The sequence below is a fragment of the Esox lucius genome, chromosome 5 (genome assembly GCF_011004845.1).
Source record: "Esox lucius isolate fEsoLuc1 chromosome 5, fEsoLuc1.pri, whole genome shotgun sequence".
Lineage (NCBI taxonomy): Eukaryota > Metazoa > Chordata > Actinopteri > Esociformes > Esocidae > Esox > Esox lucius.
In genome coordinates, this window is record NC_047573.1 from 17,952,604 (window position 1) to 18,171,975 (window position 219,372).

Here is a 219,372-nt window from a genome sequence, read left to right on the forward strand (position 1 = left end):
ATTATCTCGCTTTGGGTTTGACCCCTCATTTTTTCAATAAAACATGCCTTTGAAGTCTCAAATAAGAGGGAACACACATTTGTTCAATTATATTTCGTAGAATATTTGAAACAGAAGCTTCATTTCTCTCTACTGCATGTGTTCTACTGAACAATGAGTCCATTTAGAACACAAAAAGTGGGTGGGGGGGGCACTGTAAACTGGGAAAAAGTTTTACCTATATTATACTTATAAGTAATATATTATTCAGTATTATCTTTCCTTAAAAGACAATCTGCTGTATATAAAAGGTTTTTCTTTGCATTTACTATAGCCCGGATGCCTGTAACCTCTAGAGCATGCGTTCCTCAGGGGGATCAGCTCAAAACACTGTTAATCTCCTCAAGACATCACAAGAACTATCTATGTTAAATCCCTCCAGGTCTCCAGTGGCTCATCAAAGATGGCTGTGTTGCACTGGAAGGAATGCGGAGGTGGGAATCTATAAATTTTTTATTGGTTACGTGAAAATGATGGTAAAATATGGAATCCTGTAGTAGCTTGCATATGTTCTAAATGTCTTGCTAATTTTCCCCTTTACATTAGTTGAGAATCAAACTCTGCTATTAGATGGAAAGGGTTGGCCTCGTCTGTCTCTTTCAGTTTATCTCCTACTCCATGGTATGGTGGTACTGGTTGTTATGCCACATATGGTAACGATCACATTCTGTTATAGGCAACCCTTCATGAAGCATTATTAACAGTGTGGCTTGGGTTTTAATAAAAAGCATGGAAGGAATTATGGACTTATCCCATTCAAGTACAGCAAAAGTGTGGCCAAAAGTCATTCCAGGGATTGGAGAGATGACAGAGTGAAGGAATTTGACTGGTGGAAGCGCAAGGCTTCCCAGTAATTACCAACCAGGCCCTTGGGATTCGTACAGTGGTTAGGGAGGAGAACACTCCAGTCTACAGACATCACAGAACACAGCGAGCCTACGGACATCACAGACAGAACACACAGCGTGCCAACAGACGTCAGAGTCAGACACTACAGACCCAGGACATGCTGCTCTGAATGTAGATAGTGTAATGGCTAAGCGGTGCCTATGAAACTTTCTTTGTGGGCGGGCAGAGGCAATCTCATCCCTGTTACATGATTGAGTGACATCTCTGCCCTCAAATCAGCTACCAGTCAGAGGTGTCATGCTAGACCTACAGCATGGCAGGGTGGTCCCTGGCTCCACTGTCCCTCATAGACTGTCTGGGTCATGTTATATTGGGCCACTAAATGAAGTCCTTATGTCTCGCTGAGTGTCATGTTGTTACTGGTTTCAAAACTGTTATTGCATTAAATTCTGTTGCAGCAAAGCAGCTGTTGTATTTGAAGTTGTGTATCGGACCCGAGCAGGGTCGGCACAATGACTTATATTGGAGATTCAAAAATTAAGGTTGTAAAGGGCAACTTAAAAACATTTTGGAGAAAGATACAACTGTATAAAGTACATTCATCAAATGGTTTATTTTCCTTTTTTTAAAGAGAAGAATAGAACTATAATAAATTGAAGGTTATTCATTCGTAAAAATCTACAATTATATCTCCAGGGATTACGATGGAAAAATGGTCCCTGCTGAAAAGGTTTGATTACCAATTAATCTGCTGTAAAGTACTGTGATAGTATACTGTGATATCTTCGTATACACTGCGATGACTGGATTCAGCGACTCCTGGTGAGCTATCTTGTTAAATCAGGTGGGGCTACTATGGCTACTGTTCAGTCTTATCAACGGGGTCATCCTGAGGAAGTGCAAATGCACTGCTCTTATTAACTGCACACTCTCTTTCTCATTGATTTCCATTGGTCTGAACACGCCAATATGTCAGCTTGATGTCCAGCAAGATGGAACTGGCAAGTAGCTGTTATAAATGCATTGGCATGTCATTCTATGTGAAGATACATTTACATTGTTAAAAGACACACAGTTAAACGCACACACACACACACACACACACACACAACCCTCGCTTGTGCCCTTATCATTGGGAAAACATCAATATAATATTACCTGTTCTTTTAGTTGTGTATTGATCACCGCTAGCCCTGTGTCCAGTCGTGTGTGGCTTACGATGTGCTCTATTACCTGAGGCTGCATGTTACTGTGTCAGATAGTGAAGCATTAAGACCACTAGGCCCTCCTGACTGCCTACTGATCGATGGCTGGGAGTGTGAAGTGACTCTGATTGCAATGTGGGTCGTCTCCCTGATTGTAAGTGAACCTATTGTTAGTGGAGGAGTTCTCCTTTGGCACTGGTCAGCGCGTTACAGTAGGTTGTATAGATACTCTATAACCATGGGCCTGTGATTGAGCTTATTGTCAATTTGCAATTGTCTGTCTTTGGACATCTCTGTTAAAGTCTCGGGCAATAGTAGTGTTATTATGTTTGTTGTCTTTGTCTTTTTTGGCATTTTTCAAATCCCAGGATGTCAGTGATTGTCTTTCGGGGGACAGTTGGCCTTAGCATGTGTTCATTTGAAGAGTATCCTGGAGCAGACAGAATACAGTATGCGGCATGGTAAACCTCCCCAGAATTGGGCCAGTGTTGTCTGAGATGCACGCATGTACCAAGTGAAGAATGGATTGGCAGATCGGTTGGATTTTTACCAGGTTAGTTAGCTGAGAACATTCTTATTTGCATCAATGCCCTGAGAGCAATTAGGGATAGAATGACATGTGTTTCACCTTGCCAGCTCAGGGGAATTGATCTGGCAACCTTATTAATGGTTCAGTGCTATAACCTCTGGGCAACATGGCAGCTCTAAGACAGCCACACAAATAGTGAAGCAAATGGTGTCTGATCATGATGCCTTTCAATGATTGTCCTGTCTATGGACATTATCATTACTGGGTGCGTGTGTGTGCAGGTTGTACTACACTTGTGATAAACCTCTGAGTGTTAGGGTTTAAGGAAAATAGGATTTAGAAAGAGAAAGATGTTTGGGGTCACCACCAGGATAGTGAAACTTAAACAGGTGTGTGTGTGAGTGCCTGACTTATTATACTTGTAAGGACCAAAACTAACTAGTATAGTAACTCTTTTTAGTGAGGATATTTTGCCTCTCACTTACATAAACAGTTTTTTTTAGGCTTGAGGTTAAGGTTAACGTGTGTATTGGTGTCTGGAGATCATGTCTGGAGGGGAAGGTTGACATCATAGAAAGGATTCACACAAACTCAGTCATCATGTCATGCATATCATATTGGCATTTTTTCTACTCTCTCTTTTGCCTAGACCATGCATTCAAATACACAGATTTACTGCACATGTATCCAAATGCATCCAAATGCACATGCACACGCACAAACACACACACTCATACAGGCCGCAAATCCAGTGCTCCAAGGCTGTATGTGACACAGGTCTTATTGAATATCATCATAAATCTCTGACCCCCAAACAGCCTTTCCGAAAAGCACTGTAATATGAAGTAATGAGAGTTGGAGAGATGATCTCTGCTGTAGTTCTGGCCCCGGGGGCTGTGTGTGTTACTTCTGCCAGTTTTCCTTGACCTGGAGATGTGGGAATGAACTGAAGTCACGACTCCCACCAGTTCAAAGGAAGTGGACATTGTCTCAGATTTGGTCACTAATCGCTGGAGAAACTAGAGAAACTGGAGAGACTGTGTGTCCTTTGTGTGCACATTTTATATAGGCTTCTGCTTTAATACCTGAAAGGACATGAACAAATAACCCACACGGGAGAACAAGTCATGTTGGTATCGTAATTTTTCAACTGCCTGAGAAATGACCTCAGGCCTTGTTCGTTTTCATTTGCCCATGTGTCTGATGCCCTACGTTCTACTGGCGGACCTCGACTCCTCCGAATTCCTCCCCCTAAGAAAGCTGATCAGGCAGCATGTCTACTTTCCCGGACAGAAGAATAGTGTCCATCTTATACAGTCAGGTGGAGAAATCAACTTCATCTGTCAGACCTGACTCCTCCCAAAGCCACCCTGGACAGCTGTTAAGTGGCATGGCGTGGGCTGACTGTTTGATAGGGTGAGGGGACAGGAGTGAGGGAGTCCCTTGTTCCTTCTTAGGAGGGCGGTGAGCCGGTGGACAGAGCAGGACGGCTGGACAGGTGCTGAGTGTGGGATGTGAACACAGACTGAGACAATGGACCCTGATTCTAGGTCCTACAGGGAAGTGAAGCCACTCAGCCATGCTTTTTAACCGCTTTTGCTCTTGCTTCTGTGCCCGCACACACGCCCCCCCACACACACATCAGGGCATCTGTCTCCAGGCATTAGTGTTGCTATAGTTTTGTAGATGGAGAAAGTAGAGATCTTTAATATGCACTAAAGGGGTCAGAGGTCACTCATGAATATCCACTCAGGGGTCAGCTTCATTTACCATTAACGACTCTCCCTCAGGACAGGCAGTCAGCAGGACCCTCTCCCTTCACCTCTCTCTCTTTCTCTCTTTCTTTCTTTCTTTCTTTCTCTCTCTTTCTCTCTTTCTCTCTTTCTTTCTTTCTTTTTCTCTGTTTCTCTCTTTTCCTCTCTTTCTCCCTGCTGTTCTTTAGGAAGAGTTGAACCACATTGTGTCATAATATAAACAGTGATCAGTCCTTAGACCCATGGGCCTTAATTCCCGATATTGTGACGGATGTTTCTCATGATTTCTCCTGTCTTTGATTCCTATTCTGAAAGTCAATGAATTGACCAGGCAGGCGGATATGGTGGTCATGAAACGCCACATTCTCCACTGCTCAACATATGGACAAATCAATCAGAGGCCTGTTTATTAGGAAAGCTGTCATCAGGGAGGCCTTTCAATAACAGGGTAAATGGCAATGGCACTGAATAGGACTCTTTTGGTTGATTTATAATTACAGCAGATGTTTGACTGACATTTTGCTTTTGATCAGCTAATTAGAAGGGAATCACGGGTGCTAAATAATCTTTTGGTTCATGGAGGAATAGAATCATAGTTTCCACCAGCCTTGTAATTAAAGACTAGATTCTTCGGTGGTGAGAAGGAAGCCTAATATTAAACATATCAGAGACACAATATTTATTTGGCATTTGCATAGGCTGCCAGGTTCTTGCATCCAGAAGGCTACAGTTTATTCCAGTTTTGATCTTGCTTACTTGTTTCTTTTCCTGATGTGTTTTTTTTTTTTGCTTCAAACTGTTTCTAACTAGCTTTGTGAATCAAAAGGAATGTTGCATGTGGCTGTTCTTGTTTAGAGTTCAATTGAATCTGTGTATTAAACCACTTTCCATTGTTGACCATAACTCACCGCAAACATCTCCAATATACCTAGAATACATGACATATCCATAATAATGAGGTCAGTGTTTAGGACAGGGATAGAAGGCCTTAAATATGCACATATAATAATGAGGTCAGTGTTTTTAGATAGACATAGATGGTCTTATATATTCACATATAATAATGAGGTCAGTGTTTAAGATAGAGATAGAAAGCCTTACATATCCACATATAATAATGAGGTCACTGTTTAAGATAGAGATAGAAAGCCTCACATATTCACATATAATAATGAGGTCACTGTTTAAGATAGAGATTGAAAGCCTTACATATTCACATATAACAATGAGGTCAGTGTTTAAGATAGACATAAAAGCCTCACATATTCACATATAACAATGAGGTCAGTGTTTAAGATAGAGATAAAAGCCTCACATATTCACATATAATAATGAGGTCAGTGTTTAAGATAGAGATAGAAGGCCTTACATAACCATTAGGGTGCAGGTGTCTCTGTCTGACAGGGACTCTCACTACACAGGACATTAACCCTGACATAGCTGGGCACCAGGGTTAAAGAGCAACAGTTGTCTCCTTACTCAGATGAGCTGTTGCACGGAAATACATGTCCTGGTATTCATTCATTCATACATATATATATATATATATATGTGTGTGTGTGTGTATGAATGAAAGTGTATATATATATATATGTATATACTGCCTCTACTTGATTTTACCAACAAAACAACAACAAATGAAACAGATTTTGACCGGGATATCCATTTAAATAAGTCCAGAACGTGTAATATAATACAATGTACTCCTAATTGACACAGAGATATTAGTATCCACAGTACTCAACAATCATGTTTTCAATATAATACTTACATCCTTTCCAGGGGCCCATGACATGGACTGTTAAATCATGGCCTGCTAAAGTATTAGCAAAAGTTACGTAGTCTGAGGATTGTAGTAGATTGTATAATTCTCACTGTAGTCATGCTATTACATAAGTCATCGACAGACCTGTGAGAGTGTCAAAATGTTGAACCGTTATTTCAAACAGTCCACTAAAGATCAACCACTTATGCTCGGACAATGAATCTGACTAAACAGTCCATTTCAGCACGCTCAACAGATGTGTCACACTTTCTCTACTTTCTCTCTGGGAATAGCCTGGCCTTGCTGGCCTGTAGAGGGTATACGTCAGAGAGATGACTGGGTGGTGGAATGCTCTTTCCCCGTGACCTCCACAGTCCAGGGTCAACAGGGCAATACTCCCACATTGAGGGCTCTATCTTGGACAAGGAGAGACGGAGGATTGGACAATTGCTCCAGTCAGTTTGAGAGGTGAAGAGAGTAAACCTTGTTGCAAATCAGTCAGGTAAACATAATGTATGTAACATGAAGTATGTAGGCAAAACCATGGCAGACCATATTGAAGTTTCTGTTCATATGAATTTGCATAACTTAACAAACCCGTGTTAGAAACAATCATGTTTGACCAGTTAGACGCACCCTGTAGGCTGCCATTCTAGTGGCCTGTAAAACAGTAGTGTTGCCCAACAACTTCATGGATAACAGCTGCTCTAAATGTTAGCTAAGCAGTGTCCATTGCTTAGCTAACAGGCATGAAGTCCTAAAGTTAAGTGTAAGGATCAGTAAGCAGCCGTGCCTGATATCACCTATTGGAATATACACACACAACGAAGGACAGCATTGTTCTGCCTGTGCCTGGAAATGTGTTAAGCTGGAGCAGAGGGTCCAACACAGAGTTGCCACTCACTACTTGTATGAATATAGCTACTTGACCTCCACTACCAATTGCTTTCATCTGAGGTGTTTGGATCTGATGGGTGTCTTCTAGGCTCCTTTCTCATCCATATTAACTTAATCCGTCCCTGCTTTGGCCTAATTTATGAGCTCTATTCACTGACTGTGACTGAACAGCAGTCAGGCCTTCAGAGGAACCTTGGGAAGGAGTTTATAAGGTCCCAGGAATGGTTTATTGAAGCCAACTACTTGGCTGTTTGCATATCAATATGGCCGACTCAAGCCTCAATGCATCCAGTCAGCTGGTGAATAGATGGCTATCTGCTTTCAGAGCTCTCAAAGACATTCTCTCTCTCCTTTCCTCCATGAATGGAATCCTCTGACTTCCAACATTCTATACCCAAAGAGCAAACCACTTTTGTTGCTGGGTTTTTGTATAAAACAAATCCTACCTTTTTTTCGCCCTTTTGTTCATTCCACCTCTTCATACCCCATTGTTGAATCGTTCTGATCACCAGTCTCTCCTCTTTAGTGCAATGGATGATTCAGAATATGATTATCACGCAACTTGATCATACATCACCCTCATTAAATCCAGTAAACCCCAGCATTACCAGATACATTCCTAGTTAATAGATGGGGAGGAGCAAATTGCAATCCAGTGAAATTAGAACCTCAACAATTACATAAATAAGAAACCAAAGGAAGGAAGTATGTACCACAGACAGGCAGAAAGTAGTTTATGTTGGTATGTAGCCCAGTAAAGATAAGGCACTATAACAAACCAAAATGAATATCCTCATACATATCTACTTTGGCCGGGCATCGATTAGATGTGTAAAAGTGATAAATCACACGTTAAATAATATTTCACAAATGTGATTGCGACCTGTGTCCGACCCTGGTCTAAATCACTGTGACATGGGGACATGGTACGTATAAGCACATAGCCCAGTGCCTATAAACTAAACAGGCAGTTATTGATTCAGCTCAGCCATCTCCCTTCAGCCTGGCTCCCTGAGGTTGAGTTTGCAATATTAATGGATCCCTAAGAACGGGGATTATAATGCACCCCAAATGACACCCTTCATTGGCCCATAGGCCTCTGATCAAATGTAGTGAACTACACAGATCATAGGGAGCCATTTGGGAAGCAAACCGGTGTGCCTTGTGGTCTGGGCAGCTCTACCGGGTAACACATTCATACTGGTCAGCAGTTTACACTGGCGAAGCCTACAGGTCAACAGGGATTCAGGGGTCAAAGATTGCCATCCTAAAGGTCACCAATGACCCCGGCCAATTGATTGCTTACACATCAGTAACCTTCCTCTCTGCATTAACTTCAAATTTAGCCCTGGAGGCTATAGGGTCCACACTGCCTCCCCTCCCTTCACACCTACGCTGGATGACCCCGTGGTCTGGCGTGGCTGACTAGTGTTTAACCACTTGGTTAAGCTGTATACGATGCAGATCATACAGTGAGGATATTTCATGGAAAGGGGTTGTCTTATGTGGACTAAAAACAAGACACCTGTTCGAATAAAGCTTTAGTACTGTCAGCATTTTACAAGACAAAAAGTAGATGAAACATCTTAAAAACATTGTTGTTTTATAAATTAGGATTCCAGAAATGTACAAAGACAGGTACAGTTTATGAGTTCGGTATGAAACAAATAATTCACAAATACAGATATAGCATATATAACAATTATCAATAGCATAACATTTGCAACATAAATAATAGCAAATTTACAGCACATACAGTAAATGATATATTTATTAATTTGTACAAAAAATAGAGCAAAGTTCAGCATTTATAACCGCAAAAATTATCTTCTGCATTGTTAAAAAGAATGTAAAACTTCTTTAGGGTTGTATTTTAAAACAGGACAATCTCGGAAAGCATTAAATTACTAAAATTATTTTCAAATGCACTTGGTGTATTGTAGTCTAGCTTATTGAAATAGTGTTAGTATATTTGGGATAAATTACTCAGATACAAATATTTGCAAGTTTCTTGGAGCTGTTTTGTCAGGTTAGTTTACTAAGAATTATAGAAAAATTACATCCCGTGGCTTTTATCCCCTCACTTTTGAAACCAAAGGATACTATCACAGCCTCATGCTTGGTTACTTTGGCAGCACAGCTGTCTAGTCTGTTTTGATCAGTCCCAGCTGAAGTCACAAGGACCTTTCCGTTGAGCAAAACTCCGTTTTGAGGGGCAATTACAGGCACTGAGATTCTTTAGAAACGCAGCCCTGTGTTCTCCCTGAATCCGTTAGTCCCATCCAAAGTCCTGGCCTGTCATTTGGTAAAACTTCATATTGAAGGGCCTGTAGAACTCCCGCAGCCTGAGAAGCACCTCGGGAGAGATTTGTGGATGAGGTCTACCTTTGGATTTCCCCAGACAGCGTGGCCTGCTGCTCCCTTCGGGCTTCTTCAGGCAGGGGAATCCCTTGGTCTGGTTGAAGTAGAAGTGTTTGGCCGTGACCACCCTCTTCAGCCCCAGGAAGTCCTGTACCCTGCCCATCTCCCCGGCAGGGTCCGTGACCAGCCGCTCCCCACTGACGAAGAGGAATCGCGATAGAGGGAAGTACTGCAGCCAGTTCTCCAGGTGCTTGGCGTAGATCCCAATGCGCACAGCGCTCCAGGATGTGTCGATGAGACCCGTAGTAGAGTTCCGGAAGGTCAGACTTTGGAAGGATGGAAGGCCGGGTTGTTTGGACAGCGTCTGGGTGTAGTCGGACACCGCCCGTGTCACGGGGTCTCGAACCACCACAATCAACTTGATGTGGCGACTCAGGTCGAAGAGACGGCGAGGAGCCTCCTTTGTGACGAAGTAGCTAGGTGTCTTCTCCATGGTGATCTGGCCCTCCAGCGTCCGAGGCATCAGGTTTCTATGAGGACAGAAGAATAGGAGAAGAGATGTTAGATTGGTGGTTTCTAAACATTTCTACACTCTGACCCAGTACAATCTTAGTATGACCCACAAAGTAAACGAATGGCAAAGCATGTTGTTTCCGACATGCTCCCCAGCCTTGAGGGCTTCTGATTTAGCTTTGTAATTAGTTGGTTAAGCCTGTGATTACATCAATATAAACATCTACATTAGAAGCTGGCCTCACTCAAATGCATGTCAGATGGAGAGGAAGTGAATGAGTGGGTGCTCAGGGGAAACCACAAGACCATAATAACCAGTGAAAAGTGATTTCCTCAGGACTTCCTCCTCCTTCACAGACCTGTCAGAGCGTTTTCCTGAAGCTGGACTTGTAGAGTTGTACAGAGATTGCTGTTCCCATACAGCCTGGACAAATGCATTGCGACATACACTGTCTATTCCAGGGACGCTACAGGACCATGGTCATTCTGTTTCAACCAACCAGTGAGATTGACACCATAGTGTTAGGGTCCATCATCTTTGCCCCCCTAAACATGAAATTCAGCTCCAGGGTCACCATAAGACCCTACTTGACCATTTAACAGCTGTGGACTGTGGGTTTCAGTTCAGCTATCGAAGGATTATGATTCATTCTGAACTACATGGTCTGAGCAACAACCGTTGTTTATGTTCAAAAACGGCCCAGGAAATTGGGGAAAAAGAAAGAAGATATGAGAGCTCTTAATCAGCTTGCTGTCCTTGACATGCTACAGGTTATTATGGTCTTGTGGTTTCCGCTGAGCACCCACTCATTCGCGGGTCTGAAGTGTCTGTATCCGATCTTGTATTGAGAATCATTTATTCTATTTAAACCACAAAATATGTCTTTGCCTTGTATTTGCAACAGAAAGGTTATCCACAACTTAATAAACGTAACTGAAAAGGGTAAAAAAAAACATTGCACGGATTTGTGACAACAGAAAGAGGTGAGTGTGTTTTCATGTTCATTTCTGAAATTATAACTTGATATGGATATAGCACTGTAATAAGGCAAAAGAAATGCTGTCCTAAAACCTTATTTCACAGTTGAAATACCATCAGAATTAGAATCCCAGAAGTTCAATTTTAGAATCTTAAGGACATTAAACAGGAATCCTTCTAGCTTTCTCAAAAAAGGACCCCCTTAATTTAATTTAAAATTAGTGGATTCGAATCTCATACAGGGTTTATGTTTTAGAAATCTAAGCATAGAGGAATGTTCCAACTCTTCAGAAAATCCCTCATTTACTTTCCATGGATTGGTTCCCCCTGATGTGAAGCCATGCAAACCCAAATGGTGCGCTGTATGCATTGGTCAAAGTAGTGCACTAAATAGCAACCGGAGTGCTATTTAGGACGCATCCTAAAGGCTGTCATCGACGTGGTTGGTCTCTGGTCTCTAACTGCAGGGCTGGCTTGAGCTGTGTTGGGAACATACTCCTCTGATAGACATCTGACATCCCCCACCACGAATGTGCCATGAGGCTAATACTGAAAACATGACTTGTGTTTTCATAACAGACCACCTCTTTTTCTTCCTACTACAGTCGGGATAAGTGTGGATGTAAGGATCAACCATACATAGAAAACTCAACACACAGTAATACACAGTTCAAATGGAGGATTATGGAATCTATTAGGTTTTACATTATATTCTTTATCTCTAGTGGATCGCATGGTTCAGTAAAGGTTAAATAAAATCAAACTAACAGTAATATAGATTAAAAAGGTGTTCTCACCCCAACAAAGACTTTAGAAAGACATTCAGTATCTCTACACATTCACCTCCACTGGCCTCTATAATCTGTCTTCCTATTGGTTCTAAATAAATCCTGCAGTGCCTGATCACTAGATCACCACTGTGCTATATTTCTATATCTGTGCTATATATCACACGGCTGTTCATTTCATTATATTTAGGAAGTGACCACTCCTAATAGGCCTAATAATACAACTCATTATGACTAAAGGTTTTGAATTTGACGCTTTTATTGCTGGTTATTTTTTTCATTTGTTTATTTTGTATTATTTTGGACTGTCGTGCCAGTCTCTCTGAGTAGTGTGTCCTCAGTAGTAAGTGCTAGTTTAATTCTGGCCAATCGGGCTAATTGGATCCATGCTGGACCCATCCAGGCTTCCATTCACATCATATTTTCATTCTGGAACATTCTGGAACCCTGGCCTGTAATCACAGAAGTCTGTGGAACTCTAGCCACAACATGGACCCAATAGTAAGACCACACTGGGGGGTAGAGATGGAGGTAGGAAGGTGGGGATGGAGAAAAGGACAGAAACAGAGAGAGAGAGAGAGAGAGAGCACAATAAATCAACATTAACCAAGTCAGTCTTATCTCAGAAGATTAAAGTGAGACCATCTCCTAGAGTGTATACCACTTAAACTGTTGTGTTTGTTCTTTATCAGATGCTGTTGCTCTCTAAATGGTTTTCAAGGGCAGACGAGTTAGTGAAGTCTAGCTAAGCAACCTACTGTTTGTTTTGATCACACCTTAGCCTAACAGTAACGCTTTTACCATCTGGACCATCTACAGTAGGAATGCAGGTCAGAGGGCCCACAGATGTGTTTATCTCAGTAAGACCTGCTGCTATCAGTGTCCTGCAGAACTCACAGTCTGGGTGGCACAGAGCTTTATCAGGCCCTGTTGTAAAATACCTCAAGTTAATTGGCTACTGTTTACCACCGTGTTGTAGTGACTCAGCTAAGTATATCAAGCTGAGTGTGTCAATCTCAGAACAAGGGCAAAAGATGACGTCAATGTTAACTACATATTTACCTTATCGTTTTTGCACTAGGTCAGCGCACTTGTAAAATGGGATATTAGCGTGTGTGTGTGTGTGTGAGTTGTACAGCAATATAGTGGCTATTATCATTGCAGGGTAGATTGCCAAAGCACACATGCTGAGTGCTGTTACTATGGCTTTTAACTCTGTTGATCTACCTACCCATATAAACACACACACACACACACACGCTGAGTGCTCCAACCTAGGCTTTTAAGTTCCCATCTCCCCATTGTGTCATCCAGTAAGAGGCTATGCATGTAAATGGCAGGAGGTTGGATTTATCAGAGGGACACAACCAGAGACTTGTATTCAGAAATACACACACACACACACACACTCTAAATCCCTGACGCAGGAACCACCAACATTCCATACGTGGTATCAATGGCACAGGATGATCCCACATCTGGTAGCAATGAGGTTGTGTGTGTGTGTGTGTGTGTGTGTGCGCGCACGCACACGTTCTCGCGAATGTTGGTACCAGAATGTGTGAGGCTGAGCTGGGGAGGATATGAGAGAAGTGTTACTGGGTCCTGGGTAGGAAGTGTTTTCCCTGCTGGACCCAGGGCTCAGACCCTGTGATCTGCGTTTGCTCTGTCCAACTTTACTCAGGGACCCCCACCGGACCCCCTGAGAGAGGATATGGGCCTTTACACCTCAAAGGTCAGAGGCTCATAACTATGATTCTGTGGATGAGACCAGTAAGCTACAGGGGTTCACATAATGCAACATGAACGGGATTTCTCTCGCTCTGTATTCTGGGATATTTCCATGGGAGATGGTTTTGTTGTGAGGGTGTGCAGGAATATTGAGAAGGCATTCTGAAACTAGTTCCCATTACTGGAGGACTCCAGGTCTGTCACAAAACATTGAGTGTTTTGAGAGCTGGGACGTGCCTTTGACGCTCTGTCCCATGACTTATACCCAGTACTCAGTTGAGGGGGAGGCTTGTCATTACTGGGAGAAAATGGTGGCTTCGGGATTTAGTAAAGAATAATTACAAGTCAAAGTCAACGGGAAATAACTAAGCAGTGTGTGTGTGTGTGTGTGTGTGTGGGAGTGCAGTACAGTAGCATTGCATAATAGAGTCTTATGTAGCTAGTCAGTATGAAGCCACAAGACGGGCCAGAAGGAGAACACCTAAACATGTGAAGAGGTGGCCTAGAGAAGTTGTGCGAGAACTGGTCTCCCTTTGGAGACATACAGCATTTTTACACTATGATGGTTTTATTAAGATGAACAAGACTTGTTGCCAGACTTGTTGTCAGAGATGATTAATAGTGTAAATGGATAAACATTTCAATTAACGTAAGTCGTCTTTCAAGGTAATGTGGGACACTTGCGTCAGATACTCTCCATGACTACTGAGGTGCAAGGACGACGTATCCCTCTGAGTATTATCTGGGTTGAGCGGTGATATAAGACGTTTGGTTCTGTAGGTCCTTCCAGGAAAAAATTATGTTGTTGTTGGAAGCAACTAAAAACATCTCACACTTGCGCCGAAACAATTCCACTATCACCAGCAACAGCACTTGATTGATGGAGAGTGCCATGTCAGTATCCAGGTAAACAACATTGTCAGTCAGTTTATATGCCTTTCAGGTCAGTGGCCTGGTCAAAGCGCTGCACACATGTGTTTCACCTTATGGTGTAGCGAGAGTGTTTGATGCTAGTGTGAATAGAACATTTTATTTACATTATTATGGTAATACTATTTTTATTAAATTGTTTTAGCAGCAATAGCTGTAGTCTAAATAGGCTCTTACAATAACGACAGAGTAGGTGTAGAGAGAGAGACACAAAGAGCATTTATATCCAGGTCTTTATTTTCATTTGTCATTCACACATTGTAACAATTTGCAAATTTTTACAACACTGTAGATAGACTATAATAGAACTTAAATGTCTTCATCTTTTTATTTGTGTGTATTGCTTACTTAGAATGTTTTATTTTGTTTTCACTGCTCTTATTTATTGTTTCTTTCCCCCCCACTTGCTTTGTAAACAAATGTTTGTAAAAAAAAAATGTGCCTCTTTACATTGAAATTAAATTGAGAGAACAGCAGTATCGTACATGCTGTCTAGAAGATAAAGCCTGACATTCCAACTCCCAAAATAAAGATATGATCATGTTGAGTGAGAAACCAAAAGATGGGAGGATTTATGAGACAGAGAAAAAAGCATGTTTGTTCCTTGCTGTAATTGCCTCCCTCTGTTTTATCGAATGAGAAAATCAGCCCCTGTTCCTGCCTGGGTCCCTGTTCCACAGTGGACTGGCTGTTAGCTGTGTTGCAGTATCAGAGGGAGACTGGGTTCCATGGCCCACATCCTGAGATGAACCCTTGAACAGGCAAGAGGTGGAAGACCGAGATGGACAGATATCTGGAGGGGCACTTCCTTCCTCCCCATCTGCCTCATTTTGTAGTTACTCTATTATTTAATTAAACCACTTTTGACCTCAGTGTAACAGCATTCAGTGGACTACACCGATTTATATTTCACAGTACACTAAAGATACTTATTTTGAAGAAAACCTCCTCCCTTACTTTTTCAGATTTGCAATGGCTTCTGGTGATGTTCTTAGACAGTCTCAAGTAATGTTTTTGCTGGTTTTCATGAAAGCAAGTCCAGCCCTTTTGAAGTTAAACATTACCATCTTGTAGAATGTAGTGCCATAGTATATTTTACCCATTGTCTGCTACCATGCTACTATTGGTGAGGGAAAAATACAGTCAAATGACCAAATTGTTCCTTTAAAAAAATACATATATGGTATAAATATATATATATATATATATGTACACCTCAGAACTCTTTAATAGACTCAATGTGGGCTTTAACCATTAGACATCTGGCACCTACCCAACTGAGAGGAGCGAATTTTTGACTGCAGTGAAACACCACTTCCTAAACTGTTAAATGTCCCACTCCCTGTGGTGGTCGGCCCATCTTTGACTCGTTTCAACTGAGAATTGGGGATTACTGCTTGCAGAACACAGGGGCTACAGCTGCTGGAAAACTTCCAGTGCTTCTCATTAAGCCAATCCACACCCACTAAGTGGTGCGCGTGCGTGCGTGTGTTTGTGTGTGTGTGAGAGAGAAATGTAGGGCTATTTTCTTTTCTTCAGATTTTCTCTTTGTGAGTTGTTTAATGTTCGCATTCCATGGAAAATGTTTTCCAGAGTTCTGCTTCAGGCAGGGTTTTCCTTTAATCAATCAGATTTCCTCAAAATTAAACATGTCACTGGTAACCAATTCCTTTTACATTATTAAAGACAACTGCTAACATTATTCCAGTGATTCCTATGGGTTTACACCTAACCCTTATCCTCATCTTACAGACCCTCTCTCACCCACCCAGCAAATTGACCTGTCAGTCAACATTAAACGGAGATAGTCAAACAGGGCAGGAGGAAGAAACCCACAAAGGGTTCTGGGTAAAATGGTATACCCGACCGGTTGAATTATTATTCAAATAATTCCACTGTCTCTTCTCGCTCTGAAGAGCTGATAGCTATCCTTTTACTTACTACTACTATTTTGTGTGGTTGTCCCACCTAGCTATCGTCAGATGAATGCACAACTGTAAGTTGCTCTGCGTAATGAGTGTCTACTTAAATATTGAAATATAAATGTTGTAATCTAATAACCCACTAGAAGGCCACATCACTCTCTGTCCTTGTTTTGGGACTAGGATTATAAGCAGAATGTTTAGGCCTGTGCCCTGGTTAAGATAAGGTTAGACAGGTGCAAAATCAAAGACATCTTTGTCAACAAACACATTTGTACCACTACAACTGTTACAACCACCGCTAGAGTCTCTGATAATTCGATGTAAAACAGTATTTATACACACATATTTTCAGGCATTTTTAAAAACCCATGTTGCAACAGTATGGCAAGACATCAGGTTAGACAGCTGGACCAACCCAAAATGTGAGGCAGTATTTATAATGATGTCAGAGTGGTGTAGTTCTGTAATGTCAGGTTTATTTTATCAGTATGTGTTGTGATGTCAGTGGTTTAGTTCTATAATGTGAGTATTGTTATAGCAGTATATATTATGATGTCAGAGTGGTATAGTTCTGTAATGTCAGGGTTTTTATAGCAGTATGTATTATGATGTCAGAGTGGTGTAGTTCTGTAATGTGAGTATTGTTATAGCAGTATGTATTATGATGTCAGAGTGGTATAGTTCTGTAATGTGAGGGTTGTTATAGCAGTATGTATTATGATGTCAGAGTGGTATAGTTCTGTAATGTGAGGGTTGTTATAGCAGTATGTATTATGATGTCAGAGTGGTGTAGTTCTGTAATGTGAGGGTTGTTATAGCAGTATGTATTATGATGTCAGAGTGGTATAGTTCTGTAATGTGAGGGTTGTTATAGCAGTATGTATTATGATGTCAGAGTGGTGTAGTTCTGTAATGTGAGGGTTGTTATAGCAGTATGTATTATGATGTCAGAGTGGTATAGTTCTTTAATGTAAGGGTTGTTATAGCAGTATGTATTATGATGTCAGAGTGGTGTAGTTCTGTAATGTAAGGGTTGTTATAGCAGTATGTATTATGATGTCAGAGTGGTATAGTTCTTTAATGTGAGGGTTGTTATATGATGCCATCCATCCTGCTGTGAGGGGACATGGGAGCAGAAGGTCAGGAGGGATGGAATGGGGATAATGTTTTCCACTCCACTGAACATGACCCTTATAGATCACTTGTACCTGGGAATGATGTTAGAGACCTGTTCAGAGGAATCAAGCCTGATGGATCAATACTGTCACAGAGCTGCTGTCCTGTCTATACGTATGTGTATTTGTAATAATGGGGATTATGTAAAAGGGATTTATAACGTGGAAGTGAAGCACTCGGGATTAATCTTACAATATTGGCTGTGGTTGTGGATCTGGCTTTTCTCTGACCTTTAGAGAGAATCTCTTTCGCTGAAGATCCAGAAGCTTCTGGGCATGTGCAGATCACATTTTGCACCTGTAATGCTCTGTATACACTCTTTACAGACAGTGTGCTAGTTGCAGCTCGTTCCACACTAACGGTTCCTGTTGAATCTGATCGACCTGGTTATGTAACCTGTGTCTCTTAAACAACCATTACACAGAAATCCTCCAGTTGTTTTTAAAAACACTATGAAGACATTCTGTAGCTACACTAGGCAATATCTTAAAGAGGTACACAGGCCATTCTAAATATGTTCCTTATCTCCAGCAACGATAAGATCAGTAACAGTAGGCTAATGTTATTTCTAACTTTAAAGATTACATCACAAATGTAAGGATATTGGGACAGGTTCTATCATGCAATGTCTACTTTTATTTGGAACGAATCAAGCTATTGACTTCTGTTGGTGGATAGGTTGTTCCAAATTTTACCCCTGGGCTTTTGCATTGTTAGCAATTCCTATACGGATAGATCCAAGTAATGCTGCAGCCTGGCGCTCAGTGGAGGAGAAGCTTGTTTTCCCTCACAGATTACGGGACATTATCTATTCTGACATCCCCTTGAAGTCAGCTGAACTCCATTATGGACCTACTATTTGTAATGTTTAATATATATGGAAATTAGCAATGTGCCAGACAAATGTCATTTGGCATTATCACACACCACTTTTTCAAAATAATAATATCTTAAGTAGGAAGAAAGATTGATTAGCTACAACCAATGTTGTTTTATTTACTTAGTGATCCACAAGATACATTTAAAGTACCTGTTTTTTCTTTTTTTCTCACCTTCAGCTAGGTGCTGCTTTAAAAGGCCATGTTTTACCTTGGTCTGTACATTTATGTAAATATCAATTTATCAATTGCATGTATGGTAATTTTTGTATGTATAATTTTTAAACAGAAAAAATGATTTGCTTGTCCTTCAGTGGGATATCCAGTTGGAATCGATTTGCCTGTGCCGTGCCGGTTGTTATATTTCTATGTTCTGTGTAGTTATGTTCTAGTTTGCCTGTTTCAATGTTAGATTTAGTTTCATCTTTGTAATTGGTTTCCCCTGTGTCTTAAGTCCCTATTAAGTTCCTCCTACCCTAGTGTTTCTTGTTTGTCATTGTTTGCTGTTACGCCTGTTTTGTGTACCTTGTTTCGTTTTGGGCTTGGATAAGAGAACCTGTGTTCAGTCAGCTCTGCTCCTGTGACCTACTGCCTCCTACAGTGTGACACCAGCTCTTTCTGGGAATGTCCTCAGGACTTTTCTTTGTGGTAAAAAATACAGTTTTTCTGTCTGAAATACTAGGCTTTGAAGTACCTTGCCCCCGAGTTGTGTCACTGTTGAATGATGACACATCTTTATCATGTCAGTACAACAAAGAAGGATATCGCTAGTTGGTTTAAGTGAAGCCGAGAAAATACTAGAGATGGAAGCCTCCACACACTTCAACTGGCTTTAATGAATTTTAACTTTCTACCTATTATTTAACCAAGCAAGTTGATTAAGAAAGGGTTAGTAATGATTTTTCTTGGGTGATTACAATAACATTTTAAATAACGCTTAGGTCCTTTAAACCTTCCCTTCAAAATGTGGTTTGCCTTTAATTCATTTTGTCTACTTAATAGTTTTTTTGTAGTTTTTTTTTTACTAGGTAAGTCACTTGACAACCAATTAAATTTTTTAAGGATGACTTGGCTGAAAGGGATTCAAATGCAAGGCTTTCAAATACAGAGAACGGGTTTCAGATATTAGTTACTAATTATACAAAGCCATCAAAATACATGCATGTTAATTTCCTTATCAGCAAGTATTGATACATTTAAAAAAATACCTGTTTATTATTCATGGCTAGGAAAGTAAATAGAAATGATAAAAATAACACGTTTGGAGTCAAATAAATGTTAGCCAGCAAGCGAAGCCAGGTAAAATAATACAATATAGAGTGAAGCCTGGCCAGTACTTATTGACTATAGCTACAGCCATCAGTCTGGCATGTTTTAATGTTCATCACTCACTCACTGTAAAGTTTGTTGAGATCTTGACATCAATTAAAACCTTTTAACTATGGAGCCTTTTGAGACTAAGATGCGCACATCACTCAAATGTGGTGCTTGCGTGTATGCAAAAACCCTATAGGAAACTAATTTTAACAATAAAATGTCTATGCATGTAGGTCTATATTAATTGAGCAAATAATCTGTTAGCATAGCTTATCAGACACAGGTTAGGCATCCTGCAATTAAAGACATTGATTTGTAATAATTAGTTCAGTTTTCTGTTACACAAATATGGTTGGAAAGGTAAGCCCAATAACTTTTCCATCTGCCTAATACTAAATATTTTTCATTTTTCATGAACTATCATCTGTTTACTGAAGATCAAAGGTCATTCAAAGATGAGTTGTCAAAATATCAATGATTAAGTTGGGCGATTAGTTTTTGTCTGGATTGAAAATCCATACCCATCCCAAACCAATTTATCAAGTCTTGTTTGATTATTCAGTTATATGTTCACTATTTCATTTTTCATATTGATATCAATCAAAGATGTCTCTTTGATCACACACCACCAAAGCCTCAGATAAATGTTATTTTTGAAACGTTAGAAGGCACCATTTATGATTGTCAATGGTCACACAGCAGAGAACCTCCTTGCTCTCATTTTGCACAATGACACAAAGACTAACCGTCCTGTGGACCCTGTTAGTCAAACAAAGTCTCCTTTGTTTAGTCCTATTCTATACATATGATCATTTTAGACAATAATTTCCATGCTTCCTACTTTGACCATGAAAGGCCCATAGAAAAAGAAATTATGTCTATAGAAAGGCCCTCTTAAAACCTTTTTGTTGGGCCAAAGAACTCGGTCTCCAACACTCCATTTCAAAACGGCTTGGAATTCTGTAGTTGAATCCCTTGTGATTGGTAAAAAAGCCTTGCAGGAAATAAGAGCTGGACATTCCAGGCTGGATACTGTGACCAATGCTACACTACATTACGCAAGAAAACATACTTCTGAAGAACCTTGTCACTCCAGTGCCCGCATGTTTCACTGACTTCTCCCTTCGGTGGAATCCATTCTAGTGGGAACAGTCTGTGTGCACGGTGTAAATGTCTGTGGTTGAAGAGCCAATGACACCTTGTCAACATGATTGAATATTCAGCAGTTAATGAACCACGCCTGCAGTGCCCTCAGAGAGGTGCCGGGAGCTGAATCAATAGGCAACCCTATTTTAACAGATCAATGTGGGAAATGGCATTCATCTCCTGGATATTTATGATGTCCTGAGAAGGTGAGGAGAGGTTTAAGGGGGGACTGTTCAGCTGAACAGATAGAGACGGAGATTAACACTGACTGGACTGGGTTGGATCTCAGCAGGTAAAGCATAGCAAAGCTTTGATGCCTACGAAGCCTGCACATTCTCTCTCTCTCTCACACACACACACACAGTAGAAAGAGCAAAACTGTCCCACAAAGCCACATAACCATTTCCAAATGCATTGAGGGGCCAAGTTTCTTCCACATATAAGCATTTCTTTTTAACAATTTGCCAAATGCTTCTTTTTAACACTGCCATGTGTTTTATATGGTTACCAACAGAAGACAGAGAACAGTGTTCATTTTCTCAACCCAAAGACCAGTAATAATACACTTAAAAAAAATCCTCAGTCATAGTACAATATGTTGTTAATTAATATTTTCCAGTCCTGTCTAAATGCTTTATGTTGCGTGATTCCAGTGGTTTTATTTTATTCAATTGCAACAGTTTATAAAGTAGCCCTGCATTGGAGTTACCTTACAATTAATTTTATTACCAGAATGTTATTCCTCAGCTGCCCATAAAATAATGATAGAATTGCCATGAAGGGACATTGGACGGGTTCTGTTCCATATCAGTTAATAGTGTACTTTCAGTGTAGTTACACAAGTGATTACACAAGACATCCTAATCCTCTGTGTAATCTCCTGGTAAAAATCGAAGACTGCATCACGGATGACAGAAGGTCTACCACACACGGGGGACATTAAGGGAAGGTGGGGAGAGAGCTTTTGAAATGGCATTGACTGATTTGGCTGCTTTGGCACCGTTCAAATAACTCCAACACAGCACCACACACTTCTCCTTAGATAAGAACCTGATGAACAAGCACTGCCTAAGGCACAGATCTGGGATCAGCTTTTCCCTTCCCCAAATCCCAATCTCGACCTTTGGGAGAAAACACGAAACACTGACTATAGATCAGTGGCCTGTTGTTGGGGAACTGCCTGGCTGGTACACCATAGCGTGATGTTGAGCCGTGAAATGGTCCTAATCACCTTGTCCCTGAGCTGTTGGATCTAATGCCTGACCTGTCATTAAAGCAGGCCAATCCACACGGCAGTGACAAGACCTGTCGTCAGATGAGGAAAGACTCAAACATTTCATTAAGCACTTATGAGACAGAGAGGGACTATAGAGCCATCAAGCAGCTGCAGTCGAGCATAGCATGGAATGTGACAGTGTTAAAAGAAGCTCGGTGATCTGTCAACATCATCAAAGGCCGTTGCCTCTAACTGTTTTAGTGCCAAACTCATTGCCTGGCTTGCATAACAAACTATAGGACTACATCTGCACATCTGCATGACGCTCATGGCTGTTATTTACATTCATAACATCTGGAATATTCCTGGACAAGCTGTATTGATCTCTCCCTCTCCATGGCTGGCTGACGTGCTCCCCTTCATGTCGCCCAACCAGTTGATAAGGATGACAGTGACAGAGTATTCAGGGACACACCAATGGACAGACACTGCATCACATCATGTCAATAAACAACATTTTATTGGCATGGGACTGAATACCCTGCTGCAAAGAGAGGCTCTCAGAGATCCTCTTTGGCATGGGGGATATTCATGAGGTGGAGGAGGAGACGTGGTCAATGATATACACTCCACACTCACAAATAGACCTAAGACAAATGTTACACCTGATACCCTGATACATTACAGTACTTTCATCGTCTGTGTTCAAAAGGATAAGTAATACCTTAGATTACCTTTCTGCAGACTGGATGGCCTAATGTACAAGAAAAATGCCTAAGTCAGATTTAGAATATGCGACTCACCTGTACCATTCTAAGCCTTTATCATAGAATCTGTCGAAGAAGTGGGGTTCAGCGCCCACCGCTCTAACATCCGGATGAATGCGCAAAAACTCCAGCAACGCGCGAGTCCCTCCTTTCTTTACTCCGATGATGATTGTTTGAGGAAACTTTTTACTTCCGAAGTTATTGGCAATAGAGATGTTATCGGGTCGCTGTTCATTGTCTTTCTCCTGTAAGCGTGAGTTGCCACTGTGAAAGCCGGGGAGTTCGCGAACAACCGAGCCGGGAGAACTGCTTTTGCGCGCGTCAGACTGTTGCTGAGGCGGAAGATCCAGTCCATCATTTAGCTGGAGTTTCTGGAGGAAACTTGTCTGTTGGTCGTATACAGGTCTAGGTAAGGAGTCGCAATACCCAGTTAGACAGTAAAATAAGTACGTGAAAATGATGATCATGGTAAAAAAGACCGAAAGTTTGGACTGCGCCTTTAGGTGTCCAAAGTTGAACCCAGTTGTCCATTTGCTACATCCCATGAGTCGCTATACTGAGCTGGAGGGTAACACTCAGGAAACATGCCTTGTGAAATTAAATAAATTCAATACCTTTTTAAAATCCAGATTTCGTCTTTCTTTATAAAGTTAGACAGACAAACTCCTTTGTTAAGTAGTGGCATTACGCAATTAAATAAAGCCATTCATAGATCTAAAGAAACGACAATTTCTAAGTCCTTTTTGTTTTATCATCCGCTTCATGACTACAAAATATTACTAAGTCAACGTTATGTTGTCCAAATTCCATTGAACATAGGAACTGTGGAGTTGTTGTCTTCAGCTCTTGTGAACTCCTGCTCCTGGCTCATTTCCCTTGGCAACCGGGCGTTCGAACGAAGCCTCTGTCCCCCATAACCAGCGTACAGACACACCCCTTTCCATCTGGGTGTGAATCCACGCCCTGTTGGTGAAATAACCAACCCTTACATTTTCAGCGGAATAACTGTTTCACTAAAAGTTAAGTGTCAATGGTAAACGTGATTGACTAGCGCTGATGATTTTAGATCCAAAAATAATAATAATGTAGGCTAGTATAATTAAAGAATACAGGACTAGTATAATTCGAGAATATAGGCATACAGGCTATCTTGGTTATCTTCTATGAAATGTGTTTGTTTAGAAATATGGTGTCAGGGTATTCCATTTGCATAGTGCACCAACAAAACTCTAGATGTGTATGTCTGAAGTATTGTTAGAGGTCCTCCTATGTTTGGGGCTTGGGCTTTATGTTGCCAGTGTGTCTGTGGGGGGATGCCCCCTGTAGAGCCACCTGTCTGTCTGCTAGTCCTACTGGGCCACACACCTTATGGAGCCAGCCTGTCCAGCCATTAAACACATTTAAACTCTCCCTTTTGTAACAGGGCCAGACAGGTGTGGTCACTGGTCTGCTGGAGGTCTGTGTAGGATCAGCAGTGTGCTGTGTAAACATATAATATCCCCCTTCAAGAAACTTGGGTGAAAATGCAGATCACCATCAGTTTCTCTCAAGTCAACTTTCTCTGATTCGGTAACCTGCTCTTTCAGTTACCATTGCTCACTACAAAGTCTTTAGAGATTTGACCTATACATTTACATATTCATTCAGATAATGTACAGAATGCAATACTAAAAACCCAACCAGCTGCTGCTGGTAAAAGCAATAAGGACCTACTATGACAAGTAGAGTTGGCAACCTTAAACTGGATCTGTCTCCTAGAATAAAGACCTACATAGTCTAAGGGCTAGTCTAAGGATTAGTCTAAGGGTTAGTCTAAGGATTAATCTAAGGGCTAGTCTATGGATTAGTCCAAGGGTTAGTCTAAGGATTAGTCTAAGGATTAGTCTAAGGGCAAGTCTAAGGATTAGTCTAAGGGCTAGTCTAAGGATTAGTCCAAGGGTTAGTCTAAGGATTAGTCTAAGGGCAAGTCTAAGGATTAGTCTAAGGATTAGTTTAAGGGCTAGTCTAAGGATTAGTCTAAGGGCTAGTCTAAGGATTAGTCCAAGGGTTAGTCTAAGGATTAGTCTATGGGCAAGTCTAAGGATTTGTCTAAGGATTAGTCTAAGGATTAGTCTAAGGATTAGTCTAAGGGTTAGTCTAAGGATTAATATAAGGGCTAGTCTAAGGATTAGTCTAAGGGCTAGTCTAAGGATTAGTCCAAGGGTTAATCTAAGGATCAGTCTAAGGGCTAGTCTAAGGATTAGTCCAAGGGTTGGTCTAAGGATTAGTCTAAGGATTAGTCTAAGGACTAGTCTAAGGATTAGCCTAAGGGTTAGTCTAAGGATTAATCTAAGGGCTAGTCTAAGGATTAGTCTAATGATTAATCTAAGGGCTAGTCTAAGGATTAGTCCAAGGGTTAATCTAAGGATCAGTCTAAGGGCAAGTCTAAGGATTTGTCTAAGGGCTAGTCTGAGGGTTAGTCTAAGGGTTAGTCTAAGGATTAATCTAAGGGCTAGTCTAAGGATTAGTCTAAGGGCTAGTCCAAGGATTAGTCTAAGGATTAGTTTAAGGGCTAGTCTGAGGGTTAGTCTAAGGGTTAGTCTAAGGATTAATCTAAGGGCTAGTCTAAGGATTAGTCTAAGGATTAGTCTAAGGGCTAGTCTAAGGATTAGTCTAAGGATTTGTCTAAGGATTAGTCTAAGGATTAGTCTAAGGGTTAGTCTAAGGATTAATATAAGGGCTAGTCTAAGGATTAGTCCAAGGGTTGGTCTAAGGATTAGTCTAAGGGCTAGTCTAAGGATTAGTCTAAGGGCAAGTCTAAGGATTAGTCTAAGGGCTAGTCTAATGATTAGTCTAAGGGCAAGTCTAAGGATTTGTCTAAGGGCTAGTCTAAGGATTAGCCTAAGGGTTAGTCTAAGGATTAATCTAAGGGCTAGTCTAAGGATTAGTCTAAGGGCTAGTCTAAGGATTAGTCCAAGGGCTAATCTAAGGATTAGTCTAAGGGCAAGTCTAAGGATTTGTCTAAGGATTAGTCTAAGGATTAGTCTAAGGGTTAGTCTAAGGATTAATATAAGGGCTAGTTTAAGGATTAGTCCAAGGGTAAGTCTAAGGATTAGTCCAAGGGTAAGTCTAAGGATTAGTCTAAGGGTTAGTCTAAGGATTCATCTAAGGGCCAGTCTAAGGATTAGTCTAAGGGCAAGTCTAAGGATTTGTCTAAGGGCTAGTCTGAGGGTTAGTCTAAGGGTTAGTCTAAGGATTAATCTAAGGGCTAGTCCAAGGATTAGTCTAAGGATTAGTTTAAGGGCTAGTCTGAGGGTTAGTCTAAGGATTAGTCTAAGGGCTAGTCTAAGGGTTAGTCTAAGGGCTAGTCTAAGGGTTAGTCTAAGGATTAGTCTAAGGGCTAATCTTAAGGGCTAATCTTAAGGGCTAATCTAAGGGCTAATCTTAAGGGCTAGTCTAAGGGCTAATCTTAAGGGCTAGTCTAAGGGCTAATCTTAAGGGCTAGTCTAAGGGCTAATCTTAAGGGCTAGTCTAAGGGCTAATCTTAAGGGCTAGTCTAAGGGCTAGGGTTTCCTCAGTTGCTATGGATTTTGAATGTATTTACTCTGCTTGGATTCTATCACATTTTGCTCTAATCGAAAAGCAAACTGTCTACAAAACAGACTTGATAATGTCAAAATTGATGAACATTTTTATGTTGTATAATAATTACAAATAAAACATTGATATACTTTGATCAGTGTAGGTTTGCCTGAAAAAAGGGTTGCATAATTATGAGAAAAACATTAGAGAGTGGTCTAGTAAAGCTATCATGACAACAGACATAACCAAGCATTTTGTAATAGTAAAACACTGTTAAATGACTAAGTATAGTGGTTTAAACATTGAGAATCCCCTGCACATACAAACACAGTCGCTGTGCAGAAGTAACCTCTCCTATTTCTCCTACTGCTGTTTCAAAGCACAATAATACAAACTAATGGGAACATTAGACCCTGACCCTTATCCAACATTTATTACATTCATTTGTTCTTTCAGTGCTGATCTTAAAAAATGGTGTCCTGTATATAAGAAAGGCCTTTTTCTAAGTAAATTGTGTCTGCGTCATAAAAACCAATACATCTTCAGCTGTGGAGTTCTGACAGTAAGAGAAGACTGGAATTGTCAGCATGTGTTGTCTTCTGCAGACAGAGGTGTGGTAGTGTTGTGGCTTTACCATGTCAATGGAGTGGAAAGCCTGTGGATGAGACCAGGTCTGAGTGTTAAAGGAAACTCATACATATTTACAGCATAGAGTAATATGTCCAATGCAGGAATCCTTGTTATATACAGCTTACAGTCGGCTGAACTGGTCAACAGTGGATTTTAAACAACGAAACAGCAAAAAGAGAAGGTAGGGAATTCAAGATATCAGGCATTGATGACCTGCTGGCTGTAAGACAAGTGGGTCCCTATATAAGAATAGATCTATAAGGAAGATAAATCCAAAGCAAATGACAATATCTATTGACTGTCTCTTACTCCTACCTGGCAGCCTGTCCACAGACTTTAAAGGCAAAATAAATAATTTAGATGTCTGTCTCTTTGAGTACTCTTCAATATTGATTCACGTTAAAGCTTAAGATGCATCTCTGCTAATTTTTAAACTGGATTGTGATTCGAGAATAGTTAACTAGGATTATGTCTTTTAAAAAACATATGTCTTTATCAGGTCCTGGTAATCACCCTGATTACATAAACCCATTTTCATTAGTATTACAGTGACACATTACTTTATTTTACAGGTTGTGGCTTTTGCTAGAACTGAGTGGTAAGGAGTAACTTTTGTTTTAAAGATTAAATATGAAAATTCATTTGTTTATTTATACTGAATTCTGTTTTAGTTTTTACTGAAGCTGAAAACACATGGAAGGTGAGCGTTAACGGTGTCATTGTTGCTACACACTTGTTAATTAAAATAGAAAGAAATACAATTAGCTAAACTGCACATCTTGTTATTTTTTACCCACCATTAACTTGCCTACAATTATTATAAACATAGCATAGGTCTAGGGTAACATGGGGCAACACACCCCCTGGGGTAAGACACCCACTCATGTAACTCTCACAAAACCCACAAAATCTCTTTCAACACCTCAACTGGCTGCCACTAGTCTTAATCAACTTAAATTTTCCTCTGTATCTTCAGCCCTTCTCAACCAACTATTAAAAATGTTTTCTTCTGAATCTCATTTTAAGGACTGCTGGGATTAAAAATATTGCCTTATTTAAACAATATTAAGTTTAGTTTAACTATATGAAATGGTGTGTAAGGAAAATGTAAATAGTGTATAAAAACAGGGCCAATTCTTTAAAACCATAAGGCATTATGTTCTATTGGGATAAGATTCCCCAGGGTGCAACTTAACCCATTGGGGTGGGGGGCGTCTTACCCCAGTAGTTGGAAAAATTGCCCCTTTCCTAAAAAATACTTTTGATTGAATATAAATTAATCTATTTATGTAGTCAGTGAACAGTTTTTCTTGCAATAATGTTTACTTGGCGTAGTGAAGATCAGTTTGTGTGGGGAATTATTTCTCTACAAAGACCCAAAATCTCTGTACTGTATGCGATGACCAACGCAAGGCACTTTTAATATTGGCATTGTCAACTATCCACACTAATGATCAGTTTTAACAAAATGTTGTCCCCAATTTAAGATTTAACTGTGCAGGTAACAATTATTTCATGTTTATGTGTCAGCTCATTTTAGCAGATTTGTGCACATAGACACGCCACAAATACTTGATTATTCTATATTTTTTTACACAGGACAACACGGTTGACTGTGTTGACAATCGCGGCGGGTCTGTTCTCCTTCATTCAGTCCAATGCATTTCAGCTTCAGCGAGAGCTTACACGACTAGCGCTTTTGAATTCCATTGAGTGGTTACCACTTTGGTGGTGGCTGTGATGACATAAAAAATAATAATAATTGTAATATACCCACTAAAAAAGCTTTTCATACATTTTAATTACACTTCTATCTGTGTGTTTCCCTACCCGGAACAAACTGTGATGGTGAGCCGTTTTTGGACATGGTGAACAATGGAGATGTGAACGTCCAAGACACGCTAGATGGAAATGCTGTCCTCCTGGAGCACAGATCCTGAAGTGAATCAGAAAAGGAACATTAAATTGTAACTGCTAGTCAAACATGAGGTACTATACCAGCATCACGCGGTTACTAGAGCCATGTGTTAACAATGTATAATGTAGCTGTATAAGCGAACCCTGTTTGATTTATGTCTGGTTCTTGTTTGGGGGTCCTGTAAAGACCATTTATTAGAGCCATTTGCTAGCAATGCCATGGTTGTGTTTCTGATTCTGGCAGGGATGTCACACTTAAATATTTTCCAGGTTGTTTTGGATGAATGCATCTGTTATTGAAAATGTTATAAATTGTCAATTTGTGAGATTCTTTACTACTATGAGTAATTGTTCTGTGTTGCTGACTGCATGAATTAAGACATCATTGCAGTGTTTTGAAAATGTTCACTCATGGAAACATTGAAACCCATACAGAGAAAATAGTTATGACAGTTACCTGTGGTCTCACTGGTTAATAGTACACATTAAGAGCTCTTAAGACTTTGCTTCCACAGACGTGCTTTAAGAGAGACCCTATGCATGCTTTCCTTTATGAACACAGTAGATAAGAGACAAAAGCACACATCTTTAAGTTAGTCCATTAAATGGTAACACCCTCTTAAATCCTTTTTTCCTGATTTATGACACTTTATATAATTATTAGATGCTTCTGCACTGAAGTGTTATATGGTTCTGCTGTGTGGCACATGAGCCAAATCAAGCACATATTGAGCAGTCTTCTATCCCCTTGAGAGAATGGACAATTTGAGTTAAGCTGGGATTTTCTCTTTGTACCTGGGTGTGTAGTGTCCACCAACAGATCACACACTCAATCTCGAGGAGTCATAATTGATGCTAGTGGCTTAAACAGTATAATCCTTGTGAATTGATTACTGTAGTACTAGCCCTTAATCAAATGTGTGCATACATTTTTTTTGCAAATGTGTTTTAATTTAGGCTACCGTATTGATGGATAAACACATCAAATTGTAAACTTGGTTAGCTGCATGTAGAGCTGGGTTGTTCAATCTTGTTCCTGGAGAGCTACCATGTGCATGTTGTAATCTAGCATAGCTCATTTCAATAATGAAGTGGAGGACAAGATCAATGAGTTACTCACAACTGCAGTTGGGAGAATTTACAGGACTTATAGGCCTGGGTTTCACTACAGTTGCACCTGGGTTAAAGTTTATTTTCAAAAATGCCATTTTGTATGGTACAAGGTATTGCTAAGACCTCTTAGTCCTTATAACTTACCTGCATACACCAACGTTTTCTTCTTCATTTTCCAGTGGTTGTGTAATGGAGGCATGTTCGCCCTCTTCACATTTCCACTTCCCTGCTAATCAAGGAGGACGGCCACTGTAGCCCGCACTGGAATGCCCCTCGCGCATACACCATCCAAGCTGGGCTCCAGTGCTAGTGTATATACACTAAATGATGGCGGGAATGGGCTTGTGAAACCGGAACTAGTATTGTGGCAGCACCCATGAAACGGCGTATGCGACAGTGAGTAGATTACATTGAAAATAACGGGCCTCCTTCATGGCGACACCTTACGAGTGAACATATTCTAAAAGTACGTTCACTCGTGAATAGATGTTATAATGATGCATTCTGAAGGTATGTTCACTCGTGAATAGATGTTATAATGATGCATTCTGAAGATACGTTCACTCGTGAATAGATGTAATAATGATGCATTCTGAAGATACGTTCACTCGTGAATAGATGTAATAATGATGCATTCTGAAGATACGTTCACTCGTGAATAGATGTTATAATGATGCATTCTGAAGATACGTTCACTCGTCAATAGATGTTATAATGATGCATTCTGAAGATACGTTCTTATCACGCCGGTGTGATCGTACGCTTCAGGGACCACTCTAGCCTGATCACACCAGTGATCATTTGTGTCAAAGGGTTATGTGCACACTTGGTGCCCCACTGACAGAGTAGGTGTCTGAGTGTATAAACCACGTGTCTTTACATAGGGGAAAAGCCTAAATGTCAACCATTACAATTTAAATGACTTCATAATGGGGTGACATGGTGGATGTTTTATGTACCACATCCTTTTGGTCCAATAATGGGCTGGTGCCATCTACTGAAAATACATTTATTTTAAGACTGTCTCTCACGTAGGCTACTATACTGAACGTGTGAATTATACATGATCTTTAAGCTCTTAGAATAGTTATAAATAAATCATGTAATGCTAATACTATGCTAATACTGTGTTTCTTTTAGCAAATGCGAAGCATCGCTGAATGTTTTGCCTGAGGACCAACGGGGCTGCTTCTGATTTATGGTTGTGCGCTTGCTTGTTGAATTTACTGTATGTTTGGTGTGCCTGCTATTTAAAAACAAACAAATATGTATTATGTATACACGACACAAAATAGAACATGCTCTCGAATGTGTCCTCGCTGACTTAATTAAGTATATTTTTTTAAATAATAATATGTCTGGGTGTTAGAATTGAAAGTACTAAATGTGAAAGATCACAGTAAATAATGTGAACTTGTATAATTTATGTTTAGCTGCATGGAAACTATAGAATAATACACTCAAACATTTACATAACTATCTTAACTGGGACACCAAAATTGACTGCTCTTGAAAAATACTACTTTTACAAATCCAAACCCTAAACTTAACGCTAACCTCAAACTAGCCATAACCTTAATCTCAATAACGCTATGCCTGAACTAAAACTAGACTTAATGCGTAACCAAAACTCAACAGTTAAGACAAAAAATATCCCTTTTTCAAATCAGGGACAGCAACAAGGTCCTCATTAGTTTTTCTGATTCAAGCGCTAGTTGGGGAAATGTTGTCCCCATTATATATTTAACTTAGAAACACACACACACACACACACACACACACACTGAGTGACACCACGAGTGTGAATGTCTGTTAAATTCCCACCCACCCGTTTACGGTGCTAGCTGTGGGAAGGGGACCTCTGTAAACGGCTTGGCATCAGACTATTAAGGCCTGTCATCCTGGATAAGTCCCTATGTCAGCCTTCCCTGGCTCTTCAAAGCAGGATCCATTTCAACTGTCTCCTCTTTGGCTCAGATTCCCCTCAGGCTAAAAGAGGATAGACACGTCTACAGGCTTCCATTACAGTGACATTATTATTGTTTACTAAGTGACGTACTGTTGGAATGTTTGGATCAGGGTTTATGAACTGGTGTTTTGTCGGTTAAAGTGAGGGAAATGGCAGACTAACAAACAGTTCATTTTGCAATAGCGAAATGCTATTTTCTGTATTAGCATAATAGCTTTGTTCAATGGTTCACACAGCACAATGGTTAAGCTTCTCCAGTTTACCCATGTGAAGAGTATAACAGACAGTAACCTGTCCTGTTATGGTGTATTATGATACAGGACTACAATAGATACAATACATGGGAATATCTGCCGAAGAGGTGCTCTTGAAAATGGCCTGCTGAGTCACCTGGATGGAATGTCTGTGCTGGCCTCAGTATGTGGGACAGTAATCACACACAGATAGACAGACAGACTTACTGACAGACAGACAGACTGTCAGACACACACACACACACACACACACACTCTTCCGTAGGGACCCCATCTGTCATGGGGTAGTCCACAGGCTCCACAGGAGCAAAGAGGCCATGCTGAACCTGGCAGCTCATCCCTTTCACAGAAATGGATCCTGCTGTAATGGAGGAAGAGATCTGGCTGGTCCCTGGCTGTGTATCCAGCAGAGAACAAGCCATGTCCTATCAGCTTCCCCTGTTCTCATAGTCCTCTTTAGAAAACATCAAATGTCAAACGATTAACGTGAACCGTGAGGGAAATATCCTTGTGGTGACTCCTGAGTTAACTTTAGTGTGTCTATATTAATGCTTGTGTGTTTCCAGTCTCTACAATATGTTGTTTCCATTCAGCTTTTACAGTAGGGATATGTAGATTTGATCTAGAGCTGTCATGCTAACCATGTTTACTCAAAACAACTCAATAGCAAATTGCCACGACAGTAACAATGTCATGCTGGGGAGGTACTGTACTGATCCCAGATCCCTCCATCCTCTCTGTCTGTCCGGCTCTTTCTGTCTGTCTGTATGTATGTGTGTCTGGCTCTTTCTTTCTGTCTCTCTCCCTCTTCTGATTCTCTCTATCTCTCTCTTTCAGTCGTGTGTTGTGTGAAACCCAGTGGCAGGGCCATATTCTGAGCCGTAACTGCAGGGCAGAGGTCTGTGGTTAGCAGGCTAAGTATAGGGGAACACACTAGTTATCGCATGGGTGTAGCAGCGCTAGCAGACAGGCAGTGTAAAAATGCTTTCAGGGTATAACTAAGTGCCAGGCATGCCCTTGCAGGAACGTATTCATGCAATCTATGGGAAGTTAGGGGAAAATTAAACATTTTTATCAGGCTGTGAAGTTAAATATGACAAAGAGGCTGTGGAAGCAGCTGCTGCTATGAAAGCCAGCCTGATCTGTCTGTCCAACGACTATAAACTGTGGGTTAACACTCCCCTGTCTGTAGAAAGATTTTCTACCTAATGGTTAAAAGCCCCAATTCCGTCTTTGTAATGTCATTTTAAAATCTTGATTGTTGGAAATTAGCCTTTTGGTTGGTAAAGTAAGAACTGAGGAACTTTGCTGGATCATGTTAAGTGAAAACAATCAGAGTCTAACGTTAAAACAAATAGTTTGACCATAATTACTGGGTGAAGTCCTCATAAACCTGACATGCTTGAGTACGGACAAGGGAACATTCACAGTGGTCTTAAATGAAGAGATTGGTTTCTCCTGTATCAACCCCAGAATACTGTGCTGTCAGCACCTGGTCAGCAACTAGAATCTGAAATCCAACTCTATTCCTGTTGTAGCGATGAGGTATCCCCCCCAGGTGTGATGCAGTCAGGAGATCCAGACACAACACCGGCCGAAAACCCCTGGAAGTCTACATTTCTGAAGTACCTGTCCGCTGCTGCTAGATGGAAGCAGCGAACGATTGAGATGGATTGGCACAGTCACAGTAGTTGAGAGGCAATTAACGTTGTTCCAATGACAGCTCATTAACTGGTGATGGTATGTATTGACATAGGACACCTGCAATATGTGCAGTAATAGATTGGATCGGCTTGTATACAGAATCGTTCTCATTAACGTTCAAAGATGGAATCTTTATTTTGATGGGGGGGGGGGGGGGGGGGGCTAATGTGTACATCCCAACCAAATGCATGCCTAATCAAAATGTGACTTTGTGTAATGGTGCTGCAAGTGGTAGACAACAGGAGATGAAATGCACAACAACTACACAAGATTAGGTTCCAGTATGTACTTGTGGAATATGAGCATATACAATAACTGTATATGAGCACGGATTATACAGTGGATATCAGAAGTCAGCACACCCATGTTGAAAATGCAGCTTCATTTAAAGGTAAGTGAAGTCATGTCCCTATAGGGCAGATGGGCTGGTTGCTGAAGGCCACAGCATGGGAAGATAAGCTGGTCAGGTGGTGGGACTACTTGGTCTCATTTGCCAAATAATATGTCGGGAAGTCGCTCAAAGCCAAAAAGAAATGTGAAATATATTTGGAAAATATGAAGCAGAGTATATGGTTAACGTAGGTCACTGTGGTTGAAAATTGTGAAAACAATTGTCAAAATATGGGCAATACAAACTCACAGGAACAATGACGTGCTGACATCAAGTTAAATACAAAAATAGTCTCAACCGAGGTATCGGAGCATCTGGCCTTCAGTGTACAGGAGTATGCAATCAGCCCAGCTTTGATAGGTTGTTATCTGAAAGGTGTAATTTACAGTAATAAGACCACCCATAAAAACCTCCTGGTAAGCATGTGGCCCCAGTCACTCCAGGTTTGTATGTGTACCACGCAACCAGATTCAGCTGCATGGAAACCATGGATACTGGGGCGGGCAATCAGATTCAGCTGTATGTGTACCACGGATACTGGGGCAGGCAACCAGATTCAGCTGTATGTGTACCATGGATACTGGGGCAGGCAACCAGATTCAGCTGTATGTGTACCATGGATACTGGGGCAGGCAACCAGATTCTGCTGCATGGAAAGCACGGATACTGGGGCAGGCAACCAGATTCAGCTGCATGTCAAACTATCATCAATTCCCAGATGGTAAAATGGCTGAATGTAGTTGATTATACTTTTTTCAGTAATCATGGTAAAAGATGCGTAATATTTTGGAGGTTCAGGCAGATCTTGACCAACTCATTTGTAGATCTATGAAAGGGTGCAATATATGTTGGCCCACTGGAAGTTACCATCATCCTTAATAACTGTTCACAGCCATTGTTGATGGAAAGAAGATCATTACAGTGATATACTGTATTTGAACCAGGGGCGACTGGTCATTAGGGGCAGGTGGGGCACATAATTATGTTATGTTATTATAGGATTACTTCCTATAATTAATTATCTATGAATATAGCATCTTCCTAAATTGTATATAATTTGTGTTAGGATTTTATTTCATGTTCATTGGTCCCTGCCTTGCTGCTTCAGACGGAGTTCTGCCGATTCAAGCTCGCAGTAGTAGGCCATAGGCTTAGCGTGAGTGTGGGGCTAGCCCCATTCTCACTATGCAATGTACACTGTACGTGTGAAAATATTAATATGCATGCTCAGAATGTTAGTGTGATCAATGTAGATCACACAAATTTGATGCCAAGTGGGGCTGTCAGCCGGTAGCCCCACTACTAGAAACTAGCATTTTACTAGTTTCCTTGCCACAACTGGTAGCATGAGGCGGTACCTGCAGCCCATTCAGGTTGCACAGGTAGTCCAACTCCTCCAGGATGTCACATCCATACATACAGTCACAAGAAGGTTTGCTGTGTCTCCCAGAACGGTCTCAAGAGCATGGAGGAGATACCAGGAGATGGGTTGTTACACAAGGAGAGCTGTACAGGGCCATAGAAGGGCATCAACCCAGCAGCAGGACTGGTATCTGCTCCTTTGTGCAAGGAGGAACAGGAGGAGCACAGTCAGAGCCATACAAAATTACCTTCAGCGGGCTACTGATGTGCATGTTTCTGACCAAACTGTCAGAAACAGAATCCATTAGGGTGGCATGAGGGCCTGCTATCCTCTAGTGGGACCTGTGCTCACAGCCCAGCACAGTGCAGTTCGATTGGCATTCGCCAAAAAACACCAGAATTGGCAGGTCCGCCATTACTGCCACGTTCTCATTACAGATGAGAGCAGGTTCACACTGAGCACATGTGACAGACGTTGAAGAGTCTGAGGACACCATGGTGAACGTCAGTCACATGTGCTTGGCGTGAACCTCAATTCTGAAGACGCCTGCAACAACATCCAGCAAGACTGGTTTGGCGGTGGGTCAGTGATGGTCTGGGGAGGCATATCCTTGGAGGGACACACAGACCTCCACGTGCTAGCCAATGGTACCCTGACTGCGGTTAGGTACCAGAATGAAATCCTCAGGCCCATCATCAGATCTTACGCTGGTGCAGTGGGCCCTGGGTTCATCCTGGTGCAGGACAATGCCCGGCTTCATGTGTTCAGAGTGTGCAGGCAGTTCCTGGATGACAAAAGCATTGATGCCATTGACTGGCCCTCATGTTCCCTAGACCTGAATCCAAATGAGAACCTCTGGGACATTATGTATCAGTGCATCCGATGACGCCAAGTAGTGCTACAGACTGTCAGGGAGCTCACTGATACACTGATCCAGGTCTGAGAGATCCCCCACAACACACCCGTCGTCTCATCAGGAGCAAACAGGCCCGCGGGGGCCATACACACTACTGAGTCACATCAGTTGCCGGGAGGAAATTCATGCAAGATGGAACAGCCTGTGATTTCAAATGTTTACTTTTGATTGAGTGTGAGTTTGAATCCAGCCCTCAATCGATTGGTGATTTTGGTTTCCATTGACCGTTGTTTCGTCATTTTGTTGTCAAATGAATTACACAATGTACAGTAAAATTATGATATTTGATATTTCATTCATTGAGACTTATTTTTTTTGAGCAATGTATTTTGGTGACATTTCTCAAAACCAAAATGCAACCAATTTGTAATATGTTTTTCTTTGGAAAATAAATTGCTCTTCTGTGTGTTTCGTTTCAAAAGTTCCTCTTTGCATTATAGCTAGTTAAGCTAGGTAGTGTGTGTGACGATTTTTTTAATAGCCACCAAAATATTCAACCACTTTATTTGGTCCGTGTCACTGCAAAGGGACAAAAAAAGTACAGACAATATGATGTCACAGCACAAGTGCCTTTATAAGGTTATCAAGAACAGCAGCTCCAAGTCCCTGTGAGGTGCATGAGAAGAGAAGCTGATTAAATAGCTTCAGAGCCCACATGGCCATGATCTGGGACATAGTTTCTTTGAAGTCTTCCCCTGGGTCAGCTGATATGTTGAATTGTTATCGCTGTCACAGCGCAGATAACGGAACAGGAATCAGAGGAGATTTTCACTAACAGATACAACTCTGGTTTGGAGAATCACTTAAATTCTAAAACTCTATAGATTCTTACATGACGAATCAACCATAACTATTAATCTTCAGACCAATGGATAATACATCCATCGTGGAGAATGAACCGAACACCTTGGAGTGTGAAAGCTTTGCATTTCTCATGTCTGAGGGTGGCCTAAATCTTTCGGAACTCACTACTCAATGCTTTTACTTACAACTTACTAAAAAGAAAGCAGGTACAATGTATACACATTGAAGATGGGCACATTCATCCCAATAAGCTTTTCACATGTTTATTTTCAAATGACAAACCAAAGAACATTAACAATTTCATAGTTAAGAACACAAAAATGATGCTCCAACTTTAGAATGCAATAATCAAATGTTTTATTATTTATATTATTATTATTATTTATATATATTTTTTAAATTTTATTTTAACTTGAAGCTAGAAATGCAAATGTGCTGATGAACAAGCATTTAATCATTGATTGTTGAGGGGTTATTTTTTGATAACTTTTTGTCTTGTTATGTTTTGACTGTTTCTAATGGATCTATGTAGTGTCTGCCTACATGTTGTAAAATTGTGTGTGTGTATACAGTATGAGTGTGTGTGTGTATACAGTATGAGTGTGTGTTGTCTTGCACTGCCCTAGACATTTACTTTACAATGCGTCAGTGGGCAGCATGTGAGAGTACGAATGTGGTTATTTGCCAACAATTTGCAGTGGAGAATTGAGGCTTACACTGGCCGGATGTGGTGTAATTATGTCCTTTTCACAGGTGAGGCTCCCGGTCTGACTATGAGATACTAGCTGTTGGGCCTTGGTGAGCTCGCTAGGGCCTCAGAACCTGCCGGAATAATCTGAACTTTCTAACTTCCAAGACATTCGATAAGATCACAAAGATTCCAGGCCAGCACTCCTGCAGGTTAGAACAAAGCTGTGAAATAATGTGCCCTCTGTACTTTGACATTTGTCACTAAAAGTATCAGGGAAGATCTCATGTAGCTTGGTCATGTTCTTGCATGTTGGCAGATGAAAAAAATTAAAATACCTCTGTAAGAATGCCCCCAACTGAATGAGTGGTGTACGTACATATATACATTTGCAGGTGTGTAGTACCCTTAGTGTAGATACCCCTATTGGAAGAGGCATTTCCCTTTTATAAGATTTTATAAAGGTATTTTTAACAGCTGTAAGCAGAAAACCGGGTGCAGAACTCTCAAAGTCATTATCTGAGGTCATCTGTGTGAGAGACGAAGACAGAGAGTATTGGGCTTCTTCGTAACACCTGCTGTCTCACTGCTATGGTAAGTGATGTTGTATTTATGTGTAATTAGTCATGTATGAGTCCTGGTCTTCATTGGTGCCCACTGCGCAGTAGCAGGTGCTGTACTGGTGTGAAATAAGTGCATATTCCAGTTTCATGGTGTGTAACTTATATCGATTAAGGTCTTTCACACCAGTTGTGAACGTGTGACCTTCGCATTTAACATGAACTTCAAAACTCACTTACCTGAACTATCATTCGTTCTTTTCTTTTTTTTTTTACTAAAATATTGTTTCAGGTTATCTATTTCAGGGATTGTGACTTCAGGGGAACACTTGACTATTTAATGCACTTTAAGTTCACTAACACTGCCGAAGACTGCTTGAATAGAGAGGAGTTACATGACTTGGCCAGAGTCGGGGACAGCATAGGTCTTCAACCCTCTCCTGGGGACCCCCCAGCCATTCCATCTATTAGATGTATCCCAGAGCTAGCACACCTGAATCAACATTTTAACTAATTAACAAGCCCTTACCTGTTGAATCAGATGAGCTATTTCAGGGCAAAAGCTAAACTGTGGAATGCTGGCTAAAACATCAACAACGGATCTTTACTCACACGCGTCCAGTATTCGCTAGATTTGACTGTCCAACCAACAGATGTAAACTATGGTATGTAAGAGTGGTATGTAACGAGGGAACATTTCTATGGCAAAAATGTCCACGGATATCATTATGAAGGCACAGCATCCAAACTGCTTGTGTATGTGCGAACCGTGTACAGAATACAATGTTACACCAGTTAGAGGCTTATCAAACAGCTTTGTGGATGAGACATAGTTTTCGAAGGCAGCCAAAACAAGGCTTTGTGTCGTGCCGTCCTGCCCTACCCACGGCTCTGAAGTGATGTCTGGCTTCTTCAGCTGCACCCTGATACATGTTTCAGCTGATGGTGTTTGCATGCTATGGCCTGATGTCTATGAGAGCACTAACACAACAACGTTTAATTACAGAGAAGGTGTAGTGTTGTGTTTCAGCTGTCATCAAGTATAATGATAACAGCCAGGTCAGGCTGTTTAACCCTAATGTAGGTGAGATTATATGTTTGTTTTCAAAGGCATAAGAGCCGGTGAAATCCAAAATACATCAGACAGATATGTAGGTCAAAAGGTATGCACTTATTCTGTTTAGGCCTTCTCCCTGTTGGTAACAGATAGTTTCACCATACAGGACACAAATTTTATGCTATTATGTAAATACTGAGGTATACAGTGAATGTTCATCACATTTTGAAGGAACATAAACTTCAAACACACAGCAGCTCACTCAAGGCTCCCTGAAACATAAGTCTGTGGCGTTTGTGAGGTCAGTGGACATCTTGGCGTGATATTAGGTATAGTAATAATAACCTGCCGATATCAGGTACAATAATAACCTGCCAATATCAAGTACAGTGATAATAATCTGCTGATATCAGGTACAGTAGTAATAACTTGCAGATATCAGGTACAGTAATAATAACCTGCTGATAACAGGTACAGTAAAAATAACTTGCAGATATCAGGTACAGTAATAATAACCTGCTGATATCAGGTCCAGTAATAATAACCTGCTGATATCAGGTACAGTAGTAATAACTTGCAGATATCAGGTACAGTAATAATAACCTGCTGATAACAGGTACAGTAATAATATCTTGCAGATATCAGGTACAGTAATAATAACCTGCTGATAACAGGTACAGTAAAAATAACCTGCTGATATCAGGTACAGTAAAAATAACCTGCTGATATCAGGTACAGTAATAATAACCTGCTGTGCATAGCTGGTCTGCAGAGTCACTCCCCACCCACACAGGGTGAGCCAAGGCAGAGACAGAATGACTTCCAGCTGGGAAAGAGAGACCACCCCTGGGCCCTTGTGGTACGTCAATAAATACCCACCAAAAAAGCCCCCTCACTGCCAAGACAGTGGCGGCACAACGCACAGAGCTGTACTTCACCATAGGCAAAGCAGTGCAGGATAACCCTGTGTATGGATTGTAAATGCTTTTCAGACTTAATTATTTTTCCTTTCACTATCTAGTGACACTAACTTTAAACCTCATCCTATTCTTAATCCTTTCCCTCACCGTAGCAAGCTTTTACTTTTTTTGTTGTTGTTGACAGTATCAATATCTGAAGAGCATCGACAAATGGTAATCTTGATTCTTCAAATAAATTGTAACTGTTTCCAGTTACAGTACACAGATCCAGCAGCGGAGACCCTAATGCACCTCCAACTACCTCAGGTTATTGAGAACACAATTTCCTTCACAGCAGCAATCTTGTGAATGTAGGTGTGTTTAGATTGAATCCCCAGCCTCGCAAGTTGAAAATGTTGTGTTTGCATTACCCTGAAGAAAGGAGTTAACCCTAATTGCTCATTGTGGCCATGCATCTCCAATTCGGCAGAGTTGAGTTATATTTTTAACTCAACTCTTAAACTCAATTTTTAAATCTTGGTTGGGCCTTGCGTACAAACTCATACACATTCCCTTTTCCTTACGGCCAAAGGCCTGGTACTGCAAAAACCGTCAAATGCTCCAAGAGGGGGAATCTTTAGTGGCTTTTTCAAAGAGAGATATCCCCACCTGCTGGCCATAAAACATCTAACCTCAACTGACAGAAGTAAATTATTAAAGAGACGGTGTAAAAGAGGCAATGTTTTCTGGTAAACTATGGTAATTTATTATCATCTTAGGTTGATAAATATCAAGAGAAAAACAGAACATTGTCTGTTCAACTGTATTCATACAGGAATGAGCATTATTGTTAATAGTGTTATTGGAATTACCTATCGGAAGACATAATCATAAAAGATGAATTATCTGAAGTCATGACAACATTCAAGTATACAATCTTACATGTCTCAGCATGCATAAACATTGTAGCGCTGAATATATATCTAATGCATAGTTGTGATAGCAAGCCTGTGTATTGCCTGTGCCAAATCCTTAAAAAATACAGTACTTGTTGGTTCATTAAATTAAAAGTAAAACTTTGTAATTGTTTCATAACCTGCTCAAGCTACTTAAAAATCTAACATTATCTACCATAGACCAATATCTTACCAAACTTATAATTTAATTGTAAAATTAATTAGACGAGGACACAATATCATGCGAGAGTATTCAAATCCCTGACCAATTCTCTCATATTACTGAATCCCAAATGGTGCACAGAAATGTTGTTTACATTATTTTTAACACTCTCAGGTAACATTTGGTTTCATGTTGGGAAATATTTTTAAGAAAAATAAATAATATATATTAATTTTTTCTTAAAAATAGCTATATATTGCTTGCATAAATATTCAACTTCCACACGTGAATAACTGGTAGTGGCTTTTTTTGCTGCAATGACCGTGTCAGACTGATTCTGTCCCATTCTTTTTTACCTGTTTCTTTTGTTGGTTAGACAACACGGGTGAACTGCAATTTTAAAATTGTACCACAGATTTTCAAAAGGATTGAGATCAGCATTTTGACTAGGCCACTGTAGGACATTTAACCTTTTGTTCTTGATCGACCAATGCTTCTTTGGCCTTCTGTTTGAGATGGAAGTCAATTGTAAGGTAGCTGTTTCCTTGTCAGGGCAATATTTTCATCAGTGTAAACTGAGAGCAACCTCAGGGGTTCAACAATTATATAAGCAAGATATTTCAGTTTACATTTTTCTTAAAATTATTTCTCATCATAAAACATCATCTTAAAATCATTCATTTTACAGTTCAGTGTTAAAAATAAACATCATTCTGGCATACGGTATGTGAAAACTGGTCAAACCAGTCAGTCTGACATTCTTCCTGTCTTTTATGAGAGTTCTTCAAGTAATTTCTGTGTATTTGTAATGTACAGTAAATATACTCTATGAAAAAATACTATGCTCCCTTGGCTTCTTTTCTAGAATGTCCCTGCGTGAAGTCTGGTCCTAGTCATCAGTGGACAGGTTGTCCCTCTCAGGCTTGACCCTGTCGACGTCACAAATGGACCAGGCCGCCCCAGGGCCATGGGTGTGCAACTACAGCTGTGTGTTCAGGGTCCTCGCGTTACTGTTCGTCTGGAATGGGGTGAAGAAGAGAGGACAGGGGGTGCGTTTCAGTACACGTGCAGATTATTATTGTAAGACTATGGAAGAAATGGAAGATTTAATTTCAAGGCCAATCTTCAGCTGGGTGCTCCATACCTAACAGGCGTAGTGTCTAGAGCTGTACGTTTTATCTTATTCAAAGCGAAATCGCTATGATGACATTTACAATGTTCGTATTGCAAGAGCATATCATATTTTGAAACAAACCCAGCCAACCGTTCTGTTTTACTTAATTTTTTCCATTTCCTCTTGCCACTGCTTAGGGCAAACAACAAGCCCACTCCCTGTATCTTAAGCAAGATAGCTTATCCTACTCGCTGTTAAGATGCACAATAGCTTTCCATGCTTGTTCTGTCAGATCAAATACAATCAACCAAATGTTTCAAACAAGGAAGCTGCTTGCCACTTTGCTTTTCAGGAAGCATTAACATATCTAGGATTCCAAAAGTTCCCCCAGCTGAAAAATAAAAGATTTACATATATATTTTGCACATCCTGTAGCACTACTTGTTACCTATATTAGGGACAAACTTCAGCGAGTTGCTAAATATTCAGAAGCGTGAGACTCCTGGCTTTGGTCCATCGTTGACAAACTCATGGCCCAATCCGTTACCACACTTCCCACAAAGCACCTAGTTACAGAAATTACAACAAAGTTGAGGTAGGAAGAGAAAATTGAGATTATGGTTTACAAGCCCTTTTAGGCAGTGATATTTGCAATCATTTATATTTGCAGTCATTTATATGTGCTTTAGGTGACATCTGGGATGTGTCTACGTTTCCATTAGTACCTTAAAGGCTGTGTGTGACTCCATCCTCTTGGTAACACTGTCCTCTTTGATGGTCTCAGTGAAGGCAGGCCATGGGGATGAGTGGGGGAACTTGGACCTACTGGAAAACAGCGGGTTGCTGCACTTAGAGCATACATACATACCTGCAGGGAAACCGGTTTAGGAGAGTTATGTAAGGGAGGGTTATCAAGGAAACAAATTAAATTTTACAATGATAAAATGACTGTTATCATTAAACAAGTACTTTCTATTACTTTGTAATAATAATGTAATGGTTATTTTGGATGTAAGGGTGTTATACAAGCATAACTGTCAAAAAGTGGAATGAATGTCTGTGTAGCACCTTCAATGCTGAAACATGTGCAAGTTGTCACCGAAGTAGAAATAAGTTAGGGTACATCACAGAAATACTCACCCGTTTTGAAGTGGTCTTTAAAGGCCTCGCCACCAAAAAATGAGCAAAATGACATTCTGAGTGTTGTGGAAGAACACAATATCGTAACTATGCTTCGACCGCAAGTAACTGATGACAGTGCGCGACAGTGTCGAGCTATATGATACTTTTCCGGACATGTGACCGTGCGCCTGTTATGAAAGCTCTAGCCAACTGTTCAAATTGTACCCGCTAGATGTCACTAGGGAACACGTAATGAACATTAAAATGTGTGGCACTTGAAGTAGGCCTACTGTCTTTGTAAGGACTCGCCCGCTGTTGTGAGAATTATGATTAACCGACACAATAATGTACACGTGTAGGAGGAAATGTAGGAGGAAAATAGACATCAAGATGACGATGTCATGCATTTATTATCCAACTGGGAAAAAGTAGTGTATTCATGGAGACCATGATAACTGGTAGAGAACATGGATTCATTGAGAACAGGGATTCATTGTAAAGAATATCACAATAATGTAAATACATTAAGTACACAATAGCATTATATTTTCTGAAATGCATTAATAACACAGATTTTAAGATTGGTTCTTGTGAGAAGCTTCAGGAGGTAGGCTACTCAGTCCAAAGCGCTCTGTCAGACTGTCACTCATACTTGCAGTAGTGTTTGAGTCTCTCGGGCAGTTCCAGCCAGTCCAGAGCCATCCTGTGGACTATATTTTTCTGGATGCACTTTCTACACAGAGTCTGCAGGGAAGAGACTAGTGGAAAGGGAAAAGGGGAAAAAAAAGAAAGGCAAATCATTCAAGATTACACTGGGTATGCAACTACATCCATTTGAATCATTGAATGTATGTGTACACACGTTTTGTTTTCGTACACATGACACTTACATCCATATTCCACTTGAACAATGCGGACTTGCTTTGTGGCAGAGTACACGTCCACCACAGCATACAGAGCCTGTTGCACTGGGATGCTCTTAGCTGCCGCCCCCATATCCTCCCCATTGATCACGATATGCATGTCAGCCAGGTCCTGTCCTTTGGGCACGTACAGTACCCCTATCCGGCTTCGTCTGGCTGTGGGCGGGAGGGCGTTGGTCTTGTACAGGTCATCCAGGATGTGGCTGAAGCGTCCGGGTCGACTACGACCGATCAGCTTGTCCATGGGTATTTGAATTTGTTCAATGTGTAGATGGGAGTCCGTGAAGAAAGACTTGGGTTTGGGATTAATCGCTTCTTCCTCCACGTCGCCACCCCCCAGCCTAGGCAGCCTCCGACCTGGTTCTTCCCTGCCATTGCCCAACCTATGACCCCCCGCCAATCCTCCTTCTCCTGCCCCCTCTCTCTCAGGTGCCAGAGCCTCCTCCTCCACTACTCTGTTGTGGTTACGCGTGATGGCCACCACCCAGCTGTCCCCCATGTCCATGAGGTCCGGCAGGGAGTACTCAGGCACCCTGGCCAGGGTCAGAGGGTCTCTGGCAGTCAGCCCGATCCGCAGGTGGCCACACCAGCCCAGCTCCTTCTCCTCAATCTCAACTAAAAAGATCTCCCCGGGACTCAGGGGCTCTCTGCTAAAGCACACCCCGTTGGCGAAGCTCTCGACTCGGGTAGCCTGGGTCTTCGTAGGGTCCAGTTGCACGTTGGTTCCATGGACGTGATGGAATTGCTGAAAGTGATCAGCAAAGGTTTCCATTTCTCCAGTTGACTTGGAGGTCTGGTTACCGTCACCTCAGTACACACGATAAGCCTACAGGGTAGGCCTGTTGCGTATTTGATATAAATATCCTCACAGCAACAAAACCAATACACCTCTAGCCGGAACTATATGTCTCAACACAACTAGCAGTTCGCCTTGCAGGCTATCTGTTGGCCACTCAGGGAAATGTCTGGTCCCATGGAGAGGGCTATTTTTGAACAGCTGCATATGTCAACCAATGACAAGGAATGCAATAGACACCCAATCGGATAAGGAGGGGTTAGTTAGTGGGAGACACCCTATTGGCTCATATAATGTGACTATCTAACTTTCATAAAATTACACAATAGTCTAATTTTCATAATATTTATTGGCCAGAACAGAACATAGATCAATGATTTTGGTATGTTTAAATATAACCTGAATACATTGTCTGTACACAATGTATTTAAATGATTAGATACCTGTAACAGATATCTGTTATAGTGCTGTTTGTTCGTATGGTACTAGATACAGTATGATACAGGATGTACTATCTGATATCAGGCTCCTTAAAATAGTATGTCCAAATGTTATTCTTATATAACTTCGTCATTATAATAATATCTTATGGTTCTTCCCCATAATAAACGTGTCTTCATTCATTTAAATCAAGGACCTCTGAGGAAGCCACTAGACAATTACACCCTGTATGTTTTAAGTATCACAGTATCTCCGCTCCCATTGTAAAAGCAGAACATCAGTGACAGCAGTGTTGACGGTGTGATGTCACAGTGTCCTCGAGAATAACTATTCCAAGGGCTATTCCTTCAGGCAAAGTAAGATATCCTCTATTTGGTGGTTATCTTAGAGAAGATAGCGAGTGAGGGAGAGCAGGGAGAGACCGGGAGAGAACAGGAAAAAATAGAAGGAAAAAGAAAGAGAGATAGTGAAAAGGAAAGTAAGGAGGGAGGGATTATTCCAACCCCAGCTGCAGCTGGGTCTGAACACGGTCCTGTTCCTTCATTTTCAGACCTCTCTGTATGTAGGCCAAGAGATGTGGAGAGTGAGCCCTGTTCATTCTTTTATCCCTTCCGCTGATTTCCTAAGTGTGCTTCTGCCCCAGGCCAAAGAGCTGACCAGTGCTCGTCTCTATAAAAGCCTCTATAGAACGGGGTAGAGAAGATCACTAGCATTACGTTTCATTCCCTGTGGAAAATAAATGGATTAAAATGTGATTGTATAAGATACTTTCTATTGGCTTGCTGGTGTGTAGGAATCATGGGCCTTTATTTTGTTTCACATTGCTTGAATTACTAAGACATCAGCAAAAAGTTAAAACTTATAGAAAGTGCGGTAGGCTACATATAACCTACACCAACTAAGAGTATTTAATCTGGATTAAAGTCCACTGATGCCGGCCATGGTTTTGATAATCAGATTGGTGAGACAAGCTTTAGCTGATGCTGATGCTGGGAGCGCGTGTCACATTGCGGTGGCAACAGAGAAAGTCCTCGAGGGGGGAGGTACGATGTAAAGCAGTAGTCTCACGATCTCTTCTAGTTTTCGCGTTTATAACCGGCAGTGACTTCACGAACTACCGAGAGTAATAGTAGATTTGTTGGAGGAATTTATATTTATATTTGGTAGATTCGTTTTATTGTGATAAGTTTTGCCAGGATTGATGTGACAAGGACGCAGGTCTGTGCGAGATTGCAGAACATCTCTCCCGGTCAAACAACGTGGACAAACCGTTATATTTCAGAATCAACATAACAAAACGCATTTAACTCACTGAATTTCATTTTCAAGTGATTCAACTGGAATAATTTTCTCAAGTGTTTGAAAGGATTTAAACTTGAAATATAATTTATAAGAATAAGTGGTTCGATGCTCTAGCAATAACCGGGTAAGTTCAGGTCAGTTTGATACTTAATATTATGGGCTATTAATTCAGTTTTTACGGCCTCTGAAAGTTAGATTTCAAATTGTTTTATAGAGCTATAAGAACATAGACCTATGGCTGAAACTTGAAACGTCAACATTTAAGGAATGTTTTGTCTTTTATCTCTGAGGGTTAGTTTGTCACAGAAAATAATCACCTATGCCTGTGTACCAAAGGAACGTTTTAATGAGACTTTTGAACCAATTATTAAATATTAATTACTGGCAATTCCAAATAATTTGGACGTTATTCATACGCCCACTTCTGTCACTGTCATCATCAGTCACTGTCACGTGTAGCCTACGTGGAGTGCAAACGCTCGTATACGTTCCCTGATGTGCAAACATATCTGGGTTTGTTTTGTGCTTAAACCTCCGATGATGGGTTTTGACTTTACAGTAAAGCTTGGATTGCGGTTGATCTGTCTCTCTGGCACTTGTGCCTGATATGATCATACCTAGAGCATGGTGATCCGATTTTAACCATGGCAATGATGCGCTCGTCTCACTAGATGGAGGAATGTTGGTGGTGGAGAACGCTTACTAATCCTATAGAGTTACAGTCATCTTCCATAACTCCTCCATAGACATGACATGACTGATTATCAGGGCAAACTCTTGCTCCTTCCTACAAGACTGTTCCTCTAGAACAGTGTTTCTCAACCATGCTCCTGGATGCCCCCCTGCCCGGCATGTTTTAGATCTCTTCCTGCTCTGTCACACCTGATTCAAATGATCAGCTCATTATCAAGTCCTTCATGAGCTACATCAGGTATGTTAGAGCAGGGAGAGCTCTAATGCAGGGCAGGGGGGAGTCCAGGAGCTGGGTTGTGAAACACTGTTCCAGACTATTTGTATATTGCAGTAAACATAAGATTTGTTGTTTAGAATTTGCCTGTTGAAGAGTCAACCCTGCAGTAGAAAATCTATTTAGTACTGCAGCTGTTATAGTTATAGTTAAAATGTGCAATAAGACATTTCCTTCACCTCTGACTAGATATGGAGTGGGTATTTTGAAAATATGAGTATTAGTAAAATTGAACTTTTTTTTTTAAATGTAAATCCTTGTGCCCCATTTTCAGAATGCTCCAAATCTGTCTCCTACTACTAATTTCCTAGGTCGTGCAACTAAGAAAGCAGAGTCATCCATCATAAATTCTCATGATTTTTTTTGCACTGAGTTTGAAAAAAGATGGATGACTGAAAAAAGATGGATGACTGTCACACTACCCTGGGAAAAGGGTTTACTTTTTTGTTTATTGCTATTATAAAACATTATCAGAATAAGAAAGTATTAGAGACTTCTATATGTTAATTAAAACACTATTTTGATAGGTACAGGCATTCAATTAGATTATTTCACTAGAAAATATATTCTCGGACAACATCTGGTTGTTAGCCCTTTGTCATGTTGTCATGGTCAGTAGTTGTTTCTGCATTTGCTATGTAAAGGACTGATTGTCAGTTCTATCAAATGGTGTGGTTATGCAGGTACCACCATTTGATAGAATGTTTTGTCTCTGCTTCACAGTTAGCTGCATCATTGTTAGAACAAGGCTAGAATCGTGCTAGTGGCTTAGAATCGTGCTAGTGGCTTAGAATCGTGCTAGTGGCTTAGAATCGTGCTAGTGGCTTAGAATCGTGCTAGTGGCTTAGAATCGTGCTAGTGGCTTAGATGGCACCATCCAGGTTTAGTCATTGAATATGGTTGCTTCGCCTCATTGCCACTAGGGTCTCCTTGTCGCGGCTCGGGTGGCTGTGAGCTCAACTGAGGTAGATGGCTGGAGAATGTGTCCTTTCCTTCACGCAAGGATTCGGGTCTAGACTTCCTGGTTGAGCAAGCACCTTGAGCAAGCAAATCTTTTTCATAGGAAATGACAAATTTTTTAAATCTTGTAAAACCTTGATAACAGTAAGGGACGGTTTTGAATACACAGAATTAGCCTAGAACTGGATTAAAATGGACATTCTGCAGTGAGTTACATTTTTTAGTCGAGGACTAGATTTATCTATATCCAACCTTGGAGGTTTACATTTCCTGTTGGGGATAATAATAAAATATCTGTACATCACACAGAGTTGGCACATCAAATATCCATCAGTTCATCCCTGCGTGTCACAAAGTTGAAATGTGGTTTAGCCAGTTTAGGATAATGCTGCATGAGGCATTTCAAAACCATAGATTAGGTCCAAATGACATTCCCTTTTCCCTATGTAGTGCACTTTTCCCCCAAAGTCCTAAGGACAATAGTGCACTACGCAGCATTACACGACAGGCTGTTGTTTGGGGTGCTACCATGTCTGACAGCACAGCTCTGCCACTGGCTTAAACCACTGAGTCCAGATTACTACAGACATAGAAAAGTGCTTAATTCTCACTCAGAATAGATTTTTGTGAAAATGTGTATTTTACATGTGGAGGAGGTCCATGAAGCAAGAGAGAGGGAAAAAGAGAGGGAAAGAGATAAAGACAGAGATATAGTGTGTGTGTTTGAGCTAATGCACCTTTGTGTTTACAAATATTTATTTATAATGCCATTGACACTGCAGGTTGTTTGGTGTCACACTGATAGCTGATAGCTTGGTTGTCTAGTTTGCCTGAAGGGATTGAATGGAGTCTGCTGCCAGCTGCTGTAGAATTTGTCTATGTTGTACCATAGCACCATAATGCGGTTATGTAACCAACTACAGAAGGTGATGTGTAATAACTCCCTTTGAAGTACAGATCAGTTGAACCAGTCGGATTGTGAAATTTTAAAATTGAATTCTCACACATACTATATAGTCCACTAAACAGACGCAAAGTAGTTGGATTTAGGACTCTGTGGTAGGGGAGCACAAATCATTGGGTTTGTATCATCATTTTAGTAAATTCCATGGATCTACTTATGCTCTTTTCAGGACACTCTATGGCCTCGTCACGCCTTGAGTGCTGCTGGGCCAATATGCCCTTTATGACATTAATAAATCACATTTCATCTTTATATATCAGGAGCTGTCACAGTGCTTCCACAGATTCCCAGCCTAAAACCCCAAAGAGCAAACATTAAGATGTTCTAGCACAATGTTGATGTTGGAACCTGGGAAGAAACCAAGATAGGAGTCAAACTCCAGGGTGTGGTTCATTGAAGTCAAATGTTCAAACATTTCTGAGGGGAACATCTTATTGAATTAGGTCTAAAATTACCTTTTAGATAACCTATGATGTATTTGTTTCATGGCAACAATGCGAAAGAGTGTGTATAAGAGACACTTTCTTCACATGTGGAGCTGAAGTTCATAAAGGCAGTACCTGCTATGAAGGTTTATGTAAAAAAAATCCTTGTCAGCTTTAAATACATGAATAATTCAGTACTGTGGCCTTGTAAGAATTTGTGTAATGTTTCATTTTTATCAGTACATGTTCAGCCCAAAATCTGCATTGTATTTGGAGCAACAAGACCCAATGTCCAGCTTGAATTTGGCCCGCCGTTCTGTCCTACGTCTGACAACATTTGGGGAGGAAACTCTGTTTATTTCTTTCTATTTAGGCCCTTCTCTGCTCCCCCCCAAACACACCAACAAATCTGAGGCGACAGCTGAGGAGAGGAAAAGGTTGTTATTGTGGCCTGATTCAGACATCAATACAGGGTTTACATTTTCTCTTGCCTGTCAAGCTACTTTGAAGTTTTGTTACATAAGGGTGGACTTTAACTGAAAGCTGGGGAAACTGTGGCATACATATACGAGAAGAAGTGCTTTTTCTGTCTCTCACTCCTGGGACTTAATCATGAACAGGCGCTGACTGGGTTCTTCTCTCTTTTGCTGACACCCAGGTGCCTTCGACTGAAATGTAAAGATAAAAAATGGCAGAGATTGGAGAAAATGGGGCAACAGGACTAAAAGGAGGAGGTGGAGAAGATGGAGTGGAAGGTCTGAAGCCATCCCATGACCCCCTGAGCCCGGCTCGCTGTCCATCTTCTACTCCCCCAGGAGAGGCCCACGCTGGAGGGCTCAGAAGGGGCATTGTGATCCAGCTGACAGGCACAGAGGGTGAATGGGACAGCTTGGAAGACAACGAGCTCATCTTCCCCCTGGAACACGACTATGATGACCAGACTCCCTTTAGCTCCCTCTCAAAGGAAAGGCAGAGCTCCATCGAGGAGAACCAACATTACTTGCACTCCCCACCTTTCCACGTTCCCCTCTCCCCATCCTCCCCCGGGGCTCTGGGGGACTGCTCCGTCTCAGCTCCTAGCTTCCTGACTCCGGGTCCAGCGAGCCCCACCCATCGACCCCTAGTCAGCCTGGTCAAGTCCTTGTCCGCGGAGCTGGAGCTCCCTCAAAACCCGTCCCTCAGACCCAAGCCCTTCCTCAGCCTGGTCAAGTCCATCTCTACGGAGATCTCTCGCTCCGAGCCGGAGGTGTCCCAGTCCAAGTCCGACTCCCTCCTCAACCTCCACCTGCAATGGAAGAACCTGACTCAGCCCAAAGGAAGGAGTAACGGGGACTCCCGTACCGCCCCGCCCTCACCCATCGCTCTATCCCCGTCCGAGAGCCCGAAGGCTGGCTTCTTCAAGATCGAGCTGGAGGACACAAAGCGCAAGTTCTCTGAGGCAATGCAGGAGCCCATGTTCAGTAAGCCTATCAGCATGTTCAGTAAGATCATGGGAGACGAGAAGGAGAACGCGGCAGCTGGTAGCCCAAAGCACCAGAGGACTCCAGGGGCCCGGTCTGCCAGCTCCTCCGTGGGGAGGACGGACAGCACGGAGGGGGCTGTTACGGAGTCTCCTCTGCGGGGCACCAGGAGAGTGGACAGTGACGCCACCTCGCCGCTGTTTGACTGGCCGTGCGTCAGACTCCCCAAGAAGGGTCGGACCGCTAGAACGTGCTCTCTCCACGATCACCCCGGTGACAGACTCCATGACAAGCTAGAGGAACTGGAAATCCGCAGCTACAATGAAGTGCTGCAGGTCATGGCCGTCGGAAGCCTTCATCACAGGCGTCCCCTGAGATCGCCTGGTCCTCCGATCTCCACAGGACACCGCTGTTTGGTCGGTCAATCCGTCTCTCCTCCACCTCTCCCGTGGACAGGGCTGTTCAGTGTGTGCGCATTGTCCTACGCCTACTTCACCCTCCCCCTGAGCTCTTATGTGTCAGGCCTGGCCCTGGGGATGGCCTTTGGTTTCCTGCTGGGGCTGCTGCTGATTAGGCTCGGTTTAACCAGACACGCTGCTCAGACACGGGTTCCTCACAGACACGTTCAGGCACTGACTGAGGCTGTCCAACAGGTTGACGTCTTCAGCACCCAATCAAATGTCCTTAAGGTAAATCAATGTGATGTCTTTTTTCTTTTTTTCAAACAATTGCTCTTGTTATCAATTAATGTATCTCATGAAGTCCTTTTCCCATTCACAGTAACCAAATGATTATATACTGATACCCATCCTGAAACCCCTAAGGGAAAGCAATTAGATGTTGAAGCACATTGGCTAAGTAAAACTCACTGGAATGGCACAAATCTAGGAAGAAACGATCCCGACATACTGCTATTTCAACACCCTCCTATATCTTTCCCAATGTTAAAATATTAAATACTCCAAAATACATCATAAAAAAATTATGTAAAATTAACTAGAAAACTGAAAAGGGGAATTACGCTTTGTGAAATGTACTTATCTCACCATAAAATCCATAATATGGCCTTAGTCTTGGCAGATTCGATCACCCAAAAAACAATTAGCTGAACTGAAAAGCATCTGTTTATGTCCTTGTCCTCCATGGATGTCCACCATACCAGGCATGGTTTCCTCAGAAACGTCCTGGAACAGCTCACTTTCTCCACCGAACCTTTCTCTAACGTGATTCATGAGCAGCAGCTAAAATGGCCTGGAAAGCAATGTACAGCACGTCTCCCAGTTTAATGTGCCTCCAAGCCAGAAAAGATGCCACCCTTGTCATTGCGGCCTCCTTTGGTTAAGCAGAGCCTTGCCAGGTGCAGGTTTATAACCCAGACACAGGGTTGTTGTCAGCTCCACAGGCAATAAGCTCAACCGGAGACCTCCGTGGTGAGTCAGGTTCTTTGGGTCTGACAGAAACTGTTAGAAGTGGTAAAGTGAAGCACCACAGGGGGGAGGAGCGGTTGTCTCAATGAGGAGGGATAATACCCTCCTAGCAGGATCATTTTCGAGGCAGATGTCAGATTGACTCAGCCGTGGGGTAGAGCTATTTGTGGTAGTCAGTAGGAGTTTGTCAGAGGCGTTGCTGGGACTTTCACACCACCCTCCATTATTGATGTTTCACACACGTTTTGCTCTGTCGCTTCTTTACGTGTCTTAGCACATGTCCCCTGTCTGACTAATTGCATTTCAAAGGACGAGCTGTGATCACCAGATTTCACAATAGCTTGTCTTATTTATTGAATGTACTTTAGTAGTCCTGGGTTTCATTTGTGTATTCTGTCAATGTCTCACTGTAACTGGGCGCCATCTCGTGTGCTTCAGGGCTGGATGAATGAGGTGTTGGAGTATGACGCGGAGACATATCACCCTTCCCTGAGCCACTCCGTGCTCGTCACCCTGGAAGGGCCCAGCCTCCGTCTGGACTACCCCAGGAACAATATCAGCCGCAGGGCCACCTACGACGAAAAGCCCCTGGAGCCTGTGGTTCTCAGCTCACGTTGCTTCCAGCTGCAACACAGCAAGGTCTGTCTACATGGCCTTATTGTTCCTTTTGGAAAAATTATATGTTTTGTTCTTTAAATAATGTCCTAAAAGATTTCATTTCTACATTTAATATTGTGCAATTACAGTTTTCTGGGGGGAGAAAGGATGGATAATTATTGTACCTGCGTGTATTAATGTTGCTATATATAATAATACATCTTGTTGTAATGCTAGGTGTTCCTGCTGCCCTCTGCGCTAGCTCGTAAGAGGCTGTGGAACCTTAAGTACCCCATCTGCATCGAGCTGGCAGAGGGAGAGGGTGTAGTGGACAAGGACAGGGGCATACAGGAGACCCCAGGAGAACAGCTGGGGGAAGACTCCCAAACACAAAACACCTCCACCCCCAAAACCACAGCCAACGTCCCTACAACCCTATACCTCTTTGGACGGACAGGAAGAGAGAAGGAGGAGTGGTTTCATCACTTCATGTCCTCTTCCATGGTTACTGAGAAGGAGAAGACGGAGAGGACTAGCAGATGTGTTTCCAGATCAGGTAGGAGGATATACGTGTATTAATATCATTTGGCACATATATGTTGCAAACACTGTCAAGATTCAAAATATACAGTTCTGGAAGAAATTAAAAAACTACTGCACCTTTTTCATTCCTTTCCAAAAAAGTCAAAAAGGAAAGTTTTGAGCGAGGAACAGAAGAGTTAAAATTAAGAGACCACTATAAATTTAACGCTTCTGTTCCTCAATCAAAACCTTCCTTTTCAACTTTTTTGGAAAGGAAAGAAGAAGGTGAGGTGATCTCTTCATTTTTTCCGGAGCTGTACATTCATATTGACCTCACAGGGTGCTATAACGGGCATGTTTACATCTCTTATTCTGTTTGAATCAGTGATGAGATTTGGCACACACGCATAAGAATATGAACCAATCTAACCCACATTGTCAGCACTGGCATGAAATTGACAAAAGCGTCCACAATTTGTTGTCACTAATTGACAAATTGAGGAGCGCAGATCAATCCAGGGGGATTATTTCTTTACTATTGCCTTGTTTTTGTTTGTTAAATTTTTCGTTGTTTCATTTTTTCATATATGTTTTTTACATTGGATTGATTTCTCATATGCTTATTATTTGTGTTTATTTAATAATGACAACTCTTAACACAGCAAAAACATGTCGACCATGAAACAAATAACAAATGAGCAACAAAGGTGGAAAGGGCATATACATGTAAGTGTAAAAATAGATGATATGCTCTAATTCCTTGCATTACCGGGTGGTTTATTTCTAGGTTATAGATGCTGTTGTATTATTGTATCCTTTTATCCTTTATCCTTGATGTCACACTGAGATTTTCATATCTTTTTCAAATGAGTCCTGGGTAAGAAAGCAACATACATTGCAAAACGATATACAAAATAAAACACCATGTCAAAAAATAAAATGGTGCAAGGTCGATAGGAGAGTTCAAAAGCGCAGTTCTGCTCAGTAGCCCAACAATCTGTGATTTAAAACACTATTCACAATAAAATATTTTGCAGCCTTTCCTAAAACCCCTGTGAAAATGCCAGGTGTTTGTGATGTAAAAGAAAGAGACAAAGATAAATCATGTCAGAAATCTTTCCACTTTTAATGTGACCTATAATGTTAACAATTCAATTGAAAAACAAACTGAAATCTTCAAGAAAAAAATACAAATAAAACTTACAATAACCTGGTTGCATAAGTGTGCACACCCTCTTATAACTGAGGATGTGGCTGTGTTCAAAATTAACCAATCACATTCCAACTCATATTATATCGAAGTCATTACACACCTGCCATCATTTAAAGTAATTCTGATTAATCACAAATAAAGTTCAGCTGTTTTTTTCATTTTCTTAGTTGCATCTCAGAGCAAAAGCCATGTTCTACAGAGAGCTTCCAAAGCATCAGAGGGATCTCATTGTTGAAAGATATCAGTCAGGAGAAGGGTACAAAAGAATTTCCAAAGCATTATATATACCATGGAACATAGTGAAGACAGTCATCTTCAAGTGGAGCAAATATGGCACAACAGAGACATTACCAAGGACTGGACGTCCCTCCAAAATTGATGAAAAGACAAGAAGAAAACTGGTCAGGGAGGCTTCCAAGAGGCCTACAGCAACATTAAAGGAACTGTATGAATTTCTGGCAAGTACTGTGTGCTACATGTGACTACATTCTCCCGTATTCTTCATATGAATGGGCTATGGGGTATGGTGGCAAAACGGAAGCCTTTTCTTACAAAGAAAAACATCCAAGCCTGGCTGAAGTTTGCAAAAACAAACATCAAGTCCCCCAAAAGCACCTGGGAAAATGTGTTATGGTCTGATGAAACCAAGGTTGAACTTTAATTCCAAAAGGTATGTTTGGCCCAAAAACAACACTGCACATCACCCAAAGAACACCATAACCACAGTGAAGCATGGTGGTGGCAGCATCATACTTTGGGGATGTTTTTCTTCAACTGGAAACGGGGCCTTAGTCAGGTTGGAGGGAATTATGAACAATTCCAAATACCAGGCAATTTTGGCACAAAAGCTTCAGGCGTCTGCTAGAAAGCTGAAAATGAAGAGGAAGTTCACCTTTCAGCACGACAACGACCCAAAGCACACATCCAAATCCACAACAGCATGGCTTCACCAGAAGAAGATTAATGTTTTGGAATGGCCCAGCAAGAGCCCAGACCTGAATCCAATTGAACATCTGTGGGGCGATCTGAAGAGGGCTGTGCACAGGAGATGTCCTCACAATCTGACAGATTTGGAGTGCTTTTGCAAAGAAAAGTGGGCAAATAATAGACTCCTACCCAAAAAGACTGAGTGCTGTAATAAAATCAAAAACAAAGTATTAGTTTAAGGGTGTGCACACTTATGCAACCAGGTTATTGTGAGTTTTTATTTTTCCCCCTCAAATATTTCAGTTGGTTTTTCAATATAATTGTTCATGTTATAGGTCACATTAAAGGTGGAAAAAGTTCTGACATGATCTATCTTTGTCTCATTCTTTTACATCACAAGATACTGGCATTTTAACAGGGGTGTGTAGACTTTTTATATCCAATGTAATTATATGCTTGTGTTTTACATACATTTTAAATCATATCTAATACTAAGATAACAGTGTAGATCATCATACACCAGTGATTATTTCTCCTTTTCACAATTCAGGACGGACATTTTCATAGAAGTTAGAGTTTAACTTGTAAAAGGTATTTTTACCAATCTTAGAGCAGAATTGTAGAGTGGGTTTAGCATGTGCAAGCAAAACCCGGGGTCATAGAAATATAGGAGAATATATTTCTGTTATGATGCTCTCAAAGCAATTAACCACAAATGTTTCTGTCCCCTCTCTCTGTCCTGGCCCTAAACCTAACAGTGATGCCCTCCATCTTTTCTAATACAATCCACCACTAAGGCCTCTGAAGCAATGTCCATCGCTACAGTTGAGTTATACTCTCATGTTACACTGTTAAAAGCCACTCATCACGAGAGCATCAAACGAGTGAACCAACGACTGTCGTCTGTCTATCTAGATATGATGGCGGCTCAAGGAGTGAGCCCTTCGAGACAGTCCCAGGACAGCAGAGGACCCAGCAGGATAGAGAGCGCTGAAGAGGACGTCCCCTCTTCCCCTTTCAGCCCCCCAAACCCACAGTACAGGATGGGTTTCCCCCTGCTGGACCACTCCACCTACATGGCTCGTTTCCTGGCTTCAGAGCAGCCCAGTCCCCTACCCAGCCCACCATTCAGCACCGACAGCAGCCCCACGGACAAACAGAGGGTGAGTTCCTCTGACCCATGAAGAATGTTAAAACACTTAGTACCGAGAGTTGTATGTTCATCTGTAATGAAATATCTGTTTTGAACAGTGCACCTGTGATTCACAAGAGTTAAAGGGGGAGGGCCAGACCGAGTGGGCCAATGCCTTGATTGGTCGAATTTTCTGGGACTTCCTACATGAGAAATACTGGTCAGATGTGGTCTCCAGAAAGATCCAGAAAAAGCTGGGCAAAATAAGAGTGAGTATGTGAGCTATTCCAGTGAAAACGTCCGCTCAGGAGTAAGTGGAGCTTGTGCAATGTTTCTATTGGGTCTTTTGTTAGTTACATATTGCCTACATAACCCCAAACCACACTGGAAATAAGCAAACCAGAAGCCCCAAATTACATGTGTCTTATTTGCTTTGTGTGTGTCTGTGCGTGTGTGTGTGTGTGTGTATATGTGCATGTGTTTCTGCTCAGCTGCCTTACTTCATGAACGAGCTAACGTTGACTGAGCTGGACATGGGCTCCTGTCTGCCACAAATCACCAGCGCATCCAGACCTGTGGTAAACAGCAGAGGTGAGGTCAGCTAGACAGCACGCTGTCCCTTTTTCATCTCCCTGACAGTCCTGCCACAATAGACTGTGGTCAGGAATTCTTAAAGGCCATGTACAACTTCTAAGAGGAAGTATGCTGCCAAAGTATAGCCAGGAATAACTCTTGGCCCTAATGATAACACCACAAATCAACCCCTCTGCATTTAGTGGAACTCTTGAAACCAATGAGTGTAAGACAATAACAGTATGTCATCCTCAGTCTAATCTGGATTTTGGAAGGGTATTAAATGGATTTACCCTGATTATGAAGCTTTGCAAATTACTGTAAATTACCACGTCATATAATTCCCCAAAGGATTGATGGTGTAGATGCGGGGAGCTCTGCATTAATCTGTAAATGAGGTGATTTGTGATTAAAGGGGCAGAGACGTGACGCGGATCGTTGCGTAATGAATTGAGCCTTGCAGATTGTGGTGAGGGCCGAGAGACAGGAGCAAAGCACACACAGGCTTGCCCTCTCTGGCCACACGGCTAGGGAATGACAAATCCTGCCTAAGCGCTGCTAAGTGCAACTGTGTGTATGTCTGCAGCCACACACAGACACAGAAATAGACACAAACATACACGGACACACAAACACACACAGACATACAAACACCCCAATAAACCAATATGCTGTACTGCATGTTCCAGCTCCCTGGGTCCCCGAGATTACACCAGATTAATAATAACTTCTCATCTGATGCTCAGTTCCCAGCTATAATCAGATGACATGAGCAGTGGACCGTCTCCTCCGTTTCTGTCGCCTGATCTGTCTCTCAGGCTCTGTTCTGGCGTGCGTGCGTGTGTGTTCCTTAGGGCTGTGGCTGGAGCTGGAGGTGGTGTATACCGGGGCCCTGCAGATGACCCTGGAGACTAAGATCAACCTGTCTAAACTGGGCAAGGAGGGAGGCTTGGACACTGACTGCCTCAGCGACCCTGACAGCCTAGGGTCAGTCGCATTTCTCCAGCTACGCCACTGTAACCTTAAGCACGGCACACACTGTGCAACATACATGTTAAGGTTCATTAGATCATCACTACGGTAGCCTGGGTCTTTGCAGGCTTTCATTCTAATCCTGTGCTTTGTGGTGTGAGCTCAACACAGGCCTGGATTTCAGGCTAGCAGATGACCGCTACGACTACACTGTCAGGCTGTTAATTATTGTCTGCCATGATCTGACCCCTCTGTGAACTGACTAATTCACTGATAGTGAGTACATAGATCTGCAGTATCCCTCCTGATCTGTCCATTTGTTGATTGGTTTTTGAATTCAAATGTATTCCAACGGTAGATCCGAGTATACTGTACTGTTCTGTCGGTTGAATGAGGTGGTCTGTACAACATTGCAGGTTCTGCTGAATATCTTTTGTTCTTGTCCTTGTTTAACATAAATCATGTTTAAGGGGTAGGGTTGTGAATGTGGATGAGGTTGGGTGGGGGTTAAAGCGAAATATGGACATGATGACTGGGTTAGAGTTGTGGTTGGGTATAGATTTAAAGTTGAACCAGTATGTGAACATGATGGTTTGGTTAGGGCTGTGGTTGAGGATTGGTTTAGTGTTTAACAAGGATGTGGATTTGAACCGCTATTAAGTTAGGGTTTTTTATTTTTTTGATCCTTTATTTTGACAGGGAGGTCACGCTGAGACCAAGGTCTCGTTACAGGTGAGCCATATATTTACAAAAATTAATTAATGAATTAATTTTTATGGCATGGTTTGAGGTTGAGGTGAAGGTGTAGGGTTGATCTGGAATGAAGCCGGGTTTAGTTTCAGTCTTGTAATGTGTGTTGTTCTGTGCTGTGTCCAGGTCCAGGCCAATCCTCAGTGTTCTGGCTGACAGTGATGAAGAGTCCTCCAGCGCCGGTTCCTCTGACGAGGAGGAAGTCCTGCTCTCCGACCCTCAGGGCACTGTGACTCCACCTTGTTCTGAAGGGTAACCGATGTCCTGTTGTCTTTAACCAAATACAGTCTAGCACGTAGAACGGTACGGCCAGGAGTTTTTCCTTACTGTGACTCGAATCCACTCCCAATGACACATTTAAAAAAAGAGCAGATACATCGAAATAATTTCCATAGGATATAGCTTACATTTAAACACTTAGTTTCAGATTTGATTACAGTAGATGGCAATTCTGTTTTCATTCGCAGCCAGTGTGACATTTAACCTCTGAAAGCCTAAGTCCTTTCATGTAGCCTCACACTAACCAACTTCTCTGCTTCTCTCGTGACGTCACTGTAACACCACATTATTCTCTTCCTCTGTGCTACTCTTCTGCAGGGTTGCTGCTAGTGGCGGGAGGACAGGCAAGCGGATTTTGAGATTTGTCGACAAAATTGCTAAGTCTAAGTACTTCCAGAAGGCGACAGAAAATGAGTACATCAAAAAGAAGATTGAGGAGATGTCCAACACGCCCCTGCTGCTGGCCGTGGAGGTTCAGGAGCTTTCTGGAACACTGGCTGTCAACATCCCTCCTCCACCTACTGATAGAATATGGTACGGTCCACGCTCAACATCCCTCCTACCCTGCTGATAGATATGGTATGGCCCACGCTCAACATCCCTCCTCCCCCTGCTGATAGAATATGGTACGGCCCACGTTCAACATCCCTACTCCCCCTGCTGATAGAATATGGTATGGCCCACGCTCAACATCCCTACTCCACCTACTGATAGAATATGGTATGGCCCACGCTCAACATCCCTCTTCCCCCTGTTGATAGAATATGGTATGGCCCACGCTCAACATCCCTCTTCCCCCTGCTGATAGAATATGGTATGGCCCACGCTCAATATCCCTCTTCACCCTGCTGATAGAATATGGTATGGTCCACGCTCAACATCCCTCCTCCCTCTTCTTATAGAATATGGTACGGTCCACGCTCTACACCCCTCCTAGCCTACTGATAGAATATGGTACGGTCCACGCTCAACATCCCTCCTACCCCTGCTGATAGAATATGGTACGGTCCACGCTCAACACCCCTCCTTGCCTACTGATAGAATATGTTACGGTCCACGCTCAACACCCCTCCTAGCCTACTGATAGAACGTGGTTTGGCCTACACTCAAGATCCCTCCTCCAACTGGTGATAAATATCTTCCAACAGTGTCTTCCAATGTCATTCCTATGCAATGCTCATACCTCCACAAGGTAGGTTGGAGAACTGTTGTGGGAATGCTGTTAAAATCGCTATGTTCTTAAGTATCCTCATATTTTGAAACAGACATACTTCAGGATTAATAACATCACTGTGCTCTTGTATGACACATTGAAGTGGGTAGAATAAGCTCTCATAGTGCCAAGGCGATTACCCCAAGTCTTGGTTTGAGCCTTGACTGTGCCGCTAGCTGACAAATGGCTGGCGATGCAAACTCGGGTGGCTGGGAGACATAGACAGCAGGAATTTCCTGATCTCAAAGGTCTGTAGCCACTCACTCAGGTGGCTCTGGCAAAGCAGACCGAGGTGGTCAGGTGAGCAGGATGGATTGGGAGGAAAGCTTGTTGCTAACCAGATCCGTTGAAATGTTCTTACAGGAATATTCCAGATCTGTTTAAATGTGCCAATAGGATTCTGCTAGCTCATGCTTAGTTCTGCATACATGCATGTTTGTTTTGTCCACACAACTTCACCAGCCTCCCATTGGAAACAATAGGCTGCAGTGTATCTTATGTTAGTCATAATATTTCACATACTCTACCCTGTCCTGAAACAACCTTCACCCTAGTCCCTGATCACTATGTACTTGAGTTTTCATCATTAAATACTGTTACTTTGCTTTTTGTGACAAGTCAAGAAAAGGGCCAGCCAACTGACAACAGCTGATGAAGTCAACATTTTCCTTTGGTTGACGTCGCTGTACTCCTTTTGAGGGTCCTTTAGTTGATGTCTCTGTACTCCTCCTGAGGGTCCTTTAGTTGATGTCTCTATACTCCTCTTGAGGGTCCTTTAGTTGATGTCTCTGTACTCCTTTTGAGGGTCCTTTAGTTGATGTCTCTGTACTCCTCTTGAGGGTCCTTTAGTTGATGCCTCTGTACTCCTCTTGAGGGTCCTTTAGTTGATGCCTCTGTACTCCTCTTGAGGTGATTTTGGTTGTCTGTGTGTACTGTAGGTATAGTTTCTGTGTGCCTCCCAAGCTGGACCTTCGTGTCAGACCCAAGCTAGGGGAGCGGGAGGTTACCTTTTGTCATGTGACTGAGTGGATTGAGAAGAAGCTGCAGGATGAGTTCCAGGTTCGACTTCTATTTATTCTTGTCCTCCTCCTCCTCTAGCCCCCCCCCTCACTCTCTTCCTTCCTCATCCTCCCTTCCACAACATGTCTACTCGTTCTCCTATAGTTTCCTCATCTCTTACACTTTTCCTCTCCTCTCCCCTTCTATCTCCCCCCTTCCTCCCCTCCTCCCTCAAAAATCCTCGGTAAAACAATCGTCCTAAAAGTAAAACAATGAACCCAACTGCACTCCGTTCCAGAAAGTGTTTGTGCTGCCCAACATGGACGACATCTACCTGCCTCTGATGCATTCTGGGATGGACGGTTATCCAAAGGCCCAGCAACATCAGCGGTGTCCGGCCCAGTCATCATACTCTCGCCACCCCTCCATGGAGTCCATTGGAAGGACCTTCCAGGACAGTACTGCTGCCCAGGTGGACCAGTGTGGAGTTCTTACAGGCCATAAGTAGCTGTGGACGTGCCATCACATATAATGGAATAGTGTTAATCACAGGACTTCAGATGATTTCAAGTGATACCTTTGGTCAATGTTTACATGTCAGGATCAGTAACAAGATTTTAATTTGCTTGCTGCCTCGATTTTTTTTTTTTACAGTTGGATGTTCTTTTAAGCAGACTGTCCGTGTATAATGAATAAATAATTAAATTAAACCAAGACGTCAAGTGTTTTTCTCATATTTTTTATTGTTAGAGATTTGGATTTGCTTAAATACAACAATCAGTCTAATAGAAATGTTGCAAAAATAAAAGAGAATAGAAGAATACATCTGCAGCCTTTACAAAATCCACCAAAATTAAATTAACAATTTCAAACCCCTTTTAATTACACATTTCTGCATGAACAGACTTTTATATAAAAAGTATTATATAATATAAACCATAATTAATCCCCAAATCAAACCCTGATTCCTGCTTAGGAGCTGCTACTGCTACTGCTGGCGTTGCTCTCCCCCGTGGTGTCCCCCTCTACATATCCCTCATACACCTCCCCCTCTACCTCCTCATCCTCCCCCTCCTGACCCTCTCCCATGACCTCTAGGCTCTCACAGATGAGTGCCACCTGCCTCCTGACGTGTGTCATGGCGTTCTGCATTCTCCTCATCTTCCTTCGGAGGGCGCCAGCGATTGCTCTGTGGCTCTGCCTCTGGGCCTCCACCTGCTGCCTCAGCTGTCTGGGATAACCATCATAATCATCACACTTATTCATATTATAACCAAGATTTACTAAGACCATTTCGTATATTATAGGACATTTTCATATACATAGTTTATTTCCTTTTTAGTTATAATATTTTGTTTGGATTCCAGTTTACGGAAACTCACCGCCTCTACATTAAGAGAAGGACGGAGGGATCTGTCTAAATTCAAGCTATAGAAGCCATATTGATTCTGTATCGACTCATTTAACAGCCACCCACCTGTAGCAGTTGTGCTGGGGTTGGATGTCCTGTGTGAGTAGTGTCCCGCAGCCCAGAGGGCAGAGCTGGCTCCAGTGTTGGCAGTGCTGTGAGTGGACCTCCAGGGCAGACCGGGGTACTAATGAACCACAGCCCTGGTGGGGACATGGTACCCTCTGGAACTGGCAGGAGGAACTATGAAGGAACTCCTCAGACAGAGGGAAGGTGGCCAAGCAGCCTTCGTTATTACACTACAGAGAAGGAAGAGAGGGAGACCAGAGAGGGAGACCAGAGAGGGAGACCAGAGAGGGAGACCAGAGAGGACACCAGAGACGAGACCAGAGAGGTTACCAGAGTGGGAAACCAGAGAGGAGACCAGAAAGGGAGATCAGATAGGGAGACCAGAAAGGACACCAGAGACAAGACCAGAAAGGGAGACCAGAGAGGGAGACCAGAGAGGAGACCAGAGGTGAGAGTGTGGACATCATGTACTGAAGTTGTTGTTTGAATGATTTGAGAAAGGATTTCTTCGGCATGAGAAACATGATGACATGGAAAATGAGTTCTTCTATGCTTGAAAAATATTATTTCCTTCCAGTGACATGCCCTCAAATTGCTTCTGGAGAAAATGAACCCCATTATTTTGGAACACAATCATTGGGCTGTGATGACTCACCTTAATCCTGAGGCGACTGATGGTTTTGCTAAGCTTGTACATGACAAACATACAACTGGGATTGATAGGTTTCCTACAGCAGGGGCAAGTCTCCTGTCTACAGAAGAGAACCGGTATTAACGCAAAACCTTAATTTCCCACCACAGTTGTCTACAGCAGCTCAAAAGGGCTTGCGTCCGAGAGATATATGTCACTGTTGCCTCATTTTCAGCCTTTCTTAATTCTAAAGCTACTGACTTTTCTCATGAATAGACTGATGTTTTTCCTCAGCCTTTCCTGAACTACATCACCCAGGGTACCGTACCTCCGGAGCCACTGTAGGATGCAGGTCTTGCAGAAAACATGGTTACAAGCCACTCTGACAGGACACCTCAAGACACATCTACAGATGGTGCACAGCAGGTCATAGTCTGGACCGTCCACAAACAGTTCCACATCGTAACCCCCACTCTGAAACACACACACAAAGTTGCACTTAAGGAAACTCTACATCAAAAGAAGGCTGAGAGCAGTGAGTTGGTCATGTCAAAGACACATAACAAATCAAAAATCACGAAAAGGAAAACCAAAATGTTTTACTTGCATGAATTCTTCAACCAACTTATATGTTCCATGTTCTACAATCCCATTAAATATAAACCAGAAATAAATACTTAGGGTACCTGTAGCTCTGTTGACACAAAATTGTTTTCAAATATCATAATCCATATTTCATCCATAAAGTCACTCATCATTGTAAACCATATTTTTCTAACTCACCATATTTCACTGTTCTGTGGTCAATTGTCATGAGTTGCTACTGTTTTCATTCCCACAGTTCAGCCCATCACACCCTTTGGTTAGGTCAGACCAGCCGACATTTCAACAATAAAACCACATGCAAAACAAACAGTCCTGCGTGCAACAACAATACACTGGTAAAACCCCCTAGAAATAAGACAGGATGATCATTTGACCAGTAATCATTCAGCATCCCAGTGGTAAAGATCTGTGTCATTCATCTTCTCTGAAGTTCTAGGGCCCACACTATAGTGGTTACTGTTCAGCTGGAAACTCATGATAACATCCAGACAAAGTGACTAACCACCAGAGTTATTTTACTCTCTCTCTTCTCTCCCTCTTTTTGGTACCCTCCAGGTTTTACTGTTTTGACAGGGAGAGTTGCCATGGAAATAGAAGCCTGTTTTGAATGGAGGCTGGCTCTAGAGCTTCCAAACCAAACAGCAACATCTAGCTACCCCTTTGACTGACAGCCACACTGAGCGAGTGGGCTACCATAATTGGGCCCATTTTAGAAATCAGGGTTTATTTAATAATGAGTAGCTTTAATTATGGACTTTCTACTTGACTACTTTTTCAGTGTCAGTGGCGTTAGCTTTTTTCATTAGAGGCAAGGTTTAGAAAATGGTTTCTGTATGAATCTTTTTACATACACTTACAATACAGATTTTAATGTTTTGTCCTCGCCTGCTGCATGTTCCAGCATCCGCTCAGTCAACGTCACACCAACGCACCCCAATGAAAGCTGGCAGCTTCCGGAATCTTCCAGGGGCAGCCGGTGGGCCTGCTCCACCCCCGCACAGCTGCCTCTCGTATCCATTTACAAGCTCCCAAGGCACAGCTAAATGACGTAACAATGGTCAATGTAAACCAAAATCACGAACCAATTGAGGGCTGGATTCAAGCTCACACCGAAAATCAAAGTAAACCATTGAAAACACAGGCTCTTCCAACATGCATGAATATCATCGTGGCAACTCATCATGTGACACAATAGTGTGTATGGCCCCCACGTGCCTGTATGCAATCTTGACAAAATCTGGACATGCTGCTGATGAGATGGCGGATGGTGTCCTGGGTGATCTCCTCCGTGATCAGGGTATCAGTGAGCTCCTGGTCAGTCTGTGGCGCTACTTGGTGGCATCGGATGCACCGACACATAATGTCTCAGAGGTTCTCAATTCAATTCAGGTCTGGGGAACGTGAGGGCCGGTCAATGGCATCAATGCCTTCGTCATCCAGGAACTGCCTACACACTCCGGCCAAAAGTTCCAAAGTTGACCAACTTTGATATATTTGCACAATGTTGTTACTCAACTGGTTTTTCCACTCATTCAGCTTTAACTTTTCACACTGCTGCCGTCTGGTAGACACTGCCGGAGCATTGGGGCATGCACTTCAGACTCACAAACAGTTTTTTCCCTCAGGCCATAAGGCTCCTCAACCAGCATCACTGATCCAGGATCATACTGATCACACATGAACATTCCAAATGCTGTGATGTCCTTTCAGGTACATTTAACAGGCATTAGAATATTCCTTTGCATGTACCATTCATAAGCATATATATCTATAATATTCAATACTTCTACCCACATTGTTCATACTCCCCATCCTATTATTTCTAAAATTGCTGCTAGTTTACACTGTTATGTATATTATTATATCTTTTTTTGCTATATCTTTGCTCTCTCTATATATTTTTCTTAATTCTCACTACGTAGTTGTAGCGTGCTATGTCACCATTCATGAGGATATTACATTCATATGTATCTATAATATTCAATAATTCTACCAAATTGCTGCTAGTTTACATTGCTATGTATATTATTGCCATATCCATAATGTTCAATACTACTACCCAAATTGCTGCTAGTTTACAGTACTCCTTTTAAACTGCTGCTAGTGTACATGTATAGTGTTATCATGTAATCTGGGCATGCTCCTGATGAGATGCCGGATGGTGTCCTGGGGGATCTCCTCCTAGATCAGGGTATCAGTGAGCTCCTGGTCAGTCTGTAGCGCTACTTGGCGGCGTTGGATGCACTGATACATAATGTCCCAGAGGTTCTCAGTAGGATTCAGGTCTGGGGAACATGAGGGCCAGTCAATGGCTCCAATACCTTCGTCATCCAGGAACTGCCTGCACAGTCTGGCCACATGAGGCCAGGCATTGTCCTGCACCAGGAGGAACCCAGGACCCACTGCACCAGCGTAAGGTCTGACGATGGGCCAGAGGATTTCATCCCGGTACCTAACAGCAGTCAGGGAACCGTTGGCTAGCACATGGAGGAGATACTGATCCTGCTGCTGGGGCGATGGCTTCTATGGCCCTGTCCATAATTAATGTTAATAAACACTAAAACAGTATCTCTTGAACTTTATTGTCTCTTCCTCAACTTCTCTGTAATGGAAATGTCAAATCAGAATAATTATTTTACTACCACCCACAACTTGTGAAAACTTCAAATCAAGTTTGCTTATAGGTAACCCTGATAGAGTGAATGGTGGCCAAGTTATAAAATAAGATCTGCTGTCTTATCAGAAAAAAAATATTATTCTATTCTACTGTCAGGTCCTGGCTGGGGGCCTCTAGGCATATCCATGTGCCTGGGGGCCACAGTCAGGACCTGAACACAGAGGTGCCTCTAGGCATCTCTGTAGTACTGTTTTCTGTTCTCCCCAATTAGACACAGCTGCGTCTTGTTGTCTCTAATTGGGGACCCTATTTAAGTTGTTCTGTTTGCCTTTCAGTTTGTTGGTCATTGTTTGCAGTTGGAGTTGTGTTTTTCTGCACCTCAGTTTATGGTTTACGCTCCTTTTGTTGTTTTCTTTGTTGTGTTTACAAGAAGGATATTAAAAAGATGTTCCCTAACTCTGCTACTTGTGTCCTGCCTACAGTGAGCAGTGATATCTATACTAGGTTAAAGCCAGTAATTTTGGGACAATAGATTTTACACTGGCAGTGTATTTTGTAACCTAATCACAAGGCTACAATATGTCAGTGAAAAGCTAACCTCGTCCCCACTGTGCACAGCGCATATTGAATCAATTTCTGGGAACAGCAGCCAAAACAGGCCTTGCATTACGCAATGTTTTAAAATCATTGTGGGAAATGACTGATTGACAAGCGATCACTGCCCCACAAAAGGCTCAAAACTGCCTGTAGGCTACCTTACATTTATTTTCCAACTGGTCCTGTTAAACGAGTAGCATTTGCCTCAGGCAGTCACGTAGTCAGTGAAACTCAAATAAGATATTTTTTTCCCCTTATATCCTACAATATCTGTACCCACAATGTTTGATCATTGATATAGAAATGTCAGGGTTCTCTGTGGACAAATTGAGGTTTTCTTGTCAATAAAAACAGCATAATTTGTTCGATATTAAAAAGATTCTGCAAATCCCTGTTACTGTAAATTCAGAATCCAATGACAAGCATTTATTGAAAGCCACAACTTCCTGGACTCTAGGCTGAATATTTTCCCATGGAAATGCATATAAAACTTTGTTATAAAAAATGTGGTCCTCTCCAGGTCAGGTTTTGTTCCCGCACCTGCTGAATATATTTTTCAATAAAGTGTCACTGATTCTCAAAACTGGCAGGAAACAGTTCCCCTGCAGGGTAATCTGAAACTTTATCTTACAATGTCTATTCAAAGTTTTCTGTACTTAATTGTGTTTTTCTATGAAACTATGCCAACTTGCTATCTTAAAAGATTATTACAGATATCTTAGACTTCTGATAAGGATATAGGTCAGATAACGTTTCTACCCATTGTTGGTAGTGTGATTGATGCACATTGTCGTTGAGTCCTCTCAAGCGGCTGGCCAGTCAGGTGAAATCATTAAGATGGTATTGCTTTCACATCTCTTACAAAGTAAAAAACCAAATGCTCCAAACCTTTTAGCAACTTAATTACATGGATCCATGGCATTATGCTTTGTGGCTATGCTAAGCCACTCTTTCCAACAAATAATGTTTTAGTGGTGTTCTTCCTTGTATCTGGAAATAGTGTCATAATGTCAACACAATAACCCTTTGTTGTAGTGCTTTATAGAAAGCCACTCCTAAAGTAAACATTTTAGCAATAGTGGAAACTTTGACAATCTGTAATAGCCTTAATTTATGTGATGAATTGAAAGGGAAACCACTCACAAACAGTCACTGTGTTTAAGACCGTCTGCCATTAACATCAGGGTCACAACTTAGTCCGCTGACGCTCTACTCCAGAGCCAGTTATGATTAGACTTACAGATACCTTCTTTTTGAACTGGCTGACAAATCCATCTGCAAAGAGAGACTATGGAGGGGGAGTGGTGGCGAGAGTTTCCTGGAAATAACATGATACTGAGAGTAATAAAGAGTGGCTTGAGCAATAGATATTGGGATAGAAAAGTTAGTGTGGAGGTAGTTAAAGGATGACAGGCCACCCCTATTCCACAGCCGCCCAAACCCCTATTCCACAGCCGCCCAAACCCCTATTCCACAGCCGCCCAAACCCCTATTCCACAGCCGCCCAAACCCCTATTCCACAGCCGCCCAAACCCCTATTCTGTGAGCTTGTATTTAGTCACTTAGCCACAGAACAGGAGCTGAGGGCTAAACCAGCCTGGAGGAATGAAGAAAGAGGATGAGGAGATGGAAAAGTGTAGGATTTGACAGAGACTAAGCAGTGAGATCCAGTATTGGTTTAAGGTAGACGTGAATTGTAAACTTTCTAATGAGATCCAAAATTGGATCCTTTTGTAAAGGGTTCTCATGCAATCTCAATTGGTTCTACGTAGACCTTAATATATACACATAACCTCAGCAGCTACTTAAATAACAATTAATCAAATTAATAAATCCTGTGAAATATCCTAAACAGATGACAACACAGTTTAGGAGTATGTTGAGTATAACTGTATAGGAGCAAAAGAAAAAGTCAACTGATTCCTCATCATCCTGTCTAAACTTCAGTACTTTATAAAGTGTTGATAAAGTGTTATCAGTAAAATGTAATTCTAAGAATTGGCTACTATTGTTTAATATAATTAATTTGTTGGGGATATAATCTATAATCAGGTGTAATTGGTTTTAATAGATCACATTTGCAGATTAACACATCCTGAGGCAAAATACCCAAAAGTTCCAAAGTTGACCAACTTTGATATATTTGCACAATGTTGTTACTCAACTGGTTTTTCCACTCATTCACCTTTAACCTTATGGTTAAAAAACACTTCAGACTCACTAATAGTTTTTTCCCTCAGGCCATAAGGCTCCTCAACCAGCATCACTGATCCAAGATCATACTGATCACACATGAACATTCCAAATGCTCTGATGTCTTTTCAGGAACATTTTGCTATACGTTCGCCCAGTGTTTGTATTTTTTGTCACGCATTAACATCATGCAAAGTTTGAATATTTCGCTAGACACCATTAAGCATTGTGTTAAACTGACTAATGTTTCTTATTAGGTTTACCTCCACCACAAATAGCATCCATGAAATTGTATGGCTTTTGCCACTGGCCATTTTAACAGCTTATTAGCCAGTAATAGACTTACTAGTATCTAAATTACTACTTGAACTTAACACAGCCAAAAGCTAGTTCTTGGCACAAAAATGTTTGTTTTTCTAACATTCATGAATGACATTGATACAATAACTATCAATATGAACTGACTTTTTCATCAAGCGAAAAGATGGTTGCAGGTCCGCATCTCTAACCACCACTCTATTTAAGGGTCTTTTTTGGTCTAAGAGTATTTCACAAAGCATTTTAGTGCTAAAAATAGCTCTTGAATCTGTAGTTCTGGACTTCTTTTTTTGGTTTTAGAAGTTATCCCAACTCCAAATTTTCCTTAATAATAATATTCTTCCTTTCATGAACAAGTTGGCCAAGAAGTATAAGTGTAGTTTTCGTTTGCACTATGAGGGTCATATCTTTCTAACAGCCATGGTTGTTCTAGTGGGATAATTTAAAGGCTGATGATACGCATATTGGTTAATTATTTACAAGCTGCCAGACATGTAAGAGGCTGTCAGTTAGCTGAACATATACTTGACTACAGTCAGTATAGCATTCTTGGTTTCATGTTTAACCTCCAGAGACCCAGTGTCAAGATATGTGGACATTTTAGGCTTCCTGCACCAATGCTCAGGTCTTAGGAGGTTAAAAATGTGTTGTAAAAGCCAGGCAGTAAACACAACATTTGATTGGTAGTAGCCCCAGGGTGTGAGAAGGAAATCAAGATGAGCTGGAAGAGTTTGAAACCATTTACCTGCTTATCCATGCCGCTAATAAGGTAAGATAAACAGGGGTTGAATCTCAAATTGAGTACTTACCATACATTATGCCAGATTAGTATGTGAGAAGATTAGTATGTCCCAAACCATGGTATGCGAAGTATATAACCTACCTGCAGTATGTAGTATGCGATTTGAGACTACAGCCAGGGTTTCATGAACACCAGGTATGCTGGGTATTCAGCTAATCTTTTAGATGACTGCCGCTCGCTGACAATTAAACAGTGAACAGTCTCACGCAACTCATTATGATTATACTTGCCCAAATTTCTACAATGCAAACTAATGGGTTTTTCTAAACTCAAAAATAAATCAATGTCTATTAAGCACACATTATCCCTCAGATCTAGCATGGAAACTGCTAGTTAGATGATGCTGAAAAGTGGGGGGAAAAAAAGAATACTGAAAAACTATTTACATTAGGGGGTCATCCATAACAACATACAGTATTTTTGTCAACAAAAAAAAAAAAAAATTGAATACACAAACATGTAACATGGACAATAATGAATGTTAACATCAATGTTTATACTTTTTTCAGTCAAGCTGGTCGAGAATTCCCACAGTGTACAACGCTGTCATCAGGGCAGGATGGCTACTTTGAAAAACCTACAATATGATTCCATGTGTGATTTCATCATTTTGATGTCTTCACTATTATTCTACCATATGGAAAATTGTAAAACTAAAGAAATACCATTGAATGAGTAGATGTCTGAACTCTGGACTGGTACTGTATATGGTAACAAAACGCATATCCTATTTTTTATCTGGCAGATGGACTTGTCCTTTTATAGCAGTGTTATTAAAAGAAAATTTGACTGATTCTTGTTTTTTGCAGAATTGTTCTTTGAAGATTTCACAACATATTTGATAATGCATTGTTGTTCTCATGTCAAAGTTCAGGAGGCAGGACACAAGTACGGAGTTATAGAAAGACATTCCTTTTAATCAAGGTTTGCAAAAACCTTGGACATGCAAGGACATGCAACTGCAACAACCCATGCATAAGGCATAAACAATGATCCACGCCATGGTGTGGACAAACTCAACTTAAATAGGGTCCCCAGTTAGAGGCAAGGCTGTGCGGCTGCATCCAATTGGGGAGAACAAAAACAGTGCAGAGATGGCTAGAGGCCTCCATTCTGCCAGGTCCTGACTATCGCCACCAGACCAGCGGTGGGATGGCTAGCAGCATACTCATAGACAGGACCTGACAGTGCCCCCAAGACACAGGCCCCTGACTGCAAGACCAGGAACGCCCCAATGGGGGAGGACGGGACAGGTGGAGGCTCTGCCCCCCAGAGCAGGATGTGGCGCCGGAGCAGGTGGAAGCTCCACCCCCAGAACAGGATGGGGCATTGGAGCAGAGGAAGGTGGCAATGGCAGGGATTAGTCAGATCGCCACTCCGGAGTCGATGGCAGCAGTGGCTCGTCGTCCCATCCCTCCCAGGGGACCTGCACTGAAGGCCCTCTTGCCCCCCGGGCGGCAGCGGGTCATCGTTGATCTCCCTCAAGTGTGGCAACAGGAGCATTTCGTCGGCCTCCTTTGACTCCTCCATGTATTCCCACGTGTGGGAAGTGGATGAGCAATCCTGGCGGCGTTGGACTACCTGTGCTACCTGAATGGGCTACAGGTACCACCTCATGCTACCAGTAGTGACAAGGACACTAACAAAACACAAACCTATAGAAGAATCAGTCAGGAAGGATAAGGAGAGAGCAATTGTCTGTGGCCACAACCTGCAAAACCACTCCCTTTTTGTTGCCTCTCCAGTGCACCTGTTTTCACTGTCATTTGCACCAACATAGGTGACATTTATTCAGGCAAGCAGTTAAGGACTGCCTTAAGTCCTTAACTGCCTGAGACATTAAAATCACTAAATGCCGGCTATCTTCCATGCCTCTTAATAAGTAGAGCCGGTGTAAGAAAGGAATTGGTGATGCATTTTTGTTTTGACAACATAAACCCTTTTAGTACAGCTTTTTCTGTCAAATAGAAAGTCTGCATTTTAAACAGGATCTTTGTATTGATCTAAAGAACACTCACATCCACTTTGAAAAAGGCAAATGCCAGTAGATCTAATGGGATTGGTAAAGACTCATATATTTTCTTACCGAACAGGATCTCTAAATGTAACCATAGTGTAATTACTGCTTTTATCCTTTGCCATTTGTTAAATTTATACATTTTTGCAGTTAAAGTTCCTTTTTAAATTACTGGAAATTAAATAATTTGGTATGACATACAAGTACAAGGGAAAAAACACTATAATGAAGCAATCGAATAATCAAAGCTACTGAATAATTGCTGGTGTTTCCTCCAGAATGTTTTAAAACAACTTTTTGCATGTGTTTGTTGCCTGGCTCCCATGGGCATCAGTTGTCATGTCTTAACAGGGACCAGGTGGTGGTGGTGTGTGATGTCTGTGTGTAAATGCCTGAGGAATTTTAGAAGCTGTTCAGATTACTTGTGAAATTGTTGATTCTTGGCATATTAAGTATATAAAAAAAGAGAAACAGACCAAAACATTACTTGAAAAAGTACGGAATTCAATGTATGATATGTTGTTTATTGCATAAACTCTGCAGACACACATATATATAACACAGATAGAAATAGTCAATGGTTACAATATAATTCCATTATGGATTAACAGACACCAATACAAAAATGGTATGTAAAAACCAAAATACATGGATATTTGTCCACTCCAAAGAATATACAAAAAATAATATTTTTGTGAAAATTGTTTGCATGCTTGTTTCAGCTGAAATTGCTGTAGTGATACAAGTACAAGTAGCAGTATTGGCTAGTAATATTGGTAAGATAAGTAATATTTTGATCCAAACATGATTTTGAGTTGAGCCTACTCATATTACGAAGTGTGGGTTTAAAGGTAGCTCCATCCATTCCTACCATTGTAACCTTTTGACTTTTCGTTCTAACTGAAACAGTTACAGGCTAGTTAAATAGCACATTTAAAAGTTTAAGACTGTAACACAAAGGCCATCTCGACTCAAATGTAACCCTATAGTCTCACAAGCCTCACTCGTAGTTTGCGCTGCATGCAAAATCAGGTGGTGGGAGACTGGTGTCACCCTGACACCCACCGATCCCAATGGTTCTAACCCCATCTCCCAGGTTCCGCACCTCAGCTGCTGGCCTCTAGATGCTTTGAATGGGATCCTGCTGGGAGAACAAGTTCACCCTGGAAGCCAGAGCAGCTTTGCGGGTCATAGTGGTACACCGAGTCAGGATCTCTTGGACTCTGGGCCGCGGGGGCACCCTGGGCGCATCCACGGGCATCTTACTGGATCTGGTCTTTGAGCAGGAGCAGAGGCTCTCATTTGCCCTGCTGTAGCTGCTGCTGCTGCTCTCCCCTGGGTGACCTGAGGACTTGGGGCTGTGCGGGGGCCCTTGTGGTTCCTCCTCACTGGAACAGGAGAAAGAAGTCCTCTGGCTCCCATCTGTAGACTCACTGCCTGATGAGCTGAAGTCAGAGTCAGAGGAGTCTCCTACATTTAAGCAGCTTTGGCTTGACGGATACGGTTTTGACAGGTCATATTCGTCTCTTTGGGATGCAGGGACAGTCCGGCCAGACGGGGTCTCAGACAGGAGCTCCAGAGAGCGGGTCTTTTGGAGTCGGGAGGCCTGGTATTGATTACCCACTGGCTGGGTAGATGTCTGCTGCTGCAGCCCTGTTTTCTCATACAGGGTGGGTGGACAGCGGTTGCCAGATTGGATGCCTCCGCTGGATTCTAGGCTAGTGCCATTAATATGGGTTGCCAGACTTAATGAGGAACTATGCAGCACCCTCTGTAATGTGTGGAGGCCAGCACATGGGTAGTTGGAAGGCTGCAGATACATAGAGGGAATGTACCCTGCCCTGCCCTTATACCTATAGGGGAAAAGAGTAGGCTTTGATTACCATCAATCATTCCTTTGTGAAATGGAACCATCTTAACTCTCCTTAATGTATTAGTCACCAAATTCCACTTTAAGATAACCATTGTTGCTCCACTCATAATGTATTCATTTTTGGTTTCTTGTTACATTTTATTTCATAATTTTTATGCAAATTTGTTCACATTTTTATGCTGACTATTTGAGATGTTGTATGTTGTCAAAAATCCCAGGCCAGACAAGGAAACAAAGTCTAAGACAGTTAAACGTTGACACACCTAATGAGCCACCATCCATTGTCTGATTTTTTCAGCACCTCGACTGCAGAACCAATGGGTACAGACACTTCGTCATGCTTCTTAGTGGAGTAACTCCTCACAGCGCAATAGACAGTTCCTGAGGGACAAACCAGAAAGACAGACATTAGAACAGACATTTATCGCTCCATCAACACAGCTTCACAGACCAGGACCAGACAGAGAATGTTACGGATGTGGGATGTTTGATTTATCCATGCGCTGACTGTTGATAGGTCTGTGAACAGCATTTGCAATTACAGGTAACTTACCCCCCAAAGGAATTCCATCCAGCTCATCTTCATCCTCCTCTTCCTCACACTTCTCCAGGTACGGCGCAGGGAACCAGGCTAGCTGTTTATTCTCATTCTCCACCAGCCACCAGCCTAATCAAACAAAAACAGGCCAGGACAGAAGTGTTTTTATGGATTATCATGGATGTTTATGGATGTTCATAGTATATTTAAATAGGTATCTTGATTTCTAAGCTTCTCCCAAAAAGTTTAAACCCATTTCAGGTTAATACTCTAGAGAAATTGTTTAAATGAAAGTATGAGAAATAAATTAAGCGATAGCCAAGGGTGGTTCAGTAAATTAAGCTGATGCTTTTGGTGCACATATACTGCTGCAGCATGTGTTTGATTTTCGGCCAACAGCTTTCAGCCCACCGTCTCCTTTATAGTTCCTGTTTCCTCCCCAAAAGATATCCCCCACCGGTGAGAAAAATAAGACATAGAGTGAGGTAGATCAAAGACAAATCTAACCTGCTGGGTCTTTGATAAGCACATCCAGCCTCTCATCCAAGGCCACTTTAAAGGGCCTGTTTTTGGTGTCCTTGGTCTCGTAGGAAGCCACACAGCAATAAGAATGGGTCACAAAGGGGTGCGTCACATTGCCCATGCTCAGATGCTGCCCACTCATGACCCCCTTCTCCTCCAATGGCATGACCATGATGCTGTTGAAAGGGGAAACAAACAGACATTAACATAATTTTAACCGCCGGCAAATTTCGTTAAGCAGAGGAACTGAACAATTGACTATTCAGACTAGTGAAATAAGAAGGCTGATGTACTAAAAATGACTTTCCAAAAAAAAATAACCTGAATGACATGAGGGATTTCTTCACCTGTTCTTGGTAAAGTCGGCCTGGAGGTCGTGGTTTTTAGGACAGAAGAACTGAGTGACATCTGAACTGCGAGCCACCACATGGTCACACCGGAGCAGCTCATTGCAGTAGTTCTCCAGTAAATTCATTTGACGGACTGACCAACTAGGACCCTTCTCCTGCATCTTCCTCCTCATTGTAATGGCTGAGGTAGAGAGAAATATAGCACACATTATTTGAAAGAAAAATGGCATCTATTTTTATTGAAGCAAATTGAAAAAAAAATATATTCAATCTTTTTTAATTTAATATGGAAGATAACATGAATATAATGTGTTGATGATAAAGAAAGTTTGAGGGTAGTCTGTAGAGCAGTCATGAGACATTTGAAGGACCTGACTTACCTCCAAATTTTGGAATCCTTCTGTCTCTCTTGCGTAATGGATTCTCAACAGGAAATCTCTTCTTCAATTGTCTCTGTTGAAATAAGAGATTTGATTTTAAATGAATAACTGTGATGACTCTGATATAAATGTAATCATAACTTTTATTTTCTTGTATAGGATAAATGTCAAGACTTACATGAAAATTCTTAAAATCAAGGAATGATCTGTAGACAATGACTTCACACCCATCTGACCACGATATAGAGGTCATGAACATCTGTGGATTGATACTATATAGTTAAATGTGAAAAAGAAAACGAACGACTGCATTACGAATGAAATACTACACAAAATACAAGTATAATTTATATCGTGGTTTACCTTGACTCTCCCTGACTCTCCATGCATCACCCCAATAATCCGAGCACTGATGGCAAAGCGCATCTTGTCTCCCAAGTCTGAGTTATTCATATTTGTGTCGATAAACTACACTTTGTTTCTGCCCCTGGCTTTCTTTCCGAGTTCTGTTTATACTTTGGGCAAAAGGGCGGAGTCGGTAGGCACACCTGTCTCCGCGATATGGGATGCTCTGGAAAGTATTTGGTTGCTCTTGAAGATGTGTGTGTGTGTGTGTTTGTTGAAGTCCGGGACAAATATTTCAAACACGTTGCGTATTACGTCAGTTTCACTTTTTCCATGCTGTGGCCTGAAGCCTCAATGGATTTACGTTGTCTAGGAAATCTTTATTTTTTTTCATAAACAATCGACCACTAGTAACAATCAATTATAAAATAAACTGTAGATAGTATTTAGCTTCAACCAATAAATGAATGTATGACATTACACAAAAGTGATGCGTTGGTAATGATTAGCCTGAACTGAAAACCAGTATTTACTCATCCACACCCAGGCATTCCGAGCCAAGAATTTGAAATAATTGCAAATGTCAATTAATTCTACCTTGTGCGCTAGTTAAAAACATGTTTTATTCTGAAGCACATTACAGGAGGGGTATCTGACAGCATCCGGCATTTCACCAAAGCTGGTTAAACAGACGTGTTTTGCCGTCTGTATCCATTGTAGCTAACACGAAAGTAATTAACAGTTGATCTTCAGTTAGAGACCGGACTTTTCTGAATGTCTGGTGTAGTGACTGGGCAGCACAGACAGCGTCAAATAACTGTTGTTGTCACTGGGATCGGATAATTGCAGGTTGAAACCTCTGTTGTTTTCTATACTCAGTAAACATCTTTAGAAAACAACCCGAGTGGTAATAGCATAAATATTCGCTGAACAGGCTCCCACACCAACACACACATGAACGTGCCACACACACTTCCGCATCTGAGGGTCTGAAAATGAGCAGGTGAAAACAAAGGCTACACACTGCATCAGACAGCTTAGGTAAAATAACAAAAATCAGTGGACTGAGTTCGATGGGTGATTGACAACTCTTCAGTTACCCTCTAATTTCATAACATAAAATTTCATAAAGCAGGTTTTTACAACCATGTCTCACACCCTTCAATAACAAGTCAACAGATCTTTTTTTTTTAACCAAAAATGTTAGTGTCCAATGTTTATGTTGCCACGTCGTTTTTTTTTTATGGTTAAAATGTCTTATCAGAATTTATTAATCGACTAGTCATAATCTACTAGTTAATTAATCTTCTGGTCATTAATCTACTATTTATGCATGGAACTACTCCATGAATAATAAACTAACTTGGCAGAAGTGTTCTGGCCTCCCTGGCTGCCACAGACCTCATCCTGGCTCTGTCTCTCTGACTTCTAATCAAAACCCCTTACTGCACGTGCAATCACTCCACACCTGTCATCCACTTCTAATTTCCCTGTCAGGACTAGATGGGAAGGCAAGGGGGTCGGGGTGTGTGTGCGTGGGGTGGACAGTCCCAGGTGTCTCTTCAAAGTCGGGGTGATGACGGGAGGTTGGATGTGAGGGGTGTGGGCATTGGGAGTGCGTCTGAAGGGGTGCCAGACCCCTGACCCCATCAGTAAAGGTCAGCTCTCTCAGGTCCGGACTTGATGTCAACAGTCACCTGGAGCCGAGCCACATGCGCATCACTGGGCCGGACACATGAAACACCAGGGTGGTTTGGCTCCCTGTCTTACAGGACAAACACGTGTGTCAGCACGTCATACACGACTGCTCATACCCCAGTGGTAACCAGCTCTGGTTCTGGAGAGGAGCAGGGACATCTTGGTTTAAACCACGTCAGTGTTGTTATCTTCAGCAGGACTTTTGGAAACACAATTACTTCTAACAAATCTAACAAAATCCCTTTTTCTGAGCAAATGTAGAAATAACATCCGTGTGTGTGTGTGTTTCTCACCTAACTATATTATGGGGACAGAAATGCCTCCAAACTGTCCCATATGGAAAATAAATATATTTTTGCAATGCAAAATGTATGTAGAATATACAATTAATATATGTCGAATACATTTAACTTCATTCAAAATACATTTCAGGTATCAAAATGTATTTCACAGTTTACTCCGAAATGTATTTGAAAATGTATAAATACATTTCAGTTTTGTCCAAATGTATTTCACCGTCAAAAATGCTCTCATTATAATATGTATTTTGTATAGAAAATACATTACAAAAAAATTTTTGAAGCCCATAAAAAAATGGATTTTTAAGATCCTGTGAAATAAAAATATGAAATGTAAATACCGACATATTGATTATATCACATTTAGGTTTTGAAATACATTTTATAGATATACATTACCAAAATATATTTCATCTTATGGTCACAGATATAACATACTATAGCAAACTTGGTAAGACCACTACGACCACTAAATGAAATAATCCTATTTGGAGTAATGGTTAATGCGCCTCACTATGGAACATAAATTGCAGGTTTGAAACACAGTCTGACCAATATTAAAATATATTTAGACATGCATTTTAAAAATGTATTAAATTAAAAAAATATATATATATATTCAAGCGGCCAATTTCAAACATTTCAACATATGTATTCAGGAATATATTTTCCAAATGTGTTTGGAAATATATTTTTCTAATGTATTCAAAAATATATTTTTCTAATGTATTCAAAAATATATTTAAAATACATTTATTTTTTGTATGGGGTGGTTTAATCATAAACATTTGACTTGTAACAATACAGGCTAGGGATTGCTGGTTAGGTTTAGGGTTAGGTTAAGGCCTGAGGGCGACTGTGAGTTTAAGCCGAAATGTCAGAATACTGAGGTTAATGTCAGGGTTAGTGTAAGTAGGACAGTCAAATTTGGTGACCCAGTAGAAATATGTGATTTAAGTAAACTTGTGTGTGGATGTCAAACACATATAGGAGTGGTCAAACAGAGAAAGAAGACAGGAACATTTATTGTGCCTTTTCATGTAAAACACTAAATGATTGAGAAAACAGTTTTTGTGAGATATTTAGCTTTTTAGATTAGATTCTACTTTATTGTCATTGAACAGTACAAGTACAGTACAATGAAATGTGGTTAGCATCTAACTAGAAGTTAAAATGGAAGTGGGCAGGTAATTTGCAAGTATTAGGTATAGTGTATGTAACAAGTGGAATGTATTGATGTGCAATGAGGGAAAATACAGGGTATTGCAGAATGAACATTTACTCATCCAGAATGCTAAAACTAAGACATGTTTTAATATTAATTAGGTTCCCTGATAGAGGTTTAATAATCCTCAAACATGACTGAGACACCAACGAAACTAAAAGCAATATAGATCCTAATGAGAATGACCAGGAAATGTTTTAAGCAAGAAATACATTAAATGATTGAAGTGATGATTCAACACGTCCTACTCTTGGATAGGGGTAATCTTTTTTTTTTTCTTCCTCATGAACCATGACTGAACCATGAAAAGCACGATGGGTAATGAGTGAAAACAAGCTTTACAAGCTTCTGGTCGGGAAGGAAATCTATGACATTCCTTGCCATTTAGGAAGTACTTGATTCAGTTTTCATTTACAACAAACATCAACGAAATCTCAAATGCGATATGTTCAATCGGGTTTCAACTCTACGGATAGATTTACCACAAAACGTTTAGGTAAGACAGCAATTGTGCCAACTCTCTTTCGAGGCTAAAGCCAACAACTCGCTTCAACTTCCGACTATAGCTGTTGTCAGTCGGGGTCAAATAGACGATGCAGTCATTATATACATGCACTTCATCTTACAACCCATTGATTATGCAGAACCGAACTGAATAGCTTAAAAGTATATAAAAAGATCACCATAATAATACTGTAGGAGCAAGCCTGCTAACCCTGTTGTCTTTAAGCTAACGTCCATAGCAGCTATAAACAGTGCGTTACAGTAGCCTAGTTGAATGGGGTGGGTCCAAACATGATCACCAAAAACTAAAACTATATATGATAAGTATTGAAATGATGACAACTTGCTACTTATTAGCTAAGTTCTGTAGACTGCAACACAACTGTCCTGCCGTCATTACATACGTACGCACCAGAGAATCACCGTGACATGCATAACGAATGATACGCTGCGTTTCATAAATAATGTACACGTAAAGGATTAAGTCAAGACAGTTCATATTCAAGTGTTTATCTGTCAATATGCGCATTCAACGCGTCAGAGTTTAATTTTTTTCAGTTTGTTCACACGTTAATTCTGAGACGCAAAGATCCAATATAGGAGATTTTAGCTCTGCATTTTAAATGCCTGTACAGGACCGAATTTCTGGTTAATTTCCTGCCTTCGCGAACAGTTCAGGCGATGCGCCAGTATGTGCTGTAGCTACTGAAGTTTGTAGCCAGTATATGCTCAGCTAATCTATCTACTCCCTGGCCAGATTAGATACGCGCACTATTGGCAGTCTGCGTCTTTAACCACAACACAAATTATGGTCAGACATTAGGTCTACTTGACCGGCTGCGTTTACGCGGTAAGGCAAAAACTAAAGACAAATGCCATGGACAATATATGCCACAGAACTGCTTCGGGTTTTGTGAGCTTTGAATGTTTGCAATACATGAAATCAGCTGATTGATTTTTAACGTTAGTGTTTCTTCCAGAAGAACAACTCCCAAGTCAGATTTAAGTAAAGAATTAAGTATTGTTCTCGACTAACCAGTGCACTTAATACAACTTGACCATGGATATCTTCAAGTTTCAAATGTATATACACTCGTAATAGTGTTTCATGGGAAGATTTTAAAATGTTTGTTTCCAAGATTCTAAAATGTTTGTCTCATGGAAAAGTTGGTGTGATGTGCTATATTTCATAGTCGTGTCAAAATTCTCCGCATACCAAGTAGTTAATAGTTAAAGCGATTACATAACCTTAATATCTGTACCACGATGCCTTGACACCATTAGGCCTAATTTTTGCATTTACCTTTTTACCACCGTGTCAAACGAACATCTGGGGCCGGAATAATAATATGTAACTTAATTTTTCCATCACACACGTGATTAGTTGTAATACTCGATTACGGGACTTTACTTGCAAGCTGTGTATGGACATTCGGTAATTGATCCTTTTTATCAACGGCCTGGCAGGAAATACCAGCCAGGCCGTTGTGTCAACACTTACCTCCCTACCATTTCGGGGAAGTAAACAATAGAGATCCATTGTGGGGACGTGACAAGACCATGTGGTTTGCCTACCTCCAACTGCATACCAGAAATGGATTAGGGGTTTTCAGACCTGTGATAATCTATGTGGCCAAACCAAAACAAGTATTGAACTATTACCACATCAGATGTACAGGTCAGTATATTTTCATACAAATGCAACAACAATATAGTCAGAAGGATCCAGGACAAATTATATGAAGTAATTGGAGTTCTGTTGTTTCTGGAAAGTTCTTCTGTAGGTAATTGCAAAACTATGAATGACATTGGAACCATATATATTTAGTGACTTAGGTGTTCATCAATGTGGGTTCCACTACAGGTTTTCCCAACTAAATTTAAGCATTTATCTCTATCCGGTGGAGTGTAAGTCTTTCCAGAAAAGAACCTGTGAAACATTACTAAATTAAGTATTCTATTTAGTAATTATATTTCCATATTGTCTGTTTGTAACAAAATCCCAAAATTCCATCCATCCATCATCTTCCGCTTATCCAGGGCTGGGTCGTGGGGGCAGCAGTCTAAGCAGGGATGCCCAGACTTCCCTCTCCCCAGACACTTCCTCCAGCTCTTCCGGGGGGACACAGAGGCGTTCCCAGGCCAGCCGGGAGACATAGTCCCTCCAGCGTGTCCTAGGTCTTCCCCGGGGTCTCCTCCCGGTGGGACGGGACCGGAACACCTTCCCAGGAAGGCTTTCCGGAGGCATCCAAAACAGATGCCCAAGCCACCTCAGCTGACCCCTCTCGATGTGGTGGAGCAGCGGCTCTACTCTGAGCTCCTCCCGGGTGACCGAGCTTCTCACCCCATCTCTAAGGGATCGCCCAGCCACCCTGCGGAGAAAGCTCATTTCGGCCGCCTGTATCCGGGATCTTGTCCTTTCGGTCATGACCCAAAGCTCATGACCATAGGTGAGAGTAGGAACGTAGATTGACCGGTAAATCGAGAGCTTCGCCTTGCGGCTCAGCTCTTTCTTCACCACAACAGACCGATACATCGACCGCATTACTGCAGAAGCTGCACCAATCCGTCTGTCAATCTCCCGTTCCATCCTTCCCTCACTCGTGAACAAGACCCCTAGATACTTAAACTCCTCCATTTGAGGCAGGCAGTCTCCACCAACCTGAAGTGGGCAAGCCACCCTTTTCCGACTGAGGACCATGGCCTCGGATTTGGAGGTACTGATTTTCATCCCCACCGCTTCACACTCGGCTGCAAACCGTCCAAGTGCATGCTGAAGGTCCTGGTTTGAAGGGGCCAACACGACAACATCATCCGCAAAGAGCAGAGACGAAATCGTGTGGTCCCCAACCCTCCCAAAATTAACTATTTCAAATAATTTACATCATTGTAGTTCAGATAAGGAAATCAATAAAATTAAACAAGGCCCTAATATTTGTATTTCACATGACTGGGAACACAGATATGCATCAGTTGGTCACAGAGGGGGGAGGAGAGAGATACAGTGGATCTTTTACCTTGACCGTGTTTCGACCAACCCTCTTTGCTTAATCCTTGTCTGTGCTTTTGCCTTTACCAGCCCTTTTGGCCTGCTAGACCCATTTTCGGCCCTGGACTATCCCTCCTCCGTTGGTCGTTGTGTACCTCTGCCCTGCCGTCCAGCCTTTCCGTGTACCGACCTGTGCCTGCCTCTGTGTTTTTTGCCTGTTGCCTGCTCCCTGTGTTACTACATTAAAGTGCATGTACCGCGTTTGTTCCATCTACTCCTGCCTCCCTGGTGTATTCGTTACAGTATCGCAAATTCTAGGTATGCAGTGAGGGGAAAAAAGTATTTGATCCCCGGCTGATTTTGTATGTTTGTCCTCTGACAAAGAAATTATCAGTCTATAGTTTTAATGGTAGGTTTATTTGAACAGTGAGAGAGAATAATAACAAAAAAAACCAGAAAAACACATGTATAATTTTTTATAAATTGATTTGCATTTTTATGTGTGAAACAAGTATTTCATCCTCTCTCAATAAGATATTTCTGGCTCCCAGGTGTCTTCTATACTGGTAACAAGCTGAGATTAGGAGCACACTCTTAAAGGGGATGCTCCTAATCTCAGTTTGTTACCTGTATAAAAGACACCTGTCCACAGAAGCAATCAATCATATTCCTCTTTGGCATCAACTCAACTCACTGTGTTTGTAGGAGGAGGAATGCTGACTATGATCCCAAGAACACCATCCCCACCGTCAAACATGGAGGTGGAAACATTATGCTTTGGGGGTGTTTTTCTGCTAAGGGGACAGGACAACTTCACCGCATCAAAGGGACGATGGACGGGGCCATGGACCGTCAAATCTTAAGTGAGAACATCCTTCCCTTAGCCAGGTCATTGAAAATGGGTCGTGGATGGGTATTCCAGCATGAAAATGACCCAAAACACACGGCCAACACGGCAAAGGAATGGCTCAAGAAGAAGCACATTAAGGACCTGGAGTGGCCTAGCCAGTCTCAAGACCTTAATCCCATAGGAAATCTGTGGAGGGAGCTGAAGGTTCAAGTTGCCAAACGACAGCCTCGAAACCATAATGACTTGGAGAAGATCTGCAAAGAGGAGTGGGACAAAATCTCCCCTGAGATGTGTGCAAACCTGGTGGCCAACTACAAGAGACGTCTGACCTCTGTGATTGCCAACAAGGATTTTGCCACCAAGTACTAATTCACGTTTTGCAGAGGGGTCGAATACTTATTTCCCTCATTAAAATGCAAATCAATATATAACATTTTTGACATGCGTTTTTCTGGATCTCACTGTTCAGATAAACCTACCAAATAAAATGACAGACTAATCATTTCTTTGTCATTAGGCAAACATACAAAATCAGCAGGGGATCAAATAATTTTTTCCCTCACTGTATGTAAATGTACTTGGAAAATGTGAAGGATTTGGGGTTTTCTGCTTATTTACTCCTGATTCTAGGAATTGTCCAACTGGGGTTTCAGGAAAATCTGGGAATTTAATCTGGGAAAGTTTCCCAAATGTTACTCCACCAAGTACAGGTGACTCACCATGCATGGTGTTTTTGCGTCTGATCTGAAAATAATTTGGGATCAGTGTCACCACAGTGTTGAAATGCATCTAAGATCCTGAAACTTAAGAGTGCTAACATGTGACATCAGGTGTAAATACACCAGACACATTGTAATTTGAACAAAGAAATGGGCTTCAACAGAAAACCATTAGAAAGGAATCACCTTAGATATGTAAGGAAAGGGGTATTAATGCTCACCCTTCAACATAAAATGTATCCTGATTGTGCTCATTAAATTTGGTTTGACTTTGGATAACTTATTATTATTACAATTCAGTACTGAGTATGAAATTTAGTATTGATATACTTTTTCTACTTAACATTATAATGTCAAAAAAATTGTTGAACTAACATTTTTACACACTCAGTATTCTTCTGGAAATAAATGTATAATCTACAGAAAAATGGCTTGCTTGGAAAGAACCTCAATTATTTACAGAGATATAGATATCTATTGGTTCAACTCTGTGTCACATCACAAAGACCATTAGAAAAGGGTTTTTAATGCTGCTCATTCTATTCACTAGTAAGGCATTCAATGTCATTGTTTCCTCAAACCCATCAATTAGTCTAGTTGGCAGGGTCTGGACACCACCCTTTCTGATGGCCACACCACAGGTGGTGAGGAATGACATGAACACCTCCACCTCACTGACTATTAACACTCAGGGCCCCCAAGCGTATGACCTCTATGCTGTTAAGATAGCATTACAGCGACTGTGCCCATAACGTGACTAAAGAAATTCTGCATGCCACCCTGGGTCCTCTTCAAATACTATTCCTGCACCATTGAGAGCCTCCTGACCACCGGTATTACAGTATAGTATTTGGGAAAGGCTTCTCACAAGGCAAGTCCCTACAATGTGTGATGAAGATGGCCCACCGCATCACAGGTTCCACCTGGTGTGTTGATTCCTGAATGCTAATTTGCTGATAGCATTGTGTATGAGACTGTATACCACCGGTATGACATCACATCACTTTTTACTGCTCTAATATTGTTGGTAACTCACCTAAAGGATTATTAGGAACACCATACCTATATTGTGTTTGACCCCCTTTCGCCTTCAGAACTGCCTTAATTCCATGTGGCATTGATTCAACAAGGTGCTGAAAGCATTCTTTAGAAATGTTGGCCCATATTGATAGGATAGCATCTTGCAGTTGATGGAGATTTGTGGGACGCACATCCAGGGCACGAAGCTCCTGTTCTACCACATCCCAAAGTTGCTCTAATGGGTTGAGATCTGGTGACTGTGGGGGCCATTTCAGTACAGTGAACTCATTGTCATGTTCAAGAAACCAATTTGAAATGATTCGAGCTTTGTGACATGGTGCATTATCCTGCTGGAAGTAGCCATCAGAGGATGGGTACATGGTGGTCATAAAGGGATGGACATAAATGGTCAGAAACAATGCTCAGGTAGGCCGTGGCATTTAAACGATGCCCAATTGGCACTAAGGGGCCTAAAGTGTGCCAAGAAAACATCCCCCACACCATTACACCACCACCACCAGCCTGCACAGTGGTAACAAGGCATGATGGATCCATGTTCTCATTCTGTTTACGCCAAATTCTGACTCTACTATCTGAATGTCTCAACAGAAATCGAGACTCATCAGACCAGACAACATTCTTCCAGTCTTCAACTGTCAATTTTGGTGAGCTCGTGCAAATTGTAGCCTCTTTTTCCTATTTGTAGTGGAGATGAGTGGTACCCAGTGGGGTCTTCTGCTGTTGCAGCCCATCCGCCTCAAGGTTGTGCGTGTTGTGGCTTCACAAATGCTTTGCTGCATACCTCGGTTGTAACAAGTGGTTATTTCAGTCAAAGTTGCTCTTCTTAAATCAGTCGGCCCATTCTCCTCTGACCTCTAGCATCAACAAGGCATTTTCACCCACAGGACTGCTGCATACTGGATGCTTTTCCCTTTTCACACCATTCTTTGTTAACCCTAGAAATGGTTGTGCGTGAAAATCCCAGTAACTGAACAGATTGTGAACTCCTCAGACTGGCCCGTCTGGCACCAACAACCATGCCACGCTCAAAATTGCTTAAATCACCTTTCTTTCCCATTCTGACATTCAGTTTGGAGTTCAGGAGATTGTCTTGACCAGGACCACACCCCTAAATGCATTGAAGCAACTGCCATTTGATTGGTTGATTAGATAATTGCATTAATGAGAAATTGAACAGGTGTTCCTAATAATCCTTTAGGTGAGTGTATATTGGCCATATACTGCAACCGTACGCGCCTTATTGTTTAATTTTGCCTAATGAAGACCATTCTCAAAAGCCATTCTTAAACCAGCTATGTGTATTTAATTTGCCTACCTTTGTTCAGATAGGGACTGTAGCAATGCAGAGTCTCCCATACTCAGAAATTTAGAGACAGTTTATATCACTGTAAACCATCAGACTGCTGAACACTTGATATGTCATGTGCTAAACTGTCATTACAAATGCACCCACCCATGCAACAACCTGGGAGACATTATAGGTTAACTGCTAAGAAAAATCTAGATTTTTTAACCAGGCCAGCTCAGGGATTTGATCAAGCAGCTTGTCAGTTATTGGACAGATTGCGCTAATCACTACCTGCTGCCGTAAACATTAAAATGGCAAATAAATCGCAACATCCATGGTAAGATAGCCTTTTGACAACTACAGGCCTCTAAACTTTGCGGTGTAAAAGTGCTCTAACCTGCTGCATCAAGCCCCGAAAAAGGCTTCAAGGTTCCGGAACCTTCAGGGGGCAGCAAGCAAGACCAGGCCTGCATCTACACAGTGGCCTCTCATTGGAACCTGGAGCACACCAACTTGCGACTGCACCCGAGGACTCACTAGGCCGTTATAACTGCCGTGTGGATGGTCCTTCACCACCTTACAAATTACCTTTAAACGGGTGGAACCCAAAATGTATCTGCATTATTATTAGTTGTAAAGTACCATGTTGTTTTTAACATATACATTATTTTCTTACACAAAAAGCTGATGCAATGTATTTAAATCTTCTGTGGTAAGACAGTGTATAACTACCCTTGAATTACACGGGCTATTGAGCCATGTTATCATGCTACTGGTCAGGGGAGCACTCTTCTACTAGCTTACCCAAGACAGTAATGAGAACACCTTAACCAGTCAATTGCTTATTTTGTTCCCAGGTTACAAAGGAGAGGAGACGTGGATTTGATGCCTTTTCACAATTGCGTCCGTGCCTTTTATGCACAAGATTATTTTCTTTATTTTCCTGGACAGGCAACAGTTGATGTTTCCTGGTGCCAGGAATGTTTTCCCCAGCTCTTAATCCTCTCTTTATGAAGGTACACAGAACATTGTCAGGATTACCACTAGCGGGCATTGGGAGTAGTTAGGAACAGGGAGCAAAAAGTTAAAATATTTTTTTTGTTTAAAATGTGTGTTTTCGTATGGAGAAATATCACTGGACCCATTACTGGATTTGACAGGGTAGGTCAGTCAATAAAAGTCATAGAAAAACACAATATGTTTCAATATGATTTACTCCATTCCTCATAACTAGCCAGACCACATCAATCAGCTTTCAGTTCATACATACCAGGAGAATACATCTTGAGCTTTAAAAAGATGGCACAATAGCATTAACAGAGTGAATGTAATAGACAAATACATTGTATTTTTAGACAAATACATTTCCTTTAATGGGATATACAGATATACATTTATAATACTATCATAATCAAATTTGGTTTTGGAAAACTAGAGGTTTATGGTTGAAGTCAATAGTGCTACTGTTGCATAACAATGTTGAATAATGTTGCATAGTTAATGGTGAGGGACAGGGACACCCGAGGGAAACGCACATTTGAGAGACAGATACAAGATTTTGTTTTAATGAATGAGAGTGCAAAGTAAAATTCTGCTGACTACATTGGGTTAGTAACAGGATTCAATGTCAAATTCAAACATTACCTTTTATGTTACCATATGGATATACACTAGGTTAGCAGTGCCACAACTGGAGTTAAAAACAAAACTGTGTGCAAATTAAATCAACAATACAACAACTACAAGCACTCTTTTATGTCACTTTGTTAGTCTTTCCCACAGTGGCCTCCAGAAATTCATTCCAGAAAGTAATGGAGGCTTTAGGATGGGTAAGAGGTAACTTGCAAAATCTCCTTTGCAGGCAATTAGAAAAGTTAGCCTAGCTTTTAAAACAAAAAAATACCAGTCATTCAATGAGCTAGTATTTACAGCTCCCATCCAAAACATGCCTGGCCTGCACTGTATTTCCAACACCAAATACCTTTACTCCACGTGCTGACTCTTGGCTTAAAACAAAAATCCAGCTTTTTAACAGGGCAGACTCCTGGAAGAATCTGTTCAGCTCAGCTTGAAATTGGCTCAAAGCAAAAGCAGACATATCCCCTTAGTAAGAAGGAATCCCCAGCTTTATTTATAAAGTGTCCAACAATAGAAAGCAGCAGAGAAAGAAAACAAGCTTTTAAAACCAGACGTTAAAAAAAAAAAAAAAATGAAAAAAGAGAAAGCATCACACCGCTGCAGCTATCTGCCCCCAATCCTTCCATGAGTCAGAGCAGTTAGTTTCCGGTCTTCTCCATCCATCCGTCAATCAATCCATCCATTAAGTCTCCACTCAAACTGACCTGCTTCGTCAATCCATCATTCCGTTTAGTTTCCTTCCACGGAAAGACACACACCCCTTTGGTTGTGGTACCAACAGTTTCCATGAGGCCCACCGTTCCCAAGTCTCAGTAGCTTCTGCGGGCCTCTTGCTCTGCCTTAACGTCCACCTGTGCCTACAGAGCCACAATGCCTGGGTCACCGGAACTCATAGATCGCTGCACTGTGTTCTGGAACATGGGTGAGGTTCAGAGACTGGTACCTGTTAGGAGAGAGACAGACTGTGCTAGCTACTGGGGAGTCAGGAAAGAGATGCATTGGCTGATGGTGAACAGGAATGTGTTCCAAGTTAGTATGGTCTGGCTACAGCGCATCTGAACCAATACGAATTATTATTTAAGTATTTAGTCCCTTGTTACCATTCTGAGCTCCTATGGTAGTAGTATCCCTCTATGGTGGCTGTAGATTTCTGGAAGCAGATGTAGTAGAAACCAGCAAAGGAAGCTCCGCTGATGTCTTTAATGGTGTGATCAGGGACCAGGAACTGCTCCTGTAGAGGACAAGACAGCAATGCAGCATTATAACAGTACAGTCCACCAGTATATAGCACAGAGACCAGGTCCCCCAGAGTTTTCTTGGTAATGGAAGAAAAGGTGACAAATGGTCACATCTGAGCTCACCTTCCACCTCATGAAGATGTAGTCAGAGTTCTTCAGCTCTTCATAGTCAAACTCATCTGAATTGAATGTCTTTGCATACTGATAGAAGGCCTGAAATTTGCCCTAGAGCCCAATCAGAACATTGGAGAAAAAAAAAACATTTACAGTCATAATTTACCTGTACTACTACACCTTACTTGACAACTCAACTGCTATCAGACTCAATGAGTACGATCAAAACCACTGTACCTTAGTAACCTTGAAACTGAGAAAAAACATGTTTTGGTGTCAAAAGTATGTAGGTTCAGGTTGGAGGTGCAAGACAAAAAGACTTGTAGTGTGCAACCCTCTAAACCAGCATCAGCAATCTAAGCAGTAGACCATTGTGATTACAACCTTCAGTACATTTTATAGGGAGCAAGGGAATGTATTGGAAAGCACACAGAGCCTAAAAATCATGTTATTTTATCAACTAAATATTATGTGCAAACTGTGCCCCAGGTTGGCGGAGTGATTTCACATATGGCCCAATGGAACGCCTGCTTCAGAGTACCAGGCCATGCAGAACAAACAAGCCAGATGTCGAATGCTGATAACCGGCTATGCTGTGGCTGCCTAGAGGTGAAACTTTACCGTATGCCAATTAAGTATGGTCTATCACATTGGGGCTACATCGTGTTAATGTAATTAGCCTACAAAACATACGCCATAGGCAACAGTGGATATCAAAAGTCATCTATGCAAAGGATGATTGAAAATGCAGCTTTTGCTTATTTAAAGGCTGAAATCAAGAAAATTCATCAGACCCTTTTCACCTTTAATGAGATCTTATTAAAGTGAAAAACGTTGTATTTCTCAGAAAATAATAAACTGTCAATACCTTGTTTGTGTAAGTGTTCACACCCAATAACTCACTTTGTGGAAGCACCTTTTGCTTGGATTACAACAGTAAGTCTGTTTGAACAGGTCTCTATTAACCTTTAATAGAGATTTAGCAATTTTATCCCACTCTTCTTTTTGAAGAAAAATGTGAGCTTAGTCAAATTGCAAGGGGATCTCCTGTGCAGTCCTCTTCAGGGCAGTCAACAGATTTCCTACAGCTGGGACATTCCATGGTATCTGATGATTCGTTTTGTTTTTTCCTTTCAATTAAATCCAACTAATACCTAGATCACAAGGTGAGGGGAGGTCCTAACTAGTTTGTGACTGATCAATCAGTTATAAGGTAGGTGCAACAACCTTCAGATAGACAGCAGACCAAGGAATGAGTTGGACATCTGTGATCTATAGGATTGTGTTTACAGGACCTGACTGGGCCAGTTCAGGAAATTAATCTTCCCTTTTGCAAGCCAAACCATGGTTATTTCAGATGGGCCTTAGATCTTTGTCAAGCTGAAAGGTAAAATTATTCTTTCACTTCAGCTTTCTGGCAGAGGGTAGCAGGATTTGCACAAAAATATATTTGGAGATGTACATTGTCCCCTCTATCCTGACAAGAGCCCTGTCATAGCTGAAAATAAACTTTAAAATATTTCCCAAGATCACCCATGTCATCTAACAATAACAGATTTGGAGTATCAGTGTTTTAAGATCAAATATTAAACAATGTGCTCTTTGTAATTCAGCAATATGAGAACTGGTCAAGGGTCTTAATATACACAATTTTAGAATGTATGTTTTTTAAGTATTGGTTTGCTGATATACAGTATCAGGATGATATTGGCTTTTTGTATTCCATCTGGCCTTGCTTACTGATACTCTGATAGTCCCTCTGCATAGCACAACCAAGTGCACCCTCTAGTGTTGACTGAATACTTCAGCGCTGCCTCAGCCAGCCAGGGGAGACATTCCATGCCTAGTTGAGGAGTTCTGCAGCAAGCAGGCCAATTCTCAAACAGTAAGGTACTGTATAGAGAAACAGATGAGTTGGCAGTAAACAATGTCAATAACACCAATCAAGTTGCAAATATAAAATTCAGCAATGACCGCTTATGTTGATGAAAGATTTCCCCCGGGGGTAATGCTGGCCAGTACAGGAAATTGTTTACTGTAGTTATTGATGGAAAATACATAATTACTGTCATTACTCCCTTTTTCCTACGGATGCTCCCCTTGTTGGATATTATGTACAATTACAGCTTCCTAAAAACTATAAAATCGCCATTGAGCTAGTTATCGGAAGTAAGCAGCAAAAAGTCATCTTTGCAAAACATGCAACTGAATGGGTTATAGCCTCTCTACTCAATCGCAGTAGAATCCCAGAAGTTACAATCAGCCCATTCCTTGACAGATAGCTCAACTAGCCAACTGGCCAGGCAGCAATAACAAAATAGCAATAGCAAAAATCTAGAAAATTACAAAATAGTAGTTTCATTAACATTCGTGATTACAAATCATGATGAATGAATGAATGGGGAACTGATTTAGTTAACTGATTGCAAGTTATTTAGCAGACTAACAGTAGTGAGCACATACTTGCTCATACGCTCCTGTGATGGGATTGGAAACCCACAACACTGGCACTGAAAACGCAAATGCTGACCAAATGAGTTAAATATGACCGGGGGGGACCAGTGGGGCACATTCACCTTATGCAGGTTTTACCTTTAAGCACTTCCATCATGCAATTCTAATATGTACAAATTACTAGTGAAAAAAACTAAGCACTAAAACTACTGCTGCTTGTTAGCCATTGTAACCCAGTCTTGACAAATGGGAAAATAGCCTTTACATTTTATAAGTAATCTGTCCTTGAGATGGCAATGCACCTCCTCCTCCAAATTTACATTGTCTGGCATAGGCTAAATTAATGTTCATCCTTTGACTTACCCAGTGCTTGCGATCCACATCTTCATCAGCATCCCACTTCCTGGTTAGAAATTGACGCTTTGTACTGATAATCTCACCAGCAAAAAACGTAGTCAAAGTGGGGTACTCCTATGGAAGAAAAAAAACACAACAGACTCAGAAACACAGAAAGGAAAAAAACACAACAGACTCAGAAACACAGAAAGGATCACAACTAGTTAAAGGCTGGGAATCAAAACAATGTGGAAACTGAGTACAATCTAAATTTAACATGTTTTCAATAATTAATTCTTACCTCTGTCAACCCTTTGATCTTCAAATAACCACACAAATAGGAGTCTTCCATGGTCACATGCTGAAAGACAAAAAACAAGACCTAAGAACAGGGCAAAAAAATACAGAACAAGACAGTATTTCAGTGTTCACTAGCTAGGTCGTTAAAATGAATAATAGATTATTCAATGTGACCATTTCCTGGAAGTGTGGTTTGTAATATTTTTGTGATATCACATCGTAAGATGACACTGGCAGTAACACACCTTTGGTTGTCTAGAACTGATTTTCTGAAAGCTGTCATTAGGGTACATGTACAGATCTTGACCAGAATGGCTTACCATGGGAGCATATACAGTTAAGCCTGGAAATAATTGTACACTGACAAGTTTAGTTATTTTGGCTGAAAGTTCTGTAATTAATGTCCTGAAAAATATTCAAGTTAAAGTTAAATAATGAATAGGGGCTTAAAGTGCGGTCTCTCAGCTTTAATATGAGGGATTTCACATCTGAAATGGAGGAAGGGTTAAGGTATAACAGCTCTATTTTGTAGCCCTCTCTTTTATAAGGGACCAAAAGTAATCGTACAATTAACACAAAAACTGTTTCATGGACAGGTGTGGGCTTTTCCTTCATTATTTCTTCAACAATTAAGCAGGTAAAAGGTCTGGAGTTGATTCCAGGTGTGGCATTCGCATTTGGAAACTGTTGCTGAAAACCCACAACATGCAGTCAAAGGAGCTCTCAATGCAAGTGAAAGTGCATCCTTAGGCTGCAACAAAAAATATCCATCAGAGAGATAGCAGGAAAACTAAGAGTGGCCAAATCCACAGTTTGGTACATTCTGAGAAAAAAAGAACGCACTGGAGAGCTCTGCAACACAAGAAGGCCAGGACGTCCATGTAAGGCAACAGGGGTGGGTGAACATAGGATCCTTTCCATGGTAAAGCAAAACCTCTTCACAACATCCAACCAAGTGAAGAAAACTATCCAGGGAGTAGGCATGTCATAATCCAATTCTACCATAAAGAGAAGACTTCACGAGAGCACATACAGAGGGTTCACTACAAGGTGCAAACCATTCCTCAAAAATAGAAAGGCCAGATTTTGCCAAAAAATATCTAAAAAGCCAGTCCAGTTCTGGAACAGCATTCTTTGGACAGATGAAACTAAGATCAACCTTTTCCAGAATTATGGGAAGAAAAGTATGGAGAAGGCTTGGAATGGCTCATGATCCAAAGCATACCACATCATCTGTAACAACATGGCGGAGGCAATGTGATAGCATGGCCATTCATGGCTTCCAATGGCACTGGGTCACTAGTGTTTATTGACATTGTCTGCTCAGATTCAGCAAAGTTGATTGGATGGTGCTTCATATTACAGATGGACCTTTACCCAAAACATACTGCAAAGTCAAAGAAGTGGAATATTCTCTAATGGCCGAATCAGTCACTTGATCTCAACCCGATCGAGCATGCATTTCACTTGCTGAAGAGAACTTAAGGCAGAAAGACCAAAGAACAAACAACAACTGAAGACAGCTGCAGTAAAGGCTTGGCAAAGCATCCCAAAGGAGGAAACCCAGCTTTTGATGTTGTCCATGCGTTCTAGACTTCAAGCAGTCATTGCCTGCAAAGGATTCTTGACAAAGTATTTAAAATTAACATTTTATTCATGATAATGTAAAGGTTATGTTATGGTACAGACCAACTGCGAGTGGCAGTACTGAGCATTTACAGTTAAATAGAGTGGCAGTTAGGAAGGCTTTTGTGATCCAGGATGGTGGACAGTCAGAAACCCCCACCAATGGTTGCATGTTGATTTACATATTTCTTCTCTAACCTTAACCACAGTACTGTGATAATCAAACTTAAACCTAATCTTTTTTTAACCTTAACCCAAACCCTAACCCCATTACTATGATGATCTAACCTTAAATCGAATTCAATTTATACATTTTAGCAGCATTAGTATTATGACATGTTTGTAATATGACATGCAAATTCGATTCAAATCTGGAACAAACACATTCAAGTAGCGCATTGTAATGTACCCAAACGTAACGCAGCATACGAATTCGGCTGTCACGGTTTTATGTATCCTAACTTACGGATTCCCTTGAGGCCAGGTTGGTTTTGACATGTCCTTAAAATCGCTAAACAGCTGACTTGCAAATGAAAGTTTAATGAATTGTACTCGCCTGCAAAACAACCTCGACATCGTACGAGTTGCCTTTGCTCTTCTGATGTCCTCGGAATTTAGAGCCGCTGTAAAGAAGAGAGGTGACAACCCCGGGCTGGTGGGTGTTGATCGGGGGAGGCGGGATAAGCGAGGCCGAGGACGTAAAGGCCATGGGGGTGTTACTGAAGTATCCAGCAGGGACGGGCATGTTTCTGGTACCACCGGGAGGACACCGACCGCAGTCAGTGGCCGTCCGGGCGATAGATGTGGGAAGTGGGTATAGAGAGCACGAATGAGGCGGCTCACCTAGTCCAAATGGCTCCAAATCTAAGTACTTCAATCACCACCAATTTCCAAAGGAGAAACTGGACTTGGTCGCGGGCGCCATAAGGCAGCAGCATTCTCCTCTCTCATTAGTCAAGGGATCTAACTGGTCTAAAAGCCCGCTATTCATTGGCTTATGTAACGCAATGGTATCTGGGTATTGTAAGAATGTAGTACCTACCGATCTGGCATTATCCCAATCTGGGTGATTTTATAACCTATATGGAACTACAACTCCCATATATCTGAAATTTATGTCGAATCTGCCATCTGTCAAAAACAGAAGGTCACACGCATGGAGATGAGCGATAGGTGTGTGCGAATCGGTGAGAATACAATCGTATTTGTCCAAATTATATGTTGCACAACTATCCGCCTTTACTCGTTTCTTATAGCGGTAGCGATGTGTCCTGCATTTTGAATAGCGAAACAATCCGGCTTTCAGAATTCCTGCTAGCTAACGTTCGTTAGCTCAGCTAGACAAGTCAACCTTTATGGTTTGAACCCCACTGCTGGGTGTTTGTTAATACTTTGCCACTGACACGATGCTGAGGAATCTTCTGAAATTACCCAGTAGTCTAGGGCATGCCCTCTCTACCCACAATGTCTGCCCAAGAGGACAATCACTTAAACTACTCCCTCTGCTCTCTCGGAACACAAAACCTTACTCAATTATCACAGGTAAGAGATGCAATTTTGTCCACTGATACTATCAAGATTAGCCTCTCAGGAGCCTGCTGGATTACAGTGATCCTTTGTTCTTATCAATAGAAAGAAAGAAGTTCTATGAAGATGTTAGCATATCACAAGGAGAGGGTGAGTACATGATTTTCATTTAAGGAGTAAGGAACGAATTACCCATTTCCCAATTAACTAATACTATTTTTGTCTTTTCAAGCTGTTTGAAGGATGTTTTTAGTTAGCACAATGACTGAAAATCTGTGATCAGCTACCTTTGCCACTGCTTCTCAAAAATTAAAATAGGGCAACACTGGATTTACATAAGTGTTCAGAATTCAAGAACTCAGTGTAATGATACCTTGATTTTTGGTCTGCAGGTGGCATGTTTGAGATTAACTTGGACCGGCGGAAACTGAAGACGCCAGGAGGAAAGCTTTTCACAGCCCCCAATGAAGCCTTAGCCATTGCTGTGGCAAATGAGTGGGATACTCAGAAAGACACGCTCAAGTTCTACAGTATGCATTTGGTAGGACCATTGAACTGGATAATTTGTTCTATGCTGTATCTGAAATGACACTGGATACTTTAGGACACCACTAACTATAACTTTTGGCTTAGGTGCTGATAAAAGAATATTGCTCTATAGTGTGAAACGTGCCATTTTAAAAATGTTCTTCCTCCATCTCCAGACCACTCTCTGCAACACAGCCTTAGATAACCCTACACTACGCAGCAAGGATCAAATGATTACTGCTGCCCTGAAGTATCTGGAGACTGACACTATATGGTACTGTATGTAGAGGTCTTTGTAAAAGCATGGGTTTTGGTTTGTGATTGAAAAAAAGTAACCTGCCCAACTTAGGAAAAATTTGATAGACACAAGTTCCCTCCATCAATTGTCATGTCTACAGATGATTGATGTTGTATGACAGCACATTGAAACTGTATTTTGTGATTATGATGTCTCCGCAGTTACAGAGTTGATGAGCCTCCATCTCTTGTGGAGCTTCAGAATAATGAATGGGACCCTGTGTTGAACTGGATTGAAGACAGGTTGGATTCACTTTAACACTATAGTTGTCTCATTTGGTGTAAGTTACCTTACTTGAAGTTCGCTAGACATCTCTGCTAACTGTATTTACATGGCATCTAAGAAAGGAAGCATATAACTAAGTTTCTATCAACTATGCATTTAACCAATACAAAGGGTTTTAATCTTTCGCAAAGGATGGGGTGGAAGGAGACCTGTTGCATTTTCTAGAGTTTCTTGGATTACTGTTTTCCTATTGCAGGTACAATGTAGTCATTGGCTCATCCACCAGTATACTGGGTCCAGAAATCCCAAAGGCCACAATGGATACTTTCCACCAGCACCTGGGTTCCTATAACTTCTGGTCCCTGATAGGTAAAAACATTGGAGTCAGTAAAAAATACTTTTTGACTCTCTATCAGTCTCTATTATTATCTAGACCAGTGTTTCTCAACCCTGCTCCTGGGCGCCCCCCTGCCCTGCATGTTTTAGATCTCTCCCTGCTCTGTCCCACTTGATTCAAATGATCAGCTCATTATCAAGTCCTTCATGAACTACATCAGGTATGTTTGGGCAGGGAGAGATCATGCAGTGCAGGGAGCGTCAAGGAGCAGGGTTGAGAGACACTGGTCTAGACCATTGGACTGGAGAGAGAATAGTTTTTCCTGTTTTTAGTTTGAAGGGCTATCATTACAGTTTGAAATTACACAGAGTTCAAGAACAAGATCTTGCTTTGTACTCAGAAGTTGCACCGCTGTGTATCATCATATTTTATAGCGGAGTCTCAGTCCAGCTGTTCACAACAGTGACAATATTTTTTGTGTCCTCTATTGCAGGACTGGAGTATGTGATCACCCAGCTGAAGTCAGTGGTGCTGGCTTTTGCGTTGATCGATAAACACATTACAGTGGAGCAGGCTGTGCTCCTGTCTCGGTTAGAGGAGGAGTTCCAGGTATGAATTTTCAGCATTATAATTGCATATGGGGATTGTGCCCTCATGTTGACCCATGTGACTTAATGGATGGAACAGGTATGTGATTTTCTTTGGTTGCTGAATCATGCTTGATGCAGTTGTCTCTAAAGAAACTCTGCTGTATAATAAGCAGCTTTCATAATGCTGTATGTGCCAAACATCAGTTTCAGTCTCTTTCTCTTACCAATGATTTGTTTTCCCCTCTATTTTTCCTCTCCATAGATCGGGCATTGGGGAAATGTTGAGTGGGCTCATGATGTTGACCTTTATGAGCTGAGGGCACGTACTGCAGCAGGAGCTCTTTTTGTACATTTCTCCTCTGAGAGTTCAACAGTCAAGCGTAAACTCATGCAAGACTAAGGACCTTTAAAGCTTTTTTGAGTCAGACAAACTCTGAAAGGACTCTAGAGTCTAGAGCTAAGATGAAGGCTGTGTACTTGACATTGATGGGGACGGAATTCCCATTCCTCTGGAATCCACTCTCTCTGGGTTTGTCCTCTGTAAAGCAAAACCGATTGATCTTTTTCCTTGACATCTGTGACAGAATCTACATGTTATAAAATGTAATGTCAGTGGTTTCTCAAAAATGCAGTTAATCAAACGATGGGTGAAAGTGAATAAACAGGTATTGCTATATGTAACGTTGTTACGTTGCCATGTTTTTGTCGGACAACCCTATGAATACTAATAAAAATGAGAACTTTTTTTTTAAACTTTTGACATGCAAAAATGTGGAAGTCTTGCTGTAAATTAATCGCATCTTCTGAATATGAAACCTCTTCTATGCATACATTATCAAGTGTTTACAAAAGGTTGTTTAAACTGCGTGATGTAAACTTATAAAACCAATTTTATGTATGTATTTAAATATATTGTTGAATTAAGGCTCATAAACATGGTGTCACCATATATAGATTTCATCAAATGTTTAGCTAGTCCTGTTATAATAGATTTATTAATGCAGTGCTGGTTATTTACACTGATCGGTCCTTTAATGATGGACGTTAATCCTTCCAAATCAGATGGTTAGTTGAACCTCTCTACCAATGAAATTGCTCGACAGGCGGGGCTTACTGTGACTTTCCCATGGACTGTGACTTCGGACTGTACTGTAGCTAAATAGTTTGATTTTGATCAAGATGGAGTTCCTTTTGGGGAATCCATACAGTACTCCTGTGGGACATTGTATTGGTAAGTATTTTGAAAATAAAATTATTAAAATGATTTGGCACACAATGGTCTTTTGAATCCTTAAATCGAACTCACACTTTACTTGACCAGCAAGCTATGTAGCCTTCTTAGTAACGCTAACACATTACGACGTTACTAGCTACCCTAGCTAGTTGGATGATCTCTTTCGTTTGGGTGTATCACGTATCGACCCACGGACACAACCTAATGTTAACAAACGGCAATATGCTTAGCTAGTTGGACAAACAGGCTGTTTTTTCTCGGAAAATAAAGCTAACTAACTAGCAATGTATGGACGGTGTTTGTCAATGTGAACACACAGTTCGTTGCAATATTGCTAACGACGTTAGAACGGCTAACTAGTTACTGTAGCTACAACTACATAATTTTCGTGGTGTGGTTCATGGTTTGGTATTCTGTACCTTGTATGCATCGCTAACATTAAGCGAAGGTAACGTTACTACTCAACTTGGTTAACTAGCTATCTATTTACCTATTTCAGAATTGTACTAAACGCACTTTAGCTATATTGTCGTTATGTGAATTATGACTGAGTCCACTTTGTCAAGCATTTGACAGCCGTTAACGGGATAACTGACCTAGGCAGTTCAATGTGGGCACAGCTGTCATACGCGGCTAACGTTGGGTAGTCCATGGCCAGGGGCATAAAGAGATGGGTTTAATGTATTTAAGTTAGCTGGTTTACTAAATTACCTGTATTTGCAGTATATCCCTCAGCGCTCGTCAGTCAGTACAGTAAATCAATGGACAGCAAGCTTGCAATCACTACCCCTCTTCTGTTCTGTAGCTAAGTGGTTCCTAAACCTCTTCTGTGGACCCCCAATCCAGAGGTCTCACAATTTCGTTGGAGCCCTAAACTTACTTATCTGAATCAAGAATTATGTTTATAAACCAATTCTATAGCTAAACTCAAATCCAAATAGATCTAACCAGCCGATAGTTCAAAATCTTCATAAATTCTAGCGGCAAAATGTGATACTGGTTCTTTTCGCCTTTCGCCGTAAATGTATCCCATAATTAGGAATGTCAGATAAGGTGCGTTGCGTTTAAGTTTACGCCGCGTCCGCGTTTTGCTAGCCATATAAAAAGAAGACGTTTGTCAACATAATTGCTTCAGTTCACTCTACAAAAAATGCTTATATTTACCAAATATTGATAGCATTTTCACAAAAAATATTTGCACCTAAGGTAAATTTAGGGGGTCAGAAATATAGAAGAAAAATCTGTTTCTAGCTACCTACAAACCTAGCACGGACAAGTTCACGTTAGTCTACGATCATTTGAATAATGTAAATGATTTGGCAAATTAAAATCATTTTCTTCTGTTTTGCTGAGATTAAATGCTTTGTCGTCTTTAGAGAGAGCCACTGATGGCTCCCTTCAGAGTGAGGATTGGACACTCAATATGGAAATATGTGACATAATCAATGAAACCGAGGATGGGTGAGTAGAAAAGTAAATTCTAACTACACGATTGTATGGTATGACGTCGGCACATTTAAACTCTTTTAGAGCTGTGTGATTGTTAACTATTTGTCACATTTAGTGCTAAGTGTCTTACAGATGATTATTAATAAACGGGTGATTTGAATCTAGATGCCGCTTTGGCCTTATCGCTTAACTACGAATTGGGTGGTGAATGCTTAATGACTGAAAACCCTGGTATATCAGACCGTATATGGTGCGGAGCCATGTATCACAACATGTATTTATATTGCTAACCACCTTATGACTGCAATAATGTAACTTAACTGTTGTGTATGGCCATTATACCATGGTAATAAAAACAAAATATTGGATTTTGTGAAACCCCTGGGCCAAGACTACTGATTCTCTATTTAGAGACCTCCAGTTAGCTTTTTTTAATCTATTCCGGAGCTTAGACACACCTGACTTGTCAGTCAGCTCAGATGAGCTGTTTCAGAGATATAACCAAATTGTGCAATGAATGGGAGAGGTTTGAGAATGCTGAGCCCCGTCTGCTGTGTAAGTACAGCAATAGCTCTTTTAAAGAGTTTCTGTAATGTATTAATAACATTGCAGTCAACTTGCAAAAGTGGTTTGATGTGTAGTCACTAGGTTCTTACTATACTAGTAGATAGCTTTGTTACAGTTGCTATATTGTTACTACACTAGCCGACAGTACGTTGCTGTAGTTATCATCTTATCTTCTTATCTTACCCTGTGCTCTGCCTTGTGTTTTGTTGCTGCAGGCCCAAGGATGCCATCAGGGCTGTGAAGAAGAGGCTGAATGGGAACAAGAACTACAGGGAGGTGATGCTTGCACTGACCGTCCTGGAGACATGTGTGAAGAACTGTGGGCATCGTTTTCATGCCCTCATCACTAGTAGGGACTTCATAGACGGCGTAATGGTCAAAATCATCTCCCCGAAAAACAACCCTCCCACCATAGTACAAGACAAAGTACTGGCCCTGATCCAGGTAGAGCATCACACATTCTTGGGTGTGTTTGTATACATGACAAGTTATATTTTAATTGTATTTATTTTGACAACTTTAGTGGAGCTTAAATAACCAGCTTCCATTGATAAACCAGTTTTAAAGCATTCTGTTAGATGTGTTAGGAGAACTTAAGTTTGTCCTTGAGCAAATAGAAGTCATTAGAGACGGTACACTGTATGGGTGTGCTCCTGTTTATGTCTGTGGGAGGTAGTTGAGGATGGCTTTTGTTACTGCAGTTGTGGCCCTGAGGGATCCAGTGTTCCTTCGGCTGGGCCTGGGGTTTTGTACTATTGGCAGCCAGGCCAAGTGTTCTATGGTTACCACAGGGATCTCAGGTAACCCTGGACAACCCAGGCCTCTGGGATTGCATTTGGTTCTCAAGATGGCTGCATCCCACCTTCTACAGGACCCAGACTTGACAGCAATAACGAAAACCTAAAGGTTTTTCTTCAATTTTAGTTCAGCTTGTGCCTGATTTGGGTTGCAAATCATGCACAGTTTTTCAGTTTTTTGCTGGACCGCGTAAGCGGAGCCGGCCAAGAAGAGCGAATGTCTCTTACTGACTGACAGAGTATAACCTATTAAATAGCATAGTGGTTAGAGAAGTGGACCTGCGAACTAAAGGTCCCAAGTTTGGATCTCCTCGCAGGTGAAGCCAAGTACGCATTATGAATTGTTCCGTATAGACCAAAACGTTCCTGTTAGTTTACGGTTATATTATGACTGTTTCTGGTGGATTTTCATTAAGACTGTTTCTGGTGGATATTCGAAGAACGCATCCGTGCATGCATTTTGGGTCAGGATAGACAAACTAATTTGCTCCCTACAACATACAGTAGTTACGTTAGCCTTAACTGAAACTGTATACGGTTATATTGCGACTGTTTCTGGCATGGAAAAGTTCATCTTCAGTCTCGCTAGCAATTGCTAAATTCTTATGATTATTCCTAAGAATTTAGTATGTACCATTAAGCCTATTACTGGCTAATAAGCTTTTGAAACAGCCAGTAGCAAAAGCAATACAGTTCATAGATGCTATGGTGGAGGTAAACATAATAAGAAACGTTAGTCAGTTTAACACAATCCTCAATAGAGTATAGCGAGTGCTGAAACGTGTATTGCCGTGGCGTAGTGGTTAAGGACAGTAAGCAATTGGTTAAGCAATTGCTCCATTCTTATGACTATTCCAGTAAGTTAGTAGATACCAGTAATGCTTATTTCTGTCTAATACGCTGTTAAAACGGCAGAGGTTAACTTAGTAAGAAACGTTAATCAGTTTAACTGTATCAATGTCATTCAGGAATGGCTAATTAACTGTTAAAACGACCAGTGGCAAAATAGGATTTATTCAAGATAAACACAAGAGGCTATACTGACAGTCACCAAATGTACAGCTCTGGGGTGTTGTGGTTAACGACACTGCCTTTCACATGGGCGACCCGGGTTTGAATCTCGAGACGGCAACTCTTTTTATTGCGGGCCGGCTGAACTAGGCTTGCCTGGTTTCTTGTTTTATCCAGTGGTTTTATAGTTTTCAGTAGTCTATAAGAGACACCCTCACAAAGAAAAGTTTAGATGTCCTTCTTGGATAGATCTCATCTCATCTTCATCTGCTTATCCGGTATCGGGTTGCGGGGGCAGCAGCTCCAGCAGGGGACCCCAAAGGTCCCTTTCCCGAGCCACATTTGCCAGCTCTGACTGGGGAATCCCGAGGCGTTCCCAGGCCAGTGTCGAAATATAATCTCTCCACCTAGTCCTGGGCCTACCCCGAGGTCTCCTCCCAGCTGGACGTGCCTGGAACACCTCCCTAGGGAGACGTCCTGGGGGCATCCTTACCAGATCCCCGAACCACCTCAACTGGCTCCTTTTGACGCAAAGGAGCAGCGGCTCTACTCCGAGTTCCTCACGGATGGCTGAGCTTCTCACCCTATCCCTAGGGGAGAAGCCTGCCACCCTTCTGAGAAAACCCATTTCAGCCGCTTGTATAGATAGATGGATGGATAGATCTGATATTCCCAATTGACTGTTCATGTCAATTCCTATAACTCCCATGATTCTACTCTGAGTGTTGTGGGTGGTGTCAAGGCTAAGGAATACAACCACTGTTAGCTCTCTAATGCTGCCAACAGCAGCCAGGCACAAAGTAATTACAGTGAAGAACTGTAGCCAACTTTAGGTATAACTAGTAATGACTGAAGAATTTCAGTACAGTACCATGTTTAATTTCAAATAATGTCATCCGTGGGATTGCTCTGCTGTCATCATTGGAGTTATGGATTTAGGCTGAAATCCCTGTCTGTCATAGTGGTTGGGTATTGCAGTCAATTAACTTAATTCCAGAAGTGAACTGATATCATCCTTTAAACTATGCATTTGTGTGCATTTGACAACTCCATTTGGTGTGTCATGGTGTGAATACTTGAGATATTTCAGTTTTACATTTTCAATAAATTGGCACACATTTTATAATATTTAATATTAGAATATATCCACTGCACTATATTTGGTGACAAAAAGGAATGTATTCCGGTTGAATATAGGGTGAGTTGGACTCAGTTGGTTTATAGCACTGAGATGGCAGAATCAAAGTGCAAAGTCTAATATGGTGATGGCTATCTCTTTTAATAGCTATGATGCAACTATATGCTAAGTTCAGACATCTTGAGACTGGATGGTGAATTAACATGGAAAAAGACAGAGACCTTGAGGAGAGCTGGTTGCTGAGGGTTGGCTAGTCCTCATGCATATACCCACCTGTATTTTTTGACCAGTGTATGAATAAATACAAGTGCGTATAAGTGGGCTGTAACACACAGGTGTATTTTGGACAGGGTTAACCCGATGGAAGTTGGACAGGGTTGGCCTGGTGGCCAGTGACTGCAGGAGTCATGACACTCACAGGCTTCTTCCTTCGGCAAGAGGTTTTGTGGTAGCTTAAATGTAATTTGTGACACCCCTGACCTTCATCACGGTCACCGTTGAAGTTATAAAGTATGCAGCGTTTGATTAACAACGACTTTACCATTCCCCCTGCTTATGTTTCAGGCATGGGCTGACGCTTTCAGGAGTAGTCCAGACCTGACCGGTGTGGTCCATATCTATGAGGAGCTGAAAAGGAAAGGCATTGAGTTCCCCTTGTCCGACTTGGAGACCCTTTCTCCAATCCACACTCCTCAACGGGTGCGACTGGCACTGGACACCACACTCCGACTTAGTTTAGAGGGAATGATTGTGGGCTTGCTTGACAGGCTTTATTTGGATGACATTTTTCCCTATTTCTGTTGTAATGCATTTAATTATTTTAATTAAAGCTGTCGATTGGCGCTGAGGTGAACCAAGCCACACTGAAGCCGACTGCGCCTGCCCAGCCCAGCCCCCATCCCCAACTCCACCCACCGCCTCCTGTTGTTGCCGCCTCACCCTTCCCTGCATCCGTCCCGCCCAGCTACACCTCCCCACTGGTCCCGAACATTGGTGCTTCTGGATCCATCAACCCCTCCCCTGAACAGGTGCGGAGTCATTGAATTGCCTTTACACTTCCAATACCACTTTATTTCCTAGATTTGGGAAAAAGCTTGTAAAATCTGACGCGTCCCTCCCTCTGCTCTCCAGATCTGTCGGCTGCGCAGTGAACTCGACATTGTGCGTGGCAACACCAAGGTGATGTCAGAGATGCTGACTGAGATGGTTCCGGGACAGGAGGACCCCTCAGACCACGAGCTCCTGCAGGTTAGACCCCAGATTAGGGATGGGCGCTCTTGCCTCAAAGTAATATTGAAATGTTTTCTTGTTTTTCTCTTAAAAGGCAGTTTCACGTTTCACCAATAAACATTTGGCGATTGACTGCCTCTTCAAGCTTTGTCCTAGGTGTGAAAGACTGTTCAGGATTGTGATTGGTGGTTACATTTTTACACGACCCAACACTGTGACCAGGCAGCACTGTATTTGAGTTACAGACAGCAAGATAGAGTGTTGGGTAGGGATGCACCAATACCACTTTTTTTCAGAACGAGTATGAGTACTTATATTTGGATACTTGCCGATACTGAGTACCGATACCAAGTACTCAAAGCTGCACTAGGTAGGATATTTTTCAGTAAAAAAAACAAAAGTGTTGTCCCCTAAACATGTTGTGGTTCTTTATGTTAACTTACTTAAACTCTATTTCTCAATGTGCTCCACCTTATAATATTCTTTACCTTCTTACCTTGGGTTGTCGCTCAGCGATGGCTGCCTTTATATCAGTGTGACAGCAACTTACTGACCGTTAAACGCAAATGCGTGCAGGCACAGACACAGCAGTTACTTTTCTCTGACCTCACTAGCTAGTTTGATAATCTGAACGTGCAGGACCGGACGTTGCTGCTCTGCTCTGGAGCTCGTGCGATAATAAACTGCGCAATTAATTAAATATTTTCATGCTCTCTCTGGACATTTTATTTCGCTTCTCCAGTGTTGGAGTTAGCTGTTGTTGTGGTTCTGCACTGCTAGCATTTGCATACTCTTTGAACTCTGCGCTGTGTTGTATTTAACAATATTTAATCAAATTGCTTGTGTTAAATTCGTGTTTTTCCTTTCCTCCTCTTGACAATTTAGCAGAGCTTGCACTTGTGTCATTGCTGACATCTCCGTCCGCTTTACCAATCTGAGCTCTATATTCTTTACGTATACGGCCAGAGGCGATACAAGCAGAGTTTCACTTAATGTTTCCATGACGCGGTATCTGCGTATTCCTATTAGTATGAGTACAAGTACTTGAGCCCAGTATCGGGCCCATTAGAAATTTGAATGAACCACTACCTCTCCGTTGGGGTTGCTAGGAGCTGAACCGGACATGCCGGGCAATGCAGCAGAGGATAGTGGAGCTCATCTCCTGTGTATCAAACGAGGAGGTCACAGAAGAACTCCTGCACGTCAACGACGACCTCAACAACATCTTCCTGCGCTATGAGAGGTAGGCTAACCTGCCCAACTACGCCAGCAGCACGTCTCACTGCGATGAAATATTGCTCACATCAGTCACCCAAGAATCTCCCCATTTGGACGATGTTCTTCATTTACTACAGTGAACAGGTGTAGATGGGCTGTCTGGTTTTGATTGTTCTCTCAGGTATGAGAGGTTCCGGTCGGGCAGAGCAGCTCAGGGTATCAACAATGGGGTGAGTTTGCTGTGACCGCCACGCGAAGTAAGCCCCTCTTCAGAATGACGCCTCCTCCTGGTTTGCCCATGGTAGACATACTGTATGTCACGTGATGGTATTACGTTGCTTTTGTTCCTGTGCTATTTCACGACTGAAATGTTTTGTGTCGCTGCCAAGTTGTCTGTTTTGATGTCCCAGCTGTTGTCTGCAGTCTAAGGCAGGTTTTCTCTCATCTGTCTGTGTGTGTGTGTCGTTAATATGATGCCCCACGCTGACCGTGGCGTGTTTCCCAGGCATGTCTATGGTATTTATGGTCTTTTCCTTTCTGTTTTATGTTTTTATGTCTAGCTGAGGCAGGCAAGTATGAAAAACATCCCAGTAACTAGTATTTCACATGTACTGTATATGGACCACACCCCAGATGGCACTGTTAAAACATGGCTGAATAATATGGACCCTTTACATCCCATCTGCTCTATATCGCATGTTTTAAACACACAGCCCCTACAGTAACTGACCTGGAGACAGTTTAAACATGGGAGTAGGACAACGTTGTCGCTAGACACAGATCTAAAGTCTGTTAAGATACATGGAAAGGTAAGCTGATTGCGGATCTGTGCCCAGGGGCAGTTGCTAGCTTGTGACGGAAGATGACTCTGTTCCCTCCCTGTCCCACCACCACCCATCTTTCTCAAGGGGACATGTTTTTTGGCAACTAAATAAAAACGGAACACACACACCCGGTGCCATGGCCATTGTTGTGGTTACTGTGGATGCTGGCCAGTTGAGATACTGGTTTGGTATTCCCCCATATGAGTTTGTGGTAACGCATCAAGATGAAAACATCTACCCGAGACCCTTAAAAGAGAGATTATTGATGCCCATGAGTGTGGGAGGTGTTACAAAGCCCAAGCATTTCAAAGTACGTTATTCCCCTGTCCAACAGATAATCTGCAAATGGAGAGAATCTCTCACCACAGGCAATCTACATAGGTCGACATAGGTCCCACCAATTCAGGCCAAGAGCAGACTGAAAGATGCTCATTGAAGTCGCTAAGAACCCTAGAGTAACATAAAGGGATCTACAGGCCTCTCTTGCCAAAACCAATGTCGAGGTGCATGAGTCAACTGTCAAGAAGAGACCGCTTATGCTTGGCCAACATGGGAGATCAGGAAGGAAACTTCTATTTTCAAAAAAGAGCATCAAGACACAGCTGATGTTTTCCAGACAACACCAGGGTTAATACCAAAACTACTGGGACAGTGCTGTTGACAGATGAGACAAAGGTTAATGAAGTTATAGTTATCCGTATAGAGTACTTATTGTTCTGCACTATAAGATTGCATAACTGTTGATTGCATAATACAGTCTTTCAATGTAATTTCTTTAATCTGGTTAGCTTTATCTGTCAGTAGTGTTACAGTAAAGATAACATACTTGTTCAGATAAGTCCAGGGGGTGTACTTACTTTTTCACGTGACTGTAGTTAAATGTTTTGTCGTGTTGCCTCAATTCATCAGTACACTCCGCTAGGCAAAATGTGCTTTGATTAAAAAACTGTAGCTAAACCACAGTTAAGAATTGTTTCCTCAAACATTACCACACTGTACATTATTCAAAACAACACTTGGTAATAGAGATCTGAATGCATATTCCCATGGAAACGGTGGTTTGATGTCAAATGGGTGGAATGCAGATCTGAAGTAGTGTCTTTCATGATTGTCAGTGAGATGTGACGGAAGGGTGACAACAGTGCATCATGTAGAGATAAAGGACCCCAAGCAGCGTGTGATACAGATGGGTGCATTAACCTGCGGATATGCTGGCCGCCATAGACCCAAAGCAACTATTTTCCCTCAAAACAAATTTTATTGCATTCTACCTACCCCCTTTAGAAAAATGTCCCTCAAACCACAGCTGGTCTTTATTCATGGATGTATCCATGCTTATCTTCAGCTAACCTATGAGTTTCCCCTGACCTCTCACACTCATGCTTTGTTTGCCTGTGTCTTTCTGTTAATCTAATCACGTTAACGTTGTCCAAACAAATTAACTGAGCTACAGCCAACTGTGGCAAATCCTTTCTGTGTTTGTTGCAAAGGTCCTGGGAAATGGAATTGGCATTCCTATTGGAAGGGACTGTGTGTAGTACTCTAATGTGACCCTCTCCAATCTGGATGTTTTCTTCCTCTGTCTGTCATCGTTGTTTCCCAGGTCCTCAGTGAGGCTACAGAAGACAACCTGATAGATCTGGGCCCTGGCTCTCCTGCTGTTGTCAGCAACATGGTCAACGCCACTGGAACGCCCCCATCCAGCCTGCCGCCCGCCTTCCACTCTAATGCAATGCCCCCGTCTAGCCTTGGCCCTGCCTTCAATGCTCCCGCTGCACAGCCTTCCTCTCCAGCCTCCCTGGCCTCTCGGCTGGCGGGCCTCGGTGCGTCCTCCAGTCTTTGCATGCCCCATCCAAGTCTATTTAGTAAATCACAAAGTAAAAACTGTTTGGCAGGTCATTTAACAATATCCCATCCTTAAGCACGTAATTTCCTTTCTGTCATTAGGTTGTTGGAACAATATATCTGTCCTTTTGTTGTTCCTCAGACATGGGTGACAGTGTGAGTGGCACTCTGAGCTCTTTGCCCAGCTGCAAGCCTCAGGATGATTTTGTAATATTCGCCCAGACCAGGACCGGAGCTCTGCCTCTGACCACAGAGACCCTTGTCACGTAAGAATCCAATGTACATGGTCCCATTCCCCTCCCCTCTACCGTCCTTAACCTGCACTAGAGTTCTTAACCTGCACTAGAGTTCTTAACCTGCACTAGAGTTCTTAACTTGCACTAGAGTTCTTAACCTGCACTAGAGTAATTAACCTGCACTAGAGTAATTAACCTGCACTAGAGTTTTTAACCTGCGCTAGAGTTTTTAACCTGCACTAGAGTTCTTAACCTGCACTAGAGTAATTAACCTCCACTAGAGTAATTAACCTGCAGTAGAGTAATTAACCTGCACTAGAGTAATTAACCTGCACTAGAGTAATTAACCTGCACTAGAGTTTTTAACCTGCACTAGAGTTTTTAACCTGCACTAGAGTTTTTAACCTGCACTAGAGTAATTAACCTGCACTAGAGTAATTAACCTGCACTAGAGTAATTAACCTGCACTAGAGTTTTTAACCTGCACTAGAGTAATTAACCTGCACTAGAGTTTTTAACCTGCACTAGAGCCATCGAGTACCAGGCGTTGCCATTAACTGTTGAGGAATGCATAAACAAAGACAGGGGGTTTTATTATATCTTGGGAATGAAAATAAGAAAACAAAAGCTTTCTTTTGGTGGGTTTCTGTTAGTGGAGCACCTGTTGTGGAACTCTAGTATTATGCATTTTCGAAGAAGAAAGTCTGCAGTTTACTGTTTTGCGCCACTGACTGGTGGTCATATGGTCTATTACGCAGAAGGACAAACATTGTCCTTTTACTCAGTTAAACTGTTACATTTACTATCTCACGCTAGACTGTGTGGCATTTTCATGTTCTGCTATAAATTACTCTGTGTGTTAGTGATAGACCTTTGATTCATTATTTCTGGATTTCATACATTTCTTCTGTGTCCATTGTGCTCTTTCAAATTCGTCAGCTTTATTCGCAAGTTATTCATAGTGCTTGCAGTGTTTTGATCAAAATAAAAGGATCTAGAAATCATTAACATCTGTAGAAGCTTATCTCTCTGAGCTGTAAAAAGTATGTTTCCTGTTCTGAAAGTCAAGGGAACACAGGTGTTTTTATCCAGGAGGTTGTTCAGGATCATCCACATCTTTTTTCCAACTGTTTCTTGTTACACCAACAGGCATTGGGACCAGTTTACATAGTCATAAATGCAGTTAGACTCAGTAGAGCAGGATAGACTACTCAAAAACATTAGTTAGACTTAGTAGATCAGGGCTAGTCTGCTCCTAAATACAGCAGTTAGACTTAGATCAGGGCTAGTCTGCTCATAAATACAGCAGTTAGACTTAGTAGATCAGGGCTAGTCTGCTCATAAATACAGCAGTTAGACTTAGTAGATCAGGGCTAGTCTGCTCCTAAATACAGCAGTTAGACTTAGTAGATCAGGGCTAGTCTGCTCATGAATACAGCAGTTAGACTTAGTAGATCAGGGCTAGTCTGCTCATAAATACAGCAGTTAGACTTAGTAGATCAGGGCTAGTCTGCTCATAAATACAGCAGTTAGACTTAGTAGATCAGGGCTAGTCTGCTCCTAAATACAGCAGTTAGACTTAGTAGATCAGGGCTAGTCTGCTCCTAAATACAGCAGTTAGACTTGGTAGATCAGTTGTAGTCTGCTCATAAATACAGCAGTTAGACTTAGTAGATCAGGGCTAGTCTGCTCATAAATACAGCAGTTAGACTTAGTAGATCAGGGCTAGTCTGCTCATGAATACAGCAGTTAGACTTAGTAGATCAGGGCTAGTCTGCTCATAAATACAGCAGTTAGACTTAGTAGATCAGGGCTAGTCTGCTCATAAATACAGCAGTTAGACTTAGTAGATCAGGGCTAGTCTGCTCATAAATACAGCAGTTAGACTTAGTAGATCAGGGCTAGTCTGCTCATAAATACAGCAGTTAGACTTAGTAGATCAGGGCTAGTCTGCTCATAAATACAGCAGTTAGACTTAGTAGATCAGGGCTAGTCTGCTCATAAATACAGCAGTTAGACTTAGTAGATCAGGGCTAGTCAGCTCATAAATACAGCAGTTAGACTTAGTAGATCAGGGCTAGTCTGCTCCTGGATGTCCGAAACTCTTCTGATTTTCATCCTCTCCATCTAATCAATCACTACTTGTAATGTGGCAAACCATGGATCATTTAGTGCATTTCATTGTGTTGGTCTGTTTCCTCTCCAAGCAGAGCTCCTCTGGAGGATGTTGATGCTGTAGCTGGGATTGGACCGACTCCACATGAAGAAGTCAGACAGCAGCCTACTGGAGGGGTGAGTTCTCTGGCTGGCACCGCTGTGCTGTTACACCGCTGTGCTGTTACACCGCTGTGCTGTTACACCGCTGTGCTGTTACACCGCTGTGCTGTTACACCGCTGGGCAGTACCTTATTCTCCTCCATGCTCTGCCTGTGGCGTCTGTTTGCGGGTGGTGTCTGCTCTGAAATGCTGCAAAGTTTTGTTTGGGAAGGTGCTTAGCCGGCTGTATAACCAGCAAACAGACCTCACGACCTCTTCCCCTTACCGCAACTCTAACATAAAGACTATTGTAGTGTAATCTAGTGCATGGCTAGCCCACCGTGCTGTGTTTAATACAGCTTTGAAGATTTTGCTTCTTCTTATTAGCTGTCTCTGCATGACTTTGCAATGCTTTCACATGGTTGTGTTGTGGTTGTTTCGTTGGTACTGCATGCCATTGATCAGTAGCAGATGCTATCATTTTCTTTCACTGTTTGATTTGGGTTGCAAGTATTGCTTTTACACATTATGTTTATATTTAAGTTATGTCTTTGTTTTGTGGCACTGTTTGTCCATGATGTTGCCCTGTAGATTCCTGTTGGTCAATCCTCTGTCATGGATGACATAGAGGAATGGCTGAGTACTGATGTGGTGAGACCATGATTTTATTCTGCCTGTCATCTCTTTTTTTTTTATGTTACATCCTATAATTGTACAGCTCATCTTGCTCTCCAAAAGTCCAATAATTTCCACTTTGTATTTCAATGCATTTCCTCACTCTTGACCGTTCAAATATGATCCATTAGGCTAACTGTGTTGTCCATAATACTTACCATATGTCTTGGCTGGGAACAAATTAATTCAGTTTTCTGTCATCTTTGGAGCATGGGAGCTTGGGAAATTATTTTACTCTTTGAATAACGTTTTTGAAATGTTGCTGGGGGAATAATGGAGGGGCACCCTTTTTAATCTGCAACTTTCAAGTCTGGTCACAGATTTAAATTGACAATAAAAATCTAGCTCAGTGGAGTTTTCCCAAACAAAGGGTTCTGAATACTTTCCAAAAAAGTGTCTACTTTCTAAAGACACTGCATAGAAAAAATGTGACTAAAAGTCTGTCATTTAGTCAATCGGTTTATTTGTTGAGTTTGTTTCTTATTAAATAGTGAATATTTAGACTCTCAATTACTTTCATCATGTGGAAATTTCAGTAGACTTGTCAAACTACAGTTGCCCAGTGTTCTAGTAAACAGATAAAACTTAAAATCTTGAAACAACACTTCTACATATACCTGTACTTTGTAGATCAGTGAAATGCCTGGCGCCCTTAGTATAGCAAAAAGTATGATATGTCACTGAAGATGTGCTGGATTCTAAAGGCATTTTGCATCTGATAATTATATGTAAATGTTTTCTCTTACTACCTAACATTCCATGTATATGTTTAACAAATATATACTGTAGTCAGACCTGCACTTACATTTGAAATATTACACTTTTGCTCAAGTGGCATCAGGTTGCCTAGCAGTTAGAGCATCTCATCACTAATCAAAGCTCTCTTGGGTAAGGTGAAGAATAATAATTTGTTATGTCCCTAATCAAAACTATTGGGTAAGGTGAAGAATCATTAGTTATGTCCTTAATCAAAACTATTGGGTAAGGTGAAGAATAATTAGTTATGTCCCTAATCAAAGTTTGGCAGCTTTCTTACATCTGCAATTGGGAGGGGTTGGGTAGAATGCAGAATCATCGATTAATATTACTTGTTGGAATAGTTCCTTTTAGCTTTTTTAAAACCAGATGGTCTTAATAGGCTTTAATTTATTTGTCATAGTTTTAAATGTCACATTTAGATAGGACAATGTGAGGATATAGTACTCATGCAATATATTTACCGTCCAGGGTTTTTTCTCCTAATCTTTGGGATGTGGTAACACTGTTTATTGAATTGGATTTACTGTGGTGGTAAGTATTGGGATGGGTTGATGTTGGCATAGATTTGCCATTTGAGTGATGAATGTTTAACTGGGTATCTCTTCCTCAACAGCAAGGAGATGAGGGTGAAGAAGGAGTGACCAGTGAAGGTAGAAAACATTTACCTAATGTGATATCTGGTTTAGTAAGATCGCACAATACTACGAAAAGAAATATATACAATATATACTCACATACAGTGGCTCTCAAAACTAATCACCACTTGGATTTAAAAAAAAAAACTTGATTACATTTTGAGTTTCTGCCACTAACCCCTAATGTCAAATTGAAAAATAAAATCTGCAAAGGATTGTAAATTAATTACAGTTATGAAACCAAAAAGTATTCCCCCCACTTTGCTATAACACATCTGAATGAGCAGTGGTAGAAGTAACCTAATTAGTTGAATGGAGCTAATCTGTGTGCAGTCACGGTATTTCACATGATTTTAGGTTAAATACGCCTGTATCTGGAAATTTCCATAGTTGGTTAATACAATTTTTTATGAAATCCACATCATGTCGACGAAGGAACATTCAAAGCAAATCTGTAACAAGGTTCTTCAAAAGCACCCATCAGGGGTAGGATATAAGACAATTTGCAAGGCATTGATTGTGCCCCAGAGCACGGTAAAGTCTGTTACTGAGGAATGGACAACTGTGAGTCTGTCTAGAACAGACGGTCTTAAACACAGAGTATCTGAGCTGGAAGGGCACTTGTCCTGGAGGCCACCAAAAGGCCTACAGCCTTAAGGAGTTCTGGTTTTCCATGGCTGTGCTGGGAGACACTGTGCTCACTGCAACAATAGCCTGATTGCTTCACAAGTGTCCTTCATGAATGAGTGGCAAAAAGAAAGCCATTGGTTAATGCCATCCCTTTGGTTTGGCCTTGTGGTGGTCTGAATACTTTCCAAGGCACTGTACATATTTTGTTTATATTGTTAATATGCTTTGGATGTCAATCAGATTACGTGAACCATTACCTTATAAGATTTCTTTTAATCCAGGCTAATTGAATAGCCATCATATTGAGTCACTTAATGGTGTTTTGTGTGGTCGCTCACCACAAACCAGGACAACATTCTGTTTATGTTGTCGTCATTTAGCAGACGCTCTGCGACAGGTTAAATACACAATTAAACTGCACTGTGACGTGCTTGATGCTGTATATCAAGTATATATTTCCAGTATATATTCACTGTCTAGTTCTGTTGATATGATGACCAATCCTTGGCTTTCAAATGATCTTGCTTTTAAGCATTTTTATTCATCATCCAAGCTAGCCCCCCGTCACTGTATTCACGAGCTGTTAAAGTACCCCTGCTAAAACCAGAGTGGGCACATTTACAGTTTTTGTTTAGGCACAAAAACACCACAACTTTTCGTTTTCTTTGTGTTGGCATTTTAGAATACTAGCTTCAGATGCCCTATAATATACATTTCTTTCTTCTAGAGTTTGACAAGTTTCTGGAGGAGCGGGCGAAAGCGGCGGAGATGGTGCCCACCCTCCCCTCACCGCCTAGTGGCGACCCTGGGGCACCGACAGGAACACCCAAGAAGGCTAATAGACCCGAAGATGCCCTGTTTGCTTAGTACCGTGGTTCTCAAACATCTGCTTGAAGACCCCCCGGACGTTTCGCAGTTTTGTTGCAGCCCAGAACTAGCACAATTGATTCACCTCATCTCAAGGGCTTGATAATTTAGTTAACAAGTTGAATCAATTGTGCCAGCTCTTGAATAGTTGAAATACAATAAACTTCTGGGGGTTCCCAAGGAGAGGTTTGAAACCTTTTTCTTAGCGTCTTTAACTCATGTCCTGACCAGTGACCCAGACCATTGTGTCCGAGACAAACACACTTTTTCCATCCACACCGCCGGAGCTCTCAACCATCACGCCATCAGCTAAACTTCTACGGCCCAGCAACACATTCATGTTTTCAGACACTTTACCTCACAGCGATAGGAACCTCCTGGTTACTATTAATTTGAATATCTTCCTCTTATAGAAACCTGCTTCATTTTTTACAAGGCTGCAGTGTCTTCTATAATCAACTGTCCCTAACTACCAGTCGATGGTTTGTAACTGTCACAAAGCCTCTGGAGGACAGTGGTGTAGTAACAACGACAGCAGCTGTATTTATAAAGCAGAAGCTCCCTGTGTTTAGTGGCAGCTCATCTGACGGAGAATATGGATGCTTGCTAGAGCACTACTCCAGTTCTGCACTCATGGCCGCCAGAGATCCCTCATTCAATCTCTCGTTGGGCTTAAAAAATGGAATTCAATAAATCTTTTAGGTACATATGAATAGGGAATATGCTGGATTATTTAAAAAATGTTTTAAATTCCTAGTCTGTCATATTGTCTTATGTACCCAACCAGACTGTTATGCAGTCTAGTTTTTTTTTTCCATTTTAAGTGTGTATGGATTAGATTGTTGTTATTAGTATATCTATAATGTGTTAAGTTGAACAGCTACATGTTCTGTTGAATCAAGCAGAATAAAGAAGGGAATGGGGTGGTGAAAAGTTGTCGCCAGTTACAGTATTTCTAGTTGGCTGGAACATAGCCTTTAGACAAAACTGTAACCAGCACAGGGAGTGGGAATATGTACCTTCAGATTTATAAAATGACACTACAGGTTTGAAGGTGATTCAATCTTTATAGGGATTGATACTCTATCTATGAAACAAGCGTTTAAAGTTTTACTTATCTGAGGATCTTATCTGAAATATTATTTTCGTTTATTTCTGCTTTATATTCAGATTAATTTATTTTTATTTTGTTAGTGTAACAACTAAATCTTTAAATTACTTAAATGCACACTAATGGTTGTTTATTGATATGTTATGTGTTATATGAAGTGTATTTGAATGAATTAGTACTATCTGCCTGAATGATTATCTACTGCCTAGGCATGGTACATATACACTTGTGTTAGGAAAGCAAGACTAGATGTGGTCCTGTGGCCCAGACATGATTGCATCACGTCCATTGTAAATACAATAAATGATCATACCGTACGCTTGATTCAGAAGGGATACTGGATCAGTCAGTCTTTTGACAAGGTTAAATGTAGTTCGTGAATTGTGGATCTCACGACTAACATGGAAGCATATTGAAAATTGTATGCCCAGTGTTTAGTCATAACTGATGTTGAATTTATGGACCAAAGTTTTGCAATGTGGATGTGAAGAAATGGCGCGTGTGATAGGGATGGTTAAGATGTGTGCTATGTAGGAAATTGCGGAAGAGGGGATGTTCTCTGAACTGTCTCTAATTGTTTATCTTCTGTTTTGTATTCACCTGGAGTCTGGTAATGTTCTGGTAATGTTCCTTGTGTTGTTGGCTGTGCTAGCACATCCCACAGGTGCCAGTTTGTGTTGAGAAACCATAACACTACATTCTAGAAGGAGTTACAGTACTGCAGAGATATTCATAATTTGTCTTGACAATAATAGAAATGCTATTTCATACAATCACATTGAGCTTAATACGATAACACTTAACAGTCACTCACCACCTTATTTTACTGTTCTTTATTATTACAACATCAAGTTGAGAGGGTGGGACATTTAACAGGTTTTCTGTTTTCATTGTCAAGATTTTTACATTTGTAGGAGTTATTTATTTAGGAATGTTTTATTCTGCTCTTTGTATTTGGGGAAAAGAACAGGATAATATAACTACTTGATGGAACAGATACAGGTGTTTTGGTGACAAATATGTTTTGCTGTTGAATATAGTTAAATATGAATTACTATACATGCTCACTCTGTTTAGAAATGGTAAAAATGATGGATTCTATTTGAATGTCACCCTACAGTAACTTTAAACATCACTATACATGGCAAACTTGATTTATTTGCAAATGTATGATTATTTAGTTTTTCCATGATTTGTTTATCAAGCAGTACATTTATAGTGCTGTATTTGTCCTAAGTTATATACCATAGGACATCCCATCACACCAACATCCTAGTTTCTCTCTTATGAAAGACACTTTAAGGAACTGTTGACATTGCACATTACAAAAAGGTTTTCAATGTCTCTTCTCGTGTGCGTGTGTGTGGCCCAGCCCATTTGCTGTATTGGAGGTGGTTAACTATATTTCTGTGTGCAATCCAATAGAAAGTACACCTCTCACATTTTTTCTAATATTTGATTATATCTTTTCATGTGACAACACTGAAGAAATGACACTTTGCTACAAGTAGTGAGTGTACAGCTTGTAAAACATTGTAAATTTGCTGTCCCCTCAAAATGAAGTGTATTTGAATGAATTAGTGCCATCTGTCTCCAGACCTAAACCCTATTGAGCGTCTGTGGGGCATCCTCAAATGGAAGTTGGAGGAGCGCAAGGTCTCATCCACCAGCTCCGTGATGTCATCATGGAGTGGAAGAGGACTCCAGTGGCAACCTGTGAAGCTCTGGTGAACTCCATGCCCAAGAGGGTTAAGGCAGTGCTGGAAAATTTGGGCATGTTTCGACATTTTCACTTAGAGGTGTGCTCACTTTGGTTGCCAGCGGTTTAGACATTAAGGCTGTGTGTTGAGTTATTTTGAGGGGACAGCCAATTTACACTGTTATACAAGCTGTACACTTACTACTTTACATTGTAGCAAAGTGTCATTTCTTCAGTGTTGTCACATGAAAAGATAAAATCAAATATTTGAAAAACATTTGAGGGCTGTACTCACCTTTATGAGATATATATGTAGTATCTCTTGATATTGCTCTTTTGAACTATGATTCTCTGTCCTTGTAAAATCAAGGCAAGTATGGATATTAGCTTGCTTGGAGGTTGCGTCTAAACCGAAGCTGGAGATATTGGGAAGAGCAACTTATGTAGTGGCTATGTGTGTGTGTGTGCGGACTGCTACTGTTGTCTTGGTTTTGACATTTATTTCGGAATATTGTTTGACTCGTGCATGTGTTGACCTCCAATAAAACACTAGCAGTTGTGTTCTGCTTTCCAACTTTGTCCTTGTTTTTTTTCATACTGTTTTAGTTGTATGCTGTGCTATCTCTGGATTCTAGCCTTATAGTTCTTGTCTGATGTGTTTGTGTTTAATCTTGTTGGTTCATGATTTGATGTGTTTGCAAAGAAACTGAGGGAAAAAAGGACCTTGCTGAACAATGTGGAACAGGAGGAACTGCCAAGGCTTCTTGTTTACCGACACACACTGTACATACACCCACAGTATACTTATCTGTTGGCCCATAGGAACCCGGGACACATTTTTCTTAAGTTATCTACCTGGATTTCGTGAATTGGATTGCATTTGATATTTTCTGATATTATTTACATACCCGAGAACGCACGGTTTTGAATAGACGAGTGCCAACGAGTGCGTGAATTGTTTTCCTGTCTGTGGGCAGTGCTTGTCCAGTGTATGTCCAGTGGATGTAGCTGCTGCCTCTGATGCTCTCACTGCTGTGGAATGGGTTCTAACACAACTTTGCCATGGAGTTTTTTATTAATGTACCATTTATAATTCAGTAATATTTAGATGGGGGTGTGAACTTTTGCATGGCGCAATGTATATATACTGTGCATACAAATTGGCCTAACTTCTAATCGGATAGGGAAAAAACAGCCCCAGGCTGTTAATTACTCTACCCAACCCCCACAGACACACACGTAATATAATTTGCTTATGAATATGTACACTCACCTAAAGGATTATTAGGAACACCATACCTATATTGTTTGACCCCCTTTCGCCTTCAGAACTGCCTTAATTCCACGTGGCATTGATTCAGCAAGGTGCTGAAAGCATTCTTTAGAAATGTTGGCCCATATTGATAGGATAGCATCTTGCAGTTGATGGAGATTTGTGGGACGCACATCCAGGGCACGAAGCTCCTGTTCTACCACATCCCAAAGTTGCTCTAATGGGTTGAGATCTGGTGACTGTGGGGGCCATTTCAGTACAGTGAACTCATTGTCATGTTCAAGAAACCAATTTGAAATGATTCGAGCTTTGTGACATGGTGCATTATCCTGCTGGAAGTAGCCATCAGAGGATGGGTACATGGTGGTCATAAAGGGATGGACATGGTCAGAAACAATGCTCAGGTAGGCCGTGGCATTTAAACGATGCCCAATTGGCACTAAGGGGCCTAAAGTGTGCCAATAAAACATCCCCCACACCATTACACCACCACCACCAGCCTGCACAGTGGTAACAAGGCATGACAGATCCATGTTCTCATTCTGTTTACGCCAAATTCTGACTCTACCATCTGAATGTCTCAACAGAAATCGAGACTCATCAGACCAGACAACATTCTTCCAGTCTTCAACTGTCAATTTTGGTGAGCTCGTGCAAATTGTAGCCTCTTTTTCCTATTTGTAGTGGAGATGAGTGGTACCCAGTGGGGTCTTCTGCTGTTGCAGCCCATCCGCCTCAAGGTTGTGCGTGTTGTGGCTTCACAAATGCTTTGCTGCATACCTCGGTTGTAACAAGTGGTTATTTCAGTCAAAGTTGCTCTTCTTAAATCAGTCGGCCCATTCTCCTCTGACCTCTAGCATCAACAAGGCATTTTCGCCCACAGGACTGCCGCATACTGGATGTTTTTCCCTTTTCACACCATTCATTGTAAACCCTAGAAATGGTTGTGCGTGAAAATCCCAGTAACTGAGCAGATTGTGAAATACTCAGACCGGCCCATCTGGCACCAACAACCATGCCACACTCAAAATTGCTTAAATCAACTTTATTTCCCATTTTGACATTCAGTTTGGAGTATAGGAGATTGTCTTGACCAGGACCACACCCCTAAATGCAATGAAGCAACTGCCATGTTATTGGTTGATTAGATAATTGCATTAATGAGAAATTGAACAGGTGTTCCTAATAATCCTTTAGGTGAGTATATTATGATGATCTGTTTTTGTTGTTAACAACCTTTTTTCTGGCCAATTATGGGTAATTTGCAGAGTAAGTAGTAATTTCCTATCAACATTATTTGTTTATTTAATAATTCATTTAAAATGTACATAAATTCGTTTAAATAATCTTATAATTTCAGGCCATGGTCAGACAAAAAGGGGATTTACTTTCATGAACTCAACTAAATACATTTCAAGGAATCGGGACGATTGTGAATTCCTAACCAAAGAACAACACAATCATTTTCACATTAGATGAGTAGTATTGAGTAGGCTTCAGCATTGTCCAGTAATAGTGGTAGCACAACATTTAAGGACCCCTTGGACTCGGATGGAAATGAATAAAGAGAGTACCTAATCAATCGAAACAACTCTTAATGAAAGATCCAGTCATGATTTTTAGTGTCTGGTTGTAACAGTGTGCTGTGTCATGTACACGGTATGTATATATACATAAAAACCACCCTCTTTCAAACGTATGTCATGGGTAACTGGGGTGTGAGCCTAATTCTACTTATAGATTATGCTCATATAAACAATATATTACATATCCGGCCCAAAATGTTAGTTTAATACAATTATTTTGTTAATCACAAATGTCTAAAACTACATCTTTAAAGTATATAAGTGTGAAGGGGAGACCTTTAGGAAAGGTCAACCTTCACAATCAACAGCAATGGGCAAGCTCACAATGACTATTTGTGGTTGATATGGGACCATTAATCTCAGCAAAAGATAGTAGTACCCACTTCGATGTTACATGTAAACAGAAAAAGTACTTTTGCATGGCAATTTTTACATATTTCTTACATATGAAGTCATATATAGTGAGCAGAAAATTCGCCACAAAATGACATCCATGAAAACAAAAAAAACGCAACAACAATGAAATATCCTGCAGTAGTTCTGTTAAAAAACGATGAATTTCCCCTCCTCACGGTACATAACATTACAAGTTCCCATCTTCGTGGTGGACATCCTGTCACTCTTGTTGGTCTGGCAAAAGATTTTTGTCAACATCACATCAGATTTTTTCCCTTGCGATGCACCGGGTGGAAAATTCCCTGCCTAATTCTATTTCATTACTTATGTCATCTGGCAGGTAATTTGCAAATATAGCAGATATCACAGACATACCATGTCATAGATATTTATGGAATATACATGTATGTTTTACAGATTTTGAAAATGGAATGGATAATTTTGCATGTGATGGCTCAAACGATGAAAGACAGTTTAGAAGTTGTGAAGAGTGACAATTTCACTGAGAATTAACTCATTGGTTTTGATCAGCAAGCCATGTGCATGTAGGTAGTGTGCCTATTGTACACAACAGTACTTATTATTTTGCACAAGTGCCAAAACACATGCAATTTGCTTAAATTAATTAGACATTTTAATTAGTTTGAGCTAGAGACTAATTGTTCAGAGATTTGAAATTATTATTTTGGAAAAAAATATTCTCATTTGAGAAATAAGACAAAATGATTGAGAAAAACACAGTGGTGCTGAGAACAAAATGCTCATACCTGAAGTATGCTTCTCCACTACTGTAAGTCTGGATAAAGCATCTACTGAATGACTAAAATGTGAAATATACTCTTCCCCCTCCCTCAGTTTTAACTGTGACTTTTAACAAAACATTTAAGTCACAGTTCAATGTTTAGGCTACAAGAATTGGAAAAAAACACACATTTCGCTATAGCAGCTGAAAGACCGAGTGTCCTTTTTCACAGTGTAGGAAAAGATCACCATCACAGTACACTGTGTAGGTTGTAAACATCTGAAAAGATCACCATCACATTTCACTTTGTAGGCTGTGAGCAGCTCCTGCTGGCCAAACTGGGTGTGATCCCGAAGGTCAATTCAAACTCTGCTGGAAGGAACTGGGAACAACTACCATCAACCTGCTGAATGACTTGCAGCAAATAAGTAAACCCTTTGTGTGTGTGTCAACCAGGAGTATGGTGCATTGTGGTTGCATTGCATGTGTGTGTGCCTGGTGTGTAATGCTTCTGCCATGCAGCACAGCTGTGTCGTGGATCCAGTATGGGCATTTAGTGGAATAAAGTCTTTACAAATCACAACGAGAAGTCATGGGCTGTCATACTGTAGCCTATTCTGAACATGCCCCTAGTATTAAGTTATAACCTTCGTCATCTATCTTCTTGCCTCTCATCCATTCGGGAGAAATTTTTATGAATTGTTCCCAAAAGTTATGAACACGGAAATGTTGGTCGATATGATACGCTAGGTAGCGCGTCTGCGAGGCTGCATTCAGATGCTTTTTGAAGCAGCTTGCTGTTTACCCCTAGATGTTTTTACAGATACCGTTTTTGAAGTTGGTTTACATAACGCTGACTCTGCAACAATTACAGATTGGTGTATCAAACGTTGATTTGGACATCATGTTCTGTGCTATGGTCTTGCCAAGGCCGCTTAGAACTACATGGGTCCGGTTTAGACGTGTAAGCGGGGACACATGAAATAAGCTGGCTCTGTTGGAATTTACTCTTTGTTTTACAGCCAACTGTCCAATTGACAATAATTATATTAACCTACGAATTGCTCTTCAGTTTCTTTGAGATTAACTGAAACGAAGTACTTTTTTTTTTTTTTTTAAGTGGTACCTGTGTGGTAGACAATAAATAACAATTCCCGATGAGTGGCTACTGTGGTGCTGTAAAGTAGGACGTTCTCCCCATATTTCTCCTGCATTCTGTTTCACTTCCTACACCCTCCTGGTGTTTTTTTGTTTTGTTTTTGGTTTACCTTGCAGGGACTTCCTAAACTGACATTGATTGACATTCGGTGTTGATGTTCTCATTCAAAACACATTCAAAAACCCATTTAAAAAACGATGCCATATTCCATCCATACCCTGCCGAATCTACCTCCAGACCTTTAGACTTGTAGATGGGACTTCAAATGGCAAATGCCATGGGAGTGTGTATATGTTAGCCCTTTGTTGTCCTCAGGCTGTTTCGGCACTCTAAATTAGCTCGAAGCCTGATATCATTGCCCTGCAATCTGCATTCCATTGTAGGCCTCTGGTTCATAAGCATGCATGTCCCATACAACAATCTGCACATACCTACAGTCAACTGCTACCACAACCTCAAGGAAACCGTGGTTGTTAGTGGTGAGAAATTACACAGCCCTTCCCTCATATATAAACATGTACTGTGTTGTGTTTTCTTTTTTTCTTACAACACCCAACAACTCAACAATATTTATAATTACATTTGTAATCATAGTAGTGTTCAAATTTACGCCCAATAAGGAAAATCCAATTATAAAGCATAATGCTGTTGATGAAATGACCTATTTGTGTTTATGATTGAGATGTTATTAATGTTGCAGATCATTGCTTTCCCAATTTCCTCCTGCCCATTGCATTCATTCTGCCCTGAGCTGCACATTTCAACACTACCTGCCCAGGCATTAGCCTATACCACGAAGAGAGATCATACACCAGATTAGAAACATTTTAAGTCAATTATTTTCCCAGACGAAATGTCCTCACAATGAACTTTTTTTTTCCAGCCAGTAAGACTTAAAAATTATTGATAGCCTCACAATGCATTTAAAACATTTTCAGTGAATGTGTGAAGCAGTAAAAAAAAGATTTCCAAAGAAAAATACACCCAATGACATGAAACTTGGAATTTGAATTGAATTTGAATTTGTAATTTAATGGAGGCCATTCTCAGACACTGTGCCAGCAGCTAAAACCCATAGCAGTTGCATTCACTGACAATATAATATGTGCACTGACTTTTCCCCTGTCTTTTCTCTATGGCGTCTCAATAAAAACCCATGCAGGCCCAGAACCAGCCTCGGAGCACTTTATGCTAAGTTAATTTACCCAAATACATCCACAGCTCCACCTTACATCAACAGCTTAGTTAATGGAAACCTACTGATCCATAACAGTGTTGTAGCTAGACGTTGGCTGGAGGGCCAAGTAGGTATGAATGTTAATATCACTGATCGATCACAGGATTTGCAAGGAGGCATACACCGGTGTGTTTAATTATAATTGCATTGGGCGGGGGTTGTGGCAGTGTTGTTATGGCAGCTTAGCCCCCCTCTTGTATTTGAATAGGGTCACATTTCAGTCTCACCTTCCAAGTGTAATGCTATATTAAATGCCACTCATGTTAAGTGTGTTTTTCTGAATGATGTAGTCACAGTATAATATAAAGGTTACATTGAAAAAACGTCCCTTCAAACGAGCCAGAGAAACCCTGGAGATGATTGATATCCCTCCTCTTAGCTGGGAAGTAAATGTTAGGAGAGTAGATTTTTTTTAAATTCCTTCGTACTGTTTAGGAATAATGTATTCTAATGGAGTGTCTGGATTAAATGTGGAGTGTGTCATTCTCAGAGGAATTGAAAAGGTCATTGAGAAAGATTAGGAGGTTTGGAAAAGGCTCAAACTAGATTGATTTAACCTCATGATAATTGCCTTCAATCATAACAATTAGTGGAGATGCTCAGTACTTCACCCTGTTCATTTCTTTGACTTTTACACCAAGCGAAAACATTGGATGAATTATTACCTTTTAATCTTGATACGTTATGACGATGACAGTATCACAGGTCACAGTCCCTTCAGTTTCATTATCTGTCTCAGTCAACAGACTGTGTATTTCTGTCCTTCAAAAGGGAATATTAAATAGGTGAATAGTTAGTTTTTACAGATCCTTGTTACATACCATCCTACTTCATGAACACAGCTTTATATAAAACTTCATGCCTGTCAGACAAGGCTAAGAACACTGAACACTGTTTATGTTTCCTGTCTTCTGATGTACATTTAGAATACATAGTTACTCAGCTAGCAGCCACTGGGCAATACTAGGCCTCTGTATATTGTTTATATTGTACAAGGAGGCAGTCTGTGGATCTCTGTACTTTCTAATTCAGATTAGGACGAACAACTATCCAGTTTTTGTATCCAGTCACTGTCTCTTGTAGACAAGGTCATGACCCTCACAAGGTCCAGAAGTGCAGATTCAGGTGCTGGGGCTCCATAACATGAATGGGGAGTCCAGTTGTAAGCGGGGGTCTGAAGCCAGGCAGCGGTGGGTCAGGTGTGGAGAGGATGTAGTCAATACTAAACTTGATCTCTGGTTCCGGTTTCCCCTGCTGGTTTGGGTTGAGTGGGCCGTTAGGGTTAAGGTGACCCCGTCTGTGGGCAGGGCTGATGGCGCAGAAGGAGTCTGGGTCAGAAGGCCTGCTGGAACCTCCGTGTTGGCTGTCCACTGGGAGGAACGGCTCCCCAGGCTCCCTGAAACCCGTCTTCATGCCGCGTCGTCGCCGGCGACGCCGAAAGTTGCCGTTCTCGAATAGGTCGAGCATGGACTCGCAGCCTGTGGCAAATGTCCAGTAGTTGCCTTTCCCCTTTTCATTTCCCTCCGTACGGGGAACCTGGGACAGAGAAGGACCCCAACAAACAGGGAAGGAAGGGGAATGTTCCCGTCGTTGTCATGTTCACACTCAAATCTGAAAGCAACATCCAGTAGTGTTGCGATGCTTGAGAAATATGTATGCTGTTTGTAAAAATGTATTTGCTTACATTTCAAATTCAGTATTTGTGTAAAGGTAAATGATTCCCCTGTATAATTTGTTCGCCTATCATCTTTTTATGTATTACATATGTTACATGTTACATAATGTCTCTGTTTACCTTAATGAAGCAGCTGTTGAGAGAGAGGTTGTGTCTTATGGAATTCTGCCATGCTCTCTGGTTGGATCTGTAGTGTAGGGAACAAATTAAGTACACCAGTCTATTAAAACAGAAACTAAATGAATATATAACAAATATCTATCCACTCTTTTCGAAATTATAAAAGTTCAACAAATTGTAACATGTCCAGGGTTGTAGGGAGAACAGACAGTTGTGTTGTTGTAAGTCTAGTGTTAACCTGTAGTAACAGACAGTAGTGCTGTAGTAAGTCTAGTGTTAACCTGTATTAACAGACAGTAGTGCTGTAGTAAATCTAGTGTTAACCTGTAGTAACAGACAGTAGTGCTGTAGTAAGTCTAGTGTTAACTTGTAGTAACAGACAGTAGTGCTGTAGTAAGTCTAGTGTTAACGTGTAGGAACAGACAGTAGTGCTGTATTAAGTCTAGTGTTAACCAGTAGTAACAGACAGTAGTGCTGTAGTAAGTCTAGTGTTAACCTGTAGTAACAGACAGTAGTGCTGTAGTAAGTCTAGTGTTAACCTGTAGGAACAGACAGTAGTGCTGTATTAAGTCTAGTGTTAACCTGTAGTAACAGACAGTAGTGCTGTAGTAAGTCTAGTGTTAACCTGTAGTAACAGACAGTAGTGCTGTAGTAAGTCTAGTGTTAACCTGTAGTAAGGGAAACGTTTCATGATGAACTCGTAGATCCCTGACAGGGTGACGCGGTGCTCTGGACTCTGTTGGATGGCCATGGCTATCAGTGCTATGTAACTGGGCAGAACAAGAAAGTTGATGGAGTTTAAAGATACTTTTTATAATCAATATTTCATATTATACAATAAAGTAACAGGATTTTAATGGTATGGTTAAAGTTTATAATTCTTTATTCAGATACAGAGATTACATTTAATGTGGATGTGGTTGTAGAGATAGCACAAACATCTGTCTTTAAATGTTTAATAATTCAATATTTTCATATTTGATCAACCAGTAGAATGAAAATAACAGAAAATTAAACTCAGTCTTTCCTATGTGACACATTTAATACACATTTGGAATTAGTTCATGAAATAAAATGAATGTTTAATGATTACATAAAAAATTTAACTGACAAATTTATGTTGACATGAATAGGTTTAACAAAACAATCTGCGTAATTGTGTTAATATAAAACATTCATTTTATTTGTTAGGTCATGTAAAAAAAAAAAAATATCCCAAACTCTCCCGTTGTCCAGATGAGAAATTAGACTCTCAAACTACCAAACTTCTGAAATATTATTAGCAATAAGTACCCTACCTGTACGCAGGTCGACACATCTTCTTTTCTTCATCAGTGCTGCAGGAGGGGTACCCATCGCCATCATAGTTGAAGCAGTTATAAGGATACTGCGAGTTATCAAACATCACTACACTTCCACACTGGCTATTGGACTGCTTCATCTGATTAACACTCAAAAACGAGTTTTCAGCCACCTCTAAATTTAGACCGACAACGCCAAACACTTGTTTTCTTTACAGAGAAGGGTGTTACTCTAGTCTAGCATGCTCCACCATGCTTTCCTCATCCTGTGAAGTCGACCTCCCCTGACTAATGATTGGGTCCCTGGGAACCCCTGACTTTTCTCCTGACTGACTGCTGGTCCCCAGGTAGGCTTGCGCTGATAAGGCATGCCATGCACCAAATGACTTAGCCAGCCTATAGGCAGCTCACGCAGCCTGTCCAATTGAACGTCTGAACCTGGGGCGTGATCAACTGGTAGCCAGACCGGGCTCTGTCTCACTTTGAATGTGGGTGGTCCAACGGTATTTAGGCAGTGTTGACTTTTTGTTTTGTTTCACTTTATAGTGTAATCTATCTAACAGGACTAATCCAAAACTAACAAACAACGTCTTTACATCTCTCTCTCTTGTTCTCTCTTTTTTTCTGACTCTTTTGGTGTATGTTATGTCCAGTCCCACTCTTTTCTCCAGCCGCAGGTTTTTTTTCCTTCTCGGTCCTCGCGTTGCACTCCTTTTAGTCAAAAAGGAGTTTTGTAGATGCAATCTATAATGCTGTATAATGGCCATAAATTGTGTTTCCGTGACTAAAAGAGGGGATGTGTGTTCTGAAGGACTCCTAACAGGGCATAAGGTCTCTTCTGGCAGCTGACATAGAGCGAAGAAACAGCCTGCAGGCGCGAGTGCTATGTGTGTGGCATTCTGTGATCCAGTAGATAAATTGATGTGGCGGTCTTTTGTGTCCTTCTATCGATGCGGCCAGAACTGCAAATCTGTTTACTCCTGCTATACTTAATGGGGCCCAATGTTTTTTTTAAACATTCCCATCAATTTTAAAGTGAAAGACAAACATTTGTCCTAAAAAAATAAAAGAGTCATGGATCTTTATTTTTAACTATGTCAGTTTATTTATTTATGTGAAAAAAGTGTAGCCAGGGAAGTCTCTTGTATTTGGTGTTAGAGATTTTTTTGGTTTCAAGTTAGTGTCCTTTGGTCGGGCTCCCTCAACATAAATATAAACCATATTACAAAGATAATTGACATATTGCTCGATTCGCAAAAAATTATTCCAAACATCCCAGTACCGTAATAAATGTTCTTTAGTAACACAGTGAAATCGGTATTTGTCCACCATTTCCAGAATCAAATCACGAGTGCTGGTCAAAACAAACAAGGGAACCTCTATCATAGAATTAGAACTAGAACCAAATTCCAGAACTGTGTGTCCATATGGCTCTATCCACTGTGTTCTACAGTCCCTCCATCGGAGCAGTGCAGTGGGTACGAGAGTGGGATCAGGATCAGATAAGGAGCCCTGGCACATTCCCATGACAGTGTTTCCTGTGCCGTGCTGTCTGCGGCCATGCTGATTAGCCCAGTTAGGCCTGTAGTCCCTGTCCCTTAGATGGTTGTCTCAGGCCGTGTTCCAAACAGCCCTATTACCTTGACAGGGCTCTTTAAACCAGGACACATAGGGTGCGTGTGAAGAGTAGTGCACTGCAGAGGGAAAAGGGTGCCGTTTGTGGGGTTTTCTCAGACTGGGCTTCCTCCATTCACGTCCCCTGGATGCATTTCTAAACCATGGCGGAGGCTGTTCCGGAGGCGGTGAGGGGCTAGGGAAAGTTTATCAAAACAAAGACACTGTAAACTATAAACATGTTAATGTCGGGCCGCTGAGGGCCGTTTGCATACGAGCTGTAGAAGACCAATAGAGTGTTACTGCACTCAGACATCGTTTCATTTCATCGTTTCACTTGATTGATGCTTAAAGGCTACTGCTCGGGAAGTGTGGTCTGGATGCGCTGACAAATAGCAAAGATATTACATTTTCTGTCGGGGTCAAAGGATCACAATTTAGTTGGTTCCCTGTGGGTTATCCATCGTATGTCCTCAATGGATAAATGTTTCTATCGTTGAGATAGGCTAACTGATCAAGTTAAATGACATGTTTTAAATGCACATTTTGTTTTATTGCACCTTTACCACCTTGCAAACAAAACTCCACAGATACAATTAACTGAAAAAACAAGCATTTTAGTTGCAGTCAGAACCATGTTACATGTTTTCCAGACCTGGGCCCATACCGAGCCCACTGAAACAACCAGAAAAACATACATCCTGGGTTGGATGGATGAATGGAATAAACAACTTTTGTACAGCTTCTGATCAGGAAATAAGATGTTCCCGTAATTACCCTTTCAGTCATGATCTCAAACATTCAAGTATTTCTATCATTTCACAGGCACTAGGTTTATCTACTTTATTATGTTTCAGTCACTGAAATGTAATCTCCAGCAAAGCTGAACCTCTTCTGGAAAGTAGAGAAATGTACAGACTGCAGTACTGTATCTGTAGACAACACTGACATCATACATCACTAAAGGAATAATCATCCTATAAAACCAGTGTCACATTTGGCTTCATAGTACCATAATTAAAGACATTTTAAATTCATCCTCAAATTAATAGAATAATCTACAAGCAGAAAGACTTAAAAGTACAATGGATGATATGCGGTAGTAGGAATCATTTCAAAGATGCTGAATTGTTGTAATAAAATCTTAGGTTTGAGTAGACTTTTCAATTCTTTTTCTAAAAGAGTCTCTTGCCTGTTTTTATGGGTCTGTGAATTTTGATACAGCTTTGGTCTGATGTATTGTTTTGATAATTCAAATGAGACAGAATTTGGACTGTACCCTGGTTTGGTTTAAAACCGTTCAAACAGAATCTGCAAGTAATTGCATTAATACTGAATTCTTTATGGTAAGGTTAAATTCTGAGGAAAGGGACATGTAGACACACTGGTGCTGCCCTCTACATGACCAACTTAGAACTGCACATCTGTCGAGCTTTAATATAAGGCCTCTTGACCTCTAAGTCCTTTCAATACAAAGATTAAGTGGGTTCAACACAGGGTTATGGTCAATTCTAGTACAATTATCAAAAAGTGAACTAAACTCAAATAAAAATTCTAAAAACAATCCTTACTGAAAAGTGTTGAAGATCATTTGGATTTTAGTTTACTTCCTGAAAAGGAATTGAAATGGAATTGACCCTTAACCTGGTGCAATGTATTATTTATTTTTAACAATAAATATAAAATGCAATAAATATTCTCAGCAAAAGTGGCATTTAAAAGACAAAAAGCAGAAGAAAAAAAAGACATTTTGCAGTAAACCAGCACTCCAATCAAATATCTTTTAAATGAAACACAGACATGAAACATAAAAGAGCAACAGAAGTAAAATATTTTGCAATACATATTTTTATCATTAAGACACAGATACAATCTGCGTCAACATTAAGGTTTCACTGGCCTGTGACAGGCCCCAACAACGTGTAGAAACACACATAATCCAGGTGACAACAGAAGATACCAGTCTTAGAATTCACTGAATTCAAAAATGTCTTCTGAACAAGACAAGTGCTTCTCGCTGTGCTGGCCGATCAGTCGATCATTTGATTGGTAGGGGGTATATAATAACTGATTTAAGGGGCCTATGGTGACAGCTGTCCATACCCTTTCAGTCCTGATCAATATGGTCCAGTCAAATCCAGTTGAGTCCAGTTCAGTCCAATCCACCATAGTTATGGCTGGTTCAATCCGGTCCAATCCAGTCTGGTCCATTTCTGAATTTTGCAGGCTTCCCAGCTACCTCTCCCTGGAGGACGTGTTCATATGCCCTGCCTCCCTTTCCCCTGTCAGATCATCCTCCACAACATTGCCATAGCCCTCTTTCTCTATGCAGTCTGCCAAGACGTTGAGCGTGTAGCGTAGGCGTCTGTCCATAGCCTCCAGGTGTGGCTGAATAAGGACCGGCGTCAGTTTGTCCCTCAGCAGCGACTCAGACATCAGACTACTAAGCTGGTACTCCTCCTTAGCCAGCAGCTGCAGACGCAAGTGTGTCGACTTCTTCACTCTAAAAGAAAAAGAGAATTGATGATCTTATCAGCTTATTAATTCTGTATTATTACAACATCAGATAAAGTCATCAACTCACTCGAGTGTGTGGCTATCGCCGCTGTCATTTCATGTGAATCCTATTGATGTACGCATGACCATTGACAGACCCCCCCCCCCCCCACCCAAAAAAGGTGAAAATGATCAGAGTGACTAACCTGCAACACTGGCTTAAAGGCACCAGAATGGACACCTCGTCGTGGGAGTGTTTTCCAAACCCTCTCCCATTGTCCAGATGGATGATAAAGCTGTCATTCCCAAACTTCTCAAACGTCTCATAGTGATGACGGTCCATGTTGCCTAAGGAGACATTTCAGAAAGCAAGACATGTATTCGTTTTTTCAGAGTGAATGCAGTCACTATCCTTGATAGATACGAGCAAAGAAAGCCTGAATTAACTCAACACATAAAATTAATGGGCTATAGTGTCATTTTGTTTGATTTTATTTCTATGATTCTTAGGGTGCAAATCTGTTTAAAAATCTTTCTGAGAAAAAAATACATTACTCAAATTTAAGTTATGGTGAAGAGTATCAGGCACGATGAAGGGGGCCAGTCATGGTTAAGAGTACCAGTCATGATAAAGGGGGCCCGTCATGGTGAAAGGGGCCAGTCATGATGAAGGGGGCCAGTCGTTTTAAAGGGGGCCAGTCATGGTGAAGGAGGCCATTGATGGTAAATGGAGCCAGTCACTTTAACGGGAGCTAGTCATGTTAAAGGGAGCCAGTCATGTTAAAGGGGGCCAGTCACGTTAAAGGGGGCCAGTCATGGCGAAGGGGTCCAGTCACGATAAAGGGGGCCAGTCACGTTAAAGGGGGCCAGTCACGTTAAAGGGGGCCAGTCACGGTGAAGGGGGCCAGTCATGGTAAAGGGGGCCAGTCATGGTGAAGGGGGCCAGTCATGGTGAAGGGACCCAGTCATGGTATTGGGTACCAGTCATGGTGAAGGGGGCCAGTCATGATAAAGGGGTCCAGTCATGGTGAAGGAGGCCAGTCATGGTAAAAAGAACCAGTCACGAGTGAAGGGGGCCAGTCATGGTATTGGGGGCTAGTCATGGTAAAGGGGGCCAGTCAGGTTGAAGGGGATTGTATGTTATTGTGAGTGAGAAGTATTTGCTCACCCATGAGGAAGTCAAAGATGGTCATATCCATGATGTCCAGTAGACGGGTGCCACTGTCGTAGGGTGGGGTCTGTTTCACCTCCTCACAATAGTCAGGGTCCACCTCCCACCTGTTGAAACAGAATAACACAGAGGAAGTAATTAGAAGCCTTTTCGGGTTGTAACCTCACATGTCTTTCTATTTGTATTACAACAACAATATGGAACTTTCCACAGGTGTAAACTATTTTCATCTCTAAATAAGGATGTCAGTTAGATGCATTTCTTTAATAAAAATGCATTCTATATTTTATTTTTGATGGGTAAAGTAATGGCTTCTTACTCCGCTTTCTTGCGCTTGTGGTAGGATCTTCTCCAGGGGTTCCTCCAGGTTTTGCGTTTGGCCAGGGCCAGGTCTGGGAGGAAGGCAGCCAGAGAACCCTCAATCTGGTCCGGTTTACCACACAGAGCATGCTCAGTAGAGCAGTAGTATGAACACTCCCCGTAGAAACAGATGTTATTGGCTGGGAAATCAAATAGCTTTGTTAGTGATTTTGATTGGTCAGCACTATCTGCTGTCCGTTGAAATGCAGTTGACATAAAAGTTGTGTCGCACAGGAGTTAGCTTCCTGGGCCAGTTTCTAAGCATGTACGTAGGCTACAGCTGACTATATTACAGACATACGTCAGGTCTTTCAGTTTATTCATGATATACACTGTCGGGGTCAAAGAATCACATACATAATATGATATAGATGCCTGACTGAACTGTTGACCTCAGTGGCGTGCCCAAAAAAGCAGAAGCTATGATATTCAGCGGAAATGGAAAGTGAGCCTGTGAAGTGACCACAACAGTCCTTAATTCCGAATCCACATTTATTTGATTGGTTGAATTTTGCAGAAAACAACTTTCCCAGAAATGGTTTTCCTTAAGGGTATAACCATTAATGTGGAAATAGCATCACTGGTGTTCCTCTTAACGTCTGCAACATTATGCTACTGTATAGTCCACACAATGACACAGAAACATCGGCTCAAGGAACACCGTCGGCTCAAGGGACCGAGGTTTCAGAATGTCGGTTGCAGTACCAGGTGATATGAAGAAGGTTCTCCACAGCTTCTTGTCTCTGGTCACATCTCTGATCTCCTTAGTCATATTCAGCAGTCTACCAGCCACAGGTGGGACACGACGGAAGTCCAGTATCCTGCAAGAAAGACCAGACATTATAATTATGAATGAGAAACACCATGAAAACTAGTTCCCTGTGCCCCATGAAACCATGTTTCTTATTCTATTATCCTAAAGGTTGGGTGCACTTTAGTGTCTTTATACCACCACCAGAGGGAGCTGTGACCTAAGGAAGAACATGATTCCAATGGGTACAGTACAACCTGGGACATCACAGTCAGGGTCAATTTGGTATTTTGGAATTTAATTAAATTCCAACAATACAGCTGAATTGTATTTAAATTGGCCACACCCCCACAGGAAGCTGACTTTGAATTACATTTGAATTGAACTGAAAGGAATAGGACGGTTGCTGCTGGAGATGAGACTCTCTTCTCAGTCAGCGCACCTGGTAAAATAAGGGTACAAAAATATTCTGCTGTAACAAGAAACATTTTGTTAAATTCTTATTCATTCAACACATCTTTTCAAATGGATTTAGCAATTTAGCATTCACAAAAAAATACTATTCAAATATTTATTTATAGATGAAACATTTCTAGCGTTATTTTTCTTTGTTATGAGCTATTACATTGATCCCTTTCATGCTTCAGTGTTTGTATTCAAACCATTTTTTCAAAGTTAAAAACATTAAGTGGAAATTATGAATTATCATAAGCAACCTACAACATGACCTTAGAATTTTTCCAGACCACTGTAGTTATTGATTTCTTCTTTTTTAATATAATATTTGTCATCATAAATAGTATTCTTTACTGTACATACTGTCAGAATAACAATTAATATGATGTAGAACAAGAAACCCATTTCAGTTGAATTCTTCTGCCTTTACATTAATATTACAATCAGCTGTTTAGCAGAGTTTAGTAGTGAGTGCATACATTTTCAGTAAGACTTTATGCTTTCGAATGTTCAAACTGCAGATGTTTTAAAGGTTACAGATTTACAGACTATCAATAACATTTAAATTAACTATTTACAATTCTAACATTATCCTTAACTTTAAACCTCATCTTATCCCTAACCTCAACCATTATGCTAACACTTTTCCAAAACTAACTCTAACTTTGCAATGATAATGATCTAACATGCTTGGTTTTAATGTCCTCCTCTACAACAGCTGTAGTGCTAATGTACTTTATGTGTATTCTACTATAGTGTAGTTTGGGAAGGAGACAAGTATTCAAAGATCATCTGTGAGAGATGGAGATGTGGCTCTATGGATGATTCATTTGTGTGTCCGCCCAGGTGTGTGGACATGTGTGCATAGAATATTTGAGTTTGTGGGGGCAGGTATGTACAGCGCACTCCAGATATATTGGCAAACTTGGTAAAGATGAGTGACAAAGGCTATACATTTTTTAAAATTATTGTTTATCAGTTGATCTTACAGTCAAAATATGAGAATATTTTTCCAAAGATTATTATTTTTTATAACATGTCACTAATTTTTTTAATTCTTATTAACCAAATCTATCCCATTGACAGATAGTATTTATCTGAGTCATTAGGAACTCTGAAGTGATCATCCATGACTTGCTGTATAACTAGGGTGTAAATAAAAGGTGAGACACATGCCAAACTCTGTTATTCATTCATCATTTATTACCTATAAAAAGGTTTTTGACCTTGATAAATTACACAGTGGCCATAAAAACAATAGCTACATGCCTGAAATTACCCATTTTCACTGAAGTAATAAGTTTAAATCAACAGAAGCTGTGATAAACCTGCCCAAGCATATTATGCCACCATGCACAGTGCAGAGGATGGTTCCAGACAAATTCACAATTCTTCATGGATCACTGTAGGAGAATATCAGAAGATGGTTGAATCTCGGGGTCTCCAAAAATATAATAAGATGTGGATGTCAGAAGAAAGTATTTACTCTCAAGACGTAAATGTACTTTATATTTGCGCAACATCAGTGGAACTTTCATTGGAACTGCTAGAATCCTAACTAGAACTACATTTCAACACTTTACTCCAGTACTAGCCTCTTTATACTGGCTGCCTGTTAGGGTTAGGGCTGATTTTAAGGTTTATTTGTTAACCTATAAATCAATACATGGACTTGCTCCTACTTACCTCGCTGAAATGATCCAGCCATACATACCTACACGTAACCTTAGATCGCAAGATGCAGGCCTTTTAATTGCACCTAGAATTTCTAAACAAACAGCCGGATGCAGGGCCTTCTCTCATAGAGATCCTCTACTGTGGAATGATTTGCCAATTAAGGTTACATATGCAGACTCAGTGCAAACTTTCAAGTGTCTACTAAAGACTCATCTCTTCAGCATGGTCTATGATTAAGTGTAGTCTGGCCCAGGGGTACCACCTCCGGAGTACCAGGCTTGAAAGACTTGTTGCTGTCCCTGTCCAAATTCCTCCTGGTTGTGTAGCAGATCTAGACAATACCTGACGATTTCAGCTGCTACTCTGCTGACCCCCCCACCCCTCTGTGTTGTCCCTGTCCTTGTCCATCTGGTCATGCTTCCGACCTGGACTAGGTTTAAGTAGACTCTGGACTCAACCCACATGCATTTACTAATTCTTACATTTTGAACTCTTAATATGTTCACCCGGCACAGCCAGAAGAGGAGTGGTCACCCCTCTGAGCCTGGGTCCTCTCTAGGTTTCTTCCTAAATTTAGGCCTTCTTAGGGAGTTTTTCTTAGCCCCTGAAATTCAACACTATTGTTGTTTGCTCCTTGGGGTTTAAGGCTGGGTGTTTTGTAAAAGCACTTTGTGACAACTGCTGATGAAAAAAGGCCTTTTAAATACATTTGATTTATTGATTGAACTGAGTTCTATACTCTGATGATACAAACATTGAGCTTTCTGGAAACAAACATTAGAGGTGGGTTTGGTGGGAAAGAGGGATGAAAGCAGAAATGAATCCTCACTCTGAAGTGTGGTGGTGGATCGGTGATGTTGTGGGGCTGTTTTCCCTCCAAAGGTACTGGGTACCTGGTTAGGATTGATAGTCTGTCAACTACCCAGAGATTTTAGACCAACATCTGTCCACCTCTGCCAGGAGGCTAAAACTGGGTTTTCAAAGGATATTTCAGCAGGACAGTAATCCAAAGAATTCTTCCAGATCCAGGCTAAAATGGCTCACTGACTCTAGAGTGTCTCTCCCGCCCCTCCCAGCACTGTCATGCTTCTCTCTGTGCTCCAAACTCATTTCATGCATGTATAACCTTTTGAGAAACATATACAACTATTTACCACTGACACTGAAATATTAATGCCTTGAAATGCCTAGAGAGAGAGTGACCTGTATTTTCCTCCCTTTAGCTGTCAGCTGTTACTGTGCCATATCACACTGCTTTATAAGGGGATCTGCTATGTCACACTGCCTTACAGGGGATCTGCCATGGCACACTGCTTTATAGGGGATCTGCTATGTCACATTGCCTTCTAGGGGATCTGCTATGTCACACTACCTTATAGGGGATCTGCCATGTCGCACTGCCTTATAAGGGATCTGCCATGGAAACAGGGACACAGTGCTGGATTCAATTTCCCTCCTTGTCACTCACTGCACTTATACTTCTCTTTTCCCCCTGTCCTTCTTCTCCTCTCGTCTTTGTTCTCCTCCCTCAATCCCACATCATTTCAAAGGACACAGAGACCACATTTTAGACAGACATTTCCCCTTTTAATCCAATCAGATGATTAACGGCGCGTAGAGTCCTGCTTAAAATCTTCCGGTGTGTGTGCCGTGTAAGTGCATGTGTGAATGTGTATGTGTGCGTGTGTGCGCGTGCGCGTGTCTTGGTGGGTGGGTGTGGTTGTGTGTCCGGGTGGGTGAGTGGGTGGGTTGCTGTGGCCTGCTAGGAGAGGAGTCAGAACACCCCGAGCCTCAACAGGCCGATGCTTTCTTTCATTTAGACCAGAAACCAAATGCGAAAAATTAAACGGCTGCTTTTGGCTAACCATCGTCCCAGCCTGGCTTATATTTAGAACGGGAGCTTTTCATGCCTTTGGTTTCCTCTCTTCCTAACCCACAATGCATACCTAAATGTGTTTGTGTGTTTTGTGTGTGTGTGTGTGGGTGTTATGTCATGTGTGTGTTGGTGTTACGTTTTGTGGGGGTGTGTTTTGTGCGGATGTTATGGTGTGTGTGTGTGTGTGCCAGCTAGGTCTAGTGGCAGACCAGATGTTTGGCAGACTGTCTGCTAATGCTGCTGCTGACTGGTGATATTGTGCCTCCTCACAGCCACACCCAGATGTCTTCTCCGTGCAGATCCTGAGATGGCTGTATTTTGTGTCAGGACAACACCTATTAATGGAATTCAGTTGAGGCCCAACATGATCACCACATGAGCTGACTGTGAGTGCCGAGTCTCGGGGTGCAGGTCCGGTCCCAGTGCCAGGACAAGCAAAGTCCTGCTTTGTGGAAAGATTTGCGGGAAGGCGTCCGACTACAAAGGACACAGTATTAACGAACGGACCGTGTTTTCTCCTGTGATCGGTGACGCGTTTTCAACTGGCGGTCGTGAATCCCGGCGAAAGCTAGTGCAGCCACGGCAGACAGACAGAGACACAGCAATGGAAACAGACTGACGGACAGATTGACAGAGCTAAAGACAGTCAAAGACGGGTGGCTGGGTTCGCTATGACTGCGTCATCCACGACATCCTTTTCCCATACAGTTCACAACTTCTGACCAGAGCCCCGAGGCCTGCTGTTCCGGCTGTTACAGGCTCAGCCCCAAATGGCAGCCCACTTCCTCCTTAGGGTGCCATAAGACCCTGGTGAATAGTAGTGCGCTTTAAAGGAAACAGGCTGTCACTTGGGCATCAGCCTGACAGCAGGAAGGAAGGCAGATTTGACTACAAAGGATATAATATTAATGAACTGAAAGGAAACTATGAACCCTCCGCGTCTCTGCAATAAGCCAGTGTGTTTCTATGACTCATGGGTTCCTTTTAGCCTCGATAAAATAGAACTCTATTCCAATCTTATGCACTTTAATTTCAAGCGTATCCTGACCTTTAACTTAAAGATGAGGTTATTAGTTTTGTTTGGATTGAAGAAAGAGGTGTAGTGTAGATATGTCTACTGATACGCTGTATATTAACTTTATTTCACCTTAATTCTGGTACTTTAAATGCAATGAAACTATGACTAAGGTTGGCCCAACCTGCCGATTCCAAGTGAAACAACATCTTTCTTCAAGATAGCAATAACTGCATTCTCCATTCACTGTCATTCACAAATTCATAAGAGCTTGTGCCAAGTGAGATAAGTGAGTATTCTGTTTATATAAGATATTAATTAAACACATTTTGTTTTATTTAACTGTATGGTTGCAGGTAATAAAAGTGAAACTAGTCACATGGGAATTAACTGAATCATATCAACTTTCCCACATTTAAAATGTTCAGAATGAATCAAAACACCATGTTTTTGTTATGAAGGCTATCCAAATCATAAAAAAAATTAAAAGATTATTCATGAATCCTTTCCTAACCCTATGTCTGTATTTAGATATATTTATTTAATTGGCCGCTCATAATCTGAACCTGTTGTCTGCAGATATTATACTTCTTCATTTTTTTTACATTGTATGTTGAAGGATGTCTTTCAAACTCTATTGAATAAAAAATTTTTGCAGCAAGTGGGAGGGTTTTTAGTGGTTCAGCACGTGTGAGGAAACCATGCCACCAGACACTATTATGCACATGTGGAGGGTATACACACACACACACTCACACACACACACACACACAGAAGATTGCTTTGTGTGAGGTACAGGTGGTGTGTGTTTTAATTTACCTGTCCAGGTGAAAGGCCGCGATCTCAGCATTGTGTCTCTCAAAGTCCGAGAAGTAGAAGAAGTCAGGGGGCGTCTCCTGCTCTCGAGTCTGCCTGCAGGGGAAAACACAGAGGTCAGGGGTTACAACACTGTGCTCTTTCACCCTAACAAAAGAAAATTGATCAGATTCAGATTCAGAATCAATAAATCAAAGTAGAGCCATAAACTGATCTAAGATGCACATTAGACCAGTGTCAAGGCTGATAGAATTTCTGTACTAAGGACGCCGTCTGACACAGAATCAAGGCCCTCTCTGAAGCACTAACTGAAGCAAAGCCACAACTGAAGCTTTGAGGGTGCATTGTGGCTTTGTGTTTGAGACTGGAGAAACTCAAGGTTAAAGAATCCACTACTGTAGCTGTCTACTGTACCTATTTCTGGAGTTCTGTGATCCTCCCCAAAAATGCTTCCTTCACACACTCTGACTGAAAGGTCTGACTGTGTATAAAAGCAGCTTTTTAAGACCCCTCTCACAGAGCCAAACAGACAGGAGGTTAGAGGACATTGAGGCACAAGGGAGTCAATAGGTGAAGAAATACTGACACACCCTTTAGAATGTCAACGAGCTGCCATTAAATTGATGGCTCAGACATGACAGAAAGTTTGCATGTTGATGAGTAAAACAGCTCCACAAAGACATGGCGAAACATACATACATGTACTTTGGCTATGTTTATAATGGCAGCCCAATTGGGAAAATTTCTTTACACCGATTGGTGGTTCCTTTCACCAATCACATCAGATCTTTTAACATATTTTTCTTCCCCTAGAGCTGATCTTATTGGACAATAGACCGCGGCCTCAGTGTAATCAGGGTATTTTGTTGAACAATGAAAGAAATGCAGCTGACATGGGACTTTTCCATCAGTGGAAATGAAATGAGGCCTGATGCTCCCTCAAATGTTTACAACAAGCTCTAGAAGACAACGGGACAATACAAAAATAAATGAGTTTCAGGAGATAGGGGTTCTACAACCTCCTCTACATCCACATCTACTCTGCAAGCCTTATCTCATCAGCTGAAGAGAGGTAGTGAGCAGAGGAGAGAAGAAGAGAACAGAACCGAGGAGAGGATGGAAACAGATTCTTATCTTGGCAAGGCAATGGACTCCACTCTCTTCCTCTTTCCCTCCCTCTCCCATTATTTTTCCCTCTAGCACTTTTTCCATTCTTTTGATTCTCCCCTTCTTCATCACACTACCTACCCCCTCCCGCCCGCCCTCTCTTGCTTCCTGCATCACAGACTTGATACTTTTAATTGCAGTTTAAAAACTCAGATAAAATCTCACAACAAAAGCAACCTGAAAACCCACCCCATCTTAAGCCCCTAACCCATCACATCTAAACTCTGTTCTTTTGTGTCAGATGTCCTTAATTTCAATGGAGACCGCCCACAGCAGAGTGGAATTACAACGCCCCCTATAGGCTGATAATTCTGGTAGAAAAACAACACTGCATATGTTGACATATTGGCCCACCAACTGAACAGGAAGTTGCCAACCGCAGAACAATCTAAAAAACGTTATACTTGGTGATAGCTTTACAGGATAGAGACGTGTAAACAACCACCCAATCCTTTAGTACTATTTTTACAGCAATGTTAGATAATGTGCCTTTTAAGCCAATTATATTACATGACTGTTGTCTCAAGATGTTTTATTGGGCTGATAAAGATGTTATTTTTATAATATTCATTGCGTGGAGGTTGATAGCTTTATTGTTGCAGGCTCGGCTGACTTACTAGACAATTACAGAAACAAGTTGTCAAAAAAAAAAGAAAACACTTTGCTGTTATCACTTGAAATAATATGTATCTTGTCGTTATTGAAAATGTCATATTCTGCAATCTTCCAAAATAAAGGTGATTTCTGAAAAGAGAAAGACTTTCCTCCATATGTTTTAGACAGGACGTGTTTGCCTGGAAAGGACGTTCAGCATAATGAAATATATTGTGATATGTACGGCGCATGAGACTGTGTTCATGGAGACAGCATAATCCTTTTATGTTATCCATTCATTTGTCTATTTACCAAAAACATCTGATCTTCCCGAACTGATTTGTTTGAGTGAAAGAATGATAATTTTTAGGCCTGTTTAGATGCAGTCTTTCATTGTGGAACAGTGATGCAGCTGACATGGAACTATTCCATCAGTGGATATGAAATGAGGTCTGATTCTCCCTCAAATGTTTAGACAACGGCACAAAACAAAAAAAAGTTGTTTCAGGCAATAGGGGTTCTACAACCTCCTCTACATCCACATCTACTCTGCAAGCCTTATCTCATCAGCTGAAGAGAGGTAGTGAGCAGAGGAGAGAAGAAGAGAACAGAACCGAGGAGAGGATGGAAACAGATTCTTATCTTGGCAAGGCAATGGACTCCACTCTCTTCCTCTTTCCCTCCCCATCACCCTCACTCTCTCATTCCTTTCCCTCAAGCCGTTCTTCCTGTCTTTTTATTCTCCCTTTCTTCCTCTAACACTCACTCCCCCTCTTCTCTCCCTCCCTCTGTCTTTCTCCCTCCCCCCCCCCTCTCTCTCTCTCTCTCTCTCTGCAGTTCTCAGCTGTGTGCGATTGTTGCTCCACAGCTGTGAGCCTGACATGCTCCGATCATTAAATAACTCACCAGGATCCCTGGAACAATCTACAACACATTCCTAACTCTCCACTAACATTTCCTTTCCTGTCTTTTCTTACTGAAATGCCCCCCTCCCCCCACTATTCCTCTCTCTCTCGTTCTGTTTATCCTCCAAGGCCAGGCAGACAACACATTCTATCTTCTTCTAAGATGACTCTCTACAGGAACAGCTAATTGAAACAGACTGTTTTTGCCTGATGAGAAAATCAACAGTGGAAAAGCTACTGTGTTTAGGACTACGTGTGGTGTTTGGTAGGGAAATGGCCAGGTCTATTATATTTACGACATTGCAGATGACCCAACACTTAGGAATCTCAAGAATTAGTAACAACAAAGTGATTATTGTAAGTTAGTCTACTAGCACACTAGGCCTAGTAGCACTTAACGACTGTTGTTCAGGCAAATATTCAGACTTATGAATCAAGGTCACTCAGCCTCCTGGGAATCCAATCATACCTCACACATTCATAACACATTCCTTTCCTTGTGAGAGTAGACAAAACAAAACCTTAGATTCAATTTCTGTAGAATGGAATACACAACACATTTTCACTGTGTCAACCTATGGCCTATGGCCATACAAAATCCAATTGGAACTTACAGCCTATGGCGTTATAGGAACCTACAGTCAATAATAAAAAAAATAAACTAGTTACAATGACTATGTAAGAACCTACGGCCTATGACTATTTAAGAACCTATGTCCTATGACTATTTACAATCATGTGGCCTGTAACTATTTAGGAATGTACAACCTACGACTATTTAAGAAACCTACAACCTAAGACTATTTATAAGCTAGCGGACTATGACTATTTAAGAAACTCTGACCTATGACTATTTATGACCCTAGGGTCTGTGACGATTTAAGAACCTATGACTATTTAAGAACTTGGGGCATATGACAATTGAAGAACCTACGGCTTATGACTATTAATGAGCTTGCGGCCTATGACATTTTAAGAAATTCTGGCCTATGACTATTTAATAACCTAAAGCCTATGACTATTTAAGAGCCTCTGGCCTATGACTATATAAGAACCTACGGCCTATGAGTATCTTGGGAACTTATGGCCTATGAATATTTTAGAACCTACGGCCTATGAGTATTTAAGAACTTGTGGCCAATGACTATTTAAGAACCTATGACTATTTAAGAATCTGCCGCCTATGACTATTTAAGAACCTATGACTATTTAAGAATCTGCCGCACATGACTATTTAAGAACCTGCTGCCTATGACTATATAAAAACCTGTCTGTCAGCATCCCTGATGTGTGTGTGTTGTGTGTGTGCGTGTGGACATTCAACCTTGTAGGTTTAGAGTTAAGGTTATGGAGTTTTCCACTGAGCTTGTTTTTGTTTGTGCATGCATGGTGTGAGTTCCAATCCTTTTTCAAAAAGATGCGTGTGTGTGTATTTGTACCCGCTCCACAATATCGGACTCCACCCTAGCACATGCATGAACAGATCCACATACTGTATGTTAACTGTGTAAACCCTTTATTGTCTACTCCAGGGCGAGAGATTATCCGGCGTTGACACGCATTTGTCAATGTGTGGCTCGCCCCAAGGCAGGAAGCCTGCTTAATTACTATGATACACATCTAATTCAAATGCCAATAAAGCTATCTGTCTGGAGCATTCTATTACACACCGGCCAGGAAAGAGAGAGATAGAGAGACAGAGATGGAAATAGAAGAGAGAGAGGAGCCAAGAACGGAAGGAGGACAAAGAGGGAAAGAGAAAGGAGACAGAATGAGAGATATAGGAGAGAGGGAAGCTAAAAACCTGTGAATTATATCAGGGGAGGAGAGTATTGTCAAGGCCTCTTGACAGCCTTCTGCTGGTTCTACAGTCTTTACATAAAATATATCACAAGTTGAACACTGTCGCAAATGTTTCCATGGTCATCAATATTATACAGATGCGAGAGCCATATTGATGGTCAAATGCAGAATAGGGGCTTGATAATGACTGTTTTGTATGACTGACACTTATAGGGACCAGGTAATATACTGTATTGCTAAGGTAAGCAAATATTTAGTTGAACATTACTCTGTCATAATCACCATGTTTTCATTACATACACATGTGAATAACTGGCTAACTAACATAGGCACACATGTCTGAATGATTAACACACTACTTAAAGGAATAACCAGCTAACACAGACTGCAGCTAACATATGTCTCCAGCTAACATACAGCTAACATACAGCTAACATACGTCTCACTGCAACCACATGAATGTGAGAGTGGAAGTGTTCAGTGGGAAAACCCCTAGACATTACTGTGCCGGGTTATACCTGACCTCTTACTGTATCACAGCTTTAAAGAACAGGCAGAGCTGCAGGGAAGTCCATGTGTCATAATGGCAGCAATATGTCCAGTAGGCTTCAGTAAGGCACACATGGTGCAAATACTGTATGTTGTGTACAGGACATCCAGACTAAAAGGACAAGGACGTGGCTCAGTCCTTCAGGGTGCGTCTAAAGGCTGACTGCACGACCTGTCACCTATCATCTGTCAAAAACACACAGGACGAGGAGCTGGCTAGCTAAACGGAACACCCTGTTTCAGACACATTGTTAAGGTAACTGTCACAATGTAGTTGACCTTTACAAGGACCAGGCAAAGACAAAAAGATCATGAACGTCAAAGATCCACCCCAACATTCTACACAATGTACGGCCTTCTTTTCTGCACAGTCGTTTCAGGCACACACCAAAATCTGACTGACACATAATCTACAATTTAAACATCTCTCCTAACTTCCTCTGCGTACAAGGACACTGCTATTTTCTGATTACTTTTGTCCTATTCTTGTTGAATCGTTTTTTCTTGTTTACTGTTGTTGTTGTTTTTTTCCTCTTACTTTGGCCATGTAAACACATGTATCCCCCTGCCAATAAAGCACCTCTGAATGGAACTGAGGAGAACATGAGGGGGAGGCTGTGGCCTTGAGAGCGAGGCTGTCTGCCATGTCTTGTTTATGTTAGGGAGAGGGAATGTGTGGACAGATACTCAGCCAGGCAGTAAAAATTCCACAGAGAGACTCTTTTAGCAAACAGACACACACACCAATGGGCTTTTTTTTTTTAACAACACCAGTGCAGTGTTCCAGGTGACCGTGCGCATGAGTGCGCGCGTGTGTGTATGTGCGTGCAAATGAGACAGTTCTGTATCTCTAAAAGCAGCGAAGACCGTTCGGCGCAATCTCGCTCCACCGATTCCTCAGATCCCACAGCTTAAAGGGACGGTGGTTAAAGGCTATCTCTGGCTGAAAGGAAGATGCAGCGGGTGGAGAGACTGTCTGTTGCCGCGGAGGGCGTGAAGAGGGAGAGAAGCTCAAAGGGACAGAGAGATTTGCAGGGGCTGTGCAGACAGCTGTTTCCTCAAGGCCTAGCGCTGGGTCACAGAGACTGGGGAGGACGGGCATCCCGCGCTGCAGGACTGCGTCACCTTTTGACCTTCACTTTCGAATCACTACAGGCAGTATTACTGTGTGGGGGAAAAGAACGTTTCGATGCTAATAACTACTGGTATGGGGGCGTTTGCAAATTCTCAGATCTTGCTTTGGGGGTAATAAATGGAAATATGCCTCCCTTAGAATTAAACCCCCCAAAACTCCTTAGAATAAACATTCAGTCAGTTAAATTGCAGCCACTTCAAAAGGCCTGCTTTTAAGCAATAAATAGAGCTTTATTATGTAAATCACTGTTTGAAACACAGCCATTAGATGGGGTTAGTGTTTGTGGCAAGACACCATGAAATGTGTTTTACTCTGTAAGGCAGAAGAACTCAGAGCTATGTGTCAATGTTATTGTGTTGTGAGGCTTTCAAGATGACAGCAAAGGGACTGACAGATTCTGAACCTGCATCAAAATGCAGGCAGAGATCTGTAATCCTACACACGCATACACACACAGACACACACAGACACACACACATTAGATGAAGTGACAGACACACCCTGATATGGTTCAGTACAACAATCAGGAGGTCTGCCTGGTTCCTCTGCCAAGCCCTGTGGTAATGACACTTGTAAATACCAAGGCAGGCAGCTACATCAACAGGCAATAAAGACAGATCCATCATCTATACATAATCTGAGACAGATTTAATGCGCGCCAGCACCAACGCTGACAGCCTTCCTCCATCTCCATCTCCATCATATGCCTCGCAAAAAAAGAAATCCCAGCCAGGGACTACAGGGAACTGAAATAACATGTCATCTCTCCCCCTGAAGAGAAAACTGTAGATACACGGAGATACCCTAGAATCAGACACTGGAATCACCTACAACTCTTCTCTGTTAGAGACAGAACTAGAATCAGGCACTACAATACATCTAGAATACATTACAACTCCTCTCTCCTCAGAGACAGAACTAGAATCAGACACTAGAATACATATAGAATACATTACAACTCATGACTCCTCAGAGACAGAACTAGAATCAGACACTAGAATACATATAGAATACATTACAACTCATGACTCCTCAGAGACAGAACTAGAATCAGACACTAGAATACATATAGAATACATTACAACTCATCACTCTTAAAAACAGAATTAGAATCAGTGACAACGAATACACCTCCTCTATTTTATAGAGACAGAACTAGAATCAGACACTAGAATCCACTACATTGCCTCTCTCCACAAAAAAAGAAAGAGCTCAGGCATATTACTGCATATTCAAATAGTCCCCTATGTACATTATAAACCTCAAAATCAGCAAACAGTCTAACAGAAAAAACAACACTCTTCATAAAGTCTTATTGGAGCCTAGACATCTTCTCAGAAATGCAGAAATAATTTCTCTCATTCCATTTCCAGCGCATCATCATCATCATCATCAAAGCCAGCAGGAAATTATTAAGGGTTTCAATTTAATTAAAATGTCTTTGATTAAAAACTGGGCTTGAGAACACAATTAAGTATTTCAAACAGGCTAATATCATCCAACCATTTGACACAAACAGGCAGAATGTGGAGTGTGTCTGAGCCCAGAGATGAGTGGGGCTGCTGAAGAGAGATGGAGGGTTTAGTATGGCTCCAGCACTGACACCTAAAGCATACACCAATCAATATAAATGATTGAGATATCCACCAGGAAGTGTAGTGAATTTAACTCAATGTATAATGGATACATTCACGGTAACGTATCTACCGAAAGGGGTAAAACATAAATGCTTTCATTTCATAATTTCGATATGAAAGAATATCACTTGTTAACCCTATAATTTCTCTGGATAAAGTGTGGCCTAAACAGTTACGCTACAGTCTTTAATAAGAAAGGGAGAAGTACAAGTTTGGTTGGATTTCAATTTCATTTAATAATACGAGAACAATAATTTCCCTGTAGGGGTCCACAGCTAACCAATGACAGAGCATCCACCAAACGATGATTCACTAGCTTCAATAGGTTATTTAACCTCCCATGTCTTATACAAGCTGTCAAACAGAGGTTTGAATTGAATCTGCACCATAAGGAAAAACACACATAAGGGAATAATATCATGCCTGTATAATGAATCTTCATTTCCAATGAGGAGGATGACTATGTGCCTCAGCGTGGGCACGAGAAAAGACGGTCTCCTGTAGCAACATGCTGCATATGTCATAAAGGATAATCCATTATTATATTAAATTATATATTTGCATAACATTCATCCCATTTCATTCATTGAACCTTTGCCTTTTGCGCTTTTTAAATGTTTCTATATTTGTTTTAGGATTTCATTAGGGTACCCTTTCGCTACAGCCATAAGCAGCTGCTCTTCGCTCGGTCCACAAAAAACATATAGAATGAACATATTACATGTTGTTGCTTTGTCCAGAGTTGACCCCACTGGCCCTGCAGCTAAACACACCAATACAGTGTGTGCTCCACATATAGCCACACTCCACACAAAGGTGTATGTGTGTGTGTGTGTGGGGGGGGCTTATAATGAATACTGTAAATGTGTTCATCATACATTGAGTTAAACTCTCCCCAAATAAAAATGTGCAGATAAGTTGAATGGAACAGTCTCTGGTCTTTGTCTCATTAACTCATTTTGAAGATTAATTAATTAATTAAACTAAATCAGAAAAGCTAAAACATAGTAGCCTATATGCTTATCTAAATAATTTACTCTCAAGTCACTCAAAAGTCATTATTGCATAAAATGCCTAAATCAACCTTTTCTTAAAAAACTAAAGTATTCAGAACGTGGCTCTACTTTGACAAAAGGCTGGCGGAGTGATCCCTGTGTAACTACAGGCTATTATCTGTTCTTAATGGACACATACTCTGAGACCTGACCTTCTTTATTCGCTGCTTCTCTCTCTCTCTGTCTCTCTCTCTCTATCCTTTTCTTTTCTCTCACCCAAGTCCACTCTCTCTCAGTAGACAAGCCCTCTGGCAAATTGAGAGCTTTGAAGAATAGCGTTTTAGTTTTAGTGGTATACTGAGGCTATAGCTATACACTGGTTTAAACATATCTACCTTCTTCATAAATATCTGTTTCACTTTTGTCTGTGGACTACTTATGCACAAAAAAAGAAAATGTATGCATGTAGTGGGATGGACACGTTTAGTTCGGATAAATTAAGCCTGAGATTTAGAAGTATAAATGACAAAAATTAGAATATTTTCAAAACAAGGGTACATAACGATTTACACGTCCTAATGTGTAGTTCAATTATCTTCGACAACTGCGTGGTCAAATTATAACATGTAGTTCTTTGGATAAATGCTTTAGGTTCTTTGGATGAAAAGCTGCAGCCAATTTTTTAACAAGTTTGCACACTTATTGTTTCAAACCGTATGCATGGCAAAGAGGCACTTTGCAGTCAGATGTTCTGGCAGAGCGTAGATAATTACCACAACTTAAACCCACCGCCTACACAATCCAGAAGTTAAACCAATAAACCATTCCACTCTCCTCTCTTTCCCTTTACAGCAATTACTGTTAATTATGAGGTCTACAATCCCCCATCACTCTGAGCACGTAGCACACCTTCACTCAGTACCCCCTCCTGCTTTCCATTCCTCCCTTCTCCACCTCCTCTCTCTGTCTCCTCCTCTCTACCTGTTCTCCCCTGTGCCCCAGCAGGCTTCATCTGGCCCATCCCTAACAGCAGAGCATTCTGGGTATATGTTGTACCCAAAGGACACATTCAGTGTGGGCAGGATGCATTGACTTGTGTGCTGTGGTCTGAAACCATCTTACATTCTTCAACGGTCCTTATCTAAATTCAAAAGCAGATCTAATACATAATACGTTATATACCTCTCTAAATAATTTATCATCAGTTTGCTTAGTCCTCTGCTGCATAAAATGCCTCAATCACCCCATTCTATAAACTAAAGCATTCAGAACGTGGCTCTACTTTGACAAAAGGTTGGTGGAGTGATCTTTGTGTAACTACAGGCTATTATCTGTTCTTAATGGACACATACTCTGAGACCTGACCTGATCTTCTTTCTTCGCTGCCTCTCTCTCTTTCCCTGTCTTCTCTCTCACCCCAGTCCACTCTCTCTCAGAAGACAAGCCCTCTGGCAAATTGAGAGCTTTGAAGAACAACTTGCTAGTTTTACTGCTATACCAAGTGTTTCACAGAGACCATAGCTCTACACTGGTTTAAACGTATATCTACCTTTTAAATCGATTTCTGTTTCACTTCGTCTGTTGTCTGCTCAGGATCAGAATCGCCTATTCACTGAGTTAATTTACCTTTAGACTGAACTGTATTTGGTTTTCAAGGTGATACTATAGTGATAGACATGTACAGTGGATATAAAAAGTCTACACACCCTTGTTAGAATGCCAGGTCTTGTTATGTAAAAGAATGAGACAAAGATAAATCATGTCAGAACACATTCCACCATTAATGTGACCCATTACATGAACAATTCTATTGAAAAACAAACTGAAATCTTTGAGGGGGGAAAATGAAGAGTAAAAAACTCACAATATCCTGGTTGCATAAGTGTGCACACCCTTAAACTAATACTTTGTTGAAGAACCTTTTGATTTTATTACAGCACTCAGTCTTTTTGGGTAGGAGTCTATTAGCATGGCACATCTTGACCTGGCAATATTTGCCCACTCTTCTTTGCAAAAGCACTCCAAATCTGTCAGATTGCGAGGACATCTCCTGTGCACAGCCCTCTTCAGATCGCCCCACAGATGTTCAATTGGATTCAGGTCTGGGCTCTTGCTGGGCCATTCCAAAACGTTAATCTTCTTCTGATGAAGCCATGCTGTTGTGGATTTGGATGTGTGCTATGGGTCGTTGTCGTGCTGAAAGGTGAACTTCCTCTTCATCTTCAGCTTTCTAGCAGACGCCTGAAGGTTTTGTGCCAAAATTGCCTGGTATTTGGAATTGTTCATAATTCCCTCCAACCTGACTAAGGCCCCGTTTCCAGTTGAAGAAAAACATCCCCAAAGCACGATGCTGCCACCACCATGCTTCATTGTGGGTATGGTGTTCTTTGGGTGATGTGCAGTGTTGTTTTTGGGCCAAACATACCTTTTGGAATTATGGCCAAAAAGTTCAACCTGAGTTTCATCAGACCATAACACATTTTACCAGGTGCTTTTGGGGGACTTGACTTGGGGGAGTTTTTGCAAACTTCAGCCGGGCTTGGATGTTTTTCTTTGTAAGAAAACGCTTCCGTCATGCCACCCTACCCCATAGCCCATTCATATGAAGAATACGGGAGATTGTTGTCACATGTAGCACACAGTACTTGCCAGAAATTCCTGCAGTTCCTTTAATGTTACTGTAGGCCTCTTGAAATCCTCCCTGACCAGTTTTCTTCTCGTCTTTTCATCAATTTTGGAGGGACATCCAGTTCTTGGTAATGTCTCTGTTGTGCCATATTTTCTCCACTTGATGATGACTGTCTTCACTGTGTTCCATGGTATATCTAATGCTTTGGAAATTATTTTGACTGATATCTTTCAACAATGAGATCCCTCTGATGCTTTGGAAGCTCTCTGTGGACCATGGCTTTTGCTCTGAAATGCAACTAAGAAAATGTCAGGAAAATCCTACTAGAACAGCTGAACTTTATTTGTGATTAGAGTCACTTTAAATAATGGCAGGTGTGTAATGATTTCTATTTAACATGAGTTTGAATGTGATTGGTTAATTCTGAACACAGCCACATACCCAGTTATAAGAGGTTGTGCACACTGCAACCAGGTTATTGTAAGGTTTTTATATTTCATTTTTCCCCCTCAAAGATTTCAGTTTGTTTTTCAATTGAATTGTTCACATTATAGGTCACATTAAAAGTGGAAAAAGTTCTGACATGATTTATCTTTGTCTCATTCATCACAAAAGCCTGGCATTTTAACAGGGGTGTGTTGACTTTTTATATCCACTGTAGGTACAGAATACACAAAATGAACTTAAAAAGTTAACATAAATACATGTACAATACACTAATTGTTGAGCCTATCAGATTAATAGATAGGAGTGGTAAACGTATACTTCATACATTACTTTACACATATAGAGTATCATCTAGATTAAATATGCATCTATCTAGACATACTATAATATAGTGCAGCCATTTGATTAGTAGTTACAGAGGAATAAATACAAATGTCTATGTTTTGTCTAACTTCATACATTGCTTGAAGTAAATGTTGGACTGTCTCTTTGTGAATGCAACTATCTCACTAAGGGGTCAAGTTGGCACGAGTTCAGGTTTTAAAGTTGACCCTTTCCAACAAGCCAATGAGCTGTATTTGGAGATGTCAGAGAAGGTAAACTTGAAAAACTGCAACGTACAACGTACAATGTACCACAATGGATTTGGGTTCCCAAATGTTGTGTTCCCGCTGTGACAGAACATTCATTTTCTAGCTAAATAATATGCTTGCGCTAGTTCAACCCCGCTCCCCCTGAGTAAGAGGGTCGTGTGAATATAGAGACAGTCCGACAATTACATCATTTATGAACCTTGCCCAGTGGTAGATACTCGCCCGGTATTCCCCTTTAACAGTCTAGATGTGTCTTGATGTGGCTAGCCTAGGTCATTAGTCTCTGTGGGGCAGATGGGTGATTACTGAGGGCCACAGCACAGGGAAAGAAACTGTTCAGGAGGAGGGATGGTTCGGTCATGATTGACTTGGACTCCCCGCTTGCCTTCTGCCGGCCAGAGGAGAGGTTTTGGAACAGTGGGTGACCGGGGTGGGAAAGGTCAGCGCTGATGCAACTCGTAGCATGAGGAGTATAATACGCGTGTCTATGCACTCAGGACTGTATAGACGCAGCATTGCCATTTGACTCATTTTTCACCACAGGCAAATTATCCTGCAGTGACAGGGGATCTGAAGTGTGTGGATTATAATCATTGCATTTCTTTACCGGCTGATACTTGTGTGTGGATTATAATCATTGCATTTCTTTACCGGCTGATACTTGTGTGTGGATTATAATCATTGCATTTCTTTACCGGCTGATACTTGTGTGTGGATTATAATCATTGCATTTCTTTACCGGCTGATACTTGTGTGAGGATTATAATCATTGCATTTCTTTACCGGCTGATACTTGTGCATGGATTATAATCATTGCATTTCTTTACCGGCTGATACTTGTTCATTTAGGATAAATCAAGTCTGAGATTTCAAAGTAGAAATGACAAACTTTGGAAGCCTTTTTTAAACCTTGAGTAAATGACAATGTCCCACTGTGTAATGTAATGATCTGCAGGAATGTTATTAAGATCAAATGTTGGATTGGACAAAAGCTTCAGACATTTTTAACAAGTATGCACACTTATTGTTTCAAACCGTGTGCATGGCAAAGGAAAGAGGCACTTTGGAGTCAGATGTTCTGGCAGAGCGTAGATAATTACCACAACTTAAACCCACCGCCTACACAATCCAGAAGTTAAACCAATAAACCATTTCACTCTCCTCTGTTTCCCTTTACAGCAATTACTGTTAATTATGAGGTCTACAATCCTCCATCATCACTCTGAGCACGTAGCACACCTTCACTCAGTACCCCCTCCTGGTTTCCATTCCTCCCTTCTCCTCCCCTCTCTCTGTCTCCCCCTCTCCACTTGTTCTCCCGTGTGCCCCAGCAGGCTTCATCTGGCCCAGCCTTAACAACACAGGAGCATTCTGGGTACACCGTACTGTAGGAAGACACCCGGGGTGGGAAGGATGAAATGACTCGTGTGCATTTTAATTCATTATTCATGTTCCCCCCCAAGTCTCTGCATCCGGGGCAAAACTGATTGGATGGCATTACCTTCTAAGGCACCAGCTACCAGAAAGGAAGGAATGCCTGGTAATATGGGCTATTGCAATGCACTCTTCTCCAGCTGTTCAAACTCCACTACTAAAATGCCTACAACTTGAACAGAACGTTGCAGATCATATTTTAAATAACTCTTAAAGGCACCAGCACATAACTTCAGTTTAAAGTGCAACACACTGGCGGACAGATTTAAAATATTATGCTATAAAAATAAATTTTGGGGGAATACTCATTTGAACAATCAGCCCTAAAAGGTTCGTTAAAGGTTATTTTAGGAGAACCATTAAAAAGGGGTTCACGGTTTCAATTGGATGAACCCCATAAAAGGGTGTTCAGGACTATTTTCTGTTTAGTAGTTTTACCTTTCGAGGAGCTGAACGGTCCTGCTATGCTTCCTGACAGACAAGTCTGTTCCACACAATCCATTGAGGGCGTCTGTCTGTTCAAGTATGGAACAGCTTGCCTTGTTCTGTCAGGCAGGATCAGAAGACACCCCTTTATACCTGGCCAGTCATAAGGGACTGTTCCAGATATCCCGTGTTTATATCCTCCCCTTTTATTCATCGTTTTAACAGTTTTAATGTAAAGCAGGTTCCTATTTTAAATGTAATCAAGTTTGATTTGATGTTCAGGAGGTGTTCCAGGAGTGTGTCTGAGATCCCTAGCGGGAAGGATTAGAGGCGGATGGAGAGAGAAGTGATCATTCTGACCCAAAAAGTGTTTGAAATCTGATCAAACATTAATAAGCTTCCATACATGTTAGTCGAAAATGTTTACAATCACAGCTTCAATATCTGCGACCCACGGACATGAGGACAGGTCAACCAGCGGAGCAGAAACAGCATTCTGAACCTAATCCATGTTCATGGCTTTATTTATTTTCCCTTGTCATTCTCACTATTTGGAATGTTTTGTTACACCGTAGAAAGACCATAAAACAACATTCAAAACGCCTTTATCCTTAAACTTGTGTGTTTCCACTGTTGTTATTTATTATAGGTTTCTTTATTTCTACTCGCGCAAATATTTCCCATGCCAATACAGCCCTTTAAATTGAAATTGAGTTGAAACAGGGAGAAAGAGTGGGAGAGAAAAGGGTGTGGACGAAGAGGTTGAGAAAAGGGAGAGAATGATAGAGAAAGAGAGGGAAAGGAAAGGGAGGGAGAGAGAGAAAGAAGCAGGGAGAGATTAAAGGGCGTAGAAAAAGAGGGAAAGAAAAGATAGTGGAAATGACGTGTTGTTTCAGATGGGCCACATAACAGAGATGTATTCTTCATTTCTCTCAACATGCCTCCCGGACAATAATATTTTAATGATACTGGGGAATGGATGGTCTTCCTGCACCAGGCAAATATATGAACATCACTAGTGACTGCATTCTCTTCTCTCACAACAGAGAAATCAACCAGGCTGTCTAACACACACACACACACATACTAACATAGCTACACACTTATGTTTAGCTACAACAACACTGTCTAAAACACACACCCTACAGCAATGGTATTACAATTTGGACAGCTACTGGTATCCCGTAGTAACGAACAATGATTTGCGCCCAGCTGATTAGAGGAGGACAATGAAAACTAGCAGTGGAAGATGGAAGGCGTTGTGGTCTAGATGAAAACTTGAATTTGAGAACAGTGATTCTCTACAATAGCCATAACATAAATGACAGGCTTCTTACTGTAAGAGGTCTGTTACATTGTTTCATGGAACAGATGAAAAAGCATTAGAACTATATGGCCTTGACATTTCTTCCCTTTTCAAGTGGTATGATTTATTTTTAACAATCAAAGGGGATGAGAGGTGTCTCTGGGATGTGTCTCAGAAATGTGTCTCTGGGATGTGTCTCAGAAATGTGTCTCTGGGATGTGTCTGTACGATGTGTCTCAGAAATGTGTCTCTGGGATGTGTCTCAGAAATGTGTCTCTGGGATGTGTCTGTACAATGTGTCTGTACGATGTGTCTCAGAGATGTGTCTGTATGATGTGTCTCAGAGATGTGTCTCAGGGATGTGTCTGTATGATGTGTCTCAGAGATATGTCTCTGGGATGTGTCTCAGAGATGTGTCTCAGAGAGGTGTCTCTGGGATGTGTCTCAGAGAGGTGTCTCTGGGATGTGTCTCAGAGATGTGACTCTGGGATGAGTCTTAGAGATGTGTCTCTGAGATGTGTCTTAGAGATGTGTCTCTGAGATGTGTCTTAGAGATGTGTCTCTGAGATGTGTCTCTGAGATGTGTCTCTGGGATGTGTCTCTGGGATGTGTCTCAGAGATGTAACTCTGGGATGTGTCTTAGAGATGTGTCTCTGAGATGTGTCTCTGAGATGTGTCTCTGGGGTGTGTCTCTGGGACAGCCAAGTTACACACATACAGGGTCTTTTTAACACCATCTAGAATGACTAACTGGAACCAATCTGTTCCATTCCTCTCAGCTGGTGTCAGATGGGTTTAGCTCTATCTGGAGAGCAAAGGAGAATCCCCTGAGAGAGGAGAGGAACAGATAGGCATGAGAGCTGGGCTGATGAGAGGTGCACATCTTTACAGTGAGATGATTCTCAGGGCCAGAGACAAGCTTGATTACTGGGATAACTTGGGATCTGCCAATAAAAGGAGTCTCATTTCTGCAATTTCTGTGGAGTCCTCAGTTATACTGCCCAGCCAGGTCTCAACACACACACACACACACACACACACTCAAACATACAGACACACACACACACACACACACACACACACTCACACACGCACTCACATATACAGACACACACACACTCACACAGACACATGCATACACACACACAAACACAGGCAACGCATAATCACTGGAGTACTCACACACACACACACACACACACACACACATGCACACACACAAAAAGATTTAGCAATTCCAGACAGGCGGTTAATGATGACACAGTCATAATGGCAGTCCATTCCTCCAGATTACAGAGTCTGCTTGGCCTGGGTTAATGGACACAGACACACTGTTTCATAGGCAAAATTAATCTTCCTTTGAGAGGCTATATACCAGTCACACAGACATAACACCCCACACACATACAAACAATGGAGCTCAGGGCATTTTTTTGGTATCAGAAATTGAGCTTGAACACACATTAAAGACACAATGCCTTTTATAAGAATAACAGGAATGTCAGACTCAGTTTTTAGCAAAGTGCAAAGCTCACTTAGTTGCTGAAAGCTAAACCACACTAAGGAGGGCAAAGCTAAAGCCTCATAAATACTTGATGTCCAAGCCCTTCAGTATTAAATGATTCTTGTCTTCTACTACACATACTTCACTTAAGAAAATTATATATTCTAACTGAATAGAATATAGTCATCGTTCTTTAATGCGATTCAAACCATTACAAAGCGATGACAAAAAAAGCTATCGAGACAGATTATTTTTAACAACATGTCCAACAACAATTTTGGAAAATATTGCAATATCTTCTATTTGCTAGGTTGTACCTGAAACAAAGCTCTGATATTTTCCTTCATATCTTGTTCTTCATCATCTCTAAATAAGGAGCCAATTTTGTTTTAGCACTTTTATTTCCATGACTGATCAAAGCTTGTTTTCTCATGGCTCAGGCTGTAGGCATATGGTGAGCAAATGGAACATCCAATTGCAATAAATTCCCTGTAGCAGAACCCCAAATTGTTAGAATCTGATCATTTGGTACTGGCATCTTTTCCAAATCAGATTCACTTTTAGTGACCATACTGTATCGTTAGAAACATGGGAATCCCTAGCGGTGTTGGGAAGCGCTCCATCTAACACTTGGATTTGACAGGAACTTGCCAAAAGATTTGAAAATGCTGATCGCTTTGATCACAGTACATGTGATTTGACAGACAGCGGAAAATGCTGTTGTTGAACACCAGCTCACACAGACTGTCCTGATGCCCCAGTTCCAGCTCACCAGTCAGATGGCGAGTGAACTCTCAGACAGACAAAGACAGCTCAGGAGAACCCATGTGACATCTGTAACACGTCAATGTCATTTGGATGGAAGACACAGGGAACAGGAAAGAGCTACAACTGGTGAAACAGTCTTCACATCTCATTTAGGATGAGCACAGTGACACGCACACACACACACACACACACACACACACACACACACACACACTCACACACTGAACTGATCTGCGTAACGGTTCGCTTTAATGAGTGTCTCCAAAGCTAGGCTCGTCCCTGGGGATACGGCCAGCCCAGGCTGTGCTGAGGATCTAGTCAGCTAAACACAACAGCTGACCTACTTTACACTACCGGACTAAAGATCATCATGCTCCAACCTACATAGTAGCACTGCATCAAAAGTTGCATTATTTCCTGCTAAGAGCTGTACTGAAAGAGTAGTGACCTTGTTTCGTTATTTAAACATTGTTATAGTTAAAGAAATCCCGATAACCACCGCGGCTCCTGGCCTGTTTACAGTTTTTCCTGATTGGTTACAAGCTCTGAACAATACAGAAGTTACAGTAACAAAACTCATCACACAGTCAGCAAAACGGAAGTATATGTGAACCAAACTGTGAGTAATTTCTCATTGCTTTCACGCAAAATGCATTCAGTGAACACATTCCCCAAAATCCATGAACTCTTTTCTCATTCAAACTCAACCATCTACAAAACAATATATTCACAGCACATGTTTTCTCAAATGCTTACACACTGCTCTCAAAACGGTTAAAAACACATTCAAAACAGAATGATGGCAACTAGTGTGAATTTCTGCAGTAACCAGATTGAAATATAAAGAAAATGTTTGATATTTGTTAGAAAATGTTAATTATGTTAGAATATTTTGTAAATCCCAAAACAGTTCATTGCAGTTTCAACTGAAAACCGACCCAAGTGCTATGCACTGTGCCCTTTGAGAGAAATGGCAAATGTGTGAAAGAACTCCGGTATCAATATATCCAGGTAAGATGTCTGTTCCATAACCAAACAGGGTATTTACACATAAACACATAATGTAAAGCACTGTAAAACTATGGATTTACTGTTTTGAGAGTAATGAAGATGGAAGCCAGTCAAACTATACATAAATTCATCTTTGTGGATGAAGCTGGATTCAACCTGGGAAAAACACAAAAGATGTATAAAAAATAAAGGATATTCCTTCAAATTGCTGCATTTGAGATATGCTTTAGTAAAGTCATTGAAGTGAGGTGTTTTTCTTATTCTATGATGAAATACTGATTTATGTGAAAAATAGTTTAAAAAACCTACAAGTAATGATCCCTGTTGTTAGTGTTTTTTAGATCAGTGTGTTATGAGTGACAGTGTGTGTTTCTGAGTGAGAATTGTTGCCAGTGTTTTGGTGGAACAAGCTTGTTTTGAGACAGCGTTTTGGTGGTTTTAGTGAGTTTTGGGGTGAGATTAACTGTTTTGCAACGATGCATGTTGGTAATACACACTGTGTGAAGAGTTTTGTTATTGTGGTTTCAGTATTGACCGATGATTGTAAGCAATCGAGAAAAACTGTAATAGCCTGGTTCATGGGGGGAATGCCAGACTGCAGAGAGCAGACGTCCCAGGTGATACTTCCTTAGTTACACGTGTGGAAGCTCTAAAAAGGCGGACTTGTTCTTGAGTTTCGCATGAACTGTACTTGGCTCCCAGCTAAGTGGCATGATGGAGCAGTGGGGGATTGTCATGGATTGTACCTGAACTGCAAGACACACACACACACACCTCTGTGCACTTCCACAGACTTTCACTCAGCCTCCTTTATCCTTGACATGTAATGTTACTGTTAGATGTTGTTTTAATGGACTGTAGGGATTTTCCAGCTGAAGCTCTTGTGTAACCCCATGCCGGACATCCCCAGCACTCAGCTAGCCACTCCCCGTGCAGAGTGACTAACACCAGGAGCAGCATAGCTCTAATAACAGAGAGACCTCTTTCTGATCCTATAGGGGCCCTCAGGAAAAAGGAGGTGAAAGGAGGCATAAAAAGGAGATCACATATCTCCTTTCTGTAGCTGATTCAAGCCAATGCTTAGCCAGATGCTGGTAGTTATTTATTTCCTTCAGAAGTCAACTCCTACTGCAATGTCTCAGTGAGACGAGGAGAGTTGGAGAGACAGTGAGACGAGTAGAGTTGGAGAGACCGTGAGACAAAGACAGTTGGAAAGACAGTGAGATGAAGAGAGTTGGAGAGACAGTGAGACGAGGAGAGCTGGAGAGACAGTGAAACGAGGAGAGCTGGAGAGACAGACAGGTTGTGTGTGACTGTGTGATTGTTTGAGTGCGTTTTTGAATGCAGATGATTGCAGAGTGTGTTGGGCGGCTGTGGTCGATCCACTGATTGCGACTCAGCCATTCCTCTTGTTGTCTTTCATGTAGCTTAGCTGCATTACTGGCATGAGAGGAATCAAAGCAGACGTATTAATGCCAGTCCATTTCCACTCGCCCTTGATGTTAGTCCAAAGCAGTGATTAGTCATGCACACTAAGTCGGGAAACATCTGAAACATCCCTGTCTACTATCTTTCTCCTATATGCACAGTGATCCCGTATAAAGAGACAAATCGATTAACAAAAACATTGCTACTTCACTTAATATGTTCAAATGAGTTTGGTTTTGGCTAGCATCTAGCTAGGCCAGGATTAAGACCGACAGACACCTGAAAATATGACAAGACAATGGCTTTTGTGGAGTGAAATAAGATTGTATTCAATGCAACCAATAACTCACACTTCATCTTATAACTGTTTTATGATCCATTAAACTCCATTAAAGTGTCCCATTTATAACTGGATCCAACAACATCACTAGCTGCCAATCACAAAGCTCATCCCTTAATACAGAGTTTGAATCGGGCCGTTTAAGTGATGTCATGTTCAAGGTTTATGTTTTTGGCAGGGGACTATTTCATTTGTAATGTCATAACTAGGTAATGTGTAAACAATCCTGTTAAAATAGTTGTAAACCAACCCAACTGTAACACACTGCATGGAAACAGAGAGGCTAGTATTCTCAGAAGTGAAAGCATGGCCACATCCTTGTTGCGGAAATGGCCCCCTATTTAGTATAGTACACTTCTTTTGACTGATAATAGGGTACACATCATAATAGTGAAAAGCAGTCCACTACAAAGGTAAAACAGTGAATAGTATGTAATTTTATACCCAGTCTGGGCATGTCCTCTAACTATAATTAGAGATGTTTCTCCAAATTCTTTCATGTCTGGGACAATGAAGCTAATCACACAGAAAGGAAGTCTGGATACTGGGAATGACAGGACCTGACTTGTAGGGGTTTTCCCAGGTACCTCGACATTCCTCACACCAGGTGACTCGGTTTCAGCGCTTTGCTATTTTCAAACTGTTGTTAGCATTAACTTATATGGAAGGGGAGGAAATATTTTAGCATGCATTTTGATGGCAGAAAAACAGCACACCCAGCTCTTATCAACACTACCTACATGCACATTGAACATGAGTAATACAATATTGATTCCATTAAATTTGATTGAAAACCAAGCATTGTCGCTCCTATCCTTATTGAAGCTGAATTTAGTCTAGCCCAATGCAGTCGCCAAACAGCCAAGCCTAAGAGGAAAGGGATTGGTTTGGGAGACTTTGGAGGCTTTGAAATAAGTAATGTTTTATTAATTTTAAGAGTAATTTGAGAGCAGTAAATGAGAGTAGAAATCCATTTTGAACCCAAACTATAATGTATAGATGATGTAAATCAGGTCCGTATAACATTACATCCATTATGAAACATAAGATGAGATGATGCTGTTAACTTTGGTATTTAGAAGTGATTTCCCTCTAACAATTACTTGTTTCCTATTCAAAATGATAAACAACAGTTGATCACAGGCTACTCATATTCTATATTGTAAAATCCTATTCCTATTAGAATAATTCACCATTCTAGAAATGCAATGCATTTTGCAATGAAAGATAGCAATGACTGCTGAGATGCCTGTTTAGAATAATTGAGTGGAAAAAGGACAGCTTTTTCTTTTCAACGTATCATTTTGTCAATGAATGCATCATCAACATTCCTCTTTTGAACATAAATGTGAAATTGTGGAAATTATGATTGCTGTCCATGGTACTGAATCCACTATGTGCTATTGATATGTGTCAGTTATTATAATTATTAGAAATGACTCACGTCATCATATCCCTATACTTACCATTTTAATGGCTAGGGTAGACTAATCTAAATATAACATTTGGTAAGCATGAAAATGACTCAGACATGTGAACAGAATATGAACAGAATATAAGATAACGTGAACGGAATATAAGATAATATAGTTTTTCTGTGATGAAGCAAATTACTTTTAGCAAAAAATGGGAAGCTTAAATGTTTGCTACAGTTAAGATAGATTATATATATATACATAAGCATTTAAGTGCAATGTATACATTTTAAATTACCTAAATTAGGACAGAAGTAGTCCAAGAAAAAGGCACTACAAAAAAAAAAGGTGCTGTAAGCTACACTGCACTAAGATTTGTCATAGAATTACATTTGTTAATACAAAGCTCCAAGTGAGAGAGAAATAGAGAGGGAGGGATCTGTCCGTGTGCTGTAGGCTGTAAGGGAGAAGAGCCAGAACCTTGTGGTGCAGTGAAACACTGTGCTGAGTACGGTAAATTGGTGGGTGGGGTATACTGTGGCTGTTGATAAGCAAAGAGAAGACAGAAATGCTCCTATAAATATAAGAGGGAAGCCCTGGGATAAGACCATGTGACCACACTGTACATGGCAGCAGTGAAGAGAACCCTGCAAACCAAAAGGGTTGGTAGACGTCCCTGGACGTACACAAAATGGTGCCATGGTGCCCTAGAGGTTTAGTCTAAAGTACACGTGCACTCGAGGGAGTATGAAACAATTTCCCCAAAACATCAAGCTTCTGTCCACAGGAATTGTATTCATGACCACAACCTTTTAAGAGAAGTACATGTTCAACGACCAACGTTTACATGCTTATTAGGAGCTTTGTTCAACGCCCTCTCTCCCTCAGTCAGAGCACGGACAGCTGTTTGTCTTCCCTGCCCTCACTGTTCCCCAGCACTGTCGCTATTTAAGTTCCTCCTTCCCAAGTGTACAGTATCTTGTCGGTCATTGTTAGGTGTTATTCCAATGTAACATTGTTGCTGTTTTCGTGTCTTAGTTTCACTTTTCTTAAATCTTCGTTATTTTATTAAAAGTCCTCCGTTCTCCTCGCGCCTGTGGCCTGCGTTCTCGATGCGACGCTACACTATGGCAGTCTGTTAAATTGGTTTTAGATTGATTTGTCGTGGTGAAGTAAACAAAACCCTCTGTGTGAGCCTCCAAGGTTTCTGAGTCTTGTCTATCAGGAAAGCGGTCATAAAATGGTGACGCTTAAATCATTCAAAAGTTACAGCATTACATAAATGAAAAAAAGCCAAAACCGCTCGCTTTATTAAAAACATATTTAATGTCTGCTAAAGGTTTCTAGCATATTTTCAGTGTACGTCGCGCCTGAGCCTATTATCAAATCATATAAATGTCCCGAGGAACTTCTAAAAAAGGTCATTGTGATGTCCTGGAAGTGGACAAGGAAATACACAAAGGTCCCCAGAGAATGTTTCCTGGGGACCATCATGAAACATACCATTGACGTTGCATGCACAACATTCGTCCAAAATATTTTCTAGGGGGTTTTTGCAGTGAACTGCGTGGTCAATACTCACTGATGCCTTGAGAGACATGAGTTATCAGGTGGATAGAGAAAGAGAGGGAGAGAGGGTGGAGAGGAATATGAGTGAGAGCATGTATACAGGGAAACAGAGAGCCAGACAAAAATGGGGAAAAAACTAGCGCAAACCCCACAGAGACTGCAATAAAGGACCCTACCAAACCACACAATAGTCTGCGTAGCTCCCTGCATTATGTAATATAAATCACAAGTAGAGCAAAACGGCGTCTTAAAGCTCTCTGGGTGACCTAACACCAACCAAAATAGGCAATAGACTTTTATTGTATTAGAAGACACACACCGATATAACAGCACCATAGAGGAGAAGTGCTGTGGTACATAAAGTACAAGTGAAAACTGATGTTGTTAAACATTTACAGGCATCGCCTGAGAAGCTTTATTGGGGGAAAAACAAGTTTGTCAGAGAAGAAAAAATAGGTCATAAATGACTTTCTTGACATTGGCAGTGTATTAACAACTGTTCACATTTTCCAACAATGTGGATAAACGGCTTTTGTAAGAGTCACTGGTGCAAAAGACAAAGGGAGAAGGAGGGAAAAACGAGATGTTTTTTTGTTGTTGTATTGGATCAGTCAGGTTGGTGAAGAGAAACATGCTAGTTGTTAAAGGATGGGTGGCGCTTTCTGCTTTCTATCACTTCAAGATGAAGGGACGGGGAGGTAGACTGAAAAAGGGAGACAAATGTGAGCGAGAGAAAGTGAACAGACATCCCATTAAAATGAATGCTACAAACAGAACTGCGTAGACATCAAACTGAACAAAGCAACAGATAGAGACATGCTAGATATTAAACAACAAAGAGGAAATACAGTAACTGTGCCAGAAGGGTGCATCAGCGAGAGAGACGGTCCCTCCCCTATGGCCTGTCATATTTTCCTACTTGGGAACCAAAGCCCACAGGATCAACCACTGAGCCTCAACATACTCCCTCCTATGTCAAAACATAAGTGAAATAACGTCATGTGGTGACTTACTCACACAGGAAGTTCAGCAGCCTTTTTGGACTCTAAAATGTAAAAGCGTTCCATGCCGAGCCAGCCCACTTCCTCTAAGGAGAAAAACTCCATCAGGTGATCAATATCATCACTTAGTTTACCTTAAGAGATATTTTCACGGTAAAGCCAACTAATTTAGTTTGATTAATGCTTAAAGAATCGGTTTGTTTGGATCTTGGTTTTGAGGATATGATGACTCATTTGGCCGAGAGAAGATACGCGCGGCAGCTATCTTGATGATGATAGATCTACCGTATGGCTGGGGGGGAGGAGAGTAAGTAAATATATAAAGTCCTATTTCAGGCACTGTTTTACGATTTCATCACGGGCTCATTACTGGGACTGATGACAGAAACACTCCCTCAGATGCAAGCCCCTCGCTTGGACAAGAACTTCAATTCCAAAGCTCATATTTGAATAAGCCATTAGACAAACACCATAAATGTTTTCCCTTCCCAGTGAAAAACTAGCTAACAAGGCTGTCTGTCCACACTACATGAAGTTCCTGTAAATACACACGTTTCACAAGCAGTTTTTCTCCAGCTAGGCCAAAGGAAGTACAGAAGTCATTTTTTTTTCTTTGCAACAACAAACCGTAATCCTTCTTTGGTGGGGCTTGTTGCCATATGCTATTTTATTTCTTCTTTCGATGTTGCACAACACACACAACCTACATTAATCATCTCTACGGAGATAAAACAGTAGGAGGGAAGGAACACGCACGCGCACTTACTGTAATCTGGCACATACTCCGTCAAACACTCACACACACTTTACCACAAACACACACACTCTCTATCTCAAACACATGCACACGCACACACTCACACACACACACACACACACTCACATCACACACTCACGCACAAACTGCAATTAATTTTCAAAAGATAAAGCCACCACTTCCCAGTCCTCATGTAATACTTTTGTTGGTCATTGTTACATACCAAACTGCTACTGCCTACCACTTGGATTCTACATTGACATTTACAAGCGTAGCCAATTAATTACAGTTGATAAGCTGTTAGAGTGTGTCCCATTTAAGCATTTTATAGGCTTACTTCTGGGTGCTTTGTGTTTAGATTTGTAGGTTTTTATGTTCTGCAGCCCTGAAATGTGCTGTATTATGATAATACATTCGCAAAAAGTCTTCTTTGAGCATCATTGCAAGGCAGGAAAGACCATTGACCTGGGCCTGTATCTGAGTTCATACAGGTGTCATTATAAGACAGAAATGTCTTACAGTTTTTCCCAGTTGTTTATACACTGTGACCGAAAGCATACACAGAGCGATCAGTTCAAGCTAACATCCCAGAACTATGAGGCAGTGTCTTCACCTGCCCCCAGTTAGGAGGCAGGTGAAGACACAGAGGACGAGGAAGGATTCAACCTGCAGGCAGTGCCGGGGAAGGAACATCATCGGCCAGTGAGTAAAGGTGGAGTAAAGGTGGAGTAAGGGTGGAGGTCCCTGGCCAAAGGAGTGGAAACCTCACCATGTGTGCTGCTATCAGTCAGCAGGATTTGAGAGATGTGTGTATAGTTTTTAGGCCAGAATTTCATTTTTCCCTGTGTGTGTAAGGTTTTGGAGATGTGACATTTTATGCTGGGCTTTGTGTTAACAGTTTAGGGGTATTTTAACCATATTGTATTGTAATTTAAAACTATAACTCTAACAAAACATCTGAGGTTTTCTGCTACTTCTGTGTGTGGTTGTGTGAATTGCGTGTAGTGTTTTGACAAAATGAGCCCTGTTTTCAAAATCGTGCTTACAGTTTGCCAATTGCTTACACACTGAAAATGAATGCTTAGACTAAAGCATCAAAACCTGAGCATTTATAACCATGCCTTAAACAACGGCACTGAAAGTGCAAACACATTTTCTGCTTTGCATTTTATTAGCAATTCTGCAACAGACTTTGCAAAACACTACACACTATTTCTTACATTAGACCCTTCGTTCAAGAATAAAATCTCTTGCAATCATTGGGAAAACACTTCTATTCAAAATGCGAAACATACCTGAAATTGGCAAAACCGAAACACACACACAAAAACACTTAAACAGTAATAGAACACCAAGTAGTCTGAGCCTAAGCACTACAAATGAACCTCAGGTAACATGGAGGCAGCGAAGAGAGAGAGAGAGAGAGAGAGAGAGAAAGGAGGAGTAGGAGGAGGACAAAGGCAAGAACAAAGATGGGGACCAGGCAATAGACTTAGACATATTTCCGATGACATTAGGGCCACTTTGGTGAACCTCCTTCCTCCTCTGCAGGCAGTGGAAGAGGCGTGTGGAGACACTAAGGTGGGTACGGAAGGGCTGGATACGGAACGCAAGGTGATACGTTCCCCGTTGTCTAGCCAGGGATGACATTTTCTACGTTGTCTCGCCAGGGATGACATTTTTTACGTTGTCTAGCCAGGGATGACATTTTCTTCGTTGTCTAGCCAGGGATGACATTTTCTACGTTGTCTAGCTAGGGATGACATTTTCTACGTTGTCTAGCCAGGGATGACATTTTCTTCGTTGTCTAGCCAGGGATGACATTTTCTTTGTTGTCTAGCCAGGGATGACATTTTCTACGTTGTCTAGCCAGGGATGACATTTTCTACCTTGTCTAGCCAGGGATAGCCTGTGATGTGGATGAGGTGGCCAGACCCTAACAGAAGGCAGGATCCATGAACCATCCACCTCATCCCTTACAATCCCTTACAATAAATTTTTTTGTCATTTTACTGTAATAATTTTTGCTTCTGGGACTTTAAAGTAACATTTCATATTGATTACTGTACTGTAATTCTACTTATCTTTGTGTATTTTTGTTGTTTTACAGTTTTTCTGAATTGCTAAAACACTAAATCCCACTCTCTGAACCAAATTCTCAGTGGCCTAAACTCATTTCTCGAATCAGTCTCTCTTTTGGTAAAAAACTGGCTGAGCACAGAATAAATGCAGTGTTTTCTATAAAGTACATCAGTGTGTTGTTGCTGCTTTGAAAGAGTCATTGAAATGGTGCATGTGTGCATCATTCTGTTGCAAAATTCTGAAAAAGGACTGTTAGGTTTTGTTTGCAGAGTTTCATTTTGACATAGAAGTGAGATGTTTATCTCAGGGGATGGTGTAGAGTTTTGACATCAAATTCTGAGCCAAATCAGCAACAAATGTGTATGCAAACAGGAAAAACTGTAAGCAATCATTAAAAACTGTAACTGTAGAGACACGAGAGTTGTGTGAACAACTTTGCTAAGCAATTAACCAAACTTTTGGTTATTTTCAATTAGTTTAATTCTATTATATTTTATTTATTTTTGTGAGCTCAACCAGTTGTTACAATAAAAATATGTCAAAATGAATTCAGAGACCTGGTAATGAACTACAATCCCAATCCACTGCAGTATAAAGAAATAATAATCTGATAAAACAATGTAATGTACAACTCAGAAACATCCTTATTAAAGTGAAAATGACTGTAGCCACTACGACTCTATAGGCCTTGTTAGCCTAATTGTTTAGTGTTTCTACAGCATCGGACAGCATCACATGGCTGTTTCTGTTTAGCCCTGTGTGTTCTATCACATCCTTTATGCAGGCATAAGAAACATGTCAATGTCCAGTCTTCATTCTAGACTTTGCATTTGCCTTTGGAACCAGCAATTTGTGTCTGTCAACATGAGGACCAAAGCGTTTTCAATGAAAGACAAGGAATACATTATCGCTGGACAAATCCTGAAAAAATTAATCCGAAATATTGGCTTACCAAAACAACTGCTTGAAGGGTAAGGAAAAACTTCTACCGTGGATGAGAGGGTTGTTGCATGCAATAGAAATTCAACACTACTGTTGTTTGCTCCTTGGGGTTTAAGGCCGGGTGTCTCTGTAAAGCACTTTGTGACAACTGCTGTTGTAAAAAGCGCTTTATAAATACATTTTGATTGATTGAACCAAAAACAAAGCAACAAAAGTCCCAAATTTGCACATTCTGTTAATCTATACCAATAGATTTGGTGCCCTGAAAAAGTGGGACTATGTATAAAAAGTGTTGTCATTTTATATGGTAAAACCAATATGTAAACAAATACCCTTAAAGATGAGGATAAAAACACATTCAGGGATTTCTGCAAATAAGTAAACTTCTCAAACCTCCCACTTTTGGCTGGATGAGTAAAAATGTATGTTGTTTATAAGTGAGTCAATAGATTCTCTATTATACCTCAGTTATCCACAACGATACAGGTTGGAAAGCAAGTGGTTTTGATAACACAGGGAACAAAAAGGCACATAAATAACATAATAGGCAATTTCCAGGGGTCAGTTTTGGCTTTAAAGTGCCTCTTTTACAACCAGTGGTCCAGAATTGCAGAACGCATCTTAAAATAAATCTGATAATCAATACTTTAAATTAATAATAGATTTAAAATCCAAACTTTTGTATAGATACAAAAGAAAAGAAGAAATCCTAATACTTGGTACTGTATTTGATCCTGCATTATTACAAACAAAGGAAACAATGAAAGTGAAACTAAATAAGCACTAACAAGCACTAATGGCACAGCCCTACCAGGCCTTTGTGGAGACTGGAGAAGACGGTAGATGTAACAACGACTCAAGTTCGGATACGGACGTTACTCGTTGCCTTGGAACGAAATCTATGTTACATCTATGTTACATCTATGTTACATCTATGTTACATCTATGTTTAGACTACCCAACAAAGTGTCAGACTGTAGAAGAAAGGGAACAGGCAGAAGGTGGGGAGGGGTCAATCGGGCCGACATCTCCCATCTCTTGTTGCTGGATCAGGCAGTTTAAAATCCCTTGTGAGGGAGGGAGTTAAGACGCTGTACTAATTTCAAGCTTACAGCCGTGAACAGATGTTCCTTTAAGCCCTGGATACCTACTGTGCCATAAAACAGGGTAGAGGAATTTTTTGACCAAAAGTATGTTTTTGAATGGTATCCGAAATTCAGATGTACACAACTGGGTGGACTGATGACCTGTTTGGAGATATGTCAAAACAATTCCTGTTCATTCTGCTAATTAAGTCAACCTTTGTTTTGGTTAAAGGTTGAGGGATGGGTCTGAAGAAATGTACCCAGTCTCAAAGTTAGAGCTATGACTGCTAGGCCTGACCAATGACCGTTCAAGAGACCAAAGTTAGAGTTTACGATGGTTTTAAAGCTCTGCAGTACCAGTTTACTTTTATGTTGGCTACTGATTTGTAACTAAGGTGTAATAGTTGTACAACATCTGTAACATGTCACAAATCTGTAAGTTATATGTCAAAATCAATGGGTAAAACGCCACATTTTTCCCATTGAATCTTCAGCCATATCAATTTAACATTGGCCAATAGATTTGCATCAACACGCATACACTGTACATAGGCCCAAAACACAAGAGTTCAGATCACTTTAGTTTACAGCTCCTTACAAAAAAAAGGAAATGTTATATGAAACAAACTGTCGTTCAGGTGAGGGGGCAATTAAAGAGGAAAAACATGACATTCCGGCCCTGCCGTGTCTTCATTGAACCTGACAACCTAACACTTTGTGACATGCTGGGAATGTGGCATTTTTACCGTCTGTTTCATTACTTACTAATGATTCTTCTGAGAAGCTTTCTGACATTAACTACAGGCAATAAGACAAAAAGAAATCCTGTATGAGGTAGAGGTGTGGAGTTTTACAGTTCAGGTTGTTAACAGACAGAGAGACAGGTCTGTGTTGCTGTAGACAGGTTGTTAAAAGACAGAGAGACAGGTCTGTGTTGCTGCAGACAGGTTGTTAACAGACAGAGAGAAAGGTCTGTGTTGCTGCAGACAGGTTGTTAACAGACAGAGAGACTGGTCTGTGTTGCTGTAGACAGATTGTTAACAGACAGAGAGACAGTTCTGTGTTGCTGCAGACAGGTTGTTAACAGACAGAGAGACAGGTCTGTGTTGCTGCAGACAGGTTGTTAACAGACAGAGAGACTGGTCTGTGTTGCTGTAGACAGATTGTTAACAGACAGAGAGACAGTTCTGTGTTGCTGCAGACAGGTTGTTAACAGACAGAGAGACAGTTCTGTGTTGCTGCAGACAGGTTGTTCAAAGATAGAGAGACAGGTCTGTGTTGCTGTAGACAGGTTGTTAACAGACAGAGAGACAGGTCTGTGTTGCTGTAGACAGGCAGAATGAAGACTAAAGCCACAACTATAAACCAAAGGGAAATCCTGTAAAAGGGGAATCCATGGTGCCACTCAGTGTTAGACATTTACACCAGTACTAGACGTCTACTAGCCACATATGTCAGGACAACAGTACAGCACTCACTGCTTTCCATTAGGTGGTGGGAAAGAATAAAATCAAAAGCTGAGGAGAAACTGAGAGCAGATAGACCACTCATGCACTACTACGAGCTACAGAACCACTTATGCACTACTACGAGCTACAGAACCACTTATGCACTACTACGAGCTACAGAACCACTTATGCACTACTACGAGCTACAGAACCACTCATGCACTACTACGAGCTACAGAACCACTTATGCACTACTACAAGCTACAGAACCACTTATGCACTACTACGAGCTAAAGAACCACTTATGCACTACTACGAGCTACAGAACCACTCATGCACTACTACGAGCTACAGAACCACTTATGCACTACTACGAGCTACAGAACCACTTATGCACTACTACGAGCTACAGAACCACTTATGCACTACTACAAGCTACAGAACCACTCATGCACTACTACGAGCTACAGAACCACTTATGCACTACTACGAGCTACAGAACCACTTATGCTCTACTACGAGCTCCAGACTTCCCTCTGAGACTTCTTCCATTGTATCACAATGAGCGGTGTGGTACAAAAGTAAACAATCAGCGACTGGATCGTCTCTAACTAATCAAAGTATCAATGAAAATGACAAACATTCCAAATGTTGCTTAACCCATATGCTCAGGGTCTGGCCCAAACCAATTTATGGAACCAATCAGATGGAACAAATCAGTCTCTGGGACAATTTAGAATGGTTAGATCATTTTTGGAATCTACTTTGGAAGTACTCAGAGACAGACCACCTGTGTAAAAGGAATTCATTTTTGTAGGCGGGGCATAGTATTTAGACAGAACAAGGAGCGTGGCAGGCCAGACAAAGATAGACTGGCACTGGCTGGAGATATCTCTGGGCAGATAGATGGACTAGTGCTGTGTGCCTAGGAGGGGTGGTAAAGTCCTCTCTTCATTGGACGAAACTGTGAGTTGATATCAACTGACACTCACACAATGCGCTACTGTTGAAATGACTCGATTCTCCAGGGGAGAGAGGAGAGGGATGGGGTCGGAGCAGGGGAGGACGAGGGGCTGTGTACATTAGTGTCAATAATAAGAAGTGATTAACCTTCTCTGTCTTCCCGGAGACAATCAGAATGTGATGCATTGTGTCAGATGAACCATAACCAGCCTGCCTCTGAGACTACACACAAATGTCAAGGGGACAGGAGTCACACACACACACACACACACACACGCGTGTGCACTGTATGTGGGGGTACGGGCGTGTGTGTGTGTGTGTGACTCCCCTCCCCCTGACATTTCTGTGTAGTCTCAGAGGCAACGGGTTAGTACAATATCTACATATCAAAGGAGCACACACACACAACCTTTGATATGCAGATTCCGTTCTAGCACTCACCTCTCACAAAAATGTGATAATCATTACTTAACAGCGGAGGGAAAACAAATTAAAACTGATAATCATCAACCTGCAAGAATTATTTATTTATGTCTTGCTTGTGGGATAAATATTTCTAAGGTCTAAACTCTCCCGGCATTGAAAGGTGTAAATAATGCACAGGCTGGAGACCTAGCTATCACTGAATACTGCTGTTTGCTACCTAGACAGAAAATAATGTGACTTGAAAAAATTCCGAGGGGTGAAAACCGAAGCCTGGAGCTGAGAATTGTTCAACAAGGCTCAGTTGAGGAGAGGAAACATGAAGGAGGAAGGCATGCCGACCCATGGAAAATAATGCTTAAAGCTCATTAAAACACTGCACCACAGAAACCCCACAACATCCAATAGCAACTTTGGTTGTTCAAAATAATATGTACCAATGAAGCTATCCCACAGAGCCAGGAACAAAAGGAGCACTCAAACCACATGGTATTTGCATTAGTACTGTAACCCATGTTGACTAACGCACATGGCCACAGGCTCCTAGTCGGACAGAGTGGCTGTGGGGCCCGAGATCAGGAGGTCAGTTTACACAGAACCTCAGAGCCAAACACGATCTTGCGTGGAGCATCCTCAAGCTGTCCTGGGAAACACGTGTGTGGCACTGTGCGTGTTTGTGTGTATGCTTGTGTGTGTGTGTGTGTGTGAGTGAGCGTGTGTGCGCGTGCATTTAAAACATCGTGTTATGAGTGACTTTCTCAATGCCTCCTGTTCATTAAGCTTCCATAAACATACATTCACTATTTCAACAAAAACGCAGCTGAACTCAACACCGCCCAGAGGATCCAATTACCACAACATGGAAAGTGTTAAAACATCACCAAATGTTACGGGGTAATTTGCGGAATCAACGCTGGGCTCAAAGGGCTGTTGTTTCACGTGATCACACTGTGATCTTAATTACCGATTCATTTCTTAGTGTTTCTTCTCTGTGACTGCAGCCTTCACTCAGCTCCCATTAGTGACTTTGGAAACTGCCACCTGTGACTGCCACCTGTGACTGCCACCTATTCTCTTAACACCCTTTGGGTAGATGTTTAGTTGGGTGATGGTAAACTGACCATAAATCTGTCTTCAGAGGATCACTACAACAAAGCCCTGAAGAGAGATCAGAAATGAAATTAATAAATCCCTTTTTATTATAGTTATTTTTCATTAAATGGATAGATTAGCTGACATTGTAAATAGAAAGACAGATAACCTTCCCTGCATCATTTCTAATCCCTTTTTTTCCCTCCACCGGTACTAATCTGTATTTGTACACCATAGAAAACATGTTGAATAAGAATACTGACCCTGAAACAGAGGTTAGGGATTACACATCTACTACAGGACCCATCCTTCCCTGGCCTGCAGCGGTGTCATTACAGTAGCTAATCATACTGTGGGACTTCACCCTAGTTACCAAACTGTCGCACATTCATTTCCACTCAACCAGTTGCCCTGAGGGCAGTCATTTCTCTACAACAGTCAAAGTCAAATCCCAGACACAGAAGACCTTGTGAAATCCAGTTATATTGTTTGAGGAGATAAAACTGAGAGAAAAAAAGAGAAAGGGGGGGGGGTTAAACAATGACAAAACCCTACATTGTATTAGAAACAAAATAAATAAACTTGAATGATAAATGAAACACTAAAAGAAAGAGAGGATGTTATATAGTGAGATACTGTTAAGTTTGATATCTTTCTCTGAGGCAAGCAAAAGAGAACCACAACAGACAAGAGAAGGGAACAATTCCTGTATTGTCTGACTGTTATGTTTGTTGTGTTGTCGATTGGATCTATTGTTCTCTGACAGAAGCTGTGCAGGCAGCCATCAAAGTAACTGAAAGGCACTCATGTCTTGCTCAGTCTGGAAATGTTTCTCAATACAGTACATAGCCTTGAGTTCAGATGTTATTTGATAAAATGTTGTTTCACATCATGGCCATTTTCGATGAAATGTTGAAAGATTTTGTCTGAGTGATGACAGGTTTCCATAGATGGTCGGGTTTGCTTGTTGAATTTGTTTTATTTGTGTTGGTGTGTCATGTGCATTGTGTTTTTTTTGTTCTCCAAAATATTTATTGAGTATACAGGGCAAACTTGCAAAAGCAAATATGTTTTCAAAGTGTTCTCCCTGAATAAATAAAAGTAGACAAAAAATACAAAACCATATCTCAGGGGAGTTATTTGTGCAGCTGTCAATATATGTGAACCAAGGAAAAATATTGCACTGACTCTCTTAAATAAATTTACTTTAAATCAACTATACAGACACTGATTTATGATATTAAAATGATTTACAGTTGAAAACAAAAGTCTACACACCCTTATTAAAATGCATCTTTTGTGAATTAAAGCATAAATAATGATGTGAATAGACCTTTTTCACCTATAATATCATCTTGTAACCATCAAAGTTTAAATAAAAAGCAAATGCCTAATTTCTTGGAAATATATTTACAAAGCTTAGATCACAGCAGTAGTAGCAGTAGCAGTCTCTGTGGACAGCTCTAAACCTAGCCTACTGTACCTGGATTTTGCCAAAGAAATTGACATATTTGGAGCTATTCATTGTCCCCTCTGTCCTCACCAGACTGGTGCCATTGACGAGAAGCAGCCCCAAAGCATGATATTGTCGCCACCATGCTTGACAGTAGGTACTATGTACTTTGGGTGATGAGACGTGTTGGCTTTATGCCACACATATCTTTTGGAATTAAGGCCAAAAAGTAAATTTTGGTCTAATCAGTCCATAACACAATTTCCCCTTTTTGGAGATGAAATGTGACTTTAGATGTTAATTTTTGGAGATGAAATGTGACTTTGAATATTCATTTTTGGAGATGAAATGTGACTTTGGATGTTAATTTTTGGAGATGAAATGTGACTTTGGATGTTCATTTTTGGGAGAATTTCGCTTCCGTCTTGTCACTCTACCATACAGTTGAGACTTCTGGAGAAAGGCACAATGATTGTTATACGCAGGGAGCGCAGAAATTCCTGCTTCTTTAGGGTTGCTGTTGGCTTCTTGGTGGCTTCCCTGATCAGCTTTCTACTTGTCCTGTCATCAGTTTAGGAGGGACGGCCTGGTCTTTGCCATGTCCTGGTGATGCCATCAGGCCTCCACATTATGATGGTTTTCACAGTGTTCCATGATAAAGGCAATTCCCTTAAAATTATTTAATTATCCACTTCTGATCTGCAGCTTTGAACAATAAAACCCTGTATCTCTTTTGTCACTCCATGGGGCCCATGGCTATCTCTTCAGGATGCGATCAAGAAACCTTAATGGAAATTGTATTTAGGTCTAATCACTTCAACCGATGTCAGGTGATGGCAGATTACCTTTGTACATGATTTGGAATGTGATTAGTTAAATTGGAACACAGTTGTCAACTCCATTATAAATGGCAATCACATCTATACAACCAAGGAATTGACAGTTATATATTTTTGTATTTTCTTAAAAAAAAAAAAGAAGTAACTTCAATATTGTTGGTTACATCTTATTAAAGCTTAAAAATTTCTGATATATTTGATGTGTGCTGCTCAATGGCATTGACTGACAAGAAATACAATAGAAAGAAGAGAAACCATCATTACATGAAAGTCCACTCCTGCCTTCCATTAGATCTCAACATTTACCTAAAAATGGTTTTGTCCTCAATCATGTCATACCGTCATACCGACTGACAGACGCAGCAGACAGACAGACAGACGCGGCAGACAGACAGACACAGCAGACAGACAGACGCAGCAGACAAACGGACAGAAGCGGCAGACAGACAGACGCGGCAGACAGACAGACGTGGCATACAGACAGACGCGGCAGACAGACAGACAGGTGTGGCAGACAGACAGACACAGCAGACAGACGTGGCATACAGACAGACGCGGCAGACAGACAGACAGGCATGGCAGACAGACAGACACAGCAGATGGACAGACAGACGTGGCAGACAGACAGATGAGGCTGACAGACAGACGTGGCAGACAGACATGGCAGACAGACAGGCGTGGCAGACAGACAGACGCAACAGACAGACAGACAGACATGGCAGACAGACAGACAGACACAGCAGACTGACAGACGTGGCAGACAGACAGACAGACGTGGCAGACAGACAGACAGACGTGGCGGTCAGACAGATCAGACAGACAGACACGCGGCAGACAGAATAGTGACTGCGGCAGTGTGTAAGCTGGACCTACATTAGTATACCAATACTTAGCTTGAAAACAAGCTGGAATTGTGTTGGAATGGAGCACATAAATCAGGATTCCAGGCTAACCCACAAAGCCAGCGGACTAGACAGTGCCGTGGGTGACTCTACCTCAGGTCATCTGTACAGCTAACATGACGAAGTCAAAGTCACGGAGTGAATCATCAGGCTTATTCACATAACTACAACTTGTTTCGACACCCATTGCGTTGGTCGGGCAAAACTTTGAGGATGCTGACTGACTTGACCGACGCCTCAAATCGCCCACAGATGTGTTAACACAAGGCTGTTTGGATGACAGGATTATATATTTTTGAAAACTGCACAAATGTAATTGTCTCACTGCAGTATTGTATGTCTCCCAAACAATGTAGGAAATAGATCATCCGATATCAACACCCCACCAGTGAGGGAGACATACTGTGGGGTAGCGGCTATAAAGCACATCACCTCCCCAGCAAAGAAAACTGTAATCAGAATAAACAGCAACCCTTTCTCTGGAGAAAATATATAAAGAGCCTGCTTCACTACCTGAGCAGTAGAGGACAAGATGTGTGGTTTCTATCGCTCAGGAAGCAGCAATGTATCTTCCCATTGCCAGCCTTGAAAACGCTACGACGTGTTGCATACTTACCAAACCATGGAGTTGTGTTGAGAAACTGCATAATGTGGTGCCCATAATGTAAACATGTGTTCTCTGGAAAGAATCTAAGTACTGTTTTGTCTAAGTCCTCTTACGTAACCGACCCTCAACAGACTTTCACAACCCCAGTAACTCATTACTGCCACACACTGTTCGGCTGATCCAGCAGCAGAGCAACATCCCGAAAGAGCGGTCAATTTTAACATTTAACGCATAATGGCAATAAACAATATGGTTGCTCAGCACCACTCTATATTGTGGTAAGTACGTACCCAAGGTATTTGGACACTGCAGCATTTGCAAAGCGGGCTCAAGTACATTGTGAATTGCCACTCTCTGAGTGGTAGAGACGGTCCGTCATACGTTGTGTTCTACTGCACCTCAGGTACTGAGGTGAAGGGAGCCATGGTCACACAGAGCAGCACTACTGGACCGACGCTCTGCACGAACCCATCGTAGTGGCGGTTTACCGAAGGAGTGGCCGATCGGTACCCCGGCGCTCCGGCTCCTCTCTTGCGCACTGTGATGCATTTGCATTTGAGTTCAGAGGAGAATCTTAAGCCTTTGATGTTGCAGCCTGTCTCTTTGATGCACCATGTGGCAACGCAGGAACAGATTAAGGAGAGAGAGGAGTGAGCTTTCTGGGGTGTGAGGGAGAGTGATGGCGTGTGTGTGTGTGTTTGTGTGTGTGTCAGTGTGAGCTTCCATGTGCACTCTCTCCGTACTGTCTGCATGGGGAATATGTAGTACAGAGGAGTGAGAAGATTCAGATGTTAATACAGCTGAATGGTGATTGAGGGAGATCTGTGTTCAGGACGGGGGAGCGAAAAAAAACACCCATACTCCTGCCGCCCCTCTGGTCTCCAGAGGAGAGGAACACCAAAGGGGATATGGAGATATTTTCCAGAGAGGAGTTGACAGCCTCAGACAGCACACAACTTTTTACTTCTAAAAAACACAATTTTTGGATTTTTGTTTGTATTCAATATAAATCTGGTTGCATCATCTGGATGGATTTTTAATTGCACTTTTATTTATTGGTATGCTCTTGTCACACACATACACACACACACACACATACACATGAGGAGACAATAATTATGACATATACAGAATGTACACCCCCTCCTCTCTGCTTTCACCCACAGACTGCCTCAACTCTCCACAACGACACTGACACACAGAGACTGGGTTTATTATTATCTAAATTAAATTACAATTACCATTAGACATTTAAAACACAGCATTTAATCAAAATGGTTAAATGAACATGTTTAAAAATAATTTGTCAATTACGCTTATGGAATATACTGTATGTCTAAAAGACATTCGACTTGAGAAATCTGGTGGTTTGAGAATCAGGCTGCTGATTCAAATTCCTGAGCCAGTCGTTGTGCCCTTGAGCAAGGTACTTAACTCTAATTGCACCTGTACGTCGCTCTGGGCATGAGTGTCTACTAAATAGGCAAAACATCAAATGTTTTGATTTCAGATGGATGACAGCACACTCCCACATAAACCTGGATAGGCTCTGGTATGTCCAGGACTATACTGCCAGTGCTGTCATGCACACCAAAACCTGGGAACCACCTGCCCTCACCTCACTGTGTTCTAGTCTACATCACTACAAGACCAGGATCTTCCATGGCCTTGTCCCCTCACTAACTTCCACAAAAACACACCCTCCCACTCTCCTCTGACTCTGGCCTACCCACCATCCCAGAAACGAGAGTGTGTGCCTTGGTGGATCCAGGATTCAGCACCCTCACCCCCGACCCCTGGCACACTTTCACCCAAGTCACCTCCAACTCTGCCTGTATAACCACCTTCAGAAAACACTCTCAACCACAGACTGTTCAGTCTGGACTTCCCCTCAGATGAGATGAACTATGTATACTATATGTAGCTTCTTCTATTTTTATTATTTTACAGTTTGTGGATTTTATCGTCTGTCCTTGTTTTTTTAAGAGGGTCATTCATCTTGTGTAGTGTTGTTATTACTATAGTGGTAAGCAATTTAAAAATCTTAACCCATCTTTTTGAGTCTGTAAGTGGTTTGTACTCTAATTGCTCAACTTTTCAACCAAATATTCTCAGTTGTCCCAGTTAAAATGATGGTGTGCACAGGGGTATCATAAACTCAGTATACCCAAAAACTAAAAAAAACAATTATAATTTCTGAAACGAAAGCAAGATAGTGAGGGAGCAGAAAAAATTCCCCAAATGATGACAGTGGGGAAATACCACCCAATTTCAGTGTCCCTCTGCGCCTTGTTACAGACACAATGTGAACCCGCGGCAAAATTAGACCTGATCTTGGATGTCCAACTGAGGCACTGTAACTACGGCCTATGAACAATTTTATGTCCAAGGAATTACATTCAAATGATACTTATACAACTTGAATTACGTTCAGTATCATGATATGCCCAGTGCTACCTAAGGATTTGAAATTCCAATGCTCCTTGACGTTTTCCTATAATATAATTGTTCTTAAGGGTAATTGCTAATGCGAGTTGCATTATGATGAATTCCATTTTGATTTCATAACAGTTATGAAAAATGTCTTGTTACAAAATACACATTAAGGTTTCGGATAAAGGTCAGATTTGGAGTTAGGTTAGGCATCACAGTAAGGTTAAGGTTAGGGTTAGGGGTAAGATAACAAAACACAAATAACCAAAATAAACAAATATTCTGTCTAAACGACAAATCCCCCAACAATAAAAAAATAAAAACATCTTACAAACCAGATTTACGTTTGGTGGTATTTCCACCCGCCCACCATCCCAGACCGCAACACACTAACAAACAGACAGTCTATTTAACTCTTACTACACTCACAACTGCCCCTAGCATCTGGGTTGTAACAGCCCTAGTCATACGTTCATACTGAAAGGAATTGCATTTTACAGATTGGCTGTAACTGAAAGTAATTCCAAGGATACTGGGTAGCCTATGGAACCAATTCAATACATCACCAATGAGAACCAGTTTTGGTTGGCATAAAGCAGTCGACTTACTTCATAGGTTTGAACAGAGCCTGTCCATAGTTCTGGAACGTCATGATGAGTTTTAGTTGGGTGCCTCCTGACTTCATGGCTGTTGAAGGCACAGAAATACAAAAAAAGCAATCTAGTCATTGACATTGGCAGCCAGTGTAGAGGAATAGCAAAATCATTTTCTTGCTGAATGACATTTTGGAGTACAAACATATCATAACATATCAAGTCAATTACAAAATGGATTTTCCCCTCCAGAGAATGATCAACCTATCCACTGACTCACACTGTGTGTGCTGAGTGACTGATGATGTCACAGTGTTTGATCAAGGAGACGAGGAGGTGAAGGACAGAGAGCCCGATCACATTCACATTATTCTCTGTTCTTTCTCTTTGTTCTCTCCATTTTCTGTTTCTATCTGTTCTATCTATCTATCTATCTATCTATCTATCTATCTATCTGTCTGTTCTAGCCATTTCCTCTATTCTCTCTTTCTCTGTGTTTATATTTCTCAGATTTTCTCTGTTTTTCTCTACATTCTTTAGTCCCACATTCTCTGTCTCCGTGTTTCTCTCTCTCTCTCTAGCTCTCTCCATAGGACATAATAAGCCATTCTAAAGGGACACCTGAGACTAATGTTCTGAGAGCAGAAGCTAGAATGCTCACATTCAAAAAGAGACAAAATTCAAAGTCACTTTCTTGGTCAGTGAAACAAATCGGCCCCAAAAGAGATCCAGGAATAAGCTTTGTGCACCTTGCCTAATCGATTGAACCATTTGGTGGAAGGTTGCCAAAGTGAAGGTTTTCTCTTCAGTAAAACAGTCATGCGTTTTTGACATGATCCGTCAAAGCAGCAGCACTAAAAATAATTGCATTTATGGTATTTCAAAAAATACTCTCATAGCTTTTAGATAATGTTATTTCATGTGGAAGAGACAGGCGCTGTAAAACAGAGAAGATGGTAAAACGTTCAAAAGGCAAAGTCAGTGCTTTAGTCTGCTCACTGTATGAATATCATGCTGAGGGCTTGCTATGTCCATGCCTTAGTCTGTTTGTCTTCTACAGTAAATGTATGGGTTAAGGGAAGCCAATTCACATTTCCAAAAATGTCACTAATCAAATAGAACATTTAAATTGCTAAATACCATCAATATACAATGTATAACAGGGGTATTCATTTGTTCTCCTGTGCTCCAGAGCCTGCTGGTTTTCGGTTCTACCTGATCATTAATTCGCCCCCCTGGTGTCCCAGGCCTAGATCAGCCCTTGATTAGAGAGAGAGAAAAGCAGTGGGACTGGCCTCAAGTTCCACAGTTGAGTTTGAGGCGGGTATGTAATATGTTTGTATTATATTCTTTTTATGAATAGCAAAAACCCAGATTTTACCAACTACTGACTTATGTAGGCTTAATTGGTATTCACATCCTGGCCTCACAGTCTCTTAGAATTAAATTGAGAGCAGCATGTAGCTAACCACACTTGCATAGCAAGCTGTATCCACCCTGTGACCTCATTTGAATGCGTGTGAAACTGGCGAGAGAACTTAATCTGGTCCCGCATGTGTTTATCTGCTTGGTTTAGTCAACTCTTCTGACAATTGTCATTGCACAATACAGAAAACACAGATTGGTCCCAAATATGAATGTGCCTTTCTTCACCAAGCCCTCTGAAAGGAAATTGACATCAGGGACCAGTCTAGTTTCTCAACAACCATGGCATGACAATCGGATGAACAGAGAACTGGTCGGACACCAGCCTATATAGAAAGTGCTCTTATCTCCTCCTCTCCTGGGACTTACCAACGCTGGTGATTCTCTGTGAAACTAGATCCCTGAGCAGGGCATCGATGACTGGGTCGTGTCTGGAGTAGAGCTCGTATCGATTAATCCCTATGTGGAAGCGGAGCCAGTTGGGGTAGGAGTCAGCCATCCGCTCTCCTCCCGTTGGAGTGTACTCCTCTACATTCCCCTCAGCGTGCCTGGAAAGGGTTTGGAGGGGGTGATCCGTGTTACGAAAAGGGGGAGCATGTCGTTGTGTTTGTGTTTTTTATTTTTGTATTTGACTAACCTTTTTAAAATGACCTTTAATTAGCACTTCACAGGGGACATTTGATAATGGTTAAGTAGGTATTAACCCTATTATGTGTTATAACACTTTTATTAACGTGTAGCCTAGAACATTTGTGTTATAACAAATTTGATACACGTGTAGCCTAATATAAAGACAAGTTAAATTAATATAATATCATTTGCATAAGCATGTTGTAGATTTAATTTGAATTAATGTCTTGAACTGAGAAGGCAAATAATCCTTTCTAGATTGTGATGAATGTCTATTAATATAAGTACATCAAATGATATTTTACCATTCTTGATTCTCTGTGGCGCCTTTGGGGTCAAACCTGATGTCTGTGTTGACGTTAAACAAGGTGTCCTCGTCGGTCAGGGACGGTAATTCTCTCTTGAATAACGGATGGTCAAACAGGGCCAGCAATCTCGAACCTTTCATATGCAGGCCAACGTGTTTGTTGACCACACTGTTCTCAGTGTCCTGTATGAGAAGTCTTTTATTGTCACTGTTTTTCGAGTAATGTTCAAGCCGTTTATTAAAAGCTTCCGTTTTGTCCCCGGCAGTGAGGATCTTCTCCAAAGAATGGGAGATGTTAGAGCTTGGCTCATTGCTGAAGTCCTGAAGAATTCTCAGAGTGTGTTTGTTAGGCCAACCCGACTCCGCTGCCGATCTGGCTCGGTGTTTAGGCCAGTTCTGAGGCTCCTCGCTCGGCGTGTGCGAGCAGGAACAGCCGCTCTTGCTGCGCCTCTCCAGCTTTGGTAACAAGTCTATCATGATGTGCATCGAGCAGGCGATCAAAAACACCATGAGAATCAAAACACGAAATTTACGGAAGAGTATCATCTTCATAGTCCCCTGTTTGAGCAGTTGAGAATATTTACTGCAAATTATGAGCACGCATATAAACAGACTCACTACATCACTGATGATGTTTATCACACTGGATGCCAATTTAATGAAATACACGTTGAACACGTGACCATCTTCACTTCTTGCCGTCTTGAGTAGACTAAAGGTTTCTGTGTTCAACTTCTGTATTCCTAACCACATAGAAATCCAGACGACTGGCTCCTTCAGTGATTCAGAAGAGGGTTCTCCGCATGCGCCCTGCAGGTAAAACAGGTCGACTCGGATCAGACCAACCGTTGAGTTGGGCAAGCGGCATTATTTCAACTTATTTTGCTCTACAGCTCCGCCATTAAAGATTTAAGCACAATATTAAGCAAGTGCAATTGTCCCGAAAGCAGTTCTGAAACGGCAGATAAATTATCCATCAGAGGTCAGGTGCGTGTTCCCGGGGTCTGTTGGCGCGCATCCGTCCAGCCATTGAGTGTTAACTATGCGGTTCGAGAAAGGGGGCTTTCCTGGATCTACTGGGCACGGGGAACGCATTGGTCCAGCTCGGGATAGGAAAAGTCTATAGAGCAATTTTCTCCAACATAAAAAATTATAGTAAAGACGATAAAAGAAAATAGAATGCCCCGGTAAAAGAATGAGGAAAAGCGCAGCTGGAAAAGTGAGGTATATAGCCTACGTGTTTCGTGTTTTCTAGCCTAGGCTAACAACCGACCCAAGATGAGAGAATACATGGCAATTTTGAGAACAAATCCCAAGTAATAACAGGATAGAGGCAAAAAAGAACCTAAACCGACGAATCAAAGAAATAATTCGGTCAGGTGCCGATTTGGTTTCTCTCCCGGAGATCCAATACTGCTCGAAAGCGAAAAGAGAATCCGCTTGTGAGATTGAGGCTGGGTGACTGTTAAATATTATGATGAATCGCGTCTAGATACAGCCTTGCGCCGCGTCACCGTGCACAGATTGGCTGAGTCTCCCCCACAGTCAGAGAGAGAGGAGGACAGAGGAGGACAGCAACCATCTGCGGCTCAAGTGCCTGCCTACCTGCGCCTGTACTCTTCCTGGAAATATTCCCCCTGCACATCCCGGCTGTGCAAGAAGAGGGCGTCTCATCCCAGTGGCCCAAATCCGGTGTGGCACAGTATTGTATGTTTATTATTTATGTGTTTTAATTAGTGAAGTGCATCTGCTGGCATCACGGAGGCCTCCTTATGTCCCACAGAGCAGAGCCTTCATTAAACAAATCAGAATGCCAGTCTCCTACAGCTGCAAATCCGTATTTTTGGGAGGTGGACATGTACAACATCAGGAATACCAGGGAGTCTCCTCAACATATTTTGCTCACAGGGATGGATATGTAGATACTAGGTAGTCGGCTGCTGCTGCCCGACATCCACTGTTGACCCCCATAGCATATAATTCAGTCATGGTCCATTACAACATTCGGTAACACTTAATTTGGGTGGTCCATCTGTAGAGGCTTTACGGACTATCTACAGACTATAGATACCATTTCAATTTACTATCCAATAACACTAACCCTAAACGTCATTCTGTCCCTTATCTTAACCATTTCCCTAACCCATTTCCCTAACCCTAATTCCACTTTGAAATCAGCAGACCAGTTTGTTTCTTTATGGCTAGTGGAGGCAGCAGCAAACGTGCTGAGGTGTTTGTTGTGGTTAGGATGGTGGATTGTTAACTGCAGGGAAGATGGTGAGGGTTGGGTTTATAAATGCCTGAATTATCCATGCATGACCAATCAGGCCCAACATGATTACCTTTTGAGATGCGGCTATAATTACAGTAAAACCAGAGTGGCTTAACAGCATGACAAGTATAGGAATGACTTTAGATCCCCTATATAGGAAACTGCTCATTGGAGCAGTACATTAACCATGATGACTTAATGAAGGATCTGTAAAGGCAAGATAAGAAGGGAACGTAATGATCATTGTCAATCTCAGCGCTTAATTGTGTGTGTACGCTGTGTCTGGCTGCCTGTGTGCATGTGTGTATGTGTGTGTGTGTGTGTGTGTGTGTGGATTTGAGTCCATGTGTGTCTTTGGGTCCACGCATGTGTGTACTAAAGTGAGTGAGTGAGAAATGATGGATTTATTCCAGTTCTACCAAAAAAAGCCCTTTCCGGGATGCCAGTAACATTCTAGTGTCTGACTCACCTAACACAACAGATCGCTTCAGTCCTTCCTATTGTGCAAGTAGGAACTGAGCCCCACTTATAAGAGATTTCCAGTGCCGCTATGTAACTTCCAAAGGAATGATATGAGGTGACGCTTCTACTTTTGAAACCTTAAAGAAGCTAATTAAAATAGCAGCAACTGACTAATGATTAATAGATGCTGTTACAACATTGGACAATGGGTATCTGGGAGAGAAAGATACAGATCTATACATCTCCGGGAGAGTAATTGTAGGACCTCCGTCAGTGTCTGTGTGTGATGGCATGGATGCACACTCCAGAGACAAGGCTTCAATTGTCGCCCGTCATCCACTGCAATCGTCCACGAGAACCGCCCTAGCCCTGTCTCGCTTGCCTAGGGTGAAATAGCCCGCCATAGATGTGTATTGATGTCAGTCAGGTTGGCATGATGATAGCATGCAGTCAATGGGTCAGTGAACCTTTACATCTCCCTGACCTGAGTGACTCGCCGAGTAGTGTGGTTCGTTTCACCTTTCAATATGAATCAAGAACACCTTTGTATTGTTACTGTTTTACTAATCATTGCCCTATATAAGAGGAAGGCAACATTTCACAGGTGTTTTTCACCTGTACTGGTAAAGGCCGCACGAAATTAGGAGAATACAAATAAATATGTAGCAACTAAATACATTGGTTAATACATTTGATTGTAGTTAGAATGTATTTATTTTAACTAGGGCTTTCAGAGCTAAATGGTAAAATGGAGTTACCCCTTTGGGATATTAGTTCATACATTTTTAAATGTTGATTAATTGCATAGTCTGAAAGCTGTTAAAATACATTGTATTGATAACATCTACAATGCTGTTTTTTATTTCAAATGGTATCGAAGTGAAATAAAAATTTTTCTTTCTCAGTTTATCCAATTTTGCCAACTGTCTAGACAAAATCTTGATATAGACATTCATAGAAGGCTTTTTGTTTGAAAAATGGCATATTGTGTGTCCTAGGGTGATCCAGTGGTCTCTAGGGTACATTTACACAGCTTTGTCAGCAAAACATTCTCCCTCTGTTTCCCACTGTCTATATTAAGTATAAAATCAGTTCACTGAGTGAGAATATGTGATTAATCCTGCAGTCACGTTTCACAGAGAGGCAGGACACCAATGGAGAGGAACAACAATCACAGATTTGAATTCAAATACTACGACAAGGCTTAACAGCACTCGGCAAGAAACAAAATGTCAGACAAACAGATGAGGAGCTAGGGAGGGGATGAGGGGATAGGGAGACTAAATAGGGAGGGGATGAGGGGATAAGGTGATTAAATAGGGAGGGGATGAGGGGATAGGGAGACTAAATAGGGAGGGGATGAGGGGATAGGGTGACTAAATAGGGAGGGGATGAAGGGATAAGGAGACTAAATAGGGAGGGGATGAGGGGATAGGGTGACTAAATAGGGAGGGGATGAGGGGATAGGGTGACTAAATAGGGAGGAGATGAGGGGATAGGGAGACTAAATAGGGAGGAGATGAGGGGATGAGGTGATTAAATAGGGAGGGGATGAAGGGATAAGGAGACTAAATAGGGAGGGGATGAGGGGATGAGGGGATAGGGAGACTAAATAGGGAGGGGATGAGGGGATAGGGAAACTAAATAGGGAGGAGATGAGGGGATAAGGTGATTAAATAGGGAGGGGATAGGGTGACTAAATAGGGAGGGGATGAGGGGATAGGGAAACTAAATAGGGAGGAGATGAGGGGATGAGGTGATTAAATAGGGAGGGGATGAGGGGATAAGCAGACTAAATAGGGAGGGGATGAGGGGATGAGGGGATAGGGAGACTAAATAGGGAGGGGATGAGGGGATAAGGTGATTAAATAGGGAGGGGATGAAGGGATAAGGAGACTAAATAGGGAGGGGATGAGGGGATAGGGTGACTAAATAGGGAGGGGATGAGGGGATAGGGAAACTAAATAGGGAGGAGATGAGGGGATAAGGTGATTAAATAGGGAGGGGATGAGGGGATAGGGAGACTAAATAGGGAGGGGATAGTGAGACTAAATAGGGAGGGGATGAGGGGATAGGGAGACTAAATAGGGAGGGGATGAGGGGATAGGGTGACTAAATAGGGAGGGGATGAGGGGATAGGGAAACTAAATAGGGAGGAGATGAGGGGATAAGGTGATTAAATAGGGAGGGGATGAGGGGATAAGCAGACTAAATAGGGAGGGGATGAGGGGATAGGGAGACTAAATTGGGAGGGGATGAGGGGAAAACAAGACACAGGTGAGAAGATCAAACTAGACACAGGTGAAATCAATGAACACAAGGAATAAAACACTAAATATAGAAACTGAATGACTAAAACCTAAAAACACTCAACATAGAAATATAACAACTGGCATGGCACTGGCGGTACCCGGCAGTTTCACCTGCATTTAACTTTCAATTGACAGCTGTAATTAAAACAAGTACTGCTTTCCCCCTGTCTTATTATCCACAACACATGACCTAGAATACTGTTTACATGACAGACTGAGAAACTCCAACCCAGTAGACCCATCAACTTGGACTTCAATGATATTCCACTTTAAATAATAAAACCAGAATGACCATCAGTAAAACAAATCCATCAAGTCATTTTGCAGGATAAAGTGTAAACCTCATTAACACTTGAACACTTAAATCTGTAGGTATTTCAAATCTCAAAATCAGACAAAACAAACGCATTGTTTTCTCTCCCTTAGCTCTGGGACAACACAAATGGTGGAGGTATGCCTGAATGCACAGATGGACGGACAAGAGCCAAGATGACAACAATAACAGGGCTCTCGTTGCCCAGCATACAACAGTTACATCTCCTAACAAATCCTATTCCAGCTTCCTCTCCTCCACCTGTGGTGAGTTATTCAGGGGTGAATGTGTATTCATGTCAGCCAGGTAGGCATGATGATAGCATGGAGTCATTGGTTCAGTGAACCTTGACAAACCACTGGCCCAGGATGGTCCATAGACCTAAGCTGCTGCCTTTGGTGCACACACACAGCTGCAACAGGGTTGGAGCAAAACCTCCTCCGTCTTTCACCAATTTCTTCATCAAAGGAAGCGTGAGAAGGTGTTTCAAAACATTTTAGAAATCTTCACAAACTCTCTTGGTTGACTAGATTGTACTGTTCATTCAACTCTTTAATAATCATCAAGATAACCTGGTCATGATGGCTATGTTACCGATTATTGCCCGATAAATATGTATAACTCAGCTCTTAATTACGTTTCGCAACATTGCAAGGTTGAATGATTTCTGTACACTTCTAATATGTCTCATAACACTCATACCAATTAGTTTCATTACTCCAGCAAAGTCAATGCGCCTCCTTAAAGTTGGTGGCAGCTCAGTTACTGTACGGCTCGTTTTAGTGGTACAAATCACTTCATCTCAACAGGGTGGTCCAATATAATTTGTCAGCTGTTCCAGGAGCCTAACAGCACAGGACGGGAGAAGGGGAAACCGCGAATTGAACCTATTCATTGAAGCAAAATGATAAACCTTTCCCTTATTGTCTGACTGGCCACAACACATCACCTTGGAGTGAATTTATTTGACAAAGTGTTCAGTGTTATCTCCAGCTGACACAGCTGACAGGCCGACCAGTGATATGTCTCTGGATATGAAACAACCTCGTCCAGCCTGGACCCTCCAGAAGCAGGGCTTCCATATAGATATAGATAGCTAACTGCAGCAGAGGTCATAAATACTGTAAAGGGACATAGATTGATGTCGTTTACGTATCGGCCAGTACAGTGAGATTGCAAATCCGTATCTTCATCAACGATATCTCAGCTGGGGGTAACGTGACTATTTGCTATAGGAGCTAGAGGGAAGTACACGGCTCTGCTTGGCTTGAGGATCAGAGTCAGGCCTGTGGCTTTGGTGGGAAAGGAATTCAGGTTGTACTCCGGAAAGGCACTAAAGTTGTAATCTGGAAAGGAATTCACGTTGTAATCTGGAAACGCATTCAGGTTGTAATATGGAAAGGCATTCAGGTTGTAATCTGGAAAGCCATTCAGGTTGTAATCTGGAAAGGCATTCAGGTAGTAATCTGGCAAGGCATTCAGGTAGTAATCTGGAAAGGCATTCAGGTAGTAATCTGGAAAGGCATTCAGGTTGTAATCTGGAAAGGCATTCAGGTTGTAATCTGGCAAGGCATTCAGGTAGTAATCTGGAAAGGCATTCAGGTTGTAATCTGGAAAGGCATTCAGGTAGTAATCTGGAAAGGCATTCAGGTTGTAATCTGGAAAGGCATTCAGGTTGTAATCTGGAAAGGCATTCAGGTAGTAATCTGGAAAGGCATTCAGGTTGTAATCTGGAAAGTTGGATTTTATTGAACTGTTTTGTGAGCTTCTGTGCCAAAATACGCGGTCAAAGTTGGTCTGTTTCAAGAGTTGATTGGAAAGAAGGACGTCACTGGGACATGAACCACTGCAATATTAAATGGAAATACATCAAGTTATGATGTGAAAGTCACCCTCTGGCTTTTAAAAGGAAAATAAGAATTGCTGACATTTCCATATGTTATCAGAGAAGAGGACTTGGGTGTCCTTTTCTGTTTTTCAACCTCTTCACAACCAATCCCCACCACTGCACTCCAAAACATTACACATGTATTGTGTGTGTAGTTGAATTTGTATGAATTTGTCCTTGGTCTGACCGGGTTTGAATGGAATATTCATGGAGCAAGCCACATTTCCATCCCTAATTCTGCACTGCATCTGATATGGCAGATTTAAATGGATATTACAGATAACATTGCCCTCTGTTGGCCCCAATAAGCCCCACAACGCCCTGCTTATAACTCCTTTGTTTGTTCCCTCTATCCGTCCCTTCTTCCCTTCCCATTCTCTGCGTCTCCACGTTTTCATTTAGAGTGGGGTTCACAGGTCAGCCACTGTTGAATTGTAAGGATGTGAAGATGCTAATTTAAATGGTCCCTTTAACTGGTGGTAATGACTTCATCGGCAGGCTGTCTGGTCAAAATGGTACACTTCTCACTTTGTAGTGCCCTGTTAGATGTCATTCTGCTGGGAATTTAGATGAACACTATTGGACCATGATGTCATTGACTTGGAGCAATATTTGAACACTAATGTAATGACTTTAGAACATTAGTTATAGCCCATGAACACATGTTAGCCTAATGTTATTGTGGTTGTATGAAGGGCAATGATTTAAATTGCCAGAAACCTGTAGCGTTTTCAAGTAGACAGGTGTTTCTCCATGCAGTAAAAATCGAATTTTCCTAAATACCCACGTATAGACAGCATCGTCCTTATTCAGAGTTTACAGCAAAGTCAGCTATCGTGATGAGAAGAGTGCAGTGCACTCCTCTCCCTGAAACCTCTAGAAAGCAATCAAGCTTTCCACCACTTGTCAACTTTTCTTTATGGATCACACAGGGGCGATCACTGCTGAACACAATGTACACTTTGTATTGAGGCGTCTGATATATTCACAGGACGCTGGTCCTGGCCTGACGGTGGGTGTGGGTGTGGGACACCAGACAGTTCTATTATATGTCTATGGATGAGACAGTCTTCTTAATTCGAACTCTCCTAAACACAAGGCCTCTACAGTGCACTATGTGGTGATTACGCCCTGAGGGTAGCCATCTATGATCCTAACAGCCCATAGCTATAATAAGCTGCGATTGCAAAACCCTTAGGTAGCCTAGTCTGCCTCCTTCAGCTGTCTGCCTCTTCCCCTTCCCCCTCGCCGGTTGCCGAGCCCACCTGATGGTTATTTATAAGTCCTGTTAAGACGGCTGGTTGTACCTGGCCTCCACAGCGCTGGGTGTTTCCGTGTGTGTGGGGCTCTAGGGGAGGAGAAAGGTCTAATGTATGTATGTGCGAGGTCTTATGTAAATGTAAATGTTTGTCTGCAGAACCCTGATATAGCAACAAGCGCCTCTGCCTTGTCCCGGGCCAGGCCAAAGAACAGTGATCTGAAGAAAATATGTTTGTTATTTTTCACTTCCAGCGCTATATATATAATGGGTCTGGGAGGTGAAATGCACCGTATAGAAATATTGCTGTGTTGTTTGGTTTTGTCAAGTCAGATCATCTCAGAAAAGCAAAGAAGTAGTGTATAACACCATCACAGATCAACTGGATTTATTATTTTATATACTTTTACTTATACAATCACACTTTTCCAATGGATATTGATGTTATCAGTTCATCCAAAGTAGATTCTTTGCTGGTTTTCTAGTAAAACATTATCGCAATTTGGAGCCACTTTTGGGGCACATTATAAAGTCTACTTTTCTCAGACAAAATCAACACAGGTGCTGATTTAGCATTATGAAGTTGGTCTGAGTAGTCTTATAGAAGCTTGAATTGCTCAGACTAGCCATGAATGCATGGTGGAGATGAATGTTGTGGAGGCCCATATAAACATCGGAAAGCATTTCTATCCTCAGTATTTACAGTACACTCTTTCTGTTTAATCAAAAACATGTTTGTGTTACTAAGAGGAAATATGAAGAGTGAAAGCACCTCTCTTTTGCAGTGAATCAGAGAAGTATGACCCCAAAGCAAAAATAGAGATACACTAAATGCATTTGGAAATGAGGCCCACGGGCAATTAAGCTATAAAAGGAGGCGCGAAAGAGATCCGGAGATTAAAAAAAAGGAAACGAGAGAGCAGGAGGAAGAGACAACTGAAGAAATGGCGAGGGAGAGGAGGGAGAGGAGGGAGAGGAGGGAGAGGAGGGAGAGAACAACTGGGAAGGAAGGAGGGAAAAAGAAAGATAGGAGTGCATTTGGTTTGAGACCTGGCCGACACCATTAACACTGTGATATATGAAGCCAGAGCAGTTGATTCCACCCTCACACACCCACCCCCCCCTCCAGAAGGAACAGCCTCTCGGCTTCTTCAGGGTTCTACTAACTAACTACAGCATATAGTTCACCTCAGGAGACCCCCTATCTCTACACCCCCCCCCACCCCCCCCATCCCATTTACCTGGCTGCTGACGGTGCATCTCTTATCTCTCCTCTCGGCTCCTTTCATTTCTCTCCCACAGAGAAAGGGAGCCACGCAGGTAGAGCATGGGTTGCTGCCAAGGGCACTACTTTATTTCTTTATTACTCTAGCTGTCTGGTTGCCCAGCGAGGACCCTTCTTTTACACTACTACGCCCGACTTGGCCACAGTTTGGCCCGACATCTTGTTTGTTGAGTGTGTGGAAAGGACGACCGGTCATGGTGACTAATGAAGAGTGTGTGTGTTCAAAAACACATGGTACAGGGAAACATTTGGCAGCTCAGATGGAATTATTCCCAGTGGTAAAGGCATACTCTGTATGACATGAGTTGTAGAACATCAATGATTCTTCCTATGGTGTAGTTAAAATAATTGGGTATTGGACTGTCAGGACTTATTCAGTCAGCAATAGGTCAGTACTGTTCACCACTCTGAAAGTCAAACCAATGGGTTAACACAGATCTCAATGTCCAATATATAGAGTCCTCTGGGCTGCCTAGTGCTGCTGTGTTGTACATTATAGGACTAAGATTATGATAGCTCCATCTGAATGACACTGACTATTACCAGGATACTTTTCATCAAACTCAGGACAGACTGACCTTTTAGTGACATAGCCACAACACGGCTGTGCTCTCCCCTAGGCCAAACTGAAAGACATTGCTGCAGTTTTCCCAGAACACAGGCTTTTATTGAACCAATGCAGGGAGATTAGAAGAGAGAAAGAATGAGCGAAAGCAATACTTTCTCCTCACCTTATCTTTATCGGGTGTCAGAACATTTTACAATAAAGTCTCACCTCTAACACCATTTGGGTTCTCTCAGTGATCAGTGAGCTAAAAGTACATTTTGGTAAGAGATTAAGAGATTCACACATGAAATGCACATGACTAGTAACATGAATTAAAATAATTCCAGCTGAGGGCATAAGCTTGTTGTCATGGTAGAATGGTAAAAACGATGTTACTGATGGCATGTTATTAAACGTGAGCATCCCCGTCCAAATGGATCATTCCCACATTCTGTGCAAGAGGCACTTTTCCTGTAATTACCTTTACTGCATGTCAGATTTTCTTTGTTGCATTGCTCAGAGCTGAAGATGTCAACATTTTATATTCAACCAATGGTCAAACATGTTATTGGATGACGTGATGACGTTGTTTGTGCAAGACTGGAGTTCGCACATGGTTTATCGTGGGGTTTTTAGATGGGTCATTGTCAACCACTACAAATCAGCATTTTCAACCGCAAGTTAATTACGTTGCAGAACAATCTTGGATGCTGTCTTCAGCTCTTAAAGGTTTCTGAATGTGATCTTGGTTCCATACATGTGAAATTCAACCAATGTTTTAGTCAGTAAGGTATAAGTAAGGTATAATCCATATTATTTTAAGGCCGAATTCTAATCATTGATATCCCAGGCTTATTTGTGCTTTGCGCGAAAGTCTTGTCAACTAGGTTAGTTTGAACATATTATTCTTAGAATTTATATATATTAGAAAAATGGACTGTAGGTTTCTCCCTAGTGATATGAAATATTCTTTATGCTAATCACCAGTGATATCAAATGTACTGTAGCCTAATCACCAGTGATATGAAATGTAATGTAGGCTAATCACCAGTGATATGAAATGTACTGTAGGCTAATCACCAGTGATATCAAATGTAATGTAGGCTAATCACCAGTGATATGAAATGTACTGTAGGCTAATCACCAGTGATATGAAATGTAATGTAGGCTAATCACCAGTGATATGAAATGTAATGTAGGCTAATCACCAGTGATATGAAATGTACTGTAGGCTAATCACCAGTGATATGAAATGTTCTGTTGGTTAACCAGCCATGATATGAAATGTTCTGTAGGGTAATCACCAGTGATATGAAATGTACTGTAGGCTAATCACCAGTGATATGAAATATTTCGTAGGCTAATCACCAGTGATATGAAATGTTCTGTTGGTTAACCAGCCATGATATGAAATGTTCTGTTGTGTTATGAAATGTGCTGTTTCAGCATTCCACTGATATTTTGTCTTGTAGACAGTTGACATCTAAGCAGAATTATTTGTGTTTTGTAATACAAAGAGCATATTGATCTCTCTGCACGCCAAAGAGACAGTCTGCTCCTATTTCCCGTATAACCCTGTAAGCCTCTTAATGTCACCGCCCCCTCGCCATTATTGAACAGCCACTTTCATGTATTGTACACTGTGCCAAATAGTGATGGGAAGTTCAACTTTTTCTACAGTTTGTTTGAGTCAATTATGTCCAGAGCACAGAGGACCAACTAACATGTAAAATAGTCATAAAACCTACTTCCATCAATTCTCTTCCAGCTTGACACTTTTCTTTACACACACCCTTCTACACACACACAAACATTTGTCTTTCTTTCCTGAGACCTAACCAAGACATGAGACCTAACCAAGACCTAGAAATTCCGGTTCCCTATTCCCTAGTCCTAGCCCTTACTCTTACCCTAACACAAAATCTCAATCTTGCTCTAATCTCAATAACCTCAATAATCAAAGCTTTATGTTTAAATTTAACTTAGCCGTAACATCTAACCCTAGTCTGTAATGCCTAAACCTAAAAGCCCAATTCTAACACTATGCCCAATTGTCCTTTTTCCTTAAACTTAAGCTCTAGGTGGAGATCACATTTTCCTTAGTGGGAACCTGCCAAAAAACCTTCTGGGGTGGCACAATTGGGTTAAACCTTCTTTGTGTGGACTTCAGGCCCCAGCATGTACACATAGACATGGATCTCTCTCTCTCTCACACACACACACACACACACACACTGCACGCAGGTTGAGAGACACACACACACACACACACAACTCTCCTTCCCACATAGAGTGCACACTCTAATGCAGTTTAAACCGGTTGGCCACTGTCTACCATAAATAGAGTCCATGTGTTAGGGCACAGAGCCCTGTTTCTTTGTGCGTGTGCTAAGACAAAGACTCTGTTGTTAAGTGGAGTTTGGTGCAGGGGCAGGTGGTTGGACATGATTGCATTATAGGGATGACGTGAGGGGACAGAGAGGCTGGCTGGGGGACTGCACTCAGCCTCCACAAGTACATACAGAACAACATTCAGCCTCCACCAGAACATACAGAAAAACATTTAGCCTCCACCAGAACAACCAGAACAACATTCAGCCTCCACCAGAACAACCAGAACATAATTCAGCCTCCACCAGAACAACCAGAACAACCAGAACATAATTCAGCATCCACCAGAACCACCAGAACAACATTCAGCCTCCACCAGAACAACCAGAACATAATTCAGCCTCCACCAGAACAACCAGAACAACATTCAGCCTCCACCAGAACAACCAGAACATAATTCAGTCTCCACCAGAACAACCAGAACAACATTCAGCCTCCACCAGAACAACCAGAACATCATTCAGCCTCCACCAGAAAAACCAGAACAACATTCAGCCTCCACCAGAACAACCAGAACATCATTCAGCCTCCACCAGAACAACCAGAGCAATATCCAGACTCCACTGGATGGGCTTAAACAGCAATCTGTTGAAGCTTATTACCCTCCATGTCTGGTACGATGCAAACCAAGGGGCTGATACTAAAAACATTGAGATGAATAGAGCAGAATGACAGACCAACTGATGGATCTGCATCCCACATAAAGACAGAATACTCCACGTATTAGTTAAACCTTTTATTGGAGAACTATGCATAGCAATGTACATAAAATGTCTGGCGTTAGGTTCTGTTCCACCGCAGTATCTCACTGCCATCACATGATCGTGCATACAATACTACCAAGAATAACATCACTGTAATATTATTAATAGCAATTCCCATAGGCAATGAGCAAGGTACACAGTACCAATACCCCACAAAAGGAAACACAGAACCAAACAGGTGGAGGCAGAAGTGGTGGGTGGATTAGTACCCGCATGCTAACACAACCATATCAGACTAAGTGTGTAACCTGACGATGAAATAGATAGGTATGAGATTGTGACAGTCATCTGACTTCAGCTGATTCCCACTGGCGTTTCCTGGCTGAACTGGCTATGCTATTTTACACCCTGTTTTCCTGTGTGCTTCAGTTCAGGGCCAAACTACACTCACCTAAAGGATTTTTAGGAACACCTGTTCAATTTCTCATTAATGCAATTATCTAATCAACCAATTACATGGCAGTTGCTTCAATGTCAGAATTGGCAGTCCTGTGGGCGAAAATGCCTTGTTGATGCTAGAGGTCAGAGGAGAATGGGCCGACTGATTTAAGAAGAGCAACTTTGACTGAAATAACCACTTGTTACAACCGAGGTATGCAGCAAAGCATTTGTGAAGCCACAACACGCACAACCTTGAGGCGGATGGGCTGCAACAGCAGAAGACCCCACTGGGTACCACTCATCTCCACTACAAATAGGAAAAAGAGGCTACAATTTGCACGAGCTCACCAAAATTGGACAGTTGAAGACTGGAAGAATGTTGCCTGGTCTGATGAGTCTCGATTTCTGTTGAGACATTCAGATGGTAGAGTCAGAATTTGGCATAAACAGAATGAGAACATGGATCCATCATGCCTTGTTACCACTGTGCAGGCTGGTAGTGGTGGTGTAATGGTGTGGGGGATGTTTTCTTGGCACACTTTAGGCCCCTTAGTGCCAATTGGGCATCGTTTAAATGCCACGGCCTACCTGAGCATTGTTTCTGACCATGTCCATCCCTTTATGACCACCATGTACCCATCCTCTGATGGCTACTTCCAGCAGGACAATGCACCATGTCACAAAGCTCGAATCATTTCAAATTGGTTTCTTGAACATGACAATGAGTTCACTGTACTGAAATGGCCCCCACAGTCACCAGATCTCAACCCAATAGAGCATCTTTGTGATGTGGTGGAACGGGAGCTTCATGCCCCTTCGTGCATCCCACAAATCTCCATCAACTGCAAGATGCTATCCTATCAATATGGGCCAACATTTCTAAAGAATGCTTTCAGCACCTTGTTGAATCAATGCCACGTAGAATTAAGGCAGTTCTGAACGCGAAAGGGGGTCAAACACAGTATTAGTACGGTGTTCCAAATAATCCTTTAGGTGAGTGTTGTTCACTGTTTTGGAATTATGGTTCTATTTGGGATGTATGTGCAGTTAACAGAGATTGTTCTAGGTTTTAATGTCCTTATGGTGGTGTTACTAAAGATTGTTCTGGAGTTTTATGTCTATATGGGGGTGTTATTGAAGATTGTTCTGGAATTTTATGTCCGTATGGTGGTGTTACTGAAGATTGTTCAGGGGTTTTATGTCTATATGGTGGTGTAATTGAAGATTCAATTAATCCTCACTAGAATCCTTGCATTCTCCACATCTGCATCTCAAAATGCTCTGAAAAAGAATGTCTGTGCCGATGGATCTTGGGCGTTCCACTACAGATGAGTGGAGGTAAGGAGATATTTAACATTTTACTTTTTTATTTGGTTGCTGTGTCTGTCTGTTCAGACAAACAGTCAAATGACACCGTCAGTCAGGGCTGTTATAGATCTAGACAGTCAAATCACACTTAATGGCTGTTATAGATCCTGACTGTACTGTATGTGAAGATGTACAGTATATTTGAAAACGTAGAATTTTTTACAAACTGAATAATGAATACAATTAACTAAATAATGAATACTATAAACTAAATAATGAATAAATAAAGAATACAAAATTCATAGTTTGCAATAGGTTGGGTATGCAGCAGTAGATGCCCCAGAGGCAGTGTCTTATACAACAGGCCACATGATGCTACCAGGGCTATAGTCACCAGGACAGAAGACACCAGGGCTGTAGTCACCAGGACAGAAGACACCAGGGCTGTAGTCACCAGGACAGAAGACACCAGGGCTATAGTCACCAGGACAGAAGACACCGGGGCTGTAGTCACCAGGACAGAAGACACCGGGGCTGTAGTCACCAGGACAGAAGACACCAGGGCTGTAGTCACCAGGACAGAAGACACCAGGGCTATAGTCACCAGGACAGAAGACACCGGGGCTGTAGTCACCAGGACAGAAGACACCAGGGCTGTAGTCACCAGGACAGAAGACACCAGGGCTGTAGTCACCAGGACAGAAGACACCAGGACAGAAGACACCAGGGCTGTAGTCACCAGGACAGAAGACACCAGGGCTGTAGTCACCAGGACAGAAGACACCGGGGCTGTAGTCACCAGGACAGAAGACACCAGGGCTGTAGTCACCAGGACAGAAGACACCAGGGCTGTAGTCACCAGGACAGAAGACACCGGGGCTGTAGTCACCAGGACAGAAGACACCGGGGCTGTAGTCACCAGGACAGAAGACACCAGGGCTGTAGTCACCAGGACAGAAGACACCGGGACAGAAGACACCAGGACAGAAGACACCGGGGCTGTAGTCACCAGGACAGAAGACACCGGGGCTGTAGTCACCAGGACAGAAGACACCGGGGCTGTAGTCACCAGGACAGAAGACACCGGGGCTGTAGTCACCAGGACAGAAGACACCGGGGCTGTAGTCACCGGACAGAAGACACCGGGGCTGTAGTCACCAGGACAGAAGACACCAGGGCTATAGTCACCAGGACAGAAGACACCGGGGCTGTAGTCACCAGGACAGAAGACACCAGGGCTGTAGTCACCAGGACAGAAGACACCAGGGCTGTAGTCACCAGGACAGAAGACACCAGGACAGAAGACACCAGGGCTGTAGTCACCAGGACAGAAGACACCAGGGCTGTAGTCACCAGGACAGAAGACACCAGGGCTGTAGTCACCAGGACAGAAGACACCAGGGCTGTAGTCACCAGGACAGAAGACACCGGGACAGAAGATACCGGGGCTGTCCCACATAGGTCAACATCCGGCATCTCTTAGCTGCCAGGGAGTCCTTGGCCACCACAAAAAGGTGATAGGGAGAATCTAAAAACGAGAAATAAAAAAATATCTGTATGCTAATGCCTTGAGTTAGAATCTCAAAATCTTTTCCGTGGTTAAATGTCCACATAGAATTCCACAAGGACTCAAATCTGTTTGAATTTATAGACTCTGAGATTACCACTGAGGGCCCATCAGTCTGGGATTGGGATGTAACTATCCATTCCTTTTGGGGACTGGGAATAACCTACTGTACCAACCACCCAGCAGTTCTGACGAGGGAACAACTCAAATTGCCTGTATTTGAAGGAGAGATTAATCCTCCTGAGGACAGGTGCCGTGCCCATAGGGACAGATGTCATGGCAATGCCCTCAAAAGCAGGTGACTCAAACTGGAATTTGTAACCCAAAGCCACTGTCCTCAACGCCAAGGGTTGCAACCCGATGCACCCCATTGGTTGAAACAACTGAGGGGATAGAGCACCAACTCACGGACCCCGGAGTGCATTTATTTCATTTTCTTTTCATATCAACCACTCTCGAAGAAATCTGGAGAAGAGACAGGCTCATGGGAGTGGCCGGCCCACCTTCTGGCCGTGCTGGGTGGAGTTTGTGAGATGACATGGCCTTATAGGGGCCAATCCAATCATCAATATATTCAAATGTTCAGATGTGGAATGGGTCAAAAAATACTTTCTCCTTAGGAATAAATGTCAGTTGACTTTTCAAAGTCTGGGTTTTTTTCAAAGGCAAGGGTTAAGTGGTTTAGACAAAATAACAACATGAACAGGTGGTCTTTGACCAGTATTTTCAGGTGAGGTCAGGCTAGGTTACTCTTGAAAAATAGCTCAGCTGAACATACATTGTTTTGTATATTGTTTTATTTTAGAACCCATATGGTAAATACTAAAAATCTTCAACCTGTTTTGCAATTGGGCATGGAGATGTTTTGTATCTGTTTGTTTTGCAGATGGTTGCATCCATAAAAACAGGTATCAATCGGCTCATCGAAAGTTGTGACCAACCGATTGGCAAGTTGCTGCTGAAAAGGACCTGTTCAAAGGAGGGATAGTATTCGAACATGCAATAGAATCACATTTTCTTTTTGTTTGCCTTTCTGTATTTGCAAATCCTAGTACAAATTATATATGATTGGCTTTGGAACACAATCCACTGTTCAGCCATTCTGTAATTTCTGGAAAAAACTAAATATGCTCTTTGTGAAATGTAGCTTGTGCCAAATTAAAGATCTCCCATTTGACTGCTCATGATCTCAGTCTTTCATAGAAATTGATCCATGGTTTCACATGAGCAAATGACATTACATTATACAGATTAGTATCGTAACAGATTCACTGATATTGTCAAATTATATGATAATAGCCTCTGAATGTATGTTCAGTAGAAATACAATTATACTGAAAACTTATTTAATCATTACTCTTTCAGGTATTGTAAACATGTTGTTTCCCCATTGACTAGGCTATGATTGACACACTGAAACACTCAATTATTCCACCACTTGGCACTATACATTCCCACACTCATCGCAGTCCAATTGTTCTCATTATTAATAAATTACCTGATTAGTGTATCCCGGGACTTGGAACACCTTTGAATCTTTGTGAATTTATCTACTTTAGATTTTGTGTTGTTTTTTTCATCTTGTTGGCATTCTATTAGTCTCATCTCATCCTTCTGATCAGCTCTCTGTTGTTTTGTCTTTGGTGGGTTTATGTTTGAACTAGTTGTTGTTCCAATATTTATGCCAACCATGGTGGTTTTATGTATATAGTAAAAGGGAGCAAAACAGGGAACATCCATAGTGCTAGTGTTCTGGACCCTGGAGGGCATTTTAATAACAAAAATGGCATAGGGAGGAGTAAAGCAAAGAACACACAAGCCGCTGGGCGGGGCACAGAGTCAATGTTTTCCCTTCTTTTTTTTATTGGGGGATGACCAAACTGCTTTAAATGCAAATAACACATTTTAAGATATTTTTTGGGGAGTTTACATGGTTGGAAATGGACTGACTGTCTGTCTGCCTTCATGATGCGCCCCTCGTTAAAAAAACAAAAATATTCTGACATGACTTTGGAATTCTGATTTGTTTCTTAACACTAGAAACATTGAAGACGTTGTTTATCATTGCATTGGGGATTTGTATACTAATCCAAATCCATATGTTACTTGTGGTTATGTAAAATGTTACCTACCCTTTAGCTTTAAGCAAGCCACTTAACACGTTGGGGCTTTTTAATAGGTTTCAATAGAATTAGCATCGGTCAATAATTTAACCGTGTATTGATCCCCTAATCGTGTATATACCTAGAAGGCATCTGTCCAATTTTTTGATTGATTAGACAATAGAACTAACATGGGCTTCCCAGTCCCCTTCAATCAATTTTCTCTCAATGACAGCACATCAGGTTGGTACCTCCAGCTATCTGGTGATATAGAAACATTGTGCAACATTGAGTAGAATGAGAAAAGGCTTTGGGCCTGCAATTCTAAGTACATTTCTTTATGCCTAAATGTATTTTCCCTGCACAGATAAGGTGCAAGTCCAAGAGAGAGATAGAATATTGTAGAACTGCTTTAACTTCCTAATGCAATGTATTGGCAGAGGAACATACATACTATATATTGCTATTATAACACGTTTCATTTTTACTCCTATTTTTCAGAGGTGGGTTGTCCAGCCAGGGGAAGCAGGAGCAGTGGAGATTATCCTCTTGTTCATCTATCACTGGGAGCTCTGATTCGGTTACCACTGGTTACCCATTCTGGCTCTGAGGCACACACCTCAAGCATAATTGTACACATCAATAAACCTTTCTCATGTCAGACCCAGCTCTTTCTAGGGCACACAAACACGTACGGACACACACTAGCACACACACATCCTTCCCATAAAGTAGATGGATTCATTGGTGATATGATATAATATCAAAATGAAATGTGTGTATAGTTTATACCCTATATATAAAATGTATTTATTCACAGGGCAAGACTCAAAGTGGGGGATGTTGTCAAACGTGTGTGTGTATGTGTGTGTGTGTGTGTGTGTGTGTGTGGTTTACACTCTGAACCCACCCCCTCCCTAATCCCTCTCTAACTCTCTCTGCCTTTTATGATGCGTTTCCCCTCCTCTCCATCCTCACAATTACCAACCAGTGATCTGGTGTGTCTGAGGGGAAATGGCTCTATAACTCATTTACACTGTCAACCCCCTGCCAGGGCTGTGGAGGGATACACTTGGCTCCGCCTCCCAGTTACATGAACTGTGACTGTGGAAGGATACCAGAGATGAGGACCTGGTTGAGTCATCAGGCTGTAATACTCTGTGTGTGTGTGTGTGTGTGTGTGTGTGTGTGTGTGTGTGTGTGTGTGTTTTGTGGACGGAACTTGTGGTCAGCTTCAAGCAGTTCTTTGAATTCACATAAAAAAAAATATTGGGTGGAGAAAAAAAGAAATTGTGACCCTGTAGGCCATGAGTTTGTCATGACTAATCATGTGTCCTGTTTAGGAAAACAACCAGGCCTGGAGTTTGACCCATAACATATAGCATAGTAGTTACATGACATACATTTGTTACATTTTCAATACACTCCTACAGCGCTTGTGTGTTATACAGATTATACCACCAGCTACATCCAGATCAGATGTGAAGAATACACCATCAAACACACCATCACCTCCCTGTCCCCGCATCCAGATACAGTATTTAACTACGTAACTAGGCTGTCGCAAACGGTTGCTATCTTTCTGGTGGCAGATTGAAACATTAATGATGTCGTTTGATCATGAGGGGCCCTGCCTGTCAAGACAGATTAAAACCCATTCATTTGTTTGTCCAATGCCCGGGTGAAATCTGCTCTTCACTGACCTCTGAGTTGGATTAAGAAATGCTTTGACGTGAATTGCACCCCCTTGCCTTGTCACTGATTCCCCACAATTTCTAATTATTGATTGGTTTTCTGAAGACAGAAGGTCTGAGGGACTCCACATAAGATTCAAAAGGAGGCCACATCAGCAGTTGAATTTGAGTGAAAATGGAGGGAGGTGGAGATGGAAGGGGAGGGGAAAAAGAGAGAGAGAGAGAAAGGGAGGGAGGCGGAGATAGAAGGGGAGGGGAAAAAGAGAGAGAGAAAGGGAGGGAGGTGGAAATGGAAGGGGAGGGGAAAGTGAGAGAATGAAAGGGAGGGGAAGAAAAGGAGGAGGGTTGGACCAAGTGGATAAAGACAGACATTGAATAGTGAATGTGAGAAATTACTGTTATAAAGAACTGTCAGAATGGCAAAGGAAAACAAAGCTACAGCTGAACTGTGACGGCCCTCAATGTTGTTGGATGAAAGGTAGAGTTACACAGAGTAATGGGAACGCACCCTATACTGATAAAGGTAGAGTTACACAGAGTAATGGGAATGCACCCTATACTGATAAAAGTAGAGTAACATGGAGTAATGGGAATGCACCCTATACTGATAAAGGTATTATCTACACAGGAGGAGACACATTGTTACTTTAACACATATGGGACTATTCTGTATATTGGTCCTGCTCCATTTGAACAAATGTATCACAAAACAGATTGCAGACACAACAATTGGAAACTAAAAACTGTTTGGTTGTTGGACCTTCTGTCCTCATACACATCCTGAAATGTATTGTGGGCTATTGCATCATTCTTCAAGAAGAAAAGCCTCCAGTTCTTTGAGGGATGAAGAAGGTGGAAATCTACTTCACACACTGTGCCCTAGAACTTCCCATAAAAGTTCAATGACGTTCAGATTGGGGAGCCCAAGGAAGGCATTTGACATCACCCTGACGTCCACCACTCTTGAATTTGTTTAGCAATGTGTATGGGGAAATTATCATCCTGGAATACTGGAACATCATAGGGTACACCTGGTCCTGTAAAATGACCTCATTCCTAGGCTGTTACACCACCATGTAGGGCAATCATCTGATCCAATGACTCCCACTTGGTTCTGCCCATAACATAACAGTTGCCCAAATATGTTTAACAGTTGGCAGCAGCTACTGTGGAATAGAGGCATCCTTTGGCTTCCTCCAAAACGTAAACCCGTCCGGTTGTAGGAAATATGGGCAAGACCACTCATCAGACCATATTACTCTTCCCCATTGCTTTGTGAAGTTCACAATATACATTTTTGTTGAGACTGGGTCACATAGGTGCTGATTCAGGTCTGTGGTAATTGTCGAGTCTGTGCTTTTGGGGCATTGAGCAGCTATCCTGTTAAGTGTCTTTCTATCCCTGTAGGTCAGCTTCGACTTGCAACCACTGTTCCTCTTTGCCAATGCTATTCTACAGAATACACATGGAATCATTTTATAGATCTGTGACTGATATACCTGTAATTAGGGCATCAACTATCTGACATCTTTGGAACTCTGCTGGTGCCTTCATGCTTTGAAAACTAAAAGATAAAGTGCTCAAGTAATGGTCAGACCACTTTATGGCCGGCAGGTGTATTGTTAATCAACCTAATGTGACTTCAGCAGCTGCAGTTGTGATTCGATCATGTGGTATTTCTAATATGTTTAAGATATAAAAATGTTGGTCTGTATAATTTGTTCAAAACAATAGTTTGATGAGATATATACCATTGTTAAAAATACCAACTTTGTGATAACTGTCGGTGGTTATTCCTGACATTCTCCACCTGAATTTTTATTCTGATTTGTTTGTAGCCAAGCTATGTACTGTGCTTTTATCAAGCACCACTGCTTCCCAGTGTTTGTAACTTATGATTGGAGTTCAGTAGAAATGTACAGTTAACAGGTTTCTTCATTAAGAGGATGATGTCTTGGGTAAAGGATGGGGATAAGGCTGCCAGATATGTTGACTGTGTTTTAATAGAAACAGGATAACCTCTTAATCATTGGTTCAGGGTTGAACGGAGAAATGATTGCTGAAATGGACATTTCAGTGGCAATCACTTTGTGAAAAGCCTTAATTAAGGCTCTGCAAGCAGTGTTTAATACATCCAGCACTCAACATGTTATGGTGATGGAGGTGGCTCCTGCTCTTGGTTTGTCAGAAATTATCTAGATAAGAAAAAGGGGGAAAAAATGGTTAAAAATTTTTCTTGTTATATAACCATTTCCAAAATGTTGCGTAAAATGCATATAGAAACAGAATGCAATGATGTGCAAATAATTGTATCTCTATATTTAATTAAAAATAGTACGAAGACAACATAACAAATGATGAAACTGAGAAATGTTATTGTTTTGGGAACATAATTTGTTACCTTCAACACGTTTCAAAAAAGTTGGGATAGGGGCATGTTAACCACTGTGTTGAATCTCCTCTTCTTGCTGTAGTTTTGAGAGTGAAATGGTTTCCCTTTCTTGCTTGATCCTGGGTTTCAGCTGCTCAACAGTTTGGGGTCTCCTTTGTTGTATTTTTCATTTCATAATGCACCAAATGATTTTAATCAGTGACAGGTCTGGACTGCAGGCAGGCCAGTTTAGCACCTGGACACTTTTACTATTGTGACGGTGCGAATGCCTAGCGTGTGTTAAAATGAGGCAGTGGAAAGAAAAAACTAAACTCAGCGAAGACAGTTCAGTTCTTTATATGATTTCTTAGTCTTTTTGTCAGATACAGAGTACCTGACACGTTCTTAATGACAGAAATAACAATCTGTGAAGCGCGGTGGCAAACAAATACATTATATACATAACTAATAACTAAGTGGAAACAGGTGCATCCTTGGAGTGCGCTGCTGCTATCACTCTTTGGCCAGTGGTTAGTACACCAGCGAGGTGGAGCGCCGGATAGGTAGAGGAGCTGCGGTGCCACGCGAAGCAGACGTAAAAACTATGCTGTTGTAATACAAGCCGAATGTGGTTTGGCATTGTCTTGATTAAATAAGCAAGGCCTTCCCGGAAAAAGATGCTGTCTGCATGGCAACATATGTTGCTCCAAAATCTGTATATATTGTTCAACATTAATAGTGCCTTCACAGATATGCAAGTCATCCATGCCATGTGAACTAATGCACCCCCATACCATCATGGATGCTAGCTTTTGAACTGTGCTCTGATAAAAAGCTGGATGGTCCCTTTCAATTTTAGCCCAGAGGACACGGCATCCATGATTCCCAAAAATTATTTCACATTTTGTTTTGTCAGACCACAGGACAGTTTTCCACTTCACCTCAGTGATCTTAAATGAGATTGGGCCCAGAGAATGAGGCAGGGTTTCTGGATGTTGTTTATATCTGGTTTCTTCTTTATATGGTTGAATCTTTACTTGCATTTTTGGGTGCAGCATCAAACTGTGTCCACAGACAATGGTTTTTGGAAGTGTTCCTGAGCCCATGCAATGATTTTCACTACAGAATTGTGTCTGTTTTGAATGCAGTGTCACCTGAGAGTCCAAAGATCACGACAATCCACTATTGATTTTTGGCCTTATCCCTTGCGTTCAGAGATTTCTCCAGATTCTCTGAGTATTTTAATTGTATCATGTACCGTATATTAAGAGATCCCCAAACTCTTTGCAGTTCTATGTTATGAAACTTTATTCTTAAATTGTTGCACTATTTGCCTGCACAGTCTTTCACAGAGGGGACAAAGAACCCCATCTTTACTTGTGAAAGACTCAATTATATCCAATTATACCCAATCATGTTACTGACCTGTTGCCAATTAACCTAATTAGATGTGTTCCAATATCTTTTTTTGTGTTACACCACATTTCCAGTCTTTTGTTGCCCCTGTCCCAGCTGGCCTCAAATTCAAAGTGGGCATATCTTTTTCAAGAAACAATAACAATGTTTCGTTTTAACATTTGATATGTTGTCTTTGTACTATTTTCTATTGAATATAGGGTTTAAATTATTTGCACATCTTTGCATTTTGTTTTTAAGTCAATTTTTGACCCAACTGTTTTGGAAACGGCTGTAATTCTGCATAACATGGCCTCATGCACAGTCAACTGTAGTATATAACACTGACAACACAGCACATGTCAAACATGCTAAACACTGATTTCAGTTTACACTTGTAATAGCACTTTGTATGAGATATTATCTGACATTTTTCTCTACATGCTCCCCCGAACATCCCACCCATATCTGTTTTTTTCTGATACTATAGTCAGAGAAACTAATTGCTGCAATGATCATTAAACCTTCTGCCATCTGGCCGTCTGACACTGAGACAGACCACCCTGGTGAGCCTCTCATGCACACTACATGTAGATCGCTATACCACGTTGAGTTAGTAGGTAGCTTGTCGGCGAGCAGAAAGTAGAGATCAGTAGCTGGTGTATAGCAGATGAGCACTGTGGCATGTCTCAAAGCTGCAATGTCTTGTTACTTACCTTAACACAATGGTATAGCCTCACAAGAGATTGCAAGAGAGAGAGAGAAAGATTTCAAAAATCCCAAGCAAGAACTACAGCAACAACAGAACAGCTGACAATAGGATTCATGAAAAAAAAACTAAAACTAGATGGGAACAAGATCAAGCTTATCATCTCAAATAACAGTACCTGAACTAAAAGCTAACAGTTAAAACAGAAAAGAAAAATATTAAATAACCCAGACAAAATAGAGTTAAAGATTATTTATTTTTTATGTGGGGGATTGCAGAAGAAAATACTGGATTTTTGAAAAAAAAGAACTAAAATAAACATCGAAATGGAGATTCACATCCTACAGATGTCTACTCTTCAAAGGCAAAGACAAGTTTCATGTAAATGCCCAGTGAAACTCTGCTTTTAAAAGTTAATATTCTGTTGACTTGTAAAGTACCTAAATGATGTTCTTCACTTAGCAAGTAGAAAATGAAAAGAGAAAAAAAAAACTCCATCTCAAACTTTTATCTCAAAATACCCTTTGAAAAACGCTTCAGCGGTCTAGAAGAGGCATACCACGATGCATCAGAGGTCGATTCACATTATTCACTTTAAAACTGAAATATGCCCACAAAATGCTGGTTTACACTTGTTTGAGATGTTATCTGACATTTTTCTCTACATGCTCCCCTGAATATCCTGCCCCTTTTTTCTGAGATATGGGCGGGATTTTTTAGATCCACTTCATATAAGTTCTGTATTTCAGGCAGGCTTATACCATCTCAGCATAACTCTATCTTTATCTACAGGCCAAGCAAGCTTTCATCAGTATATTTGCTCATATTCAGCGCAATAACCTTTTGTAGAGTGAATTGTGATGGCAATTACAATACATCAGTTCAATAAATTACCACAACAGAATACATGCAAATATATCTATTGACAAATGTAACTTTGTCCTGAAGAGATTTGAATGGTTATCAAAATGATAAACATGAATTATATACCAGTCAGGACATACATATTCCTTTTACTGAATATGTCACATTACATCTCCCTATCACATGTAAGAATTACTTCAAAATATGAAATTAGAGATATAAATGTTTTATGTGATGATCTCAGTGCTAGGACAGGAGTTGGGGACTATCAAGACACAGTGGGAAACACTCATCAACTCACCAGAAAAACTGCATTGTAACATACTTTCAAAAGCAAAATACCAAACCTAAATATATTTAATAGAAATCTGGAAACACTGGGAAGTCACCTGAGACCATGATGGCAGACTTCTCAACAAAATGGGAAAGCCGAACTGGTTGGCACACTGCCAATACATCAATAATATGGTATTGGAAAAGATAACAATTAATGACAGCAATGAGGAAACAAGGCTCCTGACACACCTTGGACAACTATGATAATGGAACTGTCCTGGTTCAGGGCTCAGAAACCAGTTCCAGGAAGACTTCCACACCTTCAAAGATGCAATGCAGCAAGAAACCTCTCAACAGAACAAAACACAGAAAAGTACTCTTTCAAGCCCTGACAGAAGCTGTTCTCTTCAATAATCTACTTCCACGTAACTTGTCTCAGGCAAGGTCCTCAGAGAAAGAAAGTCATAACTTGCTTGTCCCTAGCACAACTTGTTTTTGAGAAAGGTTAATTAAGCAAACATTTTTCCAACGTGACTTAAAGTGAGTGCATTCATTTTAACATAGCTAGATGGGACAACTAAGAATGGAACACTCAAAGAACTATCAAAGAACTATCAGCAATGATTAAAAAAAAACATGCATGACCTTAATTATTAGCAGCCTTACTTTAACGACTGTGCAAGATCCTTTTTTCCACAAAAACAGCTCAGTGATGTCTCCTATAATGTTTAATGAGGTGAGAGAATATACCTAGGAAGAATAATATCAGACCATTCCTCATACAGAAACTCTCCAAATCTTTTTCAAGCCATTCAATGAGCTTGTTGACATTTAGGTGTTGTCTAATTGTAGATTTGGTGACTTGGTGACCACAATATGTAATCAATTTCTGTATGTCTCCAACTGTGTTCCTTGTTGATTTTATGCCACTTTCCATATTTTTCACTGTGTGTGCGAACATAATACAGATGCATCCTCATCCAGGCAAGTTCATCACAGCCTCATTTCCTAATTATAGCCCTCACTTACTGAAATAGTATGGGTCACAATCCCCATAAAACATGGCAACATAGAGGTTATTTGTGTTATAATACCATTAATTTCTTCCACTGGGGATTTTTTCCTGTAGGCTTATACGACCTCAGCATAACTGTATCTGTATCTACAGGACAAGCAAACCTTCATCAGTATCTTTGCATATATTCAGCGCAATAACCTTTTGTAGTGAATTGTGATAATAATTCCAATACATCAGTTCAGTAAATTACCACAGCAGAATACATGCAAATATATCTATTGACAAATGTAACTTTGTCCTGAAGAGATTTGAATGGTTATCAAAATGATAAACATGAATTATATACCAGTCAGGACATACATATTCCTTTTACTGAATATGTCACATTACATCTCCCTACCACATGTAAGAATTACTTCAGAATATGAAATTAGAGATATAAATGTTTTATGTGATGATCTCAGTGCTAGGACAGGAGTTGGGGACTATCTAGACTCAGTGGGAAACACTCACATATTGGAAAGAAATTCAACAAGAAATTCAAACTGAGGAAACACAATTTTCATAATTTTGGTTCTGTATGCCACCACAATGGATTTGAAATGAAACAACCAAGATGCAATTGAAGTGCAGACTTTCAGCTTTATTTCAAGGGGTTGAACAAAAATATTATATGAAACGTTTGGAAAATGCTAAATGTTTCATACACAATCCCCTTATTTCAGAGGCTCAAATGTAATTGGACAAATAAATACAATCATTAAAGAAAATCTGTTTCAATACTTTGTCGAGAATCCTTTGCAGACAATCACTGCTTGAAGTCTGGAATGCATGGACAAATAATGGGATCCTCCTATGTGATGTATTGCTAGGCCTTTACAGCAGATGTCAGTTGTTCTTGGTTCATGGGTCTTTTTGCCTTTTTGGTTCATGGGTTTGGTCTTCAGAAAGTGAAATGCATGCTCGATCGGGTTGAGATCAGGTGATTGACTCGATCCCTCCAGAACATTCCACTTCTTTGCCTTAAAAAACTCTAAGGTTGCTATCGCAGTATGTTTTGCGAAAGCAACCCATGTTTTATCAGTAAAGTGAAGTGCCGTCCAATCAACTTTGCTGAATGTGGCTGAATCTGAATAGACAATATATCCCTATACACTTCAGAATTCATCCAGCTGCTTCTGTCTTCTGTCACGTCATCAATGAACACTAGAGACCCAGTGCCATTGGAAGACATGCATACCCATGCCATCACACTTCCTCTACCATGTTTTACAGATGTTGTGGTATGCTTCAGATCATGAGCTGTTCCGAGCCTTCTCCATAAATTCTTCCCATCATTCTGGTACAGGTTGATCTTAGTTTCATCTGTCCAAAGAATGCTGTTTCAGATCGGGGTTGGCTTTTTTAGATGTTTTTTGGCAAAGTCTAATCTGGCCTTTCTATTCTTGAGGCGAACCATGAATGGTGAACCCTCTCTATTTGCCCTCGTGAAGTATTCTCTTTATGGTAGACTTGGATAATGATATGCCTACCTCATGGAGAGTGTTCTTTACTTGGCTGAATGCTGTAAAGGGGTTTTTCTTTACCATGGAAATGGTCCTACAATCATCCATCACTGTTGTCTTCTGTGGACGTACAGGCCTTTTTGTGTTACAGAGCTCATCAGTGCGTTCTTGTTTTCTCAGAATGTACCAAACTGTTGATTTGGCCACTCTTTATGTTGCTGCTATCTCTCTGATGGAATTTCTTTCTTTCTTTTTTTGCAGCCTAAGGATGGCCTGTTTGACTTGTATATTGTGGGTTTACATCCACAGCTTCCAAATGTGAATGCCACATCTGGAATCAACTCCAGACCTTTTATCTGCTTAATTGATGAATAAATAACAATGGAATAGCCCACACCTGTCCATGAAACAGCTTTTGAGGCAAATTGTTTAAAATTACTTTTGGTCACTTGACCAATTCTTAAACTCTTCCTCTTATTTGGATATGAAGACCCTCAAATTAAAGCTGAGAGACTGCACTTTAAGCCCATATTCATTTTTTAACTGAAACTTTAATAAGTTTTGGTAAACAGCCAAAATAACATAACTTGTGTCAGTGTCCAATTATTTCCCCGAACAAACTGTATTCAATCTCCCTCCCATTTACAAACAGAAATTATCTAGATCGGGAAAATGTCCAGGATCCAAAAACAATAAAGAAATATGTCTACATGCCTGAAAATCATTAAGAATAAAAACAGTGAGTAAAACATCCCACTTTAAAATGGCAACGAAAAAACCTTGAAAATTCAGAATGAAATATGAGTACAGAAATGGGAAAGAATTAGTACATAAATTACAAAACTGAAAAAACTAAAATTAAGATCAAGAAAATCTGTTAGATACTACAACAGAGCTGAACAAGATAAAAGAGAAAATAAATGTTAGGCCAAAGCCTATAGGCCAGACAATATCTGCACTTAAGCTGCATGAAGGCTTTGTCAAGCTGTTCAAGCTAATGGAATATTGCATAATAATAGAAATAATACTTGAAATATGGAATATGGCATAATAATAAGGCATAATAATGGCCACATTAAGAAGTGAAGAAAATATACCGAAACATTTTCTGTGTGAGTTGGAATGTAAGATACATTTCCTTCAACATAACTGAAAAGGGTCTGCAGTCAAAAAACATGATTATAATGTTTTTAATATCTATAGTTAGATAACACAGTTGGAAGAATCAGACAAGAAAATAAATGATAACCTGGTCTTGATGTCTCCAACTGAGCAGGGTTAAATCATAGCCTGTCGATGTTGCAAGTGGTCAGTGAACACAACAGTGAACATAAGTAAAAAAAAATTACAATTATTATTCATAAAAAAGAGAAAGAGAGACAGAAAGTAAAAGAGAAACTGGTCAAATAAAAGCAAAAGAAAGAATAAAGAGAGAGAAAAAGACTGTCAAGTACAGTTTGCCGTGTGAGGTTTTCTTGCTAAGTGCATTTGCTAATAATGAACGCCTGCCAGGGTTAATTTCATTGGCTGTCATGAGGGTTGAAGGCCCTGCCGCTAGGCACTGGATTAGCACGGTTAAAAAAAACTCCCTGGGAATATCATTAACGTCAGTTTTAATGGACGGATGCTGCTTTTAATTTAGCAAAGAGGGTTTCTATTAGCTGAATTAAACTCAATCAATTCATCCTTTTTTGTGTAATTTTGGCCCTACTAAAGCTATGAACTAAACTTAATTTAGGCTGTGGGAGGCCTTTAAAATACTTTATTGTTAGACTTTATACAGCTTTAGTTTTTATCATCTAATCCTCATTTAGCTGACAATTGTCTTCGTCCGTCTCTGAGGGCTTGTTAACGGTACGTCATATTTTCCAAGACTGAAGACGATTTGTGTAAAATTGCAAACATCGATAGCTTGAGATGTCACCTTCTATCGATAGCAAATATCGATAGCTCGTGAGATAGCATGCACCACATTTTTGATAGACCCCCCCCCAGAGTTTTGCAAGCGTGAAGACACTTGTGTCAGAACTGTATCAAGATTCAGTGCAATGCGCACGCACGTTGCTCGATTTTCCCACGATCGACAGACACAACGCGTCGGTATGCCGGTGTAAATTCAAACGCGATGGAAATGATTATGCAAACTAAGATAAATCTATCATTTATTCTCTCTCTCGTAATACAAACAAGCACTGAGACTTTTGTTTTTGAGGAGCTGAGAAAGAGTCATTGATGCGATAATCTCCTCCATAGCTGAACAGGCCGACGCTAGACGTTCTAAATGCATATCATCTATTACAGGCATCTACAGAACCTTTAAAATACACCCATCACAACACAAAGGGTCCAAACCCCCATTTATAATATATACACTCTGTGTTCTCTCCTTGACAGTCCTGTCCTGAATGTAAAGTGAATCTGGAGCAGTGGAGGGATGAGAGGATGGATGAGACAAGGGAGGTGAGGGGAGGGGTGAGATGAGGGATAAGGCACAGTTATTTGCTATAGACAGCACGATTATTTTCCAGTTGCTCCAAGGTAGCATCTGTACAGTGCAGCACTTCTGAAACCTTAAGGCCTCTATAACACATGAACAACCACATCCAGTCTCCAAATAGCACCATGCCTTCTGTGACAGTCCAGTCTTGCATTGGAACGCTAAGTGAATAAAAGGGTGTGGAAACAGAGGGTTGAGAGGAGGGCCCAGTTATCTGCTTTATATATTGTCTTCCAGCTTCTCCAATGTCACTTATTCCTTTGGGCTGCTTGGGCCTTCATAATGTCTCCCTCCCTCACATAAGGCCAGCTAAAGCAGCTAAAGGAGTCAATGTCCCCATAGACTTCAATAGCACTGCTCCACTGAACAGCATAATGATTCTCCACTGATTCACATGGGCTGGGAAAATAACAGTAGTGGTTAGCTGCAGTGGCGCCACGATCATGTACTGCAGAGTTGTATAGAAAAGAATGGGGATTATAACGCCAGCTTGCTTTATAATCGAAAATTCCAATGCTATATATACATATATATATATATATATATATATATATATATATATATATACATTTATATATATTTCACAAAAAAGAAAATATATATGTTTTTAAAGATGCTTTTGTTTCAGTGAAAATGTGTGCGTAGTTATCTCCTAGTTCTTTGGTTTTGATAATGAGAAAAATAGATTTTCTTTTTAATCTGTGTGTCATTCCGAATGGATGAGCTCCATTACAAAGCCATCTTCACCTGTAGCCACACAGTCTACCATGGGATGGTGGTTGGGGGGTGTCTCATATTACCCCCTTTCCTCCGCGAGTAAGATAAATGAAGCTCTCATCCAACTATGGCCGTTGCTATGGCCACTTTGTCAAACCAGCCAAGAGAAGGGAATATTGTTTATAGAAACCAATGGTTTCTCTGCCTCCCTTTCTCTCTCTCTCTCTCTCTCTCACTCTCTCTCTCTCTCTCTCTCTCTATTTAATTATTTCCTCTATGCTCCTTCTCTCCTCTCCCTCTCTCCTTCTCACACATGCCACACACACATGAACTCACACACACACACACACACACACACACACACACAAGCTTCTTTCAGGCACTTTTCACCCTTGAAGGTTCACGCACACACGCAGGCACACATATACACACTTTCATTCACACACTGTCACCCCATGCCCCCCCCCCACACACACACATGCACTGTCACCCCCTCAACACACATATACACACTTTCATTCACACACTGTCACCCCATGCCCCCCCCCCACACACACACACATGCACTGTCACCCCCTCAACACACATATACACACTTTCATTCACACACTGTCACCCCATGCCCCCCCCCCCCCACACACACACATGCACTGTCACCCCCTCAACACACATATACACACTTTCACCCCACCACACCCACAAACTGTCACCCCCTCAATACCCACTCTACAAAAACAAAAACACTGTCAACCCCTCCACACACACAGGGCATCAGCACCTCAGCTAGCCCCTCCATCTACCCCGTCTTCATTAGTCCAGATGATTCTGAGGGAGGTGGTAGAACCAGGGCCGATGAAGCACACTGACTCACAGTGCCATAGCATATTCCATTTGGTCTGATGGGACAGCAATTAGCCACATAATGAATTTGCAGCATATTAGACAAGGCTGACTGAACTGGCGTTCACGCTACAGTAATTAGGTTTTTAGATGCTCAGTGTGAATGGTCGGAAGATGACACTGATCCCTCAACTAGCTGCAGTACAGTACACAGATCTGTTTTGAGGGGTTAATCTTCATCTATATACGTCTGGATTCTGGATAAAATACGGCGTGATTTGCCTTCTTTGTCATTCAGATGAAACAGTATGTTGTTAAATCACTTGCACGTCTTGTCCGTTGAAGAGATTTTTTTGGTGGTCCAGCAATAGGTATATTCGGGGTCTGGAAAACCACCTTTATTGCACTTTCACAGAAATATGTCATCTGTTCTTTTGAAGATAACCTCTGTTGCTCAGCGTTGTCTCTTGTCAAGAGTTTCCTTCCAGGGACCGAAACAAAAAATGAAAAAGGAATTAGATTTCTGTCCCCCATTCTCAGGTGTTCACTCTCACATGTTTTTCTCTCCCCCTTCTCTCTCTCTCCCTCTCGTTTACTTTCTGCTTTTCAGAAAGATGATGGATAGCAGAGCTGCAGGTGACGGAGGGAGGAGCTGTGCTGGACATGCTCCATTGTCTCTCATTAGAACAGGAAGAATTGAGGAATGTGCCCTCAGGACACCTGGTTGTTTGGCTCGGCTGTTCAACATTAAATAAATGCCTGCATATTGTTTATTTGTTTTCATACACGGTAATTACAAAGGCTATGGTATACTGTTATTCAGAGGAGAAGGAATATCATGATTGTGGTTTACTAAGCCATTGTATGTTGGTCATCTACCCCTACCCCCTTATGCCTGATTCCTTGAATATACCGCAGAATGACTGGGTACTAAAGAGTGATTTATACTGCCTAGTCTAAAGGCAGGCTGGTTCCCTCCTCTTTGTCTTCCTTTGGGGCGTATCTTCTAGGGGGCATTTTTGGCAAACTGAGACAATGACTAAATTAAAGAGGTATTCTTTCTTTCTCTCCGTCTCTTTTTACTTTCTCGCTCTCTCCCTCTCTTTCTGATTGATACACCTATTTCACAAAGATTTCACGCCTGAGGGATCCCAAATGGGTCTGCTCTTACGACAAACAGATCAATTTTTATAGAGTTGAAAGTTGCTGGTCTTGAAAATTGTTTGAGTATCTTTGAAGCACCACAGAGAGTTAGGTAGGCTGCACCAGTCCATCTGTTCTTCTATTCCAGTACACACAGAGATTGATGTTCATCAAAGGGCAATGATACATTATCAGTCGTAACGTCTCAGTGTCTATTACACATGCGAATCACAGAAGAAACAAGTGAATTGTTTAGAATATAGTCAAACCCTTGCAACTAAAAAGGCATATACTGCATTTAAATGTCTAGAAAATATAGCAAATATTTAAAATAAAACTAATATTGACACAAAACACATATTAGCGTTGCAGTTTGAAGCAGGCATTGGCCAATTCAGGAGCTATCACAGAAACATGACCCAAGAGTACTAACATTTTAACTGCCAATTCCCAAGAGCTAAGACAATATAAATTCTACCTTGAAATAGCAGAGGCTGCCTTGAGTTGGCCTGATGACCCAAAATCCTTCCTTGAGAGAAACTGTAAGCTTGAGTTTGCAGTACCTGCTCAACAATTTAATACAGAAATTCAACAATTGTTTTAAATATATCCAGATATTATGTCATATCCAGTTGTATATTTATGGTCCTGTCTCATCGCAAAACATCATCCAATTGACATGAAGGAAATTAAGATCATGGTAAGCTTTTCACAAACATCTGCACTAAGCCATTCAGCTTCCTTGACTGCTTCGGTCATACTATTCTTATCCTTACCGTTATAGATGTCCCGGATGTCCTAGAGCAAAACCAAAAACACCTCCTTCCAGAGATTACTGAATATATAGAACATATTTTCATATTGTTTTAGCTCCAACTAGTAATTTCTAAGGAATTGAAGTGTATGTTTGTACTAGCATAACGTATTTACTACCAGTTACATGATGAAATTACACTGTAATAATGGTTTGTTGCACTTTGTTACACCAGTTACACACCAGTTACACAGTGTAATTCCATATTTAATTATACCGTAACAAGGACCACTTTTAAAAGTATTTTTTATCTCACACAACA

General features: G+C 41.3%; 11 protein-coding genes and 1 long non-coding RNA gene across 25 annotated transcripts; 4 read left to right on the forward strand and 8 right to left on the reverse strand.

Annotated features, from left to right (window-relative positions):
* Positions 1-9,334: 9,334 nt before the first annotated feature.
* Positions 9,335-23,627, reverse strand: si:dkey-121b10.7 (heparan sulfate glucosamine 3-O-sulfotransferase 3B1). Its single transcript, XM_010905549.3, is given in 3 exon segments — positions 9,335-9,466; positions 9,469-9,929; positions 22,802-23,627. Coding segments are annotated over 3 exon segments (1,017 nt in total). The 5' UTR covers positions 23,311-23,627; the 3' UTR covers positions 9,335-9,419.
* Positions 23,628-41,326: 17,699 nt separating this feature from the next.
* On the reverse strand, positions 41,327-44,121 carry msrb1b (methionine sulfoxide reductase B1b). Its single transcript, XM_010905562.3, has 4 exons — positions 43,965-44,121; positions 43,550-43,692; positions 43,273-43,390; positions 41,327-42,728 (listed from the first exon to the last, which is right to left on the reverse strand). Exons 1-4 carry the CDS (start codon positions 44,017-44,019, stop codon positions 42,718-42,720), a joined length of 327 nt encoding a protein of 108 aa, XP_010903864.2. The 5' UTR covers positions 44,020-44,121; the 3' UTR covers positions 41,327-42,717.
* Positions 44,122-44,225: 104 nt separating this feature from the next.
* Positions 44,226-46,295, reverse strand: neurl2 (neuralized E3 ubiquitin protein ligase 2). Its single transcript, XM_010905574.3, has 2 exons — positions 44,837-46,295; positions 44,226-44,704 (listed from the first exon to the last, which is right to left on the reverse strand). Exons 1-2 carry the CDS (start codon positions 45,639-45,641, stop codon positions 44,589-44,591), a joined length of 921 nt encoding a protein of 306 aa, XP_010903876.2. The 5' UTR covers positions 45,642-46,295; the 3' UTR covers positions 44,226-44,588.
* A 568-nt stretch (positions 46,296-46,863) lies between these two features.
* On the forward strand, positions 46,864-63,502 carry tex2l (testis expressed 2, like). Of its 7 annotated transcripts, XM_020046934.2 has the most exons (15): positions 48,383-48,571; positions 48,687-48,809; positions 51,098-51,161; positions 51,383-52,873; positions 54,050-54,250; positions 54,446-54,764; positions 57,786-58,033; positions 58,122-58,271; positions 58,494-58,593; positions 59,430-59,562; positions 60,247-60,279; positions 60,424-60,549; positions 60,895-61,110; positions 62,728-62,848; positions 63,087-63,502. In XM_020046934.2, exons 4-15 carry the CDS (start codon positions 51,413-51,415, stop codon positions 63,294-63,296), a joined length of 3,318 nt encoding a protein of 1,105 aa, XP_019902493.2. In that variant the 5' UTR covers positions 48,383-48,571; positions 48,687-48,809; positions 51,098-51,161; positions 51,383-51,412; the 3' UTR covers positions 63,297-63,502. The 7 variants fall into 7 exon arrangements, with proteins under 7 accessions (XP_034148337.1, XP_034148336.1, XP_034148339.1 ...); XM_034292446.1 differs by lacking the exons at positions 48,383-48,571; positions 48,687-48,809; positions 51,098-51,161 and adding an exon at positions 46,864-47,542; XM_034292445.1 differs by lacking the exons at positions 48,383-48,571; positions 48,687-48,809; positions 51,098-51,161 and adding an exon at positions 46,864-47,532.
* rnf151 (ring finger protein 151) lies at positions 63,210-66,348 on the reverse strand. 2 transcript variants are annotated; one of them, XM_034292451.1, is made up of 6 exons: positions 65,680-66,347; positions 65,225-65,370; positions 64,921-65,017; positions 64,266-64,495; positions 63,895-64,019; positions 63,210-63,296 (listed from the first exon to the last, which is right to left on the reverse strand). In XM_034292451.1, the coding sequence occupies exons 1-6, from the start codon at positions 65,680-65,682 to the stop codon at positions 63,280-63,282; spliced, it is 618 nt and encodes a 205-aa protein (XP_034148342.1). In that variant the 5' UTR covers positions 65,683-66,347; the 3' UTR covers positions 63,210-63,279. The 2 variants fall into 2 exon arrangements, with proteins under 2 accessions (XP_034148342.1, XP_010862271.2); XM_010863969.3 differs by lacking the exon at positions 63,210-63,296 and having other exon boundaries at positions 63,547-64,019; positions 65,680-66,348.
* An 8,201-nt stretch (positions 66,349-74,549) lies between these two features.
* On the reverse strand, positions 74,550-78,231 carry noxo1b (NADPH oxidase organizer 1b). The gene is made up of 8 exons (XM_010905584.4): positions 78,073-78,231; positions 77,888-77,968; positions 77,710-77,782; positions 77,327-77,510; positions 76,965-77,155; positions 76,473-76,586; positions 76,183-76,300; positions 74,550-75,899 (listed from the first exon to the last, which is right to left on the reverse strand). Exons 1-8 carry the CDS (start codon positions 78,160-78,162, stop codon positions 75,167-75,169), a joined length of 1,584 nt encoding a protein of 527 aa, XP_010903886.2. The 5' UTR covers positions 78,163-78,231; the 3' UTR covers positions 74,550-75,166.
* Positions 78,232-90,775: 12,544 nt separating this feature from the next.
* On the reverse strand, positions 90,776-97,344 carry LOC105031263 (glucose-induced degradation protein 4 homolog). Its single transcript, XM_010905590.4, has 6 exons — positions 96,930-97,344; positions 94,749-94,808; positions 94,475-94,582; positions 91,667-91,768; positions 91,406-91,536; positions 90,776-91,248 (listed from the first exon to the last, which is right to left on the reverse strand). The coding sequence occupies exons 1-6, from the start codon at positions 97,116-97,118 to the stop codon at positions 91,185-91,187; spliced, it is 654 nt and encodes a 217-aa protein (XP_010903892.1). The 5' UTR covers positions 97,119-97,344; the 3' UTR covers positions 90,776-91,184.
* Positions 97,345-97,488: 144 nt separating this feature from the next.
* On the forward strand, positions 97,489-100,559 carry atpaf2 (ATP synthase mitochondrial F1 complex assembly factor 2). Its single transcript, XM_010905599.5, has 8 exons — positions 97,489-97,915; positions 98,006-98,050; positions 98,293-98,441; positions 98,605-98,702; positions 98,888-98,968; positions 99,208-99,320; positions 99,782-99,897; positions 100,141-100,559. Exons 1-8 carry the CDS (start codon positions 97,780-97,782, stop codon positions 100,276-100,278), a joined length of 876 nt encoding a protein of 291 aa, XP_010903901.4. The 5' UTR covers positions 97,489-97,779; the 3' UTR covers positions 100,279-100,559.
* A 299-nt stretch (positions 100,560-100,858) lies between these two features.
* Positions 100,859-118,890, forward strand: tom1l2 (target of myb1 like 2 membrane trafficking protein). Of its 7 annotated transcripts, none has more exons than XM_020046593.3 (15): positions 100,859-101,109; positions 102,489-102,573; positions 103,344-103,572; positions 106,639-106,773; positions 106,905-107,102; positions 107,206-107,322; positions 108,414-108,547; positions 108,704-108,752; positions 109,083-109,091; positions 110,950-111,169; positions 111,334-111,457; positions 113,635-113,719; positions 114,275-114,334; positions 115,731-115,767; positions 117,110-118,890. In XM_020046593.3, the coding sequence occupies exons 1-15, from the start codon at positions 101,058-101,060 to the stop codon at positions 117,247-117,249; spliced, it is 1,674 nt and encodes a 557-aa protein (XP_019902152.2). In that variant the 5' UTR covers positions 100,859-101,057; the 3' UTR covers positions 117,250-118,890. The 7 variants fall into 7 exon arrangements, with proteins under 7 accessions (XP_019902152.2, XP_010903914.2, XP_019902154.2 ...); XM_010905612.5 differs by having other exon boundaries at positions 113,638-113,719; XM_034292039.1 differs by lacking the exon at positions 100,859-101,109 and adding an exon at positions 101,358-101,560.
* Positions 118,891-127,106: 8,216 nt separating this feature from the next.
* foxl3 (forkhead box L3) lies at positions 127,107-129,959 on the reverse strand. The gene is made up of 4 exons (XM_010905642.3): positions 129,546-129,959; positions 128,916-129,017; positions 128,248-128,314; positions 127,107-127,988 (listed from the first exon to the last, which is right to left on the reverse strand). Exons 1-4 carry the CDS (start codon positions 129,686-129,688, stop codon positions 127,551-127,553), a joined length of 750 nt encoding a protein of 249 aa, XP_010903944.1. The 5' UTR covers positions 129,689-129,959; the 3' UTR covers positions 127,107-127,550.
* Positions 129,960-131,693: 1,734 nt separating this feature from the next.
* fam20cb (FAM20C golgi associated secretory pathway kinase b) lies at positions 131,694-185,861 on the reverse strand. Its single transcript, XM_010905650.4, has 9 exons — positions 184,416-185,861; positions 183,850-184,028; positions 182,071-182,149; positions 141,784-141,876; positions 135,895-136,010; positions 135,149-135,329; positions 134,827-134,936; positions 133,865-134,006; positions 131,694-133,665 (listed from the first exon to the last, which is right to left on the reverse strand). Exons 1-9 carry the CDS (start codon positions 185,168-185,170, stop codon positions 133,398-133,400), a joined length of 1,923 nt encoding a protein of 640 aa, XP_010903952.2. The 5' UTR covers positions 185,171-185,861; the 3' UTR covers positions 131,694-133,397.
* A 125-nt stretch (positions 185,862-185,986) lies between these two features.
* Positions 185,987-203,902, forward strand: LOC109615826. Its single transcript, XR_002196836.2, has 3 exons — positions 185,987-186,124; positions 189,890-190,042; positions 203,769-203,902. It is a non-coding gene; the product is annotated as an uncharacterized LOC109615826 (long non-coding RNA).
* The last annotated feature ends 15,470 nt before the right edge of the window (positions 203,903-219,372 follow it).

What these genes read in the sequence shown, in the direction of transcription:
- fam20cb (XM_010905650.4), bottom strand. Translation starts at nt 185,170, where the DNA reads ATGTGGTTAGGAATACAGAAGTTGAACACAGAAACCTTTAGTCTACTC. An exon ending in AACCTTCTTCATATCACCTG is followed by an intron (nt 135,330 to 135,894) that starts GTACTGCAACCG and finishes TTGATTTCCCAG; the next exon opens with CCAATAACATCTGTTTCTAC. An exon ending in CCTTTAAGCCAGTGTTGCAG is followed by an intron (nt 133,666 to 133,864) that starts GTTAGTCACTCT and finishes TTTTTCTTTTAG; the next exon opens with AGTGAAGAAGTCGACACACT.
- tex2l (XM_034292446.1), top strand. Translation starts at nt 51,413, where the DNA reads ATGGCAGAGATTGGAGAAAATGGGGCAACAGGACTAAAAGGAGGAGGT. An exon ending in GCCCCACGGACAAACAGAGG is followed by an intron (nt 58,034 to 58,121) that starts GTGAGTTCCTCT and finishes TGTTTTGAACAG; the next exon opens with TGCACCTGTGATTCACAAGA. An exon ending in ACCTGTGGTAAACAGCAGAG is followed by an intron (nt 58,594 to 59,429) that starts GTGAGGTCAGCT and finishes TGTGTTCCTTAG; the next exon opens with GGCTGTGGCTGGAGCTGGAG.
- LOC105031263 (XM_010905590.4), bottom strand. Translation starts at nt 97,118, where the DNA reads ATGCCCGTCCCTGCTGGATACTTCAGTAACACCCCCATGGCCTTTACG. An exon ending in AGATCAAAGGGTTGACAGAG is followed by an intron (nt 94,583 to 94,748) that starts GTAAGAATTAAT and finishes TTTCTTCCATAG; the next exon opens with GAGTACCCCACTTTGACTAC. An exon ending in TACCATAGGAGCTCAGAATG is followed by an intron (nt 91,249 to 91,405) that starts GTAACAAGGGAC and finishes CTCTCCTAACAG; the next exon opens with GTACCAGTCTCTGAACCTCA.
- rnf151 (XM_010863969.3), bottom strand. An exon ending in ATCCTACAGTGGCTCCGGAG is followed by an intron (nt 65,018 to 65,224) that starts GTACGGTACCCT and finishes TCTCTTCTGTAG; the next exon opens with ACAGGAGACTTGCCCCTGCT. An exon ending in CCCCAGCACAACTGCTACAG is followed by an intron (nt 64,020 to 64,265) that starts GTGGGTGGCTGT and finishes TGGTTATCCCAG; the next exon opens with ACAGCTGAGGCAGCAGGTGG.
- atpaf2 (XM_010905599.5), top strand. Translation starts at nt 97,780, where the DNA reads ATGCTGAGGAATCTTCTGAAATTACCCAGTAGTCTAGGGCATGCCCTC. An exon ending in ACCTTACTCAATTATCACAG is followed by an intron (nt 97,916 to 98,005) that starts GTAAGAGATGCA and finishes TCTTATCAATAG; the next exon opens with AAAGAAAGAAGTTCTATGAA. An exon ending in TAACTTCTGGTCCCTGATAG is followed by an intron (nt 99,321 to 99,781) that starts GTAAAAACATTG and finishes CCTCTATTGCAG; the next exon opens with GACTGGAGTATGTGATCACC.
- neurl2 (XM_010905574.3), bottom strand. Translation starts at nt 45,641, where the DNA reads ATGGAAACCTTTGCTGATCACTTTCAGCAATTCCATCACGTCCATGGA. An exon ending in TGTTCAAGTGGAATATGGAT is followed by an intron (nt 44,705 to 44,836) that starts GTAAGTGTCATG and finishes CCTTTCCACTAG; the next exon opens with TCTCTTCCCTGCAGACTCTG.
- foxl3 (XM_010905642.3), bottom strand. Translation starts at nt 129,688, where the DNA reads ATGAAGCAGTCCAATAGCCAGTGTGGAAGTGTAGTGATGTTTGATAAC. An exon ending in ATGTGTCGACCTGCGTACAG is followed by an intron (nt 129,018 to 129,545) that starts GTAGGGTACTTA and finishes TGTTCTGCCCAG; the next exon opens with TTACATAGCACTGATAGCCA. An exon ending in TCAACAGCTGCTTCATTAAG is followed by an intron (nt 127,989 to 128,247) that starts GTAAACAGAGAC and finishes TCTCTGTCCCAG; the next exon opens with GTTCCCCGTACGGAGGGAAA.
- noxo1b (XM_010905584.4), bottom strand. Translation starts at nt 78,162, where the DNA reads ATGAATAACTCAGACTTGGGAGACAAGATGCGCTTTGCCATCAGTGCT. An exon ending in GAGAGTCAGGGAGAGTCAAG is followed by an intron (nt 77,969 to 78,072) that starts GTAAACCACGAT and finishes ATCAATCCACAG; the next exon opens with ATGTTCATGACCTCTATATC. An exon ending in TTGATTTTAAGAATTTTCAT is followed by an intron (nt 77,783 to 77,887) that starts GTAAGTCTTGAC and finishes TTATTTCAACAG; the next exon opens with AGACAATTGAAGAAGAGATT.
- tom1l2 (XM_020046593.3), top strand. Translation starts at nt 101,058, where the DNA reads ATGGAGTTCCTTTTGGGGAATCCATACAGTACTCCTGTGGGACATTGT. An exon ending in ACCACAGAGACCCTTGTCAC is followed by an intron (nt 111,458 to 113,634) that starts GTAAGAATCCAA and finishes TTCCTCTCCAAG; the next exon opens with CAGAGCTCCTCTGGAGGATG. An exon ending in AGAAGGAGTGACCAGTGAAG is followed by an intron (nt 115,768 to 117,109) that starts GTAGAAAACATT and finishes TCTTTCTTCTAG; the next exon opens with AGTTTGACAAGTTTCTGGAG.